At 49.3% G+C, this 288,358-nt stretch overlaps 2 protein-coding genes, 2 non-coding genes and 3 pseudogenes across 4 annotated transcripts; 1 reads left to right on the forward strand and 6 right to left on the reverse strand.

The window, feature by feature from the left end:
• Window positions 1-3,854: 3,854 nt before the first annotated feature.
• LOC119955344 lies at window positions 3,855-4,045 on the reverse strand. Its single transcript, XR_005458445.1, has one exon. It is a non-coding gene; the product is annotated as a U2 spliceosomal RNA (small nuclear RNA).
• A 3,009-nt stretch (window positions 4,046-7,054) lies between these two features.
• LOC119955351 lies at window positions 7,055-7,229 on the reverse strand (annotated as a pseudogene).
• Window positions 7,230-12,422: 5,193 nt separating this feature from the next.
• Window positions 12,423-12,591, reverse strand: LOC119955356 (annotated as a pseudogene).
• Window positions 12,592-17,795: 5,204 nt separating this feature from the next.
• LOC119955336 lies at window positions 17,796-17,986 on the reverse strand. The gene has a single exon (XR_005458437.1). It is a non-coding gene; the product is annotated as a U2 spliceosomal RNA (small nuclear RNA).
• Window positions 17,987-21,115: 3,129 nt separating this feature from the next.
• On the reverse strand, window positions 21,116-21,289 carry LOC119955349 (annotated as a pseudogene).
• A 27,121-nt stretch (window positions 21,290-48,410) lies between these two features.
• On the forward strand, window positions 48,411-68,783 carry amn1 (antagonist of mitotic exit network 1 homolog (S. cerevisiae)). The gene is made up of 7 exons (XM_038780760.1): window positions 48,411-48,542; window positions 53,712-53,844; window positions 55,090-55,231; window positions 58,758-58,975; window positions 65,769-65,825; window positions 67,002-67,113; window positions 68,428-68,783. The coding sequence occupies exons 1-7, from the start codon at window positions 48,508-48,510 to the stop codon at window positions 68,499-68,501; spliced, it is 771 nt and encodes a 256-aa protein (XP_038636688.1). The 5' UTR covers window positions 48,411-48,507; the 3' UTR covers window positions 68,502-68,783.
• Window positions 68,784-102,698: 33,915 nt separating this feature from the next.
• LOC119954765 lies at window positions 102,699-211,455 on the reverse strand. Its single transcript, XM_038780305.1, has 4 exons — window positions 211,402-211,455; window positions 210,858-210,973; window positions 118,397-124,447; window positions 102,699-103,234 (listed from the first exon to the last, which is right to left on the reverse strand). The coding sequence occupies exon 3, from the start codon at window positions 124,380-124,382 to the stop codon at window positions 118,434-118,436; it is 5,949 nt and encodes a 1,982-aa protein (XP_038636233.1). The 5' UTR covers window positions 124,383-124,447; window positions 210,858-210,973; window positions 211,402-211,455; the 3' UTR covers window positions 102,699-103,234; window positions 118,397-118,433.
• Between the last annotated feature and the right edge of the window lie 76,903 nt (window positions 211,456-288,358).

Here is a 288,358-nt window from a genome sequence, read left to right on the forward strand (position 1 = left end):
GCTGCCCCAAGCTTGAGTGCGTCCCTCAGCACGTAGTCCTGGACCTTGGAATGTGCCAGTCTGCAACACTCGGTCGAGGACAATTCTTTGCACTGGAAGATCAGCAGGTTTCGGGCAGACCAAAGAGCGTCTTTCACCGAGTTGATGACCTTCCAGCAGCAGTTGATATTTGTATCGTTGTGTGTTCCTGGAAACAGTCCGTAGAGCACAGAGTCCTGTGTTACTGAGCTGCTCGGGATGAACCTTGACAGATACCACTGCATCTTTCTCCAGACCTTCTTTGCAAAGGCACATTCCACAAGGAGGTGTGTGACCGTCTCATCTCCCCCACAGCCACTCTGAGGGCAGCGTGCAAAGGTGCTGAGCCTTCGGGTGTACATGAAGAATCTGACAGGGAGGGCCCTTCTCACCACCAGCCAAGCTAGGTCTTGGTGCTTGTTTGAAAGTTCTGGTGATGAGGCATTCTGCCAGATGGTTCTGACAGTCTGCTCAGGGAACCATCCAACGTCCTCCACAGTCTCCTTTTCTCTGAGGGTCTCGAGGACATTACGTGCTGACCACTGCTTCATTGCTTTGTGGTCAAAGGTGTTTTTCTTCAAAAACTTTTCCACGAAGGACAGGTGGTACGGCACGGTCCAACTGCTTGGAGCGTTCCGCGGCAATGAGGCCAGGCCCATCCTTCGTAACACCGGGGGCAGGTAGAACCTCAGTATGTAGTGACACTTGGTGTTTGCATACTCGGGGTCTACACACAGCTTGATGCAGCTGCACACAAAGGTGGCCATCAGGATGAGGGCGGCGTTGGGTACGTTCCTCCCTCCTTTTACTAGAGGCTTGTACATTATGTCTCTACGGACACGGTCCATCTTGGATCTCCAAATGAATTTGAAGATGGCCCGGGTGACTGCTGCGGCGTAGGTCCGAGTGATGGGCCAGACCTGCGCCACGTACAGTAACACCGAGAGTACCTCACACCTGATGACCAGGGTTCTGCCTGCAATGGAAAGGGAGCGTTTCTCCCACCAGCCCAGTTTCTGTTTTACTTTAGCAATGCGCTCCTCCAAGTTTTTGGTGCATGCCCCAGCCGCTCCGAACCATATCCCCAGCACTTTCAGGTAATCTGACCTGACCGTGAAGGGGGACAAAGGACCGGTCGGCCCAGTTCCCAAAGAACATGGCCTCGCTCTAGCCGCGGTATACCTTGGCTCCTGAGGCCAGTACAAACTGGTCGCAGGTGTCCAAGAGCCTGCGTACAGACGCGGGATCCGAGCAGAAGACGGCGACGTCGTCCATGTACAGGGAGGCTTTGACTTGCATGCCTCCGCTGCCTGGGATCGTCACTCCTTTCATACCCGGATCCTTCCTGATGGACTCGGCAAAAGGTTCTATGCAGCACACAAACAGGGCCGAGGAGAGAGGGCAGCCCTGCCTGACTCCAGATTTGATCCGGAAGATAACCTTGGAGGCCTCCGAGGTGTAGAGCGAGGCTTGCTGGCCCTTCACCTCTTGGAGATCCTCCTTGACATCAACCCCATCGACTGCAGCTGGAGCAAATTTTGCATGCTTTTCTGGAGCCTTGTCATGACCCCTCGTCTCTCTCTCACCTTTTGAATGCCCTGGAGGATGAAGAACCTTTTGATGTTCCCCTTGATTGCTTCCCACCAGAGATGTGGAGACTCAAAGAGGGGTTTCACGGTTCTCCAACCTTTGTAATCCCTTTTGAGTTCCTGGAGGTTCTCTGGGGTCAACAGTTTTACATTCAGCTTCCATGTCCCCCTGCCCACTCCCTGGTTTTCCTGCAGGTGGCAGTCAGCCAGTAGGAGGCAGTGGTCAGAGAAGAATACCGGCTTGACGTCGGTGGGCCTGACCGTGAAAGCACGGGACACAAAAAAGAAATCTATTCTGGAACGGACGGACCCATCTGGCCGTGACCATGTGTATCTACGCTGCGCTCCGTCTGCAGGGTTGCTGAAGACGTCGAGCAGCTTTGCGTCTTTTACCGTTTCCATCAGGAGTCTGGACGTAGCATCTAGTTTGCTGTCGGCTCTGCCGGATCGTCCAGCCGCATCGATGATGCAGTTGAAGTCACCGCCCAGGATGACCGGCTTGGAGGTGGCCAACAGCAGTGGTAGTTGCTGAAGGACAGCCAGCCGCTCAGCTTTTACGGCCGGGGCATACACGTTAATAAGTCTGATAGGGGTGTTTTTGTATTTGACGTCTGCTACTAGGAGGCGTCCACCCACCACCTCCTTAACGTCGGAGATGGTGAAATTGCCTCCCCGTAGCAGAATACCCAGGCCGGAGGAACGACAGTTTCCTCCTGACCAGATGGATGGCCCGTGGGACCACCAGCTCGACACGCGCCTGTAGTTGCTGAGGTGTGGAATTCCACACTCCTGCAGGAACAGTAGGTCGGCTCTTACATTTTCTAAGTAGCCGAGTGTGGCTACACACCGCAAAGTGTCTTTAATACTTCGCACATTAATAGATGCAATTTTAAAACCCATTTTAAAAAGAGTAGATTTACCAGTCTCAAATTTCAGAGTCTATTCCAGTTGGTCGTTCCAGCTGTTCAAAGTTCCCCACCATGCCGGTGGTGTTCTCAAAATGTTTCACAGTTGCCGGGTTTAGGAAGCTGCCATTGTCCTCAGTGTGGCCTTGAACCTGATGGATGTGCATTGTGGGGGGGGGGTTAGGGGTGTAGCCGTTGTGCCCGGCGTGGCAGTCACCGGGTGTTGGGGTTGTAGGCCGGTTCCCATCGTCCAGAGGTTGGTGCTCTGGGCGAGTTTTGTTTTCGTTCCTGTCTGTGGTCTGGGGGTTCTGTGCATCCCCTTCCACGTTGGTGCTTTGCCTCTTTAATTGAGGCCTATTCTTAGATTGTTCGCCTTCATCGCAGGAGTTGTCGGCGCTGTTGAGTTGCCGCTTTTTACTATTCACCGTCAGGGGTTTCTGTGTTTCATTTTTCAGTTTCCTCTTTGCTTTTCTTGTGCCTGCCGTTTCCCAGTGCTCTTCAATCTTTGTTCCATCCTCGGCTGTTGCGTGTTCCTCGCCAGATGGGAGTGGGGTTGTTTTATGAGGCTGTGCTGGGGCATCCACATTCTGTTGAGGGCCTTTCTGTAGAATTTCGGCATTCTGTGGTGTGGTGTCTTTGTCGATGGAGGGTGCCTGAACCTCCTGTGTGGTTGCCTTTTTGACTCCACCGCTGATGATTTGCGCATAGGTTGCCCCACGTTTTGGGCAGTCCCTGTAGAGATGGCCGGCCTCCCTACACAGGTTGCAGTTCTTGTCTTGCTTACAGTCCTTTGTCATGTGCCCCTCCTGCTTGCAGTTTTTGCAGAAGGTGACGTTGCAGTTGGCGGCCATGTGCGCCGCTTTGCCACAGGTGTGACATACTTGTGGCTGCCCCCCGTAGTAGAGGAAGCCTCGGATTCCTCCAATGGCGAAACTGGAGGGTGGGTGCAAGATGGTTCCATTGGCGTTCTTTCTCAGGATTACCTTGACCTGGTGCTCGCATGTCCAGATGCCAAAGGTGTCCTTTAGTTGTATGCTGTCACTTTTCAAGTCGACGTACCTGGCGAGGAACGTAAGCACATCAGACACGGGGACGTGGGGGTTGTGACTTGATGAGTGTAAGTGGGACAGTGTTTGTCAGTTGGTGGCCTGGTGGTGGGGATGCCGCTGCAGCCATAGGTGAAAGGTTGAGCGTAAAGCGTACTGGCATTAGGCGTAAAGTAGAGACTTACAGCAGCATAGAGATGCAGCAATGGGAGGATAAGTGCAAAAAAAGGTAGCAGTCCAAAATGGGAATTGGTTTGTGCAATCTACTTTTTGATTTTGAAATTCCCCATGAAGGGGTGATGTGCACCATTCGAGGAGGTACTGCAATACCAGGTTGATGCGTGGAATGGACGGAGCAAGCCCCTATTCCATTTCCCTGCTCTAAAAATCAACTTAATATATGGTCCCCAGATCAGGGCCATTCCAGATATTAAACTGAAAAGAACAGAAACTACACTTGATCTTAGCCAAAAGGCCGAGAAGCGATGCCCTATAGTTTTGAGTTGCCCAAGTGCCGTATGCCTTCCCTCTTTTACAGCAGGCTGACGCCATTCAAAGCCTTTTCGATGTAAACACTGACACTTTCACTCTTGAATTATTGCTCTTGGCCGTTCTTATTGGGACACGCGATTCATATTGACAGAACTTGTCTCTCTCCTCCTTTTTCAGCCCGACTACATGACAGTTATGTAGATGAGCAGGTCGCCACCAATCAGATGGGAGAGGGCGGAGCCTAGCCACATGCACGTCACTGTCACAGGCGGTTGCTGCTGAGCAAGCTTTTGAAAACACTTGCCTGCAGCAGCAGCAGCAACCAACTCGCCTGGTGCCACTCGCCCTGCCTTTTCCCATAGCCCTGCAAATATTTTCCCTTCTGATAATTATCCCATTGTCTTTTGAAAGGCCGGCTTGAAACTCTCTCATGATGTGGAGATGCGGGCGTTGAACCGGGGTGAGCACAGTAAGAAGTATTACAACACCAGGTTCAAATCCAATAGGTTTGTTTCAAACCACGAGCTTTCGGAGCATCTTAGGAAGGAGCAGTGTTCCGAAAGCTAGTCATTTGAAACAAACCTGTTGGACTTTAACCTGGTGTTGGAAGACTTCTTATTGTTGAAACTCTCAGGCAGTGCATTGCAGATTCTAGCCACACGTGCTGTGCTCTTAAAAATAGGAGTGCTGGGGATGTATTTGGCAGTCCTGCCAGCTTCTGGAAGGAGGAATGGAGGTATAGGGACACTGCAGAGTGTGGGTTGTTTTGTTCCTTTTGCGTCTGCTGTGTGTTTCCAGCATTTTCTCTGATCATTCAGAATTCTACCAAGTTATTTTCTCTTTATTTCTACTTTGTCTGTTTCCTGCACCTCCATTCTGGAATGTTTATTTCATGTCCTTCTTTTGACTGATTTTTTTCTACCTCTCTCAATTACTTTGCATGCCTTTTCCCTGATGATGATGCGTGCCTGCCATTCACAAATATCACTTCCTCCCAACTTTTCAAAATACATTTTTTGTGTTTTCTTGGTTCCCTTTACTTGTCCCAATACAACCCCACCCCTCTCCCACAGTGCTCTCACTGAGCACTGACCTCTGTTCTCCTATTGATACATTCTGATATCTCTCAACTTTGTACAGCTAAAACACTTCCCCAGTCCTCGATGGCACCATGAACACCCCACTTGTCTCATGACCATGACATCTTTGTCAATCTCTCCTTAGCTCTGCCTACCCCTGACCTTCCATTCTGCCCCACCCACCTCTGCAACTATATAATTATTACATTTCTATCCCTCGTCAGGTCTGTAGAAGGGTCACATGAACTCCAATTCTTCATACAGTCCGGCAGAAAATAATTTGCTGATCCTCAGGATGCCAGACTGCCGATGACTTTACAGAGCCATCTTCTTCCTTCAGGCTGCTGATCACAGAGGTCTCTCTGTGCACCTTTTGGAAAAAGAAGAGCAAGCGCGGAGCAGACTCTGGAACGGAAGATAACCTTGCAGGCCTCTGAGGTATAGAGCGAGGCTCGCTGGCTCTTAACCTCTTGGAGATCCTCCTTGACATCAACCCCCATCGACTGCAGCGGAGCAAATTCTCCATACTTTTCTTTCAGTTCCTCGAGGTTCTCTGGAGTCAACAGTTTCACATTAAGCTTCCATGTCCCCCTGACCGCGCCTGACTTTTCTGCAGGTGGCAGTCGGCCAGTAGGAGACAGTGGTCAGAGAAGAACACCGGCTTGACATCGGTGGACCTGACCGTGAAAGCACAGGACACAAAGAAGAAGTCTACCCTGGAGCGGACCATGTGTAGCTACGCTGCGCTCCGTCTGCAGGATTGCTGAAGACGTCGAGCAGCTTGTCGTCTTTTACCGTTTCCATCAGGACTCTGCACGTAGCGTCTAGTTTGCTGTTGGCTCTGCCAGATCATCCAGCTGCATCGATGATCCAGTTGAAGTCACCACCCAGAATGACCGGCTTGGAAGTGGCCAACAGCAGTGGGAGTTGCTGAAGTACTGCCAGCCGCTCACTCTTTACGGCCGGGGCATACACATTAATGAGTCTGAGTGGGGCGTTTTTGTAGTTGATGTCTTCTACGAGGAGGCGTCCGCCCACCACCTCCTTAACGCCGGAGATGGTGAAGTTGCCTCCCGCAGCAGACTACCCAGGCCAGAGGAACGACAATTGTTTCCTCCTGACCAGCTGGATGGCCCATGGGACTACCAGCTCAACCAGCGCCTGTAGTTGCTGAGGTGTAGAATCCCACACTCCTGCAGGAACAGTAGGACGGTTCTCACATTTGCTAAGTAGCCGAGTGTGGCTACCCACCGCAAAGTATCTTTAATGCTTCGCAGATTAATGGCTGCAATTTAAAATCCCATTTTAAAAAGGTAGATTTACCAGTCTCAGAGTCCAGAGTCTATACAGTTGGGTGTTCGAGCTGTTCAATGTTCGCCAGCATGCGGTGGTGCTCGCAAACTTTTGCACAGTTGCAGGGCTGAGGAAGCTGTCCTGGTCCACAGTGTGCCCGTGAACTTGATGGATGTGCATTGGGGGGGGGGGGGGGGGGGGGTATTGTAGCCCTGCTGACCGTCGTGGCGGTCAGTGTGTGTTGGGGTTGCAGGCCGGTTTCCGCTTGTGTTGTTGCTGCTTCTTTGTTTCTTTGGCTGGACTGTGACCTTGTTTTCAATACGCGGCATTTGGTGGCCGTTGGTCACATTGCTATTCCCATCGATCAGAGGTTGGAAGAAATTGTGGACAGGCGAGTGTCATTGCGACTTGTTGAGTGTAAGTGGGACTGTGTTTGTCAGTTGGTGGCCTGGTGGTGGGGATGCCGCTGCAGCCATAGGTGAAAGGTTGAGCGTAAAGTATACTGGCGTTAGGCGTAAAGCAGAAGCTGAGAGCAGCATAGAGATGCACCAATGGGAGCATAAGTGAAAAAAGACAAAGTTCCAACTGATATGTGCAATCTATTTTTTGAGTTTGAAATTCCCCATGGAGGGGTGGTGTGCACCATTCGAGGAGGTACTGCAATACCAGGTTGATGCGTGGAATGGACGGAGCAAGCCCCTATTCCATTTCCCTGCTCTAAAAATCAATTTAATATATGGTCCCCAGATCAGGGACATTCCAGATATTAAACTGAAAAGAACAGAGTTTTTTTTTTCCAAATAATATACTTTATTCATAAAATTTATCATAAACTTTACAGAACATTTCAAATTGTCTTGTCTGTTCATTTCCATCTGAGTTACATTCATTTGTCTTTCTTCAATTCATTTGGGATAACGTTACACACATATCCTACTTTAATTTACAGTTCTTTCTTAATTATTTACATTGCTTTGTTTCTTTCATAAATTGTGGTATTGAAGATCCGGGTCGAGGGGCTTTACACTGTTACCAACCCCTCGGTGTACATTTGCTGGTAAGACCTTACACAGTGGTCTTTCCCCATTGCGCCTTGGCGGCAGCTGCCCCAAGCTTGAGTGCGTCCCTCAGCACGTAGTCCTGGACCTTGGAATGTGCCAGTCTGCAACACTCGGTCGAGGACAATTCTTTGCACTGGAAGATCAGCAGGTTTCGGGCAGACCAAAGAGCGTCTTTCACCGAGTTGATGACCTTCCAGCAGCAGTTGATATTTGTATCGTTGTGTGTTCCTGGAAACAGTCCGTAGAGCACAGAGTCCTGTGTTACTGAGCTGCTCGGGATGAACCTTGACAGATACCACTGCATCTTTCTCCAGACCTTCTTTGCAAAGGCACATTCCACAAGGAGGTGTGTGACCGTCTCATCTCCCCCACAGCCACTCCGAGGGCAGCGTGCAAAGGTGCTGAGCCTTCGGGTGTACATGAAGAATCTGACAGGGAGGGCCCTTCTCACCACCAGCCAAGCTAGGTCTTGGTGCTTGTTTGAAAGTTCTGGTGATGAGGCATTCTGCCAGATGGTTCTGACAGTCTGCTCAGGGAACCATCCAACGTCCTCCACAGTCTCCTTTTCTCTGAGGGTCTCGAGGACATTACGTGCTGACCACTGCTTCATTGCTTTGTGGTCAAAGGTGTTTTTCTTCAAAAACTTTTCCACGAAGGACAGGTGGTACGGCACGGTCCAACTGCTTGGAGCGTTCCGCGGCAATGAGGCCAGGCCCATCCTTCGTAACACCGGGGACAGGTAGAACCTCAATATGTAGTGACACTTGGTGTTTGCATACTCGGGGTCTACACACAGCTTGATGCAGCTGCACACAAAGGTGGCCATCAGGATGAGGGCGGCGTTGGGTACGTTCCTCCCTCCTTTTTCTAGAGGCTTGTACATTATGTCTCTACGGACCCGGTCCATCTTGGATCTCCAAATGAATTTGAAGATGGCCCGGGTGACTGCTGCGGCGTAGGTCCGAGTGATGGGCCAGACCTGCGCCACGTACAGTAACACCAAGAGTACCTCACACCTGATGACCAGGGTTCTGCCTGCAATGGAAAGGGAGCGTTTCTCCCACCAGCCCAGTTTCTGTTTTACTTTAGCAATGCGCTCCTCCCAGTTTTTGGTGCATGCCCCAGCCGCTCCGAACCATATCCCCAGCACTTTCAGGTAATCTGACCTGACCGTGAAGGGGGACAAAGGACCGGTCGGCCCAGTTCCCAAAGAACATGGCCTCGCTCTAGCCGCGGTATACCTTGGCTCCTGAGGCCAGTACAAACTGGTCGCAGGTGTCCAAGAGCCTGCGTACAGACGCGGGATCCGAGCAGAAGACGGCGACGTCGTCCATGTACAGGGAGGCTTTGACTTGCACGCCTCCGCTGCCTGGGATCGTCACTCCTTTCATACCCGGATCCTTCCTGATGGACTCGGCAAAAGGTTCTATGCAGCACACAAACAGGGCCGAGGAGAGAGGACAGCCCTGCCTGACTCCAGATTTGATCCGGAAGATAACCTTGGAGGCCTCCGAGGTGTAGAGCGAGGCTTGCTGGCCCTTCACCTCTTGGAGATCCTCCTTGACATCAACCCCATCGACTGCAGCTGGAGCAAATTTTGCATGCTTTTCTGGAGCCTTGTCATGACCCCTCGTCTCTCTCTCACCTTTTGAACGCCCTGGAGGATGAAGAACCTTTTGATGTTCCCCTTGATTGCTTCCCACCAGAGATGTGGAGACTCAAAGAGGGGTTTCACGGTTCTCCAACCTTTGTAATCCCTTTTGAGTTCCTGGAGGTTCTCTGGGGTCAACAGTTTTACATTCAGCTTCCATGTCCCCCTGCCCACTCCCTGGTTTTCCTGCAGGTGGCAGTCAGCCAGTAGGAGGCAGTGGTCAGAGAAGAATACCGGCTTGACGTCGGTGGGCCTGACCGTGAAAGCACGGGACACAAAAAAGAAATCTATTCTGGAACGGACGGACCCATCTGGCCGTGACCATGTGTATCTACGCTGCGCTCCGTCTGCAGGGTTGCTGAAGACGTCGAGCAGCTTTGCGTCTTTTACCGTTTCCATCAGGAGTCTGGACGTAGCATCTAGTTTGCTGTCGGCTCTGCCGGATCGTCCAGCTGCATCGATGATGCAGTTGAAGTCACCGCCCAGGATGACCGGCTTGGAGGTGGCCAACAGCAGTGGTAGTTGCTGAAGGACAGCCAGCCGCTCAGCTTTTACGGCCGGGGCATACACGTTAATAAGTCTGATAGGGGTGTTTTTGTATTTGACGTCTGCTACTAGGAGGCGTCCACCCACCACCTCCTTAACGTCGGAGATGGTGAAATTGCCTCCCCGTAGCAGAATACCCAGGCCGGAGGAACGACAGTTTCCTCCTGACCAGATGGATGGCCCGTGGGACCACCAGCTCGACACGCGCCTGTAGTTGCTGAGGTGTAGAATCCCACACTCCTGCAGGAACAGTAGGTCGGCTCTTACATTTTCTAAGTAGCCGAGTGTGGCTACACACCGCAAAGTGTCTTTAATACTTCGCACATTAATAGATGCAATTTTAAAACCCATTTTAAAAAGAGTAGATTTACCAGTCTCAAATTTCAGAGTCTATTCCAGTTGGTCGTTCCAGCTGTTCAAAGTTCCCCACCATGCCGGTGGTGTTCTCAAAATGTTTCACAGTTGCCGGGTTTAGGAAGCTGCCATTGTCCTCAGTGTGGCCTTGAACCTGATGGATGTGCATTGTAGAGGGGGTGGGGGTGTAGCCGTTGTGCCCGGCGTGGCAGTCAGCGGGTGTTGGGGTTGCAGGCCGGTTCCCATCGTCCAGAGGTTGGTGCTCTGGGCGAGTTTTGTTTTCGTTCCTGTCTGTGGTCTGGGGGTTCTGTGCATCCCCTTCCACGTTGGTGCTTTGCCTCTTTAATTGAGGCCTATTCTTAGATTGTTCGCCTTCATCGCAGGAGTTGTCGGCGCTGTTGAGTTGCCGCTTTTTACTATTCACCGTCAGGGGTTTCTGTGTTTCATTTTTCAGTTTCCTCTTTGCTTTTCTTGTGCCTGCCGTTTCCCAGTGCTCTTCAATCTTTGTTCCATCCTCGGCTGTTGCGTGTTCCTCGCCAGATGGGAGTGGGGTTGTTTTATGAGGCTGTGCTGGGGCATCCACATTCTGTTGAGGGCCTTTCTGTAGAATTTCGGCATTCTGTGGTGTGGTGTCTTTGTCGATGGAGGGTGCCTGAACCTCCTGTGTGGTTGCCTTTTTGACTCCACCGCTGATGATTTGCGCATAGGTTGCCCCACGTTTTGGGCAGTCCCTGTAGAGATGGCCGGCCTCCCTACACAGGTTGCAGTTCTTGTCTTGCTTACAGTCCTTTGTCATGTGCCCCTCCTGCTTGCAGTTTTTGCAGAAGGTGACGTTGCAGTTGGCGGCCTGGTGCCCCGCTTTGCCACAGGTGTGACATACTCGTGGCTGCCCCACATAGTAGAGGAAGCCTCGGTTTCCTCCAATGGCGAAACTGGAGGGTGGGTGCAAGATGGTTCCATTGGCGTTCGTTCTCAGGGTTACCTTGACCTGGTGCTCGCTTGTCCAGATGCCAAAGGTGTCCTTTAGTTGCATGCTGTCACTTTTCAAGTCAACGTGCCTGGCGAGGAACGTAAGCACATCAGACACGGGGACGTGGGGGTTGTACGTGTGCAGCGTAACAACCCGGTTTCTCTGCGATGGTAGCGTGAACAGAGGCTCCACAGTCAGGATAGACAGGGTGCTCTGGTTGCCTTTTCCTTTAAACACATCCAAGAACTTGATGCAATCAGCAACATTCCTGAAGGTGACATCGAAATAACCATTGTTGGGGAAATCTTGCAAGGCGAAGATATCTGTTGCTTGAAACCCGCAGCAGTCAATCAGTACCCGCTTCACGAAGAAGATTCGATCCACAGGCGACTTCCCTTCCGACTTCCTCACTGTGACTCGGACAGTGTTTCGCACTCCCCAGCCTGGGGGTCGGGGTGCAGCAGTGGTCATAGCTCAGACGTTGACTCTTGACTGTACCGGCGTTAGGCCTAAACCAAAGGTTTAGACCAGCATGAAGATCCACCAATAGCAGCCGAGCTCAAACGTTTCTTCAAAATCTCCAGTCTCTCCGTGTTGTCCAATCCACGATCAACATCGAAATCGAAATCCTTAGAAATCCAATCAAGTTTTTTTTTCCAAAAAATATACTTTATTCATAAAATTTATCATAAACTTTACAGAACATTTCAAATTGTCTTGGCTGTACATTTCCATCTGAGTTACATTCATTTGTCTTTCTTCAATTCAATTGGGATAACGTTACACACGTATCCTACTATAAGTTACAGTTCTTTCTTAAATATTTACATTGCTTTGTTTCTTTCATACATTGTGGTATTGAAGACCCGGACCGAGGGGCTTTACACTGTTACCAACCCCTCGGTGTACATTTGGTGGTAAGACCTTACACAGTGGTCTTTCCCCATTGCGCCTTGGCGGCAGCTGCCCCAAGCTTGAGTGCGTCCCTCAGCACGTAGTCCTGGACCTTGGAATGTGGCAGTCTGCAACACTCGGTTGCAGTTTGATGCAAGCTGCAAGAGTGTTGAAGGTGAGGTGAAAATATGTATTGTTGGGGAAGTGTTGTAAGCAGAAGAAATGTGTTGTTTGAAAGCGGCAGCAGGCGCTTGAGGAAGAAATCGTGGAGAGGCGAATGTGGTTGTGACTTGATGAGTGTAAGTGGGACAGTGTTTGTCAGTTTGTGGCCTGGTGGTGGGGATGCCGCTGCAGCCATAGGTGAAAGGTTGAGCGTAAAGCGCACTGGCGTTAGGCGTAAAGTAGAGACTTAGAGCAGCATAGAGATGCAGCAATGGGAGCAGAAGTGCAAAAAAAGGTAGCAGTCCAAAATGGGAATTGGTATGTGCAATCTATTTTTTGAGTTTGAAATTCCCCATGAAGGGGTGGTGTGCACCATTCGAGGAGGTTCCAGGTTGATGCGTGGAATGGACGGAGCAAGCCCCTATTCCATTTCCCTGCTCTAAAAATCAATTTAATATATGGTCCCCAGATCAGGGACGTTCCAGATATTAAACTGAAAAGAACAGAATATATTTTATTCATAAAATTTATCATAATCTTTACAGAACATTTCAAAATGCCTTGACTGTACATTTCCGTCTCAGTTACATTCATTTGTCGTCAATTCCATTGGGATAACGTTGCACACGTATCCTACTATAAGTTACAGTTCTTTTTTCAATATTTACATTACTTTGTTTCTTTAAACTGATAAGAACAGATTTTTATTTTTTTTTCAAAAAATATACTTTATTCATAAAATTTATCATAATCTTTACAGAACATTCCAAAATGCCTTGACTGTACATTTCCGTCTCAGTTACATTCATTTGTCGTCAATTCCATTGGGATAACTTTGCACACGTATCCTACTATAAGTTACAGTTCTTTTTTCAATATTTACATTATTTTGTTTCTTTCATACATACATTCTGGTAATGGAAAAAAGGAACTCCGGACCGAGGGGTTTTACACTGTTACCAACCCCTCGGTGTACATTTGCTGGTAAGACCTTACACTGTGGTCTTCCCCCATTGCGCCTTGGCGGCAGCTGCCCCAAGCTTGAGTGCGTCCCTCAGCACGTAGTCCTGGACCTTGGAATGTGCCAGTCGGCAACACTCGGTCGAGGACAGTTCTTTGCACTGGAAGATCAGCAAGTTTCGGGCAGACCAAAGAGCGTCTTTCACCGAGTTGATGACCTTCCAGCAGCAGTTGATATCTGTCTCGGTGTGGGTCCCTGGAAACAGTCCATAGAGCACAGAGTCCTGTGTCACAGAGCTGCTCGGGATGAACCTTGACAGATACCACTGCATCTCACTCCAGACCTGTTTTGCAAAGGCACATTCCACAAGGAGGTGTGTGACTGTTTCATTTCCCCCACAACCACTCCGAGGGCAGCGTGCATTGATGCTGAGCCTTCGGGTGTGCATGAAGGATCTGACAGGGAGGGCCCTTCTCACCACCAGCCAAGCTAGGTCTTGGTGCTTGTTTGAAAGTTCTGGTGATGAGGCATTCTGCCAGATGGCTCTGACAGTCTGCTCAGGGAACCATCCAACGTCCTCCACAGTCTCCTGGTCTCGAGGACATTACGTGCTGACCACTGCTTCATTGATTTGTGGTCAAAGGTGTTTTCCTTCAAAAAATTTTCCACGAAGGATAGGTGGTACGGTACGGTCCAACTACTTGGAGCGTTCCGCGGCAATGAGGCCAGGCCCATCCTTCGTAACACCGGGGACAGGTAGAACCTCAGTATGTAGTGACACTTGGTGTTTGCATACCCGGGGTCTACGCACAGCTTGATGCAGTTGCACACAAAGGTGGCCATCAGGATGAGGGCGACGTTGGGTACGTTCCTCCCTCCTTTACCTAGAGGCTTGTACATTGTGTCTCTTCGGACCCGGTCCATCTTGGATCTCCAAATGAATTTGAAGATGGCCCGGGTGACTGCTGCGGCGTAGGTCCGAGTGATGGGCCAGACCTGCGCCACGTACAGTAACACCAAGAGTACCTCACACCTGATGACCAGGGTTTTGCCCGCAATGGGGAGGGAGCGTTGCTCCCACCAGCCCAGTTTCTGTTTTGCTTTGGTAATTCGTTCCTCACAGTTTTTGGTGCATGCCCCAGCCGCTCCGAACCATATCCCCAGCACTTTCAGGTAATCTGACCTGATCGTGAAGGGGACAAAGGATCGGTCGACCCAGTTCCCAAAGAACATGGCCTCGCTCTTGCCGCGGTTTACCTTGGCTCCTGAGGCCAGTTCAAACTGGTCGCAGGTGTCCAAGAGCCTGCGTACAGACGCGGGATCCGAGCAGAAGACGGCGACGTCGTCCATGTACAGGGAGGTCTTGACTTGCGTGCCTCCGCTGCCAGGGATCGTCACCCCTCTCATGTCCGGATCCTTCCTGATGGACTCAGCAAAAGGTTCTATGCAGCACACAAAAAGTGCCGAGGAGAGAGGGCAGCCCTGCCTGACTCCAGATTTGATCAGGAAGTTTTCTGATTCCCACCCATTGATTGAGACTGCGCTATAGATGTTTGTGTAGAGCAGTTTGATCCAATTGCGAATTCCCTCCCCAAACCCCATTTTGGAGAGCACATCCATCATGTAGGTGTGCGATATTCTGTCAAAAGCTTTCCCCTGGTCAAGGCTGATGAGGCAGGTGTCCACCCTCCTGTCCTGCACGTAGGCGATCGTATCCCTGAGCAGCGCGAGGCTGTCAGAGATCTTCCTGCCGGGTACAGCACAGGTCTGGTCGGGGTGGATCACCGACTCCAGAGCAGACTTGACCCGATTGGCGATGACTTTGGCTAAGATTTTGTAATCCACATTTAACAGTGAAATGGGTCGCCAATTTCTAATTTCTTCCCTTTCCCCCTTCTGCTTGTAGATGAGGGTGATGATGCCTTTCCGCATGGATTCTGACATGCTGCCATCCAGAAGCATACTCTCGTACACTTCCAGCAGGTCTGGGCCCATCCAGTCCCACAGAGCCAAGTACAACTCAGCCGGTAAGCCGTCGCTTCCGGGAGTTTTACTCGTCTCAAAGGACTTGACGGCCTTTGTCAGCTCGTCCAGAGTTAGTGGTTTGTCCAGGTTTTCCCCCTCGTTGTCGTCCAAGACCTCCGTGATAGACGACAGGAAGGTCTGGGTAACAGTGCTGTCTGTTGGCTTCAGATCATACAGTCTGGCATAGAAGGATTGACTGATCCTCAGTATGTCAGACTGCGATGTCTTTACAGAGCCATCTTCTTCCTTCAGGCTGCTGATCACAGAGGTGTCCCTGTGTACCTTTTGGAAGAAGAAGCGTGAGCACTTTTCATCCTGCTCCACAGAGCGGACTCTGGACCGGAAGATGACCTTGGAGGCCTCCGAGGTGTAGAGAGAGGCCTGCTGGCTCTTCACCTCTTGGAGATCCTCCTTGACATCAACCCCCATCGACTGCAGCTGGAGTAAGTTTTGCATGCTTTTCTGGAGCCTGATTGTGACCCCTCGTCTCTCTCTCTCACCTTCTGTATGCCCTTGAGGATGAAGAACCTTTTGATGTTCCCCTTGATTGCTTCCCACCAGAGATGTGGAGACTCAAAAAGGGGTTTCACGGTTCTCCAACCTTTGTAATCCCTTTTGAGTTCCTGGAGGTTCTCTGGGGTCAACAGTTTTACATTTAGCTTCCATGTCCCCCTGCCTACCCCCTGGTTTTCCTGCAGGTGGCAGTCAGCCAGTAGGAGGCAGTGGTCAGAGAAGAACACCGGCTTGACGTCGGTGGGCCTGACCGTGAAAGCACGGGACACAAAAAAGAAATCTATTCTGGAACGGACGGACCCATCTGGCCGTGACCATGTGTATCTACGCTGCGCTCCGTCTCCAGGGTTGCTGAAGACGTCGAGCAGCTTGGCGTCTTTTACCGTTTCCATCAGGAGTCTGGACGTAGCGTCTAGTTTGCTGCCGGCTCTGCCAGATCGTCCATCCGCATCGATGATGCAGTTGAAGTCACCGCCCAGGATGACCGGCATGGAGGTGGCCAACAGCAGTGGTAGTTGCTGAAGGACAGCCAGTCGCTCAGTTTTTACGGCTGGGGCATACACGTTAATAAGTCTGATAGGGGTGTTTTTGTATTTGACGTCTGCTACTAGGAGGCATCCCCCCACCACCTCCTTAACGTCGGAGATGGTGAAATTGCCTCCCCGTAGCAGAATACCCAGGCCGGAGGAACGACAGTCGTTTCCTCCTGACCAGATGGATGGCCCGTGGGACCACCAGCTCGACCAGCGCCTGTAGTTGCTGAGGTGTGGAATCCCACACTCCTGCAGAAACAGTAGGTCGGCTCTTACATTTTCAAAGTAGCCGAGTGTGGCTACACACCGCGAAGTATCTTTAATGCTTCGCACATTAATTGATGCAATTTTAAAACCCATTTTAAAAAGAGTAGATTTACCAGTCTCAGGTTTCAGAGTCCATTTCAGTTGGTTGTTCCAGCTGTTCAAAATTCCCCGTCATGCCGGTGGTGTTCTCAAAATGTTTTACCGTTTCATGGTTTAGGAAGCTGCCATTGTCCTCAGTGTGGTCTTGAACCTGATGGATGTGCAATGTGGAGGGGGTGGGGGTGTAGCCATTGTGCCCGGCGTGGAAGTCAGCGGGTGTTGGGGTTGTAGGCCGATTCCCATCGTCCAGAGGTTGGTGCTCTGGTTGAGTTTTGTTTTTGTTCCTGTCTGTGGTCTGGGGGTTCTGTGCATCCCCTCCCAAATTGGTGCTTTGCCTCTTTAATTGAGGCCTATTCTTTGATTGCTCGCCTTCATCGCAGGAGTTGTCGGCGCTGTTGAGTTGCTGCTTTTTACCATTCCCCGTCGGGGATTTCTTTGTTTCATTTTTCATTTTCCTCTTTGCTTTTCTTGTGCCTGCCGTTTCCCAGCGCTCTTCACTCTTTGTTCCATCCTCGGTTGTCTCGTGTTCCTCACCAGATGGGAGTGGGGTTGTTTTGTCAGGCTGTGCTGGGGCCTCCACATTCTGTTGAGGGCCTTGCTGTAGAGTTTCGGCATTCTGTGGTGTGGTGTCTTTGTCGATGGAGGGTGCCTGTACCTCCTGTATGGTTGCCTTTTTGACTCCACCGCTGATGATTTGCGCATAGGTTGCCCCACGTTTTGGGCAGTCCCTGTAAAGATTGCCGGCCTCCCCACACAGGTTGCAGTTCTTGTCTTGCTTACAGTCCTTTGTCATGTGCCCCTCCTGCTTGCAGTTTTTGCAGAAGGTGACGTTGCAGTTGGCGGCCATGTGCCCCGCTTTGCCACAGGTGTGACATACTCGTGGCTGCCCCCCGTAGTAGAGGTAGCCTCGGTTTCCTCCAATGGCGAAACTGGAGGGTGGGTGCAAGATGGTTCCATTGGCGTTCTTTCTCAGGATTACCTTGACCTGGTGCTCGCATGTCCAGATGCCAAAGGTGTCCTTTAGTTGTATGCTGTCACTTTTGAAGTCGACGTACCTGGCGAGGAACGTAAGCACATCAGACACGGGGACGTGGGGGTTGTGACTTGATGAGTGTAAGTGGGACAGTGTTTGTCAGTTGGTGGCCTGGTGGTGGGGATGCCGCTGCAGCCATAGGTGAAAGGTTGAGCGTAAAGTATACTGGCGTTAGGCGTAAAGCAGAAGCTGAGAGCAGCATAGAGATGCAGCAATGGGAGCATAAGGGCAAAAAAAGTAGCAGTCCAAAATGGGAATTGGTTTGCGCAATCTACTTTTTGATTTTGAAATTCCCCATGGAGAGGTGGTGTGCACCATTCGAGGAGGTACTGCAATACCAGGTTGATGCGTGGAATGGACGGAGCAAGCCCCTATTCCATTTCCCTGCTCTAAAAATCAATTTAATATATGGTCCCCAGATCAGGGACGTTCCAGATATTAAACTGAAAAGAACAGAAACTACACTTGATCTTAGCCAAAAGGCCGAGAAGCGATACCCTATAGTTTTGAGTTGCCCAAGTGCCGTATGCCTTCCCTCTTTTACAGCAGGCTGACAACATTCAAAGCCTTTTCGATGTAAACACTGACACTTTCACTCTTGAATTATTGCTCTTCGCCGTTCTTATTGGGACACGAGATTCATATTGACAGAACTTGTCTCTCTCCTCCTTTTTCAGCCAGACTACATGACAGTTATGTAGATGACCAGGTCGCCACCAATCAGATGGGAGAGGGCGGAGCCTATCCACAGGCACGTCACTGTCACAGGCGGTTGCTGCTGAGCAAGCTTTTGAAAACACTTGCCTGCAGCAGCAGCAGCAACCAACTCGCCTGGTGCCACTCGCCCTGCCTTTTCCCATAGCCCTGCAAATATTTTCCCTTCTGATAATTATCCCATTGTCTTTTGAAAGGCCGGCTTGAAACTCTCTCATGATGTGGAGATGCGGGCGTTGAACCGGGGTGAGCACAGTAAGAAGTATTACAACACCAGGTTCAAATCCAATAGGTTTGTTTCAAACCACGAGCTTTCGGAGCATCTTAGGAAGGAGCAGTGTTCCGAAAGCTAGTCATTTTAAACAAACCTGTTGGACTTTAACCTGGTGTTGGAAGACTTCTTATTGTTGAAACTCTCAGGCAGTGCATTGCAGATTCTAACCACTCGTGCTGTGCTCTTAAAAATAGGAGTGCTGGGGATGTATTTGGCAGTCGTGCCAGCTTCTGGAAGGAGGAATGGAGGTATAGGGACACTGCAGAGTGTGGGTTGTTTTGTTCCTTTTGCGTCTGCTGTGTTTTTCCAGCATTTTCTCTGATCATTCAGAATGCTACCAAGTTATTTTCTCTTTATTTCTACTTTGTCTGTTTCCTGCACCTCCATTCTGGAATGTTTATTTCATGTCCTTCTTCTGACTGATTTTTTTCTACCTCTCTCAATTACTTTGCATGCCTTTTCCCTGATGATGATGATGCGTGCCTGCCATTCACAAATATCACTTCCTCCCAACTTTTCAAAATACGTTTTTTGTGTTTTCTTGGTTCCCTTTACTTGTCCCAATACAACCCCACCCCTCTCCCACAGTGCTCTCACTGAGCACTGACCTCTGTTCTCCTATTAATACATTCTGATATCTCTCACCTTTGTGCAGCTAAAACACTTCCCCAGTCCTCGATGGCACCATGAACACCCCACTTGTCTCATGACCATGACATCTTTGTCAATCTCTCCTTAGCTCTGCCTACCCCTGACCTTCCATTCTGCCCCACCCACCTCTGCAACTATATAATTATTACATTTCTATCCCTCGCCAGTTCTGTAGAAGGGTCACATGAACTCCAATTCTTCATACAGTCCGGCAGAAAATAATTTGCTGATCCTCAGGATGCCAGACTGCCGATGACTTTACAGAGCCATCTTCTTCCTTCAGGCTGCTGATCACAGAGGTCTCTCTGTGCACCTTTTGGAAAAAGAAGAGCAAGCGCGGAGCAGACTCTGGAACGGAAGATAACCTTGCAGGCCTCTGAGGTATAAGACCATAAGACCATAAGACATAGGAGTGGAAGTAAGGCCATTCGGCCCATCGAGTCCACTCCGCCATTCAATCATGGCTGATGGGCATTTCAACTCCACCTCCCAGCATTCTCCCCAATAGAGCGAGGCTCGCTGGCTCTTAACCTCTTGGAGATCCTCCTTGACATCAACCCCCATCGACTGCAGCTGGAGCAAATTCTGCATACTTTTCTTTCAGTTCCTCGAGGTTCTCTGGAGTCAACAGTTTCACATTAAGCTTCCATGTCCCCCTGACCGCGCCTGACTTTTCTGCAGGTGGCAGTCGGCCAGTAGGAGACAGTGGTCAGAGAAGAACACCGGCTTGACATCGGTGGACCTGACCGTGATAGCACAGGACACAAAGAAGAAGTCTACCCTGGAGCGGACCATGTGTAGCTACGCTGCGCTCCGTCTGCAGGATTGCTGAATATGTCGAGCAGCTTGTCGTCTTTTACCGTTTCCATCAGGACTCTGCATGTAGCGTCTAGTTTGCTGTTGGCTCTGCCAGATCATCCAGCTGCATCAATGATCCAGTTGAAGTCACCACCCAGAATGACCGGCTTGGAAGTGGCCAACAGCAGTGGGAGTTGCTGAAGTACTGCCAGCCGCTCACTCTTTACGGCCGGGGCATACACATTAATGAGTCTGAGTGGGGCGTTTTTGTAGTTGATGTCTTCTACGAGGAGGCGTCCGCCCACCACATCCTTAACGCCGGAGATGGTGAAGTTGCCTCCCTGCAGCAGACTACCCAGGCCAGAGGAACGACAATCGTTTCCTCCTGACCAGCTGGATGGCCCATGGGACTACCAGCTCAACCAGCGCCTGTAGTTGCTGAGGTGCAGAATCCTACACTCCTGCAGGAACAGTAGGACGGTTCTCACATTTGCTAAGTAGCCGAGTGTGGCTACACACCGCAAAGTATCTTTAATGCTTCGCAGATTAATGGCTGCAATTTAAAATCCCATTTTAAAAAGGTAGATTTACCAGTCTCAGAGTCCAGAGTCTATACAGTTGGGTGTTCGAGCTGTTCAATGTTCGCCAGCATGCGGTGGTGCTCGCAAACTTTTGCACAGTTGCAGGGCTGAGGAAGCTGTCCTGGTCCGCAGTGTTTCCGTGAACTTGATGGATGTGCATGGGGGGGGGGGGGTGGTATTGTAGCCCTGCTGACCGTCGTGGCGGTCAGTGTGTGTTGGGGTTGCAGGTCGGTTCCCGCTTGTGTTGTTGCTGCTTCTTTGTTTCTTTGGCTGGATTGTGACCTTGTTTTCAATACGCGGCATTTGGTGGCCGTTGGTCACATTGCTATTCCCATCGATGAGAGGTTGGAAGAAATTGTGGACAGGCGAGTGTGGTTGCGACTTGTTGAGTGTAAGTGGGACAGTGTTTGTCAGTTGGTGGCCTGGTGGTGGGGATGCCGCTGCAGCCATAGGTGAAAGGTTGAGCGTAAAGTATACTGGCGTTAGGCATAAAGCAGAAGCTGAGAGCAGCATAGAGATGTACCAATGGGAGCATTAGTGAAAAAAGACCAAGTTCCAACTGATATGTGCAATCTATTTTTTGAGTTTGAAATTCCCCATGGAGGGGTGATGTGCACCATTCGAGGAGGTACTGCAATACCAGGTTGATGCGTGGAATGGATGGAGCAAGCCCCTATTCCATTTCCCTGCTCTAAAAATCAATTTAATATACGGTCCCCAGATCAGGGACGTTCCAGATATTAAACTGAAAAGAACAGAGTTTTTTTTTTCAAAAAATATACTTTATTCATAAAATTTATCATAATCTTTACAGAACATTTCAAAGTGCCTTGTCTGTACATTTCCGTCTGAGTAACATTCATTTGTCTTCAGTTCAGTTGGGATGACGTTACACACGTATCCTACTATAAGCTACAGTTCTTTCCTCAATATTTACATTTACATTACTTTGTTTCTTTCATACATTGTGGTAATGGAAAAAAGAACCCCGGACCGAGGGGTTTTACACTGTTACCAACCCCTCGGTGTACATTTGGTGGTAAGACCTTACACAGTGGTCTTTCCCCATTGCGCCTTGGCGGCAGCTGCCCCAAGCTTGAGTGCGTCCCTCAGCACGTAGTCCTGGACCTTGGAATGTGCCAGTCTGCAACACTCGGTCGAGGACAATTCTTTGCACTGGAAGATCAGCAGGTTTCGGGCAGACCAAAGAGCGTCTTTCACCGAGTTGATGACCTTCCAGCAGCAGTTGATATTTGTCTCGGTGTGAGTCCCTGGAAACAGTCCGTAGAGCACAGAGTCCTGTGTTACTGAGCTGCTCGGGATGAACCTTGACAGATACCACTGCATCTCACTCCAGACCTTCTTTGCAAAGGCACATTCTACAAGGAGGTGTGTGACTGTCTCTTCTTCCCCACATCCACTCCGAGGGAAGCGTGCAACGGTGCTGAGCCTTCGGGTGTACATGAAGAATCTGACAGGGAGGGCCTTTCTCATCACCAGCCAAGCTAGGTCTTGGTGCTTGTTTGAAAGTTCTGGTGATGAGGCATTCTGCCAGATGGTTCTGACAGTCTGCTCAGGGAACCATCCAACGTCCTCCACAGTCTCCTTTTCTCTGAGGGTCTCGAGGACATTACGTGCTGACCACTCCTTCATTGCTTTGTGGTCAAAGGTGTTTTTCTTCAAAAACTTTTCCACGAAGGACAGGTGGTACGGCACGGTCCAACTACTTGGAGCGTTCCGCGGCAATGAGGCCAGGCCCATCCTTCGCAACACTTCGTCCATGTACTTTGGACCAGACAGGTAGAAACTCATTATGTAGTGACACTTGGTGTTTGCATACCCGGGGTCTACGCACAGCTTGATGCAGTTACACACAAAGGTGGCCATCAGAGTGAGGGCGGCGTTGTGTACGTTCGTCCCTCCTTTATCTAGAGGCTTGTACATTATGTCTCTTCGGACCCGGTCCATCTTGGATCTCCAAATGAATTTGAAGATGGCCCGGGTGACTGCTGCGGCGTAGGTCCGAGTGATGGGCCAGACCTGCGCCACTTACAGTAACACCGAGAGTACCTCACACCTGATGACCAGTGTTTTGCCGCAATGGAGAGGGAGCGTTGCTCCCGCCAGCCCAGTTTTTGTTTTGCTATAGCAATGCGCTCCTCCCAGTTTTTGGTGCACGACCCAGCCACTCCGAACCATATCCCCAGCACCTTCAGGTAATCTGACCTGACCGTGAAGGGGACAAAGGACCGGTCGGCCCAGTTCCCAAAGAACATGGCCTCGCTCTTGCCGCGGTTTTCCTTGGCTCCTGGGGCCAGTTCAAACTGGTCGCAGGTGTCCAAGAGCCTGCGTACAGACGCGGGATCCGAGCAGAAAACGGCGACGTCGTCCATGTACAGGGAGGTCTTGACTTGCACACCTCCACTGCCTGGGATCGTCACCCCTCTCATACCCGGATCCTTCCTGATGGACTCGGCAAAAGGTTCTATGCAGCAGACAAACAGGGCCGAGGAGAGAGGGCAGCCTTGCCTGACTCCAGATTTGATCTGGAAGATAACCTTGGAGGCCTCCGAGGGTGTAGAGCGAGGCTTGCTGGCCCCTTCACCTCTTGGAGATCCTCCTTGACATCAACCCCCATCGACTGCAGCTGAGCAAATTTTGCATGCTTTTCTGCTGCCATTGTCGTGACCCTCGTCTCTCTCTCACCTTTTGAACACCCTGGAGGATGAAGAACCTTTTGATGTTCCCCTTGATTGCTTCCCACCAGAGATGTGGAGACTCAAAGAGGGTTTCCACGGTTCAACAACCTTTGTAACCCTTTTGAGTTCCTGGAGGTTCTCTGGGGTCAACAGTTTTACATTTAGCTTCTATGTCCCCCTGCCCACTCCCTGGTTTTCCTGCAGGTGGCAGTCAGCCAGTAGGAGGCAGTGGTCAGAGAAGAACACCGGCTTGACGTCGGTGGGCCTGACCGTGAAATGCACGGACACAAAAAGAAATCTATTCTGGAACGGACGGACCCATCTGGCCGTGACCATGTGTATCTACGCTGCGCTCCGTCTGCAGGGTTTCTGAAGACGTCGAGCAGCTTCGCGTCAATCTTTGTTCCATCCTCGGCTGTCGCGTGTTCCTCGCCAGGTGGGAGTGTGGTTGTTTTGTCAGGCTGTGCTGGTGGCCTTCGCATTCTGTTGAGGGCCTGTCTGTAGAATTTCGGCATTCTGTGGTGTGGTGTCCTTGTCGATGGAGGGTGCCTGACCCTCCTGTGTGGTTGCCTTTTGGACTCCACCGCTGATGATCTGCACATAGGTTGCCCCACGTTTTGGGCAGGTCCCTGTACAGATGGCCGGCCTCCCCACACAGGTTGCAGTCCTTGTCTTGCTTACAGTCCTTTGTCATGTGCCCCTCCTGCTTGCAGTTTTTGCAGAAGGTGACGTTGCAGTTGGCGGCCATGTGCCCCGCTTTACCACAGGTGTGACATACTCGTGGCTGCCCCCCGTAGTAGAGGTAGCCTCGGTTTCCTCCAATGGTGAAACTGGAGGGTGGGTGCAAGATGGTTCCATTGGCGTCGTTCTCAGGGTTACCTTGACCTGGTGCTCGCTTGTCCAGGATGCCAAAGGTGTCCTTTAGGTTGCATGCTGTCACTTTCAAGTCGACGTACCTGGCGAGGAACGTAAGCACATCAGACACGGGGACGTGGGGGGTTGTACGTGTGCAGCGTAACAACCCGGTTTCTCTGCGACGGTAACGTGAACAGAGGCTCCACAGTCAGGATAGACAGGGGTGCTCTGGTTGCCTTTTCCTTTTAACACATCGAAGAAACTGATGCAATTACAGCAACATTCCTGAAGGTGACATCGCAAATAACCGTTGTTGGGGAAATCTTGCAAGGCGAAAGATATCTGTTGCTTGAAACCCGCAGCAGTCGATCAGTACCCGCTTCACGAAGAAGATCCGATCCACAGGCGACTTCCCTTCCGACTTCGTCACTGTGACTAGGACAGTGTTTCGCACCGTCCAGCCTGGTGGTCGGGATGCAGCAGTGGTCATAGCTCAGACGTTGACTCTTGACTGTACCGGCGTTAGGCCTAAACCAAAGGTTTAGACCAGCATGAAGATCCACCAATAGCAGCCGAGCTCAAACGTTTCTTCAAAGTCTTCAGTCTCTCCAATCCACGATCGACATCAAGATCGAAATCCTTAGCTTCCCCCGATCAAGTGCTCTACACTTGATCTTAGCCAAAAGGCCGAGAAGCGATGCCCTATAGTTTTGAGTTGCCCAAGTGCCGTATGCCTTCCCTCTTTACAGCAAGCTGACACCATGGACCTGACCATGAAAGAACAGGACCACAAAGAAGAAGTGTACCCTGGAGCGGACGGACCCGTCTGGCATGACCATGTATATCTACGCTGCGCTCCGTCTGCAGGGTTGCTGAAGACGTCGAGCAGCTTGTCGTCTGGGCTTGTCATCAGGGGCTGTTTAGCACACTGGGCTAAATTGCTGGCTTTGAAAGCAGACCAAGCAGGCCAGCAGCAGGTTCGATTCCCGTAACAGCCTCCCCGAACAGGCGCCGGAATATGGCGACTAGGGCTTTTCACAGTAACTTAATTTGAAGCCTACTTATGACAATAAGCGATTTTCATTTTCATTTTTCATCTACGCTGCGCTCCGTCTGCAGGGTTGCTGAAGACGTTGAGCAGCTTGTCATCTTTTACCGTTTCCATCAGGAGTCTGCACGTAGCGTCTAGTTTGCTGTTGGCTCTGCCAGATCATCCAGCTGCATCGATGATCGAACTGGCTGGGCAACAGGAGACAGAGAGTAGTGGTGGAAGGGAGTGTCTCAAAATGGAGAAAGATGAACAAGTTGATTAGCGATAGTCAACACGGTTTTGTGAAGGGTAGGTCATGCCTCACAAACCTTATTGAGTTTTTTGAGAAGGTGACCAAACAGGTGGATGAGGGTAAAGCGGGTTGATGTGGTGTATATGGATTTCAGTAAGGCGTTTGATAAGGTTCCCCACGGTAGGCTATTGCAGAAAAATAAGGAAGTATGGGATTGAAGGTGATTTAGTGGTTTGGATCAGTAATTGGCTATCTGAAAGAAGACAGAGGGTGTGGTTGATGGCAAATGTTCATCCTGGAGTTCAGTTACTAGTGGTGTACCGCAAGGATCTGTTTTGGGGCCACTGCTGTTTGTCATTTTTATAATGACCTGGAAGAGGGGTGCAGAAGGATGGGTTAGTAAATTTGCAGATGACACAAAAGTCGGTGGAGTTGTGGATAGTGCTGAAGGATGTTATAGGATACAGAGGGACATAGATAAGCTGCAGAGCTGGGCTGAGAGGTGGCAGATGGAGTTTAATGCAGAAAAAGTGTGAGGTGGTTCACTTTGGAAGGAGTAACAGGAATGCAGAGTACTGGGCTAATGGCAAGATTCTTGGTAGTGTAGATGAACAGAGAGATCTCGGCATCCAGGTACATAACTCTTTAGATCAAATAGTTTGGATGGGGTAGTGTTTGTGCAGTGTGTCCAGGAAGCTTTTCTGACACAGTATGTAGATTGTCTGACCGGAGGGAGGCCATATTGGATTTAGTACTTGGTAATGAACCAGGGCAGGTGATAGATTTGTTAGTGGAGGAGCATTTTGGAGGTAGTGACCACAATTCTGTGACTTTCACTTTAGTTATGGAGAGGGATAGGTGCGTGCAACAGGGCAAGGTTTATAATTGGGGGAGGGTAAATACAATGCTGTCAGACAAGAATTGAAGTGCAGAAGTTGGGAACATAGGCTGTCAGGGAAGGACACAAGTGAAATGTGGAACTTGTTCAAGGAACAGGTACTGCGTGTCTTTGATATGTATGTCCCTGTCGGCAGGGAAGAGATGGTCGAGTGAGGGAAACCATGGTTGACAAGAGAGGTTGAATGTCTTGTTAAGAGGAAGAAGGAGACTTATGTAAGGCTGAAGAAACAAGGTTCAGACAGGGCGCTGGAGGGATACAAGATAGCCAGGAGGGAACTGAAGAAAGGGATTAGGAGAGCTAAGAGAGGGCATGAAAAATATTTGGCAGGTAGGGTCAAGGAAAACCCCAAGGCCTTTTACACATATGTGAGAAATATGAGAATGACTAGAGCGAGGGTAGGTCCGATCAAGGACAGTAGCGGGAGATTGTGTATTGTATGTGAGGTAGGAGAGGTCTTGAACAAGTATTTTTCTTCAGTATTTACAAACGAGAGAGGCCATATTGTTGGAGAGGACAGTGTGAAACAGACTGATAAGCTCGAGGAGATACTTGTCAGGAAGGAAGATGTGTTGCGCGTTTTGAAAAACTTGAGGATAGACAAGTCCCCCGGGCCTGATGGGATATATCCAAGGATTTTATGGGAAGCAAGAAATGAAATTGCAGAGCCGTTGGCAATGATCTTTTCGCTCTGCTGTCAACAGGGGTGGTACCAGAGGATTGGAGAGTGGCGAATGTCGTGCCCCTGTTCAAAAAAGGGAATAGGGATAACCCTGGGAATTACAGGTCAGTTAGTCTTACTTCGGTGGTAGGCAAAGTAATGGAAAGGGTACTGAGGGATAGGATTTCTGAGCATCTGGAAAGGCACTGCTTGATTAGGGATAGTCAGCACGGATTTGTGAGGGGTAGGTCTTGCCTTACAAGTCTTATTGACTTCTTTGAGGAGGTGACCAAGCATGTGGATGAAGGTAAAGCAGTGGATGTAGTGTACATGGATTTTAGTAAGGCATTTGATAAGGTTCCCCATTGTAGGCTTGTGCAGAAAGTAAGGAGGCATGGGATAGTGGGAAATTTGGCCAGTTGGATAACAAACTGGCTAACCGATAGAAGACAGAGAGTGGTGGTGGATGGCAAATATTCAGCCTGGAGCCCAGTTATCAGTGGTGTACCGCAGGGATCAGTTCTGGGTCCTCTGCTGTTTGTGATTTTCATTAACGACTTGGATGAGGGAGTTGAAGCGTGGGTCAGTAAATTTGCAGATGATACGAAGATTGGTGGAGTTGTGGATAGTGAGGAGGGCTGTTGTCGGCTTCAAAGAGACATAGATAGAATGCAGAGCTGGGCTGAGAAGTGGCAGATGGAGTTTAACCCTGACAAGTGTGAGGTTGTCCATTTTGGAAGGACAAATATGAATGCGGAATACAGGGTTAACGGTAGGGTTCTTGGCAATGTGGAGGAGCAGAGAGATCTTGGGGTCTATGTTCATAGATCTTTGAAAGTTGCCACTCAAGTGGATAGAGCTGTGAAGAAGGCCTATGGTGTGTTAGCGTTCATTAGCAGAGGGATTGAATTTAAGAGCCGTGAGGTGGTGATGCAGCTGTACAAAACCTTGGTCAGGCCACATTTGGAGTACTGTGTGCAGTTCTGGTCGCCTCATTTTAGGAAGGATGTGGAAGCTTTGGAAAAGGTGCAAAGGAGATTTACCAGGGTGTTGCCTGAAATGGAGAGTAGGTCATACGATGAAAGGTTGAGGGTGCTCGGCCTTTTCTCATTAGAACGGAGAAGGATGAGGAGCGACTTGATAGAGGTTTATAAGATGATCAGGGGAATAGATAGAGTAGACAGTCAGAGACTTTTTCCCCGGGTAGACACACCATTACAAGGGGACATAAATTTAAGGTAAATGGTGGAAGATATAGAGGGGATGTCAGAGGTAGGTTCTTTACCCAGAGAGTAGTGGGGGCATGGAATGCACTGCCTGTGGAAGTAGTTGAGTCGGAAACGTTAGGGACCTTCAAGCGGCTATTGGATAGGTACATGGATTAGGGTAGAATAATGGAGTGTAGGTTAACTTCTTAAGAGCAGCATGGTAGCATTGTGGATAGCACAATTGCTTCACAGCTCCAGGATCCCAAGTTCGATTTCGACTTGGGTCACTGTCTGTGTGGAGTCTGCACATCCTCCCCGTGACTGCGTGGGTTTCCTCCGGGTACTCCGGTTTCCTCCACAGTCCAAAGATGTGCAGGTTGGGTGAATTGGCCATGAAAAATCTAGGACAAAAGTTCGGCGCAACATCGTGGGCCGAAGGGCCTGTTCTGTGCTGTATTTCTCTATCTCTAAATCCCTGAAAGTTGCCAGCCAGATTAATAGGGCTGTTAAGAAGGCATATGGTGTGCTAGTCTTTATCAGTAGGGGGATTGAGTTTCGGAGCCACGAGGTCATGCTGCAGCTGTACATAACTCTGGTGCGGCCGCACCTGGAGTACTGCGTGCAGTTCTGGTCACCACATTATAGGAAGGATGTGGAAGCTTTGGAAAGGGTTCAGAGGAGATTTACTAGGATGTTGCCTGGTATGGAGGGAAGGTCTAACGAGGAAAGGATCAGGGACTTGAGGTTGTTTTCGTTAGAGAGGAGAAGGCTGAGAGGTGACTTAATAGAGACATATAAGATAGTCAGAGGGTTAGATAGGGTGGACAGTGAGAGTCTTTTTTCCTCGCATGGTGATGACCAACACGAGGGGACATAGCTTTAAATTGAGTGATGGTAGATATAGGACAGATGTCAGAGGCAGTTTCTTTACTCAGAGAGTAGTAGGGATGTGGAACGCCCTGCCTGCAACAGTAGTAGACTCGCCAACTTTAAGGGCATTTAAGTGGTCACTGGATAGACATATGGATGAAAATGGAATAGTGTAGGTCAGATAGGCTTCAGATGGTTTCACGGGTCGGCGCAACATCGAGGGCCGAAGGGCCCGTACTGCGCTGTAATGTTCTATGTTCTATGTTCTATGACTAGTGGTGTTCCACAGGGATCCGTGCTTGGACCACTGTTGTTTGTGATATACATAAATGATCTGGAGGAAGATATAGGTGGTCTGATTAGTAAGTTTCCAGATGATACTAAGATTGGTGGAGTTGCAGATCGCGAGGAGGACTGTCAGAGAATGCAGCAAAATATAAATAGATTGGAGAGTTGGGCAGAGAAATGGCAGATGGAGTTCAATCCAGGCAAATGCGAGGTGATGCATTTTGGAAGATCTAATTCAAGAGCGGACTATACGGTCAATGGCAGAGTCCTGGGGAAAATTGATGTACAGAGAGATATGGGAGTTCAGGTCCATTGTACCCTGAAGGTGGCAACGCAGGTTGATAGAGTGGTCAAGAAGGCATACAGCATGCTTGCTTTCATTGGACGGGGTATTGAGTACAAGAGTCGGCAGGTCATGTTACAGTTGTAAATTACTTTGGTTAGGCCACATTTGGAATACTGCATGCAGTTCTGGTCGCCACATTACCAGAAGGGTGTGGATGCTTTAGAGAGGGTGCAGAGGAGGTTCACCAGGATGTTGCCTGGTATGGAGGGTGCTAGGTATGAAGAAAGGTTGAGCAGATTAGGATTGTTTTCATTGAGGACAGCACGGTGGCGCAGTGGGTTAGCCCTGTTGCCTCACGGCGCTGAGGTCCCAGGTTCGATCCCGGCTCTGGGTCCGTGTGGAGTTTGCACATTCTCCCCATGTTTGCGTGGATTTCGCCCCCACAACCCAAAGATGAGCAAGCTAGGTGGATTGGCCACGCTAAATTGCCCCTTAATTGGAAAAAAATGAATTGGGTACTCTAAATTTAAAAAAAAAGGATTGTTTTTGTTGGAAAGATGGAGGTTGAAGGGGGACCTGATTGAGGTCTACAAAATTATGAGAGGTATGGACAGGGTGGATAGCAACAAGCTTTTTCCAAGAGTGGCGGTGTCAATTTCAAAGGGTCACGATTTCAAGGTGAGAGGGGAAAGTTTAAGGGAGATGTGCGTGGGAAGTTTTTTACGCAGAGGGTGGTGGGTGCGTGGAACTCTTTGCTAGCGGAAGTGGTAGAAGCGGGCATGATAGCATCATTTAAGATGCATCTAGACAGATATATGAACGGGCGGGGAACAGACGGAAGTAGATCCTTGGAAAATAGGCGACAAGTTTAGATAAAGGATCTGGATCGGCGCCGGCTGGGAGTGCTGTAATTTTCTTTGTTCTTTGTTCTAACTTGAATTGATCAAAGTGACTGAAGGAAGCTGGCTTCAAGCAAGATGTTAATTAAATAACCGATAAATGCCAGCATTCATCAGTGATTGTGGGCACAGATCAGGTCATTGATCATACAATAAAAAGGTGGAGCCAATGGAAATCTGCCACTTCACGTTCAACTCGGCAGCAGAGGTTAAACCAATCACTCACTAAAATAACAATTTAGGGTGACAACAAATAGAGATGCCACTCCTCGCTCGGGCATAACACCCAGTGAAATTCAGATTAAAAAGGTTATTTAAAAAAAACTAAACAAGCAATTTGTACTGAGCATAGGGACAGACAGGGGCGGCACAGTGGTGAAGTGGTTAGCACTGCTGCCTCACAGCACCGAGGTCCCAGGTTTGATCCCAGCTCTGGGTCACTGTCTGTGTGGAGTTTGCACATTTTCCCTGTCTTTGCATGAGTTTCGCCCCCACAACCCAAAGATGTGCAGGGAGGTGGATTGGCCACACTAAATTGTCCCTTAATTGGAAAAAATGAATTGGGCACTCTAAATTTATGAAAAAAAAGAATTCCTATGGTGCAGAAGGAGGCCATTCGGCCCATCAGGTCTGCACTGATCCTCTGGAAGAGCACCCTATCTCGGGCTAATCCCCCCACCCTATCCCTGTCAAACCGGCACATCTTTGGACTGTGGGAGGAAACCCGGAGGAAACCCACAGACACTGGGAGAATGTGGAAACTCCACACGGACAGCAACCCAAGGCTGGAATTGAACCCTGGTCCCTGGCACTGTGTGGAAGCAGTGCTAACCACTGCGAAGTCCCAATCTGATTGAATGGCAGAACAGGCTTGAATGATGCTCTCACTATGTTGGAATCATTGAAACATACAGCAAAGGGGGCTGCCATTCAGCCCATCATACTTGTGCTGCCTCTTTAAACAAGCAGTCATGTGGAGTCCCACATTCCCACTTTTTGTCTGTTGACCCTTTGATTCCTCATCGTCAAGTACCTGTCCATCTCCCTTTTAAAATTATTTGGAGTCAGGTTCCACCATCTTTTCAGGGAACATTCTAGTTTTCGACAACTCTGCGAATAAAAAAAAAATGATCCTGCCTCCCCCAACCTTTATACAATGATTTTGATTCCATCTTGGTAAACGTCGTCTTGTATCCTTTCTAAGGCCCTTATAACTTTCCTGACATGTGGTGGTCCAGAATTGTCCACAGTTTACTAGCTGAAGCCTAACTAGTGATTTGTAAAGTGCTAGCATGATTGCTTTGCTTTTATATTCTATATATTTATTTATAAACTCAAGTAATGCACGTGCTTTTATAAACTGCGTCTATCAACCTTTAAGGATGTGTGTGTGGTGTGTGTGCGTGTGTGTTTCGGCACCAAAGCTGTCTATGCTCATTTATGCTTTTCAAAATTGTGCCATCTCCAGTGGACTGCCATTGCATAGTAGTTCTGCCAAACTGTATTACTTAGCATTTCTCTGACTTGGACACCATCTGCCATGCTTCTGCCCATTTCAGCATCTGCCATGCTTCTGCCCATTTCAGCATCTGCCATGCTTCTGCCCATTTCAGCAATCTAAAGCCTACAACTATCCTCAACATCATCTCCTACTTTGCCAAGTTTTATACCATTTGCCAAACTTACATTGCGTCTCCCTGCTCCCACATCTGGATTGTTTGTAAAAGCTTCCAAGAATAACCGACTCAAAACTGGTCCTTTGAGGACACCAATGCAATCCACCTCCCATCAATTACCTTTGCTTCTGGCCACTGAGTCAATTTTTATCCATACTGCCTCTCAACTTGCATGTATGCCTAACTTGCATATATTTGATAAGCCAATGTGGCATCATATCAAATTCTTTCCAAATGTATTATTTACACCCATTTATTTCACTCTCTTGGGCAGCACAGCCATTAGCACTGCTGCCTCATGGCACCAAGGACCCCGGTTCGATCCCAGCCCCAGGGCACTGTCCTTGCGGAGTTTGAACATTCTCCCTGTGTCCACATGGGTCTCGCTCCTACAACCCAAAGATGTACGTGGTAGGTGGATTGGCCCACGCTAAATTACCCCTTAACTGGAAACATTTAAAAAAAACTCACTCCCTTGTTCAACCTTCTCATCGAAGAATTGAATCTAGTAAGATATGACTTACCTTTAACAAATCTATCTGTAGCCACCTGGGGTGACCACTGCCCAAACACAAAATGGAAGATTGCAAGGAATGCAGGGAAAATTGGACATGTTGTAAAAAGCAAGCAGCTTGCAGAGTGCTTGTATATTTGGACTGCTACAGACACCAGTTTGGCTGTTGCTGAAACCAGACAGCGCTGTGAAACAAAACAGTTAACATATTAATGAGGCGATACCGGGCGATCCCCAGGCACAAAAGACACAAGTTAATACTAATCGATACATTGGATGGAAGGCCAGACTTTCCGGCGCCAAAGAAGCCCAAAACAATGAGCCCCAAGAACCGCCCCAGTGATCGAGCAACTGCCCCGCTATTGGGGAATTCGAATCAATCGATTGGGAAGAGACCCAATCGATTACAAGACCCTGAGAGGAGTATAAAGCAGAGACCCTGACCCCAGCTCGCTCTCTCTGCCAACCTCTCCTCGACCAGCTCTCTGCCAGCCTCTCCTTGACCAGCTAACCCTCCCAGCTGAACACCGTTGCAGCAGAAGAACCTTGTGGAGGAGAGGTCTGGAAAAGCAGCCGCCAACAAGTGTCACAACGCACGCTACGGGAATAGACACTCCTGACCCCTTTAGACCATAACCACTGGAAGCCTGCGGACCCTGTGCAAAGCTAGAAGCCTTTGTCCCCTTATCCAGATAAGTATTTGGCCTAGTAGTGGTAGGATTAGCCTAGTCTTATAGTTTATATGCATGATTAGTAGATTACTGTAATATAATAAACGTGTCTTGTTTGAACTTACTAATTGGTGTATGGTTTTATTGCTTTGAACTTGACCTTGAAACTTGTGGCGGTATCTTAACGATACCTGGCGACTCCAAAGCTAACGAACGAAACAGAGCCAAATTGATTGTTAAGCACACTCACCCAGAACGAGCCATATTTAGTGGCGACATCCGACGGGACTCGATTAGAAGTGGCCCCCCCACTCCGAGAGAACCCAGAAATTTTAATCTGAAATCCAATTGGGAAAAGGAAAAAACCACAAGTGTTCAAGTAGTTCAAACCAATACTCCTAATTCGGAAGTGTGTTTTTGCATGCATAACTAACAGGGTTGTAAGGTAAAACCAAGAGATTTTTGTTGCGACAAACTGTCGGGAGTTTTATAATTCGGAACACAGCGAAAGCCGTACCCGTATTTTATAAGCATTGCCTTATTATCCCTCGTTCCAAATTTAAGAGAGCATAGGAGAAAAAGAGATGGCCATGTAGGCAATGGAACGCCTCATGAACCCAGAGCAGTTTGTGGTCGCAGCGACCAACAGCAGCAGAGTAGGTCAGTGTCCCGTGTGGGAGCTGGAACTCAGGAAGTAGCTCAAAGGGAAAGGATGATCCCTTTGGAATGAATTTTGTGTGAATGAGGAGACAGGTCCCGGGAGTAAAGGACATACTTGGTGGGAGAATCTATCTCAAATTCACAAAAAGAGTTTAGGTAAAGCATGTAAGCCGATGGCAATTGTGTCCTGCTTGGCACAATTGTGAGGCACAGAGGAGGTCGTCAGGACGCTCCGAGCAGAGTTAGAGGAGAAGAACCGAATGAGAAAAGTGGATGTCAGGGACATCGAAAAGGAGAATCTAGGTTTAAGACAACGACTGGCAGATAAGGATAGAGAGGTGGATGATGCCAAGAGGGCATATCAGTCTTGTCTAGCCCATCTGAGCAGTTCTCAAGTTCAATATGAAAAAGGCTATCAAGATGTGCAGCGTGCAGTCCTGGTAAGAGAAGAGACAGAAAAACAGGTAGAGACACTAAAGAAGCAGTGTAGCGACCTAAAAGCAGCTTTAAGGGCACTCCATGCTGCCACCACTGAGCAAAGGCAAAGCACAGCGGGCCACGCGAAATGTTGGAAGCAGATTGCGCAGCTGCAATCTCTGCTTTCTGTGCAGAATGGCTTCCAAGAGACATTTGGAACACAGTTAGATGAAGAAAATGCCCCAGATTCCAGGAATTGAGTGAAACCGCGCAACGCTATGTTCAGGGAACATGTGCGCCAGCAGCGCAACAGAAAAGGAAAGCGCCCCAACCCCCCACAGATCAGATAGCACCCGCACCAATGAACCCAGTCACCACCCAAAGAAAAGCAACCGCAGAAGGCGCACCCGAGATCACATACACCACCCCCTTAACCGTAACACAACTAAGGGACGCGTGTGAGAAAATCACCCCGTTCCTCCCCACTGCAAACCCCCACCAATTTTTCGCACGAGTGAAACAGCAGGCAACCATGTACGGCCTGGATGAGCGAGAGCAGGTTAAGCTCACGGTTTTGAGTTTAGACTTATCGGTAGTAGCAGCCCTCCCCGACCCACAGAACGTTGGAGGAGGCACCCTCGAAGAGATGCAAATAGCTATTTTAGATGCGATAGGGTACAACAGAGGAGACCCAGTCGAAGGCCTAAGTAAGTGTAGGCAGAAAAGGACAGAGCACCCCATAGCATTCGCAGGAAGGCTGTGGATTCATTTCACTGCCGTTTTTGGTGATTTAGACCGCGCACGTTTAACCCGAGATAATATGGTTAAATGGACCCGCACCATCATCTCCCACGCCACAGATGCAGGACAGAATGTCTGCAGCAATTATGACCCCTCAGAAGAGGCCCATAATGAAAAATGGGTACTGAAAAGATTGTCCCGCGCTTGGGAGCAATCTGTCCATAGCAAGGTAACAGTAAAGAACCCCGAAGAAGCTCAGGCTGCAGCAGATATTCAGGCAGTGAGAGCGCACCAAAACCCCGCATGGGTAAATGAGGGAAAGAACAGCCCCCCACAGAAGTCACAAGAATGCTATAACTGCGGACAATTAGGGCATTTTGTTAGGGAATGCAACGGCCCGCAGATATCTCAGAGAGGCCAGCAGACAGGCACTCTGAACAGGAACAAAGCTAAGCCTATCCACAGTATAGGGGTGCAGTCAGGACAGACCAATGTGGACGGAACGGACTGACGGTGTTCGGGCTCCCCCACTTGGGTCTGTGACACCCTCTGGGACCAATCCGGAAGATCGGTAGTCACAGCGAAAATTCGGGGAAAGCACATAGAATTACTTTGGGACACAGGAGGGTCCCGCACTATCATTAATTCCTCCACCACACCACAGGCAAACACGTGGCCCACTACAGCCACAATAACACTCAGCGGCTTTACAGGCCACTCGCAGCAGGGACACATTACAGCCCCTGTATCAATCAAACTAGGGAATATCTCCACCAGACACCCCGTTGTTTTCGTTAATCTGCCCCGCACAGCAGAACACATACTGGGCATTGACTTTATGAATGCCCACAGCCTGTCGTTCGACCCAGTAAATCAGTGTGTCTGGCGAATGGCGAAATCTGACAGAGCACCCGCAACTCTCACAGTAGGAGAGTATGCGAACAGGATTAGCGCAGTAGGCAACTATTGTTTTGACCCAACCACACTTAGCACGGACAAACAGGTTAGGGAAGTACTGAACAAATACAGGACAGCATTAGCCAGTCACCGGCACGACTGCGGCAGAATGACTGGACAAGTTCAAGTTACAGGACCTGACCCGAGACCACAGACAGTACAGATTTCCCCTAGAAGCAGAGGGAGAAATTGGAAACGTTGTAGAGAGCTTATTAGAGCAGGGTGTACTTAGGACAGTAGCCTCAACTAATAATGCCCCTATTTGGCCAGTGAGGAAGCCCGATGGATCATGGCGTCTGACCATTGATTATCGGGAACTCAACAAAGTTACCCCAGCAGTAGCCCCCACGGTAGCAAAAAGTCCCGAGACCATGCTCAAGCAGGGACTCCACTCCAAATATTTCACGGTATTGGACATTAGCAACGGCTTTTGGTCAATCCCATTGGCAAAGGCGTGCCAGTACAAATTTGCCTTCACATTCAAAGGACAGCAGTACACGTGGACATGCCTCCCACAAGGATTCCACAATTCCCCCTCCATTTTCCACCGTCAGCTGGCAAATGGACTAGCAAAATTTTCCCGACCCGAATGTCTGTGGACGACCTATTACTGCAGACAGACACCAAGGCAGAGCACATCACGCTTCTGTCCGAACTCCTGGAACTTCTGAACTCAATCGGATGTAAGGTTAACCTCAGAAAGGCCCAAATATTGGAGAATCAAGTGATGTATTTGGGTACAGTCATCACGCACGGCAAACGCGAGATTGAGTTCAAAAGAATTGACTCAATCGTCAAATTGCCCCTTCCCCAAAATGTTTCCGCCCTCCGGTCATTTTTAGGACTGGTTGGGTATTGTCGGAACCATAGCGATGGTTTTGCGACCAAGGCAGCCCCACTATCAGACCTCCTTAAGAAAGGAGCCCCTTGGGAATGGCTTTCGCAGCATACAGAGGCTGTGGAAGAGTTAAAGAAAGCCCTCAGTGCAGCACCCGCGCTACAAGTAGCTAGCACAGATCTGACCCTCTTGGCCGTGCTCCTTCAGGAACGGCACGAGCAGCTACGACCAGTGGCTTATGCCTCACGACTGTTAGACCCCGTGGAGCAAGGTTTCTCAGCCTGCAAAAGGCACCTGCTCGCGGTATTCTGGGCAGTACAATAGTTTTCTTACATTACCGGACTCAACCCCATCACCATTTTGACCGAACACACCCCCACACAGTTACTTTTAGACGGACGACTGAAGGACGGTTCAGTGAGCCAGATAAGAGCAGCTAGATGGACACTTCTGTTACAAGGACGGGACATAACAGTTAAACGAACCAAAACACACACATTTTTAGCAGACAACCTACAGTATCCATGACACCCCCATGAATGCGAAATAGTAGCACCCCTCCACAACACAGGACCCTTCATTGCTAAGACGCCCCCCAGGAAGATAGGGAATTCAAGCCAGAGCCCCCAGCACACAGACACGTGTGCCCCCTTGAAAATCTATGTGGACGGTTCATCCACAGTGTTAGATGGCGAACGCATTACAGGATGCGGTATTTATGTGGAAGATGCGCACGGACGCGCACTAGAGGAGTTAGCATTAAAGTTACCCGGTCACTTAGGCGCGCAGGCAGCAGAGCTCGTGGCCATTGCATACATAGTGGACCACCCAGATTCGTTCCCCAGCCCAGCAGATATATATTCGGACAGTTTATATGTCTGTAACAGCCTCACAGATTTTCTACCCCTGTGGAGGACAAGAGGTTTTGTCTCCACGGACGGGATGCCCCTTCCATCAGCCCCATTACTCCGCCACATCTTAGAGAAGGCAAAGGATAGGACGCATGGCATTATTAAGGTTAGAAGCCACCATCGATCATCCCCCCCAGGAAATGTGAAAGCCGACGCACTGGCTAAAGCAGGTTCCAGGCGAGGTCATTTTTGGACGCCCCCAGCTAGCGCACCAGCTAGCGCCCCTGTGAGTTCAGTTCAGGTCTCACAGACAGAAATAGAGGATTTAGTACAAGCACAGAAGCAGGACGAAAATCTCCGGGAGATTTTAAAAGGAAACTTTGTGGCCCAGTACAACAAATTCAATCACGCTTTGACCACACATGAGGGTGTGATTATCAATGACCAGTTGTATGTGGTTCCTGAGACAGACAGGAATCAAATGATGGTCATGGACACCAAGGGATCGACCCTACCACAGCCCACCTTAGGCAACTCTGTTGGTGGCCTAATTTAAGAGACGACGTAACGCACTACATAGAGAACTGTTTGATTTGTGCGCAGTATAACCCAGAAAGGTAATCTAAGAAGGCACAACTCAGCCACACGCGCCCCGTTAATGGCCCCTGGACTAACCTCCAGATCGATTTTATGGGTCCATTGCCCCCTTGCAGGAATGGCTATAAATATGTTCTGGTGGTCATAGACACGTTTACAAAATGGGTAGAGGCATTCCCATCTCGTACCAACACAGCAAAGACAGCCGCAAAGATCCTGACCCATCATATTTTTACTAGATGGGGACTCCCCAGAAGTATTGAATCAGATCAGGGATCTCATTTTACAGGATGGGTCATGAAGAAAGTCCTGACCATATTCGGCATCAAACAAAATTTCCACATTGCGTACCACCCCCAGTCAAGCGGAATAGTGGAACGCATGAATCGGACTCTAAAATCGACCCTTAGAAAGATGGTACAGGAGAACAATTCAACTTGGGATTCAGTGCTCCCATTCGCACTAATGTTCATAAGAAATACTGTTTCATCATCAACAGGTTACACCCCACACACACTCATGACCGGACGCCCTATGAAAGGTTCAGAATTCCTTTTAGGACTCGACATGACCAGCCCAGAAGTGACGGCCCTCACACACGCGACAGCATTAAAACAATTAGTTGAGACTGTAAGGTCGGCTCAGTTAGCAGCCGCAGTAAAATTGGGTAAAAGGCGGAAACAGAGCAAGGCCTGTTTCAACAAAAATGTCCACACCACAGAATTTCATGTTGGGCAACAAGTGATGTTATCTGTGTATAACCCCAGCACGTTTTTGGCCCCAAAATGTTCCGGCCCGTACTCAATTTCAGACAAAATCAGCCCGTCAGTATATAGGATCAAGTACCCAAACGGTAGGACTGCGTGGTTCCATATTAACCAGTTAAAGGCTTATGGAACACAGTCAAACCACTCACACCATGTCCTGCGAGACGCAGCAGAACACCACGCCCCGCCCACAAGAGATACATTTCCACCATCCACCTCACAGACCAGTTCCTCATCGGACTCGACCTCGACTCCGCCCATTGACTCCAGACCACGCCCCGAAACGCCCACAAGCTGCCACAGCAGAGACAGCGACTGTGACTTGGACGACAGCCACAGCACACCTCTCTACTGCCCTGATTCATCAGACCCCACACACACCAACTACGACACCGACTACAGTGATTTAGAGATCACTTACATTAAAACTCCAGACCCACACCCAAACCCACCGCACAACTATGACAACCCAGACAACGTTCATTCAAATTTAGACCCCACAATTTGGCACAGGGACATTTCATGGAGACTTGTCCGCAATGACGAGAGTGACCCCCGGTCACACAATGCTAAAATTGCATGCCTGATCCATACAAGCGTATGGGATCTGGGAGAAGAGGATGACTTTGAGTCTGACTCCCGACACGGCAACCCCTTTGCGAGCCTGTTTGCAGAGAATGAAGAGAAGTTAGGTGTCCAGATGATGTACAAAGAGGAACCGCTTGAGAGATAAACGGTGTCTGTTCTGATGGAACCTGCACGCATGTTTAGACGTTTGTTTGTATGTTAAGTGTTTGATATGGAGATTGGCCACTCGCTTTTCAGCCGAAAAACTTGTGACCACCTCACATGCACGTTAGTTTGTCCGCCGATATTTCTGAGAACTTGACTCAGCTGCAATGTCTGGAGCCCAACTTAAGGCTTCACCCTTCACCCCACTAGGAGCATCTTGGCTCCCCCTTTTTTTTAGGTGCCCCTCTATTCTGGGACTAGAGGCTGCAATTCAACAATGATTACATTCATGCCCGTTCGTTCCAGGTCGCTCATGCAGTGGAGAAACGGCATTGAGGACCCGCCCTGTCTGAGGACCCCCCTCTGGTCAGCTAAGCTCGGGTACAGCATAGCACGCCCTACGCGGGGATTCCACCCAAATCTTACCTGTCGCGGCCCATACGCTACTCATTCGACCTTTATCATTACTAAAGCTTGATTTCATTTTGTTTAAGATAGCCCTTCGGCCACCACTCCATAGGCTATTTACAGCCAGGAACATTCGGATGGTAAATCACAAAACCTGCGAGACGGCTCGCACTGGCGAAGTTTTTAGGTGTATGACTGATCCTAAATTCGCTTTTGAAAAAAAAAATGAGGGGAGTCACAGGGTGTGACTTAGCCATTCATTTAAGGGACAATTGGAATGAGAGGACAGATACACTAACATTACAGGTATTAAACGCTTTATTGACATATACTGTGTTTGATCCCATAGCTTTCGAACGTTCAAAGGAAGGATCAGAGCAAGATCAGCAATACAAAAGGACAGAAGGAAGAGAAGGAAGAAGACCACGATGATGAACTACATGCTTTTAGTTATTGTTTTTGTATTGTTGCGCGCGGACGCAAACCACTTTTCAACTATGACTCCCCGCCGTTAATGTTTCCCACACACCGACTTCTCAAAGCCCAGTAATGAACAGCAATAACCAGACCTGGTGCACAAAATTCATGAACTGGTACTCCCTTTCGTACGTCATTGAATCACTTTTGGTGATTGCAGTTCTCTGCATCATAGTGCAGACACTTTGGTTAAGAAAATGGAGAAGGAGAGCCTCCCGCTATTGCGCCTCAACCATATACAGAGTACAATCCCCTATTTTCGGATTCCACCAACCCCCCCAACCCCTTGATGTGTAATAAAGGATTTAATTCAATTTGATGTTGTAAATAAAGACTTTTCTGATGTTGTAATGTTCTGAGCTCGACTGCCGAGTCAGAAATGGAATGTATTGATAATGTTTTAAGGACAGGAAGTTAGAATGTTTAAATGTGTAAGGGCGTGTAGTTTACAAAGGATAGTTAGAGGTTCCCTAGTAATGCATGTCCCCTTTGACATAGCGCCAACCAGAGACTGTTAGATAAAGATTTTGTGCCATAATTGAGGAAAGTGTAGAGGCCATGTGACTCGCTGAGATCAGGGAACCCAAAGACACCGACCTTGGGTGATCCTTCATGATTTCTCATGAGGATCACAAGGAGGGAGTGTAGCCACCTGGGGTGACCACTGCCCAAACACAAAATGGAAGATTGCAAGGAATGCAGGGAAAATTGGACATGTTGTAAAAAGCAAGCAGCTTGCAGAGTGCTTGTATATTTGGACTGCTACAGAAACCAGTTTGGCTGTTGCTGAAACCAGACAGCGCTATAAAAAGAAACAGTTAGCATATTAATGTGGCGATACCGGGTGATCCCCAGGCACAAAAGACACAAATTAACACTAATCGATACATTGGATGGAAGGCCAGACTTTCCGGCGCCAAAGAAGCCCAAAACGATGAGCCCCAAGAACCGCCCCAGTGATCGAGCAACTGCCCCACTATTGGGGAATTCGAATCAATCGATTGGGAAGAGACCCAATCGATTACAAGAGTATAGAGGGTCCGCCCAGGTGGGCACAAGACCCTGAGAGGAGTATAAAGCAGAGACCCCGACCTCAGCTCGCTCTCTCTGCCAACCTCTCCTCGACCAGCTCTCTGCCAGCCTCTCCTTGACCAGCTAACCCTCCCAGCTGAACACCGTTGCAGCAGAAGAACCTTGTGGAGGAGAGGTCTGGAAAAGCAGCCGCCAACAAGTAAGTGTCACAACGCACGCTACGGGAATAGACACTCCTGACCCCTTTAGACCATAACCACTGGAAGCCTGCGGACCCTGTGCAAAGCTAGAAGCCGTTGTCCCCTTATCCAGATAAGTATTTGGCCTAGTAGTGGTAGGATTAGCCTAGTCTTATAGTTTATATGCATGATTAGTAGATTACTGTAATATAATAAACGTGTCTTGTTTGAACTTACTAATTGGTGTATGGTTTTATTGCTTTGAACTTGACCTTGAAACTTGTGGCGGTATCTTAACGATACCTGGCGACTCCAAAGCTAACGAACAAAACAGAGCCAAATTGTGTGTTAAGCACACTCACCCAGAACGAGCAACATATCCTCCTTGATTGACCTATGCCTTTCCAAATGAAAGTTTAGTCTAATAGTGAAATTGCAGCAGTGGAAGGCTCAAGAGGAAGAAGGGTAGAGTAAGGATGTGTTAAGAGCAGCAGTGTGACAAGTCTCGATTGCCAGATCGGGCTCATCAATATTGGTTACCTTATTTAAGGAAGGATGTATATGAGTTGGAAGCAGTTTGAGAAGGTTTACCAGACTAGAATGGGCACGTTAACTCATGAGGGAAAGGTTGGACAGGCAAGGTTGAATCCACTGAAGCTGAGAAGAATAAGAGGTGACTTGATTACAAAATGCAAGGTCCAGATGGATTTTGACAGGGTGGATGTGGAGAGGATGTTTCCTATTGATGGAGAATCCAGGACTAGGGGACAATGTTTAACAAAAAAGGGGGTCATCCATTTAAAACAGTGATGAGGAGAAATCCTCACTCGGTGAGCCTTTCGAACTCTCTTCCTGCGAAGGCAGTGGAAGAAGAGTCTTTGAATATTTGTAAGGCAGAACTAAATAGATTATTGATAAGCAAGATTTGGTTATTGGGAGCAGGTGGGATGCAGCTTTGAGATTACTATCGAATCAGCCAAGATCTTATAAAATGGCGGATCAGCCAAGATCTTATAAAATGGCGGAGCAGGCTCGAGGACCTGCGTGGCCTACTCCTGCTCCGTATTTAGAGTTTAGAAGTAAAGAAAAGGAAAGTTTTGGAGTAACACATAAAATTAATCCAAGCAGGGCAGCACGGTGGCACAGTGGGTTAGCCCTGTTGCCTCACGGCGCTGAGGTGCCAGGTTCGATCCCAGCTCTGGGTCACTGTCCGTGTGGAGTTTGCACATTCTCCGTGTGTTTGCGTGGGTTTTGCCCCCACAACCCAAAAAGATATGCAGGGTAGGTGGATTGGCCACGCTAAATTGTCCCTTAATTGGAAAAAATGAATTGGGTATTCTAAATTTATAAAAGAAAAAAAAAGAAAAAATAAATCCAAGTAAAATTAAGAATGGCTGCAATTGACAGAGTGATCTTAGAGGCTGGTGAGGAATCAGTGAGATGATGGCTTTTTCTTGTATTGCATACAGAAGAGTGAGAAAATATTCAGAGCTGTCACACATCTGGGAACACATTCAAAACTGGGATAGTATTGGGCTGCATAGGAATGTATTTCAGTGGTTTGGTTTGTTGCTCGTTATGCTCTCCTTAATTTGCTCTGTTTTAACTATGCTTGTTCAAGAGTCGCCAGGTATCTTTTCGATACCGCCACAAGGTTCAAAACCGAATACTGATCAAAGACTCGATACACCGGTTAGTAAGTTTGAAATCAATGCACGTTTATTTACACACACAGTCAATTATACTCATGCACAAACTCTACTCACTGAACTACAACTACTACTAAAAGCCTATACTTAGCTTCGGGTGCCCACTCAGTCGGAGTAACAATGGCCGTTGTCCGGTTCTGAGGCGGCTGGCATCGAACTGGTATAGAATAGTAGCTAGGAGTGCCTATCTCATAGCGTGCGTTGACTTTAAACTTACTTGGCGGGTCTCTCGCCGCTGAGAGCCAAGGCCAAGGTGAAGGTGAAGAAGAGAACGATCTGTCTTTGGGGACTCCTCTTTATACCCCAAAGGTGCTCTGCGCTCTTTTGGGCTGTTCCTGAACTTGGCCCCAATTAATTGGACCATGTCCTAATCATTTGTATTGATTTCTCCAATAAAGGGGTCGTTGCTTGATCACTGGGCGGGTCCTAGGTGACCATTGGCCAGCCTTTGTTTTAGTCTCCGCTGGCGCCGGGGAGTCTGCTCTGGTACCGATTGCTTAAATGTTTCTCCTTTGTCCCTGGAGATAGCTCACTACTATGCTAACAGAACAAAGAACAAAGAAAATTACAGCACAGGAACAGGCCCTTCGGCCCTCCCAGCCTGCGCCGATCCAGGTCCTTTATCTAAACCTGTCTCCTAGTTTCCAAGGTCTATTTCCCTCTGTTCCCGCCCGTTCATATGCCTGTCTAGATGCCTCTTAAATGATGCTATCGTGCCCACCTCTACCACCACTGCTGGTAAAGCGTTCCAGGCACCCACCACCCTCTGTGTAAAAAACTTTACACACACATCTCCCTTAAACTTTCCCCCTCTCACCTTGAAAACGTGACCCCTTGTAACTGACACCCCCACTCTTGTTGCTATCCACCCTGTCCATACCTCTCATAATTTTGTAGACCTCAATCAGGTCCCCCCTCAACCTCCGTCTTTCCAACGAAAACAATCCTAATCTACTCAACCTCTCTTCATAGCTAGCACCCTCCATACCAGGAAACATCCTGGTGAACCTCCTCTGCACCCTCTCCAAAGCATCCACATCCTTCTGGTAATGTGGCGACCAGAACTGCATGCAATATTCCAAATGTGGCCGAACCAAAGTCCTATACAACATGACCTGCCAATTCTTGTACTCAATACCCCGTCCGATGAAGGCAAGCATGCTGTAAGCCTTCTTGACCACTCTATCAACCTGCGTTGCCACCTTCAGGGTACAATGGACCTGAACTCCCAGATCTCTCTGTACACCAATTTTCCCCAAGACCCTTCCATTGACCATATAGTCCGCTCTTGAATTTGATCTTCCAAAATGCATCACCTCGCATTTGCCTGGATTGAACTCCATCTGCCATTTCTCTGCCCAACTCTCCAATCTATCTATATTTTGTTGTATTCTCTGACAGTCCTCCTCGCTATCTGCAACTCCACCAATCTTAGTATCATCTGCAAACTTACTAATCAGACCACCTATATCTTCCTCTAGGTCATTTATGTAGATCACAAACAGCAGTGGTCCAAGCACGGATCCCTGTGGAACACCACTAGTCACCTTTCTCCATTTTGAGACACTCCCTTCCATCACTACTCTCTGTCTCCTGTTGCCCAGACAGTTCTTTATCCATCTAGCTAGTACACCCTGAACCCCATACGACTTCACTTTTTACATCAACCTGCCATGGGAAACCTTATCAAACGCCTTACTAAAGTCCATGTATATGACATCTACAGCCCTTCCCTCATCAATTAACTTTGTCACTTCCTCAATTGATTCTATTAGGTTTGTAAGACATGACCTTCCCTGCACAAAACCATGCTGCCTATCACTGATAAGTCTATTTTCTTCCAGATGTGAATAGATCCTATCCCTCAGTATCTTCTCCAACAGTTTGCCTACCACTGACATCAAGCTCACAGGTCTATAATTCCCTGGATTATCCCTGCTACCCTTCTTAAACAAAGGGACAACATTAGCAATTCTCCAGTCCTCCGGGCCCTCACCCGTGCTCAAGGATGCTGCAAAGATGTCTGTTAAGGCCCCAGCTATTTCAACCCTCGCTTCCCTCAGTAACCTGGGATAGATCCCATCCGGTCCTGGGGACTTGTCCACCTTAATGTCTTTTAGAATACCCAAAACTTCCCCCTTCCGTATGACAACTTGACCTAGAGTATTTAAACATCCATCCCTAGCCTCAACATCCGTCTTGTCCCTCTCCTTTGTGAATACCGATGCAAAGTACTCATTAAGAATCTGACCCATTTTCTCTGAGTCCACGCAAAATTCCCTCTTTTGTCTTTGAGTGGGCCAATCCTTTCTCTTGTTACCCTCTTGCTCCTTACATACGAATAAAAGGCTTTGGGATTTTCCTTAACCCTGTTAGCCAAATATATTTCATGACCCCTTTTAGCCCTCTTTATTGCGCGTTTGAGATTCGTCCTACTTTCCCGATATTCCTCCAAAACTTCATCAGTTTTGAGTTGTCTCGATCCTATGTATGCTTCCTTTTTCATTTTAGCTAGTCTCACAATTTCACCCATCATCCATGGTTCCCTAATCTTGCCATTTCTATCTTTCATTTTCACAGGAACATGTCTGTCCTGCACTCTAATCAACCTTTCCTTAAAAGACTTCCACATTTCAAATGTGGAATTACCCTTAAACAGCTGCTCCCAATCCACATTCCCTAGCTCCTGCCGAATTTTGTTATACTCTGCCTTTCCCCAATTTAGTACTCTTCCTTTCGGACCACTCTTGTCCTTGTCCATGAGTATTCTAAAATTTACGGAATTGTGATCGCTATTCCCAAAGTAATCACCGACTGAAACATCAACCATCTGGCCGGGATCATTCCCCAATACCAGGTCCAGTATGGCCCCTTCCCGAGTTGGACTATTTACATACTGCTCTAAAAAACTCTCCTGGATGCTCCTTACAAACTCTGCTCCATCTATGCCTCCAACACTACACGAATCCCATTCAATGTTGGGGAAGTTAAAATCTCCCATCACAACCACCCTATTGCTCCTACATTTTTCTATAATCTGTCTGCATATTTGTACCTCTAGTTCATGCTCGCTTTTGGGAGGTCTGTAGTAAAGTCCGAACAATGTTACTGCACCCTTCCTATTTCTCAGCTCCACCCATATTGCCTCAGTGCTCGAATCCTCCATCGTGCCCTCCTTAATCACAGCTGTGATATCATCTCTGACGAGTAATGCAACTCCTCCACCCCTTCTACCTCCCTCTCTATCCCTCCTGAAGCATTTATTCCCTGGGATATTCAGTTGCCAGTCCTGCCCTTCCCTCAACCAAGTCTCAGTAATACCAATAACATCATATTCCCAGGTACTGATTCAAGCCCTAAGTTTATCTGCCTTACCTGCTTCACTTCTCAGATTAAAACAAATGCACCTCAGACCACCTGTCCCTTTGCGTTCATCATCACTTCCCGGTCTACTCTTCCCCTTAGTCACATTGAGTTTATTGTCTCGTACCTTACTGGCTTTAGTTGCTGCTTCTTTACTGACCTCTAACTTCCTAATCTGGTTCCTATCCCCCTGCCACATTAGTTTAAAAGCTCCCCAACAGTGTTAGCAAAAGCACCCCCTAGGACATTGGTTCCAGTCCTGCCCAGGTCTAGACCATCCGGTTTGTAATGGTCCCACCGCCCCCAGAACCGGTTCCAATGTCCCAGAAATCTGAACCCCCTCCCTCCTGCACCACCTCTCAAGCCACGTATTCATTCTGACTATTCTTGAATTTCTACTCTGACTGTCCCGTGGCACTGGTAGCAATCCTGAGATTACTACCTGTGAGGTCCTACTTTTTAACTTATCTGCTAACTCCCTAAATTCTGATTGTAGGCCCTTTTTTTACCTATATCGTTGGTGCCTATATGCACCACGACAACTGGCTGTTCACCCTCCCCCTTTAGTATGTCCTGCAGCCGATTGGAGACATCCCTGACCCGAGCACCCGGGAGGCAACATACCATTCGGGAGTCTCGTTTTCGACCACAGAAACGCCTGTCTATTCCGCTTACAATTGAATCCCTTATGACTATAGCCCTGCCAGTCTTTTTCCCGTACAGCAGAGCCAGCCACGGTGCCATGAGCCTGGCTACTACTGCCTTCCCCTGGTGAGTCATCTCCCCCAACAGTATCCAAAACGGTATACCTGTTTTGGAGGGAGATGACCGCAGGGGACACCTGCACTGCCTTCCTTCTCTTTCTCTGCCTTTTAGTCACCCATTCCCTGTCTCCATCACCAATTCTAATCTGCGGTGTGACCAGCTCACTAAACGTGCTGTCCACTACCTCCTCAGCATCACGGATGCTCCAAAGTGAGTCCATCCGCAGCTCCAGAGCCGTCAGGCGGTCTAACAGGAGCTGCAGCTGGACACACCTCCCGCACATGAAGGAGTCAGGGGCATCGGCCGCATCCCTGAACTCCCACATGGCTTGTAGTATCGGTTACAAGCCATATGCTTACTCGGGACTACATTCCCCGTGATGCCCGAGGACACAATGCGCTTTGATGCCCTGGAACTACATTCTATTTGATGCCCTAGGACTACATTCCCCATGATGCTGTAAGACTACATTTCCCATGATACCTTGGAACTGCATGCCCCAATGTCACCGGGGACTACATCCCCATGATGGCCCGAGATTACATGTCCCATGATTCCCCGGAATACATCCCCATGATGCCTGAGACTACATGCCCCATGATTCCCCTGGACTACATTTCCCAGGGACGCTGGCGCCAGATCCCCATGCTGCCCCGCGGCGGATTGTTATTGTGACTGAGCCGCGGGTCGGTGCGAGATGGACGCGGCTTTCCGCTTCTCGCTGCTCGACCTGTAAGTGACCGAGAGACAACCGGGCCCCCCCCAAGCACCCTCAATCCCACTTCTCAACACACCGCCTGCTGTCACTACAGACACAGCGGCGACCTTTCCATCACCTCCCTCCCCCCTCTGCATCGCCCCCACCCCCCCCTGCATCGCCCCCTCCCCCTCCTGCATCGCCCCTCCCCCTCCTACATCGCCCCCTCCCCCCTGCATCGCCCCCACCCCCCTGCATCGCCCCCTCCCCCTCCTGCATCGCCCCCTCCCCCTCCCGCATCGCCCCCTCCCCCTCCTGCATCTCCCCCTCCTGCATCGCCCCCTCCCCCCTGCATCCCCCCTCTCCCTGCATCGCCCCTCCCCCTCCTGCATCGCCCCCTCCCCCTCCTTCATCGCCCCCTCCCCCCTGCATCGCCCCCCCCCCCTGCATCGCCCCCCCCCCCCCTGCATCGCCCCCTCCCCCCCCCTGCATCGCCCCCCCCCCCCCTGCATCGCCCCCACCCCCCCTGCATCGCCCCCTCCCCCCCTGCATCGCCCCACCCTGCATCGCCCCCTCCCCCCCTGCATCGCCCCCTCCCCCCTGCATCGCCCCCTCCCCCCTGCATCGCCCCCTCCCCCCTGCATCGCCCCCTCCCCCCTGCATCGCCCCCTCCCCCCTGCATCGCCCCCTCCCCCCTGCATCGCCCCCTCCCCCCTGCATCGCCCCCTCCCCCGCATCGGCCCCTCCCCCGCATCGCCCCCTCCCCCGCATCGCCCCCTCCCCCGCATCGCCCCCTCCCCCGCATCGCCCCCTCCCCCCCGCATCGCCCCCTCCATCGCCCCCTCCCTCCCCCCCCCTCGCCCTCTCCCTCCCCCCCCATCGCCCCCTCCCTCCCCCCCGCATCGCCCCCTCCCTCCCCCCCGCATCGCCCCCTCCCTCCCCCCCCTGCATCGCCCCCTCCCTCCCCCCCCTGCATCGCCCCCTCACTCCCCCCCCGCATCGCCCCCACCCTCCCCCCCCCCGAATCGCCCCCTCCCTCCCCCCCCCCGCATCGCCCCCTCCCTCCCCCCCCGCATCGCCCTCTCCCTCCCCATCGCCCCCTCCCTCCCCCCGCATCGCCCCCTCCCTCCCCCCCCGCCTCGCCCTCTCCCTCCCCCCCCGCCTCGCCCCCTCCCTCCCCCCCCGCCTCGCCCCCTCCCTCCCCCCCCGCCTCGCCCCCTCCCTCCCTCCCCGCCTCGCCCCCTCCCTCCCTCCCCGCCTCGCCCCCTCCCTCCCCCCCGCCTCGCCCCCTCCCTCCCCCCCGTCTCGCCCCCTCCCTCCCCCCCCGCCTCGCCCCATCCCTCCCCCCCCGCCTCGCCCCCTCCCTCCCCCCCCCGCATCGCCCCCTCCCCCGCATCGCCCCCTCCCCCGCATCGCCCCCTCCCCCGCATCGCCCCCTCCCCCGCATCGCCCCTCCCCCGCATCGCCCCCTTCCCCCGCATCGCCCCCTCCCCCGCATCGCCCCCTCCCCCGCATCGCCCCCTCCCTCCCCCCCCCGCATCGCCCCCTCCCTCGCCCCCCTCCTCCCCCCCCGCATCGCCCCCCTCCCTCCCCCCCGCATCGCCCCCTCCCTCCCCCCCGCATCGCCCCCTCCCTCCCCCCCCCCGCATCGCCCCCTCCCTCCCCCCCGCATCCCCCCCTCCCCCGCATCCCCCCTCCCCCGCATCCCCCCTCCCCCGCATCGCCCCCGCATCCCCCCTCCCCCGCATCGCCCCCGCATCCCCCCCCCGCATCGCCCCCGCATCCCCCCCCCGCATCGCCCACGCATCGCCCCCTCCCCCCGCATCGCCCCTCTCCCCCGCATCGCCCCCTCCCCGCATCGCCCCCTCCCCCGCATCGCCCCCTCCCCCGCATCGCCCCCTCCCCCGCATCGCCCCCTCCCCCGCATCGGCCCCTCCCCCGCATCGGCCCTCCCCCGCATCGGCCCCTCCCCCGCATCGCCCCCTCCCCCGCATCGCCCCCTCCCCCGCATCGCCCCCTCCCCCGCATCGCCCCCTCCCCCGCATCGCCCCTCCCCCGCATCGCCCCCTCCCCCGCATCGCCCCCTCCCCCGCATCGCCCCCTCCCCCGCATCGCCCCCGTCCCCCGCATCGCCCCCTCCCCCGCATCGCCCCCTCCCTCCCCCCGCATCCCCCCCTCCCCTCCCCCCCCGCATACCCCCCTCCCTCCCCCCCGCATCCCCCCTTCCCCGCATCCCCCCCGCATCCCCCCCCGCCCCCGCCCCCTCCCCCGCCCCCTCCCCCGCACCGCCCCCCTCCCCGCACAGCCCCCTCCCCCGCACAGACCCCTCCCCCGCACAGACCCCTCCCCCGCACAGACCCCTCCCCGCACAGACCCCTCCCCCGCACTGACCCCCTCCCCCGCACTGACCCCCCCCCCCCCCCCCCCGCACCGCCCCCTCCCTCCCCCCCGCACCGCCCCCTCCCTCCCCCCCCGCACCGCCCCTCCCTCCCCCCCCGCACCGCCACCTCCTCCCCCCCCGCACCGCCCCCTCCCTCCCCCCCGCATCCCCCCCCTCCCCCCCCCCCGCACCCCCCCCTCCCCCGCACCGCCCCCTCCCCCGCACCGCCCCCTCCCCCGCACCGCCCCCTCCCTCCGCATCGCCCCCTCCCCCGCATCGCCCACTCCCTCCCCCCGCATCGCCCTCTCCCTCCCCCCGCATCGCCCCCTCCCTCCCCCCCGCATCGCCCCCTCCCTCCCCCCCGCATCGCCCCCTCCCTCCCCCCCGCATCGCCCCCTCCCTCCCCCCCGCATCGCCCCCTCCCTCCCCCCCGCATCGCCCCCTCCCTCCCCCCCGCATCGCCCCTCCCTCCCCCCCGCATCGCCCCCTCCCTCCCCCCCGCATCGCCCCCTCCCTCCCCCCCGCATCGCCCCCTCCCTCCCCCCCCCGCATCGCCCCCTCCCTCCCTCCCCCCCCGCCTCGCCCCTCCCTCCCCCCCCGCCTCGCCCCCTCCCTCCCCGCCTCGCCCCCTCCCTCCCCCCCGCCTCGCCCCCTCCCTCCCCCCGTCTCGCCCCCTCCCTCCCCCCCGCATCGCCCCCCTCCCTCCCCCCCGCATCGCCCCCTCCCTCCCCCCCCGCCTCGCCCCCTCCCTCCCCCCCCGCCTCGCCCCCTCCCTCCCCCCCCCGCCTCGCCCCCTCCCTCCCCCCCGCCTCGCTCCCTCCCCGCCTCGCCCCCTCCCTCCCTCCCCCGCATCCCCCCCTCCCCCGCATCCCCCCCGCATCCCCCCTCCCCCGCATCCCCCCCGCATCCCCCCCTCCCCCGCATCCCCCCTCCCCCGCATCCCCCCTCCCCCGCATCCCCCCCTCCCCCGCTTCCCCCCCTCCCCCGTATCGCCCCCGCATCACCCCTCCCCCGCATCGCCCCCGCATCTCCCCCGCATCCCCCCCTCCCCCGCATCCCCCCCGCATCCCCCGCATCCCCCCCTCCCCCGCATCCCCCCTCCCCCGCATCCCCCCCTCCCCCGTATCGCCCCCGCATCCCCCCTCCCCCGCATCCCCCCTCCCCCGCATCGCCCCCGCATCCCCCCTCCCCCGCATCCCCCCCTCCCCCGCATCGCCCCCGCATCCCCCCTCCCCCGCATCGCCCCCGCATCCCCCCCTCCCCCGCATCGCCCCCGCATCCCCCCTCCCCCGCATCGCCCCCGCATCCCCCCTCCCCCGCATCGCCCCCGCATCCCCCTCCCCCGCATCGCCCCCGCATCCCCCCCCTCCCCCGCATCGCCCCCGCATCCCCCCCTCCCCCGCATCGCCCCCGCATCCCCCCCTCCCCCGCATCGTCCCCCCTCCCCCGCATCGTCCCCCCTCCCCCGCATCGCCCCCGCATCGCCCCCTCCCCCGCATCGCCCCCGCATCGCCCCCTCCCCCGCATCCCCCCTCCCCCGCATCGCCCCCGCATCCCCCCTCCCCCACATCGCCCCCTCCCCCGCATCGCCCCCTCCCCCGCATCGCCCCCTCCCCCGCATCGTCCCCGCATCGCCCCCTCCCCCGCATCGCCCCCGCCCCCGCATCGCCCCCGCATCGCCCCCTCCCCCGCATCGCCCCCTCCCCCGCATCGCCCCCTCCCCCGCATCGCCCCCTCCCCGCATCGCCCCCTCCCCCGCATCGCCCCCTCCCCCGCATCGCCCCCCTCCCCCGCATCGCCCCCTCCCCCGCATCGCCCCCTCCCCCGCATCGCCCCCTCCCCCGCATCGCCCCCTCCCCCGCATCGCCCCCTCCCCCGCATCGCCCCCTCCCCCGCATCGCCCCCTCCCCCGCATCGCCCCCTCCCCCGCATCGCCCCCTCCCCCGCATCGCCCCCTCCCCCGCATCGCCCCCTCCCCCGCATCGCCCCCTCCCCCGCATCGCCCCCTCCCCCGCATCGCCCCCTCCCCCGCATCGCCCCCCTCCCCCGCATCGCCCCCTCCCCCGCATCGCCCCCTCCCCCGCCTCGCCCCCTCCCCCGCCTCGCCCCCTCCCCCGCCTCGCCCCCTCCCCGCCTCGCCCCCTCCCCCGCCTCGCCCCCTCCCCGCCTCGCCCCCTCCCCCGCCTCGCCCCCTCCCCCGCCTCGCCCCCTCCCCCGCCTCGCCCCCTCCCCCGCCTCGCCCCCTCCCCCGCCTCGCCCCCTCCCCCGCCTCGCCCCCTCCCCCGCCTCGCCCCCATCCCCCGCCTCGCCCCCTCCCCCGCCTCGCCCCCTCCCCCCGCCTCGCCCCCTCCCCCGCCTCGCCCCCTCCCCCGCCTCGCCCCCTCCCCCGCCTCGCCCCCTCCCCCGCACCGCCCCCTCCCCCGCACCGCCCCCTCCCCCGCACCGCCCCCTCCCCCGCACCGCCCCCTCCCCCGCACCGCCCCCTCCCCCGCACCGCCCCCTCCCCCGCACCGCCCCCTCCCCCGCACCGCCCCCTCCCCCGCACCGCCCCCTCCCCCGCACCGCCCCCTCCCCCGCACCGCCCCCCCCATCCCCCCCTCCCCCCCGCACCGCCCCTCCCCCCGCATCGCCCTCCCTGCATTGCCCCCTGCATCGCCCCTACCCCCCCTGCATTGTCCCCCCCTCCCTCCCCCCCCCTCCCTTGCATCGCCCCCTCTCTTCCCCCCCTGCATTGCCCCCCCCCCCCCCCCCCCGATGAGCTCCCCTCCCCCGTATCTCCCCCCTGGGCATGATCCTTACTGGTAACATTTCTCCTCTTTTCCAGATGCATTTACTCCCTGGTGAAGTCACTATCTCGCTATGCTGCCGATCTCCAAACGTTACCTCCGAACCTGAAAGACAAACTGATTAAAATCATGAGCTCACACGGCATTATCACAGATGAGAACATGCATCAGGTGAGCAGAAAGAAGGCTTTTTTGACATGATGTGGGAGCTTTTTTTTTGTCAACTCTATTCTCAGCAGCAGCTGACCACCGCTCCTGTAATGCATCATTCAGCAGAGAGTTCCCTCCAATAACAGCTTTGCCATTGGAGGAATTCATATTGCTAGGTCGAACCATCCACTGTGAATAAGGCCATGCCAGTGTCATGTCAATTAGAGACACCAACACTCTTACTCGGGGAACTGTTTCCCAGGGTGTCATTCATTGATTGTGAACCTCGACAGCAGCTGACATCAGTGAGAATTGATCTTGTGCTCGCTAAAATCTACACTTTGCTCCAACGCTCGAGAGCAATGGGGGCAGGGGAGTCATCGTTTTGGTCATCCCCTGGGCGACCCATTTTATTCCGCTCCCACCTCCCAAATATCCAAACTAAGATTTGTACCAGCATTCATTTTTTTTTTGTATGTGCAGCTTGTTCCTTTCGTTGTGTGGCTTCACTGGGAACGTTTACTGGACGAATACCAGGAATGGGCGGGTTATCTTGTGAGAAGAGGTTAAGTTTGTATCCACTAGAGTCTAGAGGAATAAGAGGCAAGTTGATGAAAAACCTTTAAGATCCTGAGGGTGTCGACAGGATGCGGAAGAATCTGGAACTAGGGTGTCGCTGTTTAACAATAAGGGGTCGCCCATTGAAAACGGAGACGAGAAGTTCTTTTGAGGGTTGAGAGTCTCTGGAGCCTGGGTTGAAGATGCAGTCAGATCAGCCATGATCTTATTGTGGGTTTCTTCTGGATGCTCCGGTTTCCTCTCGCAGTCTAAAGATGTGCAGGTTAGGTGGATTGGCCATGATAAATTGCCCTTGGGTTAGGTGGGGTTACGAGGTGTGGGCTTGGGTAGAGTGCTCTTTCCATGAGCTGGTGCCTCCTGCACTGTAGATTCTGATTCTATGAATGGTGGAGCAGGCGCAAGTGGCCGACTCCTAATTCTTATGTTCCTATGTGTATACCCTTGCTACCGGAAACGGGCAAACTTGAGAGGTCTGTGCAGAGTTTGTTCAACCTTCCAATATGCTGCGCCTTGCGGGGTGGGGGACATTACCTAGCACCACCAAATCCAGAATCCTTCCTGAATCACCCACAAGAGTTCTGCAGTCCAATCTTGAGCAACTTCGAGAACTCTTGTTGGATGATTTCAGTTGCCACTGTTTCAGCATAGTATTTACTTGTGTACTGACGCCACGTGCTTTATGTACAGGTGTTGCATCCAGGACTCCAGAAACTGGATCTCAGCGCCTGTGACATTACAGATCATGGGTTAATCATGCTTCAGATCTGCACCCAACTGCGAGAAATCAACTTGAATTCCAGCGATTGCAAGCTTTCGATAACCTCTGAAGGTATTTTGCATGCTACGGCCATTGAGGGCAGAAACAGGGCAGTTAATTTTGTTTTGGCCATTCGTTATCTTCCGGGAAGACCAGAATTGTTTGGAGGCAAAACGAAATGGGCTAAATGAAATAGTGCCCGTATAAACCTCCTATCGCCAGAGGTAACGAGAGGGGGGAATGAAATCGCCACATTTCCATAAACATGGGCTAATTGCTTGTGCCCCACTGTTTACAGTGGCCTGGTGATGTGAATATTATAAATAGTAAAAGGCTACCAGCGCTCCTGGTAATGTTCAAGCGCGGTGCCTTCTCCTCACTCGTGGGAAGCTCCTTGATGTCACCTGTAGGAAGGAATTGAAACCAACTATTGAATTGAAAGGACAATGTGGTTTCAGAGCAACCAGGAGTTCAACCCTACGAAAGGTGGCTGGATAAGCAAAGCAACCAGCTGATGCACATCATTTTATTTTGGAATACAGAGTAATTTGAATAAAAAGTCTTGCCATAGATACTTCTTCCTTTTTCAGTTTCCCTAGGAGGTATCAAAATATTCAAGGATGAGGCTAACAAACATTTCATACAGTGCAGAAGGAGGCCATTCAGCCCATTGAGTCTGTACCAACCCTCTGAAAGAGCATCCGACCTAGGCCCATGCCCCCAGACTATCTCTGTAACCCCACCTGACCCTTGGACACTAAGGGGAATTTAGAATGACTAATCCACCTAACTTGCACATCGGTTTTAAAAAATAGCCTATTGATGCACTGTACTCCGAATGGACTTGACCAGATTCATGCACTTCTGATAGTGGATCCTTCAGCGTGCCCAGTGATCTGTAATGTAGAACCATTGGTTGGGGGTAGAGAATGGTGATGTGATACTGCTGCATATTGTCAGTCTACATGTGGAACCTGGCATCGTGTCTTTGGATCAGATCAACAATGGGAAAGGGAAATAGCACGGTGCAGTGGATAGATCTACAAAGTTTAATGTGACGGGAATGGGAAGAGGGGCAGTAGATTGTCTGGCCCTGTGTGGATAGGTACGGCAGAACAAAGCAATAGTCTTCCCACTCAGCTGGATAATGGAGATAGGCATCGGAGAAGAATTGTGAGATTCACCACGCCGGGAAACGACTGAAACGAAGATGAGACAGGATAGTAGACCTCAAGACATGCATCACCTTCTGTGCCCTTCATAGGCCCATAGTGAGGCACACATTATTCGCAATGGAGCCTTCGGGCATACTTGCAACGCTGTGCAGCTCAGCACAATTGCAGAGGGATAACATCGCAAGTCGACATAAAGCTGGGACCACATCCACTGGGGTAGGGTGACTTGTTGGGACAGTGCGTGTGGTTCATGGATTGTTACATCAGGCTTATTGAGTAGAAAATGGGTAGATTTTACAACACAAAGTGAATAATGACAGTTTCCTAAATTGCGGTTTTTGTCGGGGCTCTAGATTGTTCTCTTGTTGCCTCTTTTCTCTCTCTCTTTCCCACCCCTCCCCCCCACACACAAAGTCATAAGAGCAGAAAGGCAGAATACTTATTTAAAGGACGTGAAACATAAATGTAGATGTTCAGAGAGGCTTGGGTGTGCTTGTACAAGGAGCACAGAAAGTTAACTTACAGGTACAGCAAGCAATCGGGAAGTCAAATGGTATGTTTGCCATTATTGCAAGGGAATTGGGCGGCACGGTGGCACAGTGGTTAGCATTGCTGCCTATGGCGCTGAGGACCCGGGTTCGAATCCCGGCCCTGGGTCACTATGTGGCGTTTGCACATTCTCCTCGTGTTTGCGGTTTCACCCCCACAACCCAAAAAGATGTGCAGGCTAGGTGGATTGGCCACGCTAAATTGCCCCTTAATTGGAAAAAATAATTGGGCACTCTAAATTTATTAAAGAAAAAAAAATTATTGCAAGGGAATTGGAGCAAGTTTTGCTCCATGCACAAGTTCCCACTACTGTCCCTGACTGGCCAAAGCGACCTAAATGAACGTTGTTTTCTCATCCTTACAAAATCTTCCTTTTTCCTCTTGACAAGACATTCAACCTCTTTTGTGAACCACGGTTCCCTCACACGGCCATTTCCTCCCTGCCTGACAGGGACATACCTATCAAGGACACGCAGTATTTGTTCCTTGAACAAGCTCCACTTTTCATTTGTGCCTTTCCCTGACAGTTTCTGTTCCCATCTTATGCTCCATAATTCTTGCCTAATCGCATCATAATTACCCCTCCCCCAATTATAAACCTTGCCCTGCCGTACGGCCCTATCCCTCTCCATTGCAATAGTGAAAGACACCGAATTGTGGCCACTAAGGTCATCCAGGAATAAAACTTCACCTTAAACAACTTTCAAATCGCGTCTCTCTCCCACCAACTTCACAAGTGGAGGATGGATTTTAAAGCACTGTTACTTTCATTGGGGGCGTTACAGGAAAGTTTCCTAGATTGGTCCCTGGGGTGAGAGCTTTGTCCGAATGGTGATGGTCTAAGTAAATTGAGCCTACGTTTCTGGAGTTTGGAAGGGGGAGATGATCCAATTGAAGATTCTGACAAAGCTCAAAAGTGTAGACCCTGACTGGTTATTTCTGCTGGCAAGGGAGTCTTCAACATGGGGGCACAGTCTCCAGATACAGGTTGATCATTTAGGACCTTTCTTCATTTAGGACTGAGAACTTACTTCATTTAGGACTGAGAACTTTCTTCATTTTAGGTGAAGATCATCCATGATCATATTGATTGCAGAACAGGCTCGATGGGCTGTATGGTTTACTCCTGCTCCGATTGCGCGTGTTTTTGTGCTGTGCTCCAGTGTTTTTCAAACTTTTCTTTTGGGGACCCATTTTACCTTCGCTACCACGCCGGCTGACCTTCGCTACCACGCCGGTCGGCCGACCTGCTCGACGCATCATTTTCTCTTACCTTGTTTGTTGCTGACAAAAATGGAGGAAATGGTTTTGGGTCCCTTTGGCCCCAATGGTCCCTTTGTCCCTTTAGCCCCCCTAATTTGAAAAAAAAAGGCTGCGACCAAATAAAAAAAAATGCGGCCGCAGTGCGCATGCATGCCCATCATCAGTGTGCATGCGCAAAACTATGCGCATCATGCGCACCGATGATTGGGCACACATGCGCAGTGCGGCCAAATTTTAAAAATCTGTTCCTGGCCATGCTGAAGGCCACTCGCAGCCGGCATTATTAAAAGCCGGCAGCTGCGGCTGTTACGCGCGGATTTGTGCAATTGGGGGCGCCATGGTGGACAGCTCCGCGACCCTCCCACGGGCCGTGCCCCTGAGTTTGACAATGCCTGCTCTGCTCCATCCTGCTTTATCCCCACCCTCTCCCAAGTCATAACCGGACAAAAATGAAGGCTTCATACGAATGATAAGGCAGACTAGATGTAAAGACTGTGTTACGGCTTGACATTTCATGAAGTATTAGAATTTGAGTGATTGACTTGTCACTGATTTTATTAATGTCATGCCATTGTGAAATCCAAACCTCTTGATTGCATGGCATTCCGCAGGGTTGAAGGTTATCGCTTCATCTTGTCCCTACTTGTCAGAAGTGTGTCTGAGAAGATGTCGGAACGTTTCAGATGAAGGGATTGTAGCACTTGCACAGCAATGTAGATTGCTACAAGTGGTGAACATGAGTGGCTGCTTGGGTGTTACAGATGCCAGTTTACATGCACTGGGGAAGAACTGCAAATTTTTGTATAGTGTCGATTTTTCAGCGACTAAGGTACAGTCATTTTATAAGCTTCTTGAAAAATTTTGTAACATTATGTTAGTGCCTCAAGAAAAATGAATGCATTGTCTGTTCCATTTTGTGTTTTTTTTTCTCTCCGTCCTGTAGATGAGATGCTTTGGTTTGGTTCCACATAATCTTTTGGCTCCAATTTATCATTCTTCGAAATATATTTGACCTGAATAAGGGTAGGTTTTCAGCTCATTTGGCCTCACTGTCTTGTCCTTTCCTCTTCAGTTGCTCTGGGAATCTCCCTTTTTCAATTACAAGTTCACAAGCATTACCATTCTCTTTCTTTCTCTCTCTCTCTCTCTCTCTCTCTCTCGGTCTACAGCCCTCTAATTCAATCATCTCCTTCAGCAAGTTCTCGTGCCTTAAAAATATGGCCAAACCAACCTGGTTGCTTTTTGTTGACGACCTTCACTAACAATCTTCCCTCCTTCACCATCCCGAGAACCTCTTCATTAATCTTGTGTCCTCTCTAACTGACCTGCCCCATAACCACTGATCGCATCTTACTAATCTTCGGATGGCCGCTTTTCTCAAGATTCGTATTTCAGTCCCGGACAACAAAACACTCCAAATCCTCGTTTTGATTGTTCTTTTCTTGAGATTGTTACTCGATCCTATGCTACACAATTCTTTACGTTTGGAGCATGCATTCTTTGCAGTTGCTATTCTAGCTCTGATTTCTTTGTGACAGCATCCATCCTCTGACAAGATACTTCCCAGGTACTTAAATCAGAACCGATGGCCTGTGTGACAAAGATGGCGAGCCAACAGAACCACAACTGGGAGAAAGATTAAATATTTACCAGGATGATTTACTGCTGATCTTCTGGAGTGTTTAGAGCCACATGTGAAGCCAGGAAAAGCAGTAGGATGTGACGGACCCCTGCAGAAAGAACTTGGAGAGGAGCCAACAAGAGAATTGATTAACCTGTGTAAGGAGATGTACACAAGGGAGAATGGCCAGAAGACTTTTGAGGAGCAAAATGGTCCCATTGGAGAACAAGGCATGAAATGTGAAGAGCATCGCACTTTCACTTGGGTTACACAAGCATCCAAGGTAATGTTAAAGACCCGAGTAAATAGATTGGAAGCCACAGTCAGCCATTACCTGTGCTGTGATCAGTTCAGCTTTTGAAGGGGTGGCGGACTTCAGCGAGGCTATAAGCAGTGATAAGATTGTTGACTGAAAGAAGCATAGAATACTGGAAAGGGGTTTAGACCTGCCTGCTTTGTGGATTGAGAAATGGCCTTTGACCAGGTAAAACTGCAAAACTATTTAAAGTGTTTCAGTCGACAGGAAAGAGCAACACAACTGAGTCCCTCGTCTCACTCCTGGAATGCGGGGGATTATTTTATGAAGAAAGGTTGAACAGATTGGACCTCGACCCATTGGAATTTAGAGGAATGAGAGGTATTTTATTGAAACACATAAGACCCTGAGGGAATTTGATAAGGTGGTTACCGGGAGGATATTTCAACTTCTGAGGGAGATGACAACCAAAGGGACACAGTTTAAGAATAAAAGGTCTACCGTTAAAGATGGAGATGGGGGGAGAAATGTTTTCTCTGAGGATTGTTAGTATGAGGAATTCTCTTCCGCAGAAAGTAATGGAGGCTGGGTCATTCAATTAATTCAAGGCAGAGTTGGACAAGATAGATATGAGAGTCTAGGCTTATGGGGGAAGATGGCAAAGTGCAGTTGAGACCACAACCAGATCGGCCATGATCTTATTGTATGGCGGATCAGGCTCAGAAAGCCGAATGGCTTACTCCTGTTCCTGAGTCCTATGTTCCTAAATGGTTATAGCTCTGGATGTGGGACAGGGTGACTGCTACAACAGGGCCAGGCAGTGTTTGGTGAAACTGAACCTGATGTAATCGGGTGCAGGGTGAGATATAGTTCAGTACAGCACTTGGGGCGAATTGGATCAAAGGATATGGGTGGGGGAAGCGAGATCAGGCTATTGAGTTGGATAATCAGCCATGATCATCATGAATGGCGGAACAGGCTCAAAGGGCCGAATGGTCTCCTGCTCCTATCTTCTATGTTTCTATTTCTACTATCACCATTGCTCTTTAACAGGGCAGCACGGTGGCCTAGTGGTTAGCACAACCGCCTCACGGCGCTGAGGTCCCAGGTTCGATCCCGGCTCTGGGTCACTGTCCATGTGGAGTTTACACATTCTCCCCGTGTCTGCGTGGGTTTCGCCCCCACAATCCAAAAATGTGCAGAGTAGGTGGATTGGCCACGCTAAATTGCCCCTTAATTGGAAAAAATTATTGGGTAATTTAAATTTATAGAAAAAAAATAAATATAAAAAAAAACCATTGCTCTTTAACATCTATTGGGAAACTGTTGAAAGAAGCACTGGTGAAGTACAGAAAGGTGGCAAAGTAGGAGGTCAGTTGGTGATGGTAGTGAGATGTGCAGCTGACCAGGCCCTGATGGTTAGCACAGGAGAAGATCTACAGGTACTAATGGATAGAAAGAAATTTAATAGGGCAGCACGGTGGCCTAGTGGTTAGCACAGCTGCCTCACGGCGCTGAGGTCCCAGGTTCGATCCCGGCTCTGGGTCACTGTCCGTGTGGAGTTTGCACATTCTCCCCGTGTCTGCGTGGGTTTCGCCCCCACAACCCAAAAATGTGCAGAGTAGGTGGATTGGCCACACTAAATTGACCCTTAATTGGAAAAAATAATTGGGTAATCTAAATTTATATTTTAAAAAAAAATAGAAATTTAATGGTAAAACGATCAATGATGAAGATTGGAAGAAATAATGGTGGGAAAGCATAAGTCAATCAAGGCCACTGGTCCACAACAGAGATCACAATTTAAGTGCCTGGGACAGCATATAACAGCAGGCAAGGCAATTCAGCTGTACAGCATTCTGCCCATAAGTGCACCTTCCATGCAGGATTAAGGGGGTTGGCCATCAGGAAACCTGGCTCTTCCCTCTGCTCTCCAGTCCAGGGCTGGCAAATCCTTTTGTCGTGTCTCATCTGGACCCCACTATTTCAAGAGAATTAAACATGGCGTCTGCAAAGTCTGCTCAGCTACGCAGTTATACACAAAACTGCAGCAGTCAATTGTCCAAAACTAAATGATACTGTTTCTTTACTTATATGCTCCACAGTAAAATGTACTAGTGATTGCTGATTTTCCTCATTGGGATACAGTTTCATGGGTGCCACGGGCCACAAATACTTTGTTTAGCTAACCAGTGTTAATGTGTGATCTGTGACAGTGGGTATGAGCTGGATAATCAGCCACGAGGGGAGGCAGGTGAACAGCAGAGCAAACTCTGCACCTTCGATCGACCCATATTCTCTGCATGTGCAGCGAGGGATCCTGGAAGGCAATCAATGGGAGATGCTTGGAGAGATGGTCCTCTTCCTAACACGGGCACACTGTCACAGGGTTCTGGCACTCCAGCTAAGATGCACAAACTCAGCACAGAACCTGGGACCCTGCTTGTTCTGGTTCAGCCACTCGCTGCGGTAACCCCGTGAGGCAACTGGGAACCTTGACAATTATTAGTTGGTCTGCAGCCATTTAATATGATAGTACGGTAAATAAAGTTCACCGAGCTCGTTAATGTTCCTCTAAAACCGTCACCCCAGCAAAAAACGAATCCTAACCTGTTCTTTCATTAAAGGCAAAGATATTAATGGATAATATGGAGCAGTTAGCTCACCAAGTGACAACACAGGTCATTCCCGTAAATTAAATTGATTTATTTATATGCATAAAATGTAATTTAGCAAGAATAAGATGTGTTTCATCGTAGTTCTGCTGATAAATAACCCTGCGGTCAGCTTTTCTTGGCCCACAAAGTTTTTTTAAAAAAGTTGTTTTTATAAATTTAGAGTACCCAATTCATTTTTTCTAATTAAGGGGCAATTTAGCGTGGCCAATCCACCTATCCTGCACATCTTTGGATTGTGGGGGCGAAACCCACGCAAACGCGGGGAGAATGTGCAAACTCCACACGGACAGTGACCCAGAGCCGGGATTGAACCTGGGACCTCGGCGCCGTGAGGCAGCAGGGCTAACCCACTGTGCCACTGTGCTGCCCTCTTGGCCCACAAAGTTGATCGTGACTGAATTAATCAACTAAAGTTTGGTTTTGATTCTTGTTTCCTGAAGGGCAAATCCTGTCCTGGAATATTGATTTCCTCATTTGTTTCCCCATTTTCTCCTTCCTGTCCTGAATAATTCACAGCTGTCACCCTGGGGTGAGGTATTAGGAGGTGATTGATGCGCATGGAACTGCACTAAAGCTTGGGTCAGCAGCTTCAGGAGTGGGGGGGGGGGGGGGGAAAGATAATTGGGGATGGGAGGGAGGGGGGAAAAGCAGGTCAACATTGGTTCCTATGCTGCCTCTCTATCTACACCCTGTATGATTTCTGTTAATCCCACCTTTACAGACGCTGCATCTATTTTTCATCATGTGGCACAGTGGTTAGCACTGCTGCCTCACAGCACCAGGGATCCAGATTCCATTCTGGCCTCGGGTGACTGCGTGGAATTTGCATGTTCTCCCCGTGCCTGTGTAGTTTCCTCCAGATGTCTGGTTCCCTCTGAGTCCAAAGATGTGCAGGTTGGCTGGGGTTACAGGGACAGCGTGGGGGAGTGGGCCTAGTTAGGATGCCCTTTCAGAGACTCAGCGCAGACCTGATCTGCCGAATGGCCTCCTGCTGCTCTGTAGGGATTCTATGTTCTATTATCTGAGAAGTGTGTTGGAACATTTAATGTATATTAAAAGTAGTCTATAAATGTAGCTTGCTGAGGTCCCGAGTTCGACATCGGCCCCAGGTTCAATCCCGGCCCAGGGTCACTGTCCGTGTGGAGTTTGCACATTCTCCCCGTGTCTGCGTGGGTTTCACCCCCACAACCCGAAAAAATGTGCAGGGTAGGTGGATTGGGCACACTAAATTGCCCTTTAATTGCGGGGGGGGGGGGGGGGGGGGAGAAACATTTTGTACTCTAAATTTATTTTTAAAAAAGTAGCTAGCTTCTTCTTGTGACAGTTGGGTAATTAATTTCTAAAAATTATTTTTTCCATTTTAAGAGGCAATTTAGCCAAATGGTGGGCAATCTATCTACCATGCACATATTTGGGTTTTGGGGGGGTGCGAACTACACAGACACTGGGAGACAGTGCAAACTCCACACAGTTACCCAATGCCGCAATCACACCCGGGTCCCTGGTGCTTTGAGTCAACCGTGTTAACCACTGCGCTGCCATTGGTGATCTCTCCTCCAGGTCTTTGTAATAAATTGAAATGACAGGGGCAGCATGGTGGTACAGTGGTTAGCACAGCTGCGCTAAGGACTCGGGTTTGAGTCTTTATTCCAACATCTCAAAACGAGAGGAGTGAGATACAGTTTTATTGTCAGGCTTGCTGGCGAATGACTAAGGTTGTCACTCCGAGTCTCCACGAAACAATGATTAATCTCCTGAAAATACTGCTGTAAGCAAAAACCCTTCCATCAGGCAGATGATACAGAAGTTTGAAGACCTGCACATCCAGACATCGGAACAGCTTCTCCCCCACAGCTACTGGACTCCTCAACGACTCTCCCTTGGACTGATCTGTTCCCTGTAAGAACACTAGTCATGATGTTCTATGCTGCTCTTGCTCATGTATTTGCTTTGTTTGGCCCCTTGTTCCACACTGTAACTAATCACTGTTTGTCGATGTACCATTTGTCAATGTACTCTGTCGGTTATTTTTTTTCTCTACTATGTACGTACTGTATACATTTCCTTGGCCGCAGAAAATTACTTTTCACTGTACTACGGTACATATGACAAATTAAATAAAATCAGTGATCCAAGCAGGAATCAAACCCGGGTCCTTGGGGCTGTGAAGCAGCAGTGCTAACCACTGCACCACCGTGCCCCCCTCAAAAGGCCATCAACTTCACAAATACTGACTGACTTGCCAAGTACCTCCAGGATTTTCTGTTTTTAAATCGGCAGAGTTCCCCAGGTTCAATCTGTGCAGTGGCAGCAGACATGTTTTGAGGTAGTGGGTGGCATTGTGGCGCAGTGGTTAGCACCACTACCTCAGTGCCGAGGACCGGGTTCGATCCCGGCCCTGGATCGCTGTCCGTGTGAAGTTTGCACATTCTCCCCGTGTCTGCGTGGGTCTCACCCCCACAACCGAAAGATGTGCCATGCTAAATTGCCCCTTAATTGGAATTTTTTTAAAATAGAAGTGTTGAGGTAGCATAGGTGCTACGATTGGCCCCTCAGATTTTGGAGTTTAAAAAAAAAGTTGAGTGATTCATGCTGTAAAAAGGCCTGTGTGGAGGGACATCGGGTGAGAACAATACTGGACTCTGAATGCCCCCTCTCCCACTGCCGTAAAAATATCTACCAATTCTCAAAGATGTCAAAGCTCACACATAAGTAATGGCAACCGAGTTAAGGTCCTGGAGGGTGACTGCTCTTTCCTGAACTGTACCCAATAAGGGTTCTGTACCTTCAGAGAGAACAGTAGAGAAAACAATCAGTGGCCCTTCACATTTGATGCCAGAAACAAACCCACAAGAGGTTGGCTTATGCAGTAATTAGCATTCATCAGAGAGAGCATTGAGAGCAAGAGCACATGTAACTTGGTAAGCTACATCGAAGAATGTGAAGAAATGTACATCAAAAATAGCTTGCTTTAAGAATTGCAGTGCAATAAACTGTCCTTTAACAGTCATTAAGTTTGAACTATGTTTCTCATTTTGATGAGTGTTGCTCTTTTTAACCTCGTCAGGTTTCGGATGCTGGCGTTATTGGATTGGTGAATGGAGTGTGTTCCCATAACTTAAAAGTAAGTTCTGCATGACTATTGCTGAGATCCAATCCTTGTTTGAATCCAATTCTGAGTTCTCCCTTTCCCATAATTGACATTGTGGTGGCTCGAGACACACACCATGGAGGCTTCCAGCAGTAAACAAAGGGGTTAATTGATGAAAGGCAAAGGCAGTTAGATAACTGGTACGCTCTTTACACTTCACCAACCTGCTCCACACTGTCCCAGGTCCTGCTTCCATGGCCCCACGCAAACTCCCCACTTGGCTGCGGTTCGTGTGCTCCTGCGCAATTCACCCCAAGCCGGTCACATGGTCTGTGGAGCCCGCCCTCTTAAAGGGGTCACACTACCAAGACATCTGTGTTTGAACAATTGTAATGACTGTGCACAACAATCTCTTGTGTTGTGACTGGTGGTGTAAGGGGATGGACGGGATGAGAGCAAAGTGAGGGAAATGGGGCAGTCATGGTCGAGGGCCATCCACCATGGTGAAGGTCATTCTGAGGTTGAGGGAAGAGAGAGCCTATCGGAAGGAGTGGTATGAAAGGTGGCATTATTAGAACAGATGGGATGGAGACAGAGGAGCTGAGATAATGGAGCAGAGCCCTGGGAGTCAGTGGGCTCATAGTGGATGTTGGTCAATAGCTTATCCCAAATATGAAGACACAAGCAGAGAGAAGAGAAAAGTTCGAGATGGACCAGGAAGGAGAGGAAGAGGAGGAAATTGGAAACAAAGTTGATGAACTGTTCCAGTTCACGACGAGAGCAGAGAAAATGGAGCTTTCCAATATATCATCACTCCACGCCTTGCAATATTTCCAGTCTCAATCACGGCATCCTTTGGATCTTATCTCCAGGTTATGCCACCTGAATTGGACAGATGATAGCACCATGTGCACCTATAGTACTATTTGCAAAACAGGACATTTCTCTTGACCAACATTCCTCCCACAGCCAACTCCACCAAAAAGAGAAGCCACAATCTGATTATTCATCCCATTGCAATTTGTTAAATCGTGCTTTGTGCTAAAATAGCTGCTGTATATGTCAATGTAACACTAACCATTACACTCAAGGTGCTTTCCATGAAGTACTTTGAGATGTTGCTGAGGAAATGACCAGGTGTTAGACTAATGCAAGTAATAAGACCTCACCTTTTCCAAGTCGTTTAACATCCAGATACCTTTTCATCAGGAGATTCACATGGATCGCTGCGTGAACCTAACAGATGAAGCAGTGGAAAGTGTTCTCATTTTCTGCCCCCATGTTTTCATTCTACTTTTTCACGGCTGCCCACTTATCACAGGTGAGTCAGTGTGTGCAAAAACTATTTGTTTTACTTGTGCATTTAATTTTGCTGCTGTTGTAAAGTCAAAATTGAATAAGAAGTAAGAATTGTGAAGGGCTTTGAGGGGACATGTTATGCTGCAAGCAAGGTTCTTTGCAGGAAGGCTTGGCTCCTGTTCTGTGCTGAGATGGCAGGTCATCAAATCTCGGGTGCCACCTTCTGATTACTATCCAACACTTCTGCTGGAAATTATATCTTAGAAATTAGATGTATTCACGGTGCCGAGGACCCAGGTTTGTTCCCTGCCCTGGGTCACTGTTCATGTGGAGCTTACACATTTTCCCCATGTCCTCACAACCCAAAGATGTGCAGGGTAGATGAATTAGCATCACTAAATTACCCCTTAAATTGGGTACTCATAATTTGTTTTTTAAAATAAATTTAATGTATGGAGGTCGGAATAAGCACAGGACGAGACCCCACTATTCATTCATGGGATATGGGTGACACTGGTCAGCATTTATTGCCCATTCCCTAGAACTGAATGGCTTGCTAGGACATTTTTGAGGGCATTTTAAAGGTCAGGAGTTGCATGTAGGTGACCAGGTAAGGATGGTAGATTTCCTTCCCGAAAGGGACATTAGTGAACCAGGTGGGTTGTTAATGACTGATTCTAATGACATGGTCATCATTAGACTTTTTAATTCCAGATTTTTGTTGAATTCACATTTCACTATTTATTGTGGTGGAATCTGCTCCCGAGTGCCCCGGGGCATTATCCTGGTTCTTGAGATTATTAGCCCAGTGACAATACCAGCGCCTACCCTTCTTCAAGTGATTGTTCTTCCTGTGTGATGGGAGGGGTTATTGGGTTACAGGAATAGGGCGGAAGTGAGGGCTTAAGTGGGTCGGTGCAGACTCGATGGGCTGAATGGCCTCTTTCTGCACTGTATGTTCTCTGTGTGAGCAAACGTTGATAGGTTAATCTGCCACGGGGAAATTGCAGCTTGCTCTCAACTGATGTTCAGACATACATGAGCGTGCCTATTGTCACTGGATAGAAATTGAGACCGGAAAACCTTGCTGATGTTTCATGCACCTGAAGCGAGAACATAATCGAGTGTGACTGTGCCTTCCAAGATCAATGATCCTGCTAGCGCTCGTAGCACAGATACTGGTTCCCTATGTGAGCTACTGAAGGGCTTACTGGCAGCTTTTGAATCAATTTGTCAAGACTTTGCATCTCTTCAAGAGAGGAGGAAAATTCAGACAACGATTAAAGCTCTGGCAAATATTCGCTTCAACATAATTCTGTTTTATTTCTGCTTCTAGATCGTTCAAGGGAGGCTCTGCAACAGTTAGCCTGCCCAAACCAAATGAAACAAGTGACGTGGACCGTTTACTGAATTTACCTTTTCCCCCCGCATTTAATATTTGTTATTTTTTAAAAAACAACCAGCGTTCTGTAATTTTCATACATTAGCAACAGTTAATTCTAAGCATTCAGCAATGAAATGTATGTGACCAAGTAATTATCAATTAAATGTTTATTTTGATTCAATGGAATTATTGAGTACAGTATGCAATCTTTGGATATGTGCAGTGTAGCACATGGTAATGTATGATATATTAGTACCATTCCCATTATGTTTTGCTGTGATGTACAAATAAATGTTGGTACAAATGAACTTGTGTCTGCTGCTGGGTTCAACTGATTAGTAATTTGCTTTTAAGAGCCAGGCGAGAAGCAGTCATGTTGTTGTTATGGTACTGGAGAAAGCGTTCAAGTCCCACTGCAGTAAACGTGTGGGTTTACATCGGAAAAGAAAGAAAGAGATCATATCTGGTCTGCCTTACGTGCAACTCGAGCAAACCACTGCTTTGGTAAAGGTTGCATGTTTTGTAAGGCCCTAGTTTCAATTCCAGGTCATTGGTGAATTAAAGGCATCTCTCAATCCCACTCCGGTCCATTCATATCCCAGTTGTGTCCTATGGCAAAAATCTCCACACGGTGCTGGAAGTCAATCCATAATTCTCCTTTTTGGTAGTCTCCGCGAGCTCAAACTCTATGACCTTCTGCAGCCCATTCTGCGCAGTGTAACTTGTGAACTGTGCTCTTCCTGGGTCACCAATCAGAATCTCTGATCCATGAAACCTCCATGTATTCCGTCAACCAATTGTGAAGATCAACAATGAGTTCTTCATCATAAAACATGTCGCCCATGTTTCCAATTTCTTCCATGTTTCCAATTAAACTTACCGTCACCACTGGCAGGGGGGACTATGTTGTTAAAGTTTGCAGTTCATTCCTATGGAGACTGCTGCAACTGGTAGGAGAGCGATATAAAACAAGTTAAACCTGTAGCCACCTGGGGTGGCCACGTCCTGATTTCAAAATGGACACTTGCAAAGAGTAAAGGGAAAATTGGACAGTGCTAAGAAAACAAGCAGGTACAAGGTTTGCCTGTGGATTGGAGTTTGCAGCTCTCTGGGGGAATGTAGTCCGAGGACATTACGGGAAATGCAGTCCCAGGGAATCAAGTCCCAGGACCTGATGGTGAATGTAGGATTTTGTTGGGAGACTGATTTTCATTAAATCATAGAATCATTACAGTGCAGAAGGTGGCCATTCAGCCCATCGAGTCTGCTCCAATTCTCTGAAGGAACACTCCACTATCTCTGTAACCCAGTAACCCCATCTAACCTGTTGGACACCATGGGGCTATTTAACATTTGGAAATTGGAAAATAAAGGATTGGTACTTTAAATTGATTTAAAAAGAAGGAAACAGGAAGAGAACCGAGCCAATTTGTTACAATAATGAAAAAAGGTAAAACCAAAAACTCCAGTGAACCCTGCATATCGAGCTATATACAGCTATGTTAAATTGCCCCTAATGGGGTTGTGAGTGGGGGATTGGGACTAGGTAGGGTGCTCTTTCAGAGGATTGGTCCAGATGCGATCGATCGAATGGCCTTCTCCACTAGGGATTCTATGAAATGCTGCCCAGCGGGATCATGTGAAATGTAGTCACATGGCATCCTAGGAGATGCAGTCCTGTGTGATCATGGGCAATGTTGCTGATCTTTTAAAAAATAAATTTAGAGTACCCAATTCATTTTTCCAATTGAGGGGCAATTTAGCGTGGGCAATCCACCTACCCTGCACATTTTTGGGTTGTGGAAGCAAAACCCATGCAAACACGGGGAGAATGTGCAAACTCCACATGGACAGTAACCCAGAACCGGGATAGAACCTGCAACCTCAGCGTCGTGAGGCTGCAGTGCTACTTGTCATGATATGCAGACATGCACATAATGAGATACAGACAGACAGCCAATGAGCACACAAGAATAGAACATAACCAATCAGCAGGCAGAACACTTAAGGGTGGTTTCCCACTATAAAAAGGTACGAGGCACCACACCGCCTCTTTCCACTAGGGACATCTACAGAGTTAGTCTGGTGTATGTATCACAACGCATGCAGCATGTGGCTAAGAGCGAGTCTGATTCAGTCAGACAGAGAGATCACACTTGGGTTAGCAGAGAGTCGAACTCACAGAGAACTGTACTAACTGTGACAGGTTCAATAAATCAAATTGAACTAACTTCAATGTCTGGAGTCTATGTCAGTAATATCTGCATCCAGTTGCAGCCCGTGTTATCTCAGTATGCTTAACACAACACTACTCACTGCGCCATCGTGCTCCCCCCCCCCCCGCCCCCCCGCTGACGATTAGTTCCCCGCGAAGAAGTTGCCACCTCCGGGCGAACCCCGATAGTGATCCCCGTAAGGCGAACTTAATTTTTTTTCCAAGCCGAGAAAGCTTGCCATGTCCGACAGCCATACTTCGGTCTTTGGGGGCTTTGAGTCCCTCCAGGCCAACAGTATGCATCGCTGGGCTATCAGGGAAGCAAAGGCCACAGTGTCGGCCTCTATCCCCTCCTGGACTCCCAGGTCCTCCGACACCCCAAAAATCACCACCTCTGGACTCATCACCACCCTTGTTTTCAGTACCCGGGATATGACGTCCGAAAATCCCTGCCAGTATCCCCTGAGTTTTGGACACGGCCAGAACATGTGGACATGGTTCGCTGGTCCTCCCCTACATTTCATAGAATTTACAGTGCAGAATCTCGATGAAGAAGACTCAAACTCGTCCAGTAGTAACAAAAGGTTTACTGAGTAACTATAACAATAATTGCATGAGTTCTTTACTTTAACTTTGATACTAATGACAAGGTTAACAAGATCTAACTCCGGTAATTATACGTAACTCCACGAGCCAACTGAACCAGTCTGCTATTGCCTTGGTCACAGTGCACCCAACAGAGAGAGAGAGAGAGACCCAATGTGGCTGCCTTTTATACCCCTGTTGGTCTGGCCCTCTCGTGATCATGTGGTGCTACTGATTACACATTACCCCTTGCGTACATGCACATATAGAGATCACTACACTTGGGACCTCGGTTCCGTGAGGCAGCAATGTTAACCACTGCCCCACCGTGCTGCCCTTGAATAGGCCATCTATGTTTTTTTAATAAATAATTTTTATTGAAACTTTTTACAGAAAATATAACAACAAACAATGAAAAGCAACAATAAAACACCATAGTAACTGTAACACCCCCGAGACCGTATCAACGCATGTATCTCACCCCCCCCAAACCCAGTAATAGGCCATCTATGTTGATGGTCTGAGAGGCTGAACAATGATGTGACCATCTCACAGTTATTGATCTGCAAGGACCTTCCTGTTTTTCAATGTTTAAATTGCGTAAGTCGTGCCCTTGCAGTCATGTCTATGTGGAGCTGCTGTGGCCTCTCTGAGATATCTCGAGTGACAGAGATTTAACCCTTATAAAAAGGAGAGGCAAGACTTGGATTTCTAGCAGCCTTTTGGCTAAGATGGAGCGTAAGATCATGCATGAGGTCAGGTTCTTGTCAGCTCGGATCTGGTTTATTCCTTGTCTGGGAGCTAATGAATTTAATTGTTTTTTGAAGCAAGGAGATGGATTAGGAGCTTGACCTGCACTCCACCCCCCTTCCATCATTAGTTTGAATACTCTTTATTAGTGTCACAAGTAGGCTCGCCGGCACTTCTTCAGGTACACAGAGGGAGAATTCAGAATGTCCAGTTCACCTAACAAGCACGTCTTTCGGGACTTGTGGGAGGAAACCCATGCAGATATGGGGAGAACATGCAGACTCCACAGAGACAGTGACCCAAGCTGGGAATCAAATCTGGGTCCCTGGCGCGGTGAAGTAACAGTGCTAACCACTGTGCTATTATGCCACCCCACTCAGAGTCAGTAACTCTTGAGAAAGGAATACATTTTTAAAAAGAACCTTTCATTAGCTCCGGTCTCAAAACTCTTTCCAGCCAGTGAGATATTTTGGAAATGTTGTTCATGTTGAAACATTGGAAATGTGGAAGCTAATTTCCACAAATAACAATGAAATACACAACCAGTGACTTTTTTCAGGGAAAACTGTTCCCAAGAAGCACAAGAAATCTGAGCAGGAATAGACCACATGACCCATCGAGTCTGCTCTGCCATTCAACACGATCATGGCTGGTCTTGGCCTTCAGCTCCATTTTCCCATCCGTTCCCCATATCCCTAAATTCCCAAGACCAAAAATCTGTCTATCTCAGCCGTAGATGTATTCAACAATGGAGCACCCACAACCCTGTGGGATAGAGAATTCCAAAGATTCCAAACCCTCCCCATCTCAGTCCTGAATATTCGGCCCCTTATCCTCAGACCGCGTTTTAAGTTCCTTCACCAACAGGATCAATCTCTCAGGGTCTACCCCATCAAGCCCCCTTCAGAGTTTTGTAGGCTTCAATGAGATTGCCTCTCAATCTTCCAGAGAAAACAAACCCAATTTACCCAACCTCCCTTCACAGGACAATCCCCTCACTCGGGAACCAACTTAATAAATGCTGGGTAGGATTTCGGGGGAACTCTTCTGAGGGATCTTTCACCGCCCCCGCACCCCCTCTCTCCCCCACTGCCCCCCAGAGGACAGACCTGGCCTCAGTTCAGTATCTCATATGAGAGACTGCATCTCCAACAATACAGAACATCCTCAGTACTGCGCTGGGGTATCAGTCTGGGTTATGCATTCGGGTCCCTGGAGTAGGGCTTCAACCCACATTCCTCTGACTCAGGAGAAGTGTACTATTACTGAGGCAAGGCTGACATCGCCGAGTAGTGCAGAATTATTAAAAACATTTTAAAAATTCAATTTGCTGGAAGAGAGAATGGACTGTGATTGGTGAGCTGGAAAATGTATAAATGCTATAACTTTCTTTTTACTGACGTGTATTGTAATTTACTTCACATTGTTACAGAGTTCAAGTTATTGGTTGGGTTGATTGGCGTTCTGTGTTGTGACGGTTCTCTCTTATTTTAGTCAATGGTATTGGTTGGATTGTTGTTTTTGTTTTTTCTTGCTCTGGGACTGGGTGGGAGGGGACGGTAGATCTTGGCGGGGGGGAATCACCCGCGCTAGCGAACTAAAGTCGGCTAGTGAACGGAGGTGAGGTGAGAGGAGGGCTGCAGACATTGGAGCCTGGTTGGCAGGTTTCGATGGGCCTACGAGGCGAGCAGAGGGGGTGGGGGGATTGATGTTGTTCGAGAGCAAATGGAGGGGGTGTTTTTGGGAGGGGGGGAAGGATTCGATGTTAATAATGGATAGGGGCGGGTCAGGCTCATGGGGCAAGACCCGGTGGTATGTTGATGGTGGATAAGAAGGGTGGGGGGGTGAGAGACCCCCAGTTAGGATAGTCACGTGGAATGTGAGGGGGTTAGGAGGTCCGGTCAAGAGATCAAGGGTACTTGCGCATCTTAAAAGTTTGAAAGCTGATGTGGCAATGCTGCAGGAGACTCACTTGAGGGTGAAGGACCAGGTGAGACTGAAAAAGGGCTGGGTTAGTCAAGTGTTTCACTCTGGATTTGACAGAAGGGCTCGAGGGGTAGCGGTGATGGTCAGCAAAAGAGTACGCTTCCAGATGGAGAAGGTGGTGGCAGATCAGGGGGATAGATATGTGATTGTGACAGGGGTGCTGGAGGGGAGGTTAGTGGCGCTGGTAAGTGTATACGGTCCCAATTGGGACGATGTGGGAATCGAAAAGAAGGTGTTTGCAGCCATCCCCGACTTGGACACACACGAACTGATTGTGTGGGGGGGACTGGAACTTGGTGCAGGAGACACGGTTGGACAGATCACGGCCGCGCTCGCTGGTCCCATCAGGGAGGGGGGGGGGCGGCGAAGGCGTTGGCTGAGCTAATGGTGGAAAGGGAGGGATGGACCCTTGGAAGTTTCTGCACCTGAGGGAACGAGAGTACTCATTTTTCTCAGCAGTTCATACGGTATACTCGTGGATCGACTTTTTCGTGGTGGGGAAGGCTTTGCTGGCTGGGGTTAAGGGGTCGGAATACTCGGCAATTGCAGTGTCAGATCATGCTCTGCATTGGGTGGATATGGTACTGGAGAAGAGGTAGTGCAGAGGCCGGGGTGGAAATTAGATGTGGAACTTTTGGAGTACCAAGGGATCTGTGACAAAATTGAAAAGGTAATTGAGGAATATGTAGGTTTCAACTGTACGGGTGAGGTGTCGAAGGCAGTTGTCTGGGAGGCTCTAAAGGCGGTGGTGAGGGGTGAGATGGTTTTGTTTAAGGCCAGGATGGACAAAGAGGAGAGGTTGGAGTGGCAGAGGGTAATAGATGAGATGGTGGAGGTAGATAGGAGTTATGCAGAAGATGGGGACCCAGCGAAGTTGGAAAAGAGGAAGGAACTACAGGCGAGCTTCGACCGACTGTTCACCAGGAAGGTGGTGCGCCAACTGAGACATGCAAGGGGTGCAGTTTACGAACATGGGGATAAAGCCGTATGTTAGCAGGTCAGCTCCGGAGGGAGGTAGTGGTAAGGGAAATTGTTCAGGTGAGGGATAGGGTAGGGAAGTTGGTGGTGGCTCCGGATCTCATTAACAAGGTCTTTGAGGAATTTTATGAGAGGTTGTACAGGACACAGCCACCCGGGGGAGACCGGGGGATGCAGGAATTTCTAGATGGGTTGGAGTACCCGAGGTTAGGGGAGAGGGACAGGGCTACATTAAAAGGAGTGATAGTGAAGCAGGAGATAAAGGATGCGATTGGGAGGATGCAGTCGAGGAAGGTGGCAGGGCCTGTTGGGTTTCCGGTGGAATATTATAAAAAATTCAAGGATAAGCTGGCACCTCTGATGGTGGGGATGTTTGACGAGGCGATAGGGAAGGGGATGTTGCCACAAACTTTGGGGCAGGCATTGATTTCCCTGCTGCTAAAAAAAGATAAGGATCCAACGGAATGTGGGTCGGATAGGCCCATATCACTTCTGAATGTGGACGCAAAAGTATTGGCGAAGGTACTGGCGGGTAGGCCGGAGGAGTGCCTCCCGAAGGTGATAGGTGAAGATCAGACGGGGTTCGTGAAAGGGAGGCAGCTCTTTTCAAACGCTAGAAGGGTATCGAATGTCGTTATGGCACCGGCAGAGGGGAAGGAAACAGAGGCGGTTGTGGCATTGGACGCTGAGAAGGCATTTGATCGGGTAGAATGGGGGTATTTGATGGCAGTTCTGGAGCGGCTTGGGATTGGACCAAGATATGTGAACTGGGTAAAGCTATTATATAAGTAGCCGAGGGCGAGTGCCCAAACAAACAACCCAGCTCGAGATACCTTTCTCTCCACAGTGGGACGAGGCAGGGATGTCCTATTTCCCCCCCTGCTGTTTGCACTCGCGATTGAGCCGTTGGCCATCGCATTAAGAAGTTTGGGGGTATGGAAAGGAATAGTGCGGGGGGGTATAGAGCATAGGGTGTCCTTATATGGCGATGATTTACTGTTATACGTGTCGGAACCGAGTGGGTCAATAGGGGGAATATTGGAGCTGCTTCGGGTGTTTGGGTCTTTCTCGGGAGTACAAACTAAATCTAGACAAGAGTGAGTATTTTCGGCCGGGCCGGGGTGAGGGCAGGGGTGGGGAGGCTGCCATTCCGTCGGGCAGGGGCCCGGACTCACTTTAGGTACCTGGGGGTGCAGGTTGTCCGGGAGTGGCGGGGGGGGGGGGGGGGGGGGGGGGTCTCCGCAGGTACAACATTTCCAGTTTGGTGGGGTGAGTGATAGCTGATCTGTCAAAGTGAGATGGTCTCCCTCTGTCATTGGCAGTTCGGGTACAGGCAGTTAAAATGAACGTGTTGCCGCGATTTCTGTTTATTTTTCCATGCCTGCCGATTTTCCTGCCAAAGGCTTTTTTCAGAGAGATTGAGGGAAGGATTACTTCGTTCATAAGGGGAGGGAAGGTGGCCAGAGTTAGAAAGGTGCTACTACAGAGGGGAAGGCAGGCAGGGGGTTTGGGTCTTCCGAACCTGATGTATTATTACTGGGCGGCGAATGTGGAGAAGGTGCGGAGCTGGGCCAGAGGGGTTGATTCCCAGTGGGTCAGAATGGAGGAGAGTTTGTGCAGGGTGTCGGGATTGAAAGCACTAGCAATGGTGCCGCTCCAGATAGCCGCGGGGAAATACTCAGGGAGTCCGGTAATAATAGCTTCATTGAGAATTTGGACGCAGTTTCGCCAACACTTCGGGTTGGGGGCAAGGTCAAGGGAAATGTCGATTCGGGGGAACCACAGATTTGAGCCAGGGAAGTGGGATGGAAATTTTTCGGAAATGGGAGGAGAAGGGAATTAAGACACTAAATGATTTGTTTCTAAGGGGTCGATTTGCAGGATTGAAGGAGCTGGAAGCAAAGTATGGGCTGGAGCAGGGGGAAATGTTCAGATACATGCAGGTTCGAGATTTTGCCAGAAAGGAGATAAAGAGCTTCCCGGTGGAGCCGGCCTCCACATTGCTGGAGGAGGTGCTGACAACAGGGGGACTGGAGAAGGGGGTAGTGTCGGCGGTTTGCGGAGCTATTTTGGAAGAGGAGAAGGCAACACTGGAAGGGATCAAAGCAAAATGGGAGAGGATATGGAGGAGGGGTTCTGGTATGAGGTGCTCCGGAGAGTGAATGCCTCCACCTCGTGAGCGAGGTTGGGGCTGATACAGCTGAAGATGGTACACAGAGCACACCTCACGAGGGCGAGGATGAGCTGATTCTTTGAAGGAATAGAAGATGCGTGTGAACGTTGCGGGGGGACCCCGCTAATCACGTTCATATGTTTTGGTCCTGTCCAATGTTCGAGGATTACTGGAAGGAGGTTTTTAGGGTAATTTCTAAAGTGGTGCATGTGAAACTGGACCCGGGCCCCCGGGAGGCCATATTCAGGGGGCAGAATTCTCCGCAACCGGAAAAAATCGGCAAAGCCGTTGTGAACTCGGCTGAGTTTCACGACGGCCTCGGAGGCCGCTCCTCGCCCCCTATTCTCCCCTACCAGCAGGGATAGGAGGGCCGTGCCGGGAAATTCGGCCGCCGGGCCTTGTTCCTGGCATCAAGGCCCGGCGCGCCAAGAATGACGCCACGGCGGCGCCTAATGACGTCAGCCGCGCATGCGCGGGTTGGGCAGCTCAACCCGCGCATGCGCGGTTGCCGTCTTTCCCCTCAGCCGTCCCGCAAGACATGGCAGCTTGACCTTGCGGGGCGGCGGAGGGGAAAGAGTGTGTCTCTTAGAGACGTGGCCCGACGATCGGTGGGGCCCGATCGCGGGCCAGTCCCCTCCCGACCACAGTCGTGGTGCTCGATCCCCGATCCACCCCCCACAGGCCCCTCACTTACCTGGCGACCAGGTGTGGTTGCCGCCGTTGTGAACAGGTCGGGATCGGCAGGCCGTTCGGCCCATCCGGGCCAGAGAATAGCGGGGGTGCTGGAGAGTCGCCGTTCTGCCTCCGTCGGGCGACTCTCCGTGGATTTCCACGAGTATGCCGATATTTGGCCGGTGGGGAGAATAGCGTGAGCGTGTCGGACCGGCGTCGCGGGAAAAAACGGCGCGGCCCGCTATTCTCCCACCCATCGTGGTTGCGGAGAATCGCGCCCAGTGTTAGAAACGGGTGCGGAGGCAGATGTTGGAGCCTTCGCATCATTGATCGCCCAAAGGCGGGTCCTGATGGGTTGGAGAGCAACCTCTCCACCCTGTGCCGGCGGGGGGACCTGTTGGAATTCTTGACTCTTGAGAAGGGTAAGTTTGAACTGAGGGGAAGGATGGAGGGGTTCTACAATTCATGGGCATTAATCATTACGCACTTTCAAGAACTGGATAACATCGGACATTAGTTGGGGCGGGTGGGTGGGAGGGTTGGGGGGACGGGGCTGTGTGTGTTAATGGCGACTATGGGTGATCCCTAATTTACTTTTATCATTTGTTTGTGTGAACATGTGGGCTAATGTGTGGGGTTTGGTGGGAGGATGGGATCGTTGTTATTGATATGGGGATTGACATATTTGTTACTGATTATTGTTTATTGTTTGTGAGTGTAAACTTGGGAGAAAATGTGACAAAAGAAGGAGAATAAGAAATATCCTCCCCGTGTGTGTGTGGGTTTTTTCCGGGTCCTCCGCTTTCCTCCCACAGTCCAAAGTTGTGCAGGTTAGGTGGATTGGTCGTGATAAATTGCCCTTAGTGTCCAAAATTGCCCTTAGTGTTGGGTGGGGTTACTGGGTTATGGGGATAGGGTGGAGGTGTTGAAGTATTTGAAGTAAATGAAGTATTTATTTAGAGTTTCTACATTTCCATGGAGCCCTGGTTCAGCAACATCACAAACTGGCAGGTCCGAAAGTCTCAAGTGATAAATATGATACTAAGCTCCCCCCACAGTTAGTTCAGTCACTCTCCCCCAGGGTGAGCTTGTCAAACAGGTACTCGATGCAGACTCGATGGGCCAAATGGCCTCCTTCTGCACTGTAAATTTCATAAATTCTATGTGTTGCTCGTTCTGGGTGAGTGTGCTTAACACTCAATTTGGCTCTGTTTCGTTACTTAACTTTGGAGTCGCCAGGTATCGTTAAGATACCGCCACAAGTTTCAAGGTCAAGTTCAAAGCAATAAAACCATACACCAATTAGTAAGTTCAAACAAGACATGTTTATTATGTTACAATAATCTACTAATCATGCATATAAACTATAAGACTAGGCTAATCCTACCACTACTAGGCCGAATACTTATCTGGATAAGGGGACTGCCGGATCAGGGAACAACGACTTCTAGCTTTGTTCAGAGTCCGCAGGCTTCCAGTGGTTATGGTCTAAAGGGGTCAGGAGTGTCTATTCCCATAGTGTGCGTTGTGACTTACTTGCTGGCAGCTTCTGCTCAGACCTCTCCTGCACAAGGTTCTTCTGCTGCAACGGTGTTCTGCTGGGAGAGCTAGCTGGTCAAGGAGAGGCTAACAGAGAGAGCAAGCTGGGGTCTCTTCCCAATCGATTGATTTGAATTCCCCAATAGTGGGGCAGTTGCTCGATCACTGGGGCGGTTCTTGGGACTTATTGTTTTGGGCTTCTTTGGCGCCAAAAAGTCTGGCCTTCCATTGTTGCTCGTTCTGGGTGAGTGTGCTTAACACTCAATTTGGCTCTGTTTCGTTACTTATCTCTGGAGTCGCCAGGTATCGTTAAGATACCGCCACAAGTTTCAAGGTTAAGTTCAAAGCAATAAAACCATACACCAATTATTAAGTTCAAACAACTGAGTTTATTATAATACAATTATAATCTACTCATGCACACGCTAAGATGATTAAACTATTCCTACCATTAAATAAACCAATACTTATCTCAAAGGGAACTGCCGGATCAGGGGACAAGGCCTCTTGCTCTGCTCTGGTCTGCAGACTTCAGGTTGGTACGGGTTAAAAAGGGGTCAGGAGTGTCTATCTCTGGTAGCGATCGTTGTGAGACACTTACTTGCTGGCGGCTGCTTTCCCAAACCTCTCCTCTCTCTCGGTCAAGGTCTTCTTTGGTAAAAGCTGGTCGAGATGCTGGTCCAGAGAGGAGGGCTGGTTAAGAAGGGCGAACTAAGTGTGGGGCCTGTCTTTTATAGGTCCTAGGGCTTCGCGCCCTTTTGGGTGGACCCTTTACCTGCTCGGATTCGATTGGGTCTCTTCCCAATCGATTTGTTTGAATCCCCCCAATACTGAGGCTATCTCTCGGCTACTGGGCGGGCCTTCAGGTGCTTTGTTTTCGAACCCCGCTGGTGCCGGGGTGTCTGGTTTCCCATACAATGTTGCAATCACTTCTCTATTTGTGTCCATTGTCCCTGGGATCGTTCCATTGCTATGTTAACTATCCCGGAGATTGCCTCATTAGTATGCGGAATGTTCGTTTCGGTGCTGTCTGCTCTCTTAGCAGACAGAATACACATTGGCTTGGTGCAGCCTGCTGGTGCTGCAAACATTGTCCATTTTAACCTGCAAGCTTTGCGTTCCTCCATTTTGTATTGAGGGTATGGCCAACTTCGGTGGCTACACCATTCAATATGTCGATTAGTGTTAACTTGTTCCTTTTGTGCCTGGGGATCGGCCGGTATCGCCTCATTAATATGTTAACTGTTTCTTTTCATAGCGTTGTCTGGTTTCAGCAACAGCCAAACTGGTGTCTGTAGCAGTCCAAATATACAAGCACTCTGCAAGCTGCTTGCTTTTTACAATCTGTCCAATTTTCACTGCATTCCTTGCAATCTTCCATTTTGTGTTTGGGCAGTGGTCAGCCCAGGTGGCTACATATGAATCTATGACTCAGAATAGATCTCACAAAGGGAGAATGCTTTTCCGGGTCTCAGACAGTTAAACAGGATTTCAGTTACTTTTTATGTGGAAAGTTCAGATGCGTCACTCATAACTAAATCTTTACCTCCATCTTCGTGGGTCCTAGTCATTTAAGGCTTCCTCGGAGTTTAAACTTTGAGAGTAATTCTTACACAGTAGAATTTTAATCAAAGTATTTTTATAAAAATGTAAAAATACTCCCAATAGACACATACAGAATTGCAGAGTTAAAAATATAAATTGATCAACGGTCTTTAGTTATCTGTTAATAATATAAAATCGTTAACAGTCCTCTGTTATCTGCTGACGCACTAACTTCTCTCAATAGAATGAGATATCTGATACATGGAAAATCCTAAAGTATCTATCAATTTCTAAAAAGTTAAACAAAAACATACAAAACCTGAGGTTTGTCTGACGAGGCAAACTTGAAGGATAGAGCTTTGACCCACACTCCTGCAGGGGAGTGAGAGGGTATCTCTCTGCTAATGTGCCCCTCTTTTTATGTACATAAAATTCTCTTATTAGTCAAGGACTGCTTCTGTTATCTTGTCACTTATTGTTGGTTACTTACCTATAGCCAAATGGCTAATTGGATGTATTATCATCAATAAATATTTTAATGATCGTAGTGTCTATGTAAATGTCAGGTGTCTTAAGATATATTGGCAAAGGGGACTAGTATAGAGGCCTGTCTTTTTTCAGTGTTGTCATGTTCTTTCGATACCAAAACATACACTTTTTGTGAGGGTGCTATTCTAAGTGTCAAGAGGTATAGTTAGGAATGATTTGTGTGTTATTTATCTGAAGAATTTCCTGTCCTCATGGTTTGAATATTTATAGGTGTAGGGAGTGATCCCAAAGAATTTATGGTGTGTCAAAGGAAGGTCTTTCGTCTCCTGTAATTGTTTGTATTAATGAGCCTTTGAATCCAGCTCCGAGTTTCTCCCAGCCGGTGGTAACCTCTACAAGATCTTTAGCTGAAGTGGTTTGATTCCACTTTGAATTAAAATGCTGATTGTATTAATTTCTGTTGCCTTATTTCAAACAGAATTCTGCGGGGGACGTGATATTCATCACAGTGGTCAAAGCATAAAGTGGGAACTCAGAGGCACAGGTTTAAATGAAGGGGGTCTCCCATGTCAAACAGAGATGAGGAACAATCTCTTCCCTCAGAGGGTCATTAGTCTTTGCACGTCCCCTCCACAGAGAACATTTAATACATTAATAGCTGAGTTAGGTAGGCCCCTGATCTACAAGAGAGTGGTAAGAAGTCTTACAACACCAGGTTAAAGCCCAACAGGTTTGTTTCGAGTCACTAGCTTTCGGAGCACTGCTCCTTCCTCAGGTGACAAAGCTTTCGGAGCATTGCTCCTTCACAGCAGTGTTGTAAGACTTCTTACTGTGCTCACCCCAGTCCAATGCCGGCATCTCCACATCATGGCTACAAGAGAGTCCTAGTCTTACGGTACCCATACCAGACCCCAATTTATTTTAGGAAACCGGACGAGACGCCAACAATTTTTCCATTTGTAATCGGTGAAGAAAAGGTACTTCGCTCCAGGAGTGATCTTTTATATTCAAACAAACTTTATTATTAACACAGATTGATACCATTAACATCCAGGAAAACAGCTTTTCAATTAACAGTGAAACGGTTCCGAATAAAAAGAAAAGCTTACTTTCCCATCTATTTCTAAACTTTCAATTGAGCAAAGTCCACACACACAGGTCAAATGCCACTTATTAATAAAATTAACACAGTGGCTCACAGATTTATTCACTAAGTCCTTGGGAGAGAAGCTTTCAGAAGCCAGTCTGAGAAACACACCTGCTTTTCTCAGAACCTCAAAACTGAAACTAAAAACAAAAATAAAACTAAAATCAGACCCAGCCCTTCCCATGAGTGACATCACCACCTGCCTAGCTGTTAACCCCTTAATCACAGCTGTAGCAGGTATATAATCTGGAAACCTTAACCTAAATTATTTTAATAATATCACTGCAACAGACACATAATACAATACGGGTGGGATTGTCCGTCTGTTTACGCCGTCCGGATTCTCCATCCTGCTGCAGTGAACGGGAGATTTGGCCAAGCGTCAAACTCTCCGTGCTCATTAGCAGCGGTAGCGGGGGAAACTGGGATCAGAGAATCTCGGCCTACATATAAAGATTGCCTAAATTCATCCCAATAGGTTATGGGGGGAACTGGCAGGAAAAGCTAAAGCCACAATCAGATCAGCCATGATCTTATTGAATGGTAGAGCAGGCTTGAGGCCTACTCCCGCTCCTGTTTCTTACAATCAGCCAGGCAGTACCAATTCAGTGGGCTACCTAAAAGTTTTAAAATGTAAACCACAAAGTCCTTAAAGCAACTTGATTCTTACTCTCCTTCCCATGATTTGGCCATAAAAGATTCAGGTTCTTAAATCCTGATTCACTTCAATTTTCAGTGAAGTAACCTTCAGAATCTCAGTCATCACCACACCACTCTGTTGCCTCTTTGGACTTGACAGTAATAATCTGTGGAACCTCTTAGTCCTGAAAGACATGCTTGTTAGGTGAATTGGACATTCTGAATTCTCCCTCAGTGTACCCAAACAGGTGCCGGAGTGTGGCAACTAGAGGATTTTCACAGTAACTTCATTGCAGTGTTAATGTAAGCCTACTTGTGATAAGATTATTATTATTCCTGACTTCACGCCTTTAAAACTGATGCTTGACGTTAGCTAATCATCCCTCTGTGATTATTTAAAAAATATCTTTACTCTTTCAATCTCTGTCGTGTCCCGCACTTCGACCTTGATCCGTTTGTTGGCCCTCCCAGCAACATAGCTGCTGGGATACTTAAAAAAAATTAGAGTACCCAATTTTTGTTTTCCAATTAAGGGGTGTTTTAGAGTGGCCAATCCACCTACCCTGCACATCTTTTGGGTTATGGGGGTGAGACCCGCCCAGACACGGGGAGAATGTAAGCTGTTGGGATACTGAGCGTAAAGGACCATTCAAGTGAATGCAGTCATGTTTGTGTTGTGACTTGAAGCTGCAGTGTTGGGATCCAGGGCAGGGATAAAAGATTAGACAACAGTTGATTTTGGCATAGTGGGAACGCAGAGGTGGGGTGGTGGTGGTGGGGGGGGGGGGGGGGGGGGGGGGGTGCTGGGGGGGGAGCATAGACAATTGCATAAATGCAACCTCAGAGGAACAAGAGGATAGCGCAAAGAAGTTGTGACCTTAGTCACACTGATAAATAAAACAAGAAACAAAGTATTGAGTGAGGAGCTGCATGCATTGCTCTGTGATTGACTCTACATTATGTGCCGTTGAATCAAGTCATATGCGAATATGTTTAGAGTTTGCTTCTTGCTCATCATAGTTACCCTTCCTCTCCTAAGCGTGTTGACTGCTTGTCAGGTTTACTTCATGGGAAAAGGGACAAGTAGTGGTGGTCGTGGTAATGTCACTGGCCCAGTAATCTAGCGACTCAGGTGAATGCCCCCGGTGACACAGGTTGAAATCCCACAGCAGATGCTGGACTTTAAATGTAATTAATAAAATCTGGAATTAAAGTTTAGTTTCAGTAACGGTGACTATGGCCCGTAACTTCCTGACTCCCCAGCGTCGCAGTTAGGAGGCACCCCAATGATGCGCTGGGGAATCCCTCTGGGAGGTTCTCAGGGAAGGGCTCACGTGGCAATTGTCCAGAAGGGCAATATTCCTCTGGACAATTGGGCTGCGCTGACAAAGTGATTTAAATCGCTAACTTTGGATGGTTCTAGTCAGTTTTATGCCAATAGTTACTCTGAAAGAATTAGAAGAAATAAAACCACTTCTAACTTCAGTGTAGCTATTTTAAACTTCCAGACCGAGCTCCGCACGGGACATCCCTCACACCCCAGACCCTCCACCCCCCACGAATCAACTCCCAGAGTATTCCCAAACCCACCCCCATGGGATTTCCCACCACCACCGACCCCCAGCCACAAGGTGCCACTCCCCCCCCCCTCCCCTACTTGCAGTCCCAACTCCAAGTCCCGCCCCTCACCACCCTGACTCACCCCCTGACCTGGCCCCCACACCCAGGTCACCTCCTGGTGCGGACCCTTCTCTTTGGCCGTTCAGCTTCACTGGGCCCTTGAAACCAACCTGCTTTCTGGCAGCCAATGCAGCAAAGGGGGGTACGGTCTGGCCTCCCTGAATTCGCTGGGATTGCACTGCTCCAAGCAGTTCCAGCCAGCAGAGGTTTGAACAAAGGTTTCCAGAGCGGGTAAGTGCGCTTAAAACTCTTGGAATTGTAGCGGGCCATCATTTTACACTGTCGGGTGGAAACTACGACCCAAGGGAACATCGATTGCCATTAAAAACCCATCTGGTTCATTAATGTCCTTGAGGGAACGAAATCTGCCAACCTTCCCCCGGTCTGGCCTACATGTGACTCCAGACCCCCAGCAATGTGGTTTACTCTTAACTGCCCCCTGAATTAACCTAGCAAGACACTATAAGACCATAAGACATAGGAGCAGAATTCGGCCACTCGGTCTATCGAGTCTGCTCTGCCATTCAATCATGGCTGATAGGTTTCTCACCCCATTCTCCTACTTTCCCCCATAACCCCTGATCCCTTTATCAATCAAGACTCTATTTATCTCTGTCTTAAAGATACTCAGTGATTTGGCCTCCACAGCTTTCTGCAGCAAAGAGTTCCACAGATTCACCACCCTCTGGCTGAACAAATTCCTCCTCATCTCTGTTTTAAAGGATCATCGAGGCTGTGGACTTGGGTTCTAGTTTTTCGGAAAAGTGGAAACATCCTCTTCATGACCACTCTATCTTCTAGGCCTTTCAGTATCCTGCAAGGTTTCAATAAGATCACCCCTCACCCTTCTAAACTCCAACGAGTACAGATCCAGAGTCCTCAGCTGCTCCTCATTCCAGAGATCATTCTTGTGAACCTCCTCTAGACCCTTTCCAAGACCAGAACATCCTTCCTTAGATACGGGGTCCAAAACCCCAAATGGGGTCTGACTAGAGCCTTTTACAGCCTCAGACGTACAGCCCTGCTCTTGTATTCTAGCCCTGTCGACATGAATGCTAACATTGCATTTGCCTTCCTAACTGCTGACTGAACCTGCACGTTAACCTTAAGAAAATCCTGAACTAAGACTCCTAAGTCTCTTTGTGCTTCTGATTTCCTAAGCCTTTTCCCATTTATAAAATAGTCTATGCCTCCATTCTTCCGACCAAAGTGCATAACCTCACACTTATCCAGAACTCAGTACAATGGGTCATTAGAAATTGACAACAAATGTTTGCCTTGCCAATGACACCCACAGCCCATGGGAAAATAAAACAGGATTAATTTAACCCTTTAAATCTCCTCCTCCATTCAATCTGATTACAATTGACCTGTCTGGCTTTGCTTGATACCTTAACCTAAAAAAAATCCATTGGTCTCCATTGGCTAAGAGCAGGTTAGAATGGCGCCGACGGGACTTGGGTTTTCTGTTATGGCCGCACGGCCCATCCCGGACGGAGAATTGCTGGGGGGCCCCGTAGAGCGGCCCCTGGCTGGCGCCAGGCCGGAGAATCGCCGCGACTTGCGCGAATCGCGCCATGCCGCCCCGACGCCGGGATGTGATTCTCCGCAGAGAGGAGAATCGGCGCCATTGGCGCCAGCGTGGTCGGCATGGTGCCGGTTGGGGGCTGCTCTACCGCCCACCCCGGCGATTCTCCGCCCGGGATAGGCCGAGCGGCCGTAACAAAAAACCTGAGTCCCGCCGGCGCCATCCACGTGTGGTCTTACCCGGAGGGACCTCGGAGTGGAAGGGTCTGGGGGCGGCCTGAGGGAGGGGTCCGACCCCAGGGGGTCCTCCGCTGTATCCTGGCCCGCGATTGGGGCCCACTGATTGGCGGGCCGGCCTCTCGGGCTGGGGTCCTCCTTTCCTCCGTGCAGGCCCCTGTAGCCCTATGCCATGTTGCGTCGGGGCCGGTGCGGACAAGGGAGCCACTGCGCATGCACGCGTTGGCGCCGGTGCCACTGTGCATGTGCGGACCCCGCGGCGCCCAGTTGACGCTGGGAGCAGGCGGGTTGCTCCAGTGCCGTGCTGGTGTCAACACCGCCTCAGGATCAGAGAATCCCACCCAGAATGTCTGTGGAAGGGCAGGAAACATATTCATCCAGATAATTTTATGGATATGGGTCTTCACACTGTCATATGTGGGGATATTAGGAGGATTGTACACCATTACTGAGACGTATATTTGGGGTTATGGAGATAGGCTGGGGGCTCTTTCAGAGAGCCTGTTGCAGACTCAAGGGGCTGAACGGCCTCCTTCTGCACTGTAGGGATTCTATGAAATATTTGTTGGCCTTATCCTTGAATATACCTGAGGAAGGAGCTGCGCTCCGAAAGGTAGTGTTTGAAACAAACCTGTTGGACTTTAACCCGGTGTTGTCAGACTTCTTACTGTGCTCACCCCAGTCCAACACCGGCATCTCCACATCTTGAATATTTAAGGGCAGCACAATAACACAGTGAATGGTATTGTAGCTTCACAGCGCCAGGGTCCCAGGTTCGATTCCCTGCTGGGTGACTGTCTGTGCGGAGTCTGCACATTCTCCCCGTGTCTGTGTGGGTTTCTTCCAGGTGCTCCGGTTTCCTCCCACAGTCTAAAGACGTGCAGGTTAGGTGGTTTGGCCATCCTAAATTGCCCTTAGTGTCCAGAACCGTTAGGAGGTGTTACGGGGATAGGGTGGAAATGAGGGCTTAAGTGGGTAGGTGCTGTTGCACGTTTTACTTTGGGCGTAAAACGCGTTTATTGGAGTGTATTAACACGCCTCCGAGTTCGACGTGTGCTTAACACTGCTAGGCTCTGTTCTATGTAATTATTTAGCTCTGGAGTCGCCAGCTGCCGTATAGGCAACGTCACAAGTATTCCAAGGTCAAATTCAAAGTAATAAAGACGATACACCGATTAGTCAAGTTCAAACGATCAATATTTATTATACAGTTAATAATAAATACTCATGCACACACTAAGAGACTAAGCTACAACTAAACATAAGCAAACAGAATACTTATCTAACAGGAACAGGCAAGGTCAGAGAACGAGGCCTTCGTCCTGGTTTTGTCTGCAGCCTTCAGCAAGCGTTCTGGCACTTGGGAGTCTAGTGGGCTTGGATCGCGTAGCGAGCGTTGAACTTACGGTTTCGGCGGCTGGTGCTCAACGGCTGGAGTCAGGATACCAGGTGTCAGTCGGGGCCGGAGCACAGGTTTAACAGACCGGACAACACGAGGTCCCTATCTTTTATAGGGGTTCCGTTGTCCTTCCCTCTTCTCGGGCGGGCTCTACCTATTGGATCAATTTCTTATCGATACTGGATTAATTCCCCAATGCGAGGGGGTCTCCGTGATGGAGGGGGCGTTTCTTATGTCCTTTTGTTTGGAGGTTTCTGGTGCCTCGATGTCTGGGTCTTGATTGGAATGTGTCCATTCAGAACCAAATGTATCTATTGTGTGGGTGTTCAAGTCTGATGGCCTCATTAGCATGCAAAGCGTTTTGCCATTTGCACCTAGCTAAGGTCTTTTCACCTGAGCCCAAACTGGTTTCTGCTGCTGCAGAATGCAAACTGCTCTTTGCAGACTGCTGTTCTGGCTGAACTGTCTGTTTCTCAGCAGCCTTCCATTTTAGTTTGGCTCAGAGTCCATTTTGCGTGGCCAGCATGGCTACATTCCCTACTTGTGATCCTCACAATCATACTATTGTGAAGGATCACCTATGTGCTTTGCCTCCTTGTGTTCTGACCTCTTGCCAGTTCCTGTTCTACTCTGTTCTAAACTATGGGAAGAAGAGAAAAAAAAAAATTTAACTAACATCTCTACTTGGCCCTATGTCAAAAAGGGACATGCATTACTACAATTGGGAACCTCTACCTATCACTAATAACCTTAACCTTAACTTAAACATTTAATCACTCTAAAATCTTAACCATTCACACCACAACATCACACTTCCCAACTCGGCAGTCGAGTATGGAACAATATAATACATGGCTGAATTTTATTTACAGAGTGTTGTAATCAGTGAGGGGTTGAGGGGTTTGGTGGAATCCGAAGATGGGGGATTGCACTCTATAGATGGGTGAGGTGCTGGAACGAGAGGCTCTCCTCTTCCATTTCCTCAACCTGAGGGTCTGCACTAGGATGATGAGGATCGCGATCACCAACAGTGATTCGATTATGTAGGACATGGAGTACCACGTCATGAATTTAGTACACCAGGTCTGAACCTCGCTGATCAGAGCTGAGCACTGGGGTTTGTTGTACTAACATTTACGGTGGGGGTTGTGGGGGAAACGTGTCTTGTTTCCACACATATACATATGACATTAAATAGTAATAAGTGGGTTTCCATCATTTTGCTGTTCTTCCTCTTTCTCTTCCTTCTTCCTCCGGTATTGACAATCCTGGCTTCGACCTCTGTCTCGTCCTTCGAAACCTTTGGGATCAAGCACAGTATCTGTCAATACACAGTTTAAGACCTTTACTTGTTAGTGCATCTGTCTTTCAAATCCCAATTGACCCTTTAAAATGACTGGCTAAGTCACACCCTGTGACTCCCCTCATTTTTTTTTTCAAAAAGCGAATTTAAAGACCAGCATACACCTAACAATCCTTCCTTCTGCGAGCCGTCTCGCAGGCTTTGCTGATTTACCATCCGAATGTTCCCGGATGTAAATAGCATGTGGGATGGTGGCCGAAGGGCTACCTAACGTAAAATGAAAACAAACTTGGAAATAAACTTCCGAATGAGTTGCGTATGGGCCGCTACGGGTACGAGTTGGATGGGATCCCCGGGTAGGGCGTGCTGTGCCATACCCGAGCTTGGCTGACCAAGGGTTGGTTCTCAGACAGGGCGGGTCCTCAGTGCCGTTTGTCCACTGCCTGAGTAACCTGGAAAAACGGGTACGAATGTGTTTACCATGACTTGCAGCCTCTATTTCGCCGAATAGAGGGGCACCTAAAAAAACCAAGGGAGCCAAGATGCTCCAACTGAGGACATCCCTGAAGTTCTCAGAGATATCTGCGGACAAGCTATTTGGCGTGTGGCCTTACAACTTTGGAAAGGATCTCCAATCAAACCGAAGTTCTCAAAAGTTTCGGCAGACAAGCTAACGTGTATGTGAGGTGGTCACAATCTTTTCAGCTGAAACATTTACATTCCTGAAACAAACAAACATAAAACGAAGACAAACATACGTGCAGGTTCCATCAGAAAGGACATCGTTTCCCTCAAACGATACCTATCTTACATCATCTGGACACCTCACTTTGATTCTGCCTCTGTGAACAGGGTCACAAAGGGGTTGCCGTGTCGGGAGTCAGACACCGTGTCGTCCTGCTCTCCCGGATCCCACACCCTTGTGTGGATCAGGCATGCTATTTTGGAATTGTGTGACCGGGGGTCACTCTCGTCATTGCGGACAAGTCTGTAGGAATTGTCCCTGTGCCATTGTGTAGTGTCGAGTGTGTTGTCGGGGTAGTCGGGGTCGGGTGGTGGTTCTGGATATTTGAGGTAGGTGACTTCCATGGGGTCACTGGAGTCGGGGTCGTAGTTGGTGCAGTGTGGGCTGTATGGCTGTGTGGTGTCGCTGTCTTCAGAGTCAGTGTCAGTCCTGCTGTCTCTGCTGTGGCAGCTTGTGGGCGTGTCGGGGCGTGGTCTGTAGTGGTCTGTGGGCGGAGTCGTGGGCGAGTCCGTGGATGAACTGGTCTGTGAGGGGGATGGTGGAAAAGTGTCTCTGGTGGGCGGGGTGAAGTGTTCTGCTGCATCCAGCAGGACATGGTGAGCATGGTTGGCCTGTGTTCCATATGCCTTTAACTGGTTTATATGGAACCACGCGGTCTTCCCATTAGGATACTTTATCCTGTAAACGGAGGGGCTAATTTTGTCCGAAATTGAGTAGGGACCGGAATATTTTGGAGCCAAAAAACTGCTGGGGTTATAAACAGATAACATTACCTGTTGCCCAACCTGGAATTCTGTGGTGTGTACGGTCTTGTTGAAACAGGCAGTCCGTTGCTGTCGGCGTTTCCCTAGCTGGACTGCGGCTGCGAGCTGTGCAGACCTCACAGTCTCAACTAGATCTTTAACTGCCTTTTCATGTGTGAGGGCCGTCACTTCGGGGCTTGTCATGTCCAGTCCTAAAAGGAATTCTGTACCTTTCATAGGGCGTCCGGTCATGAGTGTGTGTGGTGTGTATCCTGTCGATGTGGAGACAGTGTTCCTTATGAACATAAGTGCAAAGGGGAGCACTGAATCCCATGTGGAATTGTTCTCTTGAACCATTTTCCTAAGGGTAGTTTTTAGGGTCCGATTCATGCGCTCCACAATCCCGCTGGACTGTGGATGATACGCAATATGGAAGTTCTGTTTGATTCCGAATATTGTCAGGACGTTCCTCATGACCCGTCCTGTAAAGTGAGATCCCTGGTCCGAATCGATACTTCGGGGTAAACCCCATCTCGTGAAGATGTGGTGGGTCAGGATCTTTGCAGCTGTCTTAGCTGTGTTTGTTCGTGAGGGAAATGCCTCTACCCACTTGGTAAAGGTATCTATCACCACCAGAACGTATTTATAGCCATTCCGACAAGGGGGCAATGGACCTATAAAGTCGATCTGGAGGTTTGTCCAAGGGCCGTTAACTGGGCGAGTATGCCGAAGTTGTGCCTTCTTAGAATACCGCTCCGGGTTATTCTGAGCACAAATCAGGCAATTCTCTATGTAGTGCGTTACATCATTCCTGAGATTAGGCCACCAACAGAGTTGCCTGAGGTGCCTCGTTGTTGCATCAATTCCCTGATGCCCGTGTCCGTCATGGAACAAGGCAATCATCTGATTCCTGTCCTGCTGTGGGACCACATAAAGTTGGTCCTTAATGATCACACCCTCATGTGTGGTCAGTGCGTGTTTAAAGTGCTCGTAAGCAGGCACAAAGTTTCCCTTGAAAACCTCCCTGAGGTCTCCGTCCTGTTTTTGTGCCGCCACGAGATCTTTAATATCAGTCTGTGAGACTTGGACTGCGCTCACAGGGGCGCTAGCTGGTGCGCTAGCTGGGGGGGTCCATAAGTGTCCTCTCCTGGAACCTGCCTTAGCCAATGCGTCGGCTTTTACATTCCCAGGGGGTGATGACCTATGGTGGCTTCGAACTTTTATTATGCCGAAGGTCCTGTCCTTCGCTTTTGCTAAAATATGCTGGAGTAGAGGGGCTGATGGAAGGGGTTTTCCGTCTGCGGAGACAAAACCTCGTGTCCTCCACAGGGGCAGAAAATCTGTCAGGCTATTGCATACATATAGGCTGTCTGAATATATGTCTGCTGGGCTGGGGAAAGAATCGGGGTGGTCCACTATGTACGCTATGGCTGCTAGCTCTGCTGCCTGCGCGCCTAAGTGACCTGGTAACTTAAGAGCTATCTCTTCGAGAGCGCGCCCCTGCGCGTCCTCTACATAGATGCCGCATCCTGTGATACGCTCACCATTTAAAACTGTGGAGGAACCGTCTACATAAATCCTCAAGGGTCCACACGTGTCTGTGGGCTGGGGGCTTTGTTTTGGGTTCCCTATCTTCCTGGGGGGTGTTTTTGCTAAAAAGGGTCCTGTGTTATGCAGGGGAGCTACAATTTCACAGTCATGGGGCTGTCCGGGGTATTGGAGGTTGTCTGCTAAGTATGTGTGGGTGCGTGTCCGTTTCACTGTAATGTCCCGTCCTTGTAAAAGTAGGGTCCACCTAGCTGCCCTAATCTGGCTAACTGAACCGTCCTTCAGTCGACCGTCTAGTAGTAGCTGTGTGGGTGTGTGTTCGGTCAGAATAGTAATGGGGTTGAGTCCGGTGATGTATGAGAAATACTGCACTGCCCAGAAGACAGCAAGGAGGTGCCTCTCACAGGCTGAAAATCCTTGTTCTACCGGGTCTAACAGTCGGGAGGCATAAGCCACTGGTCTTAGCTGCTCGTGCCGTTCTTGAAGCAACACGGCCGAGAGGGTCAGATCGGTGCTCGCTACCTCTATTGCGTACGGTGAAAGTTGGTCGGGGACTAGCAGCGCGGGTGCTGCACTAAGGGCTCGTTTCAACTCTTCCACAGCGCCTGTATGCTGCGGAAGCCATTCCCAGGGGGCTCCTTTCTTAAGGAGGTCTGAAAGTGGGGCGGCTTTTGTCGCGAATCCGTCGATGTGGTTCCGACAATAGCCAACCAGTCCTAAAAACGACCGGAGGGCTGAAACATTCTGGGGAAGGGGCAATTTGACAATCGAATCAATTCTTTTGAATTCGATCTCGCGTTTGCCGTGCGTGATGACTGATCCCAAATACATCACTTTACTTTCCAATATTTGGGCCTTTTTCGGGTTAACTTTACAGCCAATTTCAGTTAAGAGTTCCAGGAGTTCGGCCAGAAGCGTAATGTGCTCTGCCTTTGTGTCTGTCTGCAGTAGTAGGTCGTCTACATACTGTACCAGACATTCGGGTCGGGAAAATTTCTCTAATCCACTTGCCAGCTGTCGGTGGAAAATGGAGGGTGAATTGTGGAATCCTTGTGGGAGGCATGTCCACGTGTACTGCTGTGTTTTAAAAGTGAATGCGAATTTGTATTGGCACGCTTTTGCCAATGGTATTGACCAGAATCCATTACTGATGTCCAATACCGTGAAGTACTTGGCGTTGAGACCCTGCTTGAGCATGGTCTCGGGACTAGTAGCTACCGTTGGGGCTACTGCGGGGGTTACTTTGTTGAGTTCCCGATAATCGATGGTCAGACGCCATGATCCATCGGGCTTCCTCACTGGCCAAACAGGGGCATTGTTGGTGGAGGCTACCGTTCTCAGTACACCTTGGTCCAACAAGCTGCCTATAACCTTTTCTATTTCCACCTCTGCCTCGAGGGGAAATCTATACTGCTTTTGCGGTTGGGGGTCCTGTCCGGTAACATGAACTTGTCCAGTCATTCTGCCACAGTCATGACGGTGACTTGCAAATGCTGTCCTGTGTTTGTTCAGTAGGGCCTTAATTTGTCGGTCGGTGTGGAGTGTAGTCAGGTCGAATGAGTACTCTCCCACTGCGCTAATCCGATTAGCGTAGTCTCCTACTGTGAGGGTGGCTGGGGCTCTGTCTGATCTCGCCATTCGCCAGACACACTGGTTCACTGGGTCGAACGACAAGCTGTGTGTGTTCATAAAATCTATCCCCAGGATGTGCTCTGCTGTCCGGGGAAGATTTACTAAAACTACGGGGTGTCTTGTGGAAATGTTCCCTAGCTGGATCGCTACGGGTGCTGTGATATGTCCCTGCTGCGAGTGTCCGGTGAACCCGCTAAGTGTGATGGTGGAGGTGGTCGGCCACGTGTCTGCGTGTGCCGTGGTTGTGGAGTTAATGGTGGTGCGGGAGCCTCCTGTGTCCCACAGTAACTCTATGGGCTTCCCTTTGACTTTTGCCGTGACTACGGGCCTCCCTGATGAGTCCCATAGTGTGTCACAGACCCAAGTGGGGGAGCCCGAACACCGTCAGTTCGTCTCGTCCACATTGGTGGGTCCTGACTGTACTGCTACATTGTGGATGGGTTTTGCCTTGTTGCGGTTCAGAGTGCCTGTCTGCTGGCCTCTCTGAGATCGCTGGGGTGCTTGGCACTCTTTTGCCCAATGCCCTAACTGTCCACAGTTATAGCATTCCTGTCCTTTCTGTTGAGGGCTGCTCTTGCCTTCATTTACCCATGCGGGCTTCTGGTGCTCTCTGACTGCTTGGATATCTGCAGCAGCCTGAGCCTCTTCTGGGGATCTAACCTTTGCTTTTGCCTGAAGCGATTGCTCCCAAGCGCGGGACAATCTTTTGAGGACCCATTTTTCGTTATGGGCCTCTTCTGAGGGGTCGTAATTATTGCAAGCGCTCTGTCCTGCTTCTGTTGCGTGTGAGATAATTGTGCGCGTCCACTTAACCATGTTTTCGCGGGTTAAATGCGCTCTATCTAGCTGTCCGAAAACTGCGCTGAAGTGAATCCACAGCCTTCCTGCGAATGCTGTGGGGTGTTCGGATCTCTTCTGCCTGCACTTATTCAATCCTTCTACGGGGTCACCTCTATTGTACCCGATGGCATCTAAAATGGCAGTGTGCATCTCCTCTAGGCTGCCTCCTGCCACGTTTTGTGGGTCGGGGAGGGCTGCCACTACACTCTGGTCTAAGCTCAGCACGGTGAGCTTAACCTGCTCTCTCTCATCCAGGCCGTACATGGTAGCCTGCTGTTTTACTTTAGCGAAAAACTGGTGGGGGTCTGCAGTGGGGAGGAACGGAGTGATCTTTTCACAAGCGTCCCTTAGCTGGGTTACTGTTAAAGGGGTGGTGTAAGTTATGTCTGGGGCGCCTTCTGATTCGGCTTTCCTCTGTGTGGTTACGGGATTCATGGGTGCGGTTATGATCTGAGCTGTGGGGGGTTGGGGTGCCTGTCGTTTCTGCTGAGCTGCTGGCGCACATGTTCCCTGAACATAACGCTGCGCTGTCTCGCTTAATTCCTGCCAATCTGGGGCATTTTCCCCATCTAACTGAGCTCCAAAGGTGCTTTGGAAGCCATTCTGCACCGAAAGCAGAGATTGCAGTTCCGCAATCTGTTTCCTGCATTTCGCGTGGTCAACTGTGCTTTGTCTTTGTTCGGTCGTTGCAGCATGGAGTGCTCTCAAAGCTGCTTTGAGATCGGAACATTGCCTCTGCAATGCCTCCACCTGCTTTTCCGATTCCTGTCTTATCAGAACGGCACGTTGCACGTCCTGATAGGCTTTCTCATACTGGGTCTGGGAACTGTTCAGATGAGCTAGACAAGACTGGTGAGCCCTCTTGGCATCATCCACCTCTCTACCCTTCTCTGCCAACTTCCCTTTAAGATCCAGGTTTTCTTTCTCGATGTCCCTGACATCGACCTTACTCATTCGGTTCCTTTCCTCTAAATCTGCCCGGAGCGTCCTGATGACCTCCTCTGCGCCTCGCAACTGTGCCAAGCAGGACACAATCGCCATCGGCTTGCGTGCTTTTCCTAAACTCTTTTTGTGTATTTGAGAGAGGTTCTCCCACCAAGTATGACCTATACTCCCGGGACCTGTCTCCTCATTTGCACAAAACTCTTTCCAAAGGGGCCATCCCTTTCCCTGCAGATATTTGCGGAGTTCCAGCTCCCACGTGGGACACTGGCCTACCCTGCTACTGCTGCTGGTCGCTGCGACCACAAACTTTGCTGGATCCATCAGACGTTCCATTGCCTGCATGGCCATTTCCTCTGACTCTCTTTTTATAATTTGGAACAGGGGGTTGCTGGGGTGGTGTTTCGTGAAAAGGGTACGGCTTACGCTATTTTCCGATTACAAAACTACCGAAAGTTTGTCGCAACAAAAAGCTTTCAGTTTTACCTTACAGCCCTGTTAGTACGCATGCACTAAAACACACTTCCGAATTTCGCTTATTATTTTGAACACCTTGAATACTTGTGATTTCTTTCTTTCTCTGCAATTTGGAGTTCCAATTCAAATTTCAGGGTCCTGGACACTGTGGTGTTTCCACTTACAACAGGGTCCCGGCGGATGTCGCCACTAAATGTTGCACGTTTTACTTTGGGCGTAAAACGCGTTTATTGGAGTGTATTAACACGCCTCCGAGTTCGACGTGTGCTTAACACTGCTAGGCTCTGTTCTATGTAATTATTTAGCTCTGGAGTCGCCAGCTGCCGTATAGGCAACGTCACAAGTATTCCAAGGTCAAATTCAAAGTAATAAAGACGATACACCGATTAGTCAAGTTCAAACGATCAATATTTATTATACAGTTAATAATAAATACTCATGCACACACTAAGAGACTAAGCTACAACTAAACATAAGCAAACAGAATACTTATCTAACAGGAACAGGCAAGGTCAGAGAACGAGGCCTTCGTCCTGGTTTTGTCTGCAGCCTTCAGCAAGCGTTCTGGCACTTGGGAGTCTAGTGGGCTTGGATCGCGTAGCGAGCGTTGAACTTACGGTTTCGGCGGCTGGTGCTCAACGGCTGGAGTCAGGATACCAGGTGTCAGTCGGGGCCGGAGCACAGGTTTAACAGACCGGACAACACGAGGTCCCTATCTTTTATAGGGGTTCCGTTGTCCTTCCCTCTTCTCGGGCGGGCTCTACCTATTGGATCAATTTCTTATCGATACTGGATTAATTCCCCAATGCGAGGGGGTCTCCGTGATGGAGGGGGCGTTTCTTATGTCCTTTTGTTTGGAGGTTTCTGGTGCCTCGATGTCTGGGTCTTGATTGGAATGTGTCCATTCAGAACCAAATGTATCTATTGTGTGGGTGTTCAAGTCTGATGGCCTCATTAGCATGCAAAGCGTTTTGCCATTTGCACCTAGCTAAGGTCTTTTCACCTGAGCCCAAACTGGTTTCTGCTGCTGCAGAATGCAAACTGCTCTTTGCAGACTGCTGTTCTGGCTGAACTGTCTGTTTCTCAGCAGCCTTCCATTTTAGTTTGGCTCAGAGTCCATTTTGCGTGGCCAGCATGGCTACAGTGCAGACACGATGGGCTGAATGGCCTCCTTCTGCACTGTATGTTCTATGTTCTATGAAACATTCCATGCACGATGTTATCAGCCATTATATTGCCTGTTTATCAGTCTCTGAAGAAAGTATCGGTACAATTTCATACTGAACAATGTTGACTGAAGGAACTTGAAAAACAGAACTCCTGTGTGTCAATGTAAATACAGAATCTAAGAGTTCCACCTCTACAATGTTTCGACAAAATAGTTTAACATCCACATCAAAAATTAAACATAAAGTGTTCCCTTAGCTTTGGAACGGGTGCAGAGGAGATTTACCAGGATGTTGCCTGGTATGGAGGGAAAATCTTATGAGGAAAGGCTGATGGACTTGAGGTTGTTTTCGTTAGAGAGAAGAAGGTTAAGAGGTGACCTAATAGAGGCATACAAAATGATCAGAGGGTTAGATAGGGTGGACAGCGAGAGCCTTCTCCCGCGGATGGAGGTGGCTATCACGAGGGGACATAACCTTAAATTGAGGGGTAATAGATATAGGACAGAGATCAGAGGTGGGTTTTTTACGCAAAGAGTGGTGAGGCCGTGGAATGCCCTACCTGCAACAGCAGTGAACTCGCCAACATTGAGGGCATTTAAAAGTTTATTGGATAAGCATATGGATGATAAGGGCATAGTGTAGGTTAGATGGCCTTTAGTTTTTTTCCATGTCGGTGCAACATTGAGGGCCGAAGGGCCTGTACTGCGCTGTATCGTTCTATGTTCTATGTTCTATGTTAAATTCCCGATTGCCATTCTACCTGGTCAGCAAGTCTCTCCTCAATCCAGAGTAGGTGTGTCTGACGATACTTGCCACGTTTTGCCTGAGAAGCATTGGTGAGGATTCCAGTAATTCTGAACTTTCAATGATGTTCCTAATTTTATATTGTTTCTAATCTTGTTAGCCTCCTGTAAATGTGGGTATTTCCTCTCTCTATTTTCATTATCATTATAAGGCTATATAAGTGAATAAGTGAATAAATGATAAGTGAATATCATTCACTCTTACTGGTAAAATTTTAATTTATTTAAATGTTGAGAATGCTCTTATCATGAAGCTGTGAGCTTCTGTCTGAAAATGTTTGTAATGTTTTATAGTTTTCAATGTCATTACCATCAGTGAACCCCCACTGTCAGCATTCCATTGACCAGAAACTGAACTGGACAAGCCATATTAATACTGTGGCTGCCAGAGCAGGTCAAAGGCTAGGGGCGCGATTCTCCGCTCCCCACGTGGCCTGGGAGAATCGCGGGAGAGCTCCCCAACATTTTTTACGCTCCCTTGGATTCTCCCCCCCCCCCCCCCCGCTCAGAAAAATCGCCGCTCACCGTTTTTCACGGCGAGCGGCGAATCTCCGAGCCCGATGGGCCGAGCGGCCGGTCCTTCACGCCCGTTTCACGATGGTGGCAAACAAGCTGGTCGCTGCATTCGTGAAACGGGTGCCAGATGCCCGTTTGGGGCATTTAGGGGACCGATTGGGACGGGAGCACCACGACTGTGCTCGCCCCCTGTCTCTCCAAAGCCTGTTCATCTACAAAGCACAAGTCAGGAGTTTCATGGAACACTCCACTTGCCTGGATGAGTGCAGCTCCAACAACACTGAAGCTCAACACCATACAGAACAAAACAGCCCGCTTGATTGGCATCCCATCCAAAAACATTCAATCCTTCCACCACCGATGCATAGTGGCAGCCGTGAGTACCATCTACAAGATGCACTGCAGGAACTCACCAAGTCTCCTTCGGCAGGACCTTCCAAATCCACGACCACTATCATCTAGAAGGACAAGAGTAGCAGATGCCTGGGAACCCCACCACCTGGAGGTTCCTCTCCAAGTCACTCACCAGCCTGACTTGGAAATATATCGCTGTTCCTGGGTCAAAATTCTGAAATCCCTTTCCTAACAGCACTGTGGGCGTACCTACACAAGGACTACAGTGGTTCAAGGCAGCTCACCACCACTTTCTAAAAGGCAACTAAGGATGGGCAATAAATGTTGGCCTAGAGAGTGATGCCCACATCCTGAGGCGACATTCCCATAATATCTGTCTCTTCGGAAAGATGGTTCCCTTGATAATGGGAAAGACCGATGTCGGGCGGGAAAAGCGGCATTGAAGCCACCAGCGGCATTAGTAGCTTTCTCCGTCATATAGTGCAGCACCAATGAAAAAAATAATTCTAGTCATGGGTCTGATAGATTACTGATTTATTGATTCATTAATTTATTTGGTGCCTTTAAGGATTGGTTCGATATATAGTTAGAGAATATAAATATTCAAAAACACCAGGCGGGATTCTCTGATCCTGAGGCTAAGTGTTGACGCCGTCGTAAACGCTGTCTCGTTTCTCGACGGCATCAACATGGCCTCAGGAGCAGCAATTCTGACCCCTACTGGGGACCAGCACAGCACTGGAGCGACCCATGCCACTCCAGCTGCCGATCCCCGGCGTCAGATGGGCGGCGCGGGTCTGCGCGTGTGGAGTGGGACCGGCGCCAATGCGCGCATGCGCAGTGGCTCCCTTCTCCGCACCAACCCCGACGCAACATGGCGCAGGGCTACAGGGGCTGGCGCGGAACAAAAGAGGCCCCCAGCTCGAGAGGCCAGCCCGCTGATTGGTAGGCCCCGATTGCAGGCCAGGGCACAGCGGAGCCCCCCCCCCCCCCTCCGGGGTTGTACCCCCCTTCCCCCCCCACCAGGCTTCCCCCGGGTGCATGCACGCCGAGGTCCCGCTGGGTAAGAGCAGGTGTGAGCGGCACCAGCGGGACTCGGGTATTTTTGCTCGGCCCACCCCAGGAGGAAAATCGCCGGGGGTGGGGCGCGTAAAACGACCCCCACTGCGCCGATTCTCTGCTCTTCGGAGAATTGACGGACCAGCGTCTATCGATTGGCGCCCGTCCCGGCGATTCTCACGCCCGGTCTGGGCTGAGAGAAACCTGCCCACCCTGTCTGCAAAAAGATAGTCAATGTTGCAGATGTCCCAGATAATGAATAAACTGTTGAACTTTGGTGCCATGTCTGCAGAAATTCAAACATTGTTTCATTAAATGTTTCATGTAATGCATAAGACCATTATATATATTCTAGTACATTTAGGGGATGAAAATGTATTAAATACTCAGCACCAGCAAGATTAATGGCTAGTCGTAACTAAGCACCTTACCCTCGTAGAGGTGAGGTGGCGCACGTAGATACTGAATTAATTTTGATGGACATTAGTAAATCTTAAGCAATGACCAATATGTATTATCAAATAATCTTCTAAGTGACAGACATTTATTTGAATAAATCAGGAGGCCTCATCTGTGAATTAAAAACCAATGAGAATGAATGAAGGATTAGACCATAGGTAAGGAATTCCTCAAGAGTGAGACCTCGTGATTAAGGGATTGTTCCAAATTTATGCTTTCATGAATTTTGAACCATCTATCGATTTACTTTTTTTAAAAGGTAATTCTCTTTGCACTTTTCTTATGCTTTTTGTTTTATGCTTTACGTTCTGTTCTAACCAGTTTATGTATTATTTCTGATCAGTGTTTTGATTCAGTTTTACGCAAGTGTGTATAGATAAATAATTAGCAAATAAAAGTTGAATTTGGGACACCTCCAGTTTTGACTCTTATAAGTCCCACAAAGTTATCGCTGGTATCTCTGATCCACCCGCCCTGCCAGCAATTTAAGACACTTGATGATCCCGAACGCCATTTTTAAAGAACACCCCAACGTACAACTGGGCAGTTCGCCCTGGTGGAGCCCCCGGCATTCCCCAGGCTTGACCCAATCTCTACCGCGCACTGCATTCACCCAAGCTCCATTGGGAATACTGCTCGGAAGGTGGGCGCCTTCGGAGAGCAGTCGTGCTTCACGCCGTTCTGACATTACGCCGCAGTGGATGGATTGTTTTGAAATGGGTGGAATGATTCCGGCATATGTACCTGATAATAATGTTAATTTATTATTGGCCCGTCTCCGACGAGGAGGAGGGGATAATCGAGCTATGTGCTCAAGTCTTCGTGAAACACGACTTTGCGATATATTCCTCACCTGGCGCCGAACACAGTGAATGGGAGCGGAAAATCCCGGCCAACGTGCGCGAGGTACTATTTCCGTGATTGGCCATCTTTACATGAATTGATAAGTGATTGACAGCTGCGATGTCTGTTTCTACCTTGTACTAGTAGCTCAGGAATTCCTTTCCCAAACTTGTACCATCAGATTTTCCAGGCAAACTGGATATGCTTTACACCATAAAGTGATTTTAACGTCTGTTGATAGCTTTTAGCAAAAGGAATGTTAGCAGGATTTAAAAAACATTGACAGGACTTACATTTTGTGTCCTTACCATATCAGTGCATACCACGCTCCTTATGTTCAAAGACCTTTCAAAACATTCCACTGCCATAGACACTTGGCATCATCAGATAACATGTCTTAGATCAGTATCGTGTAGAGCAGAGATATCTGGACAAACTTTTCAAAGGAGTGACAATTTATTTGTACTAAGGGAATCTTTATTCCTAAAAAGTAATGCCAGGATTGCGTTTAATTATCTATATTCCATCTAATTATATCTATCTTTACATAGCTCTACCCTCAGGAAGTGCATTCCAGATCCTCACCACTGGCTGTATAGAATGTTTACCCTTCAAGGTTTTATCTAGCTATTTCTTGTGTGGACACCTTCTTCCTATTAATATGCCATACATATATGTTTTCAGATTTGCAACTGATTTTTCTCTAGTTCATAGAATCCCTACAGTGCAGAAGGCCATTTGGCCCATCGAGTCTGCACCGACCCTCTGAAAGAGCACCCTACCTAGGCCCACTCCCCTGCTCTATCCCTGTAGCCCCACCTAACCTGCACATCCTTGGACACTAAGGGGCAATTTATCATGGCCAATCCACCTAACCTGCACATCTTTGCACGGAGGGAGGAAACCGGAGCACCCGGAGGAAACCCAGGCAGACACGGGAAGAAAGTGCGATCTCCACAATCGTGCAAGGCTAGAATTGAACCCGAGTCCCTGGCGCTGTGAGGCAGTACTGCTAACCACTGTGGCACCCCAATGGGAATTGTCAACATTTTCTGGCACTATTTCTCCCTATTTCCCCAATCAGCAACCAAGTCTTTCCCAACCCACAGCCCCACAAAAGATTGGGAATGGCGTATTTATCAGTCGTTCCCAAAATATGGTCCTATCATCATAGCATGCTCAGTCTGTTGTTGCTGATCTAAAAGTTTGAATGTGGTCCACGGCAGAAGTACAACATGAATATCGTTTATTCCAGACAATCGTTGATCAATAATATTTACAATTACACAAAAATGACTTTTTGATCTGTCTTTAATATTTACAAACGATCCCTTTTCAGTGGTAGGCTTGTACCAGTCCCGGCACTGTTTGCCTTGCCTTGAGCTCCCAGTGACAAGTCCTGTCAGAGCAAAAAAAAAACCTTGCAGCTCATCATCAATTCTCCTGCGACATGGCTTCTCTTTCCTCGCGAGTGAAAATGTTTGGTACAGTTTTCCGCCGGCGCATCTTGCAGAGGCTCACACGTCGCAGGCAAAACTCTGATTTATTTTTACGCCGGGATGTTCTCTGAAAGTGAGGTGGCCATTGACGGCATTCAAGAGAGTTGCACGGTGACGGGAGGAGCAGAAGGGGAGACGGTAACCACAATCAAAATTTCCGAGGCAGCTCTCTCTTCTGCTGGAGATAGTGCAGGCACATGCAGTACAATGAAGAGTTCGATTTGTGGCATTTAGAGACTTGACTTTCCAGTCACTCCATCAGTGACCTGTAAACATAGAGGGCAAGTAGAGTAAGAACCTAATATGCAGCAGTTGGGTACATCCACATCTTGCAAAGTTAGATCCCTCTACATAATCAAGCATACTGTGTGCTTACTATCCTCCCGTTTGCCCAGTTACAGAGGTTCACACTCAGACCTATTTCTTTCCAGAGACACTCTGTCTCACATCAAAACCTGCTTCCAGCTCACGGTTTGACTTCAAACCTTTCAGTCTCGAGAGATCGACACCCAGTCTTACTGGATAGAGAACCAGCTCTCACTGTGGCCTAATGGAAGAGAGTTTAGCTGGATCTTTGAGCGTGAATTATTGGAATCCTCCACCCAAACTGTAGAACCAAATGTGAAACGGAGTGGGCGGGGAGAAACAACCTTCTGCCTCTGGAAAACATATCAGTGGGTCCAGAACCAATCATGACCTGTTACCGGGCAGAACACTCCCAGTCCGACAACCACCTTAACATTGCTGCAGTCCTAAAACACTGGCCTCTTCCACGTTTGTGATTTTCAATGGCAGACATGCCTTTTTCTATCTGGGCCCCAAGCTGGGGAATTCTCTCCCCAAATCCCTTTCTATATTCTTTTAAGAAAAATAAATATAAAGTGCCCACCGCATATGATTTGTTTATTGTTGAGTGTACCGAGGTACAGTGAAAAGTATTGTCCTGCATACAGTGACAGATCATTCCATACATGAAAAGAAAATACATAGGGTAAACATAGGTACAGGCAGAGGGTGTAGTACTACTCAGTAGAGAAGACGTGTGAAGAGATCAGATCGGTCCACAAGAGGGTCGTTTCGAGTCTGGTAACAGCGGGGAAGAAGCTGCTTTTGAATCTGTTTGTGAGTGTTCTCAGACTTTTGTATCTCCTGCCCGATGGAAGATTATGCTGCTCGCTTTCCCAAGGCAGCGGAAGGTGTAGACAGAGTCAATGGAAGAGAGGCGGGTTTGTGTGATGGACTGGGCTGTGTTCACGACTCTCTGTGGTTTATTGCGATCTTGGGCCGAGCAGTTGCCATATCAGGCTGTGATGCAGCCAGATAGGATGCTTTATATGATACATCTGTAAAAGTTGGTAAGAGTCAATGTGGATATGCCAAATTTCCTTAGTTTCCTGAGAAAGAATAGGCGGGCAGCACGGTGGCCTAGTGGTTAGCACAGCTGCCTCACGGCGCTGAGGTCCCAGGTTCGAATCCCGGCTCTGGGTCACTGTCCGTGTGGAGTTTGCATATTCTCCCCGTGTCTGCGTGGGTTTCGCCCCCACAACCCAAAAAAATGTGTAGAGTAGGTGGATTGGCTACGCTAAATTGCCCCTTAATTGGAAAAAATAATTGGGTAATCTAAATTTAAAAAAAAAATGTTTAAAAAAAAGAGAAAGAATAGGCGCTGTTGTGCTTATTTCCAATTAAGGGGCAATTTAGCATCACCAATCCACCTACCCTGCTCATCTTTGGGTTGTGGGGCTGAGACCTACGTAGACACAGGGAGAATATGCAAACTCCACACGGATAGTGACCCGGGGCCGGGATCGAAACCGGGTCCTCAGCGCCGTGGTTACCCTACACCGTTCTATATTCAATATGTTTTCAATGTTCTTACATAGTGAAGTGGAATATTTTGGCAGGAAGAATATGGAGGTCACCCACTCCTTGGGAAATAAGTGTTTGAATGGAGTACAGCAACAGAGGTACAGAGATACAAATCACAAAGTACTGATGGAGATTATTAAGGCTAAAGAAAGTACTGAGCTTCATTTCTCAGGTGATAGAGTGGATTACAGAGATACTGGGTTGGATCCCTCTGGCCCCCCAGCTTCGTGTTTCTCGGTGGAAGGATTCTCACTTCCCACCGCTGTCAATGTGAAATCGTATTGAAGCCACCCCAAGTGCCGGGAAACCCGAGGTGGGGGGGTGCGCCGCCAGCGGTTCCAGACAATCCCCCGCCAGCCAGCGGCCGGAGAATTCCGGCCACTGGGTGGGAGTTTCCGTCCGTTTCCGGCAGCGGCACCTTCCAGTTTTGCAGTGGGTTCCCTGGCATTGGATGGCGTGAATAACCGGAAACCCCGTTGACAGTTTTGGAACTGGAAAATCCTGCTGCCGGCCAATGCTGGGCCTTCTCCGGAAAACATGCCTCGGGATGCGGAGGGAAATCCCGCCCGTTAAGATAAAATTCGGATAGTACCTTGGAATACGGTGTACAGTTCTGCTTTATTAAATCGCATTCAGAGGCATGGTAGAAGATGTACAGAACAAACATAAGAACTAGGAGCAGGAGTAGGCCATCTGGCCCCTCGAGCCTGCTCCGCCATTCAATCAGATCATGGCTGACCGTTTGTGGACTCAGTTCCACTTTCCGGCCCGAACACCATAACCCTTAATCCCTTTATTCTTCCAAAAACTATCTTTATCTTAAAGATAAAGAAGACTAGATTTAACAGAACTGAGGTATAGAACAGTACAGCACAGAACAAGCCCTTCGGCCCTCGATGTTGTGCCGAGCAATGATCACCCTACTTAAACCCACGTAACCCGTATACCCGTAACCCAACAATCCCCCCATTAACCTTACACTACGGGCAATTTAGCATGGCCAATCCACCTAACCCGCACATCTTTGGACCGTGGGAGGAAACCGGAGCACCCGGAGGAAACCCACGCACACACAGGGAGGACGTGCAGACTCCACACAGACAGTGACCCAGCCGGGAATCGAACCTGGGACCCTGGAGCTGTGAAGCACTGATGCTAACCACCATGCTACCGTGAGGCCCCTAAGGTGTTATAACTGGCAGGAGTAATCGAAGAACCAGAGGTTCTTTTCTCTAGAAGTGTACGGGTCCTTCCTGTTTACTTCCCTGTCAATTCCTTATTTACCCTTTGCTGTTACATTTTTGATCCATGGATGTTTAATGGACCTGTGACTTTAAGGCTGCACCTTTAAATAAAACAGGAAGATACAGAAGGATGTGCTATTTTCGACTGATATCAGTGATGACAGATTAATTGATGTGGCTGGTGGCCAATGAATAGGCCTGAAAGGCAGTGTTCTGCCCGGTAACAGGTCATGATTGGTTCTGAATCCACTGATATGTTTTCCAGAGGCACAAGGTTGTTTCTCCACCCCCCGCCCACTCCGTTTCACATTTGGTTCTACAGTTTGGGTGGAGGATTCCAATAATTCACGCTCAAAGATCCAGCTAAACTCTCTTCCATTAGGCCACCGTGAGAGCTGGTTCTCTATCCAGTAAGACTGGGTGTCGCTCTCTCGAGACTGAAAGGTTTGAAGTCATACCGTGAGCTGGAAGCAGGTTTTGATGTGAGACAGTGTCTCTGGAAAGAAATAGGTCTGAGTGTGAACCTTTGAGCTGGAGGTCCAGTTTGATAAGAACTAAAGTGGCTCTTCAGAAGGACCGCTGCCTGCAGACACTATACTGAATGAATGACTCTGCCAAGAAGACAATCACCAGCTGTAAACCAGAGCCTTCGATCAACCAGTGTACAGAACCACCATTAGAAACAAAGACTCTTATCTTTTGAGCTTCATCCTTAATGTTTTACCCTTTTCCCCATCTCGGTGTTTGTCTGTCTTGTGTGTGAGGGTAGAGGGTGGGAAAGTTACAGGGGGTAGTTGGTTAGCTTGTTGCTATTCCGCTGCATTCACTGCTTATTTTAACATTAATCTTGTTATATATAAACAGTAATTGTGTTTCAACTTACAAACCTGGTGACAGGGCAGCTCGGTGGCGTAGTGGTTAGCACTGCTGCCTCACGGCGCCGAGGTCCCAGGTTCGATCCCGGCTCTGGGTCACTGTCTGTGTGGAGTTTGCACTTTCTCCCTGTATCTGCGTTGGTCTCACCCCACACAACCCAAAGATGTGCAGGGTAGGTGGATTGGCCAGACTAAATTGCCCATTAATTGGAAAAGAAGAGAATTGGGCACCCAGAGGTCCCGGATCGAACCCGGGTCCTCGGCGCCGTGAGGCAGCAGTGCTAACCATTGCGCCACCGTGTCGCTCTGGACCAAGGACCTTTCTCTCTCCACAGATATTGCCTGACCTGGTCATATTTCCAGCATTTCCTGTTTTTGTTTCAGATTTCCAGTACCCAATATACTTCACTTGTTATGGGCCAAGCGTTTAGTCACCTGCCCGACTATCTTTACGGTTCAATGTCAAACATTTGTCTGATTACATGCCCCACAACATTTCACTATGTTACCGGTGCAAGTTGTTAACTGTGCTGCTCACCCGGCTCCGTCGCTGAAGTCAAAACAAATACTTTAGCTGGGTTGAGGACACCGTACTACATTGAAAGTGTGATATAAATGCAAGTTTCTGTTCTTGCTAACCCTGAGGCATTACTGGAGACAAAACAAATGCTTTGAGCCAAAATGTAAACCTGCGATGGGCCCACAAGTTCACAAGGGGTTGATGTTAGAATCTACGTCGGTACGTGTGGTGGTCAAATTTTCAATGGTACTGCCCCAGTTTAGATATCAAAACCTAGAGGCAGTAAATGCCTCCAGGTCTTACCTGGATTGTCCAGAGGAAGCAACAGAGGTTCCATTCTTGGTCTGTGTTTAATCAGCTAGTTTCAGGCCAAAATAGTACGGCAGTAGCAACAGTGCCCAAAGACTCGAGCACAAGATCTCATCACTCTGAGTGCAGCACTAAAGGAGTGCTGCACTTTCTTAAAGGTGCCATCTTTCCAATGCACGCTAGCATTGTGGATAGCACAATCGCTTCACAGCTCCAGGGTCCCAGGTTCGATTCCGGCTTGGGTCACTGTCTGTGCGGAGTCTGCACATTCTCCCCGTGTGTGCGTGGGTTTCCTCCAGGTGCTCGGGTTTCCTCCCACAGTCACAAAGATGTGCAGGTTAGGTGGATTGGCCATGATAAATTGCCCTTAGTGTCCAAAATTGCCCTTAGTGTTGGGTGGGGTTACTGGGTTATGGGGATAGGGTGGAGGTGTTGACCTTGGGTAGGGTGCTCTTTCCAAGAGCCGGTGCAGACTCGATGGGCCGAATGGCCTCCTTCTGCACTGTAAATTCTATGATCAGATATGAAAATGAGGCCCTGTCTGCCCCTCGGATAGATGTAAAAGATCCCATGGCACTACTTGAAGATGATCCTTGGTGATCTCCCCCCCACCACCGGTATCCTGGCCAATATTTGTCCTCCAATGGATCTTTCTGCTGCTCACATTCAGGATAGCGAATACTTTTTTTTTTGGACCAGATGCAGCGATTTTCCCTGGGGATTAGTGTTGGGGCCACTGCTTTTCCTGATCTATATTAATAACAATCGAAACATTTGCATTGACACCAAAACGTGGAAGCTTTGAACCGTGAGAGGGACTGCGATGGACAACAAGGGGACACAAACAGGCTGGTGGAGCGAGCGGGCACAGGACAGGTAAAACTTAATGTGGAAACGTGTAAATGATACAATTTTGATCGGAAGAATGAGGCAAGACGATTTAAAATAATGGGCGCAATTCTGAAGCGGGATGCGGGGAGTGCAGAAGTTGTTGAAGGTGGCAGGGCAGGTTGAGAAAATGGTTCAAAAGGCATATGGGATTCTGGTCTTTATAAGCAGAGGAATGGGGTATAACACAGCCACTATGGCGAACCTTTATGAAACTGCCATACCTTCCACCGGTCTAAACAAACAACCATTCAATATTCTGTTTCCTGTCCTTCTGCTGACTCGTATCCTTGCTGCCACTGCCTCTTTTATTCCATATTGAAAATATTTTCAGCTGAGAAGTTTGGTCAGAAGTTGGGCCTGACTTCCGGTGGCGCTTGAGAGTGGGACGGCCGCATCGGGAAGAGTTCCCGCCGGTGGCCACGATTTGCGATGCTTTCGGGGGTTCCCCCGACTTTTCGATCGCCCCCCCCCCCGCAACTACTGACGGCCTTTGGGAACGTCACAGGCAGCTAGCGGGGCCGGTTTGAAAACCGGCGAAGAACCCCACGTGGGTGTCGGCCGGCGGGTGCCGAGGCGTCGGGCCCAGCACGCGCTCGAAGGGCAGAGCAGCGGGGGCGGAGCCAAGTGGGGGCTGAAGCGGCAGGCCCGAAGCCGCTGTGGGATGTAGAAGAAATTTCCCACGTTGGATGGCTCCCACCCAGAGCGTGCTAAGAAAGTTGAAGTCCAGTCCCAGGGAAAGTCTGGAGGGATGCAAAAAAGAAGAGAAAGAAGAAGTTGTAAATAAGTTTGGTGAAAGTTTTTTTTTCTCTCCCCCCCCGCCCCCTTTGAAAAATTCAAAGGAAAAAACGGATTGAAGAAGGACAGGAGGGTGAAGGGGGGAAAGGGGAAAAAAAAGGAAAACAATACTCCGTTAAAGGATGCGAAAAGCAGCGTCGAAGAAGGGAGGAAACGCGGGTTCGCCGCTGAATGAGAAGATGAGCAAAAGCGCTGACAGGATGGCGGATGCTGAACCGTGTGGTAGGGCCGCACTACTTACGATGGAGAAGATGACCGAGGTGATGGCGGTAGAGCTGGAAAAACAGTTAGCGAGGCACTTAGAGGCCTTGAGGAAGGAGACGGCGGCCGCATTGAAACCAATGGTGGAGGAGGCAATCGTCCCGGTGAGGGTAGCTGTGGCAAAGACATCGGCCGAGGTGAGAGAGCAGGGCGAGAAGATAAAGGAAGTGGAGGAGGCCGTGACACAGCACAGCGACAAGCTCACCTCGATGAGGGACGAGCTGCGGAGAGTGGTGGTTAACAGAGGACTCCAAGAAAAACCTGAGGACTTGGAGAACCGCTCGAGACGGCACAATTTGAGAATTGTGGACCTGCCCGAAGGGACAGAGGGCTCAAGGCCAACAGAGTACTCCGCTAAGAAATTGGCGGAGCTGATGGGGGAGGGTGAGAACCCCTCCCAGTACGAGCTGGACTGAGCTCATCGGTCATTAAGGTCAAGCCCAAAGTGAATGAGCTGCCAAGAGCAGTAATTATCTGCTTCCGTAAGTATTGCATGAAGGAGAAGGTGTTAAGCTAGGCGAAGCAGAAGCGCGAGGTGCAGTGGGATTTCAAAGAATTTACAGAGCAGAGGGAGGCCATTCGGCCCATCGAGTCTGCACCGGCTCTTGGAAAGAGCACCCCACCCAAGGTCAACACCTCCACCCTATTCCCATAACCCAGTAACCCCACCCAACACTAAGGGCAATTTTGGACACTAAGGGCAATTTATCATGGCCAATCCACCTAACCTGCACATCTTTGGACTGTGGGAAGAAACCCACGCACACACGGGGAGAACATGCAGACTCCGCACAGACAGTGACCCAAGCCGGGAATCGAACCTGGGACCGTGGAGCTGTGAAGCAATTCTGCTAATCACTATGCTACCGTGCTGCCCATGCTGATAGTGCAGTAGTTCGGATCGACCAGGACTTGACGGAGTTGGCAAAAAGATGAGCAGCGTTTGGGCGAGTGAAGGCGGCACTGTTCAAAAAGGGAGTGTGATTTGGTGTGGTACACCCGGCGAAGCTGAGGGTAACGTATGAGGCCAAAGACTTTTATTTCAAGACAGCGGAGGCGGCTGAGGCGTTCGTGAGGGTAGAAGGCTTGGAACAGATGTGAGGAGCAGAGCTGGAAGAGAGACTGTGATTGGGGAGCTGGAAAATGTTCAAATGCTACAGCTTTCTGTTCACTGATGTGGGGCGGAATTCTCCGACCCCCCGCAGGGTCGGGGAATTGCCCGGGGTGGGCATAAATTCCCGCCCCCACCGTGGCCAGAATTCTCCGCCACCCGGGAATCGGTGGGAGCGGGAATCACGCCCCGCCGATCAGCGTGCCCCCCTTGCCGATCGGCGTGCCCCCTACGGCGATTCTCCGGCCCGCGATGGGCCGGTCCCGCCGCTGACAGGCCAATCACGCCGAAGTCGTTTAAACCACCTCTATGCCGGCGGGATTGTTGGCGCGGGGCGATCGGACCCCGGGGGGTGCTCCCACGGTGGCCTGGCCCGCGATCGGGGCCCACTGATCGGCGGGCGGGCCAGTGCCGTGGGGGCACTCTTTTTCTTCCGCCGCCGCCACGGCCTCCACCATGGCGGAAGCGGAAGAGACCCCCTCCACCGCGCATGCGCTGGTGGTGATGTCAGCGGCCGCTGACGCTCCGGCGCATAGGTGGACCGGCGAAGGTCTTTCGGCCGGCCCAGACGCCAGGCGGCGTAGCGCCAAAGGCTGTTGGCGCCAGTTTTGGCGCCATCGGCGGAGCGGGAGCCACTCCGGCACGGGCCTAGCCCCTAAAGGTGCGGAGAATTCCGGAGTGGTTGGCGCCACTCTGCTACGCCGGGACCCCCCCGCCCCACCAGGTGGGGGAGAATTTTGCCCGTGCACTGTAATTTACTTCTCTTTACATTGTTACAGAGTTCAAGTTATTGGTTGGGTTGATTGGCGTTCTGTGTTGCGACGGTTATATTTTATTTTAGTGAATTGTATGGGTTGGATTGTTGTTTTTGTTTTTTCTTGCGCTGGGACTGGATGGGAGGGGACGATATATCTTGGCGGGGGGAGTCACCCGCGCTAGCTAACTAAAGTTGGCTAGTGAACGGAGGTGAGGTGAGAGGACGACTGCGGACATCGTAGCCTGGTTAGCAGGTTTGGATGGGAGGGGTGGACCCTTGGATGTTCCAGCGCCCGAGGGAATGGGAGTACTTGTTTTTCTCAGCAGTCCATAAGGTATACTCGCGGATCGACTTTTTCGTGGTGGGGAAGGTTTTGCTGGCTGGGGTGAAGGGCTCGGAATACTCTGCAATTGCAGTGTCAGATCACTCTCCGCATTGGGTGGATATGGTACTGGAAAAGGGTGTAGCGCAGGGGCCGGGGTGGAAACTAAATGTGGGGCTTTTGGGGAACCAAGTGTTCTGTGAGAAAATTGAAAAGGTAATTAAGGAATATGTAGGTTTCAACTGTACGGTGTCAAAGGCAGTGTCTGGGAGGCTCTAAAGGTGGAGGTGAGGGGTGAGGTAATTTTGTTTAAGGCCAGGGTGGACAAAGAGGAGAGGTTGGAGTGGCAGAGGGTAATAGATGAGATGTTGGAGATAGATAGGAGTTATGCAGAAGATGGGGACCCAGCAAAGCTAGAAAAGAGGAAGGAACTACAGGCGAGCTTCGACCGACTGTCCACCAGGAAGGCGGTGCGGCAACTGAGACGAGCAAGGGGTGTAGTTTATGAACATGGGGATAAGGTACGTTAGCAGGTCAGCTCCGGAGGGAAGCAGCGGCAAGGGAAATTCTTCAGGTGAGGGATAGGGCAGGGAAGTTGGTGGTGGCTCCGGATCTGATTAACAAGGTTTTTGAGGAGTTTTATGAGAGGTTGTACAGGTCAGAGCCACCCGGGGGAGACCGTGAGGTGCAGGAATTTCTAGATGGGTTGGAGTACCCGAGGATAGGGGAAGGGGACAGGGCTACATTAGAAGGAGCAATAGTGGAGCAGGAGATAAAGGATGCGATTGGGAGGATGAGTCGTGGAAGGTGGCAGGGCCGGATGGGTTTCCGGTGGAATATTATAAAAAATCCAAGGATAAGCTGGCACCCCTGATGGTGGGGATGTTTGAAGAGGCGATAGGGAAGGGGATGTTGCCACAAACTTTGGGGCAGGCATAGATTTCACTGTTGCTAAAAAAAGATAAGGATCCGATGGAGTGTGGGTCGTATAGGCCCATATCACTTCTGAATGTGGACGCAAAAGTATTGGCGAAGGTACTGGCGGGTAGGCCGGAGGAGTGCCTCCTGAAGGTGATAGGTGAGGATCAGACGGGGTTCGTGAAAGGGAGGCAGCTGTTTTCGAACATTAGGAGGGTTTTGAACGTTGTTATGGCACCGGCGGAAGGGAAGGAAACAGAGGTTGTTGTGGCATTGGACGCCAAGAAGGCGTTTGACCGGGTAGAATGGGGGTACTTGATGGAAGTTCTGGAGCGGTTTGGGATTGGACCAAGGTTTGTGAACTGGGTAAAGCTATTATATAAGGAGCCGAAGGCGAGTGTCCGCACAAACAACATCAGCTCGAGATACTTTTCTCTCCACCGTGGGACAAGGCAGGGATGTCCTATGTCCCCCCTGCTGTTTGCGCTTGCGATTGAGCTATTGGACATCGCGTTCAGAAGTTCGGGAGCATGGAAAGGAATAGTGCGGGCGGGGGGGGGGAAGAGAGAGAGCATAAGGTGTCCTTATATGCCGACGACTTGCTGCTGTATGTGTCGGAACTGAGTGTGTCGATAGGGGGAATATTGGAGCTACTGCCAGTATTTGGGTCTTTCTCGGGGTACAAGCTGAACATGGACAAGAGTGAGTATTTTGTGGTGTCTCGGCCGGGGGTGGGGGGGCTGCCATTCCGTAGGGCAGGGACTCACTTTAAGAACCTGGGGGAGCAGGTTGTCCAGGAGCGGGGGAGGCTTCGCAGGTACAACATCACCAGTTTGGTGGGGAGAGTGAAAGCCGATCTGGCGAGGTGGGATGGTCTCCCTCTGTCACTGGCGGGTCGGGTATAGGTGGTTAAAATGAATGTGTTGCCGCGATTTCTGTTTATTTTTCAACGCCTACCGATTTTCCTGCCAAAGGCTTTTTTCAGGGAGATTGAGGGAAGGATTATCTCGTTCATATGGGGAGGGAGGAAGGTGCTGCTACAGAGGGGAAGGCAGGCAGGGGGTTTGGGTCTCCCGAACCTGATGTACTACTACTGGGCGGCGAATGTGGAGAAGGTGCGGGGCTGGGTCAGAGAGGTTGATTCCCAGTGGGTCAGAATGGAGGAGAGTTTATGCAGGGGGTCGGGACTGAAAGCACCAGCAATAGTGCCGCTCCCGATAGCTCCGGGGAAATACTCGGGGAGTTCGGTAATGATAGCTTCATTGAAAATCTGGAGGCAGTTTCGCCAACACTTCGGGTTGGGGGCAGAGTCAAGGGAAATGCCGAATCGGGGGAACCACAGATTTGAGCCAGGGAGGTGGGATGGAAGTTTTCGGAAATGGGAAGAGAAGGGGATTAAGACGCCAAACGATTTGTTTCTTAGGGGTCGGTTTGCAGGATTGAAGGAGCTGGAAGCGAAGTATGGGCTGGAGCAGGGGGAAATGTTCAGATACATGCAGGTTCGGGATTTTGCCAGGAAGGAGATATAGAGCTTCCCGGAGGAACCGGCCTCCACATTGCTGGAGGAGGTGCTGACGACAAGGGGTCTGGAGAAGGGGGTAGTGTCAGCGGTATATGGAGCTATTTTGGAAGAGGATAAGGCACCACTGGAAGGGATCAAAGCAAAGTGGGAGGAAGAGTTGGGAGAGGATATGGCGGAGTGGTTCTGGTGTGAGGTGCTCCGGAGAGTGAATGCCTCCACCTCGTCCGCGAGGTTGGGGCTGATACAGCTGAAGGTGGTATACAGAGAAAACCTCACGAGGGCAAGGATGAGCTGATTCCTTGAAGGAGTAGAAGATGTGTGTGAGCGTTGCGGGAGGGGGCCCCACTTACCACGTTCATATGTTTTGGTCCTGTCCAAAGCTAGAGGATTACAGGAAGGAGGTTTTTAGGGTAATTTCCAAGGTGGTGCACGTGAAACTGGACCCGGGCCCCCGGGAGGCCATATTCGGGGTGACGGACCAGCCAGGGTTGGAAACGAGTGCGGAGGCAGATATCGTAGCCTTCGCCTAGTTAATCGCCCGAAGGCAGATCCTGCTGGGATGGAGAGCAGCCTCTCCACCCTGTGCCCTGGCGTGTCGGGGGGACCTGTTGGAATACTTGACCCATGAGAAGGTTAAGTTTGAACTGAGGGGAAGGACGGAGGGGTTCTACCAGTCATGGGCATTATTCATTATGCACTTTCAAGAACTGGATAACATTGAACATTAGTTGGGGGGGGGATGGGTGGGAGGGTTGGGGGGGAGGGGGCCTGTGTGTATTAAGGGTGACTATGGGTAATCCCTGATTCCTTTTTGTCATTTGTCATCAGCCCGCTGATGTTTGGGGGTTGGTGGGAGGATGGGATCGTTGTTATTATGGGGATTGACATATTTGTTGCTGATTATTGGTTATTGTTGGTGGGTCTAAATGCGAGAGAAAATGTGAAAATTATTTTTTTTTTAAAGAAGTTGGGCCGAAGGGTTTGACTGGGATGCTGTGTCCAATTGTGGGCCCTGCACTTCAGAACGGATGTGACGTCCGTACAAGAGCACGAAGAAAAGATTTGCAAGGATGTTTCCAGCGTTTAGAGTCTTCAGTCATGTGGATAGATTTGGATAACTTGACCTTGTTTTTCCTTTTGAGCAGAGACTGTCGAGAGGAGATTTGGTCGAGGTCTCAAATGTCACGAAGGGGCCTGGACAGAATAGAGAGGCAGAAACGGCTCCCACGGATGGAAGTGGCAACAACTAAAGGACACAGACTTGAAGTGATTGGAGAAAGAATCAAAGGAGATGTGAGGAAAAGCTTTTTTTCAAAAAAACGCAGCGAGATGAGGATTGCAATGACTGCGGGGTGGCAGAGGCAGACTGAGTGATGGATTTCAAAAGGCAATCAGACAAGCAACCTTAAGGGAAAATTGGCAGGGATAGGGGGAAACGAGGATGAGAACAGAGCAAAAGAATGTAATTAAAGGAGCGTGCGCAGGAGTAGGCCCCTCACCCCGACTCCGCCATTTAATATGACCATGGCTGATCTGATTGTGGCATCAACTCAAATTCTCCCGTCTGACCCTAAAAACCTTGACGTCCTCGTAGAGCAAATAAATATCTTCAATGACCCAATCCTCTTTGGAGCAGAGAATTCCAAAGATGAGTGACGCTGAGAGAAGAGGTTCCTCCTCATCTTTGTCTTAAACGGGAGACCGCCTTATTCTTAAACTGTGTTCCTATTTCTAAATCCCCCCCCCCCCCAACCCGGTGAAGGGAAACAGCCTCTCAGCACCCACCCTATCTGCTCAGAAACTTATCTTTTTCAATACGATCACCTCCCATTCTTCTAAACTCCCATGATGTTTTGGCCCAACCTGCTAAATCGCGTCAGGCCAAATCGTCCTCTGAAGAATCAGCCTAGTGAACCTCCTCTGAATCAATGCAAGTGTATCCCTCCTTAAATATGGAGGCCCAAGGTACACAGTTCTCTTGGTGCAGTCTCACCAATGCCCTGCAGGATTGTAGCAAGACTCTCTCATTCCAACACTCCACCCCATTGCAATAAAGGTTAATATTCCATTTGCCTTCCTAGTGCATCAGTTCATGCAAGCTAACCTTTTGTGTTTTATGTTTGAGGATATTCTGCATCTGTATTATCATAGAATTTACAGTGCAGAAGGAGGCCATTCGGCCCATCGAGTCTGCACCAGCTCTTGGAAAGAGCACCCAACCCGAGGTCAACACCTCCACCCTATCCCCATAACCCAGTAACCCCACCCAACACTAAGGGCAATTTTGGACACTAAGGGCAATTTATCATGGCCAATCCACCTAACCTGCACATCTTTGGACTGTGGGAGGAAACCGGAGCACCCGGAGGAAACCCACGCACACACGGGGAGGATGTGCAGACTCCGCACAGACAGTGACCCAAGCCGGAATCGAACCTGGGACCCTGGAGCTGTGAAGCAATTGTGCTATCCACAATGCTACCGTGCTGCCCTTTCTTCCTGCCAAAGTGGACAACCTCTACTCTAGCTGCCAAATTTTTGTCTACTCATTTTCATTGGTGCTTTTTATTGAAGATTTTTTAATTTTAACAATATAATCATTAAAAACGAAAGTTACAATTTACAGTATAAGAGAAAAACAACCAACAATATAAATCACACCCAAAAACGCCTGCCCTCCCAAACGAAAAATAAACCTCTCTCCCCACCCCCTCCCCCAACCACTGACGGTGACTAACTCTTTAAAGAAGGAAATGAATGACTGCCATCTCAGGTAGGACTCCTGAACCGACCCCTTGATGGTGCACTTGACCATTTCCAAATCCAAACATTCCATGGGGTCACCCAACCAGGCCGAGGCACTGGGTGGAATCAGAGATTTCCACTCAAGCAGAACTCGCCTCTGGGTTATTAGCGAGGCAAAGGCAAGACCATCCACCTTCATCCCCCACCTGCAGCACCGGCAAGTCCAATACCCTGAAAGCTTTGACGGAAGGTCATCCAGACTTGAAACACCAGCTCCCTTCCCTCTCCACAGATGCTGCCAGACCTGCTGAGATTGTCCAGCGTGTTCTATTTTTATTTCAGATACCAGAATCCGCTTTTGTGTTAAGAAATGCAGGCTGGCTTGTATATTCACACGGATCTCTGTTTGATGAGGCCTGAGGCAATTTTAAACCACGTTTATTAAAATCAATGAAAGAATAAGGTTGTGTGATTCTCTTCCCTTTCTACTTGTTGATGCTTGACGTTTTTCACAATTTGAAGGCCTGCTCACTGCTGCCTCACGGCTCCGAGGACCCGGGTTTGATCCCGGCCTCGGGTTACAGTCTGTGTGGAGTTTGCACATTTCCCCCGTGTCTGCGTGGGTCTCCCCCCTTCCCCCCCGAAAAAGATGTGCAGGGTAGGTTGATGGCCACACTAAATTGCTCCTTAATTGGTAAATTAAAATTTTTTGAAGGTCTGCATCAAGAGTCTCAACATTCATTTCTTATGACACACTCTCTACTGTGCAAGGTGTCCTTGATCAAAGTGCTGAAGATCACACCCCCAAACTACAAATCTGCAAAAGCACCATCCGCAAGCTTAACAACGTGGAAATGGTGGACAGACAAGAATTCTCTAAGAGACGTTTATTTTACATAGAATTTACAGTGCAGAAGGACGCCATTCGGCCCATCAAGTCTGCACCGGCTCCTGGAAAGAGCACCCTACCCAAGGTCAACACCTCCACCCTATCCCCATAACCTAGTAACCCCATCCAACACTAAGGGCAATTTTGGACACTAAGGGCAATTTATCATGGCCAATCCACCTAACCTGCACATCTTTGGACTGTGGGAGGAAACCGGAGCACCCGGAGGAAACCCACGCACACACGGGGAGGATGTGCAGACTCCGCACAGACAGTGACCCAAGCCGGAATCGAACCTGGGACCCTGGAGCTATGAAGCAATTGTGCTAACCACAATGCTACTGTGCTGCCCACCCACAACGCTACCATGCCGCCCACATGGTTTGGATTTTCACTTTACCTTTTTTGCATAGCCGGTACAATGACAGTGGTCCTCATCAGTGTTGGAGGCTGTTGTCACATGTGCCCAGAGACGTCGGTGCAAAGATTGCTGGGTCGGACCAACATTCCGTTGCTGAGGTTCCCGCCTGTCCATGTGCAGCATCCAGACGGGCCGCATCCATCCAGTCGCAGTTTCCCGAGGTTTTCCAAGGGCCTCCTCCAGTGCTGTCCATTTCAGTAGTTTCAGCAGCCACTTTAGATTCCGGACTGGGAATTAAAGCCTTCGGTATTATATTAGACAACTCAAAAAGAACGTTCTTGAGCTCTTGGTGCTTCAGCACCTTAATCTTTATTTCGCTCAAGCCGTCCATGTCAGGCTCGCGTTCGTTCCAACCTTCTTGATCACCAAAAGGTTGTGCTGAAGTTTCGGGATTCTGTTGGCCTCGATTTAGGGGTTTGCACTCATCGTTGTGGTTGGTCCCCCCGCTATTCGCTCCCAAAACCGGTACAGTTATCTCAGCTTTGCCCCCATAAGCTTGGGTTATTCGGCTACTGCTCTTTTGCAGGCAAGCGTTAGGCTTGTCAGTGTCCAGCGTCGCATTACTTGAAGCGGTATCAGCCCAATGACCCATTCTGCCTTCATTGATCAGCAGACTGGACCTGGAGGTGCTCTCCCGCGGCTCAGGTGGATATTCCTCAAATACAACGACCTCTGCTGCGCTGCACAATTCGTTTGGGTGTGATTTCTCCCCACGAAGCTGTCTCCTGTCGACAGTCGCAGTGATCCCAAAATGGAGACAATGCATTGCATTCAGCTTGTGCGGGCTATTATTCAGTTCGAGTCCACTGTGCAGCCTCTCCATGCCGGGGTCAAAAGTGAATCCGTTCTCCTTCTCCTGGTGGGGAGGACGCGGTCCTGAAACCTCTTCGCAAGGAGACCAGAAACGCAAAATGGACTCTGTCGTCATTTCCAGCTCATCCGCGCTGCGTAAGTGGTTTTTGCTGAAAAAGTTCAGAGTCGTCACCTCTAATGCTCCACTTTGCACACTCGCCTCTTCGGCCTCAGCTGGGCTTTCATTACAACATCCGTTTCCCGGCGGTAACGTGGAAGAAACGCTCGTGGGATCGAGCGTATTAATGTCACTGGCCGGAGTAGCGCTGGCGGGGTTTCTGGTCACATCCTCCGCTGGGCGGGAAGCACTCTCACAACAATCAGCCACAATGCTGAAAATATTGGTGTCGGCCAGCTGTGCGGAGGAATCACTTGTGAAGGGCACAATCACCTGTGTGTGAGCTAAGTCCGCAATGAGCTCCCTCTGCGCACTCTCTTCCGAAGCCGAACCAGCTCCCGCTACACCACACGACAGCCCCTTTACGTCGTCTGGGTGCCTTTCCGTCGGCTTTGTGGGAAAATCCCTCCCTTTCTCCGAGGATCGCAGCAACTCCCGGCGGGTGGTGAGCAACAGGTTTGAAATGAGTTTGGTGCTGTTTCTGACTTTCCAGTGTTCCCAATATTCTGAAAGTGAGAGCACAAAGGTGATCCTGATTCCCGACAGCAAACCCTTGGCCGCATGTTCCGAGGCCCCTGGGCGGCCATCAAGTGTTCCCTTTTGTACCAGCGACGCCTGCCCAACAGCCAGACGACCAGCGTTTGGTTTGCCATAGTCAGGGGAGGAACGAAATCCCGAAGCTGCTCTCGCACGTTTCAGCCCTCTAACTCTGGAGAACAGGACTGCTTGCATCACGTGCAGACAGTCGCTGGCTTTACCCCTGCTCGACGAATCTCCCGTCCCTGCCAAGCTGCCGGCAGTAGCCGCCGGGGTACAGTCCATTGGCTTTTCAAGGCTTTCACTACTATTCGGCCTCAGGCCCTCTCGGCTGCCGTGGGTCATTGAAAGAGGAGCTTCTAACATCTCAAAAGTCCAGTTTGGAGTGCTTTCGTCGGGAACTGCATCCAGCCGCTGCCATAATGTTCTCCGTGAATCATGAAGCCTATCAGCTACACGCTGCTCATGCCTAAATAAACTTACATCGGTGGTGCTGGTACCCGAGCAGTCAGTTAGATCTGGCTCTTCGGTAGGAGAGAAAGAGCCTGAAGAATTCCTCAACGGGTATCCATTGTCGCTTCCATTCATTCCCACAGAACATGGATTTTTTAACCGTGTCAGTTGTGCCCACTGCACACAGGATGGGGCACTGGCTGGAGAAAGCAGACTTTTCAGTAAATTACCACCGCCTGCAGAAGACGGAGGCAGAGCTTCCCGCACTTCTTCAACCCGTTCAGTCAATGGCGGTCCAACAAAGTGAGCTGAAACCATGTGCGAAACGGAAGAGCTGACAAGACCAATCGAATCATCGTTCTCTATGCAACTTGCGACCCCGTTCAACGTGCCACCTTCCATTTGAACAGTGCTGGTTGCGACAATGTATTGTCCTACTGTTTGGGCACAAGCTAGATTATCGGCTAGTGTTTCTTCGACATTCTGACCGCCTCCTACGCTCACTGAAGCCAAGGAGGCTATCGCACTTTGCAGTTCAGCTTCCTGCGAGGGAGGCTTGTCCTCTGCACCATTCCATCCTGTGGCGACCACTGGATTCTCACCACTTTCCGCCTGGCCGTTGGGTGGATGAACGGAGATCGAGCGGCCTGCTCCATCAGGTTTCAGTTTGCCGACAGCAGAGGTTGTCCTGTCATCCTGTAAAGGGATAACTGCTGTTCTGACCATCCCAGCCTGTTGGCCCTCTCCAGGGCAGAAAGAAGCGACATCTGACCAATCTCTGGTTACCTTGGACCCTATCGAATGAGGATCTGGTGAGGCAATCACTTGCTGCTTTTCACTTGATATTGCTGTATTAAATGACGGTTGAGTTAAGGCCTGCTTCTGCTTCGCGTCTGTACAAGGTGGATGTGCTGGCAAGGAGGCAGCTGTGCTCCGATTGGGACTGGTCACCCCGGAAGGCAATGAAGTCAGAATTACAGCACCGACTCCATCGTTGTCCTCCGGGATGATACCTAAAGAGCGTAAAATGAATTCCAAAGTATCCGATTGCTTTGCTGAAAGGACCTCAGAGTTTGCTACTGGGTATAACTCCTTTTCTGTGGATACATTCTTTATTTTGCTATCGTTTGTGGTGGAAAGGTCAGAGGGCTCAGGCTGATGTTCGGTATGGATTCCTGCAGAAACCCCGCTGCTGGATTCACAGCGCAGCCCCGCTGGCTCTCGGCTGTGAACCAAAGGGTTCACTCGGTTTGATGGAGCACCAAGCGGTTTGAAAGATGCAGCGGGTAAGGCAATGTGTTGTTCGGGAAATCGCTCTGAAAGTGGATCTGAAGCAACATGCTCTGGACCACTCGCTTCTGCATTTGACAAGGGAACACCTGCGTCAGCAGTCAATTCTTCAGACCTCACCGGTTGAGTCAAGGTCTCCTGGAAGCCCCCTGAAGTTGCAGAGCGCTTACTGACAAGGTAGCCCCCTGTGATGTGGCCCGCCGATACACTCTGAGGAGGGCGCGCACAGTCCATTTCACCCGGGGGTCGCAGGTTGACCAACCCCTCGCTGGAGCAGCCCGATGGCCTCAGTGCATCAGCTGATGTTGGGGTGAGAGGTCTGGCGCCACCTGGGCAAACGGCACAGTTGGCATGATCCATTGAGCCAGACGGGAGAGGATGCGCCAATGACCTTTCCGTCGTGTCTTCTGATGGTGTGACAAGAGCCGCATCTTTCACACCGCTAAAAACCTCAAACACAGAAGGGGAAGTTTCTGCATTCCGGTTCTCCTGAGCTGTTGAGTGAGGGGGAGTGGAAGAGCTCGACGCGCACGGTTCAACTGGAGAACATTCACTGTGCAAAACCTCTGCCACTTGCTGGGCTATCGTAGTGTTCCGTGAACTTGACTGGAAATCTGCGCTCGGACACGAAGCGTCTTGGCAGTCAACCCCCTGGGAAGCATGGCTGCCAGGCGCCGATGAGGTGATGGCCATTTGGCTCAATTCAGACAAGATCGGTTGTACGCTGGCGGAATGTCCTCCTTCGAGCTTCGGACGTTTTGAATAACTGTTCATTTTCCTTTTGTACGAAGTTCGCAACATATCGTATAAGGCTCTGATTTCCTTCAGACCCTGCTCATCATGCTTAGTAGCACTTGCCTTTGGGTCTGGAGTATCGGTTTGATTTGCGTCTGCTGTATTTATGACATCCAGTGACTGTGGGGGAAAATGACATCCTCCATTTTGTTGGCTTGAGCCCAGATAATTGAGGGTCGCAGGTAGAGAGGCAAAGGATTTCTGGCCCGTTGAGCTGGAGTCAAAGCAGCTAAATGAACAGTCTGCTATGTTGCACCCAGCGCCTAAAGTGGTTTGTTCTGCCAGTGACTGACAGTGTTGCTGGTCCACCATGTGGGGGGCTAAAGCCCGCTGCGTACCTTGTCTTGGACAAGCAGGATAGGCGTCCAAGTTTCTATGTTGGGCACAGTGATTGCTGATTGATGTGGTGTTATTCGGATCCTTAAAGTTTGAATAATGAGTTGGGTTTGCGTCGAGAGACAGATGGTCGACACGAGAAGCCTGCCAATTGTGTCCTTTATCCTTCTGTAGATCCTGGAGCGCTTGAGGAAGGCAGGAGTCCAGGATTTCCAAATGATGTCCGTTCACCAAATCAGCAGATCTTTCGGGTATTAGAATGGTGCCTGGAGACGATGGGTTTGGGGTTGTAAACTGGTTTGAATGCACCGCTGCGGCGTTCTGCTGCTGTGCCCTCATTTTACTGGACAGCAAGTCCAGCCAGGCCACTTTTCGTTTCCTTCTCTCGGTAATCTCAAACGCAAAAATCAAGGCATTTAACTCTCCAATGGTAAGCTCTGGGAGAAACTTCAGTACTTCTGAGCTCTTTCGCTTGCGAGAAGACTGAGAATTGTTTTGAGAGTACATTCCGCAAAGGCTTTGTTTTGTGTCTATTGGGTGATTTTGAGAAGTGGGGCTACTAAACATTTGAGCATCTGTTGGCAGAGCAGAAGCAGACGTTGAGCACCCCCCACGAGTACAAAGAGCATCTCCATTTTCCCCTGTTCCACACATGTAGTCGAGGGTCCCTTCCTGAAAAAGCTTCACAAAGTGGTTTCCAGTTGCTGCCTGTGGAGGTGAGATGTTGTCCCATCGGAGCACCCGCATTCCCTCTCCCAGCTGGCTAGCCTCAAACACGTGGTAGTCTTTGCAAACTCCAGGGTTAAGGTTTCGAAATGGCTCCAGACCGTGATAGCCTACGTTGGAAGGCTGCTGGCGAACCTCGTGGTGAAAAGATCCGTGAACCTGTTGATGATTGGAACATGCGTTGCCATTCCAACAATGTACGGGGGGTCCAGCAGCGAAGGCCGTCTTACGGTCAGACCACCTCGGCCGTTGCTCTGAAATGGGCCACATCTTACGGTTCGGCAGGGATGAACCCGCCCAAGTCGTGAGAGAGCTCCGAGCTCCAAGGGGCACACCACCGGAGGAGGGGCTTTGATATGATGGAAAATTCCCAACGGTTGGGTGGGCCTTTTGGTTGCACCATGTCGAGCTGCTTTGAGAAGGTGCACACTCAGAGGGAGTTCTGATGGACGATAAGTCCAACGATGTCGATCTATTTTGAAAACAAGTAGGCTGGCTCTCCGTTTGTAGAGACCTCGAATAGGCAGGCTGGGGTCCAATTTTAGATTGGGAATCTCCAGTTAGTGAGGACAACAGATAGGAATTATAAGGAGTGGCGCCGCAGCAAGACGATGATAATTCATCTGAAGGGTAGGCAAGTTGATTGACATCGTCATATGAGTAACTTGGTGCTGATCCATTCGCAAAATAGTTAGATCCACAACTGACCTTCCAAGACTGGCAATTTGATGAAGGCGACCCATCATAAGCATATTCGGATCTCCGAAGAGCCTGCTGGGGCAATGGGTATGATGCCATCAGCCCATGTTGATTGTCAAAGACATGGTGAGCAGAATTATTTGGAACATGGTGTTGCATCTTATGCTGTTTTAACTTGGTTCACCTGATCAGCTTTGCTCTTGTTGTTTGGTTATTAATGATTCCTAAGAAAAAAAAGAAGTGAGAACGTTAACAATTCGGTGAAAAAAAAAGATACTATAAAACATACGATCCTGCCCACAATACTCACTATTGTCATAATTTTTGGTCATAATTTTATGTCAACTTTGCCGATTGTAAATTGCTATGTCAGCACATCTTGGCTCTAAATTGTCACACTGTAGTTGCAAGATTGGGTCACAAGATGGCAATGTGGAGAAAATTCTTCCTGGTCCATGGCTTGCTTGTCTCTAAGTTTACTTGGTTTTAACCAGATATATCTGTCACATGCCCAGCACACAGGCAACATGGTGGTTCGGCAATGCTGCTTCACAGCACCATGAACCTAGGTATCTGTGTGGAAGTTCGCACGTTCTCCCCATGTCTGCGTGGGTTTCCTCCAGAGGCTCCAGTTTCCTCCCACAGTCCAAAGATGTGTAGGTTAGGTGGCGTCACAGGGATTGGTTGGGGGTGGCTTAGCTGGAGTGCTCTCTCGGAGGGCCAGTGAAAATTGATGGGCCGAATGGCCTCCTTCTGTGCTATAGGGATTCTATGATTTATGAGTAGCAGGCACATGGAACAATGACTAACAGATTGGGCATAATCTTTCAGGATAATTGACACAGTAGGAGGGGGGAAAATTAGATGAAAAGAACGTGTCATGGGTGGAAAAAGGCCCCAAAATCTATACCTTTGTCCCCCATGCCCACCCCACTGGGGGTGGGGGAATAATTTTTTCTGTGCTATTTGTGATTTATTTTCACCTAGTCTGAGCACAAGCTCCAATGGAAGATTCCCGCACCTGACTCAATGATAACTTCCAGTTCAGTAGAATAGAAAATCCTGCCCATTGTCTTTGAGACGGAAGTCTGACAAGTAGAAACAGTTTCAAAAAGATATTCAGTGCAATCCAATAATGCTTGAACAAAGGAGATTACAATGGGATGAGAGAAGAACTAGCTAAGGTAGACTGGGAGCAAAGACTTTATGGTGGAACAGTTGAGGAACAGTGGAGAACCTTCCAAGCGATTTTTCACAGTGCTCAGCAAAGGTTTATACCAACAAAAAGGAAGGACGGTAGAAAGAGGGAAAATCGACCGTGGATATCTAAGGAAATAAGGGGGAGTATCAAATTGAAGGAAAAAGCATACAAAATGGCAAAGATTAGTGGGAGACTAGAGGACTGGGCAATCTTTAGGGGGCAACAGAAAGCTACTAAAAAAGCTATAAAGAAGAGTAAGATAGAGTATGAGAGTAAACTTGCTCAGAATATAACAGATAGTAAAAGTTTCTACAAATATATAAAACAAAAAAAGAGTGGCTAAGGTAAATATTGGTAATTTAGAGGATGAGAAGGGAGTTTTAATAATGGGAGATGAGGAAATGATTGAGGAACTGAACAGGTTTTTTGGGTCGGTCTTCACAGTGGAAGATACAAATAACATGCCAGCGACTGATAGAAATTAGGCTATGACAGGTGAGGACCTTGAGTGGATTGTTATCACTAAGGAGGTAGTGATGGGCAAGCTAATGGGGCTAAAGGTAGACAAGTCTCCTGGCCCTGATGGAATGCATCCCAGAGTGCTAAAAGAGATGGCTAGGGAAATTGCAAATGCACTAGTGATAATTTACCAAAATTCACTCGACTCTGGGGTGGCCCCGGCGGATTAGAAATTAGCAAACGTGACACCTCTGTTTAAAAAAGGAGGTAGGCAGAGAGCGGGTAATTATCGGCCAGTGAGCTTAACTTCGGTAGTAGGGAAGATGCTGGAATCTATCATCAAGGAAGAAATAGCGAGGCATCTGGACAGAAATTGTCCCATTGGGCAGATGCAGCTTTGGTTCATAAAGGGCAGGTCGTGCCTAACTAATTTAGTGGAATTTTTTGAGGACATTACAAGTGCGGTAGATAACAGGGAGCCAATGGATGTGGTATATCTGGATTTCCATTAAGCCTTTGACAAGGTGCCACACAAAACGTTGCTGCATAAGATAAAGATGTATGGCATTAAGGGTAAAGTAGTAGCATGGATAGAGGATAGGTTAATTAATAGAAAGCAAAGAGTGGGGATTAATGGGTGTTTCTCTGGTTGGCAATCAGTAACTAGTGGTGTCCCTCAGGGATCAGTGTTGGGCCCACAATTGTTCACAATTTACATCGATGATTTGGAGTTGGGGACCAAGGGCAATGTGTCCAAGTTTGCAGACGACACTAAGATGAGTGGTAAAGCAAAAAGTGCAGAGGATACTGGAAGTCTGTAGAGGGATTTGGATAGGTTAAGTGAATGGGCTGGGAACTGGCAGATGGAATACAATGTTGACAAATGTGAGGTTATCCATTTTGGTAGGAATAACAGTAAACAGGATTATTATTTAAATTATAAAATATTAAAGCATGCTGCTGTGCAGAGAGACCTGGGTGTGCTAGTGCATGAGTCGCAAAAAGTTGGTTTACAAGTGCAACAGGTGATTAAGAAGACAAATGGAATTTTGTCCTTCATTGCTCGAGGGATGGCGTTTAAGACTAGGGAGGTTATGCTGCAATTGTATAAGGTGTTAGTGAGGCCACACCTGGAGTATTGTGTTCAGTTTTGGTCTCCTTACTTGAGAAAGGACTAACTGGCACTGGAGGGTGTGCAGAGGAGATTCACTAGGTTAATCCCAAAGTTGAAGGGGTTGGATTACGTGGAGAGGTTGAGTAGACTGGGACTGTACTCTTTGGAATTTAGAAGGATGAGGGGGGAATCTTATAGAAACATATAAAATTATGAAGGGAATAGATAGGATAGATGCGGGCAGGTTGTTTCCACTGGCAGGTGAAAGCAGAACTAGGGGGCATAGCCTCAAAATAAGGGGAAGTAGATTTAGGATTGAGTTAAGGAGAAACTTCTTCACCCAAAGGGTTGTGAATCTATGGAATTCCTTGCCCAGTGAAGCAGTAGAGGCTCCTTCATTAAATGTTTTTGAGATAAAGATAGATACTTTTTTGAAGAATAAAGGGATTAAGGGTTATGGTGTTCAGGCCAGAAAGTGAAGCTGAGCTCACTGAGCTAAATCGCTGACTTTTAAAGCAGACCAAGCAGGCCAGCAGCACGGTTCGATTCCCATATCAGCCTCCCCGGACAGGCGCCGGAATGTGGCGACTAGAGGCTTTTCACAGTAACTTCATTGAAGCCTACTCGTGACAATAAGCGATTTTCACTTCATTTCATTTTAGGGGCTGGTTTAGCTCACTATTTATGCCTCTCCAGTTTAGATGCAACCCGTCCTTCTTATACACCTGCCCTGGAAGAACTCCCAGTGGTCCAGATGACGGAAACCCTCCCTCCTGCACCAGCTGTTTAGCCACGTGTTTAGCTGCTCTATCTTCCTATTTCTAGCCTCTGGCACGTGGCACAGGGAATAATCCCGAGATTACAACCCTAGAGGTCCTGTCTTTTAACTTTCTGCTCGCTCCCTGAACTCCTGCTGCAGGACCTCATGCCTCTTCCTGCCTATGTCGTTAGTACCAATATGTACAATGACCTCTGCCTGTTTGCCCTCCCTCTTCAGGATGCACGCTACCCGTTCGGAGACATCCTGGACCGTGGCACCAGGGAGGCAACATATCATCCGGGAGTCTCTTTCACGTCCACAGAAGCGCCTATCTGTGCCCCTGACAATAGAGTCGTCTACGACTATTGCTCTTCTGCGCTTTGACCCTCCGTGCTGAACATCAGAGCCAGCTGTGGTGCCATTGCTCTGGCTGCTGAGAGACATGTTTTTTACACCGAGGGTGATGAGTGCCTGGAACGCGCTACCGTTGGGGGGGGGGGGGGGGCGTTGTGGAGGCATACATTAATGCCGTTCAAAAGGTATGTTGACATATACATGGATAGGATGGATATAGAAGGATACGCAGAAGGAAGTGCTGTGAGCTTTGGCCAGGGTTGGTATCATGGCCGGTACAGACTTGGAGGGCCGAAGGGCCTGTTCCTGTGCTGTATTGTTCTTTTAACCCATTCTTTGTGTATTCCAAATGGGAAGGCAAATCCACAAAAATCTGTCTGGGTTCTGTACAGGAAACCTCTTTACTTCCCTTTGTCTCTACTGGAGATGGCAATTGGGTTGCTATCTGGTAACAGGGCGGGCGGGGTACCATTGTCTCTTTGAGAATTGCCCCAGAATCATATATACATCGTCACGCAATCACCGATGTTTCATAACCCTTATTGTGGACAAAAAATATCAAACACACTAAACTAAACACTAGCTTACAAACAAAACCCCAATATTCAATTCTAAAATGGTGTCACACATCCAATGGGCGATGCTACAGTTGTATAGAACCTTGGTAAGGCCGCTCTTGAAATATTGCGCACAATTCTGGTCGCCACACTACCAGAAGGATGTGGAGGCTTTGGAGAGGGTGGAGGTTTACCAGGATGTTGCCTAGTCTGGAGAGTGTTAGCTATGCAGAGAGGCTGAATAGACTTGGACTGTTTTCATTAGAACGATGGTGGTTGAGAGGCAATCTGATAGAGGTCTACACGATTATGAGAGGCATGGCTAGAGTGGATGGGCAGGACTCTTTCCCAGGGGAGAGGGGTCAGTCACGAGGGGGCATAGGCTTAAGGTCCGTGGGGCAAAGTTTAGAGGAGATGTGCGACGCAGGTATTTTTACACAGAGGGTGGCGAGTGCCTGGAACGCGCTGCCGGGGGGGGGGGGGGGGGGGGGGGGCACGTCTGCCAGGGCAGGGCCAAACCCATGACCATCCACGACATGGTGGTTAGCATAAATGCTTCACAGCTCTAGGGTCCCAGGTTCGATTCCCGGCTGGGTCACTGTCTGTGCGGAGTCTGCACGTCCTCCCCGTGTGTGCATGGGTTTCCTCCGGGTGCTCCTGTTTCCTCCCACAGTCCAAAGATGTGCGGGTTAGGTGGATTGGCCATGCTAAATTGCCCGTAGTGTCCTAATAAAAAGTAAGGTTAAGGGGGGAGGGGGGTTGTTGGGTTACGGGTATAGGGTGGATACGTGGGTTTGAGTAGGGTGATCATTGCTCGGCACAACATTGAGGGCCGAAGGGCCTGTTCTGTGCTGTAATGTTCTATGTCTATGACAGCGACTAACCCTGCCCTTAGGACAAGACACATAAAAGCTCTCAGTCCCAGCCAGATCCCCACCCCCTCTTCCCCCCACAACCCTGAAAAAAGCTTTCCAGAAAAACGACCCTCCTCTCTTCACCAAACAAAGAGGATTGTCTCACTGAACCTAGCTCAAGCGGGTCCATCAAGCTGCAGCCCTGCCCCTACCACACTCCAGTTCACTAGCTGAAAGTTTACAGCTTGCAAAGGTAACCCAGGGTGTATGCTCAGAGAACAATGAAAAATGACACCCCACCCCCAGCTGCGGAAGAGTAACCAAAGGCCATCACCCGTACAATATTTAAACCCAGGGCGGGACGGCGGCGCAGTGGTTAGCACTGCTGCCTCATGGCTCCGAGTTCGATCCGTGCCCAGGGTCGCTGTCCGTGTGGAGTTTACATATTCTCCCCGTGTCTGTGTGGGTCTCAGCCCCACAACCCAAAGACCTGGAGGGCAGGTGGATTGGCCACACTAAATTGGGTCGGGATTCTCTGACCCCGCGCCGGGGTCCAGCGAATGGCGGGTTCCAGCGTGACTCAATGGGCCCCGGGGCTGGCCGAATTCTCCGGCCCACGATGGGCCAAAGTCCCGCCCATTTTATGCCAGTCCCGTCGGCGTAAATTGGAGTAGGTCCGTTACCGGCGGGACCTGGCGGCGCTGGCAGGCTCTGGGGTTCCTGGGGGGTTGCAGGGAGATCTGGCCCCGGGAGGTGCCCCCACAGTGGCCATCCTGCAGTCGGCGCCCACTGATCCGCGGGCAGGCCTGTGCCATGGGGGCACTCTATTGTCCCATACCGGGGGCCGTGGTCCTCTGCCATTCCAGGTGCGGAAGCAAATCCCTCTGCGCGTGCGTGAGGAGGCCCTTCGGTGCCGGTTGGCGTGGCGCCAAGCCCCTTTCCCGCCGGCCGGCGGGACGCCAAGCACTCCGGGGCGGGCCTCGCCCCTGAAGGTGCGGAGGATTCCACACCTTTGGGGCGGTCCGACGCTGGAGTGGTTCATGCCACTCCGTCTCGCCGGGACCCCCCGTCCCGCAGGGGAGTATCCCGCCCCCCGGTATTTATAATTTATGAAAAAAAGACAAACTCCCCTCCGGGGCGATATATTCCCCATACTGTTACCCTGACCACTACCCCAACAACCATCGCACCATCAATCCCAAACACACAAACTACAATCCCTCCCAATCATCCCCAATAAAGTTACAAGCAAATCAATTCAATCCAGCCCATGTCCCTGCTCCTTGACAAAAGCCCCCTCTTCCAACATAATGAAAAGATGATCTTTTGACTGAAAAGTCACTCCCAACCTGGCCGAGTATACCATTCCAAACCTGACTCCACTCCTGAGTAGCGCCTTCTTTCACCTTATTAAAAGCCGATGCAGTCGCTTCAGTATTCCCTGACCTGAAGGGCCAATCTTACAAGTCTACTTCTGACTAAGTCACCGGAGGAGGGGGAAACTATCTTCCTGTAAGACACAGAATCAGCTCTCCCTCGGGGAAAGATTACTGGTCCAGGTCTTAAACAGTTAAACAGATTTCAGTTACCTCCCGAGTGGAAGATTTTTCAGAAATGTTGCTCAGGACTAAATCGTCTACTTTTGCAACGTAGGTCTTTGTCATCTAAGACATGAGCGTCTAGGCTCTAAAACGTATTCAAAGTAAAATGCACGGTTTATATTGTTTTAGTGGGAATTGATTAAAATATCTCGAGTATAAAATGCAACGGTACAAAGTTTAAAAGTAACTTGTTAACAGTCTTTTGTTGTCTGCCAACAGATGATCTTCTTCAAGAGAAAAAGTTATATCGAAACATGGAAATCCACAAGTATCTATAAAACATTTACCGAATACATTTCTTATCAGAGTAATAGGTTTGTAGAAGTGGATTTCATTTGGAACTTAACTGATAGGGTTAATATAACAGTTCTGAAAAGCTCTGTGAAAGAGATGTCAACAGGTCAAGGGATGAAATAAAGGGAGTGTGTCTGACCGGCATCTGTAAAAGCAAAGATGTCAGAAGGTTATGGGATGGAATATAGGGAGTGTGGCATTGGTACTAATTAATGTTCTGACCGTATCTGTAAAAGCAAAGATGTCAGAAGGTTATGGGATGGAATATAGGGAGTGTGGCATTGGTACTAATTAATGTTCTGACCCGTATCTGTAAAAGCAGAGAGGTCAAAAAGGCAAAGAATGGAATGAATGGGAACCGTTACTTTATTGCAGATAACATAATTAAGCTCGTTTGACCAGTTGGAACAATTAAACATTGAAATGTAAGAGGGACTGTCTTTGGAGTGAGTTGACCCATATGGCCATGGGATACAAAAACCTTTGTATTAATATTGATAGTGACTTGTGCTAATGATTATGTCAAAAATAACCTCCCGACCTCGAAGAATAATTCCATATATGTACATGTTCTGGATCCTTGCCAAATCATAGGTGTATCTAGGAATTTAAAGGGACCACCCCTAAGCTGTAAGATGTATAAAGATACCGTCCTTATTCTGGGATTTTGGCACTTCTCGAAGGTGGTTACCCGACTGCTTAGAGATTTGTCCCGGCCGTAAATAAACGAATATTCGTTACTGACGTGTTCGAGTGTTTTACTTCTGGACTGACGATCAGATACGTGAAAGCGCAATTCACATTTGGTGGCCCGTACGGGGATCTCCAGAGGGGTCTGCGCAACTAACCGGCGTAATCGACTGAGCTCGTTCAAAGTAGAGGACGAATTTGGCCCCCAACGTGAGTAAAAATTTCTTTTCCACCTTGGTATTCGCCTACTACTAGTTTGATCGTTGCTCAGCCTTGCCGTTGGTTTGTCGAGAAGCCTCTGCGAGATCCAGGTCAGTCCAGCGAACCCGTTTTAAAGAGGGTAAGTGAGTGAACCCTGTGGTTATCGTCTCTAGGGGCAGCCTGAGGAGCCGCCGTGATTCCAGGCAGCGTTCGCTGGAGTTACGGACGGGGTTGTCAGGATTGCTAGGGGACGGTTAACGGGCTGTGGGCAGCCTGGGACTGCCGCCGTGATTCCAGGCAGCGTTCGCTGGAGTTACGGGCGGGGTTGCCAGGACTGTTAGGGGCAGCCTGAGGAGCCGCCGTGATTCCAGGCAGCGTTCGCTGGAGTTACGGGCGGGGTTCTCAGGACTGCTAGGGGACGGTTAACGGGCTGTGGGCTCCGGACGGGACTGCCGCCGTGATTCCAGGCAGCGTTCTCTGGAAGTTACGGGCGGGGTTCTCGGAGCTTATCCCCCGGTATAACCCATACTTTCACCGAAGAATTTTACCTACTTACCCCTTAATGGCAATTGTGTTCGGGGTCCTGCGTTATTAAGGAAGTGAAGTAAGCTAATAACCACTTAAAATCTGGTCTTCTTGAGTTGTATTAGCTGTTTAAACTCGGCTGCTTTCCTTGTCTTTCTCCAGCAGGCTGCGTCTCTCTCTCTCTCTCTCTCTCTCCTGTTGCTGTGACAGAGTGCTGCTGCTTCTGCTCCCTGGGTTTATATTCTCTTTCGAAGAGTTATTAAGTTTTAACGACTGTATTGTATATGGGCTTGTTTCACTTTGATAGTTTAAAAGTATCTTTGATGTAAACATCTTACTACAACTAATTATTCATTTCAGGCATATCGTCTCCTCACAGATTCGATTTAAAAAATTGCTTTCGTTTTAATAGTTAACTTTTATTTCTGTGATTACACATCGTTTAATTTTCCAATTGTCTACCGAATTAGATTTCCACCATGGGTAATACGGTAGACACTTGTAATGACTCGGGCAGTGCGCTCCAAACTCTGTGTGAACAATACCCTGAACATTCTAAGCAACTCCGACAATTGTCGGGGGCCCTCCATAAGAGCCTAGGCGAAGATAAATGGCCTCTGGGGGGACCTAAAGATTTGGGTCCTGTCCTGGAGGCCCAACAAGTAATCTGGAAAACCAATCGCGGTTCCACCGCAAAGAAATTAATTGCCTTGTGGAGGGAATACTGTCAGTCAGTGAAAGATGCCTCTATACTGGCTAGCTGGCAGGCAAATGCCTCAAAATTGGGTATTGGCCTCACCAAAGGGGGAATTGTTAAAACAGTAGAGGTCTTAAAGAGGGAATGTAAAGAATATAAAGAACGTAAGACTGCTATTCCTCCCCCGGCGCCGGTCAGCAATGCGAAGCAAGGTTGGGAGGAAGGGGACGATGGGGATGAGGAACATCTGTTCAATTGCGGGGGACGTCAGAAGCCTCCCCAGTCTCCACCTAACGCGCCCATTCAGAATCCACCACCTTATGCACCACCGCCCCAACCAGCATATCAACCCCCGGCCATGAGTACAAGGTCGAGAACAAGGGGAAAAGGGAGACCATTCATGCAATTAGTCCAGTTAAAGGAGCAATTGGGAAAACAATTAGATAGTCTTTTCCAAGACCAGGATGAGGACGAGGAGGTACCTCCTCCTCCTCCTCCTCCTCCTCCACCAGCCCTCGACCATCCCTCACCCCCACCACGACAGATGCCAATGCGCCAGGTGCCAAATCCTGCCTATGACCCTAATGCAAACGCGGGCAACCCTAATGCTGAACGTACCATGAATATTTATTTTCCGTGGAAACCCAATGAGATCATGTCCCTATTGGCTGGAATACCTGATAGGAAAGTGTCCCCTAGTGCCTTTGTTGACCAACTCCAATGAACAATTCGTGTATATGAGGCCGAAGCACGAGACTTATGGGCCTTGGTCCAGCGGGTCTTGCGCCCAGAGGAACACGTTCGCTTCTGCAATGTCTTACAACAGCAGAATCCTACTATTACCCTCCCTGTGTCTTTAGCGTCCCTTAACGTGCTCCACCAGGCGGACCAGCTACGCCAAGATGCTATTTTTGCTGCCTTAGACACTACTCTTCAAAAGCCTGTAGATATTACTAGAATACTTGAGACCAAACCCCGCAAGGATGAGGAAGCCGACTCCTTTTTAGAGCGTTTTAATGAGGCCTACCGTAATCAAGCCGGAGACGCTAATTACCGTGCTGGCAACAACAGCCCACAGTATTGTGCCATGCTCTTGAGCTGCCTGCCCATCTCCTTATCAGATGCAATTAAGACTAACAATATGGATTGGTCCGATAATAGTCCCACCCAAATGGCACGAGCTGTGAGGTACTACTGGAAAAACAGCTCACCTGAGGGTCCGTCTAAAGTAACCCCTAAAATTAAGACTGAGTATGTCCTTAGAAAAGACGCCCAGGAGGTTCCAACACCCTCCCGGGAGCCTGATAACACGGGCTGCCAGGTGGCACCTCAGTGCCGCGCCCCTGCTTGGGTGACCCCACAGGGTGGAGGATATACCCCCCATCCAAACGGGCCACAAGCACCGCTCTATGGGCCTCCGTATGCCCCCCCGGGAGCAGCGGCGGCCTACGCGCTACCCCCCTTTTATCCCTATGCCACACCCTACCAGTACCCCCCCCTTCCCCCATCTCCCTATTATTCACCAGCGCCGACCCAGGTAGCACCTACCCCCGCACAACCACCACAACAGGCAAGGCTCTGTTATAGTTGTGGTCAGCCAGGGCATTATGCTCGTAACTGTCCCACGCACCCTAACCACGGCGGAGGGGGTCGTAGAGGGGGAGGACGGGGCAGGGGAGCGCCCGCAGTGGCTGCTCCAGTCACTACTCCGTTCACTCAGAATAACCCCTTCCAACAAAACTGACAGTCGATGTTGCCTTCTCGTTTAACCTCCCCTGATTCTGAACCTGTCCTTTCTTTAACCATTTACGGTCACTCTTACCCGTTTCTCATAGACACGGGCGCTACCATGTCTTCTGTACAGGCTCACCTCAACCTTCCCCTCTCATCAGAGACCCAGCAACTATCTGGTTTCCAGGGACAGGTAGCTAGTTACCCCATTTCTTTCCCTGTGCCCGTTTCCTACCAGGGCTACACCCTCCAGCACCGATTTATTGTTACAACCGGACTAGATTGTAATCTACTGGCCCGAGACCTTCTCTGTGCCTTTGGAATACATCTTGAATATGGGGATAACGGGATCACTGCCCATTCACCCAGCATACCACGCCAGTTGCTCACCCATGTGCACCCGCAATGGTGGGCACTTCATTTGATGCCTGAGCGGTTGTTCCATGTCACGCTGGCTTACGACTCGACCGGAGCCGATGAAGGCCTGGTCGATTCTTACAGCCCTCATCTTGAACAAGAATTCTCAGTCACCCTTTTTGCTTCTGTGAGCGGGCCCCAAGGGACTGCGGATGCGGCGCAAGTGCCTACCTGGCTATGGCGCCAAGACGGGTACACCGCCCCGCATGTCACCCGCCATGTCCACTACCCCCACCATGCCAAGGATCTAGGGCCTATGGTCCGACAGGCGTTGGACCAGTCTGACCCCTCTCTTCTGGAACCCCAACTTCTCCCTGGCGGTCTCACCATTACATACATGTCACAACCAGCTACATCCCAGTCCATTCTTTTACACCATCGCGCCCGGACCGATGCGACTATTTCTCCCCACGTATGGGCTGCGGATAAGTTTGATGTTGGTCTCGTCCCTACCCAGCCTATTACTATTCCTCTCCTCCCCGATGTTCAGCTCCCTTCGATCCGCCAATATCCCATTAAGGCACAAGCTCGCCACTCCATCGATGCACTCATAGCTAAACTTCTCGACCAGGGCATCCTAGTTCCTTGTCAGTCTCCGTGCAATACCCCCATCCTAGCGGTGCCCAAACCTGGGAAACCAGATCAGTACCGCCTCGTACAGGACTTACGTGCTATCAATTCTATTGTTCAACCTCTCCACGCCCTTGTTCCTAACCCTGCTCATATTCTCGCCCAGGTCCCTGCAGATGCACTATTTTTTTCCCTTGTAGACCTCCAGCATGCCTTTTTCGCTCTGCCACTCGATCCATCATGCCAGTATCTCTTTGCATTCACTTATAATGGCCAACAATATACTTGGACACGGTTGCCTCAAGGTTTTATTCACTCTCCCACTCTTTTCTCCCGCTGTCTCCAACGCCAACTACAATCCCTCTCCTTCTCCCAGGGCTCCACTTTTGTTCAGTACGTCGACGATCTCTTGATCGCTAACCCGACTGAGGAGGGATGTCGGGCCGATACTCAACTTTTACTCAATTTTCTGGCTTCCCTTGGTTACATTGTCTCTCCCTTGAAGGTTACGATTGCTCAGCCTACTGTTAAGTTCCTAGGTGTTAGGATATCTGCCACCTCTCGTTCCTTAGATCCAGACCGGATCCGCCCTATCTGCGATTTCCCACCCCCAACGACGGCCAAGCAGCTCCGTCAGTGGCTCGGCATGGTCAATTATTGCCGTCAGTGGATCCCGAATATTACTCTGGATTCCCGCCTCCTTACCCCCTACACCAATGAACCCGGTACTTTTTCCTTGTCCTCGGAAGCCGCACTGGCCTTTAACCGCCTCAAGGAGGCACTCCTCCAGGCCCCTGCCCTTGGTCGACCCTTATATGATCGCCCTTTTCAGCTCTATTGCACAGTCCTTGCCGACTGCGCCACAGCTGTCCTGACCCAACGCCACGGCGACCGCTGTCGCCCGGTTGCATACTACTCCTCTAAACTCGATCCGGTAGCCCTTGGCTATCCTATCTGTACCCAAATTCTTGCAGCTATCTACAACAGCCTGCAATCGGCTGCTAATATTACCCTCCAACAAGATATCACTGTCTATAGTTCCCATTCTGTTACGGCCCTTTTGGGACAGCTACAGACTCAGCATCTCACGATGGCTCGTCAGAATAGATATGAGATTGCTCTCCTTAATAACCCAAAGGTCCAGTTTGCCCACTGCACCACTATCAACCCTGCTAACTTTTTGACGCATCCTCCCACAGACATGCTCGACCCAACTCATGACTGTCTGCAACTGTTGCAGGAAGTCTCCTCGGTTCGAGACGACCTCTCCGATATACCCCTCCCAAGTGCAGATTGTTCCTTTTTCACCGATGGAAGTTCTTCCGTCGGCGAAAGGGGGGATAGACAATCTGGCTATGCAATCATCGATCAAGACGGTGACGTAGTAGAAGCAGCAGCATTTGAAGTTCCCTTTTCTGCCCAACAGGCAGAATTGTTTGCGTTAATACGAGCATGCATATTGGCACAGGGGAGGAAGGTTAATATTTATACAGATTCCCGATACGCCTTCGGGGTAGTACATGATTTCGGGCAATTATGGAAAAACAGAGGATTTCTAACCTCCGCTGGTACACCCATCTCACACCAGCAGTTAGTAACCCAGTTATTGCAGGCCCTTATGCTCCCAGACAAGATAGCGGTGATAAAATGCGCAGCGCATACAAAAGGCACAGGACTGGTGGAAACGGGCAACAGGAGAGCGGACGAGAAGGCAAAAGAAATTTCTAAATCTGGCAAACTAATGGTGCCTAGAATGATGAGGCAGACTAAAACCCCCTCGGGAAAGTCCCCCTCTGAAAAACCTATGCCAACCATTGCTGACATAATCCAAATGCAGGAGGACGCTCCTGCAACTGCTGTAAATATGTGGAAAAACTTAGGATGTATATATGATATCGAAAATAAGCTGTGGGTCACCCCGGTAGGACAAACATGTATGACCGATGCATTAGCAGCCTGGGTGACCGAATGTGTACACTTTGCAACTCACTGTGGAGCTCGTGCCACAGGGGACATATTGTTAAAAAGCTGGTGGCACCCACGACTGCAAGAAATGGCCCAACAAATTAGCAGTCGGTGCCTAATCTGTCAACAGCACAACCCCGGTAAGGCCGTCCCCTGTGATCCTGGCACAACCCCCTTACCTGAGGGTCCATTTGAGACCCTGCAAATGGATTACATTGAGTTGGAAAGATGTCAATGCTATAAATATGTGTTAGTCATTGTGGACACTTTTAGCAAATGGATCGAGGCCTACCCGACTACGGATAACAAGGCCTCGACAGTAGTTAAGGTGTTAATGTGAGAAATTGTTCCGCGATTTGGAATTCCAGCCCGGCTGAGCTCTGACAATGGTCCCCACTTCATAGGTCAGATCAATAAGGAATTCTGTGCTCTGCTAGGAATAAAGCAACAGTTTCATTGTGCCTACAGACCACAAGCCGCTGGAGTGGTGGAAAGGGCTAATCAGACTCTAAAGACTAAACTCGCTAAACTACAAGCAGACACTGGGGCCACTTGGCTCAAACTCCTGCCTTTAGCACTCTTCCAGCTACGTGCCACTCCCGCAGGAAAAACTCGCCTAAGCCCAGCAGAAATACTATATGGCAGACCCTTTCGAACGCCTTGGGACAGCAGTGTTCCACGGAATGTTCAATTCCATTACATGACTACCGAGATGCCTAATTATATATTAACACTAACTAGAATTTTGAAAGGATTACACTCCCGAGTTCGTGCCACCCAGGAAGAAGTCCCCTCCATTACTCATGACGTCTCCATCAACCCTGGGGATTATGTCCTAATTCGAAATTGGACACGTAAGGGTTTGGAACCTCGATGGGAGGGTCCCCTACAGGTTCTACTCACTACCCCCACTGCAGTAAAAGTGGAGGGCCGGAACGCATGGGTACATATGCACCATTGTAAGTTAATTAAGTATCCATGATGTTCTAAACTTTTCCTTTAAGTCCTAGGAACACGAGTACCAGGATGAAGTCCCTCTTCACCGTCACAATACTCGCCACCCTGCTCTCTCTCGCTGCATCCGGAAGAAGGAGATGCCCGTATGGAAGCCGACGTCCACCCCTGTGCCGAGAAGGAACCCCACGATGTGGAACAACGACAGGTCTCCGATGGATCACCACCCCTATCAACACCTGCCCGACCACCGTTCATCCCGACGACCAGAAGCCCCGATTCCTGACTACGTACATGGTTCTGATCTACGATCGCCGCACATGCCGGTGGAACCACCGGTGCATTGATAAGGACAGGGTACAAATTTTACCATCAAGGACTACTCACCCCTACTCGCCTTCCAGAAGGAAGCGGGCAACGCACCATGTAACGGCAAATTCTTTTCTGTTTATGTCCTATGTCTATGCTAAGAAAGTGGGTGTCTCCTCTTGCTGGGTATGTACACAGGTCCCGACCCATGCCCATGGAGGCGTTCCCTTGATATCTGTTCCTTTCTCGATCGAACAGACGGCTGAATGGGTTATATTCCAGAACAGGACAGTAACTAGTCACTCTGCCTTACCAACCAGGGCCTCCAGGTCCTCCTCTGTAAACCACAGGGAAGCAGCCCAAGAATGGCTGAGTGCCGGCTACCCTTTGCGGGATTTCTTTGGCTGGCGACAGCCATCTTACTCAGCAGATCGCACACCCCCGTTCTTCAATATCCAGAACCCCCAGACCGGAACGGTCTGCTTACTCCGGGAAGTACGAACTCCTGGAACATATGTGTTAGGAACCAGTTCATGTAAGTACACTTTTGGTCTTACTGACTGGAAAGGCCACGCCATCATCAATAACATTATCAACCACACAGGGGGCCCTGATTGGACCCAAATATGGACCTCCTCGATGGTAACTAGCCTCACCTCCTATAATGGCACCTACTTCATTTGTGGCCATAAGGCTTACCCCTGGCTCCCCACTGACTGGGCAGGGTCGTGCTACTTGGGTTTCGTTGTTCCGGGTACTACACACTATGCCCAGCTCGAACATCATCCCCACTTTCGAGCCCCGAGGTCAGTACCACCGTGGGAGGTGGTGACTTCCCTCTTATGGCCCCAAATAGGCGCCATCTGGTCCCTCAAGAAGTACGCGCTCCTCCGCGACCTATTGGAACAGGTTGCAAATGACACCACGGAGGGATTTAGTGAACTCAGTGCAGAGTTGGTAGCCGTACGAACGGTAGCCCTACAGAATCGCATGGCCCTGGATTATTTACTAGCCAAAGAAGGGGGGACCTGTGCTATCATAGGGACCGAATGTTGCACTTACATTCCAGACAGTTCAGAGAATATCACGCGTCTGGTAACCCATATCAGAGATGGAGTACAGCGCTTGCGACTCGCCGGTCAGGCTGACTGGTGGAGCTGGATGTGGTCCAATTCTTGGGCCACTTACCTATTCCATGGGCTCATTATCTTCGTTACCATCTGTTTGTTGCTCTGTATCATAGCTACTGGTGTGAAATGCCTATGCAACCGTTTGGGTGCCACTGCATTACCACAGATGCTTCAGAGATCCGCCCTAGACGAAAAAGAAACACTGGTTCCACCTACCCCTGACCTATATGAGGAAGTGGCATCCTGCCGGAGCCTAGTAGAGGAGGAGTACCTCCGCCTCGCTCTCATTTCCATCTAAAGTATCCTGAGTGTTATGTGATCAAGGAATGATCAAAGGGGGGAATGTAGAAGTGGATTTCATTTGGAACTTAACTGATAGGGTTAATATAACAGTTCTGAAAAGCTCTGTGAAAGAGATGTCAACAGGTCAAGGGATGAAATAAAGGGAGTGTGTCTGACCGGCATCTGTAAAAGCAAAGATGTCAGAAGGTTATGGGATGGAATATAGGGAGTGTGGCATTGGTACTAATTAATGTTCTGACCGTATCTGTAAAAGCAAAGATGTCAGAAGGTTATGGGATGGAATATAGGGAGTGTGGCATTGGTACTAATTAATGTTCTGACCCGTATCTGTAAAAGCAGAGAGGTCAAAAAGGCAAAGAATGGAATGAATGGGAACCGTTACTTTATTGCAGAGATAACATAATTAAGCTCGTTTGACCAGTTGGAACAATTAAACATTGAAATGTAAGAGGGACTGTCTTTGGAGTGAGTTGACCCATATGGCCATGGGATACAAAAACCTTTGTATTAATATTGATAGTGACTTGTGCTAATGATTATGTCAAAAATAACCTCCCGACCTCGAAGAATAATTCCATATATGTACATGTTCTGGATCCTTGCCAAATCATAGGTGTATCTAGGAATTTAAAGGGACCACCCCTAAGCTGTAAGATGTATAAAGATACCGTCCTTATTCTGGGATTTTGGCACTTCTCGAAGGTGGTTACCCGACTGCTTAGAGATTTGTCCCGGCCGTAAATAAACGAATATTCGTTACTGACGTGTTCGAGTGTTTTACTTCTGGACTGACGATCAGATACGTGAAAGCGCAATTCACAGGTTCACACTCACCGTCTCAAGAGGCTGGTCTGGCCGACAAAAAACAGGCAGTTGAACAGAACAGTGACTCCATCCTCTGACAGGGACAGAGTGAGAGTGCTGCCTGTGTGAATTTATCCCTTTTTTATACTTTTCCCTTCCTATTGCTGATGTAACCGGGTTTGTGTCTTATCCCGTTAATGAGCTCTTCCTTTACAATTTTGTGACCTGACTTGGTCTTTCTGACAGCCTGTCTCTCAAGGCTGATCAATGTTTCTTTTATTACTAGTTTGAGTACAAGAAATGCCTCGTCACATGCTCAGTCCACAATTACGGATGACTTCAACTTTATCTCTTCGGTGTCAGGAGTCTTTTGATATATAATGAGAAGTTAACTCTGATGTTCGAAGAGGTGGCGACCGAACTGCTTTCCGGTTTTGCTGCAGCCATTTTGTTGTAAGGGATTTATGGCCTGTCAAATCAAGGACAATGGGTGCCTTGCGTGTTTAAGAACGTGTGGTTTTGCTCAGTGAGCTAGACAGCTGGTTTGTGATGCAGAACAAGGTCAGCAGCGCGAGTTCAATTCCCGTACCAGCTTAGCCGAACAGGCGCCGGAATGTGGCGACTAGGGGCTTTTTACAATAACCTCATGCTTGTGACAATAAAAGGTTATTATTATATGACCCTGACTAGTGTACGGATGTGCGGTGTGTTTCTCTATAAGTCTATATTGGGGCCTCACGGTAGCATGGTGGTTAGCATCAATGCTTCACAGCTCCAGGGTCCCAGGTTCGATTCCCGGCTGGGTCACTGTCTGTGTGGAGTCTGCACGTCCTCCCCGTGTGTGCGTGGGTTTCCTCCGGGTGCTCCGGTTTCCTCCCACAGTCCAAAAGATGTGCGGGTTAGGTGGATTGGCCATGCTAAATTGCCCGTAGTGTAAGGTTAATGGGGGGATTGTTGGGTGACGGGTATACGGGTTACGTGGGTTTAAGTAGGGTGATCATTGCTCGGCACAACATCGAGGGCCGAAGGGCCTGTTCTGTGCTGTACTGTTCTATGATCTATGATCTATGTCTAGTGGTTTCTAGCAGGCGCCTGCTGCTTGCATTTAGGTCAGGCCTATTGTGTCAGTCTGGAATTTGAATTTCTATGACTGTGTGGAAGTGGATTTCATTTATCGTCTTGTTATAACCTTGCTGTCTGTATGTAATATTAAGGTTCTGAAATATATCTGTGACCCTCAAGTAAAAGGATGTTAAAGGGTTAAGGGAATGAAATGAGAACAGCTCTCTGTATTTGTTAGTGCAGAGACAGCAAAGATGAGTGTGTAAAACCTTGTCAACTGAGACAATGGGCATTGGAATGTGAAAGAGCTGACTCAGGAGCATGGGAGAGAAGGAGATAAGGAAGTTGGACCTGATTGACAGATAGGATAAGAAAACCTTTAGCAGCAACAGTTATGTCATAGTCACCAGCCTACCTCGAGGATAATAATTCCATATAAGTACATGTTCTGGATCCCTGCCAAATCATTGGTGTATCTAGGAATTTAAGGGGACCACCTCTAAGCTGTGATTGTATAAAGAGACAGTCCATACTTTGGGACTTTGGCACTTCTCGAAGGTGGTTCCCCGACTACTTAGAGATTTGTCCCGGCCGTGAATAAACGAATATTCGTTACTGACGTGTTCGAGTGTTTTACTTCTGGACTGACGGACGGCTATGTGAAAGCGCAATTCACAACTGGTTATGTGTTAGTCTGAATCTCGTGGTAATTGTAATAGCCACCACACCGCTTCGCCAACTCTGCTCCTGATGATGCTTCCTTCCCACCTTGAGTACCGATTCACTTCCATAATAATCTTTTTATTAGTGTCACAAGTTGACTTACATTAACACAGTAATGAAGTTACTCTGAAAATCCCCGGGTCGCCACACTTTGGTGTCTGTTCGGGTACACGGGGGGGGGAGAATTCAGAACATCCAGTTCATCCAAAAGCACGTCTTTCAGGACTTGTGGGAGGAAACCGGAGCACCCGGAGGAAACCCACGCACACACGGGGAGGATGTGCAGACTCCGCACAGACAGTGACCCAGCCGGCAATCAAACCTGGGACCCTGGAGCTGTGAAGCAATTATGCTAACCACTACGCTACCGTGCTGCCCACCCTCCAGGAAACATTCCAATCTCCCATATAGGGAACCTAAGCTTCCAGGGGACCTTTGCCCTTATACCACCTTAATATTTCATTTGCCAGAATAATATTTTAATAAATTTAGAGTACCCACTTAATTTTTTCAAATTAAGGCGCAATTTAGTGTGAGCAATCCACCTACCCTGAACATCTTTGGGTTGTGGGAGTGAGAGCCACGCAGACACAGGGAACATGTGCAAACTCCACACAGACAGTGACCTGGGGCCGGGATCGTACCTGGGTCCTCTGTGGCTTGAGGCAGCAGTGCTAATCACTGCACCACCGCGCCGCCCCCCAGCCCCGAATAACATTTGTACACTTGCACCTTAGCTATAACCCAAATCCCTTTTCCACCGCCACTCACCTCTTCATTTTGTCCTGATTATAAATTTCACCACATACCGGCCGGGATTCTCCGAGCCCGCGCCGGGTCGGAGAATCGCCTGTGACCCGGGAAATTCCTGCCATGCTGCTCCGATGCCGGGATGAAAATCGGCACCAATCGCGCCCGCGTGTCGACACGGCGCCAGTCGGGGGCCGCTAAAAGAGGTCCCCACGGCGAATCTCCACGGTCAATCGGCCGAATTCCGCAGAGTCCCGCCGGCGTGGTTCCAATCTGGTATCACTCTGGCTTGTAATGCAAAACAAGTATCCAATTCTTTTTTTTTCCAATTAAGGAACAGTTTAGCGTGGCCAATCCACCTAACCTGCACATCTTTGGGTTGTGGGTGACATGGAGAAATGGACAATCTCTTGGGGCCGGAATCGAACACAGGTCACAGATCATAGAATTTTCAGTGCAGAAAGAGGCCATTCGGCCCATCCAGTATGCACCGGCCCTTGGAAAGAGCACCCCACTTCAGCCCATGCCTATTCCCGTAACCCAACCTATCCTTTTTGATACTAAGGGACAATTCAGCATGGCCAATCCACCTAACCTACACCTCTTTGGACTGTGGGAGGAAACTGAGACACCCGGAGGAAACACATGTGGGGAGGAAGTGCAAACTCCTCAGCGCCATGAGGTAGCAGTGCTAACCATTGAGCCACTGTGCCGCCCCGCTTCACAGCACTGTTAATGACCCCTTCCACTACTTTACTGATGGGGTGGTAATTGGTCATGTTGGATTTGTCCTGCTTCTTGTGTACAGGACATACCTGGACAATTTGCAACGTCGCCGGGTAGATGCCAGTTTTGTAGCTGTACTGGAACAGCTTGGCTAGAGACGCAGAAAGTTCTGAAGAACAAGTCTTGAGCTATTGCCAGAATATTGTCAGGGCCCTGTGGTGATTGTAGATCTGTGTAGATGCAATACAACTGAGTAAGCACTAGAGGGAGCACGGGAGAGCTATAAATACAGAGGAACAGGAAGTGAGGACACACTTCACAGAAGGGAGAACTGGGAGCAAGACACACAGGCAGGCAGCATTGAGGTAGCTGTAAGTTGAGCACTTACAGAAGACAGAACAAACTCACAATAAAGCATCTTCTCCAACTTTGAGACTGCGAGCTTTATTAAGACACAAGGAACAACACAGGCCCCATGGATGTAGCAGTATCCAGTGCCTTCAGCCATTTCTTGATGTCACACGGAATGAATTGAATTGACTGAAGACTGACATCTGTGATACAGGGCAACCCCAGAGGAGACCGAGATGAATCATCCACTCGGAACTTCTGGCTGAAGATTGACAAAATCCATCATTGAGGATGGAGGTATTTGTGGAGCTTCTTCCTCCAGTGAGTTCTTCATTGTCCACCACGGCTGGATAGAGCAGGACTGCAAAGCTTAGATTTGCTCAGTTGGCTATGGGATTGCTTAGCGTTGCCTGTCAATTGCTCATTATGTTCTTTGGCACACAAGAATGCCTGAGTTATAGCTTCACCAGGTTGATACCTCATTTTTAGATATGCCTGATGTTGCTCCTGGCACGCCCTCCTGCACTCTTCACTGAACCGGGGTTGATCCCTTGGCAGTAATGGTGGAGTGGAGGTTATAGATTGTAGTTGAGTACAGCTCTGCTGTTGCTGATGGCCCACAGCGCCTCATGGATGCCCAGCCTTGGGATGCTAGATTTGATCGAAGTCTATCCCATTTAGCACATAACACAATGGAGAATGTGATGTTTGTCTCCGCAAGGACTATGTGGTGATCATTCCTACGGCCATGGACAGATGCATCTACGGCTGGCATGTTGGTGAGAATAAGGATACATTTATATATCCCCTCTTGTTGGTTCCCTCACCATCTACCACAGACACAATCCAGCAGCTATGTCCTTTAGGACCAGAGCCAGCCTGGTCTGTGGTGGTACTACCGAGCCAATGTGATGGGACATTAAAGTCCCCCCATCCAAAGTATATTCTGCACCCTCACCACTCTCAGTGCTTGTTCCAAGTGGTGTTCAACATGGAGAACTTTAAAAAAAATTGTTGATGGCATATGGGCCAGATCCCAGATCGCCCTCCATTTCGGAGGACATTTGCGAGTCAGCCACATGGCTGTGGATCTGGAGTGACACATGTAGGCCAGGCCAGGTAGGGACAACTGAAGGAAATTAGTGAACCAGATGAGTTTTTGCAACAAACAATAATGATTCCACGGTCATCATTTGACTTGCAAATCAAGATATTTATTGAATTCAAATGTCACCATCTGCCCTGGTGGGATTCGAACCCGGGTCCCCAGAACATTATTCTGGGGCTCTGGATTACTAGTCCAGTGACAATAGCACTATGCCACTGCCTTCCCTACTGCTTCATCAGCTGAGGGGGGTTGGGAGGGGGGGGGGGGGGGGTCATGAGACTTTAGAATCAATGTTGAGGACTCCTAGGGTAACTCCCTCACAACTGAGTTATTAGCTCTGGGTTTTACCCGTGCCACGTGCTAGCGAGTCGAGGAATAGGGAGAGAGAGTATTTGAACACGTGGCTGCAGGGATGGTGCAGGAGGGAGGGTTTCAGATTCTTGGACAATTGGGGCTCATTCTGGGGAATGTGGGACCTCTACAAACGGGATGGTCTACACCTGGATCAGAGGGGTACTAATATCCTGGGGGGGAGATTTGCTAATGCTCTTCGGGAGAACATAAGAACTAGGAGCAGGAGTAGGCCATCTGGCCCCTCGAGCCTCCTCCGCCATTCAATGAGATCATGGCTGATTTTTTGTGGACTCAGCTCCACTTTCCGGCCTGAACACCATAACCCTTAATCCCTTTATTCTTCAAAAAACTATCTTTACCTTAAAAACATTTAATGAAGGAGCCTCAACTGCTTCACTGGGCAAGGAATTCCATAGATTCACAACCCTTTGGGTGAAGAAGTTCCTCCTAAACTCAGTCCTAAATCTACTTCCCCTTATTTTGAGGCTATGTCCCCTAGTTCTGCTTTCACCCGCCAGTGGAAACAACCTGCCCGCATCTATCATATCTATTCCCTTCATAATTTTAAATGTTTCTATAAGATTCCCCCTCATCCTTCTAAATTCCACCGAGTACAGTCCTAGTCTACTCAACCTCTGCTCGTAATCCAACCCCTTCAGCTCTGGGATTAACCTAGTGAATCTCCTCTGCACACCCTCCAGTGCCAGTACGTCCTTTCTCAAGTAAGGAGACCAAAACTGAACACAATACTCCAGGTGTGGCCTAACACCTTATACAATTGCAGCATAACCTCCCTAGTCTTAAACTCCATCCCTCTAGCAATGAAGGACAAAATTCCATTTGCCTTCTTAATCACCTGTTACACCTGTAAACCAACCTTCTGTGACTCATGCACTAGCACACCCAGGTCTCTCTGCACAGCAGCATGCTTTAATATTTTATCGTTTAAATAATAATCCCATTTGCTGTTATTCCTACCAAAATGGATAACCTCACATTTGTCAACATTGTATTCCATCTGCCAGACCCTAGCCCATTTACTTAACCTATCTAAATCCCTCTGCAGACTTCCAGTATCCTCTGCACTTTCGCTTTACCACTCATCTTAGTGTCATCTGCAAACTTGGACACATTGCCCTTGGTCCCCAACTCCAAATCATCAATGTAAATTGTGAACAATTGTGGGCCCAATACTGATCCCTGAGGGACACCACTAGCTACTGATTGCCAACCAGAGAAACACCCATTAATCCCCACTCTGCTTTCTATTAATTAACCAATCCTCTAGCCATGCTACTACTTTACCCTTAATGCCATGCATCTTTATCTTATGCAGCAACCTTTTGTGTAGCACCTTGTCAAAGGCTTTCTGGAAATCCAGATATACCACATCCATTGGCTCCCCGTTATCTAATGCACTGGTAATGTCCTCAAAAAATTCCACTAAATTAGTTAGGCACGACCTGCCCTTTATGAACCCATGCTGCGTCTGCCCAATGGGACAATTCCTATCCAGATGCCTCGTTATAGGGAGGGTTTAAACTAGTTCAGCAGGGGATTGGGAACCTGAATTGTAGCTCCAGTAGAAAAGAAGTTGAGAGTAGTGATGTCATGAGTAAGGTTTCAAAGTTGCAGGAGTGGACCGGCAGGAAGGAAGGTGGTTTAAAGTGCATCTACTTCAATGCCAGGAGCATCTGGAATAAGGTGGGTGAGCTTGCGGCATGGGTTGGTACCTGGGACTTCGATGTTGTGGCCATTTCGGAGACATGGATAGAGCAGGGCGTGGAATGGTTGTTGCAGGTGCCGGGGTTTAGATATTTCAGTAAGCTCAGGGAAGGTGGTAAGAGAGGGGGAGGGGTGGCATTGTTAGTCAAAGACAATATTACGGTGGCTGAGAGGACATTTGATGAGGACTCGAATACTGAGGTAGTATGGGCTGAGTTAAGAAACAGGAAAGGAGAGGAGAGGAGAGGTCACCATGTTAGGGGTTTTCTATAGGTTTCCGAAAAGTTCCAGAGATGTAGAGGAAAAGATTGCAAAGATGATTCTGGATAGGAGCGAAAGTAACAGGGTAGTTGTTATGGGGGACTTTAACTTTCCAAATATTGACTGGAAACGCTATAGATCGAGTACTTTAGATGGGTCCATTTTTGTCCAATGTATGCAGGAGGGTTTCCTGACGCAGTATATAGATAGGCCAACGAGAGGTGAGGCCGTAATGGATTTGATACTGGGTAATGAACCAGGACAGGTGTCAAATTTGGAGGTAGGTGAGCACTTTGGTGATAGTGACCACAATTCGATTACGTTTACTTTAGCGATGGAAAGGGATAGGTATATACCGCAAGGCAAGAGTCACAACTGGGGGAAAGGCAATTATGATGCGATGAGGCAAGACTTAGGATGCATCGGCTGGAGAGGAAAACTGCAGGGGATGGGCACAATGGAAATGTGGAGCATGTTCAAGGAACAGCTACTGCTTGTCCTTGATAAGTATGTACCTGTTAGGCAGGGAGGAAGGGGTCGAGCGAGGGAACCATGGTTTACTAAAGCAGTTGAAACACTTGTCAAGAGGAAGAAGGAGGCTTATCTAAAGATGAGACGTGATGGTTCAGTTAGGGTGCTTGAGAGTTACAAGTTAGCTAGGAAGGCTCTAAAGAGAGAGCTAAGAAGAGCCAAGCGAGGACATAGAAGTCTTTGGCAGGTAGGATCAAGGATAACCCTAAAGCTTTTTATAGGTATGTCAGGAATAAAAGAATGACTAAGGTAAGAGTAGGGCCAGTCAAGGACAGTAGTGGGAAGTTGGGCGTGGAGTCCAAGGAGATAGGAGAGGTGCTAAATGAGTATTTTTCATCTGTATTCACACAGGAAAAAGACAAAGTTGTCGAGGAGAATACTGAGATACAGGCTACTAGACTAGAAGGGCTTGAGGTTCATAAGGAGGAGGTGTTAGTGATTCTGGAAAGTGTGAAAATAGATAAGTCCCCTGGGATGGATGGAATTTATCCTAGGATTCTCTGGGAAGCTAGGGAGGAGATTGCTGAGCCTTTGGCTTTGATCTTTAAGTAATCTTTGTCTACAGGAATAGTGCCAGAAGACTGGATGATAGCAAATGTTGTCCCGTTGTTCAAGAAGGGGAGTAGAGACAACCCCGGTAACTATAGACCAGTGAGCCTTACTTGTGTTGTGGGAAAAGTCTTGGAAAGGTTTATAAGAGATAGGATGTATAATCATCTAGAAAGGAATAATTTGATTAGAGATAGTCAACATGGTTTTGTGAAGGGTAGGTCGTGCCTCACAAACCTAATTAAGTTCTTCGAGAAGGTGACCAAACAGGTGGATGAGGGTAAAGCAGTTTATGTGGTGTATATAGATTTCAGTAAATCGTTTGATAAGGTTCCCCACGGTAGGCTATTGCAGAAAATACAGAGGCATGGGATTCAGGGTGATTTAGCAGTTTGGATCAGAAATTGGCTAGCTGATAGAAGATGGTGGTTGATGGGAAATGTTCAGACTGGTGTCCAGTTACTAGTGGTGTACCACAATGATCTGTTTGTCATTTTTATAAATGACCTGGAGGACGGCGTAGAAGGATGGGTGAGTAAATTTGCAGATGACACTAAAGTTGGTGGAGTTGTGGACAGTGCAGAAGGATGTTACAAGTTACAGAGGGACATAGATAAGCCGCAGAGCTGGGCTGACAGGTGGCAAATGGAATTTAATGCAGTAAAGTGTGAGGTGATTCATTTTGGAAGGAATAACAGGAAGACAGGGCTAATGGTAAGATTATTGGTAGTGTGGACGAGCAGAGAAATCTCGGTGTCCATGTCCATAGAACCCTGAAAGTTGCCACCCAGGTTGAGAGGGTTGTTAAGAAGGCGTACGGTGTGTTAGCTTTTATTGGTAGAGGAATTGAGTTTCGGAGCCATGAGGTCATGTTTCAGTTGTACAAAACTCTGGTGCGGCCGCATTTGGAGTATTGGGTGCAGTTCTGGTCGCAGCATTATAGGAAGGATGTGGAAGCATTGGAAAGGGTACAGAGGAGATTTACAAGGATGTTGCCTGGTATGGAGGGAAGATCTTACGAGGAAAGGCTGAAGGACTTGAGGTTTTTTTCATTAGAGAGAGAAGAAAGTTAAGAGGTGACTTAATTGAGGCATACAAGATGATCAGAGGATTAGATAGGGTGGACACTGAGAGCCTTTTTCCTCGGATGGTGATGTCCAGCACGAGGGGACATAGCTTTAAATTGAGGGGAGACAGATATAGGACAGATGTCAGAGGTAGATTCTTTACTCAGAGAGTAGTAAGGGCGTGGAATGCCCTGCCTGCAACAGTAGTGGACTAACCAACACTAAATGCATTCAAATGGTCATTGGATAGGCATATGGATGATAAGGGAATAGTGTAGATGGACTTTAGAGGGGCTTCACAGGTCGGCACAACATTGAGGGCCGAAGGGCCTGTACTGCGCTGTAATGTTCTATGTTCTAAGGGTATACCACTGTGCCAGTGGGGCAGGACATACCCAGTATGTTGACCTTCATTGCAAAGGGAGTGAAGTACAGGAGCAATGATGTGTTACTGCAGCCCACCAATTGGTGAGCCCACCAATTGAAATGTATAAAATTCTGACAGGACTAGACATACTGGGATGCAGGGATGTTGTTTTCCATGGATGGGTCCGTTTGGTGGTGGGGGAGGGAGCATTTTTTGGACACTAAGGGCAATTTATCATGGTCAATGCACCTAAGCTGCACATCTTTGGACTGTGGGAGGAAACCGGAGCACCCGGAGGAAACCCCCGCAGACACGAGGAGAACGTGCAGACTCCACAAAGACAGTGACCCAAGCCGGGAATCGAACCTGGGACCCTGGAGCTGTGAAGCAACTGTGCTAACCATTATGCTACCGTGCTGCATAGGGTCACAAGTCTCAGGATATGGTCTGGGCTACTCAGGATTGAGAGGAGGAGAAACCTTTTTGTTCGAGGGCGGTGAGCCTGTGGAATTCTCTACCACAGAAGGCTGTGGAGGCCAAGTCACTGAATATATTTAAGGAAGTAGATAGATTTCTCAGCACTGGAGGCATCAAGGGGTATGGAAAGAGTGCTGGAGCATGATGTTGAGATAGAGGATCAGCCACGATTGAATGGTGGAGCAGTTTGGAAGGGCTGAATGGCCTAATCCTACTTTCTATGTTTCTGCATTCGTGGCAGCCCGACTTAATCAGGTTGCTTTATAAATTAGTGAGAATTTGAAGCACCTCGGCTAGGTGACCCAAATAAGTGTTCTTCATACTTGAATCCAACGGAAGGGACGCAGGAATACACCGTAGGATAGGAATGAACAAAGGTTTATTACGGTACACACAAAATCACAAAGCTACAACTCCCTGAAGGTTAGGGTTTTTATACCGAAAGGCTCCCCCTTGTTAAGGGAAACCCCGCCCCCAATTACTGGGGGTGTTCATACTCTGAGATGCAAGGGGGGAGGGATCGTATAGAGCAAAGGGCTTGCCCCCAAAGGGGTCATAACACCTCCTCCACCGTCCCCAACTCCGAACATACACAGCGTCTCCCAGCTTGAAGTCACGCACGCAGGGTGAGTAAATTTGCAGATGACACTAAAGTTGGTGGAGTTGTGGACAGTGCAGAAGGATGTTACAAGTTACAGAGGGACATAGATAAGCCGCAGAGCTGGGCTGACAGGTGGCAAATGGAATTTAATGCAGTAAAGTGTGAGGTGATTCATTTTGGAAGGAATAACAGGAAGACAGGGCTAATGGTAAGATTATTGGTAGTGTGGACGAGCAGAGAAATCTCGGTGTCCATGTCCATAGAACCCTGAAAGTTGCCACCCAGGTTGAGAGGGTTGTTAAGAAGGCGTACGGTGTGTTAGCTTTTATTGGTAGAGGAATTGAGTTTCGGAGCCATGAGGTCATGTTTCAGTTGTACAAAACTCTGGTGCGGCCGCATTTGGAGTATTGGGTGCAGTTCTGGTCGCAGCATTATAGGAAGGATGTGGAAGCATTGGAAAGGGTACAGAGGAGATTTACAAGGATGTTGCTGGCGGATTCAGCACCTATATCGGAATGACGAGGCTGAGGTGATTCCTCAGCCGACGTCCCATCAGTAACTCTGCCGGTGCCACTTGCCGTGGTGGGACAAAGGGGTCATCCGGTAACTGAAAAGGAAAGGGGCCAGTCGTGCCTCCCATCATCTGGTGGTTAGTTTCTCCCGTTGCGAGCGTTCAGGCTAACACCACCAGCTCCCAGCACAAGGCAGGGATGCCCATTATCCCAGTTGCTGTTCGCTCTGGCGATCGAGCCAATAGCGATGGCGCTTAAGAGCAGCATAGAACTGGAAGGGGATCTGGAGAGGAGAGAGCACAGTCTCGCTCTATGCAGATGACCTGCTCCTCTACGTCGCAGACCCACAAAGCACATCCTACGGACCGAACGCTTGTAAACAGAAACAACCAAATAAGAACAACTTAGCACCAGATAACATATGCATCACTATGCTAGCCCAATAGGTTGAGGACTGATGAACCAACGGGCAAAGTAAACACACCAGACAGCACAAAGGGAAGGGTGACTCATGGAATAGGGGGAATTAGGGGTTAAGAGGCCAAGTCAAAAGCCGGGCACTTGTAACTGGTGTATATAGTTTTGCGTATGTTCACTTTCATCCTTGTTATGTGTAAAATGAAAAAACCCCGAATAAAAGCATTTTCAGAAAAAAGGGCCTAAATTGAGGTTCCCAAGCGAGAGCCACTTTTAATGCGACCGTTCAGCACATTGACACCACTGAATTCCTGCTGACTGGTCTCTTGACCGGGAGGAATGACATAAAGTAGATAAGTCAGAGTCAGGGAAAGGTTCAGAAATGCAGAACTAGAGTTCATTGAGAAATGGGGAGGAGATGGGACTATGTCCCTGCTCCTTGCTCAAAAGCCGGGTTAATTCCAACAGACATTCAGCTGTGCAAAAAAGAAAGAGGTTTGCAAAGCTCAAATAAACCCTTTCAGGAATATCTGGGAATGGCAGTTCCTCTTGCTGTGGTGCGGGTCGCCACAGCTGACCGATTCCTCCCAGACAGCTCACATTTTGAATGTTACCACAAAATTGATCAAATAAAGGGCGGCTCGGTGGCACAGTGGTTAGCACTGCTGCCTCACAGCAACAGAGACCCGGGTTCAATACCGGCCTCGGATGACTGCCCATGTGGAGTTTGAACTTTCACCCCGGGTCTGCGTGGGTTTCCTCCGGGTGCTCCGGTTTCCTCCCACAGTCCAAAGATGTGTGGGTTAGGTCGATTGACTGCGCTAAATTGCCTGTAACGTCCAAAGGTGAGGTGGGGTTACGGGATTGCAGGAATAGAATGGGGAGTGGGCTTAGTTTGGGTGCTCTTTTGGAGGGTCGGTGTAGATTTGATGGGCCGAATGGCCTCCTTCTGCACGGTAAGGAATCTATGGTTCGATGGATCAATTAAGTTGCAAACAAATTAGAGGCTTGTGCTGGACAATTCTAAAATTCAGTTCTGCGTCAAGGTCAGATAAATTTGCAGTTTGGCAGCGATCCAATTTGAACTTTCACACATTTAGGGAACAACCAACCGTTAAAACTTCCTTCAAACTTGATTTAAGTGACAAAATTGAAATGGGTTTAAAGAAAAAAAATGTATATTTTTGGATCTGAAAAGTTAACCATTTCAGCAGGCAATCGATTTGGTTTTAAATTGCCCAGAAACCTGCGTGTCTTTGATTGTATACGTGTCAAAATTACTTGATGCAAATCTGAATTCTGGATTTATGGGAACTGAATGACGCCAGTTAACATGTAAATTTTAAGCATACTCTACACGAATTTGGAACAAATGTGATAAATTCATTGTGCCGTCACATAACGCCCGATGGAGAACCGAGGTATTGTAGGCCGGAATGTGTTTGGGTGAGAATGCCTTTGCGATTTGAATTTAACACAGGCGATGCCTCTGAAATCAGTTGTTGTAAATTGGCTTAAACGGAACAAAACTGTGTAAATCATTTAAGTTTATAACGAAGAAGAATGGAGGGTCTTGTTTATTATTTTAACCAAGAGATGGTGAGCTTGAAGTGCTCTGTCTCTTTCATAGTCCAGTAAGAAGTCTTACAACACCAGGTTAAAGTCCAACAGGTTTGTTTTAAAACACGAGCTTTCGGAGCACTGCTCCTTCCTCAGGTGAATGGAGAGGTATGTTCCAGAAACATTTATATAGACAAAGTCAGAGATGCCAGACAATGCTTGGAATGCGAGCATTTGCGGGTAATCAATTCATTACAGATCCAGAGATAGGGGGTGATCCCAGGTTAATGAGGTGTGAATTGTCTCAAGCCAGGACAGTTGGTAGGATTTTGCAAGTCCAGGCCAGATGGTGGGGGGTGAATGTAATGCGACATGAATCCAAGATCCCGGTTGAGGCCGTACTCATGCGTGCGGAACTTAGCTATAAGTTTTTGCTTGGCAATTCTGCGTTGTCGCGTGTCCTGAAGACCGCCTTGGAGAACGCTTACCCGGAGATCAGAGGCTGAATGCCCCTGACTGCTGAAGTGTTCCCCGACTGGAAGGGAACATTCCTGCCTGGTGATTGTCTTTAATAGTCTGTAGTTGAGAGAGAAGGCTGATGATTAACTGTTTGAAATTTACGAGTAGTGAGAATCTGTGGTTTGTTTGTTTTATGTGGATGGTCGTATATTTGTGTTACCGTTGGTTTGGACAAGGACGACACGGTGGCCCAGTGGTTAGCACTGCTGCCCCATGGCGCCGAGAACGCGGGTTCGATCCCGGCCCCGGGTCACTGTCTGTGTGCAGTTTGCACATTCCCTCCGTGTCTGCATGGGTCTCACCTCCACAACCCAAAGATGTGCAGGGTAGGTGGATTGGCCACGCTAAATTGCTCCTCAACTGGAAAAAGAAAATCATTGTTTTGTACTATGTTGGTTAAAGTTCAACTTTCTGGGGAATTAACCTTGTCTGGAGTTTTAAAAAAAATATTAGACTGCCCAATTTTTTTTCCAATTAAGGGGCAATTTAGCATGGCCAATCCACCTACCCTACACATCTTTTTGGATTGTGGGGGTGAGATACATGCAGACATGGAGAGAATGTGCAAACTCCCCATGAACGGTGACCCCGGGTCGGGATTGAATCCGGACCCATGGTGCCATGAAGCAGCAGTGCTAACCACTGTGCCACCGTGTTGCCCATAGTCTGCGATTTTAAAAATTACAGGCAGTCTGGAAGTTTACAACAGAACCAGAAAGAAGTCTAAATAATTAATTTCGGTCATTGTTGCTTTAAAACACTTGATATGTTTCCATGCTTGTGGATGAATAATATGTGTTGTCTGCTCCAAACTTTAATGTTTGCTGTCTGATCGGGAGATTTTGAGATCCTAGTTTAAGTGATTGAAGTCAAACTGCTGACAAAGCTAGGTGTATTTGACAAACTTTTGAAAATAAAGTTCTCAACCTGGAGTCATGCTTTCTGACAACTTGATATTCCAGGATATTTTTGACAAACACGTGGGAATTTTAATCTGGATACAAATTCACACATATAAGAATGAGGTAACATTTGGCGGCAGGATGGCGCATTGGTTAGCACTGCTGCCTTACTGCACCGAGGACCCGGGTTCGATCACGGCCCCGGGTCACTGTCCATGTGAAGATTGCACATTCTCCGCATGTCTGCGTGGGTCTCACCCCCACAACCCAAAAGATGTGCAGAATAGATGAATTGGCCATGCTAAATTTCCCCATAATTGAAAAAAAATAATTGGGGACTCTAAATTTAAAATAAAAATTTTTTTTTTTTAAGAATGAGATCATTTTAGTTCAATAGGGTTGATTGGAATTTGTGGATTTGAAAATATTTTTTTTTTTTAATATAATTTTTATTGGAATTTTTTACAGAAAATATAAAACATAACGACAAACAATGAAATGCAACAAAATAACCTATAATAACTGTGACACCCCCAGACCGTATCGGCGCATGTATCACATCCCCCCACCCCCCCAACCCTAATGAACAACAAAAGAACTTTAAAAATATTAAAATTAAATAAACAAACATAGTCATTGTCGGCCCCCCCCCCCTTTTCCCTCCCCTTTTCCCTCCCCGGGTTGCTGCTGCTGCTGTCCCCGTACCCTATCGTTGAGCCAGAAAGTCGAGAAAAGGCTGCCACCGCCTAAAGAACCCTTGTACCGAGCCTCTCAGGGCGAATTTGACCTTCTCTAGCTTAATGAAACCCGCCATGTCATTGATCCAGGTCTCCACGCTTGGGGGCCTCGCATCCTTCCATTGTAGCAAGATCCTTCGCCGGGCTACTAGGGACGCAAAGGCTAGCACACCGGCCTCTTTCGCCTCCTGCACTCCCGGCTCCACCCCAACCCCAAAAATCGCGAGTCCCCATCCTGGCTTGACCCTGGATCCCACCACCCTCGACACCGTCCTCGCCACCCCCTTCCAGAACTCCTCCAGTGCCGGACATGCCCAGAACATATGGGCATGGTTTGCTGGACTCCCCGAGCACCTGACACACCTGTCTACACCCCCAAAGAACCTACTCATCCTCGTCCCAGTCATGTGGGCCCGGTGCAGCACCTTGAATTGGATGAGGCTAAGCCGCGCACACGAGGAGGAAGAATTAACCCTCTCCAGGGCATCAGCCCATGTCCCGTCTTCGATCTGTTCCCCCAGTTCCCCCTCCCACTTTGATTTCAGCTCCTCTACTGACGCCTCCTCCGCCTCCTGCATAACCTTGTAGATATCAGATATCTTCCCCTCTCCGACCCAGACCCCCGAAAGCACCCTGTCGCTCACCCCCTTCGCGGGAAGCGAAGGGAATCCCTCCACCTGCCGCCTAGCAAATGCCTTTACCTGCAGATACCTGAACATGTTCCCCGGGGGGGGAGCCCAAATTTCTCCTCCAACTCCCCCAGGCTCGCAAACCTCCCATCAATAAACAGGTCCCTCAGCTGTCTGATGCCCGCTCTGTGCCAACCCTGAAATCCCCCATCAATGTTCCCCGGGACGAACCTATGGTTCCCCCTTAACGGAGCCTCCATCGAGCCCCCCACTTCTCCCCTATGTCGCCTCCACTGCCCCCAAATCTTGAGGGTAGCCGCCACCACCGGACTCGTGGTATACCTCGTAGGAGGGAACGGCCACGGCGCCGTTACCAGGGCCCCCAGGCTTGTATCGCCACAGGACGCCCTCTCCATCCGTTTCCATGCTGCCCCCTCCCCCTCCATTACCCACTTGCGCACCATCGACACATTGGCCGCCCAATAATACCCCGAGAGATTGGGTAACGCCAGCCCCCCACCATCTCTACCCCGCTCCAAGAAGACCCTCTTCACCCTCGGGGTCCCATGCGTCCAAACAAAGCTCATGATGCTGCTAGTCACCCTTCTAAAAAAGGCCCTAGGGATAAAGATGGGCAAACACTGAAAAAGGAACAAGAATCTCGGGAGAACCGTCATTTTGACGGACTGCACTCTACCCGCCAACGATAGCGGCACCATGTCCCACCTTTTAAATTCCTCTTCCATCTGCTCCACCAGCCTGGTAAAATTAAGCTTATGGAGAGTCCCCCAACTCCTGGCCACCTGCACCCCCAGGTATCTGAAACTCTTCACTGCCCTCTTAAATGGGAGTCTCCCGATTCCCTCCTCCTGATCACCCGGGTGTACTACAAATACCTCACTCTTGCCTAAATTTAACTTATAGCCCGAGAAGCCCCCAAATTCCGCTAACAGCTCCATCACCCCCGGCATTCCCCCTTCTGGATCCGCCACATACAACAGCAGGTCGTCCGCATACAGCGATACACGATGTTCCTCCCCACCCCGCACCAGACCCCTCCATCTCCCTGACTCCCTCAACGCCATAGCCAAAGGTTCAATCGCCAGTGCAAAGAGCAAGGGGGACAGGGGGGCACCCCTGCCTGGTCCCACGGTAGAGCCTAAAGTACTCCGATCTCCTTCCATTGGTAACTACACTCGCCATCGGAGCCGCGTAGAGCAGCCTCACCCATTTGATGAATCCCTCCCCGAATCCGAACCGCTCCAGCACCTCCCACAGGTACCCCCACTCAACTCTATCAAATGCTTTCTCCGCATCCAGCGCCACCACTATCTCAGCCTCCCCCTCCACTGCCGGCATCATAATAACATTTAGTAGTCTCCGCACATTTGTGTTGAGCTGCCGTCCCTTGACAAATCCTGTCTGATCCTCATGTATCACCCCTGGCACACAGTCCTCTATCCTGGTGGCCAGGATCTTCGCCAGCAACTTAGCGTCAACATTGAGGAGCGAGATAGGCCTGTATGATCCACACTGCAAGGGGTCCTTATCCCGCTTCAGGATCAGAGAGATCAGTGCCCGCGACATCGTCGGGGGCAAAGCCCCCCCCTCCCATGCCTCATTGAAGGCTCGCACCAACAGGGGGCCCACCAGATCCGCATACTTTTTATAAAATTCCACCGGGAACTCGTCCGGTCCCGGCGCCTTACCTGACTGCATTTGCCCGATCCCCCTGACTAGCTCCTCCAACTCTATTGGCGCCCCCAGCCCCTCTACCAGCTCCTCTTGAACCCTTGGGAAGCATAGCCTGTTCATGAAGCTCTCCATCCCCCCTCTCCCCATCGGAGGTTCTGACCGGTACAGTTCCTCGTAGAAGTCCCTAAAGACCCCATTTACTTCTGTCCCCTTCTGCATTACATTCCCACCCCTATCTGTCACTCCACCAATTTCCCTAGCCGCATCCCGCCTGCGGAGCTGATGCGCCAACATCCTGCTCGCCTTCTCCCCATACTCATATACCGCGCCCTGCGACCTCCTCCACTGTGTCTCTGCCTTTCTGGTGGTCAACAAGTCAAATTTGGCCTGCAAACTACGCCGTTCCCCCAGCAACCCCTCCTCCGGTGCCTCCGCGTATCTCCTGTCCACATCCAGGAGCTCCCCCACCAGTCTCTCCCTCTCCTTCCTCTCCCTCCTTTCCCTATGGGCCCGGATGGAGATCAGCTCCCCCCGGATCACTGCTTTCAGAGCCTCCCAGACCATCCCCACCCGGACCTCCCCCGTGTCGTTGGTATCAAGATACTCCTCAATACTTCCCTGGACCCTCCAACACACCTCCTCATCAGCCAGCAGCCCCACATCCAGGCGCCAGAGCGGGCGCTGGTCCCGCGCCTCCCCCATCTCCAGATCAACCCAGTGCGGAGCATGGGGATTTGAAAATATTATGGTCAATCCGGCGTTGGATTGATTTTCTGCTGAAACCTCTTGTCAGGTTCAAAAGGTTTTTCCTGACACAACTGGCACAACAAAAATAGAAAGAAAAAATCTGAGATCGGGAAAAAAAGGGTGTAAAGTAGAGATTATTAAAGAAAATGGGCCCCTGATCTTGTCTCTGATTTGGCTGAAACAAAGAGGGGTGGTGACATAATAGCATTCAGTTGAAAACTTTTACTCTACCCTTTTTCAAACTAGCAGAGAATTAACCCTTGCCTGTTAACAGCTGACGATGTACTCAGATTTTACAGAAATTGGGAATTACAAAATTTTAAGTTTGAATTGTCAGATATGTTGAGATCAATTAACCCATGCTGCCCCAAGCAGAATGGAACTTTTGTGTTTTACTTAGCAAGTGGAGCAAGATTTACAGTAGCTTCAAGAATTTGAGAATTTATTTGCAGACTTTTAATATTTCAGCAATAGTCGGCCCAATTTAAAATCTAGTGAGATGTTACAAAAGACAAAATAGATGGCGGGGTGCAAGGTCACATTCGCCAGTCTTAAACAAGTTTCAGCAACAGCGCTGGCCAGATTTGTCGTGCCCCCTTTCACATAAAAGGCCGTAATCATGGGAATTACAACATTGCCATAGTATCCCAACAATGTAGAGATTATGAGCACCCTGTAGCCTATTAGTCTAACAAGAAATCAGCAGTTGCTGCGGGATATAGGAAATACATCTGGAACTGCCCTCGGTGCAGATTCTGAACATGGAAAGATTGAAAAGATCTCAGACACTACAAGGGCTCAAGGGGAGTGTCTATTACTTAAATGGGTGGACTACAGTAACCCCAGTGAGATGTATGAAGATTGAGGAAAGGAATATGTATGTGATGTAAGATGGGAGTAAGAGTGAATAGAGCAGAGTTTGTCAGGAGCATCCAGGAGGGTTTTTTAGAGCAGTATGTAAATAGTCCAACTCGGGAAGGGGCCATACTGGACCTGGTATTGGGGAATGATCCCGGCCAGGTGGTTGATGTTTCAGTCGGTGATTACGTTGGGAATAGCGATCACAATTCCGTAAGTTTTAGAATACTCATGGACAAGGATAAGAATGGTCCGAAAGGAAGAGTACTAAATTGGGGAAAGGCAGAGTATAACAAAATTCGGCAGGAGCTAGGGAATGTGGATTGGGAGCAGCTGTTTAAGGGTAAATCCACATTTGAAATGTGGGAGTCTTTTAAGGAAAGGTTGATTAGAGTGCAGGACAGACATGTTCCTGTGAAAATGAAAGATAGAAATGGCAAGATTAGGGAACCATGGATGATGGGTGACATTGTGAGACTAGCTAAGATGAAAAAGGAAGCATACATAGGATCGAGGCAACTCAAAACTGATGAAGCTTTGGAGGAATATTGGGGAAGTAGGACGAATCTCAAACGCGCAATAAAGAGGGCTAAAAGGGGTCATGAAATATCTTTGGCTAACAGGGTTAAGGAAAATCTCAAAGCCTTTTATTCGTATGCAAGGAGCAAGAGGGTAACTAGAGAAAGGATTGGCCCACTCAAAGACAAAAGAGGGAATTTATGCGTGGACTCAGAGGAAATGGGTGAGATTCTTAATGAGTACTTTGCATCGATATTCACAAAGGAGAGGGACAAGACGGATGTTGAGGCTAGGGATGGATGTTTAAATACTCTAGGTCAAGTTGTCATACAGAAGGGGGAAGTTTTAGGTATTCTAAAAGAGATTAAGGTGGACAAGTCCCCAGGACCGGATGGGATCTATCCCAGGTTACTGAGGGAAGCGAGGGTTGAAATAGCTGGGGCCTTAACAGATATCTTTGCAGCATCCTTGAGCACGGGTGAGGTCCTGAAGGATTGCTAATGTTGTCCCTTTGTTTAAGAAGAGTAGCAGGAATAACCCAGGGAATTATAGACCTGTGAGCTTGACGTCAGTGGTAGGCAAACTGTTGGAGAAGATACTGAGGGATAGGATCTATTCACATCTGGAAGAAAATAGACTTATCAGTGATAGGCAGCATGGTTTTGTGCAGGGGAGGTCATGTCTTACAAACCTAATAGAATTCTTTGAGGAAGTGACAAACTTAATTGATGAGGGAAGGGCTGTAGATGTCATATACATGGACTTTAGTAAGGCGTTTGATAAGGTTTCCCATGGCAGGTTGAAGGAAAAAGTGAAGTTGTATGGGGTTCAGGGTGTACTAGCTAGATGGATAAAGAACTGGCTGGGCAACAGGAGACAGAGAGTAGTGGTGGAAGGGAGTGTCTCAAAATGGAGACGGGTGACTAGTGGTGTTCCACAGGGACCACAGTGCTCGGACCACTGCTGTTTGTGATCTACATAAATGACCTGGAGGAAGGTATAGGTGGTCTGATTAGCAAGTTTGCAGATGATACTAAGATTGGTGGAGTTGCAGATAGCGAGGAGGACTGTCAGAGAATACAACAAAATATAGATAGATTGGAGAGTTGGGCAGAGAAATGGCAGATGGAGTTTAATCCAGGCAAATGCGAGGTGATGCATTTTGGAAGATCAAATTCAAGAGCGGACTATATGGTCAATGGAAGGGTCTTGGGGAAAATTTGTGTACAGAGAGATCTGGGAGTTCAGGTCCATTGTACCCTGAAGGTGGCAACGCAGGTTGATAGAGTGGTCATGAAGGCATACAGCATGCTTGCCTTCATCGGACGGGGTATTGAGTACAAGAGTTGGCAGGTCATGTTACAGTTGTATCGGACTTTGGTTAGGCCATATTTGGAATACTGCGTGCAGTTCTGGTCGCCACATTACCAGAAGGATGTGGATGCTTTGGAGAGTGTGCAGAGGAGGTTCACCAGGATGTTGCCTGGTATGGAGGGTGCTAGCTATGAAGAAAGGTTGAGTAGATTAGGATTATTTTTGTTGGAAAGACGGAGGTTGAGGGGGGACCTGATTGAGGTCTACAAAATTATGAGATAGCAACAAGCTTTTCCCAAGAGTGGGGGTGTCAGTTACAAGGGGGTCACGATTTCAAGGTGAGACGGGGAAAGTTTAAGGGAGATGTGTGTGGAAAGTTTTTTACGCAGAGGGTGCCTGGAACGCTTTACCAGCAGAGGTGGTAGAGGCGGGCACGATAGCATCATTTAAGAGGCATCTAGACAGGTATATGAACGGGCAGGAACAGAGGGAAGTAGACCTTGGAAAATAGGAGACAGGTTTAGATAAAGGATCTGGATCGGCGCAGGCTGGGAGGGCCGAAGGGCCTGTTCCTGTGCTGTAATTTTCTTTGTTCTTTGAGTGGGAGAAGAGCCATGAGAGGGGGCCATTGTGACCCTGTTTGTCGACAGGTTAAGGTGGAGTAGATGAAGAGCCAAGAACAGGATGGCCGATAGTTGAACAAGACAGGACAAAATTAAAAGTGCAATCTATTTGACGGGTAACAAGAATGACAATGAAAACAAAAAAAAAAATTAACATTTAAAGGGATTTTAAGAAGACAATAAAAAAATACACATGGTTTAGGTGGTTTCCATGGATACAAGAACAAAACCTTTTTTAAGATGAGATGAAACAGACATTAAATGGAATTCTGAAAGCCAGCAACACTGAATTTGGGACAATTCTCAGATGTGAAATGGCAATGTAATTTTGCAAATTACCTTAAAAAAAATAGTTATTGAAGACAAAGAACAAACTGTCAAAATACGTTACTGCCTGAAATCAAATGGAAATGTTTGATTTCTGTTTTAAAAATGCATGCCCACTACTTGACAAATAGCATAGCATGAAATGGTGCATGGGGCCAACAGAATGAAACAACATCATTAAGTGATTAAGGACCAAGGTCACTGTCCTTGTGGAGTTTACACATTCTTCCGTGTCCACGTGGGACTCGCCCCCTCAACCCAAAGATGTGCAGGGTAGGTGGATTGGTCACGCATAATTGCCCCTTAACTGGAAAAAAAACTTTTCTAAAAAGTCATCAAGGAAGTGTGTAAGCTGGAGAATGTTTTAAGTCCCTGCATGATGTTATTTTGAATGATATTGAGTGAGGTGTTCTGCAAGTGGGGATGTGTCAGAGAGAAAGGGGTATCAATCTAATTATTCAGAGATCATATTCAAATTACAATAGATTGTGGAATAAAATGGAATTTAACACCAGTTATGCAAAGGGGACACTGGTATTTTTAAAAAAAAAGTGAATTTTCTCCCTGCACAGATCACCTCACTCAAGGGCTAGAGAAAGAAAGTAATCGAGAATAATAATAATGAGATTGGCAGCACGGTAGCATTGTGGATAGCACAATTGCTTCACAGCTCCAGGGTCCCAGGTTCGATTCCGGCTTGGGTCACTGTGCGGAGTCTGCACATCCTCCCCGTGTGTGTGTGTGAGTTTCCTCCGGGTGCTCCGGTTTCCTCCCACAGTCCAAAGATGTGCGAGTTAGGTGGATTGGCCATGCTAAAATGCCCCTTAGTGTCTGGGGACGTGCAGTTTGGGTTACGGGGATAGGGCGGGATGGAAGGGGGAGTGGGTAGAGTGCTCTTTCAAAGGGTTGGTGCCCTTTCGACAAAGTGGGTCGAATGGCCTCCTTCTGCACTGTGATTCTGACTGATGCCTGATCGATTGCAAATTTCAAATCAGAGATTGATTAATTTTTGTTAACTAAAAGTACTCAGGGTAATGGTGGATATATGGAGTTAGGTCAGATTTCAGCCACAATTGCACTAAATGGCAGGTCAAGCTAGGGGGGGGGGGTATTCCCTTTGTTGTTAGCTCAAAGGTGCTATATAAATGTGGGTTGTTTGCTTTTGTGGAGTGCGCTGAAGACGGTTATGTTAATCGTTAATTAATTCCCGTACCAGCCTCCCCGAACAGGCGCCGGAATGTGGCGACTCGGGGCTTTTCACAGTAACTTCATTGAAGCCTACTCGTGACAATAAGCCATTTTCATTTCATCTTTGCCTTAGTCGCAACGGGCCAATGCCCTTCTTGCTCCAAACAAATTGACCCTGCTGCTGGTGTCAATAAGACCCCAAGAGCGTCACATTCAGTTTACAAGTAGCCGCTGCCTCAACAGCCATGGTGACATTGATGTCAACAGCAGCCACCTAGATTTCTACAATAGCTCGACAAATATCTTGCTGCGACGGAGAAAATAATTGGAACGTTTCTCTCATTTTCACTGACCTAGGTCTCAAAACATTGTACACCACTGTTTATATCAGACTTTGTTTTTTACATTGGCACCATTGGTTTTACCAATATCGTCTGGATATTATTTTTGCGTTTCATTCACCTCCCGTTTTAAATTTCTAATGCCAACAACAAAATGTTGAATTCAATTTGCATTAGGAACTGTACCACTGTTGTCACTGAAACAAAGAGGCTGCTGTCACCATGGGGCTAACGTGACTGTGATGTAACAAGGGCAGCAGACACAGGCGAACACCACCACCTGGAGGTTCCCCTCCAAGCCACTTCACCATCCCGACTTCGGAGCTACATCGCCGTTCCTTTCCTTCCAAAACCTTGGAATTCCCTTCCTAACAGCATTGTAGGTGTTCCTCCACCAGCTCGTGTTTCATAGAATTTTCAGTGCAGAAGGAGGCCATTCGGCCCAACGAGTCTGCACCGGCTCTTGGAAAGAGCACCCGACTTAAGCCCACACCTCCAACCTATCCCTATAACCCAGCAATCCCACTTAACCCAAGGGCAATTTACCATGGCCAATCCACCTGACCTGCACATCTTTTGGACTTGGCGGTACGCCCATTCGTTGGTGGCGGGATTCTCTGCTCCCGCCGCTGTCAATGGGATTTCCCAGTGAAGTTAACATCCCACTGGATCCCAACCTGCGGTTCAGGGCAAACCAAGCACTAGGCTTCACTTCTAGAGAGATAGCATAGAAATAGATACATTATGCTAAACCTGAGAGCACGGAGAACAGTTTTAATTGCCATATGATGTAGAGCAATGTTTTTCAAAGTGTGGTTGCGCCGTTCCCTCAGTGGTCCCGGTCGCGTGAGAAGTGCCCAACAGTTGCTACCGGCTTTTACATGAAGAATAGCGGCCACTGCGCCTTTTAAATGAAAATAAATTAGGTTGTGTGGAGTCTTCCAGCCAAAAGCGGCAGGAGAGAGCAGGTCACGCGCCCTGCACGTACGCTTGACATCTATTGCCCTCCGTGAACCTGCTTTTGGTGCCAAATCACAGCTTCTGGCAAGAGGACAAGATGGATCGTTTTCTTAAAAGTAAGAGACAGCCAGAGACTCAAAGTGACAGTGTACCAGTACCAGTGTTCCCGTACCAGCCTCCCCGAACAGGCGCCGGAATGTGGCGACTAGGGGCTTTTCACAGTAACTTAATTTGAAGCCTACTCGTGACAATAAGCGATTTTCATTTCATTCATTCACCTACTGGATAGGAATTCACAACAGAATCTGCTGGAGAGAGCTGCAGAGGAGAGTCCAAGGCAGCAGAATAGAGCAAGGCTAGTGTTAGCTTTGTACAGAGCTCCAGGGCCTCTGGTTAACAGCCTACAAAGAAGAAATTTAATTCGGAAACAAAGCGGTAGAAAGATGTTTTCTTGAGGTATGGTTTTGTCAATTGTGCCAATGCAAATAAGGATGCAAAGCCCATGTGTGTTATATGCAAGGCCAATGAGAGTAAATGAGGGGTTAAACCAGAGATAAAGATTCCCTTAAAAGTAAGACCTCATGGTCGAGGTCTCATTCCTGAATTCTTGAATCATTTATCAGTTTGTTTATGTTTGAAGTGGTTTCTTTTTGCTGTTTATGTTTTGTGCTTTTCATGCCATGTATTTGACCCGCTTATGTACTGTCGATATTCTGTTTCTAAGTTTTGATTCACTTCTTCTGCGAGTGTTTTAACGTGAACAATTAGCAATAAAGTTGTAATTCTGACACCTCCAATAAACCGGACTATCGACTCTCAAGTCCTGACAGATCTTTTTCGTCCTGAAAATGATGGCTGAGAGATGATCTAAAAGAGGTTTTTAAAATGAAGGAAGATTTTGATATGAGTCGAAACATTTCCTCTTGTGGGGAAGAGCATAATTAGAGACCACCATTGCCAGATAGTGACCAGGAAACAGAAGAGAATTCAGAAGGAAAAACATTATTTTATCCAGTGTGGTGAAAATGCTGAACTCTCTACTCCGGGGAGTGGTTGAAAGGAACTGTATGGATGTGAGGATGTGAAGCAAGGGTTAATAGCCAGAAAGAGCCAGGTGGAACATCACGAATTAAAAGAATATGTTATTGAAGCCATTGAAGGATGTTCAAGGTAAGGGAGTGTGACTATAAGCCAAACAGCCTTGAGAAACAAGGCGAATGGCCGGATGATGAGATATGGAATATGGGGGCCGCTTGTAATTATAGCTAACATTTACTAATTAAGCTAAAACTGCTACATTATCATGTGCCAATAGATAATCTCAATATCTATCTCAATGTCTGTAAAATTATGTATTAAAAATATGACAATAACAAATTAATCATGTACTAAACATTTGGTAAAAACAAGCTGTAATCTGTACTGGAGGCAAGCTCAAGTGAATGTAAGAGACAACCCCTTAAAAAAACATATAAAAGAAGGGTGCTTTGAGCAAGACTTTGGCACTCTCAGAGAGGTGTTTCTTTGGAATACCTAGAGAGCGGCCCCGATCGCAATAAAGAATATTCTGAAGTATGGACGTGTTCGAGATCGTTTCTTCCGGACTGAGAGACATGTGAATTAGACACGCATTCACATTTGGTGGCAGCGGTGGGATTTCAAAGAGTCTCCGCTGAGACTGACGGCGTAAGCGACTGGTCGAGTTCGGGAGCGAAGGAGGAATTGGGCCACCACTGTGAGTAAAATTTTTGCCACTTTAGTATTCCCCTCCGCTGTACCGTCCACGATTCGGCCACGCTGCCAGTGCTCAGGGACGCTCCTACGAAATCCAGGTCAGTCCGGCGAACCCGTTTAAGGGAGGGAGTGTGGCCCCTACAGTTATAGCCACGGGCACAGTAAGGGACTAGTGTCTTAAGGGAGGGTGTGTAGCCCCTACAGTTATAGCTACAGAAGAGGTTTCGGCATCATCATGATCCTTGCTTTTGTCTAAAAGTGCCCCCGCGATAAGAGGCTTTAGAAGGGTGCGTGATCAACACTAAGTTAAAACTATAACAAGGACGTTATAACCTTGTAGTTAGATAGGCTTGCAGGCACGGATGAGTCTGCCTGAATTGGGCAATGGAGCAGGATAACTCCGTTTAAATTCATGATTGAATAAAGTGGTCCAGGACCATTTAGCCAAATAAACAATAATCGCAAGTATCATTAACTGCCAATAGTGTTAGAGATAGGTAATACGTTAGATACAACCTCTGATAGTGGAAGCGCGCTTAAAACCTTGTGTGAGCAATATCCGGAATATTCCAAGCAACTGAGACAATTGTCAGGAGAATTGCATAAAAATTTAGGAGAAGAAAAATGGCCACTGGTGGAAAACTAATGCATTAAAATTGGGTATAAAATTGACAGAGAAATGAATAGTTAAAACAGCCAATGTCTTAAAAAAAAAGAGGACGGCACATATGGGAAAAGATCCAAGTCATTAGGCTATTCGCCTTGAATCTGTATATTAATCCATGTGAGTTTAAGTTTAAGTGGGATAAGGTGCTGTCAGGGACTGCGGAGTCCACAGATCTTATCTCCCAGAATTCTGACATAATAAACTGCTTTGTTACTGATACTCAGGCCTTTGTGTGAATATTTTCACCCCTAACATTTAGTGTAAGTCTGGAAGGATTTGCTGAGCTGGACGCCGCTCGAGCCGGTGGACAAGGCGAGTAGTCAAACCTTTGACCGCCAAAAATTAGAATCACTCGGCAAGGCGGACAGACGGTGAGGTAACATCCAATAAATCTGGTATCAAGGCCAAATGAGTAAAAGAGTCAGTTTAAAAAATTTTTTTGGGTTTTTGAAAAGCAAAATACTCTGACAAAAAGAAACAATGATCAAAGATGGGTGTGATTTCTGTGGAACAGAGAAAAATGGTGAGATACACAGAAGTAAAGATAAGACAAATAAAGTTACAGGCACAAATTACATAAATTAAACCTTCACACCATTTGGAAGACAGGCTAGTTTAAAGGAATTGAGCTCTAACTCCTTTAAGCATAGCAATAAAGTGGGTAAAGATAGTGTAAAGACCTCACAAAACTGCCAACAATTACGGCTAATGACTGTCCCGGAATGTCTCAAGGAGAGAAAAAATAATCAAATTAAGTGAAGTCCAAAAGATCAGAAAGGGGCTAAAACACTCAATTAGTTTTGTTCAGGAATATGTGAGGATGACTAACCCCCCCTCCCAAAACGAAAAAAATGGGGAGGGAAATCAATACAAGATTACGGTTACAAACTTAACAATGGATACATGTCGAGAATAACTTCAGATCGTTTCAAGCCGTCCAGATAAATTCAGCAGTAATTCAACTCATTTGAAATAAAAGAAAAATAAACATCCAGCAATGTCTCTTTCCAAAAACCGTTTAAATAACGAACATTGAAAATTGAAAGAAAGGATGGAAAATGTCCAAGGTCACATAGCGGACTGAGATGGCATCATGCCAAGTTCTCCACCACTTTCGATTCTGTACAAAAATTTAACCATTTCAGCAAGCAGGTCATCTGCACAAAGAAATATACATCTCTAAGAATAGCTAATGCCTCTATAATTAATCAGTGGAAATTGTCTTAAATGGAATGACACAGGTAAAGTTTTCGAAGGAGAATGAAAAATTTTGTTCAGTATTTTAATTGAGCTCCATTTTAGAGAAAGCGTGAGAGGGTTAGAGAGAGAGACTGATAGAGACAGCGCAAGTTGAGAGAGCGAAAGGGAGCGAGTCAGGGAGAGACAGAGATGGGGAGGGGTAGTTAGATAAAGAGAAGGAGCGACAAGAGTTCCAGAGACAGACAGAGTTACGTAGAGAGATAGACAGAGAGAGAGAGAGAGAGAGGGAGTTTTAGGCATCTATAGAGAGAGTTTTAGGCATCTAAACTTTGTTCTGAACTATTCGCTGTCTCTGTATTCAGACTTTGACTTCAGACCTTTGCTTTTAAAAGTTTTGTTACGAGCTGTGATTACTTGAAAGCTTCAAATTGTCTAGGCATTGCCTTTAAAGATTATAGTTTGAGTACAGTTAACAATATTTTCTTTTCAAAGGCTATCATATTGACATTTCCAGGGTAATTTTGATACACAGGGAATTTTAATCAGGGTGCAAAATCACATATGTAAGAATAAGAAAATATTAGTTTTATGGTGTTCAGTGGAGGTTAGGATAGTTGAAATACATATGACAAATATGATCAAGCCGGTGTTTCATTAGTTCAGGGTTAAAACTGCCCTGACACAAATAATCATCAGTAGGGTGAAACTAACCTGTCTCACAATGCAGATGTTTTAATTATGAGATTGCAGAATTACTTATAAACAACAGATGGATAAATGAAATATGTCCATGATCAACGCAAAATTGGTTCACTTAAGAGTTTCAATAATATAGTGTTCCCTGATAATAAGGCTTCAACTGTAGTAAAAGTTCTTATACGTGAAATTGTACCAAGATTTGGACTTCCATATCGTTTAAGCTCTGATAATGGACCTCACTTTGTGGGACAGATCAATAAAGAATTCTGCACTCAACTAGGAATTAAACAGCAGTTACACTGCGCTTACAGACCCCAGGCAGCTGGGATAGTGGAAAGAGCTAACCAGACTCTGAAAACCAAACTTGCTAAGCTACAAGCAGAGACCAGAGCCACCTGGCTCAAACTTTTACCTTTTGTACTTTTTCAGATCAGAACCACCCCTGCGGGAAAGACTCGATTGAGTCCCGCTGAAGTCTTGTACGGAAGACCCCTTCGCACCCCCTGGGACTGTCATACATCCTGAGACATTCAGTTCCACCACATGACTACAGAAATGGCTAATTATATAATAGCCTTGACTAAAGTCTTAAAGAGTCTCCACTTGCGAGTACGTGCCACGCAAGAGGAAGTGCCACCCTTAGCTAGCTCCGATATTGTACAACCAGGAGACCATGTGATGATCTGCAATTGGATACGGAAGGGGTTGGAACCATATTGGGAGGGACCATTTCAAGTTCTCCTAACTACCCCCACAGCAGTCAAAATTGAAGGACGAAATGCACGGATTCACATGCACCATTGTAAACTTATAAAATTTGCGTGATCACTAACTCTCATTTAAAGTTCTAGGTACATGTGGCTGATCGTTCGACTACAGGATGAGGCTGCCTTTTGTTCTCACGATCCTCGCTAGCACACTACTGTGTGCGACCGCTCGAGACCGGCGATGTAGACCCAGCTCAAGCATTCTGCGCCTTTATCGTAAGGACATGACTGCCAACAAAATTACAGATGAGACCTTGCAGACGATGACCACAGTAGAAAACAGCACCACCATCATTCATCAAGTTGAGCAGAAGCCTCGATTCCTGGCTACCCGCGGATCCCTGACCTGCGTTCGCTACGCTTGCCGGTGGGACTACCGATGTACAAGGAAAGGCGATTACCGATGTACAAGGAAAGGCAGGCCACGAGTTCCTGCAGATAAGACTATCCATACTAACCCGCCTACCAGGAGGAAGCGGGCAACACACCATGTGACTGCAAATTAATTCCTGTTTATGTCTTATACTTATGCAAAGAAATTGAATGTCTCCTCTTGTTGGGTATGTACGCATGTTCCCAGCCATGCCCATGGGGGTATTCCTTTGGTCCCTCTTTCCTATTTGATCGAGGAGGTTGCAGAATGGGCTTTGCGACGTAATCATACCGATTCTGATAATGATACACAAGATATGATAGATTGGCAGTCGGCTGGGTTCAATATGAACAGGTTTCAAGGATAGTGGTGGCCGAAGTTTTTTTTTTTTTTTTTTTGTTTTTATAAATTTAGAATATCCAATTTATTTTTTCCAATTAAGGGGCAATTTAACGTGGCCAATCCACCTAACCTGCACATCTTTGGGTTGTGGGGGTGAAACCCACGCAGACACGGGGAGAATGTGCAAACTCCTCACAGACAGTGACCCAGGGCCGGGATTCGAACCCGGGTCCTCAGCGCCGTAGGCAGCAATGCTAACCACTGTGCCATCGTGCCGCCCGTGGTGGCCGAAGTTTAATGCAACCTGTCAGCCACCCTACCTGATCCTCCCCAAGTATGCTAAATTTCCAAAAGGCAGTATATGTTTTAAAAAGGATCATGCCAATGGGACCCACCCAGTAGGTACTAGCCAATGTAACCAGATCCTGATTTGGCAACCACCCATAACTAATCTTACACAAAAGGGCTTGTTCACCTTTAATTGGTCAGCAATAAAGAACCAGACTAGTGGCGGCCCCTGGAGGGGGGAACCGACTAGAATCATGATGACGGATGCCAAGGGGAACTTGAGCTCGTACAATGATACCTATTTTGTATGCGGAATAAAGCATATCCCTGGTTGCCGGAAAATTGGTCGGGTTCTTGCTATATGGGCTTTGTAGTCCCTGGTATCGCCCATTATACAGACCTATCCAACCATCCCCATGCCCGATCCACTAGGTCCATTGTGCCTTGGGAGGTAATAGCTACTGTCCTTTGGCCGCAGTTCGGCAGTATTAGATCTCTTCAAAAAGTCACCCAGCTCCGGGATATATTGCAGCAGGTGGCCAATGATACCGCGGAAGGACTCAGTGAGCTCAACACAGAGTTAGTAGCTGCTTGGACGGTTGCCTTACAGAACCGTATGGCTCTAGACTACCTCCTCGCCAGCAAGGGAGGTACATGTGCTGTGGTGGGTCCTGAGTGCTGTACTTATATCCCTGATAGCTCGGAGAACATTACTCACCTAGTGGACCACATTAGGGATGGGGTAAAGAAACTCCGCCAGTCCTCCTCAGACGACTGGGGATGGCTGTGGTCTAGCTCCTGGACCACCTATCTGTTTCATGGATTTATTATCTTTATCGCTATTTGCATTTTGCTGTGTATTATTATAACCTGTGTTAAATGCTTTTGTAATCGTTTAGGCGCTTCTGTGATGCCACAGATGCTGCAGCGGCTTTCCCAATTGTACGTGCCGACAATGTGTATGAGGATGTAGAGCCAAATTTCCCGGAGGCATTCCTCAGACTCTCAAGGATAAGTTTCTGAGGGCTGTGTGATCATGGAATGATCAAAGGGGGAGTGAGGATGTGAAGCAAGGGTTAATAGCCAGAAAGAGCCAGGTGGAACATCACGAATTAAAAGAATATGTTATTGAAGCCATTGAAGGATGTTCAAGGTAAGGGAGTGTGACTATAAGCCAAACAGCCTTGAGAAACAAGGCGAATGGCCGGATGATGAGGTATGGAATATGGGGGCCGCTTGTAATTATAGCTAACATTTACTAATTAAGCTAAAACTGCTACATTATCATGTGCCAATAGATAACCTCAATATCTATCTCAATGTCTGTAAAATTATGTATTAAAAATTATGTATTAAAAATATGACAATAACAAATTAATCATGTACTAAACATTTGGTAAAAACAAGCTGTAATCTGTACTGGAGGCAAGCTCAAGTGAATGTAAGAGACAACTCCTTAAAAAAACATATAAAAGAAGGGTGCTTTGAGCAAGACTTTGGCACTCTCAGAGAGCGGCCCCGATCGCAATAAAGAATATTCTGCAGTACGGATGTGTTCGAGATCATTTCTTCCGGACTGAGAGACATGTGAATTAGACACGCATTCACAGATGCATTTAAGGGGGAGATAGACAGGCACATGAGGGAGAAGGAAACAGATGGTTACAATGATCGATTTAGATGAGGCAAGATGAGAGGTGGCTCCAGTGGAACATGAGGGCAGCATGGACTGGGCGGTTGGGGGACTGGCTAAGTTGCTCTTGCAGAGAGTCAGCACACACTCAATTGGCTGAATGACCTCCTTCTCTACTATAACCATTCTATGAAAATGTGAAAAGCATAATGGGAGATTGCCGTTGTCACAACCATGTCACACAGCGTCGTATTGTGGAAGAATACGCTTTGCAACCATGATGCGGGTCTGAATGTCAACTTATATTGAAGAAGTATTCCATTAAGACTAAGAAAATGTGTGCGATCGCTGCAATTACTGTGTGGGATGAAGAACTGGGAAGGATTCTCCAATCCGCCAGCCGTGTGTTACTTGGCAGCGTGCTGTTTGGAGGCAACGGGATTCTTTACTTCCGTCGTTTGTCAATGGGGTTTCCCACTGAAGCCACCCATGCTGCCGGGAAATCCGCTGCCAACAGGGAATCCCAACAGCCGGAGAATTCCGGCCAAAACCTTTGAGGTTATGATTCATTAATCAAACACTTTAGGCAAGAGCACCCTACGTAGGCACATTCCCATAACCAAGTAATCCCACCGAACCTTTTGGACTCTCAGGGGCAATTTAGCATGGCCAATCCACCTAACCTGCACACCTTTGGACTGTGGGAGGAAACCTACACAGGCACGGGGAGAAAGTGCAAACCCCCACACAGATGGTCACCCGAGGCTGGAATTGAACTCGGGTCCCTAGCACTGTGAGACAACATTGCTCATCACTGTGACGCCGTGCCGCCCCAATAATAATGTTATTAAATCTTTTGTTTGATTATGTGAGCCTGAGATTAGCATACTCTTTTGAGCTGACACCAGGATACTGGAATGGTTCCACAAAATTTTAGCCAGCCAGTAGTGATTATGTCCATTCAATATTGGTGATTAACCATAATGGTGAGGTACATTGTCGACTCAGTTGTCCCTTTGCCATTTCCTTGCATTAGTTTTGTAATTTAATTCCTCTCGTCTTCCGCCATGCTATAGACATTCCCTTTTGTTTATTCCACCCCTATCTCCTTTCTCTCTTTTTCTCGAACTCGTACAGGGAAATGTGGGCATTGCTGGTTGGGACAACATTTATTGCCCATCCCCTGATGTTACTTTTCAGAATCAACCGCATTGCTGTGGTTCTGGAGTCACATGTGAGCAGACCAGGTAAGGACGGCAGATTACTTTCCAATAACAATTAGATTTTTCATTCCAGAATTTTAATGAATTCAAATTTCATTATCTACTGTGGTGGGTTTCGAACCCAGATCCCCAGAGCATTATCGTAGGTCTCTGGATTACTAGCCCAGCAACGATATTACTACACAACTGAATGACTTCACCGCCACCATACTTGCCTAAAACCATTTACAGCTCTTAACTTATTTACTGCTGACAAAGGAAGCCACTGAGCTGACTGTGGTTGTGCCAGACCTATGGAGTGTTTCCATTATTTGTATTACCCACATTGGGGCAGCACGGTAGCATAGTGGTTCAAATGTACTCCATTGGCTGGGGATGGTTTTGGGACATCCTGTCATGGTGAAAGATGCAAGTCTTTCCTTCTCTATGGGTACACTTCTGTTTGGAATCCTCAATAGGCAGAAACTTCAATTGCCTTTAATGGTGTTCACTCTCCAGGATTGAGTACAAGTTTGGATGCCTGATAAAACACTCACGAGAACAAATCGTCTTTAATGACTTTATTAATGACACCGACGTGACGGAGGACCGAAATGTTCCCCCATTCCAGGAAGGCACAGACCTTAGCATTTTCGACCAAACCGTGGCTATACTCCAGCTATTTATACTCACAGTCTATTTATCACATTATAATAATCTTTATTGTCACAAGTCGGCTTACATTAACACTGCAATGAAGTTACTGTGAAAATCCCCTAGTTGCCACACTCTGGCGCCTGTTCGGGTACACTGAGGGAGAATTCAGAATGTCCAAACTCCCAACCAAGCATGACTTCGGGACTTGTGGGAGGAAACCGGAGCACCCGGAGGAAACTAATGCAGACACGGGGAGAACGTGCAGACCCCGCGCAGACAAACAGTGAGCCAAGCTGGGAATCGAACCTGGGGCCTTGGAGCTGTGAAGCAACAGTGCTAACCACTGTGCTACCGTGCTGCCCCAGTCATTAGTGAACGGTTGGTCTCAAACAATAAGATCTGCAGGATAACTGTGCCTTGTCTGGCCATGTCCAAGATCATCAGGTTGAAAACCCGCTTCTTGGTTCCAATTTTCCTTACAAAAAGCAACGTTTGATAGGTCCCTCCCTTCTGTGCAATTGTTAGCAAACATGAGCAAGGGTCTCGGGTTTATAACCAATACTTGTACAGATTTGATAATCTTAACGATGTACAGTTTGACTCCAAAATTTGAAACAAAAATGTAAATACAGATGTATAAACAGTTCTCGACTGTCAACACAAAACACTGCAGTACAGCAGCATTCAGACTAATCCAACATCGGCCTATCGGGAGCAGTGGTCAGACCCTCGCCTCAGTGAGCCTCTCCCAGTCAGTCAGGGAGTCAGAGAGTTTAAGGAGGGGAGTCCTTGGGTGTGGGAATAATGGAATTGGCGTTCTGGACGATCAAGACAACTGGGTGTATGGTACTTGCTAGAATTATGTGCTAGGGTGTGACCTGGAAAGATTGTAAATATTTTGGGGACCAGTCAATTCTTTTTTTTTTAATAAATGTTTTTATTCTCCATTTTCACATTTTCCTTCAGAATTTACACCCCACCCACAGACAGTAAACGGTAACAAATACAAAATCAATCCTCTTAACAATAACAACGATCCCATCCTCCCACCACCCCAAACAACGACCCAACTGTCAATATAAGCATCCAATAAAACAAACTCTCCCACGGTGGAAACAAAAAAACAAAGGAGAAATAGAAAAAGGAGTCCGGGACCGCCCAAGGTCACCATAGAGTCCACTCCCCCCCCCCCCCCACGCCTCCCCCACACTCAACGCCATCCAACCTCTGAAGAGTACCGTACATTATACCCAAGAGTTGTAAACACCTCCCCCTCTCCAACTCCTCCCGTCCACTACCTCTTGTAAAACTCCTCCCCCCAACCTCTGTTCCTTCCCCCCAACTAGACCACTCGGACCCTGTTCTGCCAGTCTCCGATGGCCGCAGCCCCTCCCCCCACCTCACTCCCGTTTACTGGCCGGCTTAAACCGGCAAGCGTGGAGGCCCCCGCCTGGGTCCCTTTCCCTGGCCCTAGGAAAGTCCAGAAATCCCCTTTTAACACACAAACCCCGCATATCCACTTACACCCAAAAGAGCCCTCACCGAGTGAAAGTCCCATCCCTTGTCCAAATATATACAACTTGACTCCTTTAGCCCAAACACCCATACGCAGTGAAACAATAAAGAAGAAAATACAGTCATGAGGTTACATCGGCACATGGCTATTTCTCAATTTCTCATTTCTACCACAGTCCTTCTGCCTTTGCAAACTCCTCCGCTGCTTCCGCCGTTCCAAAATAAAAGTTCTTGAGCTTTTAAGTCACCCTCAGCTTCGCTGGATATACATGCCGCACTGCACCTTGCCTTCTTCATCTGGTTTTAAGCAGCCCGCCTCCTCGCCACCTCCACCGTAAAGTCCTGGTATATGTGGTAGTATGACTAGGGCGATCATATGACCTTAGAACCAAGCTGCCATTGGTACAGGTGTCCCACTGCCCATTGGCCCAGGCAAGTGGCTGTGGCTAGTCATGTGACTCCCCGCCGATTGGCCGAGAGGATGGTAGCTCCGCCTACAAGGCGGGGTATAAAAGCTCATACCATGCGGCAGTCAGCCTTTCTTTGTACGACCACTGTCGGGCTCACATCTAGCTTATTAAAGCCTAATATTTTGATCCTCTCTACGACTCGTGTCAGATTGATGGTACATCAGTATACACATATACCATCTCCAGCCCACTGCACCACCGCTTCTGCATGGCCCAGCACAGGACCTTCTCCTTCACACTGTACCTACGGAAGCACAAAGCCACTACCCTTGGCGTCTCACTCGCCTTTGGTACAGGCCTCCACGACCGATGAGCCTGATCCAGTTCATACCGGGAGGGATCCTCCCTCTCCTCCAATAGTTTTGCCAGCATCGCGGCAAAATACTGTCGGCCTCGGCCCTTCAACTCCTTCGGGCAGCCCTACAATCCTCAAATTCTGTCGCCTGGATCTGTTTTCCAGGTCTTCTATTTTTCCGCGCAGATCCTTGTTAATCTTCATCACCTTCCGCATCTCCTTCCCCATCGAGGTAAGTTGATCACCGTGCTGCAATAATGTCTCCTCCACTTCCTTCAGCGCCTCCCCTTGCTCCCGCACCTCCGCCACTGCACTCGCCACCGCCGTAGTCACGGGGGAAATCGCCTCCTCCACCAGCACACTCAAAATCTCCCTCATCTCCTTCCTCATTGTCTCATGTATTTTGTAAACTGCCTTTCGAATTCCGCAGCCATCACCTTAGTTATTCCTTCAGCCGTAAGCAATGCAGCCTCCCCTGGTGCTCCAGCCTCCATTTTCCTTGGTGACCCCGCGGTGACCTTTCCACTCCCTAACGGACCTTCAGCTATTTTTTTACGGCCGTTTTTTTTGCTCACCCTCGATATTTTCTTTTACTGTGCCTTTTTGTGCCTCCTCCGTGCCTTCTCCCTGCTTTTGCCGCCTCCGTGGACCCTGGGACCGGGCTTAAAGCCCTGAAAATGCCGTTCCCTAACGGGAGCCCTCCATTGCGCGGCTGCCTCTCGCCCGCCGTCACTGGAAGTGGGCGACCAGTCAATCCTAACATGATTCTGCTTTAGATCCTCCCCCCATAACAGGTTTTGATAAAAGTAGTTACAAGGCGCCCACTGCTCGTAACTGCACTTTCTGCGACTGACATCACCTTTGCAAGTGTGCCACACTTGCACCCTATCCCGGTAACCCAGTAACCCAACAACCTTTTTTTTGGATACTAAGTTTAGTTGGATACTAAGAGCAATTTAGCATGGCCAATCCATCTAACCCGCACATCTTTCGACTGTGGGAGGAAACTGGAGCATCCACGCAGACACGGGGAGTATGTGCAGGCTCCGCACCGACAGTGACCCAAGCCGAGAATCGACCCTGGGACCCTGGAGCTGTGAAGCAACTGTGGTAACCACTATGCTACCGTGCGGCTCCAAAAGGCAAATGGCTTTCAAGTTTTACACCTATATTTTCAGAATTAAGGCCACAAGATGGAGGAGCAGGAGTAGGCCACTCGGCCCCTTGAGTCTGCTCCGCCATTCAATGATATAATGGCTGATCTGATATAATCCTCAACACTTTCCTCCTTCTTATCCCCATAACCCTCGATTCTCTCACTGATTAAAAATCTGTATCTCAGCCGTGGACAAACTTACCGACCCAGCCTCTGAAGTCCTCTGCGGTAACGAGTTCCACAGATTCGCTACCCCCTGAGAGAAGAAATTCCTCCACATCTCAGTCTTAACTGGGCGACCACTTATTCTGAGATTATGCCCTCTGGTCCTACACTCTCCCGTACGAGAAAACCTCAGCATCTCCCCCATCAATCTCTCTGAGAATCTTATCTGTCTCAATAAGGCCACCTCTCATTCTTCTAAACTCCAATGAGTACAGGCCCAACCTACTCAACCTCTCCACATAAGAAAATCCCCCCCTACCCGGGATCAACCTAGTGGACCTTCTCTGGACTGCGTCCAGTGGCAGTATATCTTTCCTGAGATAAGCGGACCAAACCTGTTCACAATTTTCCAGGTATGGTCTAACTCAGGGGTGGGCAAACTATGGACCGCGGGCCACATGCGGCCCGCCAAAGGTCTTTATGCGGCCCACCAAGTAATTGAAAAAAAAAAATTAAAACATTTTTTTTTATTTTTTTTTAAAAAAATTTTTATTTAAAAAATTTTTTTAAATTATTTTTTTAAGGTTAATGGGGGAGCTGTTGGGTTACTTACTGGTATAGGGTGGATACATTGACTTGAGTAGGGTGATCATTGCTCGGCACAACGTCGAGGGCCAAAGGGCCTGTTCTGTGCTGTACTGTTCTATGAATCATAACCGGGTGAAGTAATTATTTTACTTAATATACCATGCGGCCCTTTAAAATTGTGAATTTCTGAATGTGGCCCTTGCACGGAAAAGTTTGCCCACCCCTGGTCTAACTAGTACATTGTATAGTTTCAGCAAGACTTCCCTATTTTTACACTCCATTCCCTTTGGAATAAAGACTAACATTCTATTTGCTTTCCTACTTACCTGCTGAACCTGCACGCTAGCCGTTTGTGATTTATGCACGAGGACCCCCAAATCTCTCTGTGTTGCAGCTTTCTGCAATCTCTCTCCATTTAAATAATATTCAGTTTCAGAGGGCAGCACGGTGGCTCTGCGGGTTAGCCCTGATGCCTCACGGCGCCAAGGTCCCAGGTTCAAATCCCGACTCTGGGTCACTGTCCGTGTGGAGTTTGCACTTTTTCCCCGTGTTGGCGTGGGTTTTGCCCCCACAACCCAAAAGATGTGCGGGGTAGGTGGATTGGCCACGCTAAATTGCCCCTTAATTGGTAAAAAAATGAATTGGGTACTCTAAATTTGCAAAAAAAAAATTCAGCTTCTTTATTCTTCCTACCAAAGTGCATCATTTCACATTTCCCTACATTATATTCCATCTGGCAAACAGCCTTCTGTCACTATACTGAAATAAGAAAACCCACCCCATTGATATGATTTTTCTTAACGTTTCTTAACATAAACCTTCGGGAGGGGCACGACCCCCTCCCCCCTCCCACAAACATGGTACGGAAAATCCCACCCCCGAGATATAATATACCAAATCAAGACCTACAAAAGCATGCCACCTATCCAAAGAAGAAGAAATTCCCATAAAGAGAGAAACGCCAGGATTAGCCAAAGAATGGCAAACACGGATCAGTACCGTACGCCAAAAGGATACTAGGGCAGAGCAATGTAGCTTCATCAGAGACAAAAACACGGCCTCCCCGACTTCAAAAGGAGGGCATTCAGGAAGTCACTAGATAAGACCACTTAGCGGAAGGTGCCTATCTCCCGCATTCGGCCTACCTTCGAACCAAAGAAAGGGTCCAACAACGCAGGTCCCACAGCATACACAGACTTTCACTCCAACCCTGCTGCTCACAGGCTACAACCTCCCCAGTGGAACCCTGGGCGGGATTCTCACAGCCTACGCTTGGCCAGAAAATCGCTGGGCGAATCGCGCAACGCGCCCTGACGCCGGTCCACCAATTCCCCGAAGAGCGGAGAATCGGCGCCATTGGCGACAGGCGCGGTCATGGCCGCTCTACGTGCCCCTCCTCCCACAGCGATTCTCTGCCCAGGATGGGCAGAGCAGCCGCATAAAAAATCCGAACCCCAGCGGCGCCGTCCACATGTGACCTTACCCGGCGGGACCTCGGCATGCATCCACCCGGGGGCGGCCTGTTGGGGGGGGGGGAGGTGGGGGGGACCGACGCTGTGGCCTGACCTGCGATTGGAGCCTACCGATCGGCGGGCCGTCCTCTCGGACTGGGGCCCTATTTTGCTCCGTGCCGGCCCCTATAGCCCTACGCCCATGTTGCATTGGGTCTGGTGCGGAGAAGGGAGCCACCGCGCATGTGCGCAATCACACCGGTCACACTGTGCATTGGCGCCTGTCGGACCACGCATGCGCAGACCCGCGACGCCCATCTGACGCCGGTATCGGCAGCTGGAGCGGCGTGGGCCACTCCAGCGCCGTGCTGGCCCCCTGTAGGGGTCAGAATCGCTGCTCCTGGGGCCAAGTTGACGCCGTCGTGAAACGCAACGGAGTTTACGACAGCGTCAACAATTAGCCTCAGGATCAGAGAATCCCGCCCCCTATCTCCAGAGGGAGAGAAGACCAGGTGCCCCCAAAAGGGGACAATTCGGGGGAGGGAAACCTGCTCCATCACCCAACAGACCGTCCGCACGACCCATTTAAACACAGCTACTCCTGCCCTCACCCACCTGATCAAGCGACCACTGCCACTACCCACGCAACCAAAATAATATTGAAGAGAGCAAGTCGAGTACGGATCAACTGACCACACTCAGGCATGCGTCTTCACACACTTCACCCCAATACAACCACAAGAGGAAACACAAGGAATCCCTCAGATACGTGATCTGTCCGGGCTTCGCATGAGATAAGCATGAATTTCCTAAACCCAAAGTAACAGCAATATAAAAGAAAACCCAACACAGATAGCTCAAACTGGGGACTGACATAGCCTTGCCACCCACCACCACACTAACCATGGCTTTAACCATCTTCTCTATAAACAAGGAGAGGTGCAACTAAATTCCAAGGATTACAATACACAAAAAAAGGCAAGACTGCAATCCACATGATAGATGAAACACAATAAGGCCCATCGTATCTGCACTGGCCTTTGGAAAGAGCACCCTACCTAAGCCCAGACCTCCACCCTAGCCCCACAACCTAGTAACCCCACCTAATCTTTTTGGACACTACGGGCACTACGGGGCAGCAGGGTAGCATGGTGGTTAGCATAAATGCTTCACAGCTCCAGGGTCCCAGGTTCGATTCCCGGCTGGGTCACTGTCTGTGTGGAGTCTGCACGTCCTCCCCCTGTGTGCGTGGGTTTCCTCCGGGTGCTCCGGTTTCCTCCCACAGTCCAAAGATGTGCGGGTTAGGTGGATTGGCCATGCTAAATTGCCCGTAGTGTCCTAATAAAAAGTAAGGTTAAGGGGGGGGTTGTTGGGTTACGGGTATAGGGTGGATACGTGGGTTTGAGTAGGGTGATCATGGCTCGGCACAACATTGAGGGCCGAAGGGCCTGTTCTGTGCTGTACTGTTCTATGTTCTAATCAGGGCCAATCCACCTAACCTGCACATCATTTGGACTGTGGGAAGAAACTGGAGCACCCGGAGGAAACCCATGCAGACACGGGGAGAACAATTCCACACAGACAGTGACCCAGTGGGGAATCAAACTTGGGACCCTGGAGTTGTGAAGCAACTGTGCTTACCACTAAGCTACAGTGCCCTCCACCCCAATGAACTGCATAGTCACATGGGAATAAAGTTCAGGATTATTGATGGACTGCAAGATAATAAAACCACTTAGGGAGCTTGCTATTCAATGACGCTTTAATCACGTTTTTGGGCCCTTTGAAGTTTTCTCACCAGTTTAGCCCACACAGCACTTGGAAGCTGAACTCATCCCGATTTCTAAATGAGCTTGTGGATCCCCCCCCCCCCCACCCCGCGTCACTACAGATTGGCAATGTCAATGTCACCCCCACACACATGGACACTACCCTACACCCTCTCCCCCCCCGCCCCCCAAGTGAGGACAAACCCATATGGGTCCCCTCCACTTCAGGCCCCCTTCCCCAAGCTGGGCTGACATTTTGAAAGGGTGCCCCGATCTCTAAATGGGCTTGTGGGTCCCCCCCACACATTGGCAATGTCACCCACCCCACAGACATGGACACTACCACACTTCCCCCCCCCCTCATCTCAAGTGAGGACAACCCGCTATGGGGTCCCTCCTCTTCAGGCCTCCCCTCCCCAAGCCCCCTTACAGCATCCCCTCCCTTTTAGGATCCCACCTATTACCCATCACCCCCGAACTTCCCAGTGTGCTCTCCTTACCTGTCCTGCACTCCCCCACTTTTCAACACCCCCCTCCGCCCTTGTTTCAAGGGCATGCCCCCCCTCACCCCTGACCCTTGGGAGTTCCACTTTGGCACCCAGGCAGTACTCCTGCCAGCTTGACAGTGCCACCCAGGCACCTTGGCGGTGTCAGGGTGGCAGTGTCAAGTGCCCATGTTCCAGGGGGAAAGCCATGGAGCCACACTGCACTGACCCTGACCATCCTGGGGTCTCCGATAATCCGGGAGACAACCCTGGTGCCGTTCATCCTGGTCCATGTTTGTGTGGACCAGCACTGATCGGCGCCCGACTGCAGACTCCCTGCGGAGGCCGGTGAATCGAGGGAGGCCGGTGGATAACGCATAGGTAGGTCTTAAGTAGGCTTACGACCTACTTTCGCGAGTGTCATTCGGTCCCGCCCATTTGGAGTGGAGTTCCGACTCCAACGTATCGCAGGACTCCCGCAAGACATGGAGGCTGACAGGAGGCTCGCTGCAGGCCATTCCTGTTTTTCTCCGGCCGCGTTGTGCTCTCGCTTCAGTGTGGCCAAGCTAAGGTTTTGTACATCTGCAGCATGACTTGCCAATTTTTATATTCGACGTGTTGTCATATTATTTTTTTTTTTTATAAATTTAGATTACCCAATTATTTTTTCCAATTAAGGGGCAATTTAGCGTGGCCAATCCACCTACTCTGCATATTTTTGAGTTGTGGGGGTGAAACCCGCGCAGACACGGGGAGAATGTGCAAACTCCACACGGACAGTGACCCAGAGCCGGGATCGAACCTGGGAACTCGGTGCTGTGAGGCGGTTGTGCTAACCACTAGGCCACCGTGCTGCCCTGTGTTGTCATATTATTGCCGGTTATGAGGAGACGCAGAGTGTTACCAGTGTAACTGTTGGCTATTGGTCCACTTTCCGTGAAGTAATATCGGTTACTGGTGGAAGCAGGTTTTGTCCTACCATCCGTTTCTCCTTTTCATTGCCTTTTATAAACCAGGGGCTGGCTTAGCACAGGGCTGAATCGCTGGCTTTGAAAGCAGACCAAGGCAGGCCAGCAATTCAATTCCTGTACCAGCCTCCCCAAATAGGCGCCGGAATGTGTCGACTAGCGGCTTTTCACAGTAACTTCATTTGAAGCCTACTTGTCACAATAAGCGATTTTCACTTCATTTATGAGGAGACAAGCATGTTTTTAACATTGTTTTAAATACAAAGTGAAGGCTCAACAGCTAATGTAGGAAATATGGTTAAATAACCTCAGTAGATCTGATTTGGTTTAATCGCGTCTCCTCGCAGATCCCTATCTTCAACCACAGTGACTTTCCCGAGTAAATTAGATCAAAGATAAGCAGCAACAGTTGTAGAGATAAGAGTGGAATATGGAGGCAATAATTAGACAATAGGCTAATCTGTTTACTAAAACAGAGGGCACTAATGCAAAACTCAGTTAGGAGCTTTACCTTCAAGTGGAGGTACTAAGAATAGGGGGCGAGGAGCGGCCTAAAACGCTGGATTGAAACACTCCGGCTTTCACTCCGGCGTCGGCACTTTGTCTCCCTTTGGGAGAATTTCGCCCGTTAGCTCTGTTCTCTCTCTCTCTCTCCACAGATGTTGTCGGACCTGCTGAGATTGTTCAGTATTTTCTAAGCTCCAGAGATTTTGTTTCAGATTCGGGCATCCACAGTAATTTGCTTTTATACAAGCTCTGCACGTTGCCTCAAGATCAATGTTTTGAAGCAATAATATCGATAATTGTCAAAATTATCACCTCTACAAAATCTACAATTAAAAGGTTTAGGGGCGATTTATCACCCTCCTTACCCCTTCCTCCCAGCATGGTTTTATTCTCCAGTCTCACCTCCTCACACTTCGATGAATGCTCCTCCATGTGCATTATCCATGTGCGAGCTTCACCATTATTCACCTGATAAGATATAATCTTGGTTTCTGCCGTCATCAACCTCTGATGACCATTTACTGCCAGGGTCACTCAGTACTGATCAGGAGCAGGAACCCTGCCTGATGTTCCCTCTCCCTATTCCAGGATCAATAAGCTCGACAACATCCAGGACAAAGCAGCCATTGCTTGGCATTTCATTCATTACCTTAAACCAGGGGTTCCTAAATTGGGTTCCGGAGAACCCAGATCATCCTTGGAGTCCCCCGGTTGACCAGGCTGATCAATCAATTGAGTTTTGTGCTGAACCCAGTTTCTCCAGCCCCTGATTGGAAGAGTTGGAAACAGCACAAAACTTACTTTATTGATCAGCCTGTTCAGGTGGCTTTGTTCAGGTGACTTGGCCTGGTACAACTGAATTCCCCGTTAAATGTGAAAGGGACATACTCCTGCCCCAAAGTAGAACCTTAAATGTTTTTTAATTTTTCCAATTAAGGGGCAATCCACCTAACCTGTACATCTTTGGGTTATGGGGGTGAAACCCACACAAACACGGGGAGAATGTGCAAACTCCGCACGGGCAGTGATCTAGAGCCGGGATTTGACCTCGGCACCCTGAGGCAGCAGTGCTAACCACTTAAACTTTATGGGAGCTGGTTTAGCACAGTGCGCTAAATAGCTGGCTTGTAGTGCAGAACAATGGCAGCAGCGCGGGTTCAATTCCCATACTGGCCTCCCCGAACAGGCGCCGGAATGTGGCGACGAGGGGCTTTCACAGTAACTTTATTGAAGCCGGCTTGTGACAATAAACGATTATTATTATTAATAAACAATGTCAGTCACTTAGTCAGGAGGGACAAACTGACTAATATTGATGGCAGATTAAAAGATATGGCTGTAGATAAATAGAGTTACATTTACAGAAACAATTCAAAATGTGATACCCAATTCTCTTTTTTCCAATTAAGGAGCAAATTTAGTGTGGCCAGTCCACCTACACTGCACATTTTTGGTTTCTGGGGGTGAGACCCACGCAGACACGGGGACAGTGGCCCGGGAGCAGAATCAAACCCGGGTCCTCGGCGCCGTGAGGCAGCAGTGCTAACCACTGCGCCACCGGGCTGTCCCGGTAAATAAAAAAAAATCCGCAAGACAATCCATTGGTCACGTACTCGTTTAATCTAAGTAAAGAGGCTTATAATATTGTGGTGAAGAGTAGCACCAATTCGGAAGAACGTGGGCATTTTAGAACCCAAAGAGCTATCAAACGTTGGTTGGGGGGGGGTAGACGCAGGAGAAATTATCATGGGGAATGAGGAAATGGCTAAGACATTGAACAAATATTTTAATGTCTGTCTTCACAGCAGAATACACAAATTACATACCAGAAATAGAAGGTAGCCTAGGGGAGAAGGGTGAGGAAATCGAGATAATTAACATCACCTGAGAAAGGGAACTGGAGAAGCTCGAGGGACTAATATATGACAAATCCCAAGGACCTGATGGCCTACATCCGAGTATTCTAAGAGATAGCTGCAGAGATAGTGGATGTGTTAGTTATTTTCCAAAATTCCCTCGATTCTAAAATGGTCCCGATGGATTAGAAGTTGGCAAATGTAACACTGCTTTTCAAAAGGAGAGAGATGGAAAGCAGGGAGCTCGAGGCCAGTTAGTCTGACGTCAGTCATCAGGAAAGGGTTTGAATCTATTCTTAATGCGCTGAGGAAAATTGTGTTTGACAAATTTATTGGAGATTTTTGAGGATGTGATTGTTAGGTGATAAGCAGGAAACAATAAATTCAGTGTGCTTGGATTTCCAAAAATCAGTCAGTACAATGCCACCCAAAAAGGTGAATATACAAGGCGGAGTTGGAGATAATATTAGATATGTAGAGGATATAGGGTGGTTCAGTGGTCAGCACTGCTGCCTCACAGCGCCAGGAATCAGGGATCAATTCTGGCCTCGGGTGACTGTGTAGAGTTTGCACATTCTCCCCATTTCTGCGTGTGTTTCCTCCGAGTGCTCTGGTTCTAGACTGTTCTCTGACCATGTGACGACATACATTACTCAGTGGGCGGTGCCACTCTCTAGCCTCATATTGACCCTTGCTCTGCCGAGCATCTTACATTAGAATACATGCAGGCACATTTGACAATACAACACGACAATACAACAAAGTCTTAGGTTTTGACAGTTCTTTCACAATCTCAGTCTGTCACGTGTGGGGGAATGATCTTGGTGCTCGGTTTCTGGTACATAGGTCGTGTGATTAAGTTTCTTCTCTTTCCAACGTTTCAATTCAGCAGCTTTTTCCTCCACCATTTTATTATATTGGCTCTTGGTCAGCACTGCTGCCTCACAGCTCCAAGGACTGTTCCAACTCAATTCCAACTTTGGGTGACTGTCGGTATGGAGTCTGCACTTTCTCCCCGTGTCTGTGTGGGTTTCCTCTACAATAAAGATCCCCCCTCATCCTTCTAAACTCCAACGAGTACAGACCTCAACCGTTCCTCATACGACAAGCTCTTCATTCCAGGGATCATTCTTGTGAACCTCCTCTGGACCCTTTCCAAGGCCAGCACATTATTCCTTAGATGCGGAGCCCAAAACTGATCACAATACTCCAAATGGGGTGTGACCATAGCCTTATATAGCCTCAAAAGTACATCCCTGGTCTTGTATTCTAGCCCTCTTAACATGAATGCTAATATTGCATTTGCCTTCCTAACTACCGACTGAACCTGCACGTTAGCCTCAAGAGAATCAAGTGAGCAAGGACTCCCTTTGTACTTCTGATTTTCCAAAGCATTTCCCCATTTAGAAAATAGTCTATGCCTCCATTTCTCCTCCCAAAGTGCATAACCTCACACTTTTCCACATTGTATCCCGCACTTCTTTGCCCACTTTCCTAGCCTGTCCCAAGTCCTTCTGCAGCCCACCTGCTTCCTCAATACTACCTGTCCCTCTACAGATCTTTGTACTATCTGTAAACAGTGCCTTCAGTTCCTTCTTCCAGATCATTAGTGTATATTGTGAAAAGTTGTGGTCCCAGCACCGACCTCTGAGGCACACCACGAGTAACCGGCTGCCATCCTTTATCCCCTCTCTACCTTCTGCCAGTTAGCCAATCCTCTATCCATGCCAAGATCTTACCCTTAACACCATGGGCTCTTAACTTATTTAACAGTCTCCTGTGCGGCACATAGGGCAGCATGGTAGCATAGTGGTTAGCACAGTTGCTTCACTGCTCCAGGGTCCCAGGTTCGATTCCCGGCTGGGTCACTGTCTGTGCGGAGTCTGCACGTTCTCCCTGCGTCTGCGTAGGTTTCCTCCGGGCTCTCCGGTTTCCTCCACAGGATGTGTGGGTTAGGTGGATTGGCCATGCTAAATTGTCTTTAGTGTCCAAAAAGGTTAAGTGGGGGTTACAGGGTTACGGGGATAGGGTAGATAAGGGCTTGAGTAGGGTGCTCTTTGTAAAGGCCAGTGCAGACTCGATGGGCCGAATGGCCTCCTGCTTCACTGTACATTCTATGATTCTACCATGTCAAAGGCCTTCTGGAAATCCAGATAAATCATGTCCATTGGTTCTCCTTTGTGTAACTAAGAACTAACAGATTTGTCAGACATGACCTTCCCTTGACGAAGCCGTGCTGACTCAATCCTATTTTATCATGCACTTCCAAGTACTCCACGATTTCATCTTTAATAATGGACTCTTAAAATCTTACCAATGACCGAAGTCAGGCTAACCGGCCTGTAATTCCCCATCTTTTGCCTCTCTCCTTTCTTAAACAGCGGTGATACATTAAACAGCGGTGTTACATTAGCCACTTTCCAGTCCTCTGGGACCCTTTCTGCCTCCAGTGATTCCTGAAAGATCACCACCAATGCCTCCACAATCTCCTCAGCTATCTCTTTTAGTACCGTGGGGTGTAGTCCATCTGGTCTAGGAGACTTAGCCAGACCTTTCAGTTTTCCCAGAACCTTCTCCTTAGTAATGGTCACTGCACTCACCTCTACCCCCGGTTCTCCTGGAGCTCTGGCATCCCACTGGTATCTTCCACCGTGAAGACTGATGTAAAGTAACTGTTCAGTTCCTCTGCCATTTCTTTGTTTTGCATTATTATTTCTCCAGCCACATTTTTCAGTGGTCCAATGTCTATTTTTTGCCTCTCTCTTACCTTTCATATATATTGAAAAATAAATTTCCAACTATATTATTCTCCAGGTTTGCTGTCTGTCATTTCATCTTGCTGTTCCAATGTCTTCTCTCGAGCATTCATTCTTTCTGCTCATTTCTCTTCATGCTCAATAGTTCCTCATTTCTTTTGAAGTCTTTCATTTGTGATTCCTCAGAGGAGAATCAATCATGTTTTTACCGGACATATACCTTTCACAAATGGAATCTTCATTTCTACTTTTCTTAACTTCGGCCAGACCCTTTTTTGGCTTCGCTGTTGGTCTGGTCTGTAACCGACAAAGTGTTGTCTTGTTTCCATTCAGCAATTCTCTAGTTGCCCTCCTGCTGGGGTCTTCCTGTGCCTCTTCCTTTCCGGTTTCTTTGGTGCCTATTCTTTCTAAGGTCATCCTTTGTCTCTGCTTTTGTTGTCTTCTGTTGCCTCTTCCTTGAGGTCCGACATGCTTATGGACCATTGAGAGTTTTCCTCTATCTGGGGTCTTCCCTAATCTTCCTGTCCATAACGGTTTGTTCCTTCTTGTGGTTTCTCCTTTAAGTGCATTGCCACTTTAAATGTATTAACTCTTTAAGGGTATTGCCACTTTAAGACTGTATAGCGGTCTCTCTCTCCCCTCATACAGGCTGTAGTTGCTCGGAGGTAGCTTCCCTTTGCATTTTGCAACAAATTTATCAATGCAGGTACAGAGTGTTTCTTTTTTCTTTACTCTTAAGTTGCACCACTGCTTTCTTTTGCCAGCCCTTAATTAAGCTTTTGAACGTTTTATAACTGCAGCAATTATTTGCCTTTTATCCAAAGTCCTTTGTAAAAATAAGATCGAGAACCTTTCTGCTTAATTGAAGTCCATGTGGAGGCATTGCTGCCACCCCCCCCCCCCCCCCCCCCCCCCTTGCAGGCTTACCCCTGAACCTGCACATCGGGACCCTGTCAGCCTCGGGCTCTCGAACCTCCCGTGCTTCGGGACACCTCGCCTCAACTCATTTTGACCATTTTTCTTTTCTGCATGCTCTTTTGAAAATAATTTTGTGCCAGCTCTTTGGACGGAATTCTCCGGCTTCGCAGCTGGGCGTGTACCTGCATCGACACGTTTGTTGCAAAATCACCCTCCCCTCCTGTGGAAACCTAACTTGACCGTCTGAGGCCTCATGGGATACATGACATAAAGTCTTGAATTGTGAATTGCTTTAGTACCTCATTAATTCAGTTAGCAGGCAGATGGCCCCTTGTAAATTGATTGTATGGTCTTGAGTTTAATCGATCTCTTGACAAGATCAATTCAGTTTGTATGGTGACACACACAATTGTTCAAACAGTACCATCGAAGCCAGTGACGTCAGTCGATTAGCACAGCTTTTGCATTGCTAATGTATATTAATCTCTGTAAAATCACTGCAGGAGGCAATGACGTCACTGATCACCTCTTCTTTGTATCGGAATTGTACCTTTGTCTGTGTGAGCCAACTGAAAGGCTCAGCAATTATCACTGTATCACCTGTGAGGGGGGGGGGTGGGTTCTTCTGTGTATAAAGATCTCTACATCCCTCATGTTCCTTAGTATGCCTGCTGTGACCCTTGATTCCAGTGGCCTCTCTCCTTGTGACAAGTAAAATCATTTAACCTTTAACTGTGTTGTTTTCTGTTCCACTTCTTTCAGTCTAAAAGTCTTACTCGGATGTTAAAGGTTTCAACAGTAATTTGGAGGTTCCACCGAGATCACTTATTCTGACCCCAGTAGGAGTGGATGAAGGCAAGTACTTGGTGGACGGCTGAGGGGAAAAACCACAAGTATACAAGGCAATACTTTGGGATTTTCTCAGCGGTTGCCTAGGTCAAGCACATTCTGCTCCCGCTGGCCCACATACTGGGATCAGTAAGACTCTGCACTCCAGGACCTGGTTACTTTTTAAAAACATTTTCTCTTACAGATCAAAAACAAGAGACCAGGGTTTTTGAAAACACAGGTCCTGCAAGTAACTCCACAGTTAAAAAGGAACAACCTAGAGAGGTTAAAGGTAAAAGGCACTGTCGCGGACAGCCGATACATAGTGGACGTTAAAGAGAAAAAAATTTAAAAGGTAAAAGGCTTTGCCATGGGCAATCTTGCGTACTGTAACACGTGTTGGGAACACATTCAAAGTTGGCAGTATTTGTACTGAGCGTTGTCGGAGACGCCCAAGAAGGATTCGGCCAGAAGCTTTGATAAGTTAGAATTGTATAAGTAAGGACACGATCTATAGTGGCGAACAACGTAGATCGAGAATTGATCATATAATTAGTTAAAGCATAAGTATCTATAAGTTGTATGCATGTTTAAGAACTGTTGTAACCCCTGTAAACTGAAACAGCCTGGACTAAGGGATAGTGATACCAGAGTTTAAACTACCTATCACCCCAGGTTGAAAGAATGGGAACCAGAGCAAGTAAAGCACAACCAGAGGGCATACCAGCCTATTTTATGCTCCAGAATTATGGCCAGTCATCTGTAGGCCATTTAAAAAATTGGGTAAAATGGACAAAAGGGGGGAATAGGCCATTCCCGCCCGACGGATTATTTAACTTAGAAGGAATTTCATGCCTAGAAGAACGCCTGACGAGTAGGGACCCAGGGCAAAAAGGAAACAAAAAAGGTAAATTGGTCAGCATTTGGGGACTGGAAGAGAGAGGCAGAAAGACGCAGAGAAAAATGCAGAAACCAGCCACAAGGCAACCCTAAATAAGGACAAAAAGGGACGCAAATTTCCAGGACAGATGACTCAGCGCCGAGCCACTGCGCCGCAATGGTCAAGTAGCGAGGAGCAAGAAATCCAGCAAATGTGGTTAGAAGTCCCACCACCATACATGCCGCCCCCGCCACCACTGCCCCAACTCCCTTAGTTGAGGAAAGCCCCCCAGTGTTACCGCCGCCACCTCCTCCCTCGTCAGACACTGCTAGCTTACTAACAAGTGCGTCAAACGGAGCAGAAGGCAGGCAGGAACCATTACCATCCAGCACCACGAGACCAGGTACGCAGTAAGGACCGCAAATGCCCTTACGATATTTTCACGGTGGCCCAGGTGGCCAACCAATGCCTGCGCATAGACCATGGACAAATGCAGAGTTGAGGCCTATGGTTGAGGAAGCCCTGAGACGGAATTAGAGAAAGCACTGGACCAACTTAAAACCATTGTTCTCTGCCATGAACCGAGCATTTTAGATGGAGAAATACTTATTAAGGCTTGGCTAAAAGACCGGTTCAAAGATTTTGAAATCAAATTCCAAGGGTTTATAACCCATCGAGAGAGCCCAAATGCAGGACCAACCACGAGGCCATGTGTTAACTTTTGGACAGATTGCTACAAGGCCCCCCAACGAAAACCTCCCCAAAAAGACAAATTGGTCCAAGACAATGGAGGCCACACAGAAAGGATGAAAATGTCCAGGATTATGCCCAAAGGGTAGAGGGACTCATGGAACAATGCTCTGGGCTAACCAAACCCGCATCAGAAGGGCCCACTATTAGTGCCATCGTCAACGGTCTGCGACCTGATTTCAGATCTGCCCTTAAATTAATCTGCCTGGGCTGGAGGCAAGAATCCCTAACTAAAGTAGTCTCCATGCTCCGAGACTTAGAAGAAAGGAGTAGGGTCTAAGAATAAGAATACAGTCCTGTTTGAACGAACTACTGGACTTTTGGAAAAGGAATCTGGAGAATACGCACAGTTTCCCCAATACCCACACCACAAACGGGGCCTAGGAGAGGATTCGGAGGTTACAGGGGACCACGTAGGACACAGACGGACAAAGTGGGCTGCCGCACCTGTGGCCAACTAGGTCACTGGGCCAGTGAATGCCCACAGACAATCCACGAGGGTTGTCACAACTGCGGACAACTAGGGGGTTGGGCTAAGGACTGTCCCCACCTAAAACCCCATTACCAACAGAATTGGAACCAGCATAATGAAGAGGCCGTGGGAGGGGTGGACACGTACCAGACAGCCCGCAGGCTAACTATTCAGTCCAGGATCCCTGGGGCAGGGAGGGTTCCCAGGATTGAGCACTCAATTAGGCCCAGTGGCAAGAAGCCTGCGGGCTGCTTGCCAGCCCTAGCCGCTGCATATTATGCAGTACAACAAGCCCAGACGATCACCCTGAATCACCAGGCCACTCTACATGTGCCCCACGCAGTCGAAATACTCCTCACTAAAGGCGCAACCCAGCACCTGACTCCGGCACGGACAATTAGGTACGAAGTAGAACTTTTGACAAACACTAATCTAACTATTAAGCAATGTCCAACCCTCAACCCTGCTACCCTACTACCCAACACCGACGATGGCATACCTCACTGTTGTGTGATGGTTACCCACCCAGTAACTAAGCCACGTGCAGACCTCGGCGAGGTACCCCTGACCAACCCAGAGTTAACATATTTTGTAGATGGGTCAGCGCTCAGAAATCAGGTAGGAAAATGCTGCGCTGGCTATGCTATCGTGTCACCCCATGAAACCATAGAGGCAGCCACCCTTCCAGATAATTTTTCAGCTCAACAAGCTGAATTATTTGCCCTTGTACGCGCTTGTATATTAGCCACTAGCAAGGCCGTAAATATTTATACGGATTCAAGGTATGCCTTTGGGGTGGCCCATGATTATGGACAGATTTGGAAATTCAGGGGACTTATAGAACATAGAACAGTACAGCACAGAACAGGCCCTTCGGCCCTCGATGTTGTGCCGAGCAATGATCACCCTACTCAAACCCACGTATCCACCCTATACCCGTAACCCAACAACCGCCCCCTTAATCTTACTTTTTAGGACACTACGGGCAATTTAGCATGGCCAATCCACCTAACCCGCACATCTTTGGACCTTGGGAGGAAACCGGAGCACCCGGAGGAAACCCACGCACACACGGGGAGGAAGTGCAGACTCCACACAGACAGTGACCCAGCCGGGAATCGAACCTGGGACCCTGGAGCTGTGAAGCATTTATGCTAACCACCATGCTACCATGCTGCCCACTTCTAACATCATCAGGCTCAACTATTAAAAATGCAGAATTAGTAGACAATCTTTTACGGGCAATTCAGACCCCAAAGCAATTGGCAATTTTAAAATGTCAGGCCCACACAGGGTACAAAATTTCAATAGGAAATGGGAGGGCAGATGAAGCTGCCAAACAGGCGGCACTATCAGACACGTGTGCGCAAGTAACTGTCTATGTTTCAAGAGATTCCAAGCCTGGTGATTCACCACCTACAATTGATGATGTAGTGACCTTCCAGTCCCTGGCAAATTCTGATGAGGTTACAGAATCAATGTACAAAGACCCCTGAAGGAGTCTGGGTTCACCATGATGGCCATATGGTGGCACCCAAATCTTTACTCCCATGGATCACCCGATGCGTTCATACATTCACACATGCGGGCAAAGGGGGGATAGCAGACTATTGCCAAAACATGGTATGCACCAGGTATTTCGGCAATTGCAAAACAAATTAGTGAACAATGTATCACTTGCCAAACCATAAATCCGGGAAAAACGGAAAAAGTACAGTCTGCCTCCCACCCAAATCCCACAGGACCTTTTGTAAGTTTACACATAGATTTTATTGAACTACCCCCATGTATGGGTTTTAAATATGTTTTAGTAATTATAGATGTATTCTCTCGCTGGATAGAAGCTTTTCCATGTAAATGCAATGATGCAACTACGGCTGCTGAGCTTCTGTGAAAAGAAATTGTGCCACGATTTGGCAACCCGGAAAACTAATCGAGCGACAATGGGTCACATTTCACAGGAACTATTATACGAGAAATGTGTAAAGCTCTACAAATTAGCCAAAACTTTCACTGCAGCTACCATCCACAGTCAGCCAGGACTGGTGGAATGATACAATGGAGTTTTGAAAAATAAGTTAGCAAAGCTGTGCGATGAAACTTGACTAAAATGGGTTGAACTATTACCTTTGGCACTAATGGTAATAAGGTCAGCAACCAACAGGGCAACAGGACTATCGCCCCATGAGATTATGGGGAGACCTCAGAGACTACCTTTCTCAGCACCGTGCACGGCAAAGCAAATAGACATTCACAAGATGGACGAAAGCATGGTGAACTACTGTACTGCCCTGACAAAAAGTATTTCTAGATTTCATTCGCAGGTTAAGGAAGCCCAGGTGGATCCAGCAGAGGAAAAATGTCATAGCCTTGAAACAGGAGACTTTGTATACATCAAAGATTTCAAGAGGAAGACCAATCTACACCCAAGATTTGAGGGTCCATTCCAGATTCTACTGACGACCAACACCGCAGTGAAGGTTAAGAAGCGACCTACATGGATACACGCATCGCACTGCAAAAGAGCCCCCAACCCGGAAACTGGGGGACAGGATTCACAATGCTGGCAATTTTCTGCTTAATGGGACAATTACTGGACTACATATGAACACTTTCCATCACATGTTATATGTATACACAAGAGGAGCCAACCTATCTAACTGTTGGATCTGTACCCATGTGCCCATACACAGTAAAGGGGGAATACCACTAAGACCTATCTCTTTAAGCACCTCACAAACTATGAAGTGGTACCTTTCCAAAATGACTCCCACAGAAAAGGGAGAAAGGAAGGAGCCTCCACAAATGGGGATAGCTACAGTACCGGTAGTGAAGGGGACTTGATGACCTGGAGATCCGAAGGATACTTGATGGCAGCCTTATCAGGCTGTACAACACATCCCATAGGCTGACCGTCCTCCTCCTCACTAATATCACTGGGCGAGGGGCCCCCAAGAGCAGCATATGCCTATACAGGAGTCTGGCTGGTGGGGAAGAAGTAGGTAATAGGTACTGCACACGTTCTTTCAACTTCTCCCAGAGCTCCTACTCCTCACTCCTTAAAGGAATTAAGAACATGTTAGCCTACAAGTAGAAGGGATAGCCCACTATGCGTCATATAATGGGACATATTTTATCTGCGGGTACAGGGCCTACCCCTGGTTATCTATCAACTGGTCAGGATCATGTTATTTAGGATTCATGATGCCCTATATCTATCACTCACCCTCACTTCCAAGAAAGCTTGTGCATCCCTGAGGCAGGAGAGCCATCACAGAAACAGAGCGTTTCTTTGTCATTTTGTTCCCATCATATGGAGCAGGAAAACTAGCCCGGGAGGTGATCAGTGACGCCAATGTTTCCTGCAGTGATTTTACAGAGATGAATATACATTAGCAATACAAAGGCTGTACTAATCGACTGACGTCACTGGCTCCGATGGTACTGTTTGAACAATGGTGTGTGTGTGACACCATATAAACTGAATTGATCTCGTGAAGAGATTGATTCAACTCCGGCAGCAGCTTTAGAGGTGATAGCAAATGGCACTGCAGGGGCACTGGACGAAATAACAGCCAAAATGGTTGCCATACGAATGATAGCCCGACATAATAGGATGGCCTTAGATTTCTTGCTCGCAGAAAAAGGAGGATCTTGCGCCCTAATAGGGTCAGAATGCTGCACATATATACCAGACGCCTCAGAAAACATTACAAACCTAGCTGCCCACATCAGGAAGGAGGCAGCCAAAATACATGATGGGTCTCCATGGGGACGTTGGGACAATTGGCTGGAGGATTTGTTAGGTGGCCTGGGCAAGTCCATATTGCAAGGCATTGTCCCAATAGTGGGGCTATGCATTTGCATCTGCTTCCTTGGAAATGCCATAAAGGGTTGCTGCCACATGGCAACCAAGAGCATAGATCCCCTGCCCACCACAATGGCCCTGACTGCTGAAAAACTCCCAGAAGACCAGTACCTGACTGAGCTGAAAAGGATGATGCCAGAGTAATGTCATAAATATATGACAAAAGGAGGGAATGTGGAAACCTAACTTGACCGTCTAAAGCCTCATGGGATACATGACAAAGTCTTAAAGGGTCTCACTGCGAATTGCTTTAGTACCTCATTACTTCAGTTAGCAGACAGGTGGCCGCTTGTAAATTGATTGCATGGTCTTGAATTTAATCGATATCTTGACGAGATCAATTCAGTTTGTATGGTGACACACACAATTGTTCAAACAGTACCATCGGAGCCAGTGACATCAGTCGATTAGCACAGCCTTTGTATTGCTAATATGTATTAATCTCTGTAAAATCACTGCAGGAGGCATTGACGTCACTGATCACCTCTTCTTTGTATTGGAATTGAAAATGAAAAATGAAAATCGCTTATTGTCACGAGTAGGCTTCAATGAAGTTACTGTGAAAAGCCCCTAGTCACCACATTCCGGCACCTGTCCGGGGAGGCTGGTACGGGAATCGAACCGTGCTGCTGGCCTGCTTGGTCTGCTTTAAAAGCCAGCGATTTAGCTGAGTGAGCTAAACCAGCCCCTTTGCCTCTGTGAGCCAACTGAAAGGCTCAGCAATTATCACTGTATCACCTGTGAGGGGGGATGGGTTCTTCTGTGTATAAAGATCTCTACATCCCTCATGTTCCTTAGTGTGCCTGCTGTGACCCTTGATTCCAGCGGCCTCTCTCCTTGTGACAAGCAAAATCATTTTTTTTTAAACAAACAATTTTATTGAGGTATTTTTCAGCATTGTAAACAGTTACAGATAACAAAAAAAAACAAAAATGTGCAAATATCAATGTAAAACTAAATCTTCAATCAAACCATACTGCACAAGCACGCTCCTGTCCCATAGACACTACCCACCTATTTATACCTCCTACTCTACTCTAATCTCCCTCCTCCCCCCCCCCCCCCCCCCACCGCTGACGTTCACTCTCCCGCGAAGAAGTCGATGAATGGTTGCCACCTTCAGGCGAACCCCAGAACAGATCCCCTCAAGGCGAACTTAATTTTTTTCATACCCAGAAAACTTGACATGTCCGAAAGCCATAGTTTGGTCTTCGGGGGTTTTGAGTCCCTCCATGCCAGCAGTATTCGCCGCTGGGCTATCAGGGAAGCAAAGGCCAGAACATCGGCCTCTTTCTCTCCCTGGACTCCCGGGTCTTCCGAAACCCCGAAAATCGCCACCCCTGGACTCACCACCACCCTTGTTTTTAAGCACCCGGGATATGATCCCCGCAAATCACTCCCAGTACTCCTTAAGCCCAAAACATGAGTCCAAGACACCCACACATCTAGCACACTTGTCCTCTACCGCAAAGGATTTGCTCATCCAAGCTACCGTCATGTGGGCCCGGTGAACGACCTTAAATTGAATCAGGCCGAGCCTGGCACATGTTGCAGTTGAGTTTACCCTACTCAGGGCTTCTGCCCACAGCCCGTCCTCCATCTCCCCGCCAAGTTCCTCCTCCCATTTGAGTTTCAGTTCCTCCGTTTGGGACTCTACCCTCTCCTCTGGAGACTATTCTGTCTTGGATCCCTATTAGCGGGAGGCGTGGGAAGAATGGGACCTGTCTGCGGACAAAGTCCCGCATCTGTAAGTACATAGAATTTACAGTGCAGAAGGAGGCCATTCAGCCCATCGAGTCTGCACTGGCTCTTGGAAAGAGCACCCTACCCAAGGTCAACACCTCCACCCTATCCCCATAACCCAGTAACCCCACGCAACACTAAGGGCAATTTTGGACACTAAGGGCAATTTATCATGGCCAATCCACCTAACCTGCATATCTTTGGACTGTGGGAGGAAACCGGTGCACCCGGAGGAAACCCACGCACACACGGGGAGGATGTGCAGACTCCACACAGACAGTGACCCAAGCGGGAATCGAACCTGGGACCCTGGAGCTGTGAAGCGATTGTGCTATCCACAATGCTACCGTGCTGCCCATAAGTAGGCTATAAGGAGTACCTAAAGTAATTTCCCCTTACCAGTCCAAATTTCTCCTCCAAGCCCCTCAAACTCGCAAAGCTCCCCTCCAGGAACATATCACCCACCCTCCTCACCCCCGCCATGTTCGAAACCCTCCATCCGTTCCCGGGGGCAAATCGATGGTTATCACATACTGGAGCCCAGACAGACGCACCCACCTCCCCTACATGCTAATTCACTGGCCCCATATCCGCAGGCTGCCCCTACTACCGGGCTGGTGGAGCACCTGGCCGGTGACAGCGGTAGGGGAGCCGTGACCAGGGCTGCCAAACTGGTGCCCCTGCACGAAGCTGCCTCCACCCGCTCCCAGATAGACCCCGTACCAACCATCCACTTCCTTATCATGGCTAGGTTAGGCGCCCAGAAGTAGTTGATCAGATTCGGCAATGCCAGCCCTCCCTCGCTGCGGCTCCGTTCAAGCATCGCCTTCTTCACCCGCGGGGATTTTCCCGCCCAGACAAAGCTCATGATGATTTTGCCAGTCCTTTTGAAGGACCGTGGGATAAAGATCGGGAGGCACTGGAAGATGAAATGGAATCTAGGGAGGATTGTCATCTTTACCTTTTGCACCCTCCCCGCCAGTGACAGCGGGAGTGCATCCCATCTCCAAAACTCCCTCTTCATTTGTTCCACCACTCTAGTCAAATTTATCTTGTGCAACCTGCCCCAGTCTCGTGCCACCTGTATCCCCAAGTACCGGAAACTTTCCTCAACCAGCCTAAATAGCAGCTCCTTCAGTCTATTCTCCTGGCCCCTTGCCTGCACCACAAACATCTCACTCTTGGCCATATTTAATTTGCACCCTGTCAACCGGCCAAACTTTCTCAATGTTTCCAGTATATTGTCCATCCCGGCCAGTGGGTCCGACACATACAGGAGCAGGTCGTCCACATAGAGAGAGACCCTATGTCCCCCCCCCCCCCCCCCCCCCCCCCCCCCCCCCCCCCCTCCAGAGTCATTCCCTTCCACCCCTTTGCAGCTCTCAACGCAATCGCCAACGGCTCTATGGCCAGCGCGAACAGCAACGGGGAGATTGGGCATCCCTGTCTGGTCCCACGATGTCGTCTGAAATAATCTGACATTATCCTGTTTGCCCTAACGCTAGCTTTTGGGGCCTGATACAATAGTCTGACCCAATTAACCAGTCCCTCCCCGAACCCAAACCGTCCAAGCACCTCCCACAAATAGCCCCACTCCACCCGGTCGAAGGCCTTCTCAGTGTCCATTGCCACCACTACCTCCACCTCCTTGCCTGTCGGGGCATCATGATCACATTAAGCAATCTTCCCAAGTTGGCTGTCAGCTGCCTGCCTTTCACAAATCCTGTCTGATCGTCCCCAATCACCTCCGATACACAGTCCTCAATTCTAATCGCCAGGACCTTGGCCAGGAGCTTGGCATCCACATTGATCAGGGAGATTGGCCTGTATGACCCGCAGGATTCCGGGTCCTTGTCCCGCTTCAATATCAGCGAGATGGTGGCTTACGACATCGGCGGCGGCAGGGTCCCTCTGTCCCTTGCCTCATTAAAAACCCTAGTCAAGACCGGTCCCACTATCTCTGAGAACTTTAAAAAACTCTCCTGGATATCCATTCGGCCCCGGGGCTTTCCCCGACTGCATGGCCTTTGGGCCCCCCAACATCTCCTCCGCTCTAATCGGGGCCCCCAGCCCGTCCACTAGTCCCCCGCCTACTTTTGGGAAGGTTAGTCTGTCCAGGAACCTTTTCATCTCCTCCGGCTCTTCCGGGGGTTCTGAAGTGTACAGCTTGCTATAGAAGTCCCAGAATACCTTATTCAGTCCTGCCGGGTCCTCCACTCTGCTCCCCTCCCCATCAATCGCTCTACTTATTTCCCTGGCCGCCTCCCTCTTCCTGAGTTGCTGCTCTCGCAATCTGCTGGCCTTCTCCCCATGCTCATACACTACTCCCCTCGCCTTCCTAAGTTGTTCCACGGCCCTACTCGTGGATAGAACACCCAGTTCCGCCTGCAGTCTCCGTCTCTCCCTGAGCAGGTCCGCTCCCGGGGACCCCGCATGCTCCTCGTCTATCCGATAAACTTCCCGAACCAATTTGTCCATTTCTGCTCTGTCCGCCCTGACCCTGTGAGCCCGAATTGAGATCAGCTCCCCCCTCACTACTGCCTTCAATGCCTCCCACAGGGTCGCTGCTGAAATCTCACCCGTATCGTTCACCTGCAGGTAGTTTTGCATACACTTCCGAAGTCTCTCACATATCCCCTCCTCTGACAACAATCCTACGTCTAACCTCCATTGCGGACGTTGGTAATTCACCCTCCCCGCCCTGCAGGTCTACCCAATGCGGGGCATGGTCCGAGATAGTGATTGCCGAGTATTCCCTATTCTTTACCTCCACTACACAGTCCCTGCTCAAGATAAAAAAATAAGTCCTAGAATATACCTTATGAACATGCGAGTAAAACGAGTAGCCCCTTCCCGTCGGCTGTCTGGCTCTCCATGGGTCCACTGCCCCCATTTGCTCCATGAACCCTTTCAGCTCCCTTGCCATTGCTGGGAGTCTACCCGTTCTGGGATACGACCGGTCCAGCCCCGGGTCAAGGACCGTATTAAAGTCCCCCCCCCATTATCAACATACGTGAGTCTAGGTCCGGGATCTTCCCCAGCACCTTTTTGATGAAGTCAACGTCGTCCCAGTTCGGAGCATATATGTTCACCGCACCACTCTTCTCCCCTCCAGTTTGCACCTTACCATAAGGAATCTGCCCCCGCCGTCTGCGACTACGCATTCCGCCTCAAATTGAACCCGCTTATTGATCATAACTCCTACCCCCTGGACTTAGAATCCAAGTCCATGGAAGACCTGGCTAATCTAGCCCTTCCTTAGCCTAGTCTGGTCAGACACTTTCAGATGTGTCTCCTGCAACATAATTACGTCCGCCCTCAGAGCCGGCAAATGCGCGAACACACGTGCCCTTTTAACTGGCCCATTTAGTCCCCTGACGTTGCAGGTGATCAGCCTGGTTGGGGGGCACAAAGCACCCCCAACCCCCCCCCCCCCCCATGCCGATCAGCCATAACCTTTCTTGGGCCCGCCCCCAGCCCGTGCGCCACGCCATTCTTGGCTCGCCTCTTGGCCGCCTCCACCCCCGACCTCCTTTCCATTACCTACTTCAGATCCCCCCCACATCAGCAGAATAGCACACCCCCCCCCCCTCCCCCTCCAGCAACATCCGACAAGCAAAATAATTTAACCTTTAACTGTGTTGTTATCTGTTACACTTCTTTCAATCTAAAAGTCTTACTCGGATGTTAAAGATTTGGACACCCCCCCCCCCTTCCCCCCCCAGTCACTCCCTTCCACCCCTTTGCAGTCTCAACGCAATCGCCAACGGCTCTATGGCCAGCGCGAACAGCAACGGGGAGATTGGGCATCCCTGTCTGGTCCCGCGATGTCGTCTGAAATAATCTGACATTATCCTGTTTGCCCTAACGCTAGCTATTGGGGCCTGATACAATAGTCTGACCTAATTAACCAGTCCCTCCCCGAACCCAAACCGTCCAAGCACCTCCCACAAATAGCCCCACTCCACCCGGTCGAAGGCCTTCTCAGTGTCCATTGCCACCACTACCTCCACCTCCTTGCCTGTCGGGGCATCATGATCACATTAAGCAATCTTCCCAAGTTGGCTGTCAGCTGCCTGCCTTTCACAAATCCTGTCTGATCGTCCCCAATCACCTCCGATACACAGTCCTCAATTCTAATCGCCAGGACCTTGGCCAGGAGCTTGGCATCCACATTGATCAGGGAGATTGGCCTGTATGACCCGCAGGATTCCGGGTCCTTGTCCCGCTTCAATATCAGCGAGATGGTGGCTTACGACATCGGCGGCGGCAGGGTCCCTCTGTCCCTTGCCTCATTAAAAACCCTAGTCAAGACCGGTCCCACTATCTCTGAGAACTTTAAAAAACTCTCCTGGATATCCATTCGGCCCCGGGGCTTTCCCCGACTGCATGGCCTTTGGGCCCCCCAACATCTCCTCCGCTCTAATCGGGGCCCCCAGCCCGTCCACTAGTCCCCCGCCTACTTTTGGGAAGGTTAGTCTGTCCAGGAACCTTTTCATCTCCTCCGGCTCTTCCGGGGGTTCTGAAGTGTACAGCTTGCTATAGAAGTCCCAGAATACCTTATTCAGTCCTGCCGGGTCCTCCACTCTGCTCCCCTCCCCATCAATCGCTCTACTTATTTCCCTGGCCGCCTCCCTCTTCCTGAGTTGCTGCTCTCGCAATCTGCTGGCCTTCTCCCCATGCTCATACACTACTCCCCTCGCCTTCCTAAGTTGTTCCACGGCCCTACTCGTGGATAGAACACCCAGTTCCGCCTGCAGTCTCCGTCTCTCCCTGAGCAGGTCCGCTCCCGGGGACCCCGCATGCTCCTCGTCTATCCGATAAACTTCCCGAACCAATTTGTCCATTTCTGCTCTGTCCGCCCTGACCCTGTGAGCCCGAATTGAGATCAGCTCCCCCCTCACTACTGCCTTCAATGCCTCCCACAGGGTCGCTGCTGAAATCTCACCCGTATCGTTCACCTGCAGGTAGTTTTGCATACACTTCCGAAGTCTCTCACATATCCCCTCCTCTGACAACAATCCTACGTCTAACCTCCATTGCGGACGTTGGTAATTCACCCTCCCCGCCCTGCAGGTCTACCCAATGCGGGGCATGGTCCGAGATAGTGATTGCCGAGTATTCCCTATTCTTTACCTCCACTACACAGTCCCTGCTCAAGATAAAAAAATAAGTCCTAGAATATACCTTATGAACATGCGAGTAAAACGAGTAGCCCCTTCCCGTCGGCTGTCTGGCTCTCCATGGGTCCACTGCCCCCATTTGCTCCATGAACCCTTTCAGCTCCCTTGCCATTGCTGGGAGTCTACCCGTTCTGGGATACGACCGGTCCAGCCCCGGGTCAAGGACCGTATTAAAGTCCCCCCCCCATTATCAACATACGTGAGTCTAGGTCCGGGATCTTCCCCAGCACCTTTTTGATGAAGTCAACGTCGTCCCAGTTCGGAGCATATATGTTCACCAGCACCACTCTTCTCCCTTCCAGTTTGCCCCTTACCATAAGGAATCTGCCCCCGCCGTCTGCGACTACGCATTCCGCCTCAAATTGAACCCGCTTATTGATCATAACTCCTACCCCCTGGACTTAGAATCCAAGTCCATGGAAGACCTGGCTAATCTAGCCCTTCCTTAGCCTAGTCTGGTCAGACACTTTCAGATGTGTCTCCTGCAACATAATTACGTCCGCCCTCAGAGCCGGCAAATGCGCGAACACACGTGCCCTTTTAACTGGCCCATTTAGTCCCCTGACGTTGCAGGTGATCAGCCTGGTTGGGGGGCACAACCCACCCCCAACCCCCCCCCCCCCCCCCATGCCGATCAGCCATAACCTTTCTTGGGCCCGCCCCCAGCCCGTGCGCCACGCCATTCTTGGCTCGCCTCTTGGCCGCCTCCACCCCCGACCTCCTTTCCATTACCTACTTCAGATCCCCCCCACATCAGCAGAATAGCACACCCCCCCCCCCTCCCCCTCCAGCAACATCCGACAAGCAAAATAATTTAACCTTTAACTGTGTTGTTATCTGTTACACTTCTTTCAATCTAAAAGTCTTACTCGGATGTTAAAGATTTGGACACCCCCCCCCCCCCCGCAGGGAACCTCACCCCAAGAGAACACCCCAGGGACAAAATCTCCCCCCCCCCAGCGGAGATCTCCAAGCAGAGGGCAGTGCCGGAGCGTTGCAAGGATATGCCTGGCCGTGTCCTGCTCCCACCTGAGGACTGTACTTACCTGTGCACCCAGTTGGGTGTGGGCTCTTCATCAGGTCCCTATTTGAAACGTCTTGTTGTCAACCCCACCAACATGATGGTGTGGGGGGGGGGGGGGGGGGGGGGGGGGGATTCGCTCTGGGTGGGTAGGGAATTTACTATGTGGCGGGGGGGGGGGGGGGGAGGCTAGCTAATGGCACATAAAAGTGTAATTGTATGCTAATGGGACTCCAGAATGGCATAAACCCCATTCTGTCATTGTTGAGGGTGGGGAGGGGATGCAGGGGAGAGAAAGGGGAGCATGACAATCTCAGTGGGAAATCCTGCCGGCGTATCAGCCGTTTTGGGATCCTGGTTGTATTCTCCCCATCCTGGCTTTCCTGTCTGCTGAAAACAGGGGACGGAGCCCCCCCCTCCCAAGTAAATTGCATAGACAGTGTAAATTCTCTGGAGTTCAGAGGAATTCAAGGGGATCTCACTGAAACATTCAAGGTTATGAAAGGACTCGACAGGGAGGTTTGGCCCTACGCCTGGATGGACACAGGCCCCTCCCACACGTAAAAATACCAGGGAAGTAGAACATGCTATTCACCCTTTAAAATCAACAGTTCAACATGACTCTTCCCATCACGATAAATATCAATAAAATGTTTTTTTGTGTAACTATGTACACAATTGTAAATAGGGAATTTGATTACGAAGACCATGCTCACAAAGCCTGCAATATATATATATAAAAAAACATTGTTGATGTGACTATTGATCAAGTTCTTTCTTTCTTATTATTTTTGTGCTGTGTAAATTTTGATACTAGTGTTAAAATTCCAATTAAAAATACTTTTCCGGGCGGTGCAGTGGTTAGCACTACTGTCTCACGGCGGTACCGAGGATCCGGGTGACTGTCCGTGTGGAGTTTTCACATTCTCCCCGTGTCTGCGTGGGTCTCACCCCCACAACGCAAAAAATGTGCAGGATTGGCCACGCTAAATTGCCCCTTAATTAGGAAAAAAAAAACTTTTCGAAAATGAAGGGACTTGACTGGGGCCAGAATTTCCAGCCATTGCGATTCACTTTTCCTTCTGGCAGTGTAACCTCGCCAGTGGGTATTGCTGGGGGAGGATCTGCATCGTATGAAACAGACTAAAGTGCAACAAAATGCTTAAATCGACAATCAGCTAGATCGTAGCTCAGTGTCAGGAAACCAGAACATGCAATAAATCGCAATGTTGTGATTTGGCTCAGTGACATTTACAATCCACAAAGAGCAGCTGCCTTCCTCCCACTCATACTTATTCCCACCCTGCCCCCACATTCCTCTATTCCCAACTCCCTCATCTATCGGAGTCATCATTCACTGGTTTGAGCTAGAGAGAGGCCCAGTGATGTCAACAAAGGTTGGAGTAGCCCTTAGTAGGCCTGGGAGCAGGGAAATTCAGAGAGAGTCCTCAATGGATGCAGGCATTGCAGGAGAAGATCGAAATATTAAAAGGGGAGAGAGAGAGATGGGGGGGAGAGGGTAGAGAACAGCCAAAGAGAGGGAGGGAAAGAGAGAGTAAGAGAGTGGAGAATTGAGAGAACAGCCAGAGAGGGGAACAGCAGGAGATCTGGAAGAAGAGGTAGACACGACAGAGACTCAAGACAGAGTCTAATGTTATTTTTGGACATCAGATAGCCAAACTCGCACAAGGTTAGTTTACCAACTTTATCAATAGTCCTCCAAAACAGAATTAAAGTTACCCAGTAGCTTTGCTCACTGAACTCTGCCCTTCTTGTTGCCCATTCAGCCTGCCTTGATTCCTTTGCCATCTCATGCTGTCAGCCTCACGGCTTACAGACATGATTCACCGAAAAGAGAACAAAGTCCCATAGCGAGCGCATTTAGCACACAGTGCCGAGAAACACATGGCTATTCAACGCCACTCGCATTGTGCATTGTACAGTATAAGGGGCCTCAATGGGGAACATGTGATTGTGGCCGCGCATAGCACCGTTTGTATAGTGTGGAGCTCCACTCGTCGGAACTCCCCAGTGTACCAAGAGATCGCCAACCTTCCCCCGGAACAATGGCCCCACCCCACATCCCCTCCGACACCCACAAAGGGCACCCCAGCCAAATCACGCATGCACAAAAATGCCAGCTTGTCAGTGCCGACCTGCACCCCAGCAATGCCAAGCTGTCACCGAGGTGGCACTGCCAGGGTGCCAATGTGGCACTGCCAGGGTGTCCAGGTGGCACTGCCAGGGTGTCCAGGTGGCACTGCCAGGGTGCCCAGGTGGCACCGCCAGGGTGCCCAGGTGGCACCGCCGATGTGGCACTACCATGGTGCCCGGTGGCACTGCCAGGGTGCTAAGGTGGCACTGCCAGGGTGCTACGGTGGCACTGCCAGGGTGCCACGTTGGCACTTCCAGGGTGCCCAGGTGGCACTGCCAGGGTGCCCGGGCACCACCCTGCCCAAAGTGCATGCAGCTGGGGTGGTCCGGTCCCCTGGGAGACACCCCCCCCCCCCCAGGTCTGGTCCCGAGGTGAAGGGGGTGTATCCCAAAGTCTCAGGTACCTCAGCTGCACATAGAGTGAGGCTAGCTGTCTGGCTGTAATATGCAGATTTGCTCAAAAGTGATCCTGCTCACAATGAGCGGGATTTACACTGAATCTTGTGAGGTGTTGCGAGCCGGGTAGATCCCGGGAGCGGGGTCTCCCAGCTTTTATCGGCTACATGCGCCGCGTGGCGAGCTGCTTTTCCGGCTCAGCATACACCGTGTCAGTTGATTTGGATGCATTTCTCTCTGTCCCTTCGTCTAATTCATGAATACAGATTGTAAACAGCCGAGTCTCCAGCCCTGATGCTTGTGACACTCCCATAGTTAGTGTCTGCCAACTGGAAAATCTTCTTGGTTGAACATCTGAAATTCTGAACTAGCCCACGAAATTCTGCCCCTCACTGAAGAATGCTCTTATCTCACACACATACTGGACATGTACCAGATGGACCTAGCCCATCCAGGCGGAATACATCCCTTCCTGCACAATATCAACAGATCAGAGTGAGGTAGTTAGTTTGTCAGACACTCTACCCAGGCATTCCATCACCAAAAAGTGCTGACATCACCGCCAAAAAAGGTTCAGTTATTCCCCATTAAAATACAGAGTCTAGCATTGCACAGCAGGCTGATTAAATTGCAGGTGAACGTACACAAAAATAGCTTAAATGGCCCGGCATACATAGCCTAAGACAAGTCGTCTCCCATTTAAAACTCCTCCCAAGTCCCCCACCAAAGTCTGCCCCCTCCTTGCCCCCCACTCCACCCTGTCCCCCAGTCACCCCCCCAACCCTTCTCCCCCTCACCCCCATCCTGCCCCTCACCCCATCCCCCTTCAACTCCCGCCCTGTCCCCTTCACCCACTCACCCCCCACCCCCAGGTCCTCCCTGTCACCCCCTCATCCTGTACCCCATCACCACCCCATTTCTCCATCCTGGCCCTCCTCATCCCCCTCACTATCCCACCTGCCCCCTCCCTCCTCCACCCTGCCCCTCCCTCCTTATGCCCCATCTTTCCCCCTCACCCCTCCACCCTGCTCCCCTTACCCCCTCCTCCCTTACACCTCCACCATGCACCCTCCCCCCACCCCTTCCCTCTCCCTCCCCACCCACCCTGCCCCCTTCCCCACCTTGTCCCCTGCCTCCCCCATCCTAACCCCTCCCTCCCCTCTCCCCCACCCTGTCCCCTCTCCCTCTCCCCCACTCCCCCCCCCCAACTCTCCCTTCCCCCCACCCTGCCGCCTCGCTCCCCCAGCCTGTCCCCCTCCCCCCACCCTGTCCCCCGCCCCTATGTCGGGCTGGGGTTCTCTCTTTTCATTCTCGTGCCCCGCTTGGTCTGTCCCGACCGCCTCAATAGCCAGTGTGCCAGCCCGGAGTGCACACACACCCCCTGCCCCCTCACTCCCTCCCCAGCCCGGAGTGCACACACACCCCCTGCCCCCCTCCCTCCCTCCCCCTCCCCAGCCCGGAGTGCACACACAGCCCCTGCCCCCTCCCTCCCCCTCCCCGGAGTGCACACACACCCCCTGCCCCCTCCCTCCCCCTCCCCAGCCCGGAGTGCACACACACCCCCTGCCCCCCTCCCCCTCCCCAGCCCGGAGTGCACACACACCCCCTGCCCCCCTCCCTCCCTCCCCCTCCCCAGCCCGGAGTGCACACACACCCCCTGCCCCCCCCCCCCCCCGGAGTGCACACACACCCCCTGCCCCCTCCCCAGCCCGGAGTGCACACACACCCCCTGCCCCCCTCCCTCCCCCTCCCCAGCCCCCTACCCAGCCCGGAGTGCACACACACCCCCTGCCCCCTCCCTCCCCCTCCCCAGCCCGGAGTGCACACACACCCCCTGCCCCCCTCCCTCCCCCTCCCCATCCCGGAGTGCACACACACCCCCTGCCCCCCTCCCTCCCCCTCCCCAGCCCCCTGCCCAGCCCGGAGTGCACACACACCCCCTGCCCCCTCCCTCCCTCCCCAGCCCGGAGTGCACGCACACCCCCTGCCCCCCTCCCTCCCCCTCCCCAGCCCGGAGTGCACACACACCCCCTGCCCCCCTCCCTCCCCCTCCCCCGCCCCCTGCCCAGCCCGGAGTGCACACACACCCCCTGCCCCCTCCCTCCCCCTCCCCAGCCCGGAGTGCACACACCCCCTGCCTCCTCCCCCTCTCCAGCCCGGAGTGCACACACACCCCCTCCCTCCCTCCCCAGCCCGGAGTGCACACACACCCCCTGCCCCCCTCCCTCCCCCTTCCCAGCCCGGAGTGCACACACACCCCCTGCCCCCCTCCCTCCCCCTCCCCAGCCCGGAGTGCACACACACCCCCTGCCCCCTCCCTCCCCAGCCCGGAGTGCACACACACCCCCTGCCACCTCCCTCCCCAGCCCGGAGTGCACACACACCCCCTGCCCCCTCCCTCCCTCCCTCTCCCCAGCCCGGAGTGCACACACACCCCCTGCCCCCCTCCCCAGCCCGGAGTGCGCACACACCCTCTGCCCCCTCCCTCCCCACCTCCACAACCCTCCCCCCCCCCAACCCCCTCCCTCCCCAGCCCCCAAACCCTCTCCCTCCCCAGCCCCCAAACCCTCTCCCCCCCCAACCCCCAAACCCTCTCCCCCCCCAACCCCCAAACCCTCTCCCCCCCCAGCCCCCTCCCTCCCCAGCCCCCGCCAGCCCGGAGTGCAAACACACACTGGCTGCCGCCGGGGGAACTTCACAAGATCGCCAGGAAATAGCAACACTTTGGTCATCCTTGCGGCCAAAACAGCCCGAGCAGGAAAGACAGCCGGAATAACCCCCGGGGCAGGGGAATGGTCTGTATTTCGGATCACTTTGGCTGAGACCACAGATAATGTGCACGATTTGTGGGCGAAAAGACCCCACCTGGGGTACTTGCTGTAACTCACCATCGTCACAGGGCAAAGTCATAGTCAGAAGTGCAATCGTTTAAAAAGATGTCCCAGCACCGACTTTCTGATCAGCTGGAGCCTTGGTGTTCCCAGCTCACACAACGGGAACCTGCCTGGGTGAGACAGAGCGAGAGAGAGAGACACACACACAGTTAATAACGCCTTCCTCCTGAAAACCAGCAACCTGAAGCCAGCAGGGAAATGAATGAATATCCAAAGGGGGCTGACATAGGCTGGATTTCGACTGGGGTGGGGGTGGGTGGGGGTTGCAAAGAACCTGCTTGCAAAAATAAAAGGCAGCAGCAGAAACTTAGCTGCACCTACCCAGCTCCTCCCACAAAGACCTCAGAAATTAACATTCAATTCACAACTTTACACAACAGTCTACTGATATATATATATTTTGACAATCAAATGCAAAGGTATTTAAAAATAAAGATAGCTTCATCTGACAATATTTTATCAGTTACAGAAAACGCAATAAAAGGCACTCGCTTGAAGTAGAAGATGCAATAATATAAGTAGGAAATCTAAAGCTTACCACATGCTCTTTGCACGCCCTAACGTGGTTTGCAAAAAGGTCTACAGACTTCAAGCCCTTATTTACATATCATGGCACAAAAGTCACATGACTGCCAACGTCAATGTTGAAAGGCTTTTATCCTAACAACCCCTTTTCTCGAGAAATTTGCATACACTATCATTTGCAAGGTCCACCCAGAGAATAGTCACACACCAGCAAAATAACTGCTTGTTCTTTATAGTCAATCAGCCACAGTTTTGTCTGTTCCCTGTCACTTCGCACAGGCAGGGCAGAGGATTCACCTCCACTGTGGGGTGCAGCACTGTTGCTTCACAGCGCCAGGGACCCAGGTTCGATTCCCAGTTTGGGTCACTATCTGAGCGGAGTCTGCACGTCCCCCCCATGTCTGCGTGGATTTCCTCTGGGTGCTCCGGTTTCCTCGCACAAGTCCCAAAAGACGTGCTTGTTCGGTGAATTGGACATTCTGAATTCCCCCTCTGTGTACCCAAACAGGCTCCGGAGTGTGGAGCTGTAAGGGGCTTTTCACAGTAGCTTCATTGAAGTGTTAATGTAAGCCTATTTGTGACAATGATAAAGATTACATGTATCTTGGAAGGAGTGGTAGCCACCAAGCAGAATAACTATAGATTTTTTTATTAACAGAATAACTATGCACAGAGAATAATAATGATAGTAAGAAGTCTTACAACACCAGGTTAAAGTCCAACAGGTTTGTTTCAAACACGAGCTTCCACATAATAATAATGATGCAACCAATGACTTCAACTCCAGTTGCCAGACTGCCCCAGGGGAACTGGCGCTCAGCCATGAGACCCAAGCTTAGCCCCAGCCCGGTCCCGCCTCTTAAAGGTGCTCACTGCCATGTCCCTCCCCTTTAAGTCTCTTATTAACACATACCATCAAAAATATAAACTATTTTCTTTAGCGCAGTCCATTGTAAAGTCAGTCTGTCAGGAGATTTCCTGTCCAACACGGGTGTAGAAGTGGATTTCATTTGGAACTTCGCTGATAGGGTTAATATAACAGTTCTGAAAAGCTCTGTGAAAGAGATGTCAACAGGTCAAGGGATGAAATAAAGGGAGCGTGTTCTGACCGGAATCTGTGAAAGCAGAGATGTCAGAAGGTCATGGGATGGAAAAAGGGGAGTATGGCTTTGGTACCATTTAAGGTTCTGACCCGCATCTGTGAAAGCAGAGATGTCAGAAGGTCATGGGATGGAAAAAGGCGAGTGCGGCTTTAGTACCATTTAATGTTCTGACCCGCATCTGTGAAAGCAGAGAGGTCAAAAAGTCAAAGAATGACTTCCGGTTGCGGCTATGACCAGCTAAGTCGCACGTTTGGCTGCTCCTGCGAGGAAGGTGTTTTCGGGCCGATTGGAGGGCCCCTAACGGCGCTGGAACGACGATTCCCGGTGGGGGAAGGTTCCCAGAAGAGAACCCTGCAAAATTTATGGTTGTCACCCGAAGTGGGGCAGAAAAAAAAGCGGCAGCAGCTCCCCGAAAAAAGCGGGGGGAGAAACCCAAAATGGCGGCCGGCGGCGCACCCGAGGACTGGAGGAAATGGGCGGAGGAGCAGCAGGCCGTTCTCCTGCGCTTCTTCACGGAGCTGAAAGTGGAGCTGCTGGAGTCGATGAACGCGACGACCACCAGGCTGATGGGAGCACAGGCGACCCAAGAGGCGTCAATTCGGGAGCTGCAGCAGGAGATGGCTGTGAGGGAGGAGGAGGCCACGGTCCTCGTGGGAAAGGTGGAGGTGCACGAGGCACTCCACCTGAAATGGCAAAACCGACTGGAGGAGATGGATATCCGCATGAGGCGGAAAAACCTGAGGATCCTGGGCCTGGCAGAAGGGCTGGAGGGGTCGGACCTCCCGAGGTATGTGGCAGAAATGCTGGGCTCACTGATGGGGGCAGGGGCCGTCCCTTCGCCCCTGGAGCTGGAGGAGGCCTACAGAGTAATGGCCAGGAAGCCAAGAGCAAACGAACCCCCGAGGGCGGTGCTGGTTCGGTTCCAGCGATTCAGTGACCGGGAGAGGGTGCTGAGGTGGGCCAAGAGAGAGAGGAGCAGCAAATGGGAGAACTCGACGGTGAGGATTTACCAGGACTGGAGTGCGGAGGTGGCAAAGCGGCGGGCCCGGTTCAACCGGACGAAGGCGGTGCTGCATGCCAAGAGAATCAGATTCGGGATGCTGCAGCCAGCGCGCTTGTGGGTGACCTATAAGGACCAGCACCACTATTTCGAGTCCCCGGAGGAGGCGTGGGCCTTTGTCCAGGAAGAGAAGCTGGACTCGAACTAGAACCAGGGGATACTTGGCGGTCGTTGCCGCTCTGGTACTTTAAGCTGGACACGTGGCTTTCGTCTGGTTGGATTTTCACGTGGCTGTATTTTTGGACCCCTTTTTTTCTCTCTACCAGTTTTTTTTTAATTTTTTCTGTTATTTATAATGTTATGTTGGGGGGGGCGGGGTGGGGGGGGGGAGTGCCGGGGGTATGTGTTTCTTGTGGGGTTTTCTTTTTATCGGTGTGGGATCGGGGACGGGGGTGGAACTGAAGATGGAGGGGTGGGGAGTGGCAGGGCGAAAGCGCGGGCTTTCCTCAATGTAGAAGTGGATTTCATTTGGAACTTCGCTGATAGGGTTAATATAACAGTTCTGAAAAGCTCTGTGAAAGAGATGTCAACAGGTCAAGGGATGGAATATAGGGAGTGTGGCATTGGTACTAATTAATGTTCTGACCGGCATCTGTAAAAGCAAAGATGTCAGAAGGTTGTGGGATGGAATATAGGGAGTGTGACTTTGGTACTAATTAATGTTCTGACCCGTATCTGTAAAAGCAGAGAGGTCAAAAAGGCAAAGAATGGAATGAATGGGAACCGTTACTTTATTGTAGAGATAACATAATTAAGCTCGTTTGACCAGTTGGAACAAATAAACATTGAAATGTAAGAGGGACTGTCTTTGGAGTGAGTTGAGCCATATGGCCATGGGACACAAAAACCTTTGTATTAATATTGATAGTGACTTGTGCTAATGATTATGTCAAAAATAACCTCCCGACCTCGAAGAATAATTCCATATATGTACATGTTCTGGATCCTTGCCAAATCATAGGTGTATCTAGGAATTTAAAGGGACCACCCCTAAGCTGTAAGATGTATAAAGATACCGTCCTTATTCTGGGATTTTGGCACTTCTCGAAGGTGGTTACCCGACTGCTTAGAGATTTGTCCCGGCCGTAAATAAACGAATATTCGTTACTGACGTGTTCGAGTGTTTTACTTCTGGACTGACGATCAGATACGTGAAAGCGCAATTCACATTTGGTGGCCCGTACGGGGATCTCCAGAGGGGTCTGCGCAACTAACCGGCGTAATCGACTGAGCTCGTTCAAAGTAGAGGACGAATTTGGCCCCCAACGTGAGTAAAAATTTGTTTTCCACCTTGGTATTCGCCTACTACCAGTTTGATCGTTGCTCAGCCTTGCCGTTGGTTTGTCGAGAAGCCTCTGCGAGATCCAGGTCAGTCCAGCGAACCCGTTTTAAAAAGGGTAAGTGAGTGAACCCTGCGGTTATCGTCTCTAGGGGCAGCCTGGGACTGCCGCCGTGATTCCAGGCAGCGTTCGCTGGAGTTACGGGCGGGGTTGCCAGGACTGCTAGGGGCAGCCTGATGAGCCGCCGTGATTCCAGGCAGCGTTCGCTGGAGTTACGGGCGGGGTTCTCAGGATTGCTAGGGGACGGTTAACGGGCTGTGGGCTCCGGACGGGACTGCCGCCGTGATTCCAGGCAGCGTTCTCTGGAAGTTACGGGCGGGGTTCTCGGAGCTTATCCCCCGGTATAACCCATACTTTCACCGAAGAATTTTACCTACTTACCCCTTAATGGCATTTGTGTTCGGGGTCCTGCGTTATTAAGGAAGTGAAGTAAGCTAATAACCACTTAAAATCTGGTCTTCTTGAGTTGTATTAGCTGTTTAAACTCGGCTGCTTTCCTTGTCTTTCTCCAGCAGGCTGCGTCTCTCTCTCTCTCTCTCTCTCTCTCTCTCCTGTTGCTGTGACAGAGTGCTGCTGCTTCTGCTCCCTGGGTTTATATTCTCTTTCGAAGAGTTATTAAGTTTTAACGACTGTATTGTATATGGGCTTGTTTCACTTTGATAGTTTAAAAGTATCTTTGATGTAAACATCTTACTACAACTAATTATTCATTTCAGGCATATCGTCTCCTCACAGATTCGATTAAAAAAATTGCTTTCGTTTTAATAGTTAACTTTTATTTCTGTGATTACACATTGTTTAATTTTCCAATTGTCTACCGAATTAGATTTCCACCATGGGTAATACGGTAGACACTTGTAATGACTCGGGCAGTGCGCTCCAAACTCTGTGTGAACAATACCCTGAACATTCTAAGCAACTCCGACAATTGTCGGGGGCCCTCCATAAGAGCCTAGGCGAAGATAAATGGCCTCTGGGGGGACCTAAAGATTTGGGTCCTGTCCTGGAGGCCCAACAAGTAATCTGGAAAACCAATCGCGGTTCCACCGCAAAGAAATTAATTGCCTTGTGGAGGGAATACTGTCAGTCAGTGAAAGATGCCTCTATACTGGCTAGCTGGCAGGCAAATGCCTCAAAATTGGGTATTGGCCTCACCAAAGGGGGAATTGTTAAAACAGTAGAGGTCTTAAAGAGGGAATGTAAAGAATATAAAGAACGTAAGAATGCTATTCCTCCCCCGGCGCCGGTCAGCAATGCGAAGCAAGGTTGGGAGGAAGGGGACGATGGGGATGAGGAACATCTGTTCAATTGCGGGGGACGTCAGAAGCCTCCCCAGTCTCCACCTAACGCGCCCATTCAGAATCCACCACCTTATGCACCACCGCCCCAACCAGCATATCAACCCCCGGCCATGAGTACAAGGTCGAGAACAAGGGGAAAAGGGAGACCATTCATGCAATTAGTCCAGTTAAAGGAGCAATTGGGAAAACAATTAGATAGTCTTTTCCAAGACCAGGATGAGGACGAGGAGGTACCTCCTCCTCCTCCTCCTCCTCCACCAGCCCTCGACCATCCCTCACCCCCACCACGACAGATGCCAATGCGCCAGGTGCCAAATCCTGCCTATGACCCTAATGCAAACGCGGGCAACCCTAATGCTGAACGTACCATGAATATTTATTTTCCGTGGAAACCCAATGAGATCATGTCCCTACTGGTTGGAATACCTGATAGGAAAGTGTCCCCTAGTGCCTTTGTTGACCAACTCCAATGCACAATTCGTGTATATGAGGCCGAAGCACGAGACTTATGGGCCTTGGTCCAGCGGGTCTTGCGCCCGGAGGAACACGTTCGCTTCTGCAATGTCTTACAACAGCAGAATCCTACTATTACCCTCCCTGTGTCTTTAGCGTCCCTTAACGTGCTCCACCAGGCGGACCAGCTACGCCAAGATGCTATTTTTGTTGCTTTAGGCACTACTCTTCAAAAGCCTGTAGATATTACTAGAATACTTGAGACCAAACCCCGCAAGGATGAGGAAGCCGACTCCTTTTTAGAGCGTTTTAATGAGGCCTACCGTAATCAAGCCGGAGACGCTAATTACCGTGCTGGCAACAACAGCCCACAGTATTGTGCCATGCTCTTGAGCTGCCTGCCCATCTCCTTATCAGATGCAATTAAGACTAACAATATGGATTGGTCCGATAATAGTCCCACCCAAATGGCACGAGCTGTGAGGTACTACTGGAAAAACAGCTCACCTGAGGGTCCGTCTAAAGTAACCCCTAAAATTAAGACTGAGTATGTCCTTAGAAAAGACGCCCAGGAGGTTCCAACACCCTCCCGGGAGCCTGATAACACGGGCTGCCAGGTGGCACCTCAGTGCCGCGCCCCTGCTTGGGTGACCCCACAGGGTGGAGGATATACCCCCCATCCAAACGGGCCCCAAGCACCGCTCTATGGGCCTCCGTATGCCCCCCCGGGAGCAGCGGCGGCCTACGCGCTACCCCCCTTTTATCCCTATGCCACACCCTACCAGTACCCCCCCCTTCCCCCATCTCCCTATTATTCACCAGCGCCGACCCAGGTAGCACCTACCCCCGCACAACCACCACAACAGGCAAGGCTCTGTTATAGTTGTGGTCAGCCAGGGCATTATGCTCGTAACTGTCCCACGCACCCTAACCACGGCGGAGGGGGTCGTAGAGGGGGAGGACGGGGCAGGGGAGCGCCCGCAGTGGCTGCTCCAGTCACTACTCCGTTCACTCAGAATAACCCCTTCCAACAAAACTGACAGTCGATGTTGCCTTCTCGTTTAACCTCCCCTGATTCTGAACCTGTCCTTTCTTTAACCATTTACGGTCACTCTTACCCGTTTCTCATAGACACGGGCGCTACCATGTCTTCTGTACAGGCTCACCTCAACCTTCCCCTCTCATCAGAGACCCAGCAACTATCTGGTTTCCAGGGACAGGTAGCTAGTTACCCCATTTCTTTCCCTGTGCCCGTTTCCTACCAGGGCTACACCCTCCAGCACCGATTTATTGTTACAACCGGACTAGATTGTAATCTACTGGCCCGAGACCTTCTCTGTGCCTTTGGAATACATCTTGAATGTGGGGATAACGGGATCACTGCCCATTCACCCAGCATACCACGCCAGTTGCTCACCCATGTGCACCCGCAATGGTGGGCACTTCATTTGATGCCTGAGCGGTTGTTCCATGTCACGCTGGCTTACGACTCGACCGGAGCCGATGAAGGCCTGGTCGATTCTTACAGCCCTCATCTTGAACAAGAATTCTCAGTCACCCTTTTTGCTTCTGTGAGCGGGCCCCAAGGGACTGCGGATGCGGCGCAAGTGCCTACCTGGCTATGGCGCCAAGACGGGTACACCGCCCCGCATGTCACCCGCCATGTCCACTACCCCCACCATGCCAAGGATCTAGGGCCTATGGTCCGACAGGCGTTGGACCAGTCTGACCCCTCTCTTCTGGAACCCCAACTCCTCCCTGGCGGTCTCACCATTACATACATGTCACCACCAGCTACATCCTAGTCCATTCTTTTACACCATCGCGCCCGGACCGATGCGACTGTTTCTCCCCACGTATGGGCTGCGGATAAGTTTGATGTTGGTCTCGTCCCTACCCAGCCTATTACTATTCCTCTCCTCCCCGATGTTCAGCTCCCTTCGATCCGCCAATATCCCATTAAGGCACAAGCTCGCCACTCCATCGATGCACTCATAGCTAAACTTCTCGACCAGGGCATCCTAGTTCCTTGTCAGTCTCCGTGCAATACCCCCATCCTAGCGGTGCCCAAACCTGGGAAACCAGATCAGTACCGCCTCGTACAGGACTTACTTGCTATCAATTCTATTGTTCAACCTCTCCACGCCCTTGTTCCTAACCCTGCTCATATTCTCGCCCAGGTCCCTGCAGATGCACTATTTTTTTCCCTTGTAGACCTCCAGCATGCCTTTTTCGCTCTGCCACTCGATCCATCATGCCAGTATCTCTTTGCATTCACTTATAATGGCCAACAATATACTTGGACACGGTTGCCTCAAGGTTTTATTCACTCTCCCACTCTTTTCTCCCGCTGTCTCCAACGCCAACTACAATCCCTCTCCTTCTCCCAGGGCTCCACTCTTGTTCAGTACGTCGACGATCTCTTGATCGCTAACCCGACTGAGGAGGGATGTCGGGCCGATACTCAACTTTTACTCAATTTTCTGGCTTCCCTTGGTTACATTGTCTCTCCCTTGAAGGTTACGATTGCTCAGCCTACTGTTAAGTTCCTAGGTGTTAGGATATCTGCCACCTCTCGTTCCTTAGATCCAGACCGGATCCGCCCTATCTGCGATTTCCCACCCCCAACGACGGCCAAGCAGCTCCGTCAGTGGCTAGGCATGGTCAATTATTGCCGTCAGTGGATCCCGAATATTACTCTGGATTCCCGCCTACTTACCCCCTACACCAATGAACCCGGTACTTTTTCCTTGTCCCCGGAAGCCGCACTGGCCTTTAACCGCCTCAAGGAGGCACTCCTCCAGGCCCCTGCCCTTGGTCGACCCTTATATGATCGCCCTTTTCAGCTCTATTGCACAGTCCTTGCCGACTGCGCCACAGCTGTCCTGACCCAACGCCACGGCGACCGCTGTCGCCCGGTTGCATACTACTCCTCTAAACTCGATCCGGTAGCCCTTGGCTATCCTATCTGTACCCAAATTCTTGCAGCTATCTACAACAGCCTGCAATCGGCTGCTAATATTACCCTCCAACAAGATATCACTGTCTATAGTTCCCATTCTGTTACGGCCCTTTTGGGACAGCTACAGACTCAGCATCTCACGATGGCTCGTCAGAATAGATATGAGATTGCTCTCCTTAATAACCCAAAGGTCCAGTTTGCCCACTGCACCACTATCAACCCTGCTAACTTTTTGACGCATCCTCCCACAGACATGCTCGACCCAACTCATGACTGTCTGCAACTGTTGCAGGAAGTCTCCTCGGTTCGAGACGACCTCTCCGATATACCCCTCCCAAGTGCAGATTGTTCCTTTTTCACCGATGGAAGTTCTTCCGTCGGCGAAAGGGGGGATAGACAATCTGGCTATGCAATCATCGATCAAGACGGTGACGTAGTAGAAGCAGCAGCATTTGAAGTTCCCTTTTCTGCCCAACAGGCAGAATTGTTTGCGTTAATACGAGCATGCATATTGGCACAGGGGAGGAAGGTTAATATTTATACAGATTCCCGATACGCCTTCGGGGTAGTACATGATTTCGGGCAATTATGGAAAAACAGAGGATTTCTAACCTCCGCTGGTACACCCATCTCACACCAGCAGTTAGTAATCCAGTTATTGCAGGCCCTTATGCTCCCAGACAAGATAGCGGTGATAAAATGCGCAGCGCATACAAAAGGCACAGGACTGGTGGAAACGGGCAACAGGAGAGCGGACGAGAAGGCAAAAGAAATTTCTAAATCTGGCAAACTAATGGTGCCTAGAATGATGAGGCAGACTAAAACCCCCTCGGGAAAGTCCCCCTCTGAAAAACCTATGCCAACCATTGCTGACATAATCCAAATGCAGGAGGACGCTCCTGCAACTGCTGTAAATATGTGGAAAAACTTAGGATGTATATATGATATCGAAAATAAGCTGTGGGTCACCCCGGGAGGACAAACATGTATGACCGATGCATTAGCAGCCTGGGTGACCGAATGTGTACACTTTGCAACTCACTGTGGAGCTCGTGCCACAGGGGACATATTGTTAAAAAGCTGGTGGCACCCACGACTGCAAGAAATGGCCCAACAAATTAGCAGTCGGTGCCTAATCTGTCAACAGCACAACCCCGGTAAGGCCGCCCCCTGTGATCCTGGCACAACCCCCTTACCTGAGGGTCCATTTGAGACCCTGCAAATGGATTACATTGAGTTGGAAAGATGTCAATGCTATAAATATGTGTTAGTCATTGTGGACACTTTTAGCAAATGGATCGAGGCCTACCCGACTACGGATAACAAGGCCTCGACAGTAGTTAAGGTATTAATGCGAGAAATTGTTCCGCGATTTGGAATTCCAGCCCGGCTGAGCTCTGACAATGGTCCCCACTTCATAGGTCAAATCAATAAGGAATTCTGTGCTCTGCTTGGAATAAAGCAACAGTTTCATTGTGCCTACAGACCACAAGCCGCTGGAGTGGTGGAAAGGGCTAATCAGACTCTAAAGACTAAACTCGCTAAACTACAAGCAGACACTGGGGCCACTTGGCTCAAACTCCTGCCTTTAGCACTCTTCCAGCTACGTGCCACCCCCGCAGGAAAAACTCGCCTAAGCCCAGCGGAAATACTATATGGCAGACCCTTTCGAACGCCTTGGGACAGCAGTGTTCCACGGAATGTTCAATTCCATTACATGACTACCGAGATGGCTAATTATATATTAACACTAACTAGAATTTTGAAAGGATTACACTCCCGAGTTCGTGCCACCCAGGAAGAAGTCCCATCCATTACTCATGACGTCTCCATCAACCCTGGGGATTATGTCCTAATTCGAAATTGGACACGTAAAGGTTTGGAACCTCGATGGGAGGGTCCCCTACAGGTTCTACTCACTACCCCCACTGCAGTAAAAGTGGAGGGCCGGAACGCATGGGTACATATGCACCATTGTAAGTTAATTAAGTATCCATGATGTTCTAAACTTTTCCTTTAAGTCCTAGGAACACGAGTACCAGGATGAGGCCCCTCTTCGCCGTCACAATACTCGCCACCCTGCTCTCTCTCGCTGCATCCGAAGGAAGGAGATGCCTGTACGGAAGCCGACACCCACCCATGTGCCGGGAAGGGACCCCACGATGTGGAACAACGACAGATCTCCGATGGATCACCACCGCTATCAAAACCTGCCCAACCACCGTTCCTCCCGACGACCAGAAGCGCCGATTCCTGATTACGTACATGGTTCTAATGTACGATCGCCGCACATGCAGGTGGAACCACCGGTGCATTGATAAGGACAGGGTACAAATTTTACCATCAAGGACTACTCACCCCTACTCGCCTTCCAGAAGGAAGCGGGCAACGCACCATGTAACGGCAAATTCATTTCTGTTTATGTCCTATGTCTATGCTAAGAAAGTGGGTGTCTCCTCTTGCTGGGTATGTACACAGGTCCCGACCCATGCCCATGGAGGCGTTCCCTTGATATCTGTTCCTTTCTCGATCGAACAGACGGCTGAATGGGTTATATTCCAGAACAGGACAGTAACTAGTCACTCTGCCTTACCAACCAGGGCCTCCAGGTCCTCCTCTGTAAACCACAGGGAAGCAGCCCAAGAATGGCTGAGTGCCGGCTACCCTTTGCGGGATTTTTTTGGTTGGCGACAGCCATCTTACTCAGCAGATCGCACACCCCCGTTCTTCAATATCCAGAACCCCCAGACCGGAACGGTCTGCTTACTCCGGGAAGTACGAACTCCTGGAACAAATGTGTTCGGAACCAGTTCATGTAAGTACACTTTTAGTCTTACTGACTGGAAAGGCCACGCCATCATCAATAACATTATTAACCACACAGGGGGCCCTGATTGGACTCAAATATGGACCTCCTCGATGGTAACTAGCCTCACCTCCTATAATGGCACCTACTTCATTTGTGGCCATAAGGCTTACCCCTGGCTCCCCACTGACTGGGCAGGGTCGTGCTACTTGGGTTTCGTTGTTCCGGGTACTACACACTATGCCCAGCTCGAACATCATCCCCACTTTCGAGCCCAGAGGTCAGTACCACCGTGGGAGGTGGTGACTTCCCTCTTATGGCCCCAAATAGGCGCCATCTGGTCCCTCAAGAAGTACGCGCTCCTCCGCGACCTATTGGAACAGGTTGCAAATGACACCGCGGAGGGACTTAGTGAACTCAGTGCAGAGTTGGTAGCCGTACGAACGGTAGCCCTACAGAATCGCATGGCCCTGGATTACTTACTAGCCAAAGAAGGGGGGACCTGTGCTATCATAGGGACCGAATGTTGCACTTACATTCCAGACAGTTCAGAGAATATCACGCGTCTGGTAACCCATATCAGAGATGGAGTACAGCGCTTGCGACTCGCCGGTCAGGCTGACTGGTGGAGCTGGATGTGGTCCAATTCTTGGGCCACTTACCTGTTCCATGGGCTCATTATCTTCGTTACCATCTGTTTGTTGCTCTGTATCATAGCTACTGGTGTGAAATGCCTATGCAACCGTTTGGGTGCCACTGCATTACCACAGATGCTTCAGAGATCCGCCCTAGACGAAAAAGAAAAACTGGTTCCACCTACCCCTGACCTATATGAGGAAGTGGCATCCTGCCGGAGCCTAGTAGAGGAGGAGTACCTCCGCCTCGCTCTCATTTCCATCTAAAGTATCCTGAGTGTTATGTGATCATAGAATGATCAAAGAGGGGAATGTAGAAGTGGATTTCATTTGGAACTTCGCTGATAGGGTTAATATAACAGTTCTGAAAAGCTCTGTGAAAGAGATGTCAACAGGTCAAGGGATGAAATAAAGGGAGCGTGTTCTGACCGGCATCTGTGAAAGCAGAGATGTCAGAAGGTCATGGGATGGAAAAAGGGGAGTGTGGCTTTGGTACCATTTAAGGTTCTGACCCGCATCTGTGAAAGCAGAGATGTCAGAAGGTCATGGGATGGAAAAAGGGGAGTGCGGCTTTAGTACCATTTAATGTTCTGACCCGCATCTGTGAAAGCAGAGAGGTCAAAAAGTCAAAGAATGGAATGAATGGGAAGCGTTACTTTATTGCGGAGATAGCGCAATTAAGCTCGTTTGACCAGTTGAAACAAATAAACATTGAAATGTAAATGGAATGGGCTTTGGAGTGAGTTGGGCCAGATGGCCATGGGATAAGAAAAACCTTTGTAACAGCATTAATAGTGACTTGTGCTAATGATTATGTCAAAAATAACCTCCCGACCTCGAAGAATAATTCCATATATGTACATGTTCTGAATCCTTGCCAAATCATAGGTGTATCTAGGAATTTAAGGGGACCACCCCTAAGCTGTAAAATGTATAAAAATACAGTCCTTATTCTGGGACTTTGGCACTTCTCGAAGGTGGTTACCCGACTGCTTAGAGATTTGTCCCGGCCGTGAATAAACGAATATTCGTTACTGACGTGTTCGAGTGTTTTACTTCTGGACTGACGATCAGATACGTGAAAGCGCAATTCACACGGGCAGATTTGATTTCACTTCCAGAAGTCGGACTTCCATTCAGTAAAGGTGCATCAGTGCAGATCACTTCTCCAGTTCCCAAAGGAAATCTACTCTCCCCTTCCTCAGGCTGACTTCATAGAATCATAGACTTTACAGTGCAGAAGGAGGCCATTCGGCCCATTAAGTCTGCACCGGCCCTTGGAAACGGCACCCTACTTAAGCCCATGCCTCCACCCCATCCCCGTTACGCAGTAACCCCACCTAACATTTTGGACACTAAGGTGCAATTTAGCGTAGCCAATCCAGCAAACCTGCACATCTTTGGACTGTGGGAGGAAACCGGAGCACCCGGAGGAAACCCACACAGACAGAGAACGTGCAAACTCCACACAGGCAATCAGCTGAGGCCGGAATTGAACCCGGGACCCTGGAACTGTAAGGCAGCAGTGCTAATCTCTGTGCCACCATGCCACCAATTATGGACTTGTTTCCCAACTATTTTTAGCCGCAGCAACATCACTGGAGGGCATACTTGGAGAGTGAAGGGGTTTGTCCTGAGATGAGTTCCCTTAAAACCGGATAGCTAGTGTTGTTGAAAATACGGAAAGATGTGTAATTTGAAACATGGAAGTCTGGCAATATCTGGTCTGAGAGAAACCTGAGAGGATACAGGGAAAGGTCCATGAAGGCTTAATAGCAGCTGCAAAGAGCAGGATAAAAAAATGCAGATTCTTTCTCTCAAGCAGGCTTAGCAAACACACAGGATTCTTGTATTAAGCTAAAAACAATGGCTCACACCTTCATTGAAAGTAACTATCTTAGTAAGCATCTGGAAAAGCATGGATGAAGGTTTCAGTTGAATTAAGTGACGAATTAAGTGACGAATGTTTAAAACAGGCAGGTCTTTCAAGTCATAACCAAGTGAATTTTTAGCATACAGCTAAAAGCAATGTTTCACATCTTCATTGAAATTAACTCTCTTAGTAAACAGCTGGAAAGGAAAGGATGAGGTTCAGTTGAATTTGGTTACAATTCTAGGTGTGAAATTCTACTAACATCAAGTAAATTAAAGAAAACTGGAGACTATCAGTCTACGAGAAACATAATTTAAAGTCAAAATCAAAGGCAAAGTTATGAGCTGGGGACAATTGGAAAATAAAACTATTGAAATGACAAGAATTGACTTCCGGTGGCTGCTATGAGGGAGTGATTCGCGCATTTGGTGGCGCTCGCTCTGGTCAGACTTTAAGACCTTTTTCCCCAACTTTTTTGAACTTATGAGCGCTGGAGTGAAAAACAATAGCACCCGAGATCTGAATCCATACAGAGTTGCATGGACTTAAGGAGCAGAAGGGAGTGAAAACAGGCGAAGAAGGAGTTGAACAAAGGTGGTGTGGAAGCTCAGGTGGGAAGAAAGATGGCCGATGAACGGACTACGGAAAGGACGGTCCAGACAGCACTGGACAACATGCTGCAGGTCATGAAAGAGAGCTTCGCAGCACTGAAGCGGGATAATTTGGAACCGCTCCAGAAAGCGGAGGAGTGACTTGACCAGAGGCTGGATGCTCAGGATAAGAAGGTCCAGGCATTGGAGAAGACAGTGGAAGAGCAGGCGGGTTTCCAAACGGTAGCGGACGTGGAAATTAGTAGGTTGAAGGAGCAGCAATCAAGGCTGATGGACAAGCTGGAGGACCTGGAAAACAGGTCTCGCCGGCAGAATCTGAGAATCGTTGGGCTCCCAGAGGTGGCCGAGGGAGTGGATGCCACGGCATATGTGGCAGACATGCTGCAGAAGCTGGTGGGGGATGATTTCTTCCCGCGTCCGTTGGAGCTGGACAGGGCACACAGAGTGCAGGCGAGGCGGCCACGAGGTGGGGGGGGGGGGGGGGGGGGTGCGGGCGATGGTGGTCAGGTTCCATCAGTTCGTGGACAAGGAGCGGGTTCTACAGTGGGCCAAGAGCACAAAGAGCTGTTCATAGAACAACAGTGTCTTTCGCATCTACCAGGATCTGAGCCAGGAGGTGGCCAGAAGGAGGGCAGCTTATAGACAAATTAAAGAGATTCTGTTTAAAAAGAAGGTCAAGTTCGGGCTACTTTTCCCGGCGCGGCTTTGGGTCACATACCAGGAACAGCAACATTATTTTGACGACCCGGAACTTCGCTAAGGGGCATGGACTGGTGCCGAACTGAGGACCCATGGACTCAAGTTAGAGTGTATTAAGGGATGCCTGCAGTTGTTCACAGATTGTCCTTCGTGTTAGCGATGTCGTTCGGCATGCTCTTTTACTTAAAATAGGGGGTGTTCTTGTGTTTGTGTTTACCTCTTTGAAAGTTTTAAAGTTAAAGCCAAAATGATAGTTAAAGTTTAAATTGCTACTACGACCAAGCTGCTTGGGACCCAGGCGGCACAGGAGGAGTCTATTCGGGAGTTGCAGCGGCAGGCCGTTGAAAGAGAGGAGGAGGCCGTGGTCCTCGTTGGGAAAGTGGAGTTGCACGAGGCACTTCATAAAAAGTGGCAGGACCGCTTGGAGGAGCTGGACGTTCGCACGAGGCGAAAGAATCTGAGAATCCTGGGCCTGGCGGAGGGGCTGGAGGGGTCGGATCTCCCGGCGTATGTGACCACTTTGTTGAGCTCGTTGATGGGAGCAGGGTCCTTCCATTTGCCCCTGGAGCTCGAGGGAGCGCACAGAGTGATGGCCAGGAGGCCCAAGGCAGATGAGCCTCCGAGGGCGGTGCTGGTGCGGTTCCACCGATTCAGTGACCAGGAGTGTGTGCTGCGCTGGGCCAAGAAAGAGAGGAGCAGTAAATGGGAGAATTCGGTAGTGAGGATCTACCAGGACTGGAGTGCGGAAGTGGCTAAGCGGCGGGCCGGGTTCAACCGGACGAAGGCAGTGCTTCATGCTAAGCAGGTCAGGTTTGGAATGCTGCAGCCTGCGCGCCTGTGGGTGACATACAAGGACCGGCACCATTACTTCGAGTTCCCGGAGGAGGCATGGGCCTTTGTACAGGCGGAGAAGCTGGACTTGAACTAGGGCCTGGGAACATACTTTGGCCGGCGTTGTTTCCGCTGTGGCTGTTTTGTTCCAACTGTTTCAACTTTTTCAACTTTGACATGTGTGTTATGTATGCTGGTTTTCTTTTTGCTCTGTTTACGGGTGGGTTTGTCTGTTGGGTATGGTTGTGGGGTAGGTGGGGAGTGTTGGGGGTTTGTGTTCTATATGTTCTCTTCTGTATGGGGCTGGGGATTGAGGGGAAACTGGATTTTGGGGAACTGCGTCAGAAGGATGGGGTGTGGCATTGTGAAAGCGCGGGCTTTCCTCTGGTTTCCCGCGCTGCGGGGCAGGGGGGTGGAGCTTGCGATGGGGGAAGGGCCTCTACGGGTCTTTTTTCCCGCGCTGCAGTAATGCCAAGGAGGTGTGGCAAGAGGGGGATGACCCCAAGCCGGGAGGGGATAGGTTTTGGCGGGAGCTGCCGGGGTCAGCAGAAGTCAGCTGACTCACGGAAGTACCATGGAGGGTGCGTCGCGGCTAGGAGGGGTCCTAGCCTGGGGGGGGAGGGGGGGTGGGGGGGGATACCGGGTTGCTGCTGGAACGACTAGGAAGGAGCCGATGAGGGCCGGGGGGGAAGAGGAGAGGCGCTATCGCCATGGGGAACGGGTCGAGCGGGGTATGCTGGCCTGGGGCGAACATCTGCCAAGCTATGGCTAGTCGGCAGGGGAGGGGGGCGGGTTGCCCTCTGATCCGGCTGATTACCTGGAACGTGAGGGGGCTGAACGGGCCGGTTAAGAGAACCAGGGTGGTCTCCCATCTAAGGGGGTTGAAGGCGGACGTGGCTATGCTCCAGGAGACCCACCTAAAGGTGGCGGACCAGGTCCGTCTGAGGAAGGGGTGGGTGGGGCAGGTTTATCATTCAGGATTGGACGCAAAGAACCGGGGGTGGCGATTCTAGTGGGGAAGAGGGTGGCGTTTGAGGCGGCTGAGGTGGTGTCGGACAAGGAGGGCAGATATATCATGGTGAGGGGTAGGCTGCAGGGAGAGAAGGTGGTGCTGGTGAACGTATATGCCCCGAATTGGGATGATGCTGGCTTCATGAGGCGCTTGTTGGGCCGCATCCCGGACCTGGAGGCAGGGGGCCTGATCATGGGGGGAGGTTTTAACACAGTGCTGGATCCCACACTGGACCGGTCCAGTTCAAGGACGGGTAGGAGACCGGCGGCGGCCAAAGTGCTGAGGGGATACATGGACCAGATGGGAGGGGTGGATCCCTGGAGGTTTGGGAGACCGAGAGCGCGGGAGTATTCCTTTTTCTCTCACGTCCATAGGGTTTATTCCCGGATAGACTTTTTTGTCCTGAGCAGGGGGTTGATCCCGAGGGTGCAGGATGCCGAGTATTCGGCCATAGCGATTTCGGACCATGCCCCGCACTGGATTGATCTGGAGATGGGGGAGGCACGGGACCAGCGCCCGCTCTGGCGCCTGGATGTGGGGATGCTGGCGGAGGAGGAGGTGTGTAAGAGGGTTCGGAGAAGCATTGAGGGGTATCTGGATACCAATGATACGGGGGAGGTCCAGGTGGGGATGGTCTGGGAGGCTCTGAAAGCAGTGATCCGGGGGGAGCTGATCTCCATCCGGGCCCACAGGGAAAGGAGGGAGAGGAAGGAGAGGGAGAGACTGGTGGGAGAGCTTCTGGAGGTGGACAGGAGATATGCGGAGGCACCGGAGGAAGGGTTGCTGGGAGAACGGCGCAGGTTGCAGGCCAATTTTGACTTGTTGACCACCAGAAAGGCAGAGACACAGTGGAGGAGGGCGCAGGGTGCGGTATATGAGTATGGAGAGAAGGCGAGCAGGATGTTGGCGCATCAGCTCCGTAGGCGAGATGCGGCTAGGGAAATTGGGGGAGTGAAGGATGGGGGTGGAAATGTAGTGCAGAAGGGGACAGAAGTAAACGGGGTCTTTAGGGACTTTTACGAGGGATTGTACCGGTCGGAACCTCCGAGGGGGAGAGAGGGGATGGAGAGCTTCATGAACAGGCTATGTTTCCCAAGGGTTCAAGAGAGGCTGGTTGAGGGGCTGGGGGCGCCGATAGAGTTGGAGGAGTTAGTCAGGGGGATCGGGCAAATGCAGTCAGGTAAGGCCCCGGGGCCTGACGGGTTCCCGGCAGAATTTTACAAAAAATATGCGGACCTGGTGGGTCCCCTGCTGGTGCGAACTTTCAATGAGGCGTGGGAGGGGGGGGCTTTGCCCCCGACGATGTCGCGGGCACTGATCTCTTTGATCCTAAAACGGGATAAGGACCCCTTGCAGTGCGGATCATATAGGCCTATTTCACTCCTTAACGTAGACGCTAAGTTGCTGGCGAAGATCCTGGCTACCAGGATAGAGGATTGTGTGCCAGAGGTAATTCATGAAGATCAGACAGGGTTTGTCAAGGGGCGGCAGCTCAACACGAATGTGCGGAGACTGCTCAATGTTATCATGATGCCGGCAGTGGAGGGGGAGGCGGAGATAGTGGTGGCGCTGGATGCAGAGAAGGCGTTTGATAGAGTTGAGTGGGGGTACCTATGGGAGGTGCTGGAGAGGTTTGGATTTGGGGAGGGATTCATCAAATGGGTGAGGCTGCTTTACGCGGCGCCGATGGCGAGTGTAGTCACAAATGGAAGGAGATCGGAGTATTTTAGGCTTTATCGTGGGACCAGGCAGGGGTGTCCCCTGTCCCCCCTGCTCTTTGCACTGGCGATTGAACCGATGGCCATGGCGTTGAGGGAGTCAGGGAAGTGGAGGGGTCTGGTGCGGGGGGGGGGGAGGAGCACCGGGTATCGCTGTATGCGGACGACCTGCTGTTATATGTGGCGGACCCAGAGGGGGGAATGCCGGGGGTGATGGAACTGTTAGCGGAATTTGGGGGCTTCTCGGGCTATAAGCTGAACTTAGGAAAGAGCGAGGTATTTGTAGTGCACCCGGGAGATCAGGAGGAGGGAATTGGGAGGCTCCCCTTCAGGAGGGCAGTGAAGAGTTTCAGGTACCTGGGGGTGCAGGTGGCCAGGAGTTGGGGGGCTCTTCATAAGCTTAACTTCACCAGACTAGTGGAACAGATGGAGGAGGAATTTAAAAGGTGGGACATGGTGCCGCTATCGCTGGCGGGCAGAGTGCAATCCGTCAAAATGACGGTTCTCCCGAGGTTCTTGTTCCTCTTCCAGTGCTTGCCCATCTTTATCCCTAGGGCCTTTTTTAAAAGGGTGACCAGCAGCATCATGGGATTTGTTTGGGCGCATGGCACCCCGAGGGTGAAGAGGGTCTTCTTGGAGCGGAGTAGGGATGGGGGGGGGCTGGCGTTGCCCAACCTCTCGGGGTACTACTGGGCGGCCAACGTGTCGATGGTGCGTAAGTGGGTGATGGAGGGGGAGGGGGCAGCATGGAAACGGATGGAGAGAGCGTCCTGTGGGGATACAAGCCTGGGGGCCCTGGTAACGGCGCCGTGGCCGCTCCCTCCCACGAGGTATACCACGAGTCCGGTGGTGGCGGCTACCCTAATGATTTGGGGGCAGTGGAGGCGACATAGGGGAGAAGTGGGGGGCTCGATGGAGGCTCTGTTAGGGGGGAACCATAGATTCGTCCCGGGGAACATGGATGGGGGATTTCGGGGATGGTATAGAGCGGGCATTAGACAGCTGAAGGACCTGTTTATCGATGGAAGGTTTGCGAGCCTGGGGGAGTTGGAGGAGAAATTTGGGCTCCCGTCGGGAAACATGTTTAGATATCTGCAGGTAAAGGCATTTGCTAGACGGCAGGTGGAGGGTTTCCCTGCGCTCCCCGCGAAGGGGGTGAGTGACAGGGTGCTCTCGGGGGTCTGGGTCGGGGAGGGGAAGATATCCGATATCTACAAGCTTATGCAGGAGAAGGAAGAGGCGTCAGTAGAGGAGCTGAAAACGAAGTGGGAGGGGGAACTGGGGGAACAGATCGAAGACGGGACATGGGCTGATGCCCTGGAGAGGGTAAATTCTTCCTCCTCGTGTGCGCGGCTTAGCCTCATCCAATTCAAGGTGCTGCATAGGGCCCACATGACTGGGACGAGGATGAGTAGGTTCTTTGGGGGTGAAGATAGGTGTGCCAGGTGCTCGGGGAGTCCAGCGAACCATGCCCATATGTTCTGGGCATGCCCGGCATTGGAGGAGTTCTGGAAGGGGGTGGCGAGGACGGTGTCAAGGGTGGTGGGATCCAGGGTCAAGCCAGGATGGGGACTCGCGATCTTTGGGGTTGGGGTAGAGCCGGGAGTGCAGGAGGCGAAAGAGGCCGGTGTGCTGGCCTTTGCGTCCCTAGTAGCCCGGCGAAGGAGTTTGCTACAGTGGAAGGACGCGAGTCCCCCTGTAGAAGTGGATTTCATTTGGAACTTCGCTGATAGGGTTAATATAACAGTTCTGAAAAGCTCTGTGAAAGAGATGTCAACAGGTCAAGGGATGAAATAAAGGGAGTGTGTTATGACCGGCATCTGTGAAAGCAGAGATGTCAGAAGGTTATGGGATGGAATATAGGGAGTGTGACTTTGGTACTAATTAATGTTCTGACCCGCATCTGTGAAAGCAGAGAGGTCAAAAAGTCAAAGAATGGAATGAATGGGAACCGTTACTTTATTGCAGAGATAACGTAATTAAGCTTGTTTGACCAGTTGGAACAAATAAACATTGAAATGTAAGAGGGACTGTCTTTGGAGTGAGTTGAGCCATATGGCCATGGGATAAGAAAGACCTTTGTGAACAGCATTAATAGTGACTTGTGCTAATGATTATGTCAAAAATAACCTCCCGACCTCGAAGAATAATTCCATATATGTACATGTTCTGGATCCTTGCCAAATCATAGGTGTATCTAGGAATTTAAGGGGACCACCCCTAAGCTGTAAGATGTATAAGAATACCGTCCTTATTCTGGGATTTTGGCACTTCTCGAAGGTGGTTACCCGACTGCTTAGAGATTTGTCCCGGCCGTAAATAAACGAATATTCGTTACTGACGTGTTCGAGTGTTTTACTTCTGGACTGACGATCAGATACGTGAAAGCGCAATTCACATTTGGTGGCCCGTACGGGGATCTCCAGAGGGGTCTGCGCAACTAACCGGCGTAATTGACTGAGCTCGTTCAAAGTAGAGGACGAATTTGGCCCCCAACGTGAGTAAAAATTTCTTTTCCACCTTGGTATTCGCCTACTACTAGTTTGATCGTTGCTCAGCCTTGCCGTTGGTTTGTCGAGAAGCCTCTGCGAGATCCAGGTCAGTCCAGCGAACCCGTTTTAAAGAGAGTAAGTGAGTGAACCCTGTGGTTATCGTCTCTAGGGGCAGCCTGGGACTGCCGCCGTGATTCCAGGCAGCGTTCGCTGGAGTTACGGGCGGGGTTGCCAGGACTGCTAGGGGCAGCCTGAGGAGCCGCCATGAATCCAGGCAGCGTTCGCTGGAGTTACGGGCGGGGTTCTCAGGATTGCTAGGGGACGGTTAACGGGCTGTGGGCAGCCTGGGACTGCCGCCGTGATTCCAGGCAGCGTTCGCTGGAGTTACGGGCGGGGTTGCCAGGACTGCTAGGGGCAGCCTGAGGAGCCGCCGTGATTCCAGGCAGCGTTCGCTGGAGTTACGGGCGGGGTTCTCAGGATTGCTAGGGGACGGTTAACGGGCTGTGGGCTCCGGACGGGGACTGCCGCCGTGATTCCAGGCAGCGTTCTCTGGAAGTTACGGGCGGGGTTCTCGGAGCCTATCCCCTGGTATAACCCATACTTTCACCGAAGAATTTTACCTACTTACCCCTTAATAGCATTGGTGTCCTGGGTCCTGTGTTATTAAGGAAGTAAAGTAAGCTAATAACCACTTAAAATCTGGTCTTCTTGAGTTGTATTAGCTGTTTAAACTTGGCTGCTTTCCTTGTCTTTCTCCAGCAGGCTGCGTTTCTCTCTCTCTCTCTCTCTCTCTCTCTCTCCTGTTGCTGTTGCAGAGTGCTGCTGCTTCTGCTCCCTGGGTTTATATTCTCTTTCGAAGAGTTATTAAGTTTTAACGACTGTATTGTATATGGGCTTGTTTCACTTTGATAGTTTAAAAGTATCTTTGATGTAAACATCTTACTACAACTAATTATTCATTTCAGGCATATCGTCTCCTCTCAGATTTGATTTTAAAAATGCTTTTGTTTCAATAGTTAACTTTTATTTCTGTGGTTTCAAATTGTTTAATTTTCCAATTGTCCCCAGTTCATAACTTTGCCTTTGATTTTGACTTAAATGATGTTTCTCGTAGCCAGGTCATCTCCAATTTTCTTTTAATTAACTTGATGTTCGTAGAATTTTACCCTTTTAAATCTGACACTAAATTCGACTGAGCATCTTCCATTCTTTCCAGCTGTTTACTGAGAGAGTTTATTTCAATTACGGTGTGAAACTTTGCTCTTAGCTGTATGCTAAAATTTAACTTGGTTGTGACTTGAAAGACTTGCCTGTTTTAAACATTCGTCACTTAATGCAATTGAAACTCTCATCCATGCTTTTTCAGATGCTTTCTAAGATAGTTACATTCCATGAAGGTGTGAGCCATTGTTTTAGCTTACCACATGAAGCCTGTGTGTCTGCTGAAACCTGCTCTGCATTCTTTGCAGCTGCTATTAACCTTTTGTGGGATCTGTCCCGGTACCCTCTCAAACCAGATATTGCCAGACTTCCATGTTTCAAATGACACATTTTTCTGTATTATCAAGAACCCACCGCAAAGAAATTAATTGCCTTGTGGAGGGAATACTGTCAGTCAGTGAAAGATGCATCTAAACTGGCTAGCTGGCAGGCTAATGCCTCAAAATTGGGTATTGGCCTCACTGAAGGGGGAATTGCTAAAACAGTAGAGGTCTTACAAAGGGAATGTAAACAATATAAGAAACGTGGCGCTGGTCAGCAATGCGAAGCAAGGTTGGGGGGAGGGGGACGATTAGGATGAGGAACATCTGTTCAATTGCAGGGGACGTCAAAAGCCCCCACAGCCCCCACAGCCTCCACAGCCCCCACAGCCCCCACAGCCTCCACAGCCCCCACAGCCACCTCCGCCACCGCCCCTGGAATGTGATCAGTATTATGAGTAACTCAGTATGTTCAGAACTACATTGGTCTCAGAATAAACAGATAAAGAATTTGTGCTGGGCAGTTTCGAAACTGCTGCGTTGAAATTGACACTGCATGGCTCCGCAGGGTCCTAGTGCCCGCTGATCACAAACAGTCACTAGCAGAACCGCCTCAAGGAGGCACTCCTCCAGGCCCCTGCCCTTGGTCGACCCTTATATGATCGCCCTTTTCAGCTCTATTGCACAGTCCTTGCCGACTGCGCCACAGCTGTCCTGACCCAACGCCACGGCGACCGCTGTCGCCCGGTTGCATACTACTCCTCTAAACTCGATCCGGTAGCCCTTGGCTATCCTATCTGTACCCAAATTCTTGCAGCTATCTACAACAGCCTGCAATCGGCTGCTAATATTACCCTCCAACAAGATATCACTGTCTATAGTTCCCATTCTGTTACGGCCCTTTTGGGACAGCTACAGACTCAGCATCTCACGATGGCTCGTCAGAACAAATATGAGATTGCTCTCCTTAATAACCCGAAGGTCCAGTTTCCCCACTGCACCACTATCAACCCTGCTGACTTTTTGACGCATCCTCCCACAGACATGCTCGACCCAACTCATGACTGTCCGCAACTGTTGCAGGAAGTCTCCTCGGTTCGAGACGACCTCTCCGATATACCCCTCCCAAGTGCAGATTGTTCCTTTTTCACCGATGGAAGTTCTTCCGTCGGCGAAAGGGGGGATAGACAATCTGGCTATGCAATCATCGATCAAGACGGTGATGGAAAAACAGAGGATTTCTAACCTCCGCTGGTACACCCATCTCACACCAGCAGTTAGTAACCCAGTTATTGCAGGCCCTTATGCTCCCAGACAAGATAGCGGTGATAAAATGCGCAGCGCATACAAAAGGCACGGGACTGGTGGAAACGGGCAACAGGAGAGCGGACGAGAAGGCAAAAGAAATTTCTAAATCTGGCAAACTAATGGTGCCTAGAATGATGAGGCAGACTAAAACCCCCCCCCCCCCCCCCCCCCCCCCCGGAAAAGTCTCCCTCTGAAAAACCTATGCCAACCATTGCTGACATAATCCAAATGCAGGAGGACGCTCCTGCAACTGCTGTAAATATGTGGAAAAACTTAGGATGTATATATGATATCGAAAATAAGCTGTGGGTCACCCCGGTAGGACAAACATGTATGACCGATGCATTAGCAGCCTGGGTGACCGAATGTGTACACTTTGCAACTCACTGTGGAGCTCGTGCCACAGGGGACATATTGTTAAAAAGCTGGTGGCACCCACGACTGCAAGAAATGGCCCAGCAAATTAGCAGTCGGTGCCTAATCTGTCAACAGCACATCCCCGGTAAGGCCGTCCCCTGTGATCCTGGCACAACCCCCTTACCTGAGGGTCCATTTGAGACCCTACAAATGGATTACATTGAGTTGGAAAGATGTCAATGCTATAAATATGTGTTAGTCATTGTGGACACTTTTAGCAAATGGATCGAGGCCTACCCGACTACGGATAACAAGGCCTCGACAGTAGTTAAGGTGTTAATGCGAGAAATTGTTCCGCGATTTGGAATTCCAGCCCGGCTGAGCTCTGACAATGGTCCCCACTTCATAGGTCAAATCAATAAGGAATTCTGTGCTCTGCTTGGAATAAAGCAACAGTTTCATTGTGCCTACAGACCACAAGCCGCTGGAGTGGTGGAAAGGGCTAATCAGACTCTAAAGACTAAACTCGCTAAACTACAAGCAGACACTGGGGCCACTTGGCTCAAACTCCTGCCTTTAGCACTCTTCCAGCTACGTGCCACCCCCGCAGGAAAAACTCGCCTAAGCCCAGCGGAAATACTATATGGCAGACCCTTTCGAACGCCTTGGGACAGCAGTGTTCCACGGAATGTTCAATTCCATTACATGACTACCGAGATGGCTAATTATATATTAACACTAACTAGAATTTTGAAAGGATTACACTCCCGAGTTCGTGCCACCCAGGAAGAAGTCCCATCCATTACTCATGACGTCTCCATCAACCCTGGGGATTATGTCCTAATTCGAAATTGGACACGTAAAGGTTTGGAACCTCGACGGGAGGGTCCCCTACAGGTTCTACTCACTACCCCCACTGCAGTAAAAGTGGAGGGCCGGAACGCATGGGTACATATGCACCATTGTAAGTTAATTAAGTATCCATGATGTTCTAAACTTTTCCTTTAAGTCCTAGGAACACGAGTACCAGGATGAGGCCCCTCTTCGCCGTCACAATACTCGCCACCCTGCTCTCTCTCGCTGCATCCGAAGGAAGGAGATGCCTGTACGGAAGCCGACACCCACCCATGTGCCGGGAAGGGACCCCACGATGTGGAACAACGACAGATCTCCGATGGATCACCACCGCTATCAAAACCTGCCCAACCACCGTTCCTCCCGACGACCAGAAGCGCCGATTCCTGATTACGTACATGGTTCTAATGTACGATCGCCGCACATGCAGGTGGAACCACCGGTGCATTGATAAGGACAGGGTACAAATTTTACCATCAAGGACTACTCACCCCTACTCGCCTTCCAGAAGGAAGCGGGCAACGCACCATGTAACGGCAAATTCTTTTCTGTTTATGTCCTATGTCTATGCTAAGAAAGTGGGTGTCTCCTCTTGCTGGGTATGTACACAGGTCCCGACCCATGCCCATGGAGGCGTTCCCTTGATATCTGTTCCTTTCTCGATCGAACAGACGGCTGAATGGGTTATATTCCAGACAGTTCAGAGAATATCACGCGTCTGGTAACCCATATCAGAGATGGAGTACAGCGCTTGCGACTCGCCGGTCAGGCTGACTGGTGGAGCTGGATGTGGTCCAATTCCTGGGCCACTTACTTATTCCATGGGCTCATTATATTCGTTACCATCTGTTTGTTGCTCTGTATCATAGCTACTGGTGTGAAATGCCTATGCAACCGTTTGGGTGCCACTGCATTACCACAGATGCTTCAGAGATCCGCCCTAGACGAAAAAGAAAAACTGGTTCCACCTACCCCTGACCTATATGAGGAAGTGGCATCCTGCCGGAGCCTAGTAGAGGAGGAGTACCTCCGCCTCGCTCTCATTTCCATCTAAAGTATCCTGAGTGTTATGTGATCAAGGAATGATCAAAGGGGGGAATGTAGAAGTGGATTTCATTTGGAACTTCGCTGATAGGGTTAATATACAGTTCTGAAAAGCTCTGTGAAAGAGATGTCAACAGGTCAAGGGATGAAATAAAGGGAGTGTGTTATGACCGGCATCTGTGAAAGCAGAGATGTCAGAAGGTTATGGGATGGAATATAGGGAGTGTGACTTTGGTACTAATTAATGTTCTGACCCGCATCTGTGAAAGCAGAGAGGTCAAAAAGTCAAAGAATGGAATGAATGGGAACCGTTACTTTATTGCAGAGATAACGTAATTAAGCTCGTTTGACCAGTTGGAACAAATAAACATTGAAATGTAAGAGGGACTGTCTTTGGAGTGAGTTGAGCCATATGGCCATGGGATAAGAAAGACCTTTGTGAACAGCATTAATAGTGACTTGTGCTAATGATTATGTCAAAAATAACCTCCCGACCTCGAAGAATAATTCCATATATGTACATGTTCTGGATCCTTGCCAAATCATAGGTGTATCTAGGAATTTAAGGGGACCACCCCTAAGCTGTAAGATGTATAAGAATACCGTCCTTATTCTGGGATTTTGGCACTTCTCGAAGGTGGTTACCCGACTGCTTAGAGATTTGTCCCGGCCGTAAATAAACGAATATTCGTTACTGACGTGTTCGAGTGTTTTACTTCTGGACTGACGATCAGATACGTGAAAGCGCAATTCACACCCCAAGCGTGGAGACCTGGATCAATGACATGGCGGGTTTCATTAAGCTTGAGACGGTTAAATTCGCCCTGAGAGGATCGGTGCAAGGGTTCTTTAAACGGTGGCAACCTTTCCTCGACTTTCTGGCTCAACGATAGGGTACTGGGACAGTAGCAGCAGCAACCCGGGGGGGGTGGGGGGGGGGGGGGGGGGGACGTTGATTATGTTAGCTTATTTTATTTAAATTTGATTTATCTAATTTTAATTTATGGTTAAGTTCTCTTGTTTGGGGGGGGGGGTGGGGGAATGTGATACATGTGATGTTACGGTATGGGGGGAATTGTGGGTGTTATGGGGCTGTTAGTTGCATATTACTGCTTTTTGCTATACTTTTTGTTATATTTTCTGTAAAAAATTCCAATAAAAATTATTTAAAAAAAAAAAAAGTTTAAATTGCTGGGTGCTGGGGGGCTGTTCGGGTTCTCTTTGCCTTTTTTCTTCTTCTGGGAATGTTGCTTTGTTCTTTGTTTGTTTTCTCTCTGTTTCGGTCCCAGAGCGATTGCTCGAACAGGGCTGTCCTGGGGAGGTGGTGTTGATGGGCGGGGGGAGGAGAGCGGGAGGACAATAGGCGTGAGACATGGTGGCGCCAGAGTTGAGAGCCACAAGGCTAGCTGCTTTGAGCTAGTCAACGGGAGCGAGGTGGGGGGTGTGTATACAGCCAGTATATGGCAGGGGTTAGGTTACAAGAGATTGTTGCTGGGGGCGGGAGGGGGGAAGATGATCTGCTGACGAGGGAGGGAACTGAACCAGGTTGCAGGGAAGGGGTCAGGGGTGGGAGCTGCCAAGAGGCGGACCAGGGAAGGCGTGGCACATGGGCAGGGGGTGGGCCCAAGAAGGGGGATGGCTGATCGGCATGGGGGGGGGGGGGGGGGCAGGGTGCCCTCCAACCAGGCTGATCACCTGGAATGTTAGAGGATTAAACGGGCCAGTCAAGAGGGCACGTGTGTTCACGCACTTACGGGCTCTGAAGGTGGCTGTAATGTTGCTGCAGGAGACGCATTTGAAAGTGGCGGACCAGATTAGATTACGGAAGAGCTGGGTTAGCCAGGTCTTCCATTCGGGGCTTGACGCTAAGACCAGATGGGTCGCGATCATGATTAACAAACGGGTTAAATTTGAGGCGGACAGCATAGTGGGAGTGGTAGATTTTTCATGGTCCGGGGCAAGCTTGAGGGGGTGAAGGTGGTCCTAGTGAATGTCTACGCTCCAAACTGGGATGATGTAGATTTCATCAAAAGGCTGCTGGGGAAAATCCCCGACTTGGATTCGCACAAGTTGATTATGGGTGGGGACTTTAATACAGTCCTTGACCCCGACCTGGACCGGTCGTGCTCCAGAATGGGCAGGGTCCCGGCAAAGGCAAGGGAACTGAGAGGGTTCATGGAACAAATGGGGGGGGGGGGGGGGGTGTAGAATCCTGGAGAATCAGCCGGCCGACGGGGAAGGAGTTCTCGTTCTATTCACATGTTCACAAGGTTTATTCTCGAATTGACTTCTTTCTTATGCGTAGGGACTTTTTGGAGGGAGTGAGGGATACAGAATACTCGGCGATCACTATTTCGGACCATGCTCCATATGCTGGTCTGCAAAGAAAGTTACCAGGGCCCATAATGGGGGTTAGAGGTGGGATTGTTGGCAGAGGACAGGGTGTGTGAGAGAGTGGGGAAATGCATATATGACTACCTGCAGGCCAACGATACAGGGGAAGTCACAGCAGCGATGCTCTGGGAGGCACTGATCGCGGTGGTGAGAGGGGAACTGATCTCAATCTGAGCCCGTAGGGACAGAACGGATAGGGCAGAGTCGGACAGACTAGTGCAGGAGATGATACGGACGGATAGGGAATATGCGGACTTCCCAAGCGCAGAGCTACTTAGGGAACGACGGAGACTGCAGGCGGAGCTGGGAGCACTATCCACTGGGAAGGCCGTAGAGCAACTCAGAAAGGCCAGAGCACGGTGTATGAGTATGGGGAGAAAGCCAGCAGAATGCTTGCACAGCAACTTAGGAAGAGAGAGGCGGCCAGGGAGATAGGAACGGTAGTGGACGGGGCAGGGAACCGGGTGGGAGACCCAGCAGGATTTAACAGGGTATTCAGGGACTTTTACAGTAAGCTGCATACCTCGGAACCCCCCACGGGGCCGGAGGGGATGAGGCGCTTCTTAGATGGGCTGACCTTCCCGAAGGTGGGCAGGGGGATGGTAGAGGGGTAGACGATGTCGCAAGACCATCTCGCTGATATTAAAACGGGATAAGGATCCGGGGGTTTGTGGGTCCTATAGGCCAATCTCCCTGATTAATGTAGACGCTAAACTGCTGGCCAAGATCCTGGCGTCCAGAGTCGACGACTGCGTACCGGACGTGATTGTGGAGGACCAAACAGGGTTTGTTAAGGGCAGGCAGCTGGTAGCCAATCTAAGATGGCTACTCAATGTGATTATGATGCCCCTGGAGGTCAGAGAGATGGAGGTAGTGGTGGCAATGGATGCCGAAAAGGCTTTTGACCGGGTGAGTGGGATTATTTATGGGAAGTGCTGGGACGGTTTGGGTTTGGAGAAGGCTTTGTGGACTGGGTTAAACTGCTATATCAGGCCCCGGAGGCTAGTGTAAGGACGAGCAGGACGACATCTGAGTATTTTAGACTACACCACGGGACAAGACAGGGATGTCTGGCCATAGAACCGCTGGCAATTGCTCTGAGCGGCAAGGGGATGGAAGGGAATGGTCAGGGGGGATAGAACACAAGGTCTCGCTCTACGTGGATGACCTGCTTTTGTATGTGTCGGATCCAGCGGCAGGGATGGACGGGATTATGGAAATCCTAGGGGAATTTGGCCGGTTTTCGGGCTACAAGTTGAACATGACAAAAAGCGAGATGTTTGTGGTGCAGGCGAGGGGTCAGGAGAATAGGCTGAGGGAGATACCATTTAGGCTGGTTGGGGAAAGTTTTAGATATCTAGGGATACAAGTGGCATGCGACTGGGGTAAGATGCATAAGTTGAACTTGTCCAGGCTGGTGGAGCAAATGAAGAGTGAGTTTCGGAGGTGGGATCCCTTCCCGCTGTCACTAGCGGGGACAGTACAGACAGTGAAGATGACTATCCTCCCGAGATTCCTGTTTATTTTTCAGTGTCTCCCTATTTCCTTCTTTAAAAGAATCAATAAAATCATCCTGGGATTTGTTTGGGCGAGGAAGTCCCTGAGGGGGATGCTGGAACGGAACCGTAGTGAGGGGGGGCTGGTATTGCCGAACCTCAGCAACTACTACTGGGCGGCTAACATAGCCATGATAAGGAAATGGATGGTGGGTATGTGGAAGTGGATTACATTTATTGTCTTGTTTTAACCTTGCTGTCTGTACTTAATATTAAGGTTCTGAAATATATCTGTGATAGTCAAGTAAAAGGATGTTAAAGGGTTAAGGGAATGGAATGAGAACAGATCTCTGTATCTGTTAGTGCAGAGACAGCAAAGATGAGTGTGTAAAACCTTGTCAACCGAGACAATGGGCATTGGAAGGTGAAAAAGCTGACTCAGGAGCACGAGAGAGAAGGAGATAAGGAAATTGGACCAGATGGCCGAATAGGGAGAGGGGAACCCTCAGCAGCAGGAGTAGCAGCAAACTGTGTTAAAGATTACTAAGAATAACTGCAATACCTCGAGGAAAAACCACTCCATATAAGTACATGTTCTGTATCTTTGCCAAATCATTGGTGTATTCAGGGATTCAAGGGGACCACGTCTAAGTTGTAATTGTATATAGGGACAGCCCGCCCTCTCGGATTTTGGCACTTCTCGAAGGCGGTTCCCCCACTGCTTAGAGATTTGTCCCGGCCGTGAATAAACGAATATTCGCTACTGACGTGTTCGAGTATTTCACTTCTGGACTGACGGACGGCTATGTGAAAGCGCAATTCACATTTGGTGGCAGCGGTGGGATCTCCAGAGGTGTCTGCGCTACCCAACCGGCGTAATCGACTGAGCTCTTTCAAAGTAGAGGACGAATTTGGCCCCCAACGTGAGTAAAAAAAAAAATTTCCACCTTGGTATTCGCCTACTACTAGTTTGATCGTTGCTCAGCCTTGCCGTTGGTTTACCGAGAAGCCTCTGCGAGATCCAGGTCAGTCCAGCGAACCCGTTTAAGGGAGGGTGAGTGACCCCTACAGTAATCGTCACTAGGGACGGTCTGGGACTGCTGCCATAATTCCGGGCAGTGTTCTCTGGACTACTAGGTAATTTCCGGGCAGTGCTCTCCGGACTACTAGGAAACGAGAGTGGAATTAGAATTCCACCATGGGTAATACCGTAGATATTTGTGATGACCCGGGCAGTGCTCTCCGGACTCTCTGTGAACAATACCCCAAACACTCAAAGCAACTCCGACAATTGTCGGGGGCCCTCCATAAAAACCTAGGCAAGGATAAATGGCCTCTGGGGGGACCTAAAGACTTGGGTCCTGTCCTAGAGGCCCAACAGGTGATCTGGAAAAACAATCGCGGTTCCACCGCAAAGAAATTAATTGCTTTATGGAGGGAATACTGTCAGTCATTAAAAGATGCATCTACACTGGCTAGCTGGCAGGCTAATGCCTCGAAATTGGGCATTGGCCTCACTGAAGGGGGAATTGTTAAAACAGTAGAGGTCTTAAAAAAGGAATGTAAAGATCGAAAGAATGCTACTCCTACCCCGGCGCCGGTCAGCAATGCGAAGCAAGGTTGGGAGGACGGGGACGATGGGGACGAGGAACATCTGTTCAATTATGGGGGACATCGAAAGCCACCACAGCCACCACAGCCCCCACAGCCACCACAGCCCCCACAGTCACCACAGCCACCGCCTCTACCACCCCTCCCTAATGCACCTATCCAATTTATTATACCCCTCCCAAGTCAGAATCCACCACCTTATGCACCACCGCCGCCCCAACCAGCATATAAACCCCCGGCCATGAGTACAAGGTCGAGAACAAGGGGAGGAGGGGGACCATTCATGCAACTGGTCCAGTTGAAGGAACAGTTGGGAGAACAATTAGACACTCTTTTCCAAAATCTGGATGAGGACGAGGATTTCCCTCCTCCTCCTCCACCAGCCCTCGCCCATCCCCTACCCCCACCACGACAGATGCCAATGCGTCAGGTGCCAAATCCTGCCTATGACCCTGTTGCTCCCGTGGGCAACCCTAATGCTGAACGTACCATGAATATTTATGTCCCGTGGAAACACAATGAGATTATGTCCATACTGGCTGGAATACCGAATCGAAAAGAGTCCCCTGCTGCCTTTGTTGACCAACTCCAATGTACAATTCGTGTGTATGAGGCCGAAGCACGGGATTTATGGGCCTTGGTCCAACAGGTCTTGCGCCCAGAAGAACACGTTCGCTTCTGCAATGTCTTACTACAGCAGAATCCTACTATTACCCTCCCTGTGTCTTTAGCGTCCCTTAACGTGCTCCACCAGGCGGACCAGCAACGCCAAGATGCAATTTTTGCTGCATTAAATACTACCCTTCAAAAACCTATGGATATTACCAAAATACTTGAAACCAAACCCCGCAAGGATGAGGAAGCCGACACCTTTTTAGAGCGTTTCAATAAGTCCTACCGTAATCAGGCTGGAGACACTGGCTACCGTGCTGGCCTTAACAGCCCACAGTATTGTGCTATGCCCTTAAGCTGCTTGCCAACCTCTTTATCGGATGCGATCAAGGCTAACAACATGGATTGGTCCGATAATAGCCCCACCCAAATGGCACGCGCTGTGAGGTACTACTGGAAAAACGGCTCACCTGAGGGTCCGTCTAAAACAACCCCTAAAATTAAGACTGAGTATGTCCTTAGAAAAGACGTCCAGGAGGTACCAATACCCTCTCGGGCGCCTGATAACACAGGCCACCAGACGGAACCCCAATTCTGCGCCCCTGGTTGGGTGACCCCACAAGGTGAAGGATACACCTCCCATCCAAACAGGCCACAAGCACCGCTCTATGGCCCTCCGTATGCCCCTCCAGGAGCAGCGTCGGCCTATGCACTGCCCCCACCATACTCTTATGCCACACCCTACCAACACCCCTCCCAGCCACCACCATATTGTCCACCGATGCCTCCCCAAGCAGCACCTACCCCCACAGCCATCACCACAAGCAAGGCTCTGTTATAGTTGTGGTAAGCCAGGACATTACGCTCGTAACTGTTACTCAAACCCTAATAATCGCGGCAGAGGGGGCCGTGGAGGGGGAGGGCGGGGCAGAGGAGCGCCCGCGGTGGCCGCTCCAGTCACTACTCCGTTCACTCAAAATAACCCCTTCCAATAATACTGATTGTCAATGTTGCCTTCTCGTTTAACCTCCCCTGACTCTGAGCCTGTTCTCTCTTTATCCATTTATGGTCACTCCTATCCGTTTCTCATAGACACGGGGGCTACCATGTCTTCCGTACAGTCTCACCTCAACCTTCCCCTTTCATCTGAGACCCAACAACTATCTGGTTTCCAGGGACAGGCAGCTAGCTACCCCATCTCTTTCCCTGTACCCGTTTCCTACCAAGGCTATACCCTCCAGCACCAATTTATTGTTACAACCGGACTAGATTGTAATCTACTGGCCCGAGACCTTCTCTGTGCCTTTGGAATACATCTTGAATGTGGGGATAACGGGATCACTGTCCATTCGCCCAGCATACCACGCCAGTTGATCGCTCATGTGCACCCGCAATGGTGGGCACTTCATTTGATGCCTGAGCGGTTGTTCCACGTCACGTTGGCCTATGATTCGACCGGAGCCGACCAGGGCCTGGTCGACTCTTACAGCCCTCATCTTGAGCAAGAATTCTCAGTCACCCTTTTTGCTTCTGTGAGCGGGCCCCAAGGGACTGCGGATGCGGCACAAGTGCCTGTACCTGGCTATGGCGCCAAGACGGGTACACCGCCCCGCACGTCACCCGCCATGTCCATTACCCCCACCATGCTAAGGATCTAGGGCCAATGGTCCGACAGGCCTTGGACCAGTCTGACCCCTCACTTCTAGAACCCCAACTCCTCCCTGGCGGTCTTACCATTACATACATGTCACAACCAGCTACATCCAGGTCCATTCTTTTACACCATCACGCCCAAACCAATGTGACTGTATCTCCCCACATATGGCCGCCGATAAATTTGATGTTGGTCTCGTCTCCACCCAGCCTATCACTATTCCTCTCCTCCCCGATGTTCAGCTCCCCTCGATCCGACAATATCCCATTAAGGCCCAAGCTCGCCACTCCATCGATGCACTCATAGCTAAACTTCTCGACCAGGGCATCCTGGTTCCTTGCCAGTCTCCGTGCAATACCCCCATCCTAGCGGTGCCCAAACCCGGAAAGCCGGATCAATATCGCCTCGTACAGGACTTACGTGCTATCAATTCTATTGTTCAACCTCTCCACGCCCTTGTTCCTAACCCTGCGCATATTCTAGCCCAGGTTCCTGCAGATGCACTATTTTTCTCCCTTGTAGACCTCCAACATGCCTTTTTCGCTCTGCCACTCGATCAATCATGCCAATATCTTTTTGCATTCACTTATAATGGCCAACAGTATACTTGGATACGTTTGCCTCAAGGGTTTATTCACTCTCCCACTCTTTTCTCCCGCTGTCTCCAACACCAACTACAATCCCTCTCCTTCTCCCAAGGCTGCACTCTTGTTCAGTACGTCGACGATCTCTTGATCGCTAACCCTACTGAGGAGGGATGTCGGGCCGATACTCAACTTTTACTCAATTTTCTGGCCTCCCTTGGTTACGTTGTCTCTCCCTCGAAAGTTATGATTGCTCAATCTACTGTTAAGTTCCGTGGTGTTAGGATATCTGCCACCTCTCGTTCCTTAGACCCAGATCGGATCCGCCCTATCTGCGATTTCCCACCTCCAACGACTGCCAAGCAGCTCCGTCAGTGGCTGGGCATGGTCAATTACTGCCGTCAGTGGATCCCGAATATCACTTTGGATTCCCGCCTCCTTACCCCTTACACCAATGAACCCGATACATTTACCCTTTCCCCGGAGGCCGTACTGGCCTTTGACCGTCTCAAGGCGGCCCTCCTCCAGGCCCCTGCCCTTGGTCGACCCTTATACGATCGCCCTTTTCAGCTCTATTGCACAGTCCTTGCCGACTGCGCCACAGCTGTCCTGACCCAACGCCACGGCGACCGCTGTCGCCTGGTCGCATACTACTCCTCTAAACTCGATCCGGTAGCCCTTGGCTATCCTATCTGTACCCAAATTCTTGCAGCTATCTACAACAGCCTGCAATCGGCTGCTAATATTACCCTCCAACAAGATATCACTGTCTATAGTTCCCATTCTGTTACAGCTCTTTTGGGACAGCTACAAACTCAACATCTCACGATGGCTCGTCAGAATAAATATGAAATTGCTCTCCTTAATAATCTGAAAGTCCAGTTTGCCCACTGCACCACTATCAACCCTGCTAACTTCTTGACGTATCCTCCCACGGACATGCTGCCCCAACTCATGACTGCCTACAACTGATGCGAGAAGTCTCCTCGGTCCGAGACGACCTCTCCGACTTACCCTTCCCGGGTTCAGATTGTTCCTTTTTCACCGATGGTAGTTCTTCCATTGATGAAAGGGGGGATAGACAATCTGGCTATGTAATCATCGATCAAAACGGTGACGTAGTGGAAGCAGCAGCATTTGAAGTTCCCTTTTCTGCCCAACAAGCAGAATTATTTGCATTAATACGAGCATGCATATTGGCGAAGGGAAGGAAGGTTAATATTTATACAGATTCCAGATACGCCTTCGGGGTAGTACATGATTTCGCGAAATTATGGAAAAACAGAGGATTTCTAACCTCTGCTGGTACACCCATCTCACACCAACAGTTAGTAACCCAGTTATTGCGGGCCCTTATGCTCCAGACAAGATAGCGGTGATAAAATGCGCAGCCCATACAAAAGGCACGGGACTGGTGGAAACGGGCAACAGGCGAGCAGACGAGAAGGCAAAGGAAATTTCTAAATGTGGCAAAACAATGGTGCCTAGAATGATGAGGCAGACTAAAACTCCCTCTGAAAAGTCTCCCTCTGAAAAACCAATGCCAACCATTGCTGACATAATCCAAATGCAGGAGGACGCTCCTGCAATTGCTGTAAATATGTGGAAGAACTTAGGATGTATATATGATAACGAAAATAAGCTGTGGGTCACCCCGATAGGACAAACATGTATGCCCGATGCATTGGCAGCCTGGGTGACCGAATGTGTACACTTTGCAACTCACTGTGGCGCTCGTGCCACAGGGGACATATTGTTAAGAAGCTGGTGGCACCCACGACTGCAAGAGATAGCCCAACAAATTAGCAGTCAGTGCCTAATCTGTCAACAGCACAACCCCGGTAAGGCCTACCCCTGGCTCCCCACTAATTGGGCAGGGTCTTGCTACCTGGGTTTCGTTGTTCCGGGCATTACGCACTATCCACAACTCGGACATCATCCCCACCATCGGACCCAGAGGTCAGTACCACCATGGGAGGTGGTGACTTCCCTCTTCTGGCCCCAGATAGGCGCCATCTGGCCCCTCAAGAAGTACGAGCTTCTCCGCGACATATTGGAACAGGTTGCAAACGACACCGCGGAGGGACTTAGTGAACTCAGTGCAGAGTTAGTAGCCGTACGAACGGTAGCCCTACAGAATCGCATGGCCTTGGATTACTTACTGGCCAAGGAAGGGGGCACCTGTGCTATCATAGGGACCTAATGCTGCACTTACATTCCTGACAGTTCAGAGAATATCACGCAGTTGGTGACCCATATCAGAGATGGAGTGCAGCGCCTGCGACCCACCAGTAATGATGACTGGTGGAACTGGATGTGGTCCAGTTCTTGGGCCACTTACCTGTTCCACGGGCTTATTATCTTCGTTGCCCTCTGTTTGTTGCTCTGTATCATAGCCACCGGTGTGAAATGCCTGTGCAACCGCTTAGGTGCTGTTGCATTACCACAAATGCTTCAGAAATCCGCCCCAGACGAAAAGGAAAAATTAGTTCAACCTGCCTCCGACCTACATGAGGAGATGGCGTCCCGCCAGAACCCAGTAGAGAAGGAATTCCTCCACCTTGCTCACATTTCCACCTAACGTATCTTGAGTGTTGTATGATCATGGAATGATCAAAGGGGGGAATGTGGAAGTGGATTACATTTATTGTCTTGTTTTAACCTTGCTGTCTGTACTTAATATTAAGGTTCTGAAATATATCTGTGATAGTCAAGTAAAAGGAGATAAGGAAATTGGACCAGATGGCCGAATAGGGATAGGGGAACCCTCAGCAGCAGGAGTAGCAGCAAACTGTGTTAAAGATTACTAAGAATAACTGCCATACCTCGAGGAAAAACCACTCCATATAAGTACATGTTCTGTATCTTTGTCAAATCATTGGTGTATTCAGGGATTCAAGGGGACCACGTCTAAGTTGTAATTGTATATAGGGACAGCCCGCCCTCTCGGATTTTGGCACTTCTCGAAGGTGGTTCCCCCACTGCTTAGAGATTTGTCCCGGCCGTGAATAAATGAATATTCGCTACTGACGTGTTCGAGTGTTTTACTTCTGGACTGACGAACGGTTATGTGAAAGCGCAATTCACAGTTACGGGGTCGGTTTGGTAGCGGGTGGAGGCTGCTTCGTGCAGGGGCACCAGCTTGGCAGCCCTGGTCACGGCTCCTCTGCCGCTCCCGCTGGCCAGGTACTCCACCAGCCCTTTAGTGGTGGCGGCTTTGCGGATTTGGGGCCAATGGAGGAAGCATGCAGGGGAAGTGGGAGTGTCGGTCTGGTCCCCAATATGCGACAACCGATTTGTCCTTGGGAGGATGGATGGCGGGTTTCAAGCGTGGCGGAGGGCAGGGGTGGGAAGGATGGGCATCTTGTTCATGGAAGGGAGCTTTGCGAACATGAGGGCGCTGGAGGAGAAGTTCGGGCTGGTGAGTGGGAATGACTTTCGGTACTTGCAAGTGTGGGATTTCGTACGCAGACAGGTCCCCTACTTTCCACGCCTTCCACCAAGGGGGATCCAGGACAGGGTAGTTTCCAGGGGTGAGGTAGGAGAGGGGAGAGTCTCGGATATTTATAAGGAGCTTATGGGAGCGGAGGACACAGGGACCGAGGAACTGAAACTTGGGGAGGAGGAGCTTGGTGGGGAGTTGGATGGAGGAGTATGGGCAGGCGTATGTTGCAACCGCAACATGTACCAGGCTCGGCCTGATTCAGTTCAAGGTGGTTCACCGGGCCCACATGACGGTGGCCCCGATGAGCAAATTCTTTGGGCTGGAGGACAAGTGTGCTAGACGTGGGGGAGGACCAGTGAACCATGTCCACATGTTCTGGGCGTTTCCAAAACTCAGGGGATATTGGCAGGGATTTGCGGACGTCATATCCCGGGTACTGAAAACAAGGGTGGTGATGAGTCCAGAGATGGCGATTTTCAGGGTGTCGGAAGACCCGGGAGTCCAAGAGGGGATAGAGGCCGACGTTGTGGCCTTTGCTTCCCTGATAGCCTGGCGCCGAATACTGTTGGCCTGGAGGGACTCAAAGCCTCCACAGACCGAAGTATGGTTGTCGGACATGGCAAGATTTCTCGACTTGGAAAAAAATCAAGTTCGCCTTACGAGGATCACTATCGTGGGCCACCCGGAGGTGGCAACTTCTTCACTGGGAGCTAATCATCAGCAGGGAAGGGGGGGTAGATTAGTGTAGAGCAGGGGGGAAGAATAGGCGGGTCTATTTGTGAGAGTGGTACTGTTATTTGCACTATGTTTTTTGTAATTGGTATCTGCACACTAATGTACATAGTTACTGTTTACAATGTCAAAAATACCTCAATAATGAAAAATGAAATGAAAATCACTTATTGTCACGAGTAGGCTTCAATGAAGTTACTGTGAAAAGCCCCTAGTCGCCACGTTCCGGCGCCTATCCGGGGAGGCTGGTACGGGAATCGAACCGTGCTGCTGGCCTGCTTGGTCTGCTTTAAAAGCCAGCGATTTAGCCCAGTGAGCTAAACCAGCCCATGTGAGCTAAACCAGCCCCAATAAAATTGTCTGTTAAAAAAAAAGACAAGAATTAAAAGTAACACCTCTATTGAAACCAAAGCATTTTGAATATCAAAAAGGAAATTTGAACATCACAAAGGACAATGTAATCAGATCTGAGAGGTGAGGTTATGCCCAAAATGAATAATTAGTTGTATTAAAATGTTTAGTTCAAAGATACTTTTTAACAATCAAAGTGAAATAAGTTAATTGACAATAAGGTCATAAAAACTGAATAACTGTTAGAAAGAGAATATAAACCCAGAGAGCAGAAGCAGAGCAGAACCAGACCTCAGAGAGAGGAGAGAAGCATATTCAGCTTAGCCAGCTCGGTCATGGGAAAGATAAGACAAGTAGCCGAGCTAAAACAGCTAATACATCTAAGGAAGACTAGAATTTAAAAAGGAGTCAGAGTCAGCTGAGAGATAACTAGCAGAGACAGCTCTTATAGCTCAGTACATGGGATCGACAAGACACAGCAACGGAGCTAACCAGCGAATACATCTCAAGAAGACCAGACTTTAAAGAAGATTGATTGTCAAGGTGGGCCTGAAGGTCCCTTCAACCAACCAGCAGGGTCCAGAAGCAGGATCTTTTTACCTTTCTGTAAAGAAAGCGATTGCAGCTTTTAAAAGAAAAAATATAATAATGAAATAACTTAATTTAACCTGAAACAGTGGTTATTCCTAAAGTCTACTTTACTTACTTAGCAATGCAGGACCCAGTACATCGATGCTACTAAGGGGTAAGTAGATAAAATCTTCGGTGAAGGTAAGGGTTATACCTCGGGATAACTTGAAAATATAGTTTGACCTGAATAGCACCTACCGAATATTAGAAGTTTCTAGCTGAGCAGAATGGGGGCTAGAGTGGGGGCTATAATATTAGAAGTTTCTAGTTCCCAAGAAACGGTTGGAATATTAGAAGTTTCTAACCGGCACAAAGGCTAGAATATTAGAAGTTTATATGCGAGTCAGACTTTAACTGCCGAGTTTAGTCTGGAAAGTCACGTGTGATTGACTTTTGTAAGGATATTCTAAGGATATCGAGGGGGTTGAAACTCAGGTTGGGTGTGTAAATCAGCAGACTAGAAGATGCTGACCCTGAGAAAAAGTCTGCAAGACATCTTGGTGAAGGAGGCCAAAAGATAAATCATCCTTTGAGTAAGGCAGATTGTGAGAAAATTTCCTAGAGAATAGGGACGCCTAGAATCTTTAGAGACCAATAACCAATCGACCCTTAACTAAAACAGGAAGTTAGTGCCTTAGTCAGCCTTGGATAAGGCCCAGAAAGGGCCTTAATTTCAGATTGCAACTGAAAGGGACAACCAGGAACAGAATTTAGAGTTCAGAAAAATGGCAATTAGAATAATCCTCTTGCTCTGAAACACGGTCAAGAGAGTTGAAACAATGAAACGAGAGTGGAAAAGCTTAACAGAGGTAAAAAAAACCCTCCATAAGTGAAACTTATCAGCACGGAGGGGTCTCAATTTTTGTTAAGAGTCACGAAAACTCTACTGAATAGAGGTCCAAGATCTCAGTGGATAAATGAGTGTGTGTTTAATAAGGATTTGTGAAATCCTACAAAGTAGAGATCCAAGATCTGAATGGATGAATGAGTGTGTGTATATTTAATAAGGATTTGTGAATTTCATTTGGTGTTTGTATTTTTTAAAATGTTGTATTTGGCAAAGCCGAGTTTCACATAAATTAGAAGTTATAAATGGCAGATAGAAATATGATCAGCATTATGAGGTGATGAATCAGTATTTTCAGAACGAAATCAGTCTCAGAATAAACAGATAAATAAGTTTTTACTGGGCAGCAGTCAGCTGTGTGCAGGAGATTACTTTGAAACTGAAGCGTTGAAATTGACACTACATAGCTCTGCAGGGTCTTAGTGTCCGCTGATCACAAGAAATGTCACTCGCAAAAATAATGATGTTCAGAATGCTAAATACATTGAAGAAGGAGCTTTGGAGAATAAAGATATTGGACCAAAAGTTAGATTAAGAGAATTACTGAGAATTACTTGCAGCATCAGGGAATGAGAATCTGATGGTGGGAAAAGATTTAATGACAATAGATGCAGGTAAAATTAAGATATTAAACCCAATTGATAATACAGAGGAAGTTTGGGTGAGGCTACCAACTAAGACTGCAGGGAAAATAAGCTGTAAAATGTAAAGACAAGATTGTTCAGAACCTGAGTAAACATACAGTTGAATTAGAGAAGCATGGTGTCTGGAGCAAAAGAAATTGTATCACAATTAAAACACATGACCCAATTGGTGGGAAGACAGTGAATTAAAACCTGTTAGCAGCATTGATTCGACAGATGATGAAGTTAAAATGTCATGTTTGGAACTTACCTTCATAAAAATCCAGTTATAATCAAAATAAAGTAATTAAAGTAAATGCAGTAGCATTATCAGGAATGTAGCAGGGTAAGGTTTGGACCAGATTGGATCAGTGAGTGAGCAAAAGAGGAGGAGTTTGAGATTCTTCGAATCTCACTCAGGGGTGCAATGACAGAAGGAGGAGGCTTAACAGGCTTTAATTGTATGAAGGACATAAATGATAAGGAAAATAAACCAGTTCAAAAAGAAAAAGGAAAGAAATGGTGGCAAAAGAAATCCGAAAGTCCTGGAGAGGGCACTTCTGGGTTAACCAAATGAAAATAGAAAGTACAAATTAAAGAATAGGGCCCTCTCCACCCTTGACCTGTTCATTTGATTTTTCAGATGGAAAAAATAAATAACAGACAAACCAGTTCACAAGAAGGAAGAGAACTCCACTCCAGAGAAGAATGTTTTAGACAGGATTGGGGGGAAACTAATGATACAATTGGCTACATATTTGAGGGAATTAAATGACAAGATCCCGGAGGAAAATTTTACGGGTTAGAAACAAATCAAAATATCAAATTATTACTGAACAGTGAAACCTCCGGTCAGACATCTCTAACTAGACATCAGCTGATGGATGATCTGCGGTCTCCACGGGGTATGTACTATGCGATGGAGTTATTAAGGGTCTCGGCAGACACCAGCGACTGACGAGGAACCCCAACATGATAAATGACAATAGTTTAAGAATTCTTGTAGCTTGATACCACAGCGGGAAAATTGTTACCAATGCAGCAAACAATATTGCATTGAAGAGCTGTAATAGTTATTAAAGAAGAAATGCCATGTAAATTGGTAGGGACTGCTATATATGATAATGGGGGTATGTGTGCCGTTCAAGAACTTCATCCGCATTTCTAAACTGTGTGAAAGTTTTAATTGAGGGGGAATAGTGGTAGTTTAGTGTGTTTTCTTGATTTAACTGCATAGAACATCACAAATAATATTGATGTTGTTTACACACCATATTTAGTATCTAATGACTATTGGTCCCAAAGCCACGAAGGGATGTGTCGATATTGTACCTTATTTTTAGTATTGAAATTGTGATAACAGTTACAAATATGTAAAGTTGGAACACACAGTCTATTTGTGTGGTTAGGTAATGAGTAATGTGTTAAGATAAGACTTAAATTTTTAATATGTATTTAACAATAGGGAGAATTTATTAGGATAAAGTGACAGTTTGATGTGGTTTTGCAAATACTGTTGGCATATTGCAAATGTTGTAATGGAAAATATACACTTTCATGTTGTAAGGGAAATGATAGCAGACAAACGGATTTGAAGTGTAGCGGGCTCCCTCTTTTTAACTCCACTCGCTGGCTTATTTTGGGTTTGGTTCTCCGTTACCCAAACCCCACCAATGCCCGAGTGATTCTCTCTCTCGCCAGTGGAACAACGGCCACCTTGCCCCTACTTCACTAGAGTAGCGCCCCCCCCCCCCCCCCCCCCCCCCCCCCAAGAGAGAGACAAGGAAACTGCTGCCCATCCACTACCTGGCAGCCTTTCCTGAGTGGACGGGTTCGAATCGCCCAGAGTACCCTCGGTTCTCGACTCCGGAATTATGGTAAGGGATATTTAAATTGTGACCCGACCAGAGATAACTGATGAGAAAATGAAAGAGCAAGATGGACTCCAATCGAGTTCAAATCATATATCTTTTATTAAACACCAAGATTAAACCTCATTAACACCAGAAAACAATATATAGGTATCTAATACTCTATAACTATGACTATGGGAATAAAAACTAAACGGACACAATGTAAATTCTAACTTTAAACAGTATTAGCAATGTATTGCACTACTAAAAGTTCATGCACCCACCCTTCCCACAAAGCCTCAACTGCTATGTTACCCTCGGGAACTTCTCGAATGACTAGGAAATACTCACAATCCTGGATTGTAACTTACTCAGTTGAGTCGACCTTGATCTTCCAAAGATGTGCACGTTAGGTGGATTGGCCATGATAAATTGCCCTTAGTGTACAAAATTGCCCTTAGTGTTGGGTGGGGTTACTGGGTTATGGGATCGGGTGGAGATGTTGACCTTGGGTAGGGTGCTCTTTCCAAGAGCCGGTGCAGACTCGATGGGCCGAATGGCCTCCTTCTGCACTGTAAATTCTATGATTCTATGATTCTCGGCTGGCTGCGTGCTGTAAAAAACTGCTGTCTGTAACTCGGTTCAGGAGAGTCCGAAGAGAAAGAGAGTTGCTATGCGGGTCCGAAGAGAAAAGAGAGAGAATGGCTGCCAAGCCACACTTTGTAAAGTTCAGATTTCAAAAGGTCCCGAGGGCTCCGCCCCCACCGGCAATTGCAAGAACAATGGTCCTGGATTGCTATCAGCCTCAGTGATAGCACAGTCGATTGAAATCACAAACGGCTGAGACTGCCCTGTCCAGTATGAATGGGCCCCATCGATGTTCCTAATCACTTTACCAGGGCTTACAGATGGCTTTCCCATCATGGAGATGGGTTTCTCCTTACTGCTGGATAGTCCCATTATCGTGTCTATTGTATCTTATCCAGGTCCATTGTGGTTGGTATCGATCTTCCAATCTTGATGCGGGTCTGGTCTGGTGATGTCATCTGCTCCCTTTGCGTTTCAGTTAATCTAATCAGCAGCCTGTCTGGGCTCTGACCCTTTGTGAATTCGACTGGGGGCTGAGCCTGCTGGGAGAAACAGCCAGTTTCTGCAGCCAAACGTGGCCACTTCTACCATTTAAAATGACCAATGTGCGTTTTGCAGTTCTTATAGGTGTTGGGGTTGCCTGCAAAACTTACAGAAGGAACTTTGTCAGAAAGATATTCCCTCATGTATACCAGGGCTGGCAGACATACATGGTTCAAGTCAATGTTAGACATTAATGTGGAGAAGTTAGGAATAGAAGTAGGATCAATGGAACCTTTTAAATTAATGAAGCAAGGGAATCAGTGGGTGGTACATGATATCATAATTTACCATTCCAATTAGAAAGGGAAAACAATTTGGATGACGGAAAAATGGGACACTTAACAGCCAGTGATGGACAAAAGACCTTTTTGGTTACTGATCGACTGAGTTGTGTGCTGTTTCTAAGGGACATGAGGAAGCTTCTACGGTGCTGCTACCCCAAAGAAGTAAAATGCTTTGAGCGGCTACGGCTATGGTTCACGGTAATTGGACTTGAACAAAAAAGACTCTTATCGACACTGGTCTGTGATATGGATACATTAACGAATTGATTTTGGTCCACAATTTAAGATCACAACCTACATACAAATGACAAAGATTGGGGATATATGTTAGTACAATTGGATGGGGGGATAATTAACCAAATGATATAGTTATGTTTCAAATGTCAAGACGGGGTGTTGTTGAAAATACAGAACAATGTGTAATTTGAAACATGGAAGTCTGGCAACATCTGGTCTGAGAGAAACCTGAGAGGATACAGGGAAAGATCCAATGAAGGGTTAATAGCAGCTGCAAAGAGCAGGATAAAAAAATGCAGATTCTTTCTCTCAAGCAGGCTTAGCAAACACACAGGATTCTTGTATTAAGCTAAAAACAATGGCTCACACCTTCATTGAAAGTAACTATCATAGTAAGCATCTGGAAAAGCATGGATGAGGCTTTCAGTTGAATTAAGTGACAAATGTTTAAAATAGGCAGGTCTTTCAAGTTATAACCAAGTGAATTTTTAGCATACAGCTAAAAGCAATGTTTCACACCTTCATTGAAATTAACTCTCTTAGTAAACAGCTGGAAAGGAAAGGATGAGGTTCAGTTGAATTTGGTTACAATTCTAGGTGTGAAATTCTACTAACATCAAGTAAATTAAAGAAAACTGGAGACTATCAGTCTACGAGAAACATAATTTAAAGTCAAAATCAAAGGCAAAGTTATGAGCTGGGGACAATTGGAAAATAAAACTATTGAAATGACAAGAATGAAAAGTAACACCTCTATTGAAACCAAAGCATTTTGAATATCAAAAAGGAACTTCGAACATCACAAAGGACAATGTAATCAGCTCTGAGAGGTGAGGCCAAGCCCAAAATGAATAATTAGTTGTATTACAATGTTTAGATCAAAGATACTTTTTCACAATCAAAGTGAAATAAGTTAATTGACAATAAGGTCATAAAAACGGAATAACTGTTAGAAAGAGAATATAAACCCAGAGAGCAGAAGCAGAGCAGAACCAGAACTCAGAGAAAGGAGAGAAGCATATTCAGCTTAGCCAGCTCGGTCATGGGAAAGATAAGACAAGTAGCCGAGCTAAAACAGCTAATACATCTAAGGAAGGCTAGAATTTAAACAGGAGTCAGAGTCAGCTGAGAGATAGCTAGCAGAGCCAGCTCTTATAGCTCAGTACATGGGATCGACAAGATACAGCAATGGAGCTAACCAGCGAATACATCTCAAGAAGACCAGACTTTAAAGAAGATTGATTGTCAAGGTGGGCCTGAAGGTCCCTTCAACCAACCAGCAGGGTCCAGAAGCAGGATCTTTTTATCTTTCTGTAAAGAAAGTGATTGCAGCTTTTAAAAGAAAAAATATAACAATGAAATAACTTAATTTAACCTGAAACAGTGGTTATTCCTGAAGTCTACTTTACTTACTTAGCAATGCAGGACCCAGGACATCAATGCTACTAAGTGGTAAGTAGATAAAATCTTTGGTGAAGGTATGGGTTATACTGGGGGATAACTTGAAAATATAGTTTGACCTGAATAGCACCCACCGAAGGCTGCATCGGAGTCAGGGAGTGAGAATCCCTGTTCACCATTTAGAATGTCGGCCCTTTTTGGTATAGGGGGAATTCTAAGAATAGTGGTGTGTTTTCAAAAACACTAGGATAACACTAGAATAGTTCGACATAAGTTAGTTTATTGAGGATTAAGATTAACCATAGAAAGAATACTCAGTAACCATTATTAACCATTAAACATATATTTTTAGGACAAAGCAGTACTAAGCATACAAATTATTTCTAAAAGCAGTGGCCAGAATGCATGATGGGATTTAAGTTTGATGTGGAGATGCCGGCGTTGGACTGGGGTGAGCACAGTAAGAAGTCTTACAACACCAGGTTAAAGTCCAACAGGTTTGTTTCAAACACGAGCTTTCGGAGCACGGCTCCTTCTTCAGGTGAATGGAAAGGCTTGTTCCAGAAATGTTTATATAGACACAGTCAGAGATGCCCCGGAATGCGAGCACCTGCAGGCAATCAAATCATCAAAGATGCAGAGAGAGAGGTAACTCCAGGTTAAAGAGGTGTGAATTGTCCCAAGCCAGTTCAGTCGGTAGGCCTCTGCAAGTCCAGGCTTGTTGGTGGGGGCCGAATGTAATGCGACATGAATCCCAGATCCCGGTTGAGTCCGCATTCATGCGTGCGGAACTTAGCTATAAGTTTTTGCTCAGCAATTTTGCGTTGTCGCGTCTCCTGAAGGCCTCCTTGTAGAATGCTGACCCGGAGATCAGAGGCTGAATGTCCTTGACTGCTGAAGTGTTCCCCAACTGGAAGGGAACAGTCCTGCCTGTTGATAGTCGCACGATGCCCGTTTATTCGTTGTCGCAGTGTCTGCATGGTCTCGCCAATGTACCACGCTTCGGGACATCCTTTCCTGCAGCGTATGAGGTAGACTACATTGGTTGAGTCGCACGAGTATGCGCCGCGTACCTGGTGGGTGGTGTTTCCACGTGTAATGGTGGTGTCCATGTCGATGATCTGGCATGTCTTGCAGAGATTACCCTGGCAGGGTTTTGTGGTGTTGTGGTTGCTGTTCTGAAGGCTGGGTAATTTGCTGCAAACAATGGTTTGTTTGAGGTTGCGCGGTTGTTTGAAGGCCAGTAGTGGGGGTGTGGGGATGACCTTGGCAAGATGTCCATCCTTGACGGCCCCCACCAACAAGCCTGGACTTGCAGAGGCCTACCGACTGAACTGGCTTGGGACAATTCACACCTCTTTAACCTGGAGTTACCTCTCTCTCTGCATCTTTGATGATTTGATTGCCTGCAGGTGCTCGCATTCCGGGGCATCTCTGACTGTGTCTATATAAACATTTCTGGAACAAGCCTTTCCATTCACCTGAAGAAGGAGCCGTGCTCCGAAAGCTCGTGTTTGAAACAAACCTGTTGGACTTTAACCTGGTGTTGTAAGATTTCTTACTGGGATTTAAGTTAGCTAACTTGCCCATGTTTTTACGACAAACAGACTCAGACAGAAATAGTGTGGTCAGCAATAACACAGTCAGCTCAGTAAGCAGTTCTTATCAGTGCCCCCAACATCCTGTCTCAGACAATCCATGGTGTAAAGAGGAACCAACTTCAACAGCCTGCACGCAGACGAACAATGAGGTGGGCAGGAACTGGCTGAGAAAAGCAACATGGGAACGACAGCAAGACAAATTCATAACGGATAAAGTATCCTGGTAAACAACAAGTGGCAGGATGGAGTTAAAATCATCACTTATTCACAGTCATCATGTTGCTTAAAGTAACCTTCATTGGCCAATATAAAATTGGCAGCTCCAACGATTGGATTAAGTCCACTGGGGTAGGCTATTGCCCCCTGTTCCAAATTCGATAGGAACCCAGAGATCATAGAAGATCATAGAATTTACAGTGCAGAAGGAGGCTATTCGGCTCATCGAGTCTGCACCGGCTCCTGGAAAGAGCACACCACCCAAGGTCAACACCTCCACCCTATCCCCATAACCCAGTAACCCCACCCAACACTAAGGGCAATTTTGGACACTAAGGGCAATTTATCATGGCCAATCCACCTAACCTGCACATCTTTGGACTGTGGGAGGACTCCGGAGCACCCGGAGGAAACCCACGCACACACGGGGAGGATGTGCAGACTCCACACAGACAGTGACCCAAGCGGGAATCGAACCTGGGACCCTGGAGCTGTGAAGCGATTGTGCTAACCACTATGCTACCGTGGCAATGAAGGCAATGGAACGCCTTATAAACCCCCAGGAATTCGAGGTCTCAGCGACCAGTAGAGTAGGGCAGCGTCCCGTATGGGAAGAGGAAATTAGAAAATATCTCAAAGGGAAAGGATGGCTGGGTGGGGAGGAGGTGCTTTTTAACCCTGGTAAGTGACTGGTAAGTAGTTTTTCTTTTCATTTCTTTTCTTTTCATTGTCTAATTTATTTATTTTTCTTTCGTTTTTTGAAATTGTAGTTGTATAGGTTTACCTAAGGTTTAAGATAGGGCAGGAGATCCCAGACCCGTGTCATGCTCCTCGTATGCGATGTGGGAGCTCAGGGACACGTCTACTGTCCCTGTCTCCTTCACGTGCAAGAAGTGTGTTCAGTTGCAGCTCCTGTTAGCACGCTTGACGGCTCTGGAGCTGCGGATGGACTCACTTTGGAGCATCCGCGATGCTGAGGACGTCGTGGACAGCATGTTTAGCGAGTTGGTCACACCGCAGGTGAAAGTTACTGAGGGAGACAGAAAATGGGTGGCCAAAAGACAGAGCAAGAGTAGGAAGGCAGTGCAGGTGTCTCCTGCGGTCATCTCCCTGCAAAACAGATATACCTCTTTGGATACTGTTGAGGGAGATGGCTCACCAGGAGAATGCAGCAGCAGCAAGGTTCATGGCACCGTGGCTGGCTCTGCTGTGCTGCAGGGCAGAAAGAAGAATGGCAGGGCTATAGTGATAGGGGACTCAATTGTAAGGGGAATAGACAGGCGGTCTATGCAAGGGTCAAGGATGTCTCGGAGCGGCTGCAGGACATTCTGGGGGGGGGGGGAAGGGTGAACAGCCAGCTGTCGTGGGCACATAGGCACCAACGATATAGGTAAAAAATGGGATGAGGCTCTACATGCTGAATTCAGGGAGTTAGGAGTTAAACTAAAAAGTTGGGGGCAGCATGGTAGCATGGTGGTTAGCATAAATGCTTCACAGCTCAAGGGTCCCAGGTTCGATTCCCGGCTGGGTCACTGTCTGTGCGGAGTCTGCACATCCTCCCCGTGTGTGCGTGGGTTTCCTCCGGGTGCTCCGGTTTCCTCCCACAGTCCAAAGATGTGCGGGTTAGGTGGATTGGCCATGCTAAATTGCCCGTAGTGTACTAAAAAGTAAGGTTAAGGGGGGTGTTGTTGGGTTACGGGTATAGGGTGGATACGTGGGTTTGAGTAGGGTGATCATTGCTCGGCACAACATCGAGGGCCGAAGGGCCTGTTCTGTGCTGTACTGTTCTATGTTCTATATGTTCTGTGGATGCAATCGAGACTCCAGGATCGCATGTTGCCTCCCTGGTGCAAGGGTCAAGGATGTCTCGGAGCGGCTGCAGAACATTCTGGGGGGGAAGGGTGAACAGCCAGCTGTTGTGGGCACATAGGCACCAACAATATAGGTAAAAAATGGGATGAGGCCCTACATGCTGAATTCAGGGAGTTAGGAGCTAAACTAAAAAGTGGGATCTCAAAGGTAGTAATCTCAGGATTGCTACCAGTGCCACGAGCTAGTCAGAGTAGGGATGTCAGGATAGATAGCATGAATGCGTGGATCGAGAGATGGTGCAAGAGGGAGGGATTCAAATTCCTGGGGCATTGGAACCGGTTCTGGGGGAGGTGGGACCAGTACAAATCGGACGATCTGCACTGGGCAGGACTGGAACCAATGTCCTGGGGGTGGGGGGGGGGGGGGTGTTTGCTAGAGCTGTTGGGGAGGGTTTAAACTAATGTGGCAGGGGAATGGGAACCGATGCAGGAAGTTGGAAGGTAGTAAAACGGGGATAGAAGCAAAAGGAAGTAAGGGGGAAAGTGTAAGGCAGAGAAGACATAGTCGAAAATCAAAAAGGGCGACCGTATAAGGTACAGTGACTGAGGGGAGCTCAGTGAATAGGCCCAGTAATGCTAAAAGGAATAAAACTGGAAGTAAAAACATTAATGGTAAGCGACACGGCAGGATGTTACATGAAGATATGGGTTCAACTACAAGGAAAATTGTGAGAAAAGTTAAGAGGAAATATAACTTAGGAGAGGTTACTGATCGAGATGTTAAGATTCAAAACAGAGGTAAAAAAGCCAACATAAGTGTACTTTACCTGTATGGTCATAGTATTCGGAATAAAGAACATGAGTTGATGGCGCAAATCATCGTGAATGATTATGATTTAGAGGTCATTACTGAATCATGGTTAAAGGATGGTCACGACTGGGAGTTAAATATCTGAGGGTATCAAACTATTCGGAAGGACAGAGTGGATGGTAAGGGAGGTGGTGTAGCTCTGTTATTTAAGGATGACATCCGGGCAATAGTAAGGGATGACATTGGTGCTATGGAGGATAAGGTTGAATCCATTTGGGTGGAAATCAGGAATAATAAGGTGAAAAAGGAACTGATAGGAGTAGTCTATAGGCCACCAAATAGTAACATTATGGTGGGACAGTCAATAAACAAAGAAATAACGGATGCATGTAGAAATGGTACGGCAGTTATCATGGGGGATTTTAATCTACATGTCGATTTATTAAACCAGGTCGGTCAAGGCAGCCTTAAGGAGGAGTTTATAGAATGTATCCGCGATAGTTTCCTAGAACAGTATGTAATGGAACCTACGAGGGAACAAGCGGTCCAAGATCTTGTCCTGTGTAATGAGACAGGATTGATTCATGATCTCATAGTTAGGGATCCTCTTGGAAGGAGCGATCACAATATGGTGGAATTTAAAATACAGATGGAGGGTGAGAAAGTAAAATCAAATACTAGTGTTTTGTGTTTAAACAAAGGAGAGTACAAGGGGATGAGAGAAGAACTAGCTAAGGTAGACTGGGAGCAAAGACTTTATGGTGGAACAGTTGAGGAACAGTGGAGAACCTTCCAAGCGATTTTTCACAGTGCTCAGCAAAGGTTTATACCAACAAAAAGGAAGGACGGTAGGAAGAGGGAAAATCGAACGTGAATATCTGAGGAAATAAGGGAGAGTATCAAATTGAAGGAAAAAGCATACAAAATGGCAAAGAATAGTGGGAGACTAGAGGACTGGGAAATCTTTAGGGGGCAACAGAAAGCTACTAAAAAAGCTATTATGGGGCAGCACGGTAGCATGCTGGTTAGCATAAATGCTTCACAGCTCCAGGGTCCCAGGTTCGATTCCCGGCAGGGTCGCTGTCTGTGCGGAGTCTGCACGTCCTCTCCGTGTGTGCGTGGGTTTTCCTCCGGGTGCTCCGGTTTCCTCCCACAGTCCAAAGATGTGCGGGCTAGGTGGATTGGCCATGCTAAATTCCCCGTAGTGTCCTTAAAAAAAATGTAAGGTTAGGGGGGAGGGGGGTTGTTGGGTTACGGGTATAGGGTGGCTACGTGGATTTGAGTAGGGTGATCATTGCTCGGCACAACATCGAGGGCCGAAGGGCCTGTTCTGTGCTGTACTGTTCTATTCTATCTAAGAGTAAGATTGATTATGAGAGTAAACTTGCTCAGAATATAAAAACAGATGGTAAAAGTTTCCGCAAATATATAAAACAAAAAAGAGTGGCTAAGGTAAGTATTGGTAATTTAGAGGATGAGAAGGGAGTTTTAATAATGGGAGATGAGGAAATGGCTGGGGAACTGAACAGGTTTTTTGGGTCGGTCTTCACAGTGGAAGACACAAATAACATGCCAGTGACTAATAGAAATGAGGCTATGACAGGTGAGGACCTTGAGTGGATTGTTATCACTAAGGAGGTAGTGATGGGCAAGCTAATGGGGCTAAAGGTAGACAGGTCTCCTGACCCTGATGGAATGCATCCCAGAGTGCTAAAAGAGATGGCTAGGGAAATTGCAAATGCACTCATGATCATTTACCAAAATTCACTCGACTCTGGGGTGGTCCCGGCGGATTGGAAATTAGCAAATGTGACACCAGTGGTAGGCAGAGAGCGGGTAATTCTAGGCCAGTGAGCTTAACTTCGATAGTAGGGAAGATGCTGGAATCTATCATCAAGGAAGAAATAGCGAGGCATCTGGACAGAAATTGTCCCATTGGGCAGACGCAGCATGGGTTCATAAAGGGCAGGTCATGCCTAACTAATTTAGTGGAATTTTTTGAGGACATTACCAGTGCGGTAGATAACGGGGAGCCAATGGATGTGGTATATCTGGATTTCCAGAAAGCCTTTGACAAGGTACCACACAAAAGGTTGCTGCATAAGATAAAGACGCATGGCATTAAGGGTAAAGTAGTAGCATGGATAGAGGATTGGTTAATTAATAGAAAGCAAAGAGTGGGGATTAATGGGTGTTTCTCTGGCTGGCAATCAGTAGCTAGTGGTGTCCTTCAGGGATCAGTGTTGGGCCCACAATTGTTCACAATTTACATAGATGATTTGGAGTTGGGGACCAAGGGCAATGTGTCCAAGTTTGTAGATGACACTAAGATGAGTGTGTGATGAACCACTGTGCACCTGTATTATGGGATGTACGGTAGGACATGCACTACAGGTTCGCCGTATAAATATGTGTGTCCTCCTCCTGATCAGCCATTTCGCCAGCTGCAGTAGGAGGCCACGCATCTGACTGTAATAAAGCCACAGTTGTGCCAATCTGACTCTTTCGTGCAATTGATCGTGCATCAATTTATTACAGTCAGATTTTCTAAGACATGGATATCAGAATGAAACTAGATTGCATGCTGCTGGATCCGCACTCGCCCAATGCCAGAAATGACTTTAATCACTGGCTAGCTTGTTTTGAGGCCTACATTAAAGCTGCGACCCCCGCGCCGATGGAAGCTCAGAAGATTCAAGGTTTATACTCCAGGTTAAGCTCCAGCATGTTCCCGTTGATCCAGGACACCCCGAATTACGCGGAAGCAATGGCACTCCTAAAAGAGAACTATGCGCAGAAATCAAACACGATCTTCGCCAGGCACGCACTCGCCACTCGCTCTCAGCTACCTGGGGAGCCAATCGAAGACTTCTGATGGGCCCTAATCCCACTCATACGGGACTGTGACTGTCAGGCCATTACGGCCACCGAACACTCTAATCTCCTGATGTGCGACGCGTTCGTAACAGGGATTCCGTCGGACTTCATCCAACAACGACTACTGGAAGGGGCCACGCTCGACCTTACGGAGACTAAAACTTTAGCGCTCTCCATGACGGTCGTGTCTCGTAACGTTCACCCGTCTTACACCTCCTGGACCCCGCAAATGACCACCCCTGGTGGGGGCCCTTCCCAGTCAATACGCCTGCGCCGCCCGCCAACCCGCGCACCGGGGGGTCGCCGCTGCTACTTCTGCGGTCAGCAGAAGCTGCCCAGCCCGCGCCGCCACTTGAGGTAAGTCTTGCGGTAAAAAGGGCCACTTTGCAGCTGTGCGCCAGGCCCGCGCAGTCGCCGCTATCGCGCCTGCAATCGCCCCCTCCCCCCTGCCGCATGCACAATGGGAGCCGCCATTTTCTCCTCCCAGGGCCACGTGCGACCACTGGGTGCCGCCATCTTGTCCCGCCTCCGCAATGTGCGCCCCATGGGCGTCGCCATTTTGTTCCTCACAGGACTTCGGGATGCCTCCATCTTGTCTTCCCCACGAGGCTGGAATGCCAACTACACATCATGATCTGTGTCCATCCGACACCTCTGACGACCACCCGCAGCTCGCTTCGATGACGCTGGACCAATCTTGTCCACACAATCTGGCCATCGCTTCCACAATGGTGAGCAAATTCTGTTTCTCGACGAATTATTAGGACTTCTTCAACAAATTGGATGTAAAGTGAACCCCAAAGAGGCCCAGATTCTCCACTAAAAAGTGATTTACTTTTAGGTGGTCATCGACACCTTCATAAAATGGGTGGAAGCCTTACCACCTTCATAAAGCTTTTCCATCCAGAATGAACACGGCTAAAGTGACAGCCAAGATCCTCACCCAGCACATTTTTACAAGATGGGGACTTCCATGCTGCATAGAGTCAGACCAAGGCTCACATTTTACAGTAAGAACTCTTACAACACCAGGTTAAAGTCCAACAGGTTTGTTTCAAACACGAGCTTTCGGAGCACTGCTCCTTCCTCAGGTGAATGAAGAGATATGTTCCAGAAACATATATATAGACAAAGTCAAATATGCCAGACAATGCTTGGAATGCGAGCATTTGCGGGTGATCAAATTATTACAGATCCAGAGATAGGGGGTAATCCCAGGTTAAAGAGGTGTGAATTGTCTCAAGCGAGGATAGTTTGTAGGATTTTGCAAGTCCAGGCCAGATGGTGGGGGGGTGGGGGGGGGGTGGGGGGGGGGGGGGGTGGGGGGGGGTGGGGGGGGGGGGGGGTGGGGGGGGGGGGGTGGGGGGGGGGGGGGGGTGGGGGTGGGGGGGGGGAGTGGGGGGGGGGGGTGAATGTAATGCAACATGAATCCATGATCTCTTTTGTTTGTTTTCCCGCCACCCTTAGGTTGCTCTCCAAATGCTATTTACATCCTCAAACACTTGGATGGTACACTCACCGCATCGATCACAGGCTGCGAGACTGCTCGCGCTGTGACAGTATTTTCTTCTCGGATGTCTGGTCCCAAAATATTTGGTTAAAAAAAAAATGAGGGAGTCACATATGGTGACAATTCTAATGGGCAATTGATAATAAAAGGACAGACAGACAGACATACGAGATCTTAAGCAAGATAATAACAGATATTATGCTTGTGTTCACAGGAAAACCGGAACAACAGAAGGCACAGGAAGGCCAAGAAGAAAAAGAGAACATGAAGACTGACATCATGATCTACATTTGGATCTCTGTGGGATCCCTACAGTTGCGCACGGACGGGACCCCCCTGACCCCTACCCCACAGGCCGTGAATGTTCCCATTCCTACCACACACCACACCCAGAGACAGCAACTGATACACCAACCTGGTGTGACAAGTTTATCACCTGTCCTACATTGCCGAAGCACTGTTAGTCACAGCGATACTCTGCAGTGACATCCAGATACCGAGACTCAGGAAATGGTGAAGGAAAGCCTCCCGCACTCCGGTATATACCTTCAGAACCCCTATTTTCGGACTTCAGCAAACCCCCCCACCACTCGCATCAAGTGAATAAAATGCATCGCCTAATTTTTTTGTTTGTTTGTTCTAATAAAAGAAAGATCTAAAATTCTGTACTTGACCTCCAAGATACAGAGAAATGTAATGCTGCTGTTGTCTAGTTTATACTGTTGTAAATTCTTTTAATTGACTAAGGATAGTTTAGATAAGAATAGTTAGAGGTTCCCGTGTTTTAATTGTAATGCATGCCTGAATTCCATAAGCGCCCCTTAGAATTTTATAATAATGTGATGTATATAAAACAATTTAGGTAAAAGTTCCAATCCATAGGTCAGAGCCTGTCCTTGATTACGGGTGCGCGACTTAGGCAGAGAACAAAGAAGACTCAGTAATGTTATCCTTCACGCTTCGCATTGAGGATCACAAGGAGGGAATGTAGCCACCTGGGATGGCTCAGAACACAAAATGGATGCTCACAGAGACTCTAGGTAAATATGGACAATGCAAAGCAATAAGCAGGAACAGAGCCTGAATGTATATTTGGGAAGCAGTTACCAGACGGAATCGAAACTCTGGGTCGATTTACATATTGATGGCCCATCTCTGAGGAACAAAGGACTAACACTCAGGTAGTTGATACTGTTGCAGACATCCCGGCGCCAGTACCCCAACCGAAAGACACAAACAAAGCAAGGCCAACGGCCACCTAAGATATGCCCAGCCATCAGGGCACCCACCCCATTAGTTTAGATCGATGACAATGATCGAAAAGCTGCCCAATTAATTGGGACCAAGTTTAAGGCCCGCCTAAAAGTGCGCAAAGTTCCTCCAAGTATAAGAAGGAACCTCCACGAGAGATTCGCTCTCTTGGATTTGGCTCTCAAGCGGAGAGACCCATCCACCAGCATCACCAGAAGCAAGTAAGTTCAAGGTCAACGCTCGCTACCAGACGGACGACCTTAGTTCTCCTGTTTCTCTTTGAACCCAACAGCCTCAGATCCGAACAACGGCCATTGTTCCTCTAAGTGGGCACCCGAAGTTAAGTATAGGTGTAAGCGTTAGAGATAGTTTGGTTTGTAGTACTGTTGTGCATGAGTAGATCTTACTGTGTGTGTAAATAAAGTAGTATTGACTTTGAACTAACTAACTGGTGTAGTAGCTCTTTGATCGGTATTCGGTTTGGACATTGTGGCGGTATCGAGAGATACCTGGCAACTCTGAAAATAAACATAATTAGGATTAAGGAAGACGACCATATTGACCGCACCCCCTCCAGTTTCCCACTGACCATAATGTACCGACCTCCCACATCCGAGACTATTCTACCCGCCTCAAACACCACCCGTTTTTTGATCAGGATCACGAGCCCTCTAGTCTTTGAGTCTAGACCCGAGTGAAAGACCTGACTGACCCAGCCTTTCCTCAATCTAATCTGGTCAGTTACTCTAAGGTGTGTCTCCTGCAACATTACCATGTCCACCTTCAGTCCCCTAAGATGCGCGAACACATGTGCCCTCTTGACCGGCCCATTTAACCCTCGAACATTCCAGGTGATCAGCCTAGTTGGGGGAGGGGCTCATTGCCCCCCACCCCTCGCTTTGCCGATCAGCCATGATCTTTGTTTTTAACAAATAATTTTAATGAGGTATATTTTGGCATTACAAACAACAACAGTATTTTAAAAAACAATGTACAAAGAACAATAAACATGTGCAATCACTGACTCTCATCCCGCCAAGACCCGCCTAATTGACCCCCTATTCTTTGCTACCCTAACCCCTCCTGCTGATGATTAATTTTCTGTAAAGAAGTCGGTGAATGGTTGCCACCTCCGGGCGAACCCGAACAGTGACCCTCTCAAGGCGAACTTAATCTTCTCTAGGTTGAGAAAGCTCGCCATGTCAGATAGCCAGGTCTCCGACTTCGGGGGCTTTGAGTCCCTCCAAGCTAACAGTATCCGTCTCCGGGCTACCAGGGAAGTAAAGGCCAGAACATCTGCCTCTTTGTCCTCCTGGATTCCCGGGTCTTCATACACCCCGAAAATCGCCACCTCAGGACTCATTGCCACCCTTGTTTTCAATACTCTGGAGCCATTATCTTTTTTGGGACCGCCTCCAGCCAATGCTCCGCACCTCCACCAGTCTGCCCCCAGGCAGCATCCGCCCCCAACCTCCTCTCTGTCCCTTAGCCCAAGTCCCTCCCTCGTCAGCAGTACATTTACACCCCCTACCCCCCCCAGTAACCGCACTCTGTAACCCAACCCCTTTAATAAACCGAACATATGCTCACCCCCCCACTGTGCGTCCGTGAGCTAGCCCGCCCAGCTAGCTTTGTGGCCGCCATTCCTGGCGCCGGATAGTCTCCCACCTATTGTCCCCCCCCCCCCCCCCCCCCCCCATTCATACTAACATACTCCAACATCAAACAATCCTCACACAATTGCCCGACAGAAAAACACCAAGATCTAAACAAGCACACCTCCAACCCCCATTCACTCAGCTCTACCTCTGGTCCCAAATCAATGCAAAAGGCATTACAAACAGCTTCCACAAAACGAAAAACAAGAAACTTTTTTAAAAAAAGAACAGAAAAACACAAAAATAAACAAGAATGTTGCAGCAAAGTTCAAAAGTTCTCAGTCCACCACCAGTCCTTTCCTTTTCGCGAAGTCCAGTGCGTCCTCAGGCTACTCAAAATAAAAGTGCTGTTCCTTGTGCATGACCCAGAGATGGGTCGGATACAACAGTCCGAACACCTTTTTCTTAAAAAGGATTGACCTAATCTGGTTGAAGCCTGCTCTTCTCCTGGCCACCTCCACACTCAGGTATTGGTAGACCCGCAGGATAGTATTGTCCCACTTACAGCTCCGTGTCTGCTTGGCCCACTGTAGAACGCGCTCCTTATCCAAGTACCTGTGGAATCTCACCACCATTGCCCTCGGGGGGGGGGGGGGGTCTCCCATTCGCAGCTTCCTCGTGAGTGCTCTGTGAGCTCTGTTCACCAAGGGTCGGGAGAATGCCCCATCCCCCAGCAGCTTCTCAAACATGTATGTGATGTATGCCCCAGCGTTCGCTCCTTTGGACCCCTCCGGGAGCCCTCTTAGTCAGAGTTGATGTGTCTGCAGGTCTGTATGTTCAGCTGAGCTGTAACTAAGAGGGAGGAACCCCATGTAAAAGCCAGATCAATACTCAGTCCTTGAAACGCTCCTGCAGAGAGGACTGCCCCATCGGTTCTCCATTTGACTTCTTTCCTCTCAAGTGATCCACCAGATGCTTCTTCAGTCTTTAACCTTGAACTTTGACTTCCCACAATACTGGGCCTGTACTGCCCATGACAACACCTGGGACCCAACTTTGACCCATCCCAAAAATTTAAGTGTGAACTAGATCATTGACTGTTCTCTCAGTTTTGTCAAATCGTGATGTTTCTTTTGCACACTCTGCTTTGCCTCCAACCGCCTTGAAAACACCAGGTCCAGCCTCCTCCGAAAACGTCTGCCCAGCAACTCGACAGGAATTCCTCCAGTGGTCACGTGAGGTGTCCTTCTATAGGTAATAAGAAAACGTGCTAATTTAGTCTGCAGGCTTGCTAGTGGTTGCTTTTTGATGGCTGCTTTAAAAGTTTCAACAGCCCTCTCTACCGGGGTGGCACAATGGTACAGTGGTTAGCACTACTGCCTCACGGTGCCGAGGACCCGGGTTCGATCCCAGCCCTGAGTCACTGTCCGTGTGGAGTTTGCATATTCTCCCCGTGTCTACGTGGGTCTCACCCCCACCCCCACAACCCAAAGATGTGCAGGATAGGTGAAATGGACATGCTAAATTGCCCCTTTTAAAAATAATTGGGTACTCTAATTGGTCAGCATGGTAGCACAGTGGTTAGCATTGTTGCTTCACAGCACCAGGGACCTGGATTTGATTCCCGGCTTGGATCACTGTATGTTCAGCCTCTGCACGTTCTGCGTGGGTTTCCTCTGGGTGCTCTGCGTGTGTTTCCTCCGGGTGCTCCAACTTCCTCTCACAAGTTCCGAAAGACATGCTTGTTAGGTGAATTGAGCATTCTGAATTCTCCCTCTGTTTACCTGAACATACGCCGGAGTGTTGGGACCAGGAGATTTTCACAGTAACTACATTGCAGTGTTAATGTAAGCATACTTCTGACAATAATAAAGATTATTATTAAATTTTAAGAAAGATATATTACAATAAGACCTCTCCACCAACCTGTGATGGGAGGTGGCACGGTGTGGTACACATATGTTTAATGCCATTTGACCACATGAAATACTGGAACTACTCGCTGGTAAATGGTGTCCCATTATCCAAAACCAACAACTCCAGCAAACTATGGGTGACGAAGGTTTGCCTTGATTTTTTTTCCACCATTGCCAAAGAAGTCATGGACTTCATTTTGTAAACGATAAGTCGGCGCATGATGCCCATGATGCACCATAGGAAGCATCCCATCTGGCTGCATCACAGCCTGGTATGGCAACTGCTCGGCCCAGGACTGCAATAAACTTCAGAGGATCGTGAACACCGCCCAGTCCATCACACGAACCTGCCTCCCATCCATTGACTCCATCTACAACTCCCGCTGCCTGGGGAAAGCGGGCAGCATAATCAAGGATCCCTCCCATCCGGCTTACTCACTCTTCCAACTTCTTCCATCGGGCAGGAGATACAGAAGTCTGAGAACACGCATGAACAGACTCAAAAACAGCTTCTTCCCCACTGTCACCAGACTCCTAAATGACCCTCTTATGGACTGACCTCATTAACACTACACCCTGTATGCTTCATCCGATGCCAATGCTTATGTAGTTACAATGTCTTACTTGTGTTGCCCTATTATGTATTTTCTTTTATCCCCTTTTCTTCCCATGTACTCAATGATCTGTTGAGCTGCTCGCAGAAAAATACTTTTCACTGTACCTTAGTACACGTGACAATAAACAAATCCAATCCAATCCAATGAATGGGTATGCAAAATCAACGTGGAGTTGCACCTGGCCACTATCAAGGGTACATCGGGACTGCTGGCGGTAACTTTTGCTGTTTCTGGCATTGATCGCATGTTTAACCATACTTTACATGTCTGCGTCCAACCCGGACCACCACACATAGCTGCGAGCCAACATTTTCAGTTTGAACATCCATGGGTGGGCGCTATGTAGTTCCTCCAACAACAACTTCCTGCCGGACGTGGGGGCAACCACCCTCACTCCCCACAGCTCAGGTCGTCCTTCCTTATTTGAGAGCGTTTTCATTTTGCAGATATTCCCCGGTAATGCCAGCCATGAAGAACCATGGCCGGGATTCTCCCCTACCCGGCGGGACGGGGGGAGGTCCTGGCGTAGCGGAGTGGCGAGAACCACTCCGGCGTCGGGCCTCCCCAAAAGTGCGGAATTCTCCGGGCCCCGGTGTCCGATCGCCCCGCGCCCCCCCCCCCCACCCTCCCCCAGGACCCCGGGGCCCGCTCGCGCTGCCTGCTCCCGCCGGCACCAGAGGTGGTTTAAACCACGTCGGCGGGAGAGGCCTGACAGCGGCGGGACTTCGGCCCATCGCGGGCTGGAGAATTGCCGCGGGGGGCCCGCCGATCGGCAGGGCGCGATTCCCGCCCCCACCTATACCCGGGTGGAGAATTCCGGCCTTGGCGGGGGCGGGATTTACGAAGGCCCCGGGCGATTCCCCGACCCTGCGGGGGGTCGGAGAATTCCGCCCCATATGCTTAACTCTGGACAATATTGGCTCCTTCTGAGTCCAGTATTTGATCTGTTGCGACAGCACGGTGTAACCAGACTGAATTGCATGATGGGAAATTTGGTCAAATAAAGAGAAGTTTGGACTCAAGCTAAAGTGGTATACAAAGCAACAGATGTCGTGCCAAAAGACCTACCGTGGTAAACCACAGAACAACTTTGTGGACGAGAAGTGTGAAAGGTCGGTTGAAACTAGACAAACGCAGGCGTCTCCAGACTTTAATCCGACAGAATCAAAGGAGGATGTGAAGACGAGCTAACTGCAGGAGTGTGACAGTTGGACACATGAAACCAAGAAAGCTATAAAAATCACTATGGAGAAGACTGAAATAGCATCCTCCCGGAAACAACCATTGCGGAAAACCTCGACCACAGAGCTTGAACAAAGAATCCAATCCCTGTTTGCACTTGGCCAGCGTGAATGGGCAGTGACATCTTCACACGGGTTTACTAAATAAGTATCTTAGTCTGACTAATACTTGTGAGGTTATAATAATCTTAGAGGAGGACATTATTGCTTGTTTGCTATCAAGGCAGTGTGAAATAGAATTAATCTTGTTGTAGCCCACTTGATTGCTCCCCCTTCCATAAACATTCAAACCCTCCACCATCGACGAACAGTGGCAGCCGTGTGTAACATCTACAAGATGCACTGCAGTAACTCACCAAGATTCCTGAGAGAAAACCTTCCAAACCCACGACCACAACCATCTGGAAGGATAAGAGCAGCAGATACCTGGGAATCCCACCACCTGGAGGTTCCCCTCCTGGTCACTCACCACCATGACTTGGAAATATATTGACGTTCCTTCACTGTTGCTGGGGCAACATCCTGGAATGCCCTCCCTAACACAGTGAGTGTGCCTATACCTCAGGGATTGCAGCGGCTCAAGAAGGCAACTCGAGATGGGCAATAATTGTCATCGCTCCCCCATCCCGGTAGCATTGTGGATAGCATAATCGCTTCACAGCTCCAGGGTCCCAGGTTCGATTCCGGCTTGGGTCACTGTCTGTGTCGAGTCTGCACATCCTCCCCGTGTGTGCGTGGGTTTCCTCCGGGTGCTCTGGTTCCTCCCACAGTCCAAAGATGTGCAGGTTAGGTGGATTGGCCATGATAAATTGCCCTTAGTGTCCAAAATTGCCCTTAGTGTTGGGTGGGGTTACTGGGTTATGGGGATAGGGTGGAGTTGTTGACCTTGGGTAGGGTGCTCTTTCCAAGAGCCGGTGCAGACTCGATGGGCTGAATGGCCTCCTTCTGCACTGTAAATTCTATCTATGATAATCCCATAAATGAATAAACATACCAAAGCCCTATTTCTTCATGCAATCACTCTTGGAGCGAATCATTCTTTCCGCACAGTCTTACAATAAACTAAAAGTATTGGGGTTTCGGTCCAGTATGCTAGCCACTGTTAGAGTCTGGTCTTGCATCGTAATAGTTCCAAATGAACTAAATGACAGGACAACTGCAGAGTTTGCTTCACTTGTCTGAAGGTTAGGTTTTGCTGTGCGTTCCAGTGCCATCCTGGCATGTTTTAATAATGTATGTTGACCTACCAATATCAGTCAAATTGGGGGGTGGGGGGTGGGGGTTGGGGTTGGGGTGGGGGTGGGGGGTAGTGGGGGGGGGGGGGTGGGGGGGCTGGGGAAGGGGAGGGGGAGGTGGGGGGGTGGGGGGGGGGGTGGGGGGGTGGGGGAGAGGGGGTGGGGGCTGGGTGGGGGGGTGTGGGGGGAGGTGGGGGGGAATGGATAGTGTATTCAGGAGGTGGAGGGAAGTGGCTGGTCAAGGTGAGGGATTTGTATTTGGAGGAAGGGTTCACCAGTCTGGAGGAGCTAAGGGAGAGGGTAGAGCTGCCGAGGGGTAGTGAGTTCAAGTATCTACAGGTTAGGGACTTTGCACGAAAGGTCTGGAAGGGGTTCCCTAGATTGCCGGGATACACCCTGCTGGAGCGACTGCTGCTTCCGGTTATAGACATAGAACAGTATAGCACAGAACAGGCCCTTCGGCCCTCAATGTTGTGCCGAGCCAAGATCACCCTACTCAGACCCACGTATCCACCCTATACCCGTAACCCAACAACCCCCCCCTTAACCTTACTTTTATTAGGACACTACGGGCAATTTAGCATGGCCAATCCACCTAACCTGCACATCTTTGGACTGTGGGAGGAAACCGGAGCACCCGGAGGAAACCCACGCACACAGGGGGAGGACGTGCAGACTCCACACAGACAGTGACCCAGCCGGGAATCGAACCTGGGACCCTGGAGCTGTGAAGCATTTATGCTAACCACCATGCTACCCTGCTGCCCAGGGTTGTGGAAAGGGAGGGAAGAATTGGGGATATCTATAAGTGGCTGGGGGAGCAGGGTGGCGAGCGGGTGATGAAGATCAAGGAGAAATGGGAAGCGGAGTTGGGAATGGAGATCAATTGGGGAGTTTGGAGTGAGGCACTGCGCAGGGTAAACGGGACCTCCTCTTGTGCGAGGATGAGCCTGATACAGTTTAAGGTGGTGCGCAGGGTGCATATGACCCGGGTGAGAATGAGTGGGTTCTTTCAGAGGGTAGCAGATGAGTGTGAGAGATGCGGGCAGGGGCCAGCGAATCATGCACACATGTTTTGAGTTTGTTAAAAATTGGGAAGATTCTGGGTGGTCTTAACCAGGATAGTTAAGGAGGGAGCGGATCCGGATCCGGTGGCGATATTTGGGGTCTCAGAGAAGCCGGAGCTCATGGAGAGGAGGAAGGCCGATGTCTTGGCCTTTGCCTCTCTGATTGCACGGCGATGAATTTTGCTGCAGTGGCGGTCGGCATCGCCATGGGGGGGGGTGGTGGGGGGGGGGGGGGGGGTAGCAGCATGGTTGGGTGACCTGTATGACTTCCTGTGGTTAGAGAAGATAAAGTATCAGTTAAGGGCTCAGCAGGGGAGTTTGAGAAAAGGTGGGCGATGTTTGTGACCGTATTTGAGGAGCTGTTCGTCACAGGGGGAGGAGGGGTTAATGGGAAGGGGGAGTGAAAAAGGAGGAAAATCTGTGCAAACTGTATAGTTGATTGTTGCGAAGAATGTTTCCCGGAGTGTTTATTTGCTGTAATCTACTTTGATACAAGGTTGAATATAATGCGTTTTTAAAAAAAATTATAGTCCCCACATATTAGTATGGTCTTATTGGCACATAGGGAGCTTCCCATTCAGTGAACTGCACAGGTTTGATAATGCACAAATCTTCTGACCTTCTAAGTTCATTTTCCTTCTCATGCAGGGCACAGGCCTCGCTCTGTAAAACCTTGGTGTAGCCTTTGGATATTATTATGACCTGGGCTAGTGCGTGATCAATTCCAGCCCCACTTGACCCAGAGTTGCAGCAAAGCTGAAATTAAATAATAATAATAATCACTTATTGTCACGAGTAGGCTTCAATGAAGTTACTGTGAAAAGACCCTAGTCGCTACATTCCAGCGCCTGTTCGGGGAGGCCAGTACAGGAATTGAGCCCACGCTGCTGGCATTGTTCTGCATTACAAGCCAGCTGTTTAGCCCACTGTTTTATTTAAAATACCCAAGGCGGTTGAGCCCAATAAACGACAGTCACCAGGTTTGTAACTTTACAATACAAGTAACTTTTTTATTGTGTACAGTATAATTTTTTTTTTTTTTTTATAAATTTAGAGTACCCAATTCATTTTTTCCAATTAAGGGGCAATTTAGCGTGGCCAATCCACCTAGCCTGCACATCTTTGGGTTGTGGGGGCGAAACCCACGCAAACACGGGGAGAATGTGCAAACTCCACACAGACAGTGACCCAGAGCCAGGATCGAACCTGGGTCCTCGGCGCTGTGAGGCTACAGGGCTAACCCACTGAGCCACCGTGCTGCCCCTTGTGTACAGTATTATAATTAAAATGGCAGAAACCGTAACTGATTATCTGCATCCTCTTTCCCTCCCCTCTCTTATAACTCTCTACAAACATACACAGACACCAGAGAGGGGAAAGGGTGATGGAACATGAAAGAAAATATTCATAAAAATAAAACGATAAGGATCTTTGATGCACTGGGGTGACTTCCAGTCAATGTCTTTCTGAAGTTCAGACTTTCATTTTGATATTTCTTCCTTCCAAGCTTGAAATGGCTTTCTATGACAAGGTTGTCTACTTTCTCTGCAGACTCAGCATCATTTCAGGTCACAGCAAAGGATGTTCCAGGCACCCACTGCTTTCAGAACAACAGAGCAGTTCTTGGGGGTGGGGGAATGCCTGCGGGGGTGCCATTGCCCATGGGTGGGGATCTGGGAGACCCTCAAGCTTATTTGGAAATCGTGGCACCCTTTCAAAATGGCGGCCGATCTCTGAGGAACAGTCCTTGCCAGTAGTTTCAGCTCCCCACTTCTGAAAAAGAATTCTAAGTGTGGGCCTGATCAGGAAGTTACTCCCCAAGGCCCCAGAAAATGACTATGGGTGCGATTTCACCAAGAGGTTTGATTTTCAAATTAAGATTATCCAATTCATATTTTCTAATTAAGGAGCAATTTAGCGTGGCCTGTACACATCTTTTGGGTTGTGGGGGCGAAACTCGCTCAAACACGGGGAGAATGTGCAAATTCCACACGGACAGTGACCCAGAGCCGGAATCGAACCTGGGACCTCGGCACAGTGAGGCTGCAGTGCTAACCACTGTGCCACTGTGTTGCTCTTTCCCAAGAGGTTTTTAAGTGTGGCAGTGAGCGGGAACTGCCGCGCGCTTCCCGATACTCGGACCTGCGAGGCAGTCACCGTTATAAAATGCCAATTGGTCCACTTAACATAGAATTTCCAGTGCAGAAGGAGACCATTGGGCCCATCGAGCCTGCACCAGCCTTTGGAACAAGCACCCCACTTAAGCCCACAACTCTGCCCCATACCCATAACCCAGCAACCCCACCCAACCCCTTTGGACACGAAGGGCAATTTAGCATGGCCAATCCACCTAACCTGCACGTCTTTGGACTGTGGGAGGAAACCGGAGCCCCCGGAGGAATCCCACGCAGACACGAGGAGAACATGCAGACTCCGCACAGACAGTGACCCAAGCTAGGAATCAAACCTGGGACCCTGGAGCTGTGAAACGACAATGCTAATCGCTGTGCTACCGTGCCGCCCCATGCTTCACATTGCAAATGATGGTCCCGTGGGCTAATTCGGCAAAACCATGCACGCCAGCCCCCTATTAACAAGGGAGAGCAGCACTTAAACTGATCTTGTGCAGCCAATCCCAGTCTGCTCACAGCCACGTTGGCGAGAAGCCCATGATGTGGGGATACCAGCCTGGGCAGATTACTAGACACGGTGTTATTGAAAATACAGAAAAATGTGTCATTTGAAACATGGACGTCCGGCAATATCTGGTCTGAGAGAAACCCGAGAGGCTACAAGGAAAGATCCCAGGAAGGGTTAATAGCAGCTGCAAAGGACAGGATTATAAAATGCAGATTCTTTCTCTCAAGCAGGCTTAGCAAACACACAGCTAAAAACAATGGCTCATACCTTCATTGAAAGTAACTGTCTTTGTAAGCATCTGGAAAAGCATGGATGAAGGTTTCAATTGAATTAAGTGACAAATGTTTAAAACAGGCAGGTCTTTCAAGTCATAACCAAGTGGATTTTTAGCACACAGCTAAAAGCAAAGGTTTCACACCTTCATTGAAATTAACTCTCTTAGTAAACAGCTGGGAAGGAAAGAATGAGGTTCAGTTGAATTTGGTTACAATTCTAGGTGTGAAATTCTACTAACATCAAGTAAATTAAAAGAAAATTGGAGACTATCAGTCGACGAGAAACATAATTTAAAGTCAAAATCAAAGGCAAAGTTATGAGCTGGAGACAATTGGAAAATTATAGAAATCACAGGAATTAAAAGTAACACCTCTATTGAAACAAAGCATTTTTGAATATCACAAAGGAACTTTGAACATCACAAAGAACAATGTAATCAGATCTGAGAGGTGAGGTTATGCCCAAAATGAATAATTAGCTATATTAGAATGTTTAGTTCAAAGATACTTTTTAACAATCAAAGTGAAATAAGTTAAATGACAATAAGGTCATAAAAACTTAATAATTGTTAGAAAGAGAATATAAACCCTGGGAGCAGAACCAGGAGCAGAACTCAGAGAACTCAGAGAGAGAAGGAACAAGAGAATCATATTCCGCTCTCACAGCTCGGCCATGGGAAAGATAAGACAAGCAGCCAAGCTTAAACAGCTATAAATCTAAGGAAGACTAGAATTTAAACAGGAGTCAGAGTCGGCAGAGAGATAGCTAGCAGAGTCAGCTCTTATAGCTCAGTACATGGGATCGACAAGACACAGCAACGGAGCTAATCAACAAATACATCTCAAGAAGACCAGGTGGGCCTGAAGGTCCCTTCAACCAACCAGCAGGATCCAGAAGCAGGATATTTTTACCTTTCTGTAAAGAAAGTGTTTGCAGCTTTTAAAAGAAAAAATATAATAATAAAATAACTTAATTTAACCTGAAACAGTGGTTATTCCAAAGTCTACTTTACTTACTTAGCAATGCAGGACCCAGGACATCAATGCTACTAAGTGGTAAGTAGATAAAATCTTTGGTTATACCGGGGGATAACTTGAAAATATAGTTTGACCTGAATAGCACCCACCGAAGCCTGCATCGGAGTCAGGGAGTGAGAATCCCTGTTCACCATTTAGAATGTTGACCCTTTTTGGTATAGGGGGAATTCTAAGAATAGTGGTGAGTTTTCAAAAACAATGGGAGAGGCCAGACGGGATGGCCTGAACCCCTGGTGGTCGCGGAGGGCCAGCCAGTGCTGCCTGGCAGAAAGTGGCAGTAGCCGTCAGTTCAGGGAGTGTAACCAGGAGGACTGGCACCCAGTGCCATAATGTAGCCATCTGAGATGGCCACCTGCAAAGGACCATGGGAATTATGGCTAATCCAGGACTCAAACAGATACAGAACTTCTGTGTATTTGAAACGCAGGTTGCTTGACCTGATCGAAACCCCATTTTAATGGCCCGTTCCCCAGAACAATAGGAATCCAAACAAGAAACCGGTATAGCCACAGACTGGTTGACGCCACTTCCTTTACTCAGAGAGCCCAACTGCCGAGGTCAATGACCGCTAAGGACCCGCCCAGCCACTAAGGCAGTGATCAGAGTCCTGTCGAACTATTGGTTCCAAGATTAAGGACCGCCCCAAAGAGCGCAAGATCCTAGAGGGATAAAAGGGGACACAGCCATGTGTTCTGTCTCTTTTGGACCTGATCTGTGCCAGCCTCCTTTGAATCCGGCCTGTGCCATCCCTCCTGCAGCATAACGACCAGACAGACAAGTTCAAGACCAACAATCGTTACCTGACGGATGAGCCCAGCAGAAACAGAGCCACTTCTTTTAACCAGCCACGTGAGATAAAGATAAAGGCCTTATCCACTTGCACAGTGCCGGTTGCCTGAAGTTAAGTATAGGTTATTGTAGTTGATAGGTGTAGTTTAACTTGTAGTATATTGTGCTTGCATGTCGAAGTAACCCCTGTGTGTAAATAAACCATCTTTGAACTTGGACATGTGAGTCTTTAATGTCATACAAACTGACCCATCTCTCCCACTGACCATATGTGTATTCTCTTGCAGGATCTCCATCCGATGGCGCCGGACCATCCGGGGTGGTACCTCCTGATCGTTAGGGGAGGTTTCCCAGTCCCATGCGGGCATAGCTGAGGCTCTGCGGGATATGTCCCCGACTCAGGTGGGCATAGTTGAGGCGCTGCACAGGATGTCCCTGTCGCTGGGGGATGTGTCAAGTAGCAGGTGGGCATAGCCGTGGTGCTCCAGAGCATGTCCTAGTCATTGAGGAGCATCACCGCGGGTGTCAACATTGTTCTGCAGGCATTGGGGAGCTGCCAGGGTTGGCAAAGCCAGACTCGATGGGCCGAATGGCCTCCTTCTGCACTGTAAATTCTATGAAAACAAAGCAGGGGCAGGCGGGGCTCAATCCAGCTGCCTCACCGTCCCGAAGTGAACCCCTGCGCCCTATAGGTACCGACCGGGAGGAGGGGGTGTTAGGTGCCAACCCGAACCAATCCTACTGAGTGGCGATAGTGGCCACCCATTACCCTGAGACCCACCCCACTAACAATCGTGCGTCTCGGAGTCAACACTCAGAACAGGGTCGCATGACCGGACATGTGCCGATGGCAAGTGCGCAGAGACCGTCTGCCCAAAGCCCACCCCGTCCACCGCCGAGGATGCCCACCAGCGAGCAGCGTAGGCCACGGGATGCGGAAAGCAGCAGGCAGCCTCCACCTCTGATATACATCCTGGGAACACACCACGATGCAGCGGGAGCGCACGGAAGGCTAAGCAGATCGACGATCACTGAGGGGCACTGGGTAGGGGGGGAGGGGGGTGTGTGGGGATGGGGTAAGGTGAGGTTGGGTGCATTGTTTTTCAAGGGGGGGGAAGGTGGCATCATCAGGGGTTTGGGGCAGCTGGGAACACATTTGTTAATAAATAAAAATTGTTCACCTTGACCAATGTGAAGCTTCTGGCACTCTCTTCCACAATGCGGGCCAAGCACCAATCCCATGCCCCATCTCCCCAGACACGGAGGTTGTGGATGCCCAGCACACCATGTGCAGGTGATGGGTGTGAGAGAGCACTTTGCAGGCAGACTATGGCATTGAATGAAGAGCACTGGCACTCAGCGAGTTAACATCTCCCCTCTGCCCTCGATAGTGACCCGCAGGCAGTGCTGACACCCTGTGAGGGTGGGAAATGGTGGAGGGAGGGGGACGGCTGAGGGATGGGGGAGGGGGGCAGGTTTTAGGATAGGAAGATAGATGGGTGAGGCCTTGTCTTATGTCAAGCAGGCGAGTTTGATGGCCTCCATGGTGCTTCTGGTTTGCCGGACCCAGGCCGCTGCCACCAGCCCTCCATCCTCCGACTGGTCCTCGTTCACCACACCGCCCAGCTGAAGGTTGTGGAGCTCACAGCAGACCACCACAAAGAGGGTGTCCCTCCAGGCTGTGTGCTGCAATGCAGGTCACGGTATCGTAACCGCATCTTGAGCAGTCCGATGCACCGCTCAATGACAGCCGGGTGACCACATGGACCTCGTTGTGTTGGGTCTCCACATCGGCCACCGGCCTCCAACTTGGCGTCAGTCACCAGGTCCTCAGTGAATACCCCTTAACCCCGAAGAGCCAACCGCCCATCCTGGGATGGTGCTTGAAGAGGGCAGGGATGTCCGACTGCCCCAGTATGTGCGTCCGACACTCCCTGGGAAGCGTGCACACACATACATGGTGGTTGCGCATGAGCTGGATGTTCAGTGAGTGGAGCCCCTTGCTGTTGATGTAGGGCTCTCCCTGACGGCCCAGTGAGCACAAGGCGACATGCGTGCCATCCATTAATCCCTTGACCTGGGACATCCTGTCGATGACGGACACTCCTGCTGACTGGGCATCCTGTTGGACCGTCCATGTCAAAGTTTATATAGTTCGCTGCCGGGAAACAGGGTATCCATGATCTCACGGATGCACTTGTCGGCTGGAGCTTGAGTAATGTCACACAAATCCTCATTGAGCCCTGGAATCATCCTGACAGCCACCGGGTGCCGGTATCCTCATCCTCCACATGGTGCCAAGTCCGCAAAGACATGGCATAGGTGCCATACCATCCCCTTGTTGAGCCATAGCCTCTTGCGGAATGACCATCTGTTCAAAAGACCAGCGATGACTGTACACCTTGGGATGTCGCAGGCCTCCTCTCTCTGGGTCCCTCCCTGGCCTGTTGGGCGGCCGGGTCTTTAGGGTGTGAGGCAGGGCCCTGTACATGGCCCGCAGCCTCGAGTCTACTAATGCTGCTGCTGCCTCTTCCTGCATCTGGCTGCCTTTCCTGCCAGTAGCATGACTAGGGCAGCTTCTGTGGGGTCAAAGATATCATCCGTACCGTGTAATATCTGGAAGAAATTGGAGATGGTGAGAGTCTGAGAACCGGCAGTGTCCTTGACCCAGAAGCCTCCGCTGCTCCATCTCCTCCCTTCCCCCAACCCGGTACACACTGCCCACGCATCCCCAGCTTCAATGGGGGCCCCTGCTCACTGGACCCCACATCCTGTACCTCAGACACTCGCACGTAACATTACCTGGACCGAGTCCCCTGCCCGGTGCACACATTCACCCTCTGGTCGCAGAAATGTCCCCGGCGCTGTGGCCAAGTCTCTGGTGTTGGCTGCTACGGCCGTGGTGTTACCTCCCTCAATGTTCAGGCACAGTGACCAGGCATCATGGTCTGATTGACAATAACCCCCACAGGCTACATGGTACGCCTACCCCAAGGGGATCCACCCGGTATGTGTGAGGTGCTCGCCTAACTATGATTGCCAATTCCCAATTAGCAATTGTCTTCAGCCACGCGGCCAGAGGCCTCCGTGGTCAGTGGGAGTTATGGGTAGGTGGGCAGGGGCTGGGGTTGCCCCTGGAATAGGACCACACTATCCAGGGGATGGTATGGTGGACCCGCGGCCGCTGGAGCACCCATCGCCCCCTCCCCCCAACCCTCGGACCAGGTCATGGGTGGCCACACACACACGCCCGGCTCCGCACCCATCCCCCCCCACCCCCCCCCCCCCCCACTGATGGCGGACCAAGAGTAGCCTCCGGTGGCCACCCACCCCCCTCCAAGCACCGGGGGACAACCCCAATGCTCCCCCGGCCTCTTAGCCTGTGAGCAAAGATGGCTACTTACTTCCCCACAGCAGCCCTTCTGCCAGCTTCACATTTTTAAAGAGGAGTACTAATCAGCGCCCCCGTGACCACTTGCTGGGGAAGCCATTAGATTACGGGGTCGGGGGGGGGGGGGGCATTTGATAGGAGCTCGCTCTCATTAATTGTGTGGAGGTTGGGCTTAAGTGATGATCAATGGTTTCTCGCCACACTGCAGCGGGATCCTGATTTCACCAATGGGAGCGGGCCGGTGAAATCACAAACAGATCGGTGCCCAGCGCCGTTCTCGATTTTAGCCTCTCCCGTGATCTAACGGCCTAGTCGCAATCTCGCTTAAGCGTAACGTGGCCATTAAATCGCGCCCTATGTGTGGGTGAATCCAGGTCTGGATCTCACCCAAAAAGCTGACACGGAAAACCTGAAAACGCACCTGAAACGACACTTGGAAACGTTATGGCTGACTCGCACCCCACATCTCTGTTGCCAATAATCTTTCTGGTTGGCTTTTTAACCAGTGCGCTTAGCAGTACTAAACGGTTTAAAAAAAGAATCCTAACTCTGCTGCTGTGAGCTTGATTACCCGAGATCGAGGACCTTAAAAGAAGTGGGGTTAACACGGAACCACCGCCTTAGTCACACCAATGATGATAGAACCTTCAAATAAAGAGAAACAGCAAACACACCAAAATCATTGCCAGTGTTGCGTCTCACAGGAAATATTGTTCGCTCTCCGGAGGTAACACTCCCACCTGTGAGTCCAAACTTTATGAATTTGTTCGGTTGAGTTGCTTTCGCCTTCTGTTGTTAAAGTGGTGATGTTGATGTCGTTATTTCTTTATGAACGTCGTCAGTGTTCTTGTGTTTAAGTGACCATCAAGTCATCATGAGGTGTTCGACTGATCGAATCACTTTGTTGTCTGATTTAGACTATCTTTTTTTTTTCTCTATACTTGTGGTACCAATTCTGTGTTACACCATTGTCTGACCTGGACTTTTTCCTGTGCTTGCGGTATTGATCTAGTGTGTCATCTGCCTTGAAAGCTGGTGTGCTTGCTTGTTCTGAAGCAGATGTGAATTTGTGAGATTCTTTGTCATGCCTTGGCATGTTTGTAGTCTTGTCATTGTTTTGCAGTGTGCTGTGGCATTGTCCTACATGTGCAGAGTTGTACCATGTTGTAAAGGTCGTTATTTCATTGTTGTTGTTTCTGTCATTTCTGTGTTTGTTATTTTTGTTGTCATTCTTGTTGTTGTTGTTCTTGCTGTTGTTTTTGTCATGCTTGTTGTTTCTGTTTTTTTTGTTGTTTCCGCTGTTGTTCTTGTTGTTTTTCTTGTCGTGCTTGTTGTTTCTGTTATGCTTCTTGTTGTCTTTGTTGTTCTTGTTGTGCTGCATGTTGTTTTGTTGTTGCTGTTTTGTTCTTGTTTCTGCTGTGCATCTTGCGGTGTTTGTTGTTCTTGTTGTGCTCAATGAGTGTTCCATGTGGATGATTTGAGTCATTGTCACAGTTATTGGTGTCAGTGTCCATTATGGTATCTGTTACATTGAATGTTTCTTCTTGAGAATTGACAATGATCTGATGTTGCATTGATGTTGGTGACATCAGTCATTTGTGGTGGATTTGATTCCTCTTCTTTGCTTCTTTGGTACTCCTCTTCTCGAGTCATTTCTGGTTCATTTGAATCACCTTTGGTTTCTTGGCGCTCCTCTTCTGGAGTCAAAATCTTCACGATTTAATTTTGTTGTGGGTCGTGGTGTTCCTCTTCTGGAGTCAAAATCTTCACAATTTCATTTGACGTGGTCTCTCTGGACTCATGAGCAGCCCTCTGATTGTTGAGTGCTTCTGTGCAGACAATTGTTGAGTGCTTCTGTGCTCTCAGTCTCGCTGTGATCCTGCACATCCTGTATGGGAACTGTGATTTCTTCATCACTTGTCTCACATACAGTAGGTAGACCTTCAGTGTCTTCTTAAAAGCAAATTACTGCGGATGCTGGAATCTGAAACTAAAGGAAAAATGCTGGAAAATCTCAGCAAGTCTGGCAGCATCCGTAGGGAGAGAAAAGAGCTAACGTTTCGAGTCCGATGACTCTTTGTCAAAGCTAACAGACAGAGAGAGTGGGAAATATTTATACTGTGGAGTGAGAATGAAAGATGAGTCATAGCCACAGAAACCCAGGGAAACCTGGTGCTAATGGAGTGGAGGGGGCGAGGGTAGTGGCACGGGAGATGGACCGCACACTATTGAGGGCCCTGTCCACAACTGTAGGTGGGAAAGCTGTAGGTCAGGACCCTCAACAGTGTGCGGTCCATCTCCCGTGCCACTACCCTCGCCCCCTCCACTCCCTCCCAGAACAAGGATTAGTCCCCCTCGTTCTCACATTTCATCCCACCAGCCTCCGTGTGCAAAGCATAATCCTCCGCCATTTTCGCCAACTCCAGCGTGATGCCACCACCAAACACATCTTCCCTTCACTCCTGTCAGCATTCCGCAGAGACCGTTCCCTCCGAGACAATCTAGGCCACTCCTCCACCAAATCCAGTACCTCTCCCATCAAGCATGGCACCTTCCCATGCAATCACAGAAGGTGTAACACCTGCCCCTTTACCTCTCCCATGCTTAGCATTCCAGGCCCAAAACACTCTTGGGTCTTTTTCAATCTGGTCTATTGCATTCGCTGCTCCCAATGTGGTCTCCTCTATATCGGAGAGACCAAACGCAGACTGGGTGATCGCTTTGCTGAGCATCTTCGGTCTGTGCGCATTCAGGACCCTGACCTTCCTGTTGCTTGCCATTTTAACAAAAGACCCTGCTCCCTCACCCACGTGTCTGTCCTTGGCCTGCTGCAATGTTCCAGTGAAGCGCAACGCAAACTGGAGGAACAACATCTCATCTTCCGGTTAGGCACGCTACAGCCTTCCGGCCTGAACATCGAATTCAACAACTTCAGATGATCAGCCCCACCTCAACCCATTTGTTTTCATTTCATTTTAACTGTCTTTTACCATTTCTTTCTTTCCTGCCCCTTTCTCCTCTTTGCTCCCCCTTCCCCTCCCCCCACACTTACAGTTCATTCTCTGATGTTAGTTTACCTGCTGTTTAACCTTTCACAACTTTTGTCCTCTCTGGGGACTGCCATTAACACTCCTTCCCCTTGGTTTCTGTGGCCGTTGGCACCCGATTTCCCTGGGTTTCTGTGGCTATGACTCATCTTTCATTCTCACTCCACAGTATAAATATTTCCCACTGTCTCTGTTAGATTTGACAAAGAGTCATCGGACTCGAAACGTTAGCTCTTTTCTCTCCCTACAGATGCTGCCAGACTTGCTGAGATTTTCCAGCAATTTTCCCTTTTGTTTCAGTCTTCTTGTTGGTTAAATGAGCTCGGTAGACTTTCTTTTTTTTTAAATTGTTTTTATTCAAGTTTTTCTTAAACAAAATTTTACATAACCAATAACAAAAAGGAGAAAATTTTACAAACAAGGTGCTTATAATCCATTTACAAAAGAAGAGTACACATTCCATACACAGTTCCCCACCTATCCCCCCCCCGACCCCCTACCCACTCCCCCCCCCCCCCCACCCCCCCCCCCCCCCCCCCCCCCCCCCCCCCCACCCCCCGGACTGCTCCGGCTGCTGACCTTTCAACGTTCTGCCAGAAAGTCAAGGAACGGCTGCGACCGTCTGGAGAACCCCAGCAAGGACCCTCTTCAGGCAAACGTTATCCTCTCAATACTGAGAAACCCAGCCATATCACTGACCCAGGTCTCTACACTCGGGGGCTTCGAGTCCCTTCACATTAACAAGATCCGTCTCTGGGCTACCAGTGAGGCAAAGGCCAGGATGTCGGCCTCCTTCGCTTCCTGCACTCCCGGATCTTCCGACACCGCAAATATCGCTATCTCTGGACTCGGCTTTACCTGAGCATCCAAGACCTTGGACATAGCCTTCGCAAAGCCTCGCCAGAATTCTTTAAGCGCCGGGCATGCCCAGAACATATGGACATGATTTGCTAGGCTCCCTGAGCATCTCGCACACCTGTCTTCCACCCCAAAGAACTTGCTCATTCTCGCTGTCATCATGTGTGTCCGGTGGACCACCTTAAACTGAATTAGGCTGAGCCTAGCACAAGATGAGGAGGAATTAACCCAGCCTAGGGCATCAGCCCAAAGATCCTCATCCAGTTCCTCACCCAGCTCCTCCTCCCACTTGCCCTTCAGCTCCTCCGCCGAGACTTCCTCTGCCTCCTGGAGTTCTTGGTATATGTCCGACACCTTCCCCTCCCCTACCCAGATGCCCGAGACCACCCTATCCTGGATCCTGCGGAGGGGTAATAGCGGGAATGCCACCACCTGTTTCTTCAGAAAAGCGCGGAGTTGGAGGTATCTAAAGGCATTCCCCGGGGGGCAGACTAAATTTCTCCTCTAGCGCCTTCAGGCTAGGAAAAGTCCCATCGATAAACAGGTCCCCCATCCTTTTGATACTCGTCCTATGCCACCTTTGAAACCCTCCGTCTATCTTGTCCGGAACAAATCTATGATTGTTCCATATCGGGGTCCAGACTGAGGCCCCTTCCTCCCTCCTGTGCCTCCTCCACTGACCCCAGATCCTCAGTACCGCCGTCGCCACTGGGCTCGTGGTGTACCGTGCTGGTGAGAACGGCAGCAGTGCCGTTATCAGTGCCCCTAAGCTGCTGTCCTCGCATGACGCTGCCTCCAGCCACTTCCATGCTGCCCCCTCGTCCATTACCCATTTCCTAATCATCGCTATATTAGCCGCCCAGTAATCACTGCAAAGGTTCGGCAGCGCCAGCCCTCCTCCCCCCCCGACTGCGCTCTAAGAACAGCCTTTTAACTCACGGGGTCTTGTTTGCCCACACAAATCTTGTAATAATCCTGTTCACCCGCTTGAAGAAGGATTTGGGAATGAAGATGGGAAGGCACCGGAGGGCGAACGGAAACCTGGGAAGGACCGTCATTTTCACAGATTGCACCCTACCCGCCAGGGAAAGCGGGAGCATGTCCCACCTTTTGAAGTCTCCCTCCATCAGCTCGACCAGCCGAGATAGATTGAGCTTGTGTAGGGCATCCCAATTCCTAGCCACCTGTACACCCAGGTACCGAAAGCTCCTCTCCACCATCTTGAGCGGGAGCTCCCCCAGTCTATCCTCCTGGCCACCTTGCGTGGATCACAAATAGCTCACTTTTCCCCATGTTCAACTTGTACCCCGAGAAACTCCCGAAGTCCTTAAGGATCCGCATGACCTCCCCGATCC

The sequence above is a fragment of the Scyliorhinus canicula genome, chromosome 20 (genome assembly GCF_902713615.1).
Source record: "Scyliorhinus canicula chromosome 20, sScyCan1.1, whole genome shotgun sequence".
NCBI classification, from domain to species: domain Eukaryota; kingdom Metazoa; phylum Chordata; class Chondrichthyes; order Carcharhiniformes; family Scyliorhinidae; genus Scyliorhinus; species Scyliorhinus canicula.

Excerpts from the sequence above, each read along its gene's own strand:
- LOC119954765 (XM_038780305.1), bottom strand. The coding sequence starts at position 124,382 with ATGCAACACCATGTTCCAAATAATTCTGCTCACCATGTCTTTGACAAT.
- amn1 (XM_038780760.1), top strand. The coding sequence starts at position 48,508 with ATGGACGCGGCTTTCCGCTTCTCGCTGCTCGACCT. Across the intron at positions 55,232-58,757 it reads GCTTTCGATAACCTCTGAAG|GGTTGAAGGTTATCGCTTCA; the intron begins GTATTTTGCATG and ends GGCATTCCGCAG. Across the intron at positions 67,114-68,427 it reads CGGCTGCCCACTTATCACAG|ATCGTTCAAGGGAGGCTCTG; the intron begins GTGAGTCAGTGT and ends TTCTGCTTCTAG.